The following is a 288,358-nucleotide window of genomic DNA, read 5'->3' on the forward strand; positions in this document are numbered from 1 at the left end:
CTTTTCCAGCAACACATTTTCAGCTCTGACCTCCAGCATCTGCAGGCCTCACTTTCTCCTAAAAAATCTGAGTCTCTCAGGTTTTTTTCTGATTTATTTCAGATCTCCAGCATCCACAATGTTCTGCCTTTGATTTGATAATGGTGGAAAACTTCTGTTTTACACTGGCCACATAACTTGCAGCTGTGCTATCCAGCCAATGGTGTTTAGCTAAAAGAATGACAAAATAATAGAATAGTCAAATCTATAAACTGACTCTGACATGCTCTCTTTACAGAAGGAGTCATGGATCTTGATGTGATTGGAGACAGTATTCAGAAAGTGAGTTCTCAAGAGTGGAACAAGGAACAAGAGGAACAAAGTGACATTAAGCCAGGTATACCCACTTCTCACAGCTCTTTGCAATTGATCTCAGCCAGGCCACAGTCCAATAATTAACAGTCGAGAGTGTGATGTTGGAAAAGCACAGCAGGTCAGGCAGCATCTGAGGAGCAGGAGAATCACATTTCGGGTATAAGCCCTTCATCAGGACTCATTTCAAATCGTCTAATCTCCAGCTCCTCGGATACTGCCTGACCTGCTGTGCTTTTACAGCACCACACTCTCGACTTTTCTTTCCAGCATCTGCAGTCCTCACTTTCTCCTAGTAAATAATTAACAGTTGAATATAAACCTACAGATCAATTAACAACAGAGAGCGGGTTGTTTTCCAATTGATTGGATAACATTTCTGCCAGAGGATGCCACTTGTATTATTTTGCCAAAGATCAGATTGTGCAGTTAAACATTCAAATAAAGTCATGGGGGTAGAATACATATATTCTCATCTTCCTACTACAACCCCACCTATAGCCCACCTCTCTCACGGAGCCATCCCCTTCAACCGACAGTGTCAAGAACACGAAATGAAATAAAGTATTGAGGTTGTGGTATAGATATTGATCCCTTGCCCAACCCCCTACCAGACGGCTATGTTTTTAAACATGGTGATAGTAGTATAAACTGGGAATTGAGCTTAGAAACCCCTGTGTGCACAATGTCTTAAATCTTGCTATTTTGTTTTGTCTCCATCTTAGTTCCATAATGCTATTTGATTGCAACCTGAAATAATAGGCAAAGGACAGTCATCAGTGAGTATAGGGTGTGACCCCTAAATACCTTGAGAGTGTGCAAAAACCCCAGATTTAAGAGTGATCCACCATGACTGTTCACATTCTCTGCAAGAATAGTGCACCCATGGGTCATTCCCTGCTTTTTCCCTGAAGACCTGCGAAATGTTCATTTCCAGATAGAGACTCTCTTGAAAACACGTCAGACTTGGCATTTGCTGGTGTGTGGCTCCAGGGGCAAACCTCTTGATACATCGTCAGGGTTGCCATATGACTTCACAAGGTGGGCAATGAGTGTTTGACTATGGGAGTCTGTGTTTGTTGTTGTAGAAAAAACACTTGTATCTAATACCCACCAACAAGCTTCAGGAGAAGCCACAAGATCATGGTCAGAAATCAATTCCTATTCTCTCTAACTGGGTGAATCTGAGTCAATGTTAACAACTTTCAAAATCTCTGACCAGCTAGGGAGCATGTCTGACATTTTCAGTCTGAGTGGCTTAGCACCATGCCAAAGAATGAGGTTCCCCTGTATGCCAAGGGGAATCAGTGGTATAATGATCATGTAACTTGACTATAATCCAGAAGCACATGTTCATGCTGTTAGGATATGGGTTCAAATCCCACCACAAAAAAACTAATGGAATTTAAATTCAACTAATACAATTAGCTGGTCTTGTTAATTGTGGCAAAGAATATCAACATTTTACAGGCTACCATCAAGAACACACTAAACTGAACAAACTGTATAAATACAGTACCAAGAAGAGCATGACAGATGCTGGGAATCCTTCAGTGAGTAACTCCCTTCCTGATTCCCAAAGTGTGTCCACAAGGCACAAATCAGGAGTGTGATGGAACACTCCCCACTTGTGTGGATGAGTGCAGCTCCAGCAGCACTCAAGAAGTTTGCCATCATCCAGGACAAAGCAGATACTCAACTGGCACCACATCCACAAACATCCATGAGTATAAAATACTTATCACATGAATCAGCAGCCTCCATTTCAGTAGCCGAAGTCAGGAGAACATGAGCTGGGGGCAGCTGGGAAGGGAAGTATCAATATAAAATACTTGTCTCGTGAATTGGTGGAGCGAAGGCTGAACAGGAGAGGAGGACTGCTGGCTACGTGAACTAATATATTTGGGCAGTGGCTAAACCCGAAACACTGCACGTGTAATGCTTCCCATCTATCATCCTCTTCTAACCAAAACAAAGACTGTGTGGAGCGTTGGTAAGGTTTTTTTTGTTCTGTTTTTGGCAATTTAGACCAGAGGTGATGGACGTTAGGGCAGTTGCATGTTCCTGTTGTAGGAACCGGGAAGTAAAGATCACCAGTAGTGTCCCTGCTGACTCCAACTGCAAGAAGTGCACCCAACTCCAGCTTCTCACAGACTACATTAGGGAACTGGAGCTGGATTAACTTTGGATCATTCTGAGGCTGAGGGAGTGATAGAGAGGAATTACAGGGAGGTAGTCACACCTAAGTTATAGGATAAAGGTAGCTGGGTGACTGTCATTATTCCCCTCAATAATAAGTATACCGCTTTGGATACTGTTTGTGTGTGTTGGGTTGGTGGGGTTGGGGGGTACCTACCAAGGGAAAGCCACAGTGGCCAAGTCTCTAGCAACAACAAGCCTGGCTCAGAAGGTAAGGGTGCAGAATAGGACAGCGATAGTTAATAGCCGATTCAATGGATAGAGAAACACACAGGAGATTCTGTAGTCATGACCGATACAACATCGTGGGCCGAAGGGCCTGTTCTGTGCTGTATTGTTCTATGTTCTATGTACTCCTGGATGGTATGTTGCCTCATGAGTGCCAGGGTCAAGAATGTCTCAGGTCGAATCTACAGGATCCTTGAGGGGGAGCAGCCAGAAGTCATGGTACACATCGGTACTAATGACATACCTCGGAAAAGTGAATATAGAGAGTTAGGTTGGAAGGTAAAAGTCAAGGTAACAGAATAGTAATTTTAGGATTGCTACCAATGCCAAGGACTAGTGAGGCTAGGAACAGAGATCAAGTGCAGCTAAACACGTGCCTGCAGAGCTTTTGTAAGAGAGTTATGTGGATCAGTGGGATACCTTCAGGAGAAGGTGGGACCTGTCAAAGGAGGACGGGTTGCACGTGAACTGGAGGGGCACCAATATCCTGACCAAGAGGTTTGCTAGAGCTCCTCGAGAGGAATAAAGTTAGTTTGGGAAGGGGGTTGGAACCTCAGCTACAGATCTGAGGATGGAGTACAGCCAGATCGGGTGAACAGCCAGATACAGCGGGCAGAGTCTATGAGAAAGGATAGACAGTTGATACGGCAAAGTTGCAGTCAGTGTAATGGGTTGTTGTGTCCATTTTAATGCAAGGTGTTTCAGGAATGAGAGTGATGAACTTAGAGCATGGATCAGTACTTGGAGCAACGATGTTGTGGCCATTACGGAAACTTGGATATCGCAAGGGCAGGAATGGTTATTGAATGTTCCGGGGTTTAGATGTTTCAAAAAGAGTAGTGAGGGGGTTAAAAGAGGTGGGGGAGTGGCATTGTTAATCAGGGATAGTATCACAGCTGCAGAAAGGGAATTTGTTAAGGAAGCTTTGTCTATAGAGTCAGTGTGGGTAGAAGTCAGATACAGAAAAGGTGCAGTCACTTTATTGGGAATTTTCTATAGAGTCCCCAATAGCAACAGAGGCACAGAGGAGCAGATTGGGAGGCAAAGTTTAGAATTAACAGGGTTGTTTTCATGGGTGACTGCAACTTCCCTAATATCGATTAGAACCTCCTTAGTGCACATAGTTTGGATGGAGCAGATTTTATCAGGTGTGTCCAGGAAGGATTCCTGACTCAATATGAAGACAGGCCGACGAGAGGGGAGGCCATATTAGACTTGGTGCTTGGCAACGAACCAGGGCAGATGTCAGATCTCTCAGTGGGAGGGCATTTTGGTGATCGTAATCACATCTGCCTGACCTTTACTGTATTCATGAAGAACCATAGGACCAGATGGTATGGAAAAGTATTTAATTGGGGGAGGGGAATTACAATGCTATAGGCAGGAACTGTGGTGCATAAATTGGGATCAGTTGTTCTCCGGGAAATGCAACACAGAAATGTGGAGGTTGTTTAGGGAGCACTTGCTGCAAGTGCTGGACAGATTTGCCCCACTGAGGCAAGGAAAGGATGGTAGAGTGAAGGAACCTTGGATGATGAGATGTGGAACATCTAGTCAAGAGGAAGAAGGAAGTTTACTTAAGGTTGAGGAAGCAAGGACCAGACAGGGCTCTCAAGGGTTACAAGATAGTTAGGAAGGAACTGAAGAATGGGCTTAGAGTTAGAGTGGGCATGGAAAAGCCTTAGTGGGTAGGATTAAGGAAAGCCCCACGCAATTCTAAACTTACGTGAGGAACAAGAGGTTGGCCAGAGTAAGGATCTGGCCAATCAGGGATAGTGGAAGGAACTTGTGCAAGGAATTGGAGGAGGTTGGGGAGGTTCTTAATGAATACTCTGCTTCAGCATTCATTAGTGAGAGGGATCTTGTCGTTTGTGAGGACAGCATGAAACAGACTGATATGATTGAAAAGATTAATTTTAAGAAGGAGAATGTGCTAAAAATGTTGAAAAACATAATCGATTTCCTGGACCAGACAGGATATACCTAAGGCTCATACGGGAAGTGAGGGAAGAAATTGTGCTTTTAGTGATGATCTTTGCATTCTCGCTGTCCAGTGGAGATGTGCCAGAAGATTGGAGGGTAGCAAATGTTCTTACCTTGTTCAAAAAAGGGAATAGGGATAACTCTGGGAATTATAGCCCAGTCAGTCTTACGTCTGTTGTGCGCAAATTATTGGAGAGGATTCTGAGAGACAGAATTAATGATTATTTGGAAAAACATAGTTTGATTAGAGACAATCAGCATGGCTTTGTGAGGCGCAGGTCATGCCTCTCAAACCTTACTGAATTCTTTGTGACAAAGTGCATTGAAAAAGGTAGAGCAGTGGATGTGGTGTACATGGATTTTAGCAAGGTGTTTGATAAGGCTCCCCATGGTGGGCTCATTCAGAAAGTAGCGAGGCATGGAATGCAGGGAAATTTAGCTGTCTGGATATAGAATTGGCTGACCCATAGAAGACAGAGGATGGTAGTAAATGCAAAGTACTCAGTCTGGAGCTCAGTGATCAGTGGTGTTCCACAGGGATCTTTTCTGGGACTTTTGCTCTTTGTTATTTTTATAAATGACTTGGATGAAGTGGAAGGGTAGGTTAGTAAGTTTGCTGATGACACGATGGTTGGTGGAGTTGTGGATAGTGTGGAGGGCTGTTGTAGGCAGGACATTGACAAGATGCATAACTGGGCTGTTAAGTGTCAGATGGAGTTCAATCTGGAAAAGTGTGAAGTGATTCATTTTGGACAGTTGAATTTGAATGCAGATTACAGGCTAAAAGGCAGGATTCTTGGCAGTGTGGACGAACAGAGGTATCTTGGGGTCCAAGTCCATAGATCCCTCAAAGTTGTCACCGAAGTTGATAAGCTTGTTCAGAAGGCGTATGGTGTGTTGACTTTAATTAGCAGTGCAATTGAGTTTAAGAGCCATTAGTTTATGCTGCACCCTTATAAAGCCGTGGTTAGACCACACTTGGAATATTATGTTCAGTTCTGGTCACCTCATTATAGGAAGAACCGTGGAAGCTTTGGAGAGGGTGCAGAGATTTGCCAGGATGTTGCCTGGACGGAAGGGCATGTTTTATGAAGAAAGGTTGAGAGACTGAGGGCTTTTCTCATTGGAGTGAAGAAGGACGAGAGGTGACTTAATAGAGGTGTACAAGATGATGAGAAGCACAAGTAAGGTGAATAGCCAGAGACCTTTTCAAGGACGGAAATGGCTATCATGAGTCATAACTTTAAGGTGATTGGAGGAAGGTTAAGGGAAGATGTCAGAGGTAGGTTCTTTACACCGTGGTGGGTGCATGCAATGCATTACCAGTCGTGATGGTAGAGTCAGATACATTAAGGACATTTAATCGACTCTTAGATAGGCACGTGGATCACAGTAAAATGTAGGTTAGTTTGATCTTACAGTCGGACAGTAGGTCAGCACAACATTGAGGACCAAAGGACCTGTACTGTGCTGTGCTGTTCTATGTTTGAAACATTCATTCCACCCATCACTGACTCTCAGTAGCAGCAGTGTGTACCATCTACAAGATGCACTGCACTAACACACCAAGACTCTTTCGACAGCATCTTTCAAACCCATTATCTTTACAACCTTGAAGGACAAGAGCAACAGATTTATGGACACACCACCACCTGCAAGATCCTCAGCAAGCTACTCACCATCCTGATTTGGAAATGTATTGACATTTCTTCACTGTCACTCTAACAGCAATGTGGGTGCACCTGCTCCAGTTGACTGCCGTTGTTCAAGGAAGCAGCTAACTCGCACCTTCTTAAGGGCAATTAAGAATGGGTAATGAATGCTGACCCAACCAGCAGTACCCATCCCTGAGCAATTGTTGTAAACTCCCATCTCATTCACTAATGTGCTTGAGGGAAGGATAGCCTCTGTCCTTACCTTGTCTAGTCTCCACCTGCCTCAATACCCGCAGCAATGTGAATGATTCTGAACTGCCCAAAGAAATAGCCCATTCATTCATGGGATGTGGGCATCACTGGCTAGGCGAGCAATTATTGCCCAGCCTGAGTTGCCTTTGGGAAGGTGTTGATGAGCTGCTTTCTTGAATCTCTGCAGTCCACCTCATCACAAATTCAACCCTCCAACTTGGCACTGCCCTCTTGAACTGTCCTACCTGTTCATCTTCCTTCCCACCAATTTGCTCCACCCTCCTCTCTGATCTATGACCATCACCTCGCAACTTCATCTACCTATTGCCTTCTCAGCTCCCTTGCCCAGAGTGCTATAGGGAGCATGTTCCAGGAATTTGATGCATTCTGTTATCAGAATGGAAAGAACATACAACTCAGAACCAAACAGAGCTTCTGAACGGGTTTCTGAAGTGCCCAGTCTTAAGTTGTTGCCACTTTTCATCCTCATATTGTCATTTTGCAGAACATGCTGACCAACCTTCATTGCAAGGAAAACAGCAGCCTCTGATTTTCTACATCCTCCTGGGTCTCTCCATTCTACTGTCAACAGGAATTCTCATCGCTGGAGTCATAATGTGTACGTTTCCTTATGTTCAATGTGCTAAACTTATTGTGGTGCAGATTTTCTGCAGTGATGCTGTGTCCCATTCACTTAGACTCTTCATCCTATGTCCTTTAGCACTAAAGTGATTTACTATGTAACCGCCTGGATGTGCACAATGATAGTGATGCAGTGAGGGGTAAAGAAGATAGAGTCAGTGAGATGTACAGCACGGAAACAGACCCTTTGGTCCAAATCGTCCATGCCGATCAGATATCCCAACCTAATCTAGTCCCACTGGCCAGGACCCAGCCCATATCACTTCAAATCTTTCCTATTTGTATACCCATCCAGATACCTTTTAAATGTTGCAATTGTACTAGCCTTCACCACTTCCTCTGGCAGCTCGTTCCATACACACATCACCCTCTGTGTGAAAAAGTTGCCCCTTAGGTCTCTTATACATCTTTCTCCTCTCACCCTAAACCTATGCCCTTTACTTATTTACTCCTCCACCCCAGGGAAAATACCTCGTCTATTTATCTTATCCATGCCCCTCATGATTTTATAAACCTCCATAAGGTCATCCTTCAGCCTCCAATATTCGAGGGAAAACGGCCCCAGCCTATTCAACCTCTCCCGATAGCTCAAATTCTCCAACCCTGGAAACATCCTTGTAAGTCTTTGCTGAACCCTCTCAAGCTCCACAACATCTTTCTGATAGGAAGGAGACCAGAATTCCACACAATGTGGCCTAACTAATGTCCTGTACAGCCGCAACATGACCTCCCAACTCCTATACTCAAAAATGCCTTCTTCACTATCCTATCTACCTGCGACTCCACTTTCAAAGAGCTATGAACCTGCACTCTTCAGCAACACTCCCTAGGACCTTACCATTCAGTGTATAAGTCCTGCTAAGATTTGCTTTCCCAAAATGCAGCACCTCGCATTTATCTGAATTAAACTCCATCTGCCAATCCTTAGCCCATTGGCCCATCTCATCAAGATCTGAGGTAACCTTCTTTGCTGTCCGCTACACCTCCAATTTTTGTGTCATCTGCAAACTTACTAACTATTAAATTAGATTAGATTAGATTACTTACAGTGTGGAAACAAGCCCATCGGCCCAAGAAGTCCATACCGACCCGCCGCAGCGCAACCCACCCAGACCCATTCCCCTACATTTACCCCTTCATCTAACACTAGGGGCAATTTAGCATGGCCAATTCACCTAACCTGCACATTTTTGGATTGTGGGAGGAAACCGGAGCACCCGGAGGAAACCCACGCAGACACGGGGAGAATGTGCAAACTCCACACAGAGTCGCCCGAGGGGGGAATTGAATCCGGGTCTCTGACGCTGAGAGGCAGCAGTGCTAACCACTGTGCCACCGTGCCTCCTATGTTCACATCCAAATCATTTATATAAATGACGGAAAGTAGTGGACCCAGCACCGATCCTTGTGGCACTCGACTCGTCACAGGCCTCCAGTCTGAAAAACAACCCTCCACCACCACCACCTACTGTCTTCTACCTTCAAGCTAGTTCTGTATCCAAATGGTTAGTTCTCCCTGTATTCCATGAGATCTAACCTTGCTAACCAGTCTCTCATGGGGAACTTTGTTGAACGCCTTATTGAAGTCCATGTAGATCACGTCTACCACTCTGCCCTCATCAATTCTCTGTGTTACTTCTTCAAAAAACTTAATCAAGTTTGTGAGATATGATTTCCTACGTACAAAACCATGTTGACTATTGCTAATCAGTCCTGGCCTCTCGTTATCCAGCATTCTCTACATCTACCAGTCTTTCCTTTCACCCTGACAGGAAGGCACTGTCTTTGGACTCTCATTATCTCATTTCTGATGGCTTCCCATTTTCCAACCGTCCCTTTACCTGCAAACATCTGCCCCAGTCAGCTTTTGAAAGGTCTTACCTAATATCATCGTGTTTAGCTTTCCTTCAATTTAGAACTTCAACTTTTAGATCTGGTCTGTCCTTTTCCATAACTATTTTAAAACTAATAGAATTATGGTCACTGACCCCAAAGTGCTTCCCCACTGACACCTCAGTCACCTGCCCTGCCATCAAGTTTTGCACCTTCGCTCATAGGTACATCCACATACTGAATCAGAAAAAATTTCTTGTATGCACTTAACAAATTCCTCTTCATCTAAACCCTGAACACTATGGCAGTCCCGGTCTATGTTTGGAAAATTAAAATTCCCTCCGTAACCAGCCTATTAGTCTTACAAATTACTGAAACCTCCTTTCAAATTTGTTTCTCAATTTCCTGCTGACTGTTAGAGGGTCAATAATACAATCCCTATAAGGTGATCATCCCCTTTTTATTTCTCAGTTCCACCCAAATAATTTCCCGGGATGTATTTCTGGAAATATCCTCCTTCAGCACAGCTGTAATGCTCTCCCTTATCAAAAACGCCAACCACCCTTCTCTCTTTGCCTCTCCTTCTGTCCTTCCTGTAGCATTTGTATCCTGGAACATTAAACTGCCAGTCCTGTTCATTCCTGAGCCACATTTCTGTAATTGCTGTGATATCCCAGTTCCATGCGCCTAACCATGCCCTGTTAGGCCTCTTGCATTGAAATAAATGCAGTTTAATTTATCAGTCCTACCTTGTTCCCTGCTTTGTCCCCGACTGCTTGACTCATTTCCTTTCTCAACTGTACCAGTCTTTCATTGATTTCTTGCCTCACTATGTCTCTCAGTCCCACCCACCCTCCCACAGACTTACTCGTTTAATTCCTCCTGAGGAGCGCGAGCAAATCTCCCTGCCAGTATATTAGTCCCCTTCCAATTCAGGTGCAATCCATCCTTGTACAAATCACTTCTACCCAGAACAGATTCCAATGATGCAAAAATATGAATCCTTCTCCTATACACCAGCTCCTCAGCCACGCATTCATCTGCTCTATCCTCCTATTTCTACCCTCACTATCTCGTAGCACTGGGAGTAATCTAGATGTTGCTACCCTTGAGGACCCCCTTTTTAAACTCCTGCCTAACTCTCTATATTCTCTCTTCAGAATCTCATCCTTTCCCTTCCTGTGTCGTTGATTCCAATGTGTACAATGATCTTCTGCTGGTCCTTCTCCCCTTTGAGAACATTCTGCACCCTCTCTGAGACATCAGTAATCCTGACACCAGAGGGCAACACCATTCTGATTTTTTGCTGCTGACCACAGAAACGTCTCTCTGTGCCTCTGACTAGAGAGTCACATAATGCAGCTGATCGCTTTGAACCCAATGTACCCCTCATTACATTAGAGCCTGTCTTGATACCAGAAACTTGGCTCTTCCTGCTACATTCCCCTGAGAATCCATCACCCTGTACGTTTTCCAAAACAGCTTACTTGTTTGAGATGGGGATAGCCACAGAAGACTCCTGCACTACCTGCCTACCTCTCTCACTTTTCCAGGAGTTAACCATTCGCCCAGTAGTCTGCATTCCTGTTACTCCTTCCAAAGTGAATCACCTCACACTTTTCTGCATTAAACTCCATTTGCCACCTCTCAGCCCTGCTCTGCAGCTTATCTAAGTCCCTCTGTAACCTCCAACATCCTTCCACACTGTCTACAACTATACTGACCTTAGTGACATCCGCAAATTTACTAACCCATCCTTCTATGCCCTCATCCAGGTCGTTTATAAAAATAACAAACAACAGTGGCCCCAAAACAGATCCTTGTATCAGCGGCTTTTTTCCCTTCCTATAACTGCCATCCATCACTGCCTCATTCCTCATTGCCTGTAACTGTCGCTCCAGCCGATCCATTTGATCTGTTGGATTCACAATCAACGGCATTTATTGCAAATATAATCCTCAGTAACACGTAAACACTTCCTAAACTCCCACATCCGACAAGGAGAGTATATCACTCTACTAAAGGCCATTTTTGCTTCTTCCAATCTACAGACTCAAAATAGCACTGCCTGATTCCTCAACATAACATTGCTCCAGGCTAACTTATTAATTATATGTTTATTGAGATTTGTCTCTGAAATCTTAAGTATTAAGAACCCATTATACTTGCTATTGTAGATTTATAGCAAGGTTATACTTAAAACTATTTACTTAACTGTTTCTCTGTTCAGGGACTTAAGTGAATACTTCAAGTAACAGTCGATCTCCTTAACCAGTGACAGATCAAAATTGAGAAAGAATCTCAGCCTGGGCAGGGGATGGAGTCAAATTGAGAGGAAAGGAAACTGGACAAGAGTGAAGAAAAGTGCAACAGATGAAAATAACGAAAATATTTGTTTAAAATGGTAACTTTTCTGCTCCAGAACAACCAACCCTGTTGGACGGCTCAGTGGTTAACACTGCTGCCTCACAGCGCCAGAGACACGGGTTCAATTCCTGCCTCAGGAGCTGTCTGTGTGGAGTTTGCACATTCTCCCCGTGTCTGTGTGGGTTTCCTCCGGGTGCTCCGGTTTCCTCCCACAATCCAAAAATGTGCAGGTTAGGTGAATTTGCCGTGCTAAATTGCCCGTGGTTTTAGGTGAAGGAGTAAATGTAGGGGAGTGGGTCTGGGTGGGTTGCTTTTCGGAGGGTTGGTGTGGACCTGTTGGGCCGAAGGGCCTGTTTCCACTCTGTAAGTAATCTAATCTAGTTAATATAGCAAAGTCAGTCATTCTTATTGGTACTTCCAGTGAGGAGGATCGTAAACTGGCAATGCTAATTCAGACAGTGCAGATCATCGAACATAGAACATTATTGCGCAATACAGGCCCTTCGGTCCTCGATATTGCACCGCCCTGTGAAACCAATCTGAAGCCCATCTACCCTGCACTATTCCATTATCATCCATATGCCTATCCAATGACCATTTAACTGCCCTTAAAGTTGGCAAGTCTTCAACTGTTGCAGGCAGTGCATTCCACGCCCCTACTACTCTCTGAGTATGGAAACTACCTCTGACATCTGTCCTATTTCTATCACCCTTCAGTTGGAAGGTATGTCCCCTCGTGCTAGCCAGCACTATCCACCCGATCTAACCCTCTGATTATCTTCTGTCTCAATTAAGTCACATCTCAGTTTTCTTCTCTCTAACGAAAACAGCCTCAAGTCCCTCAACGTTTCCTTATATGACCTTCCCTCCATACCAGGCAACATTCTCATGAATCTCCTCTCACCCTTTCCAAAGCTTCCACATCCTTCCTATGATGCGGTGACTAGAACTGTACACAATACTGACTCCCTCTACTAATAAAAGCTAATACACCTTATGCCTTCTTAACAGCCCTATCAACCTGGGTGGCGACTTTGAGAGATCTATGTACGTGGACACTGAGATCTCTCTGCTCATCTACATTACCAAAAATCTTACCATTCGCCCAGTAGTCTGCATTCCTGTTACTCCTCCCAAAGTGAATCACCTCACACTTTTTTGCATTAAACTCCGTTTGCCACCTCTCAGCCCTGCTCTGTAGCTTATCTAAGTCCCTCTGTAACCTCCAACATCCTTCCACACTGTCCACAACTATACTGACCTTAGTGACATCCGCAAATTTACTAACCCATCCTTCTATGCCCTCATCCAGGTCGTTTATAAAAATAACAAACAACAGTGGCCCCAAAACAGATCCTTGCAGTAGACCACTAGTAACTGAACTCTAGGATGAATATTTCCCATCGACCACTACCCTCTGTCTTCTTTCAGCTGGCCAATTTCTGATCCAAACCACCAAATCACCCTCAATCCCATGCTTTCGTATTTTGTTCCTACCATGAGGAACCTTATCAAATGCCTTACTGAAATCCATATGCAAATATCAATGGCTTTACCCTCATCCACCTGTTTGGTCACCTTCTTAAAGAACTCAATAAGGTTTCTGAGACACAACCTACCCTTCACAAAACCATGTTGATTATTCCTAATCAACGTATTCCTATCGAGATGATTATAAATCATCTTATAACCTTTTCCAACACTTTACCAACAACCAAATTAAGGTGGACTCGTCTATAATTACCAGGGTTGTCTCTACTCCCTTTCTTGAACAAGGGAACTACATTTGCTATCCTCCAGTCTTCTGGTCCTATTCCTGTAGACAATGATGACATAAAGATCAAAGCCAAAGGCTCGGCAATCTCCTCCCTAATTTCGCAGAGAATCCTCAGATAAATCCCAACCAGCCCAGGGGATTTATCTATTTTCACACTTTCCAGAATCTCTAACACCTCTTCCTTGTGAACATCAATCCTATCTAGTCTAGCAGCCTGTTTCTCAGTATTCTCCTCGACAACATTATATTTTTGCAATGTGAGCACTGATGAAAAATATTCATTTAACGCTTCTCCTATCTCCTCTGACACCAAGCACAATTTCCCATTATTGTCCTTGATTGGCCCTAATCTTACTCTGTTCATTCTGTTATATCTGTGTGGAGTTTGCACATTCTCCCCGTGTCTGCGTGGGTTTCCTCCGGCTGCTCTGATTTCCTCCTACAATCCAAAGATGTGCAGGTAAGTGAATTGGCCATGCTAAATTTCCCGTAGTGTACAGGAATGTATAGGTTAGGAGCCTTAGTCAGGGGTAAATGTAGAGTAAAAAATGTAGGTGAATGGGTCTGGGTGGGTTACTCTTCAGAGGGTCAGTGTGCACTTGTTGGTCTAAATGGCCTGTTTCCACACTGTAGGAATTCTGTGATTAAATATAAGTTATTGTGATCTTCACGTCTTCTGAGGTCAACAGGGGGAGGGAGAGAAGGGGCTTCCTGGAAGTTACCAGCCTCCTGTTAAGGATACTTTCGATTGTGTTTCCTTCCTGTTGTATGGTGCTGTTACTGTGCCAAAGGGGATAGATTCAAAACAGATCTCACAACTCACCAGACATCCATATTGCACTGTGAGCCATTAGCAGCAGCAGCAGTATTGTATTTAAACCTGTAACCTCACAGACACAGCATATCCACTACTCCACACTGCTGTAAAACCAGGACTCAAATTCCACCTTGGAAGAAAGGTCAGCGGACTCAAAACATGTATTTATGATTTGTACTAAACATGTGTAATTGTAATATAAGATTATCTTGTACTTATGCTTTGTATTTACTATATTTTCTATCCATAGATGATATCAGACTTGCTGAGTTTCTTCAGCCATTTCTGTTTTTGTTTGCTTCAGAGCCCCAGTATTTACAGTTGTTTTCTTATATCAGCCAGGGATCAACTGTGGTTCACTGAAGAGTGCTAGGTAGCATGCCAGATTCTGCACCAGACATACCTAGAAATGAGGTATCAATTTAGTGAAGTTATAAAATCATTTTCATGCCCAAAAGTATAAACAGCAAATGATAGAGCCAATAAAATTGCTGCAAACAACAGATCAGCTCTAAGCTCTGCTGTCCTATATGTATAGGTTTGGTCATGAGCGATTACATTTGAAATATGACGCTGGACAAGTATCACCACCTTCAGTGATGGGGGAGCCCAGCACATTAATGCAAAATATAAGACTGAAGCATTAGCAATAATCTTCAGCCAGAAGTGCAAAGTGGATGAACCATCCTCTAGATGTTCCTAATGTCACAAATGCCAGCTTTCAGCCAAGTCAATTCACTCCATATCATATCACAAAATGGCTGAAGGCACTGGATACTACAAAGAGTATAGGGTCTAACAGTATTTCAACAATAGTACTGAATATTCGTGCTCCAGAGCTTGCTGCACCCCTAGTTAGCCTGTTCCAGTGTAGCTAGAATACTGGCATTTACCCAACAATGTGGAAAATTACCCACTTATGTCCTGTGCAGAAAAGCAAGACAGATCCAAACCCAACCCATCCTTGTTTCATTAGTTAACTTACAATTTTCATCATGTGATTTTCAAATGCTATAAAACAGCAGTTACTCAACAATAACCTATTCACTGAGACACAGTTTGACCTTTACCATGGCTTCTCAGCTCCTGACTTCATTATAATCTTGACGCAAAGATGGAGAAAAAAAAGATGAGAGTGACTTGATAACAAAAGCAGCATTGGGACATCAAGAAGTCCAAGCAAAACTGGATTTAGGGGAAATCAGGGTGAAATTCTGCTGGTTGGAGTCATACCTGGCACATACAAACATGGTTATGGTTGTTAGAGTCAATCATCTCAGTTCCTGGACATCTTACAGGAGTTCCTCAGGGTAGTATCCTCAGCCCAACCATCTTTGTCTGCTTCATCAATGACTTTCCCTCCACTCTAAGGTCAAAAATGGTGTTTTTGCAGATGATTGCACAATGTTCAGCATCATTCACAACTCCTTAGATACTGAAGCAGTTCATATCCAAATGCAGCAAGAACTGTACTGTTTGTGTGAAGTTTGCACATTTTTCTTGTGTCTGCGTGGGTTTCCTCTGGGTGCTCTGGCTTCCTCCCACAATTCAAAGATGTGTAGATTAGGTGAATTGGACACGTTAAATTGCCCATAGTGTTCAGGGACGTGTAGGTCAGGTGCATTAGTAGTGGGGAAATGTAGAGTAATAGGCCTGGGTGGGATACTCTTTGGAGGGTCGGTGTGGCCTTGTTGGGTCAAATGGCCTGTTTCCACACTAAAGAATCTATGATTCTAGACCATAGGAGTAGGACATTGGCTAGGGATCCTGCAGCAAGTAGCTCACTTTCTGACTCGCCAAAGTCTGTCCAACAAATGTCCACTTATGTCTAAGACACAAGGCAAGAGTGTTATGAAATAACCCTCACTTGTCTGCATATGTCGCTCTCCACCTTGACACCATTTAGGACAAAGCAACCTGGCATCACAACCACCACCCTCAATATTTTCTCCCTCCATCACCAATGCTCAGTGACAGCATGTGTACCATCTACAAGATGCACTGCAGCAACTTGCCAAGGCTCATCCAACAGTACCTTTTCAAATTATAAGTCACAGGACGAAGTAGTCTGATCAACCCATCCATATCCCCTACCCTCTAAAAAGATGAGAGCAGCAGATAAGAGGAACATCACCTCCTGCAGGTCACACACCCTCCTGACTTAGAGTCATAGAGATGTACAGCATGGAAACAGACTCTTCAGTCCAACCTGTCCATGCCGACCAGATATCCTAACCCAATCTAGTCCCACCTGCCAGCACCTGGCCCATATCCCTCCAAACCCTTCCTATTCATATACCCATCCAAATGCTTCTTAAATGTTGCAATTGTACCAGCCTCCACCACATCCTCTGGCAGCTCATGCCATACACATACCACCCTCTACGTGAAAAAGTTGCCCCTTAGGTCTCTTTTATATCTTTCCCCTCTCACCCTAAACCTATACCCTCTAGTTCTGGACTCCCCGACCCCAGGGAAAAGACTTTGTCTATTTATCCTATCCATGCCCCTCATAATTTTGTAAACCTCTATAAGGTCACTCCTCAGCCTCCGACGCTCCAGGGGAAACGGCCCCAGCCTGTTCAGCCTCTCCCTGTAGCTCAGATCCTCCATCCCTGGCAACATCCTTGTAAACCTTTTCTGAACCCTTTCAAGTTTCACAACATCTTTCTGATAGGAAGGAGAACTTGAAAATATATCGCCATTTCCTTCACTGCTGCTAGGTCAAGATGCTGAAATTGTCTCTTTAATGGCACTGTGGGTCTATCTATAGCAAATAGACTGCAGTGATTCAAGAAGGCAGCTCACCATCATCTTCTCCAAGGCAATTAGAGATGGGCAATAAAACTGGCTGAGCCACCTATGCTCATGTGTATCAAATTAATTTATAAAACATCAGCATGTCTCTTATCCAAGAGTTCTGAAAGCTACAGCTGAGCCCTTAGAACACAGTGTGCAATCTAATTTTTAAAAATTATTAAATGTATTAAACAGCAACAAGATCAGGGAGGTTCATTGCAGCAGATTCATGAGAACCTCAGAGAAGACCATTTAACTTTACTGACAGCATAGAATGCACAAAATGATAGATACTTCCTTGATTCCCACATAATATTCCTCTTTGTCTTCCTTCTCCATCCCTTTCTCCATTCTCTCTCCATTTCCCTCCACCTGCTCCCCTTCTCTACTATGTCCTTGGGTTCCACTCCACATGTTTAAGAGAATCTCACTCAACAGCTGCCCAGCTAGCTTTCTGAAAATATCAAGTTCACATTGAGTAGAGCAAGAAGACAGGGACACTGGAGCGGGTAAGTGAGTGCCATCATCTGCTGAAGCAACTGAGTAGTTTGTTCCATGTGGGTGGAATTTAAATGAAAGGGGGTAGTGGTTACCTCAAAGGCTTTGCTGGGATGCTTTCTGAAGTATTTTTCCCATTTCAGTCACACAGATGTTCAACGAAATGAGGAAATCGCAATTGGAACTTAGCCTGATGCAGAATAGCAGTAAGTGTTGAATCCCAATAGGAAGAACACACCATATTCCAGGTTCCCTTTATTGTCTGGGTGAGAAGTGTTACTCTTGAATTTTCTCATTGCCACTGATTTCTTACCCTAAATCTATGACCCCTAGTTATATACCTTTCGACCAGAAGGCATAGGATCATAGCTTTGTGATTCAGTGTGCCGAGTTGTTATTGGGAATATCAAGTTAATGTTCCTATCAGCCATGTAAGATTCCTAAGAGGAACCTGGCTACATATATCTCCCAAGGTGATCTTTCACAAAACATAAGCTCACGGTTTTGCAGTAATTGTTGAATACTAAAATACATATATCTAAACCTCACAATTTCATCACAATACAGGGATGTAAAATATCTTGTTACCAATTCTCCCCTGAGGTGACTGCATGGAGCCCCAAAACAAGAAGAAATGGATTAAAGAAATACAGGAGTGGATGTTATGTTCTCAGGATAGAGAGTTACATAGGTGCTCTTTCTATTCTCAAGAAACTGTGCAGCTGCCTAATATGGAAATGCATCCTAACTTTCTTCAGATGAACAGATAAAATCAGAGGCTGATACAAAGAAGAAGATGGCCACAATGGGCACTGGAGACTTGCTTTAAAATGGCTCTTAAGAAATATCTCACAGAAGGAGATGCTGAGGGTTGAGGCAGTGTATCAGAGTGTGAAGCCTCGACTACTGAAAGCATGATCTGGTGGTAAACGGATTGATAGAGTGCTCAAAGTCAGGACCAGAGAGGTGGAGAGTTTGAGGGAGTCTGAAGGAGGTATGATGCATAGAAAATATATTAATACTGTTCTTCACATCCTAGTGGCTCAGATGTTCACTGAAATGAAAAACTCAAAGTCTGACTTCAAAATGGATCGCTCCCAGATGAAAAACAAAAGTAAGTTCTGGACTTGGCAAAGTAAGTTCAAAAAAACTATTTCTTCTGTAATTAAAACGGAAAAATTATCCTCTTATTTTCCTTTTATAACTGCTTTTAAAAACCCTCACAATTTCCTTCCATCTGATCTGATGACATGTTTTTATATTCTCTTCAACTTGTTACCTACTCACTATACCTCCCTTACTTGCCTGAATCATCTTTTGCCCGAACATTTATGTCTGCCATCTGAGTGTCCGCCTGGTTTTGACTTATCTGTTTGGGCATAGAATTTTAAACTTTGTAGTATCCCATCGTCTTATCCAAAACTTAACTGAAGGTTCCTTCCTGCCAATCTGTTTATAAATTGTTCTCTCCAGTTACTTTAAGTCATGCCCATTTATCTGTTTCTGATATTTCTAATTTTTCGTTATTCTGGTCTATTGAACCAATCATTCTAATGGTTCTCATCTCCCAATCTTTTCTGCTCTGTAAGAAAAATGTGCATAAATCATTTAGTATAATTCAAAAATGTTATGCTTTCCAACATCTTCTGTTACATATTTGCCAGATTTCACCACCCACAGAAACCAGTGTGCCGAACTCTAAATCAGAGGTTACAGTCGCCATTTCTTCCTCCATTCCAAATTGTTTTCTTTCCTCTTCTTGACCTTGGAATCATCTACTACAATATAGCCCCTTCAGTCCATTGAGTCTGTACAACCAAAAATACACTACGTTAGTACCACTTTCCCGCACTAGGCTTGAATATTATGAAACTTCAAATGCTCCTTCAAATAGCTTTTCAAAGGCTGTGAGGTTTCCCACCTCAATTACCCTCCCATGCAGTGCACTCTAGACCACCACCACTCTCTGAGTGAAATTTTGTTTAAAAACCTCTCTAAGCCTTTTACTTCAACATTATGCCTAGTTATTGAGCCTTCGATGAAGGAGAATAGCTGCTTTCTATCACCTTGTCCATGCCTCTCAGAATCTTCTACATCTCCATCAGGACCTCCCTCAACCTTTTCTGCTTCAAAGAAACAACCCAAGCTTATCCAGCCTCTTTTCATTAGCTGAAATACTCCCTTCTAGGCAATGTCCTGGTGTATCTCTACACTCCCTACAGTGCAATCATATCCTCCTTGTAGTGTGGTGACCAGAACTGCACACAGTACTCCAGCTGTTGCCGAACCAAAGTTCTGTATATCTCAAACATAACCTCCCTAACTGCTTCTTGTATCAATCTGCTCACACATCTCTCAATCCATCTTCTCAAGTTTTGTATTTGCATCTTCCTCCCAAGTAAAGACAGATGTGAAATACTCACTTACCAATGTCATCTTGCTTAAAACATAGATTGACCCCTTTGTCCCTCAGAAGCCCTATTCTTTCCCCGGCTCTTCTCTTGATTATGCTTGAAGAGTATCTTGGGATTCTCCTTAATCTTTCCAGCCAGCTTTTCCTCATATCTCCTCTGGCCTCCCCTACTTGCTTTTTTTGAGCTACCCCCTCCTCTTCCACTACTCCTCTAGGGCCTCTATTGTTTTGCTCCTTTTGCACTTGTTATACTTTTCTCTTTTCCTTTTTATCCAGCCCTGAATATTCTTAGACTTCCATGGTTCTCTGGATTTGTTGCTCACCCATTTCACCTTAAAGAGAACATGTTAGGCATATAATTCCCCCAGTGTATTTTTGAACACCTCCCACTGATTTTCTGTAGATTTATCATCAAGTATCTGTTTTCAGTGTCTACCTTGGCTAGCTTGCCTTATTTTAATAAAATCTGCCTTACCCTAATCCAAAAAACCTTTCTTTCCGGCCATCTTTCTTCTTTCCCAAAACAAACTTAACATGTACAGTGCCATAGTTGCAATCACTAAAATGCTTCCCCACTGTCATCTCGATTACCTGTCTAGTTTCATTACCCAGAATTAGCTTCAGTAGTGTACATTCCTTGTAGAACCATTTACAAATTAATATAAAATGCTTTCCTGTATACATTTGAAGAACATAACCTTATTCATTCTTTTCAATGAATCTTCAGGCTCCCCCCATACACTCACCCCACCCTGAGATTTGTAATACCCTTAAAATACACCCCCAACACCAGCAAAGTGCATTGAATCCCATCTATTTGTGCAGAAGATTTATACATTCCAATCTTTCTCCTCCCATATTGTTTTCTCCTGCTATTCCTCCAGACACTGATATGCTTAGATCTTAATTTTTGGCCAGCACGACAGCTCATTGGTTAGCACTGCTGCCCTCACAGCACCAGGGTCCCAGGTTCGATTCCAGCCTTGGGTGACTGTCTGTGTGGAGTTTGCACATTCTCCCCGTGTCTGCATGGGTTTCCTCCGGGTGCTCCGGTTTCCTCCCACAGTCCAAAGGTGTGCAGGTCAGGTGAATTGGCCATGCTAAATTGCCCATAGCAATAGGTGCATTAGTCAAAGGGCAGTGGATCTGGGTAGGTTATTCTTCGGAGGGTTGGTGTGGACTGGTTGGGCTGAAGGGCCTGTTTCCACACTGTAGGGTATCTAATCTAATCTAATAGCATAGAAGTAAGCCATTTGGCCCATTGTGTCCGTGCCTAACAACAATCATCTGACTACACATCCTATTTTCCAGCTTCTGGCCCATAGCCTTGGAGGCTATGGCAACACAAGTGAATATCTAAGTAATGCTCCAATGTTGCTAGGATTTCTGACTCATCCACTCTTTCAAGTCGTGATTTCCAGACTCCCAACACCTTCTGAGTGAAAATATTTCTCCCCAACCCTTTACTTAATCTTCTGCCTTTTAACTTAAATCTATGCTGCCTGGTTAATGTTGCCTCAACTAATGGAAAAAGAACCTTTCTATCCACCCTGTCTGTTACCTTCATAATCTGATGCACCTCTAGCAGGATCCCTCTCAACCACTACTCCTGCAAGGAAAACAGCCAATTACATAGAAAATAGAAGCAGGAATAGGACATTCAGCCCTTCAGGCTTCTTCCATTATTCAGTATAATCATGGTCATCCAATTTAGTACTCAGTTCCTGTTTTCTCCTCATACTGTTTGATCCCTTTAGCCTTAAAAACAATATCTAACAATAACACTCAACGGTTTGGTCCTAAACGGCCCATGGTGCATCATTAACCTGTGACCCCTGTGTCTGAACTCCCTGGTCATCAGGAGCATACTGTTTAGTCTCGATAGAATTTTATAGATTTCTATGAGTTCACCCCTCATTCTTCTAAATGTTAGGGAATATAGATCTCACCTATCCAGTTTTTCTTCATACATCAGAATCAGTCTGGTGAACTCTCTCCAGAGTCAGAACATCCTTCAGATTAGGAAATCAGAACTGCACACAATACTGCAGTGGTCTCAGTATGGCCCTGTACAATTGTAGCAAGAAATCCCTGTTCCATGCTTGAATCCTCTCGCTATTAAGACCAACACACCACTTGCTTTCTTCACTTAATGTTGTACACCCCTAGGCTTAACAAACTTTTCTTGACAGTTCAGATTCTCTAGTCCAGGCGATATTCTGGCAAATCACCTCTGCATCCTGTCTAGTCTTCCTTATAATGTGGCAATCAGCACACAGCACTATTTTTGACTCAACGTTTTATGCAGTTCCAGGATAATCTCCCTGTTCTTGTATTCTGTGCCTCAGCTAATAAATCCCATATTTCTTCTTACCACCTTATCTACTTACCTCCTGTTTCATTTGGGCATCTGTGGATATGCACATCAAGGTCCCTCTGATCTTCAGTACATTCCAGAGTCCTACCATTCATTGTGTGATCCCTTACCTTGTTAGCTTTTCCCAAGTGCATTACCTCAGAGTTTTCTGGGTTGAATTCCATTTGTCACCATTCTGCTCTTCTGACCAGCAGTGGCATGTGTATATTCTCCAGCAGTTTACAACTATCCTCCCTTACTATTTACTGCTCAATCAATTTTCACATCATTCCTGAACCTCTTGATTACCCAATTCCCCCACTCAATCAAGTTCAGCAAGGGTCCCAGCACTAAGCTCTGTGCAATCCTACTTAAAACAGACTTCCATTTATAGAAACATCCCTTACCATCATACTCTATTTCCTGCCTCTGCAAATTTTGAATCCCATGTGCCACTTTGCCTTGTATCCCATTCACTCTTACTTTCTTGACCAGTTTCCGTGAGAGATCTTATCAGAAGCCTTGCTAATTTCCATGTAGATTACTTCAAATGCATTACATACAGCAACATCTCTGATTACGTCCTCAAAGAATTCAGTCAAATTTGTCCATCAAACCTTCCCTTAACAAATCCATACTTTCTCTGTTCAATCAGTATCTCTCGTTCTGAACATATATTTTGTCTTTTGGAATTATTTTTTATAACTCTCCCACTACTGAGGTTAGACTGATGGTCCTATAATACCTTTGTCTATTCCTTCCACCTTTTTAGTTATAGTTCAGCTATAACAGTTCTCCAGTTCTCAAGCACCTCACCCCCAATGACCAGAGAAGATTTAAAATTTATTGCCAGGACCCCTAATACTTCTTCCTTGCGTATCACAACAGCCTAGGATAAATCTAATTTAGACCTAATTCACAAATGTTTCTTTCAAAATATATATCTGTTGAAATGCACTCTTGCAATATACAATTGTCCTGCATACACTTCCCCTATGTACAACTTCTCCATTTTTTTCACACAGAACCCACTGATATTTACTCCTGTCTGTGTATACATACCTAATATGTGTCTTCACTTCAGTACAAAAGGTGAAATGTCAAATACATCAAACAATTTTGATTTAGATGTGGTAAATTTGAATAGTTATGCCTCCAAATCTGTATTGAACACAGAGATTAGTAGGGAAGATGGTTTCTCTGGGGATCAGAACAAAATCTTTATTTCCATTTCAGTTACCCAGATGTTCAGTGAAATAAACAACTCCCAGACTGACATCAAGACCGAACTGTCACGAATGAAGGATGACAGTAAGTGTGACAATAAAACAAGTATTTGCATCTCCAACAAATTATCTGTACCACTGTCCCAGTCGAGTGAGCTCCCCAGATTGTCAACCTGAGATAGTCTGATGTTCTTTCTCACCGAGTGTCAAAAAGAGATTCCAAGCTTTTCCCGACAATGAGGTACCCAGAGTGTAAGTAATGTTATTGCGAAGCAGCAACATCAGCAGTGCCGCAGCTGCTAGACTGAGCTGTACTGCAAGACAGCTTTTCAAAGCCCTGCACTAATTAGGAGCAAAAGAATGTAGTAGATGGATTCCTCTGTTGTTTCTTGGCGATTGGAAATCGCCAAAGAGGTAAAGCTGGAATTATGTATATTGCTCACAACAGTTGAACAACGCATTGGAGTTAACACAGCTTATGTGAAAATGTAGAAACTGAGAAGGTTTACTGAATGGGAAGAAACTACTTCACCTATGTGTATGCGTCTGCTGAAAGACAAGCCACCCACTCTCCCCCAACTTTCTAACTTTGACCTTTGGCCTGGCTGTTAACTATTGTTCAGTAATATTGGGTGCAATCTCTGTGGCAATTCCTCTACCAATTAGAATCCACATACCAACCAATCAGCACTCTCCTTTTCTGCAGTATAAATGTCAGTTTTCCTCTTGGAATTGGTACTTCTTATGAATTGTCCTGTTGAGTGTAAGATGAAAAGTTGTAGCACAATGTCTTTTTCAGCAATACTCATTACAGTAATACTTATTCGCCATGTACACAACCAAACTGTACAGTACAGGCAATTCTGATCAAAATGTTGGCACAGTCGCTCAGTGGTCAACACTGCTGCCTCACAGCACCATGGATCTGGATTCATTTCCACCCTTGGACAATTGTATCTGGGGTTTGCACATTCTCCCGTGTCTGCATGGGTTTTCTCCAAGTGCTTGGTTACTTCTCAGTCCAAAGATATGTACGTTAGGTGGATTGCCATGCTAAATTGCTCTGAATGCCCACAGATGTGCAGGTTAGGTGGGTTAGCCATGGGCTGGGTCTGGGTGGGATGTTCTTCAGAGAGTCTGTGTAGAGTCGATGGGCCGAATGGTCTGCTTCCACACTGGGGATCCTATGATTCATCAGGAGAATGTGTTGACTATTCAGAGTCACTTTCTCTGGTTTAAACATAACCAAAGCCTTGCAGTAAACTATTAGTCATCATATAACTGCATCCCCAGCAGCAGCTACTTATTAACTTGCAACCAATGTGGGAGAATTTATTGCTCTTGTATAAAGAGTGGGTGAGGTGTGGAGCTGGAAAAAAGCACAGCAGGTCAAGCAGCATCAGAGAAGGGGAGTAAATGTTTCAGGTCAGAACCTTTCATCAGGAAGGTTGTCCTCTGATGCTGCTTGACCTGCTGTGTATTTTCCAGCTCCACTCTTTATCCACTCTGACTCTCCAGGATCTGCAACCCACATTATCTCCAAGTTGCTGAAAACCTTACTGCGAAGCCTCTACCAAGGATACTAACGTTGAAGAATTTGCTCCTGGATGAGTCAAATTAATCGCCACCAGGTCTGCCATCAATGAGCACAACTTTCCTAAAGTCTTCATCCATGAAGAAATGCCAAGAGGCTATATTACCCATGGAAAATCCTTGCCAAGAGTCCACTTTCCATCCAGCCAGCATGCACTTCTCATGCAACATAAAATTGTTACTCCTTTTTCATTGGTATTCTTGCAAATTGTCCTGATGAGTATGGGATGAGAAGCTTTGAAAAAGTATTTTTTAACTGTAATATTCCGATTCTGTACTACTAAATGACGATTATTAAACAACAGTGCTCCAAAATCTTAATGTTTGGACTATGTTGATGGAGTAACTGTGTTGATGTTTGCACTAGTAACCAAAGTCCCATTGTATGAAAATAGAGTGAGTTGTGTATCATGTTGCTCTTGGCCTGTGATACACAAGTCATGGTACCTCTTAGATAAATGTTTCAAAAACATTGATGGGAGGGATGTAGATTTTGGGCAGGATTCTTAGCCCATTGTGCATTCCAGCCCCATTGCAGAGCTTAAGTGCAAGAATGTAGACTTGCTTAAGTGCAAGAATGTACAGATAGGTTAAATTATGCTCTCAGTGAATGCTACTTGGCAGCGTGCCTGTCTTAAAATGTAACATTACATATGTTCAGGTGAAATACATGTCTGTGTTATTTGAAGACAAGCAGGGGAGGGGTCCTCTTGTGCAGTAATAGCATTCCTACCCCAGGATCGAGAGGCTCTTGGATTAAAGTTCGACCTGCTCCAGAGCTGTGTAATAACAGAACTGTGTAAGTGTTCAGCACCAAAGCCACATTCAGATAGCTGGGGTTGTACCCAGTGGAGAAGGGTGGGGTGGGGGTCGGGGAGAGGCCAACCTGCTCTGAGGAGAGCCCTACAATTTGTAGTTCAGTGAGTAGTGCTTCTAGCTCTGAACCTGAAGCCTATTGATTTATGTGCCCCTGCAGAGCCTTTGTCACAAATATGAAATCTTGGCTACTCCAGTGCAGTGCTGAGGAAGTACTGCATGGTCAAATGTACTATTTTCAGGTGCAATATAAACCAAGGTTCATTGAGCTGGATATAAAAGACCCCACAGTCTGCATTGACAAAGAGCACCTCTGTGTCCTGTGAAAAAATTACCTACTAGCACCATCACCAAGGTAGTTTATGAGCACATTATTGCATTGCAGTTTGTGGTCTTCCTGAGTGCAAATTTGGTGTTGTGGTTTCCAGATCATTACAGTAACGTTACTTTAAAATAAAAAGTGCCTTCATTGGCTGTAAAGTGCTTGGTGGTTATGAAAGGTGCTATATAACTGCAGGTCTTTCACAAAACAGCCAGCAAAGGGATGGGGAACACATATAAAATGTCAAAGCAAATCAGGCAGCAGCTTTTCATTAGGACTTGGAGAAATTACAGGGGGGCGTTTTTCGGGAAGGAGTACCAGTGGGAAAAGGGAACAAATAATAGCTGGAAGTGTAAACAAAGATATGATTTTTTTTAAAGTATAGCCTCTCACACACCTTTCCTTCCCTTTAGGGAATACTGGGGAGAGGGTGTCAGGATTTCCAGGGTAATTAGCAGCTTTCTCAACCAACTCCTTTCATAGCCCACAAGCCCTGAGGTAGGATTTGAATCCAGACAGTCTAACCTAGAGGTAGGGAGGCTACAACTGTATCCCAAGACTTCCTTTCTGAAGATAATGATGCAAAACCATAGATGTTGGCGTAAAAGAAAAGAATGAAGTTAAAGATGTACTTGAGAATATATGGTTGGGATCAGCACAGTAACACATTATCTGGGAGATGTACAACACTAACAAAGGTTCCTGCTAACTGGGGGTGTGGTGGAACACCATGGTGTGTCCATGGTTACGGGGTGCTGACCATATAAGAGTAAGGAACCCCAACCACTGACATCTTCCTCCACAACCAGAGTGTCAATGCAATCACTGTCTCTGAGCAGTCCTTTTGCCTGAGCATTGAAAGGGCCACTGTTTCAAGTCTAAAGCTTTTAGACTCAATAAGACCTTGTAACATGTCTTACTAAGATACGGTGTTGTTTCTCACGTTTTTATTGCTCTTTGTTGGAAGAGTATAGGTATGTGTAGGTTAGGTGCATTAGTTAGGTGTAAATATAGAGTAATAGGGTTGGGGAATGGGTCTGGGTGGGTTACGCTTCAGAGGAATGGTGTGGATTTGTTGGTCCAAATGGCCTGTTTCCACACTGTAGAGATTCTATTATCTGGATCATTAATGTATAAAGTGAAAAGTTGTGGTCCCAACATTGAGCATTGCAGAACACCACTTGTCACCTACTGCCACCCTGAGAAGGACCCTTTTATCCCCACTCTCTGCTTTCTGTCAGACAGCCAGGCTTCTATCCATGCTAGCATCTTGTCTCCAACACCATTGTCCTTTATCTTACTCAGGAGCCTCCTGTGCAGCACCTTGTCAAAGTCTTCTTGAAGTCCAGGGAGGTAACATCCATTGGCTCTCCTTGGTCTAACCTGTTCATTACTTCCTCAGAGTTCTAGCAGATTTGTTAGACATGACCTCCCCTTGATGAAACCATGCTGGCTTTGCCCGATTTTACCATATACTTGCAAGTATTCAAAAGCCTCAACCTACACAATGGATTCCAGGATCTTACCCACGACTGAGTTCAGGCTAATCAGTCTGAAATTTTCTATCTTTTGCCTTATTCTCTTTTTAAATAGGGGTATCACGTTAGTGATTTTCCAGCCCTCTGGGATCGTCCCTGATTCTAGCGATTCCTGAAAGATCACCACTGACACCTCTGCTATTTCTTTAGCTATCTCCTTTACAACTCTGCAGTATAGTCCGTCTGGTCCAGGTGATTTATTGACCTTCAGGCCATTCAGTTTTTCTAGCACCTTCTCCTTGGTAATGACCACCATACTCAGCTCTACCCCCTCGCTCTCTTGAATTTTTGGGATATTACTTGTGTCTTCGATGAGGACTAACGCAAAGTAATTGTTTAGTTCCTTAACCACTTCCTTGTCCCCACTATTAACTTTTCAGCAACCAATTTCCACTTTTGCCTCTCTTTTGCCCTTTATATATCTAAGGAACCTCTTAAGTCTTCCTTTATATTACTGGCTAGCTTACCCTCATACATAGCCTTCTCCCTCCTCATTTCTTTTTTTGTTGCCATCTTCATAAGCTTCTGAATCCTCTGGTTTCCTGCTGCCCTTCACCTCATTATATGTTTTATCTTTTGCTTTTATGCTATCCCTGACTTCTCTAGTCAGCCATGGTTGCCTCATCCCAACCTGCACCATGCTTCTTTTCCCTCGGGATGAATCTCTGCTGTGTCTCCTGAGTTACTCCCAGAAATTCCTGCCTTTGCTGTTCTATTGTCTTTCTGGTTCGGCTCCTGTCCCAGTCAATTCTAACCAGCTCCTCCCTCATGCCTCTGTATTTGCCTTTATTCAGCCATAATACCATTACCTCTGATTCTGTCTTCTCCCTCTCAAATTGGAGAGTAAATTCAATCATAATATGATCACTGCCTCCTAAGGGTTTCTTCACCTTAAGCTCCATTATCAAGTCTGCCTCATTGCGTAACATTAAATCCAGTATTGTCTGTTCCCTAGTGGGCTCATAGACATGCCACAAATTCCTTTCTTACAATCCATCACCAACCTGAGTTTCCCAGTCCAACTGCACAATGAAATCCCCCATGATCACTGTAACTTGCCTTTCCTACACACCTTTTTTATGTCCTGTATACCTTACACCCCAACTCTTGACTACTGTTTAGAGGCCTGTATGTAACTCCAACTGTGGTCTTTTTTAACTTTGCTGTTCCTCAATTCCACTCACAGATTCTCTACCGTCTGACCCTGCTTTGTCTCCTCCTATTGATTTAATTTCATTTCTTGCTAATAAGGCAACCCCATCCCCTCTGCCCATCTTGTCAATAAGATGGATATCCTTAAATATTCTGCTCACAATCCTGATCCCCTTGCAGCCACGTCTCCCTGATTCCCACCACATCATAGCTGCAAGTTTTGATCTGCGCCACAATCACATTTACCTTATTGCTTATACTGCGTGCATTCAGATATAACACTTTCAATCCTGTATCAACCGTCCCTCTTATTATCATTCATTTGTCCAGCGTGTTTGAAGTTTGATAGCTAACCCTTTTGAGATATTCTGTTCTATTTACGTCTGTGCTGGAGATTTTAATAACCTCTCCTGAGTTCTGCAATCTTACTTTCACCTTTTATTCGGGTTTTTAATTTCTCCTATATCTGGACACTCCCACCTCGTTTAGTCTAAAGCACTGTCAACAGCCCTCATTATGCGGTTCACTAAGACTCTGGCCCCAGCACGGTCCAGATGAAGACCATGCCATCAGAACAGGCCCTTTCTTCCCCAGGCGCAAGTGAGAACTGCAGATGCTGGAGATCAGAGTCTAGAGTATGTTGCTGGAAAAACACAGTAGGTCAGATAGCATCCAAAGAGCAGGAGAGTTGATGTTTCAGGCAAAAGCCTTTCATCAGGAACCCTGATGCCAATGTCCCATGAATTCAAATCCATTTTTCCCACACCATCTTTGAGCCATGCATTTACCTGCTTGATTTTATTGACCCTGTTCCAATTACCTCGTTGCTCAGGTAGTAATCTGGACATTATTACCTTTTTGGTTCTGCTTTTTAATTTAGCTCCTTGCTATTCATACTCCCTTAGCAGAACTTCTGCCCTAGGTTTATCTATGTCATTGGTACCCATGTGGATCACGGCCACTGGATCCTTATCCTCCCACTCCAAGTTCCTCTGCAGCCCAGCTGAGATATCCTGAATCCAAGCAGCAGGCAGGCTACACAACCTTCAGGACTCTCATCCCTGATCACAGAGAACAGTGTCTATGCCTCTAACTATACTATCCCCAATTACACCAAAATTTCACTTCTCTCCCCCCACTTGAATGGCTCTCTGCGTCATGGTGCTGTGGTCTGTTGGCTCATCCTCCCTGTAGTCCCTGTTCTCGAACACACAAAGCAAAAGTCTTGGACCTATTGGACATGAACAGGGGATAAGGCTCCTGCAACTCTACCTCCTGGATTCCTCTACCTGCCTCACTCACAACCACACCCTCCTGTCCCTGAGCACTGGCTGAATTCGAGTTAGTTTAAGGCGTGTGTGTGACTGTCTCCTGAAACACAGCATCCAGGTAACTCTTTCCCCCCACCTCATGTCGCAATGTTTGAAGCTTAGACTCTAGCTCATCAACTCTAAGCCAGAGTTCTTCCAGCAATGAACATTTACTACAGAGGTGGTCACTGGGAACCACAATGGGGTCCACCAGCTCCCACATCATGCAGAAGCAACACATCACCTGACCCTCCATCCTTATTTAATTAGTTTTGAATTTGGTTTTTTATTGAATTTAACTTTTTGTATGTCATGTCATGCTTCAATTTAACACAGATTCAATTTAACACAGATTCAAATTTAACAGACCCCTTATTAGCCAATCAAATCTCAGGTGCCCTCCTGTAAGGTCACTTTTCAGTTTCCCCCTCAGAATGAGAAACACTTAACTTCCGAGACTGCTGTTAATTCGCTCCCACTCAGCTCCAGTCCCAAAGAGCAGGCCCCAAATCCACGAGTTAAATTTTTATAACCTCTTACCTTCCCAGACTGTTGTCCCTTCACTACCGCTCAGCTCCAGTCATCCTGAATGGCAGAGCAGGCTCAATGGGCCAGATGGCCTTCTTGTGCTTCTATTTCTTATGTTCTTATGTCTATCCTATTTAAGATCATCATAATCTTATACATCTCAATCAAGTCCCCTCTCAATCTCCTCTTCTGTAAGGAAAACAACCCCAGCCTTTCCAATCTCACGTCATAACTGAAACTTTCTAGCCCAGGCAAAATCCTGGTAAATCTCCCCTTCATCCTCTCTAGTGTTATCACATCTCTCTTATAATGTGGATTTCAGGACTGCTTACAGTCTGTATCTGTGGCCTCACCAATATTTTATAATTTCAGCACAAGCTCCACCGGCTTAAACTCTGTCCCTTATGCCTTCTTGACCACTTTAGCCACCTGGCCTGCTACCTTAAGGGACTGGTGTACATGCAGGTCCCTTGGATCCTTGGTGCTTCCCAGAGTCCTAATGTTCATATGTATTCCTTTGCTTTGTTCTTTTCAAGTGCACCACCTTAAACTTATCCAGATTGAATGCCATTTGCTAATAATGAGACCACCTGACCAGCTTCTCACTATTTACCACACCACCAATTTTTGTATCGTCTGTGAACTTAGTGATCAACCCTCCTCTGTTCGAGTTTAAATCATTTATATAAAGAGCAAAGGCCCCAAAACTGACCCCTGTGAGATTCCACTGAACACAGGCTTCCATTTGGAAAACACCCCCGAACCATTGCCCTCTGCTGCCTACCAGTCAACCAATATGGATCCAATTTGCCAAATTGCCTTGGATCTCATGGCTTTTACTTATACTATCAGAATCCCACTCTGGACCTATCAGAAGCCTTCCTGAAATCTAAATTGACTACATCAAAAGCCTTGGCCTTGTCTACACACCTGATCACTTGTTTGGAAAGATTCAGCCAAGTTGGGCAGACATGACTTTCCCTTAGCAAAACCATGCCGTCAGTTCTTGATTAATCCCTGCCTGTCAAAATGCAAATTAATTCTGAAGAGCTGGTAATAGTTTCCCCACCGCTGAGGTTCGAGTGGTCAGACTGTAGTTCCCTGGTTTAATCCTCATTCCATTCTTGAAATACAGTACAATGTTGGCTGTCCTCCAGTTCTCTACCTCTTCTTCTGTGATCAGCAAGGAATTGAAAATGTTTTACAAGCACCCCTGCTATTTCCTCCCTTGCCTCAGTCAGCAGCCTGGGGCAGATTTCATCCATCCTTGGAGATTTATCATCTTTTAAGCCTGCCAAACCACTCAGAATCTCTTCTCTATTTAATATAATTTCTTTTGTTGTATCACAGACCTCCATGATTTCTACATCCACATCATCTCTTTCACTAGCGAACACTGACCCAAAGTATTCATTTGAAAACAAATCTACATCCTGTGGCCCCACACACCAGTTACCACTGTGGCCCTTAATGGGTGCAATTCTTTCCATCATTATCCTTTTATTTTAATGTAACTGTAAACTAACTTAGGATTTTTCTTCATTTTATCTGCCAGCATTCTTTCATATTCCTTTGCACATTCTGTTTTTCAGGACTTCTATTGTCTGATTGGTTTCAAAATATGCTGCTCAAACAAACTATCTTGAATGCATTCTATGAGTTCCCCATTGATGCTACTACAATCTTATTTTTCCAGTTTGTGTGTAGATACGTGACTATCCAAGATCTCTGTAATTCACCAATTTTACCCTCTTGTGCATTCCTGTTCACAGGATTGGTGTTGCAGTGCTGTATCCTAGCAATCTACATGCACTGTCTTTGGCAAAAGTGAGGACTGCAGATGTGGGAGATCAGAGTTTCAAGATTAGAGTGGTGCTGGAAAAGCACAGCAGGTCAGGTAGCTTCCGAGGAGCAGGAAATTCAATGTTTCGGGCAAAAAAACCCTTTATCAGGAATGAGGCAGGGATCCTCTGGAGTGGAGAGATAAATGAGATGGGGCTGGGGAGAAGGTAGCTAAGAGTACAATAGGTGGGTGGAGGCGGGGATGAAGGTGATAGGTTAGAGAGGAGGGTGGAGCAGATAGGTGGGAAGGGAGATTGGCAGTAGGACAGATTCATGAGGATGGTGCTTAGCTGGCAGGTTGGAACTGGGGAGAAAGTGAGGTCTGCAGATGCTGGAGATCAGAGATGGAAATGTGTTGCTGGAAAAGCGCAGCAGGTCAGGCAGCATCTAGGGAACAGGTTGGAACTGGGGTAAGATGGGGGGAGGGAAATGAGGAACTGATGAAGTCCATGCACTCTGTTTGAACATGGGCCCCATCGACTGTTAAAGCATGTGAGCAGAGGTATTGAAATGGTATGGTGACGATCTAGATTAGTTAATTCATTTTCATAGGACAACAGACCAGAGAAGTGGTCAACAGAGACAGCACTTGTGGTATACATTGGTACCAATGACATGGTAAAAAGAAGGAGTTGAGGTTTTGTAACAGGTATTTAGGGACTTAAGTATAAAATTAAAGAGGAGAACTATGAAGGTTGTAATCTCTGGTTTGCTTTAAATGCCATGAATTACTGAAAATAGGAATTGGAAGATAGATCAGACAAATATGTGGCTAAAAGGATGGTATGGGAGGGAATATACATAGATTGGAGAATTGGGCAGAGAAATCGCAAATGGAGCTCAATCTGGACAAATGTGAGGTGTTGCATTTTGGAAGATCCAATTCAAGAGTGAACTCTCTGAACTATGTTCAGAGAGATCTGGGTGTTCAGATTCATTATTCCCTGAAGGTGGCAATGCAGGTCAGTAGAGTGGTCAAGAAGGCATGCGGCCTGCTTTCCTTCATCGGACAGGGTATTGAGTAGAAGAGTTGGCAGGTCATGTTACAGTTGTATAGGACTTTGGTTCAGCCACACTTGGAACACTGCACAGAGTCCTGGTCACCACATTACCAAAAGGACGTGGAAGCTTTGGAGAGGGTACAGAGGAGGTTCACCAGGATGTTGTCTGGTATGGAGCATGCTAGCTAAGAAGAGAGGTTAAGTAGATTAGGATTATTTTCATTGGAAAGAAGGAGGTTGAAGGGGGACTTGTTTGAGACCTACAAAATCATCAGAGGTTAGACAGTGTGGATAGCAAGAAACCTTTTCCCAGAGTGGGGGAACTCAATTACTAGGGGTCACAAGTTCAAAGTGAGAGGGGAAAAGTTTAGTGGAGATATACGTGGAAAGTTCTTAATACAGAGGGTGGTGGGTGCCAGGAATGCGTTGTCAGTGGAGGTAGTAGGGCTGGGAATGATAGCGTTATTTAAGATCTATCTAGACAGAACATGAATAGGCAGGGAGCAAAGGGATACAGATCCTTAGAAAATAAGCAGCAAGATAGAAGATCTGGATCGGTGCAGGTCTGGAGGGCCTGTTCCTGTACTGTAATTGGGACCGTTTCTGGGGAAGATGGGACCTGAACAAATTGGACAGGTACACCTGAACTGGAAGGAGTCCAGTATCCTTACTGGGATGTTTGCTCATGGTGTTGGGAAGATTTTAAACTAATTTGGTAGAAGGATGGGGCACAGAGTGGATGTAAAGTCAGGCGCAAGGTTCAGTCAGACATAGAATGCATAGTAGGACAGCCCAGCAGGCTGACAAGACATGGACATGGTTAGGCACATGGGGGCGTAGAAAGCTAAATTATGTCAATTTTAATGCAAGGAACCTGACTAGTAAGACAGATGAACTGAGAGCTTGACCAATATTAGGAATATGATATAGTTGCACTCACTGAGACACTGAGTGGTTAGCACTGCTGCCTCACAGTGCCAGAGACCCGGGTTCAATTCCCACCTCAGGCGACTGTGTGGAGTTTGCACATTCTCCCCGTGTCTGCGTGGGTTTCCTCCAGGTGCTCCGGTTTCCTCCCACAATCCAAAAATGTGCAGGTTAGGTGAATTGGCCATGCTAAATTGCCCGTAGTGTTAGGTGAAGGGGTAAATGTAGGGGAATGGGTCTGGGTGAGTTGCGCTTCGGCGGGTCGGTGTGGACTTGTTGGGCCGAAGGGCCTGTTTCCACACTAAGTAAGTAAGTATGGTTCATGGAATGGTGGAGTGTCAGCTCAAAGGTCCAAGGTGCAGAACGTCCAGGAGCAATAGGGAGGAATGTAAGAGAGGTGAGGATATTGCATTATTGATAAAGGAGAACATTACTGCAGTAATGAGGGGCGATGTCTTAGTCGGCTCTTCAAATGAGACTACGTGGGTAAAACATGGAAATAGATAAAGGGTCTGCACTAACAGGGCTCACAACAGCCAGAGAACAGATATGTGGTCAAATCAGAAAGGAATAGGGTTATATTCAACATTGCTAACATTAACTGGGATTGGTTTAGTGTGAAAGGATTAGATGGGTGAAATTTTTGAAGTGCATTTAGGAGAAGTGCATTTTCTGTGTCAGTACATTGACTGACCTACTAGAGATGAAGCAGTGCTGAACCTGATCCTAACAAATGAAACCAATCAAGTGGTTGAAGTGCCATTGCATGAGCATTTTGGGGATAGTGACCATAACTTTGTAAAATTTCAAAGTCATTATGGAAAGAGATAATGATCATGCAAAAGTTGTGTCTAAATTAGTGGAATATCATTGGACTGGACCTGGCAGACAGTGACTTGGAGCAGCCACTTGCGTGTATGGAAAATAGGAGGCTTTTAAAATTGATTGGTGAAAGTTCAGGGTCAGCATGTTCCTCGAAGAGTGAAGGGCAAGAGCAGTAAGTCTAGGGAACCCTGGATGTCAAGGGAGATCGAGAGTTTGATAAAAGAAAAAGAAGGAAGTGTATGTTAGACACAGAGCATTAAAAACAGGGGAGCTCCTTTAGGAGTATATAGACTGCAAGAGAAGAGGGGCCAGAAAATATCTTTGGCAGATAGGATTAAGGAAAACCCCAAGGCATTTTATAAGTATATTAAGAGCAAGAGGATTATGTGCAGAAGAGTGGGGCCTATTAGAGACCAAAGGAATGTGTGGAGCCAGTGGACATGGGTGAGGTCTTAAGTAAATATTTCTCATCTGTATTCACAAAGATGAAAGGCATTGTAACTGGAGATTTCAGGTGGGATGATGAGATTCTAGAGCATGTTTAGATTAATAAGGAGGAGGCTTTGGATATTGTTATGAAGCGGAGCTTGATTCCCTCCCCCCCCCACCCCCACCCCAACAACCAGAAGCAAAACACTCAAAGAGGCTCACCTCGCCTCATAATCTGTTAAAAGAAGTGTCACCTCCTAATCTGTTATAAAGGAGTAGTTAAATGAAATGAAATCCTTCCACTCACTCTATAATTAACAAGTAATAATTTATTTTTCCAACTCCAGCAGTGAACAAATTAGCAGAACCACTAACAAATCGAACAATTCTCCTCTAACTACTAATTATTCCTGAATAAAACAAAATTCTAATGGTATGCTCTCTCAATAAATACAAGTCCCACTTATATAACAATGCAAAAGAATTTAGTCTGTCAAAATTATAGCATTGTTACATCTTCCAGACCTTTCTATGAGCTATAGAGTCATAGAGGTGCACAGCATGGAAACAGACCCTGGTTGTCCATGCCGACCAGATATCCCAACCCAATCTAGTCCCACCTGCTAGCATCCGGCCCATATCCCTCCAAACCCTTCCTATTCATATACCCATCCAGATATCTATTAAATGACCAATTGTACCAGCCTCCACCACTTCCTGTGGCAGCTCATTACATACACATATCACCTTCTAAGGGAAAAAGTTACCGCTTAGGTCTCTTTTATATCTTTCCCCTTTCATCGTAAACCTATGCCCTCTAATTCTGGATTTCCCCACCCCAGGCAAAAGACTTTGTCTATTTATCCTATCCATGCCCCTTATGATTTTATTAACCTCTATAAAGCCAACCCTTGGCCTCCAACACTCCAAGGCAAATAGCCCCAGCCTATTCAACCTCTTCCTATAGTTCAAATCCTCCAACCCTGGCAACATCCTTGTAAATCTTTTCTGAACCCTTTCAAGTTTCACAACATCTTTCTGATAGGAAGGAGACCAGAATTGCACACAATATTCCAACAGTGGCCTAACCAATGTCCTCTACAGCCAGAACCTGATCCCTCAACTCCTGTACTTAATACTCTGACCAGTAAAGGAAAGGACACCAAATGCTGCCTTCACTATCAGAACTACCTGTGACTCTACTTTCAGGTGTTCTCTGCTGATCTTTCAAGAATACAGAACAATACAGCACAGAACAGGCCCTTCGGCCCTCAATGTTGTGCCGATCTGTGAACTAATCTAAGCCCATCCCCCTACACTAGCCCATCATCCTCCATGTGCTTATCCAAGAACTGTTTAAATGCCCCTAATGTGGCTGAGTTAACAAGATTGGCAGGCAGGGCATTCCACATCCTTACCACTCTCTGAGTAAACAACCTGCCTCTGACATCTGTCTGAAATCTATCACCTCTCAATTTGCAGCTATGCCCCCCCCCCCCCACCCTTGTACAAGCCGATGTCATCATCCTTGGAAAAAGACTCTCACTGTCCACCCTATCTTTCTGTGATCATCTTGTATGTTTCTATTAAATCCCCTCTTAGCCTTCTCTACAATGAGAACAGACCCAAGTCCCTCAGCCTTTCCTCATAAAACCTTCCGTCCAGACCAGGCAACATCCTGGTAAATCTCCTCTGCACCTTTTCCAGTGCTTCCACATCCTTCCTGTAATGAGGCAATCAGAACGTACACAATATTCCAAGTGAGGCCGCATTAGCGTTTTGTACGATAGCAGCATGACATCACAGCTCCGGAACTCAATCCCTCTACCAATAAAAGCTAACATACTGTATATGCCTTCTTAACAGCTCAATCAACCTGGGTGACAACTTTCAGGGATCTATGTACATGGACACCAAGATCCCTCTGACCACATCCACACTACCAAGAATCTTTCCATTGACCCAATGTTCTGCTTTCTTGTTATTCTTCCCAAAGTGAATCACTTCTCATTTATCTGCATTGAACTCTATTTGCCACCTCTCAGCCCAATTCTGGAGAGAAAGCAGCGTTAACATTCCAGCTCCAGTGACTCTTCTTCAGAACTGGGGCCCTTCCTGTTTGTTATGTACATTAATATTGAATGTAGAAGTTTTAGGCAGGTAATTACAGACCAGATAGTTTGACATCATTACTTGGCAAATTTTCAGAAAAATTCTAAGGGACATGATTAATCGACACTTTGATCAGCAGAGATTGGTCAGGGAGAGTTAGCATTGATGTGTTGGAGGGAGATCCTATCAGACTAATTTAACTGAGGTTTTTGAAAAGGTGCCAAAAAATATAACAATAAAGATATAATGTAGAAGGTACAATTGGTAGGTTTGAAGATGACATGAAAACTGGTAGTGGTGTTGATAGTGAGGGAGATTGTCTCAGACTTTAGTCTGATAGAGATCATCTGGTAAATTGGGCAGAACAGTTGCAGATGGACTTTAATCCTGATAAGAGTGAGGTATTGCATTTTGGGAGGTCAAATAAGGGAAGGATTAACACAATAAATAGAAAGTCTCCAAGGGAGTATAGAGGAATAAAGATGTACAAGTCAATAGATACCTGAAGGCATCGACACAGGTAAATAGGTAGGTTGATGGAGAAGGTATATGGATGCTTACCTTCATTCACTAGGGGGAAGATTTTGGAGCAGGGAAGTTGCAATGATATAAAGCATTACTCAGGATACAGATGGAATAATGTATAGAATTCTGGTTGCCACATTAGTGGAAGGACATGATTACTCAGGAGAGGGTACAGAGGATATTCACCAGATTATTGTCTAGGATGGAAAGTCTCCGTGATGAGGAGAGACTGGATAGACTGGGCATGTTTTCCCTAAAGCAGCAGAAGCTGAGGGCAGGGAACAGAATCTGACTGAAGTATACAAAATTATGAGATACATAGACAGAATAGATTGTGAGAATCTTTTCCCATGGCAGACGCATCTAAGCCCAGACTGCATAAGTTTAACATGACAAGTAAAGGATTTAGAGGAGATCTGAGGAAACGTTTTTCTCATCCAGAGGATGTAGAAATATGGAATGTGTCGTCTCAGGGTGGTGGAACTGTGATGATGCTGCTCCTTTAACCAGGTTATGTTAAAGAATAAAGAAAGTTTACAGCCCAGGAACAGGCCTTCCAGCCCTCCAAGCCTGAGCCGATCCAAATCTACTGTCTAAACCTGCCACCCAATTCTGAAGCATCTGTATCCCCCTGCTCCCCACCTACGCATGCATCTGTCCAGATACATCTTAAATGAATCTTCCGTGCCTGCCTCTACCACCTCTGTTGGCAACGTGTTCTAGACACCCACCACCCTCTGTGTGAAGTACTTGCCGCGTGTATCCTCCTTAAACTTTCCACCACCCACCTTGAAAGCGCGACCTCTCGTTATTGAATCCTTCACCCTGGGAAAAAGCTTGTCTCTATCCACCCTGTCTATACCCTTCATGATTTGAGATACCGGTGTTGGACTGGGGTGTACAAAGTTAAAAATCACACAACACCCCAGTTGCCCCAGAACTCTGAGCTCAAAAACTGCATGAATTTATGTAAAACTCTGTTATCTCACTTTTTAGATTAGAATCAATCTAAACATCATGGCATAGACAGAGAACACAGGCGGCCAACACCTTCAACATATTGTCTAGCTATCACCATTGTTAACAGCTAACGCGAGAATGCAACTTTAAAAAAAGGTTTTGTGATTTACACATGAAAGAAGTGAAACTATCACTGTATTCTAACAGATGAAAGGCTTAACAGACAATCAATTTTTCAATGTATAATTTCAGTTACATCACACTTAAATTTTTGCTATAAATTCTGTGTTACGATCGAGCGCTTCACTATCACCTGATGAAGGAGTGTCACTCCAAAAGCTAGTGTGCTTCCAATTAAACCTGTTGGGCTATAACCTGGTGTTGTGTGATTTTTAACTTTATACCCTTCATGATTTTGTAAACCTCAATCAGGTCCCCCCACAATCTCCTTTTTTTCTAATGAAAATAAACCTAACCTACTCAAGCTCTCTTCATAGCTAGCACCTTCATAATCAGGCAACATTCTTGTATACCTTCTCTGCACTCTCTCCAAAGCATCCGCATCCTTTTGGTAATGTGGCAACCAGAACTGTACACAGTATTCTAAATGCGGCTGAACCAATATCTTGTACAATTTTAACATAACTTGCCAGCTCTTATACTCAATACCCCGTCCAATGAAGGCAAGCATACTGGAGTATGCACGGTGGCGGCACTGGGGCGGCACGGTGGCGCAGTGGTTAGCACTGCTGCCTTACAGTGCCAGAGACCCGGGTTCAATTCCCGCCTCACTGTGTGGAGTTTGCACGTTCTCCCCGTGTCTGCGTGGGTTTTCTCCGGGTGCTCCGGTTTCCTCCCACAGTCCAAAGATGTGCAGGTCAGGTGAATTGGCCATACTAAATTGCCCATAGTGTTAGGTAAAGGGTAAATGTAGGGGTATGGGTGGGTTGCACTTCGGCGTGTCGGTGTGGACTTGTTGGGCCGAAGGGCCTGTTTCCACACTGTAATGTAATCTAATCTAATCTAATCTAATTTAAAACTATATGCCTTCTTGACCTCTCTATCCACCTATGCAGCAACCTTTAGAGTACAAGGGACCTGCATTCGCAGATCTCTCTGCCCATCAACTTTTCCCAAGGCTCTTCCATTCATTGTATAATTCGCTCTAGATGCATCACCTCACATTTGTCTGGATTGAACTCCATCTGCCACTTTTCCGCCCGACTCTCCAGTCTATCTATATCTTCCTGTATTCTTTGACAGTCCCCTAAGCTTTCTGCTACTCCAGCAATTTTTGTGTCATCTGCAAACTTGCTGATCATAGCAACAGTGCCCTCTTCCAGATCATTTATGTATATTACAAACAACAATGGCCCCAACACTGACTCCATTTTGAGAAACTCTCTTCAACTACTACACTCTGTCTCCTGTTGCTCAACCTGTTCTTTATCCACCTAGTTTAGAACACCCTGCACACAATGTGACTTCACTAACCTATGTAAATAGATCCTATCCCACCAATCTCCACGTATAGCGTATCATCCGCCGTCATTTCCGCCACCTCCAAACGGACCCCACCACCAGGGATATATTTCCCTCCCCTCCCCTATCAGCATTCCGTAAAGACCATTCGCTCCGTGACTCCCTCGTCAGATCCACACCCCCCACCAACCCAACCTCCACTCCCGGCACCTTCCCCTGCAACCGCAGGAGGTGTAAGACTTGCGCCCACACCTCCCCCCTCACTTCCCTCCAAGGCCCCAAAGGAAACTTCCATATCCGCCAGAAATTCACCTGCACCTCCACACACATTATCTATTGCATCCGCTGCACCTGATGTGGCCTCCTCTATATTGGGGAGACAGGCCGCCTACTTGCAGAGCGCTTCAGAGAACACCTCTGGGACACCCGGACCAACCAACCCAACCACCCTGTGGCCCAACACTTCAACTCCCCCTCCCACTCCACCAAGGGCATGCAGGTCTTTGGACTCCTCCACCGCCAGACCACAACAACACGACGGTTGGAGGAAGAGCGCCTCATCTTCCGCCTGGGAACCCTCCAACCACAAGGGATGAACTCGGATTTCACCAGTTTCCTCATTTCTCCTCCCCCCACCTTGTCTCAGTCAAATCCCTCGAACTCAGCACCGCCCTCCTAACCTACAATCTTCTTCCTGACCTCTCCGCCCCCACCCCACTCTAACCTATCACATTTCCAACGCCCCTCCCCCAAGTCCCTCCTCCCTACCTTTTATCTTAGCCTGCTGAACACACTTTCCTCATTCCTGATGAAGGGCTTATGCCCGAAACGTCGATTCTCCTGTTCCTTGGATGCTGCCTGACCTGCTGTGCTTTACCAGCAACACATTTTCAGCTCTGATCTCCAGCATCTGCAGACCTCACTTTCTCCTATCCCTCAGTACCCTCTCCAGCAACTTTCCTACCACTGACGTCAGGCTCACTGGTCTGTAGTCACCCAGAATATCCCTACTACCCTTCTTGTACAGGGGGACAATATAAGCAACCTTTCAGTCCTCCAGCACCTCACCCGTGTTTAAGGATGCCACAAAGATATCTGTTAGTTGTCCTTGTTATTTTTCAAGCTGAGTCATAAATGCAGAGACACCAAGAGGTTTTTATGGGTTTAGGGCCAATTTGATGATAGCTAACACATATTTCCTCACACAAAAGGCTTTCAAGTTTAAAACAACTACTTGTACAATAGTGGCATGCTGCCTCACAGCGCCAAGTGCCCAGGTTCGATTCCAGCCTCGGGTGACTGTCTCTGTGGAGTTTGCACATTCTCCCAATGTCTGTGTGGGCTTCCTCTGAGTGCTCCAGTTTCCTCCCATGATCCAGAGATGCGCAGGTTAAATGAATTGACCATACTAAATTGTCCATAGTGTTCAGGGATGTGTAAGTTATATGCTTTAGTAAGGGATAAATGTAGAGTAATAGGGTCTGAGTGGGTTACTGTTTGGAGGGTAGGTGTGGGCTTGTTGGGCCGAATGGCCTGTTTCCACACTATAGGGATGCTATCAATGAAAGGGGAGTGGCCAGTTCTCCCAATTCTGGTTTAGTTTGGTTTTAGCAGTTTGACTGTTCAAAGCCAGCAGTCAGTTTTTTTTGAGGTTGCTGGTCAATGAAACAGCGACATGGAAGAAGGTGTTCCATACTAAATCTCTCTGACATCTCTGAGGAGAAAGTGAGGTCTGCAGATGCTGGAGATCAGAGCTGAAAATGCGTTGCTGGAAAAGCGCAGCAGGTCAGACAGCATCCAAGGAACAGGAGAATCAACGTTTCGGGTATAAGCCCTTCTTCTCCATTCCTGAAGAAGGGCTTATGCCCGAAACGTCGATTCTCCTGTTCCTTGGATGCTGCCTGACCTGCTGTGCTTTTCCAGCAACACGTTTTCATCTCTGACATCTCTCTCTTGTAAGACCCTATGTTCGATTTTTTTTTCCTTTTTTGCCAATGGGTATTTATGGGGTTCGTTGCAAGTAGTTTGAACAGCATTGTTAAATTGGGATAGTCTGTTGGGTTTTTGGTTAGGTTACGTTATTCAGTATTCTGTTCTCTTTTGTTTGTGTTTCATCCAGTAATCTTGCAAATAATTCTGTTTTGTTTAAAACTAGGTGGGTGGTCCAGCTGCATCACCCCGAGAATATTTATTTTACATCGGCTTAAAACAACGAGCAAAGTTCAGGTCTGGGCTACTTTCTTGAAATGTTTTGAGGGGGTCTGGCCTGGTCCATAACAGAAGCAGGTATACAGTGTACTTGTAACGTTTAAGAAGTATCTAGTCAGGCACTTAAAATGCCAGGGCGTAGAAGTATATGGACTAAGTGCAAGTAAGGGGGATTAGTATAGTTTGGTGTTTTTGGTCACCGTGCACATGATGGGTTGAAGGACCTGATTCTATGCTATATGACCCTGTGAGTGTATGAGTTCAAAACTACACAGACGCTTTGCAGCTCTCGAATTTTATTTGAAAAACCACTGGTTTTATAGACCGTGAATGAAAGTAATTTACTCAAAGCGAGAGGTGCTTTTCAGTTAGACACTGTAGTGCTAAATTGTTCTTTGATCAACTGTGAGTGTGTGTTTACTTTTGATGGTCACTGTTCTTGGTTGCTTATGTCTGGGTAACAGCCCCAAGATTTCACTGTTGAGAACAGGCTCCTCCCATCCGCCAAAGAAGGAATAAACCTGGCAGATGTCTTGAAGCAGCCCTGCCTGGCGACAAACCAGAAGAACAGCAAAATCTTCTTTAATACACCCACATTATCCCCTGGACTTTGAGTGTCAAAGAGCAACAGTAGTAGCTTTCCGTCCAGTGCAGAGGGGTCCCTGTTTTCAGAAAGAAAGTCCAATAAAATTACCAAATGATCCTTATAGTCCACCTCACCTTGTACATTTAAAATTGGAGCTCTAGTATGACCAGAACATTGATTTCCAACTTTTAATGTTTTGTGTATCTGTTTTTCCGTCAATGATGGTCTGTTAGCTTTGGCTGTAGCTTGTTGTTAAACACTTAAATGTCAATCTTTTTATTTAAGAAAACAAATTGAGATTTGCTGTTTGGTCTTGAGCTGGATTATTTGTACATGTATGTGGATTAACAAATCTAGGTCATGCAGCAACATTGCAATCCCTCCATCTTCAGGTACCTCAGCAGTGCCCAACATGAATGGCCGTGTTCCCCATGTTCCGTGTGTGTGCCGTACAGGATAATCTGCTGAGTGTTTCCTTGTATTTTCCTGCTGGATAATCTGCTACCTGTAACTGTGGTTTCCCAGAAGATAATCTACTCGCCGTATTTGTGTGTCCCTACAGGACAAATCACTTGCTGTATCCTTATGTATTCCTGCAGGATAATCAACTCACTATATCAATTTTATCACCTTGTTCTACAATTAGCGGATACTAATCCGTGTGGAACTCAGAGAAATGTAATGATCTGAGCGGTTACTTTGTAACATTGTGATTAATATTGAGCAAATGCAACATAATACTTCGTTAAATTATGATTTCAAATCTTTTTCCCAGTGATGGAGATGTTCAGCGATATCAGTGATTTGCTGGGCCATACCAGATTGGAACTTTCCCAGATGAAGACTAACAGTATGTGTTTATCAAAATATCTCTTCATCTCTGGCTCACATTAATCTCAAAAAGAAAATTTCTCTGAGGTGGTAGGCTTGATCTTTGCAAGGAAGCTGAAGTTGGCCATGGAACCCTGGAAAGATCAGAGGGAACCCAGTGAACATATGGACAGATGCCTGAAGGTAGCATGCAGGTAGATAAGATGTTAAAGAGTGCATGTGGGATACTTGCCTTTAATAGCCATGGCATTGAATACAAGATTAAGGATATTATGCTGAAACTGTACAACAAAACTGGTTAAACCACAGCTAGAGTTCTGCGTGCAGTTCTGGTCACCACATTATATGAATGTGATGGCACTTAAGAGGGTGCAGAGGAGGTTAACCAGGGCGCCAAGCTATAAGAATAGGTTCAGTAGGCTGGGGTTGATTTCCTTGGAGCAGCAAAGCTTGAGAGGGGAATCTGATGGACTTGTACAGGATAATGAGGGGCATAGGAAGGATGGATAGGAAGGCATTTTGTACATTGGTAAATGGCTTAGTAATCTGGGGACATAGATTTAATGTAAGAGGTTGAAGGCTAAGAGAAAGGTTGAGAAATATTTTTACCCAGAGGGTGGTAGGAATCTGGAACTCACTGCCTGAAAGGCTGGTTGAGTCAGAAACTTTCATTATGTTGTAGTAGTTGCCATAACCTCCAGAGCTATGGACTGAGAACAGAAAAATGGCATTCGTGTAGTCAGATTTTTGTTGACCAGTGGAGACATAATGGGCCAACTGGCTTCCTACGCTGTAAGTGTTTGTGTATGAGGATATCGGGCAGTTGCGATATTGTCTGGTTTTGTTGTAGGCTTGTGGTAATTCAAAGGTCATCTATTGAGGTATAATTCTTATCTCGATGAGGAGTTAGAAATGGTCCAGTGAGTCAGACATAATAATTGCCAATAGAAGGAACTTGCACTGGGAAACTCTCTCAATCATCTGCCCAACTTGAACTACAGATTGGCAATAACAAGAAGGAAACAGTGACAGATGCCACATCGCCTTAATTTCCACCAAACTGATGAGTAGAAGTCAAAGGCAGGCTTGCCCTCAGATTTCATATCCATATGATGTTCAAATCCCTTAAACGAGGGATCCCAGATGAGTTACTGAGAATGGTCTGTAGGAGGCAACATAATCTGGTAAAAAGATTCCCTAGTTGTGTGCTATAGTCCTGCTGTCTCTCTGGAGGAGGGGATTCCAATGCTTCAGGATTCAATGCAATATTTACGAGGAAAGGCTGAGCGACTTGAGGCTGTTTTCATTAGAGAAGAAGGTTGAGGGGTGACTTAATTGAGATGTATAAGATAATTAGAGGGTTAGATAAGGTGGACAGTGAGAGCCTTTTTCATTGGATGGCGATGGCTGGCATGAGGGAACACAGCTTTAAACTGAGGAGTAATAGATATAGGACAGATATCAGAGGTTGTTTCTTTACTCAGAGTAATAGGGGTGTGGAACGCACTGCAACAATGTCAGACTTGCCAATTTTAAGGGCATTTAAATGGTCATTGGATAGACATGGATGAAAATGGAATAGTTTAGGATAGATGCTTCGGATTGGTTTCACAGGTCAGCGCAACATCGAGGGCCGAAAGTCCTGTACTATGCTGCAATGTTCTTTGTTCTGTGTACACCGTGGAAATCACTTAAATCATGGACTCCGAGCTTCAGTTCACTGTCTGTAGTGATTGGAACAAGGGCCAGGTGGATCGCATTGACTGAGATCCTTGGGTGGGGTTATATACCTGGGCCCATCAGGGAGCTCTGGCTGACAGGTACAAAAAGGAGATTCTCTGTACATATACACAACCACGGGTGATGTGGGAAACAATAAGCAACATTGTTGTGCAGTAGTGTAAGGGATAAATAATAATAAATAAACAGGAGATTCAGAAGGTCTCCCCAGTCTAGAGGCTATCTTTGAGCTGATTGGTAGAAATAAAGGGAGATTCAGAGTCTCCCCACTCAATCGACTGGCTCTGAGCCAACAGTTCAGAAACCATGTACTGTGCATGTGTAAATAGAGTTTAAAAACACCAAGTTATCGTCCAACAGGTTTATTTGGAAGCACTAGTTTTCAAGGCGCTGCTTCTTCATCAGGTGGTTGTGAAGCAGGACCATAAGACACAGAACTTATAGCAAAAGACTAAGATGTCAGCTGCAAGTCACTGTAATCCTTTCCTATGAATTCTGTGTCTTCTGGTCCTACTTCACAACCACTTAATGAAGAAGCAATGCTTCGAAAGCTAGTGCCTCCAAATAAACCTGTTGGACTATAATCCAGTGTTGTGTGATTTTTAATTTTGCCCACCCCAGTCCAACACTGGCTCCTCCAAATGATGTGTAAATAGAGGGTGACTTGGTGAAAGGATATAGGCCTCTGTCCAGTTATTTCACTGTTAGAACAGACATATTTGACACCAGACTCTCAGGTATTGCTGCTCCTGTGTGCCTAATTAACAGCCTGATGTCTAGTCACCCAGGAAGCACAGAAAAGCAAGCAGTTTCTCTCAAAATGTTAGAGGACTAGGAATGCCTCTTAAGGGCACCAGCAAACAACACTGAGAATAACACAAAGAGATAATTCGGGGATGCCGGTGTTGAACTGGGTGTACAAAGTTAAAAATCACACAACACCAGGTTATAGTCCAACAGGTTTAATTGGAAGCACACTAGCTTTCGGAGCGGCGCTGATGAAGAACCTGTTGGACTATAACCTGGTGTTGTGTGATTTTTAACTTTGTACAAAGAGATAAGTGTATGTATACATGTACAAGTATCACATAGCTTTTAATATTTTATCTTTTTTTTCACCATTTAATGTTATTTTTACTGATTATCTGAAAGGCTATTGATTTTTAATATTCTTAAATGATCATCTTAAACATTAATAATTCTAAATGTAATTAGTTTATTCATATTTATTTTAACATTCAACATCATTTAATGATTGACTGATAATGTTTGCTTATAGAGAGTGAGTGAGGGAGTTGATGCCTGGTGGTCAATGTGCAGATGGTGGGAAGGATGGCAGTTGTTGCTGGGTCGAGTGGCAGGATAGCAGGTGATGGTGGCTAGGGTATGTCAGAAGCCACTGGAGTAGTGTGCTGGAAATCCAACTGCACTATATTCAGTGTGGTCACAGAAATTAAATATTTTAAAGTAAGTACATTAAATTACCCAAATTACTTGATTGGCAGACCCAGGTTCATACCCAAGACCAGATTTCTGTTCTGAACAAGAATCCAGTAAAGGTCACAGACACAGCCTCAGTCCCATGTCGGTCACAGACTCAGACCCAAGTCGGTTGCAGGCACAGCCGCAATCCAAGTCAGTGGCAGGCACAGCCACAGTCCCGTGTAGGTAAAGGGGACATCCTCAATCCCATACAGGTCATGGAGATGCCCTGCACCCTGTATAGATCATGTGAACTTCCTCAGTCCTATATATGTCATAGAGGAAACACCATCAATCCCATATAGGTCACAGGGTGGACCCTGTGTCCCATATAGATAATGGGGCTCCTCGTTCCAGCCTAGGTAACGGAGATACACTCATCCTTCCTGAGCAAAATAAATGACTGGGAAACTCATGGGAGAAGGAGACTAAACCACTGGATCAAGGAGGGAACATGCTGGGGATAGACTCTCCTCATCCCCGTACAGAGCAGGTGTTAAATGAGGATACCGCAGACTGCGAAATGTCAGCATATACTTGAAACAATCATAGTATTGAATGATCTTCCTCTGTACTTAAATGATGCCTAAATTGTGTTCTTTTTAAATTTCAGTAGCTAAGATACCAGTGGAGACAAAGAACTCTCTGTCTGATTTCAGGAGCAAGGTCTCACAGCTGAAGAATAGTAAGTGCTCAGAAAAGATCAGAACACTCTTTGTTTCTCCAAGTCAAACAGTTTCTCTGTACTTTTAAAGAAGTTCAACATTCTTTTTAAGAGACCCCACAAAAGGCAGCCTTGATCTTCTTGACAAGATTCTACTGTGATTGTTATAGAACTTGGGGCCTGGATACCCATCCAGTTTTTCCAAATTGTAGTCGACTGGGGGGTTTTCAACAGGATAGATTACGTTTCCTCTTGTGAGAGAATATAGAACTAGGGATCACTGTTTAAAAATAAGGTGTCACCCATTTAAAACAGTTGAGGAAATATTTTTTTCCCTCAGAGGGTTGAGATTCTTTGGAACTTTATTCCTGAAAAGATGATGAAAGAATCCATGAGTATGAATTGTCTCAATTTACAAATGATTGTGCTTACGAACAAGATTCCATACATTAGGATTAATTTTAAAGATGTGAATATTTCCTTGTACTTACGAACAGCTATTTTATATTGTCCTGTATTGCGTTCCAATTTGTGTACAAATCAACTTACTAATGTACTCAACTATGGTACCATTTCATAACCCATAGATCCCCTGTGTTATGAGGAAAAGCTAGACGGGCCAGGCTTGCTTTCTCTGGGGTTTAGAAGAGTCAGATGTGGCCTCATTGAAACATAAAAGGGGAGTTGACCAGGTGGGATGTGGAGAGAATGTTTCCTCTTGTTGAACAGGTTTTTATGCAGTATTCACCTTGTCTGTCTTAAATGGGTGACTCTTTGTTTTTAGACTGTGACTCCTCTTCCAGATTCTATTACAAGTGGGAGTAAAATGTGCAAAGAATTGGTAACTGTTTACATGCAGAGTGTTATTAGAGCAGCCAATGCTGAGGCTGAAATTAGAGTTAGCAAAACAGATTAGATAGTTAATTGATTGGTAGAATTTTAAAAAAAGGAAAAGGCACAGAATGGGATTTGAGTGAATAACTCTGAATGCTTCAGAGGGACAAAGAACTGAATCGAAGTTTAATGATTCTGTAAGAGTGAAAACAAAATGTGCTATGTTAGGGCTCAGGATCCTGGAGCAATTTTGTGATGTCACAGAGCTAAGCGTCACTCAGCATAAGTAACACAGTGTAGGTGGAGTTAGATTACACAAAACTCTATTGCACAAGATGGATTAAACTACACTGGAATGGATGCAGTGGAGATTCACGAGGATACTGCCTAGGATAGCATTTTAACTATAAAGAGAGGCTGAATAAGCTCAGGCTATTTTCTTTAGGGCAGAGAAGGATGAGAGGGGATGTGATTGAGGTGTATAAGATTATGAAGGACATGGACAGGGTGGATAGGAAATAGCTGTTCTACATCTTGAAAGATCAAAAACAAAGGAGCATAATTTTAAGGTGAAAGGTGGTAGCTTTGGGGGGAATTTGAGAAAAAATGTTTTCACCCAAAGTGTAATGGATATCTGAAATACATTGCATAGGAGAGTAGTTGAGGCTGGAAACTTCCCAACCTTTAAAAGGTACCTCAGTGAGCACTTGACATGTCATAACATTCAAGGCAATGGGCCACATGCTAGAAATTGGGACTAGTGTAGATATTTCAGTAACTTTGTCAGTGCAAACTAAAAGGGCCAAAAATCCTCTTCAAGATCTATGATTCTACACAATACTGCACTGCACCAGAACTAGACTGTGCCAAACCCCATGCTGGAATGAATGAGAGAATCTTAAGAGCCCTGACATGGACTAGGCCTGACCCCCTCAAAACATTTCAAGAAAGTAGCCCAGATCCTAACTTTGCTAGTTGTTTTAAGCAGATATACAGTGGCTATTCCAAGAGAGAGGCTGTTGGTCAGACCACTTAGTTTCAAACAAAACAGAATTTATTTACAAGATTACTGAATGAAACACAAACGAAAGAGAACAGAATACAGAATAGCTTAACCTATCCAAAAATCCACCAGATGATATCAACTTACTGATGCTGTTCCAAATACTTGCAACAATTCCTATAAGAACCCCTGAACGCAAAAGGTAAAATCAAACACAGGGTCTTACAGGAGGGAAGTCAGAGAGAGATCAACATGGACCTGCTTCTTTGGGTCTATCATCTTTCACAACTACTGCTAAAAACCAAACCAAACCAGAGAAAAGCTGAGCTGGGAAAACTGGCCACTCCCCTTTCATTGTACAAGTGTTTTTTTTAATAACTTGAAAGCCTTTTGCCTGAGATACTATCTATTAGCTACAATCAAACTGGCCTTAAAACCCTTCAACTTAGACTTTGCAGAGTCTGTGTCTTTTACGACCTGTCTGAAAAAAAGCAAAGTATAACATTACCTTGTTAAAGGAGCAGCATCGTCACAGCCCATACACATAGACACGAAGAAAGCGAAATTGATCCTTACCTAATGTAACTATTAGTTCAGAGCCTGCTATATATCTGATTGCCATGTATAGCAGTATTTGGTATTAATGTATAATAAATTGTGTAACTTGAAATCTAAGCCTGAAGACAGTTCTTGACTTTGCCTTCTCCTTGACCAGCCTTTAATAAACTGAAACTCAGAGCGTGGCCACAGGGTGAAAGAAAATGTACTTACTATGTAAAGACCCTGTCTTCCCCACACAGCCCCAGGGTGACAGCTCTAATTTCATGTACTTTGTGATGAACAGACTGGCGTCAACCACATTGCGACAAGCAGGCAATATGGGGAGGCGAAGAAAAGATTTCACTGAACGATGTCTGAAATACAGTTTCTACTTCAGTTACACAGGTGGTCTCTGACATAAGACACCTACAGGTTAACCTCAAGGTTGACCTTTCACAGATGAAGAACACCTGTGTAAGTGTTATGGGCAGATTTGACTGCGCCATCTTTTAGAAAGGCAATTTCCACCACATCTTGAATCCTCATGATTCTAAATCCTCCAGAGCCAGTACATTTTGGATCATGTTGCTTAAGAAGCAGGCATCTCTTCAAATCTAGGCCAGGTTCCTATTATCACATTGCTCTCTGTAATCCTCCTCCTTTATTTACAAGACCAGATGGAGAACAGGAGTGAGAATCAGAAGATTTAATAGATGTGATAGTGGGAAAATTTGTAGGTGTGAATTTTAGTTGGAAACCTAAGTGAAGTGTGCTGATGTTCATGTCCACTTTAATCTGATTACAATACCTGGGAGGCAGACTATCGCTGAATTAGTACACTCTGCAGGTTATGAGAGAAACATCAGTACCCTCGACAGTGCAAGTAATGGGTTTGGCCTCGATCACTCAGGTTGATGGGAAAGAAAAGGGCAGCATGGTGGCTCAGTGGTTAGCACTGTTACCTCACAGCGCCAGGAACCCAGGTTTAATTCCAGCCTCAGGTGACTGTGCAGAGTTTGCATATTCTCTCTGTGTCTGCATGCGTTTCCTCCGGGTGGTCTGATTTCCTCCCACAATCCACAGATTTGCAGGTCAGATGAATTGGCAATGCTAAATTGTCCAAAGTGTTAGGTGCATTAGGCAGGGGTAAAGGTAGGGATCTGGATGGGTTGCTCTTTGGAGGGTTAGTGTGCACTTCTTGGGCCAAATGGCCTGTTTCCATATTGCAGAGAATCTAATCTAATTGGTTTGATGTGCAGTTAGGTAATTTGGCCGTGCTAAATTGCCTATAGAGTTCAGGGATGTGTAGGTTAATTACATTAGTCAGGGGTAAAATGTGGAGTAGGGGAATGGTTGTGTGTGCGTTACTCTTCGGAGGGTCGATGCGGACTTGTTGGGCTGAAGGGCCTGTTCCTACACGATAGGGATTCTGTGATTCATGCGAAGTACAGAGGCTGAACAAGAAAGTGTAATTTTAAACTGTGAATTTGATGTCAAATCTGATATAGAAAATAATATAAAGAAAAAGATTAATTAAGAGAGAGATAAAAAGATGAAGATGTTTTAAATCATCCCGTATGTATTTGCTCCTATTATTTGAAAGCATGGTGTTAGCTTTCGCATGTAGATATATTTAAACAACCTGCTCTGACATGTTATTGTACACCTCTGAAGCACACAAATCCTAAAGCCAGGTCTCATGGCTCAGAGTTAGGAACAGTAGTACTGCCACAGGAATTCCCAGTTTTGCATTTAAGTTGACAACACTTAGCTTTACTGCCCACCGCCTTTCTAAACTCTTCCCGAGTTGCTAATCTGCCCTATGCTGACTGAAATACACAGGCTTCCCATAAAGCAGTGTCTTGACATATTCTATGGCCTTGCCCCATAGTATCTTTGTAATGTCTTCAAACCCTACAATTGTGTGAGACTTCTGAACTCCTTTAATTCTTCCCCCTTGTGCATTCTTAGTTATAATTCCCCCACCATTGGTGGCCATGTCTTCTGTTTCCTAAGCTCTGGAACTCCCGCCCTATTCCCCTCTGTCTCTCCGTCATATTGCTGTTTTAAGACACTCATTTACACACACTGCATTGACCAACCTTTTTGGTCTCAGTGTCAAACCGTCTTTTATAATTTTCGTATGAAGTACCTTATGAACATTTTGTGGGTTAAAGGTGCTATATAAATTCAGGTTGTTGTGGCTATGAGGTATGTACAACAATTCTGGCCGTTAATGCATTTGAATGGCAACCAGACCTAGAGGTTCAGGTACATAATTCCCTAAAATTTGCATTACATATAGATCACATAAGAGCATGCCTGCCTTCATTACTCAGACCTTTGAATACACGAGTTGGAACGTTATGTTGAAGATGGACGGACATTGGTGAGGCCTTTTATGGATTACAGTGTCCAGTTCTGGTCGTCCTGTTATAGGAAGGATATTATTAAGGTGGAGAGGGTTCAGAAGAGATCTACCAGGATGTTGCTGGGAATAGAGGGTTTGAGTTATGAAGAGAGGCTGGATAGGGCTGGGACTTTTTTCACTGGAGTGATGGAGTTGAGAGGTAACCTTATAGACATTTATAAAATCATGAGAGTGAATGGCAGGTGTCTTTTTCCTACGGTTGGAGATTTCAAGACTAGAGGGTGTATTTTTAAGATGAGTGAACAAAGACTTTGTTGAGAGGCAATTTTTTAACGTAGTGGATTGTGTGTGGAATGAGCTTACAGAGGAAGTGATGGATAGATGTGAGTACAATTACAAACGTTTGAAATATATTAAAATTATGAATCACCTAGCATTTAGCATGTGGAACTTATGTCGAGAGAAAGTGATGAAGTCAAATGCCTGAAAAGGAAACATGGAGGACATAAGAGAAAGGGAAATTGAAAGGCTGAGATGAAGCAGTTGGAGCCTTGTACATTTTAAACTCTAGTACAGACCATTGAGTTGAATGGCTTCTTTCTGTTAATCTGTGTATTTCCATGTTAATAATGGTGAGTACAGATAGTCTCCCTGCTATTTCTACAGCAAAATGCCTCACATTATTGAATAGAGAATCATAGAATCTCCACAGTGTGGAAGCAGGCCATTTGGCCCATTGGGTTTACACCTACCCTCCGAAGAGCAAGCCACCCAGACCTTCCCTATCCCTGCAATCCTACATTTCCTACGGCTAATCTACTAAGCCTGCATAACCCTGGGGCAATTTAGCATGGTCAGTCCTCCCAATCTGCATATATTTTGGACTGTTCGAGAAAACACCCAGAGGAAACATGGAAATGCATGGAAACTGTGTGCAGATTCCACACATTGTCACCCAGGGCTGGAATCGAACCCAGGTCCCTGGCACTGAGACAGCACTGCTAACCGCTGTGCCATTATCTTTCAAACTGTACGTGTCATTTACAGGGTAGTTTCGTTATCTGTTTTTCTTGTGAATTATTGAAAGTATTGTCCCATAAGGAAAGATTAACCTGAATGGACAGGTTCTAAACTGTGCAGTTTAGAACAAGGAGTGATCTCATTAAATATTGTTTTTATTAATTTGTGAAACATAGTTGCCACAAGCTGGCCAGCATTTATTGACCATTCCTGGTTGCCTTTTAGAAGGTGGTTGTTAGTTAACTTTTCAAACCATTGCAGTCCACTTTGTGTGCATTGATCCACAATGGCATTAGGAAGGGAATTGCAGGATTTTGATTCAGCAACAGTAAAGGAATGGCCATATATTTGGGATGGTAAGTGGCTTGGAGTAGAATTTGCAGGTGATGGTATTCCCATGTCCATAGCCTTTGTCCTTCTGGATAGTACTGGTCATGGGTTTGGAAAGTGTTGTTGAGGATCTTTGGTGAATTTCCACACTGCATCTTCTAGATCATAAACACTGCTGCTACTGATTATCAGTGGTGGAGGGAGTGTATGCTTATAGATATAGTTGCTTTGACCTGAATGATGTCAAACTTCTTGACTGTTTTTGGAACTGCAAAGTGGGGAGTGTTCCATCACAAAACCTCACTTGTGCCTTGTAGATAATGGGCAGGCTTTGAGAAGTCAGGAGGTGACTCCTGGCCTCCAACTTGCTCTTGTAGCCAATGTGTTAATGTGGCAAGTCCAGTTGAGTTTCTGGTTAATGGTAACCCCCAAGGATGTTGACAGCAGGATAGTTAAGTGTCACGAGGCTGTGGTTAGCTTGTCTGTTAATAGTGATAGCATTTGTGTGGCATGAATATTGTTGCCGTTTCTGAGCCCAAGCCCGTATATTGTTCAGATCTTGTTACATTTGAAAATGGACAGCTTGAGTATCTGAGAAGTTGCGAATGGTTCTGAACATTGTGCAGTCATCTGAGAACACCTCACTTCTGACCCTATGATGGATGAATGCATATTGAAGCAGCTGAAGATGGTTGGACCCAGGACTACTCTGCGTTATTCTTGCAGAGATGTCCTGGAGTTGAAATAGCTGACTTCCAAAAGTCATAATCATCTTCCTGTGTGCTAGATAAGACTCCAACCAGAGTTTAATCCATTGATTCCAGTTTTGCTCAAACTCCTTGATGCCAAACTTGGTCGATTGCAGCCTTGATGTCCAGGGCTGTTACTGTCATGTCACAGGAATTTAGCTCCTTTGTTTATGTTTGAACAAAGGCTGAACATCTTAAACACATAAAGATGGATCAATCCCTACGACCTGATCAGGTGTACCCTGGAATTCTGTGGGAAGCTAGGGAAGTGAATACTGGGCCCCTTCCTGAGATATTTGTATCATCAATAGCCATAGGTGAGGTGCCAGAAGACTGGTGATTGGCTAACGTGGTGCCACTATTTAAGAAAGTGGTAAAGAAAAGCCAGGGCACTATAGACTAGTAAGCCTGACATCGGCGGTGGCGAAGTTGTTTGAGGTAATTCTGAGGAACTGGATTTACATGTATTTGGAAAGGCAAGGACTGATTCAGGATAGTCAACATGGCTTTGTGAGAGGAAAGTCATGTCTCACTAACTTGATTGAGTTTTTTATAGAAGTAACAAAGAGGATTGATGAGGGCAGAGTGGTGATCGTGATCTATATGGACTTCAAGAAGGCATTCGCCAAGGTTCCTCATGGTAGACTGGTTAGCAAGGTTAGATCACATGGAATATAGGGAGAACTAACCAATTGGATACAGAACTGGCTCAAGGGTAGAAGACAGGTGGAGGGTTGCTTTTTCACTTTTTGTCATTTACTTAAATGATTTGGATGTGAATATAGGAGGTGTAGTTAGTAAGTTGGCAGATGACATCAAAATTGGAGGTTTAGTGGACAGTGTAGAAGGTTACCTCAGAGTACAATGGGATCTTGATCAGATGGGCGAATGGGCCGAGTAGTGGCAGATGGAGTTTAATTTAGATAAATGTGAGGTGCTGCATTTTGGGAAGGTGAATCATGGCTGGACGTACACACATGGTGGTAAGGTCCTGGGCTGTGTTGCTGAGCGAAAAGACCTTGGATGCAGGTTCATAGTTCCTTGAAAGTGGAGTCATAGGATTGTGAAGAAGGTGTTTGGTATGGTTACCTTTATTGGTCAGCAAGCCAAGCAGCAGCTGAAGGTGGAGAAGGTTATAACTGAAACGTTGACTGCTCCCCCTCCTGATGCTGAATGGCATGCTATGACAGAGAGTCGCAGAGATGTACAGCAAGGAAACAGACCCTTCTGTCCAACTTGTTCATGCCGATCAGATATCCCAACCCAATCTAGTCCCACCTGCCAGCACCCGGCCCATATCCCTCCAAACCCTTCCTGTTCATATACCCATCCAGATGCCTCTTAAACGTTGCAATCGTATTAGCCTCTGCCACTTCCTCTGGCAGCTCATCCCATACATGTACCACACTCTGTGTGAAAAAGTTGCCCCTCAGGTCTCTGTTATATCTTTCCCCTCTCACCCTAAACCTATACCCTCTAGTTCTGGACTCCCCCACCCCAGGGAAGAGACTTTGACTATTTATCCTACCTATGCCCCGCATGATTGTATAAACATCTATAAGATCACCCCTTAGCCTCCGACGCTCCAAGGAAAACAGCCCCAGCCTATTCAACCTCTCCCTATAGCTCAAATCCTCCAACCCTGGCAACATCCTTGTAAATCTTTAAGGAACCCTTTCCAGTTTCACAACATCCTTACGAAAGGAAGGAGACCAGATTTGCACACAATATTCCAACAGTGGCCTAACCAATGTCTTGTAGAGCCGCAACATGACCTCCCAACTCCAAGACTCAGTACTCTGACCAATAAAGGAAAGCATACCAAACGCCTTCTTCACTATCCTATCTACCTGCGACTCCACTTTCAAGGAGCTATGAACCTGCACTCCAAGGTCTCTTTGTTCGGCAACACTCCTGAGACCTTAACCATTCAGTGTATAAGTTCTGCTAAGATATGCTTTCCCAAAATGCAGCACCTCATATTTATCTAATTTAAACTCTATTTGCCACTCCTCAGTCCATTGGCCCATCTGGTCAAGATCTTGTTGTAAGCTGAGTTAACCTTCTTCGCTGTCCACTACACCTCCAATTTTGGTGTCATCTGCAAAACTACTAACTATATCTCTTATGCTCAGATTCAAATCATTTATATAAATGATGAAAAGTAGTGGACCCAGCACTGATCCTTGTGGCACTCCACTGGTCACAGGACTCCAATCTGAAAAACAACCCTCCACCACCATCCTCTGTCTTCTACCTTTGAGCCAGTTCTGTATCCAACTGGCTAGTTATCCCTGTCCATGAGATCTAAACTTGCTAACCATGGGGAACCTTGTTGACATGCATTACTGAAATCCATATAGATCACGCCCACCATTCTGCCCTCATCAATCCTCTTTGTTACTTTTTCAAAAAACTCAATCGAGTTTGTGAGACATGATTTCCCACGCACAAAACCATGTTGACTATCCGTAATCAGTCCTTGCCTTTCCAAATACATGCACATCCTGTCCCTCAGGATTCCCTCCAACTTGCCCACCACCGACATCAGGCTCACTGGTCTATAGTTCCCTGGCTTGTCCTTACCACCCTTCTTAAACAGTGGCACCACGTTAGTCAACCTCCAGTCTTCCAGCACCTCACCTGTGAGTATCGATGATACAAATATCTCTGCAAGGGCCCCAGTAATTATTTCCCACAGAATTCGAGGGTACCCCTGATCCGGTCCTGGGGACTTGTCCACTTTTATACATTTCAAGACATCCAGCACTTTCTCCTCTGTAATATGGACATTTTTCAAGATATCACCATCTATTTCCTACATTGTATACCTTACCCTTTTCCACAGTAAATACTGATGCAAAATACTTGTTCAGTATCTCCCTCATCTCCTGCGGTTCCACACAAAGGCCACCTTGCTGATCTTTGAGGGGCCCTATTCTCCCTAAGAGGCTGGGGCTATTTTCCCTGGACCGTCCGAGGCTGATGGGTGACCTGATAGAGGTTTATAAAATCATGAGGGGCACTGATAGAATAAATCGACAAGGCCTTTTTTTCCTGGGGTGGAGGAGTCCAAAACTAAGAGGGCATAGTTTAAAGAAGAGAGGGAAAAGATTTAAAAGGGACCTAAGGGGCAACGTTTTTCACACAGAAGCTGGTGCCAATATGGAATGAGCTGCCAGAGGAAGTGGTGGAGGCTGGTACAATTATAACATTTAAAAAGCATCTAGATGGGTATATGAATCTGGGTCAAGTGCTAACAAATAGGACTAGATTTATCTAGGATATCTGGTCAGCATGGATGAGTTGGACTGAAAGGTCTGTTTTCATGCTGTATATCTCTATGACTCCCAAGTATAAATTTGAGAGTGAAAAACCCATCTGAAATCCAGTGCAATGTTAGCTTTTACTTGGTTTGGATTGCTGATGACTCCCAATGCAAAATCTTTGCTCCAGATTGGAAGCACATTATGCTTTAAGATTCTCAGTTTTGTTTGACTTGAGCTGTTTCATAGAAATGTAGCAAATATGATGAGGAGTAAACCATTCGCCCCCTTCAAGCTTGCTTTGCCAGTCATTATGATCATGTTGGCCCTACTTTTTCTTTGATCCCTTTAATCCCAGGTGCGAAAACCAACATCTTCTTGAAATCATGCAATGTTTTTACCTCAACTGTTTTCTGAGATAATGAATTACATTAGATCACCACTGTCTAGGTGAAGACATTTCTCCTCAACTTCATCCTAAATGGTTTACCCCATATCCTCAGACTGTGCCCACAGTCCTAGACTCCTTTCACCATTGGAATATCCTTCCTATAATTTACTTGGTCTGATCAAGTTAGAATTTTGTAGGTTTCTATGAGATTCCTCTCTCATTCTTCTAAACTCTAGCAAACATTCTAACCAATTTAACCTGCCCTCATCCATCAGTCATACCATCTCAGGAATGAGTCTAGTAAATCTTCGCTGCACTTTCTCAAGAGTCAGGACATCCTTCCTCATATGAGGAGACCAAAATTGCATGCAATATTCCCAAGTGTTATCTCAGCAATACCTTGTATGATTGACATGCAAGCAAGACATCCCTGCTCATTGCACATGTGCCATTGCACATGACTGTATTTATATAGCTGTTTTCACCACTGTTGCCAATCTCACAGAACTTTATGAAGTACTTTCACAGTGTATTCATTGTTATAATGTAAGAAGCTTTTTCTCATTCGTAGGATTTGACCTCCACCAACCACAGCTATTTTCCATTGTGCTAGGTATGGCTTAAACCAGTAAACAGTTGTCGATCTGATTCCTATTGCCTCCAGTTTTAATACACCTCCTTGCCACACTTGGTCAAATGCATCTTCATATCAAGAAATGGCATTCTCACCTCACCTCTGGCGTTTACTTTATTTGTCATGTTTGAACCAAGACTGTAATGAGGTCATAAGTGGCCCTGATAGAACCAAAACCGGCATTAGTGAACATGTTATTGCTAAAGAAGTGCTGCTTGATAACACTATGACGATATCTTGCATCACCTTACTGATGATTGAGAATAGACTGATGGGCTGGGTTTGACTTGTCATGCTTTTTGTGTATAGGACCTAGCTGGTCAGTTTTACACATTGTCATGTAGATGTCAGTGTTGTAGCTGTTCTGGGACAGCTTGCAGCAGTTTCTGGAGCACTGGTACTATTGTCAGAATGTAGTCAGGGCCCATACCCTTTGCAGTATCAAATGCAGCTATCACGTGGAGTGAATCGAATTGGCTGACGACTGACATCTATGGTGGTGGGAACCACTGAAATAAGTTGAAATACGTCATTCACTCAGTATTTCTGGCTGAAGTTTGTTACAAATGTTTAAATCTTATCTCCTGTACTGATGTGCTGGGTTCCCCCTTCAAAGCTTCCTCCTTTGGTGAGTTGATTAATTGAAGAACTGCATTCATGACTGGGTGTGGCAGGACTGCGGGGTCTACGATCTGATCCGTTGTTTGTTGAATCACTTAGCTCTGTCACTTGCTGCTTTTGCTGTTTGAGAAATAGTTCTATTTTGTAGTTTCACCAGGTTGACATCTCATTTTTAGAAATGCCTGGTGCTGCTCCAGTCATGTTCTTCTGCTCTTTTCATTGAATCAGGAGCCAAACATATTATTGTGGGTTTGGAGTCACGTGTTGGTCAGACAGTAAGGATGGCAGAGTTTCCTCCCTAAAGAGCCTTAGTAAGCTAGATTTCTTTTTCAGTGACAATCATAGGTACTCTTAGAAAGACCAGCTTTCAATTCCACGTTTTTGCTAAATGCCATAACCTTCCAGCACCACCTCTGGATGTTAGGGATAAAGGAATATCTCACTAACCTGATACTCTCTTGGATTAATTAGTTACTATCCTATATTTAAGATCAAAAGCAGAAATTGCTGGAAAGACTCAGCAGAATCTGTGGAGAGAAGGCAGAGAAAATGTTTCAGGTTCAGTGAGCCTTCAGGGTAAGTTTGTAGATAACACAAAAATCAAAAGCTTGGGGACTTTTTAGCTTTTCTCTAGACACAATTAGGAACAAATATCAATTCAGGATTTGCTGAAAATGGATTCATACCGAAACGTAGGCAGGTCTTCCTTTGCTAGGACGAGCTCATCAAATCCCTACAGTGTGGAAACTGGCCCTTCAGCCCAGGAAGTCCACACTGACCCTCCAAAGAGTAATCCACCCAGACCCATTCACCTACCCTATTATTCTATATTTGCCCCGAACTAATTCATCGAACCTTCACATCCCTGAACACTGTCAGAAATTTAGCATGGCCAATTCATCTAATCTGTACATCTTTGGATTGTGGCCTCAACCGGAGCAACCAGAGGAAATCCACACAGACATGGGGCGAATGTGCAAACTCCACACAGACAGTCACCCAAGGCTGGAATCAAACTTAGGTCTTTGATGAGGAAGCAGTGCTTACCACTGAGCCACCATGCTGCCCCATTATTCCATGATAGCAGCCAGGATAATTGTACACTTTGTCAGAGAAGATAACACGGCAGCAAGTATTTAAACATTGCATTTGTAAAATGAATGGGAAATTTCCTCAGCTTTATCGAGTCACACAGCTGCAGAGGGAGAAGAATAGAAATTGGAGGTGTCACGGCGTACATCATTGAAACGGTCTCCTTCTTAACCCAGAAATGTTAAACAACCTCTGATAAGGATTCTGAACCTATCAGGTGAGGACATTTTGAGGTATGGTGGCACAGGGGAGGGGGTGTGTGGTGTTGGTTTCTCTGTGGTCTGATGGCTCCCCATCAACATTTCTTCTTGTTTTCCACCAACCTCCCCTCCCTACACAAGGAGAGCAAGTAGTTTACTGCCCAATGCTTCTCCCCTCCCTGGGGCTCCTTGCCCAATCAGCTAAGTATTCATGAGATAGGAGCCCATCGTCTCTGCAAGTTTCAGATTATTTGAAATACTGATAAGAAACTTTATTTTTCCTGGGATTTCAACGATAGCTTTGAATCTATTTCAGTTGCACAAGCAGTCCAGGACATGAAAGTCTCCCAGGAGGGTGTCAAACTGGAATTTTCACAGATGAACAGTAACAGTGAGTGTTGAATGAGCACCAAGCACTTCTTTGTGTTTCCCACTTAAACTGGTCTTTGTACTTGTTTTTTGTAAGGCTCTATTGCTTTTCTAAAGAGTCACAGGGACAAGGAACTACTTTGCCTTTTCCAGAACAGTCTTAGCTGTGTTTAAATGTCACCATATCATTCCCTATTCATTCCTCTCTGTATTTGAGTTTTACCTTCCTTTATAATTCAAGGCTTTTATGACTAAACTTTATGGATGGAAATGTGTTGCTGGAAAAGCGCAGCAGGTCAGGCAGCATCTAGGGAACAGGAGAATCGACGTTTCGGGCATTAGCCCTTCTTCAGGATTCCTGAAGAAGGGCTAATGCCCGAAACGTCGATTCTCCTGTTCCCTAGATGCTGCCTGACCTGCTGCGCTTTTCCAGCAACACATTTCCATCTCTGATTTCCAGCATTTGCAGACCTCACTTCTTCCCATGACTAAACTTTATGTCAATTACTCGGTGTCGAAAAGTGTGGCATTTTTCTAGCTTATGCCGGAAACGTTGACTGTCCCGCTCCTCAGATGCTGTCTGACTTGCTGTACTTCTCCAGTACCATAGTTTTCGACTCTGATCTCCAGCATCTGCAGTCCTCAATTTCTCTCAATCAATTAATTGTTGCACTTTGAATTATATTGAATTGAATTTATTGTCACGTGTACCAAGGCACAGTGAAAAGCTTTGTCTTGCGAGCAATACAGGCAGATCACAGAGTTAGGTAGCATAGATAAGTAAATAATAGGGAAACAGCAGCAAAAAACAAAAACACAGGTACTGGCAAATGTTAAGAGTTTGTTTATCCATTCATTATTCTAACAACAGGAGGGTAGAAACTGTTACAAAACCAGCTGGTGTGTGTGTGTTCAGGCTTCTGTACCTTCTCCTTGACGGTAGAGGTTGTAAAAAACATTGCCAGGGTGGGATGGATCTTTGAGAATGCAAGCGGCCTTTCCTTGACAGCGGGTCTGGTAGATGGATCCTTTGTGATTGTCCAGGCTGAGTTCGCCGCTCTATGTAACTGTCTCCGATCTGGAATGGTACACCATACCAGGTGGTGATACGTCCAGACGGAATGCTCTCAGTGCACACTTACTCTCCTAAACAATCTGCTGTTGGAAAGTCCCTTTCATTGCCGAATGGAGGCTTTTTGCAGGTAAGAGGGAGGCTTTCAAGATGAGATAATGAGAGTTCTGGAACAATATGCCCCTGCTAATTTGAAGAGCAAGGCTGGCAGAAGTAGGGAATACTGGATGACTACAGATATTGAGGCTCTAGTAGAGGAAAGGAAGAAGGTATAGACAGCTGGGATCAAGTGAATCCCTTGAAGAGTATAGGGGATGTAGGAGTACCTCTGCGGTCATCTCCCTCCAAAACAGGTATGCCGCTTTGGATACTGTTAAGGGAGATGGTTCACCAAGAGAAGGCAGTAGTAGCCAGGTTGGCACCATGGCTGGCTCTGCTCTATAGAAGGATGAGAAAAAGAGTGGAAAGGCTCTAGTCATATGGGATTCAATTGTAAGGGGAGTAGATAGGCGGTTCTGTGGTCAAAAGCGAGACTCCTGAATGGTAATTTGCAGCCCAGGTAGACAGGTCAGAGATGTGTAAAGAGGGTGGGTGAACAGCCAGTTGTAGTGGTGTATATAGGCACCAATGATATAGATAAAAATCAGATGAGGTCCAACAAGCAGAATTTAAGGAGTTAGGAGCCAAGTTAAAAAGTAGGATCTCAGAGGTAGTAATCTCAAGATAGCTGACAGTGCCACATGCAAGTCAGAGTAGAAATGAAAGAATAAGTAGGATGAATTCTTGGCTTGAGAGAGAGTGCAGGAGGGAGGGGTTCAATTTTTGGGACATTGGGACCGGTTCTGGGGGAGGTGGGACTATAGCAACTTGGACTTTCTGCACCTGGGCCGGACTGGAACCAGTGTCCTTGGGGGTGCGTTTGCTTATGCTGTTGGGGAGGGTTTAAGCTACTGTAGCAGGGGGTTGGGATCCAAATGAGGTGGTTAGTGGACAAGAAGAAGGTAGTAACTAAGCCTGTAAGAAACTAGATAACGAAGTCAGCATGACTCGGGGAAGAATGGGAAGAGAGCAGACGATGAACACAAAGAGACAGGAGATCTGAGGTGCATTTGTTTTAATGAGAGAAGTGTAGCAGGTAAGGCAGATGAACTTAGGGCTTGGATTAATACCTGGAAGTATGATGTTATTGTTCTTACTGAGATTTGGGGCATGGTTGGCAACTATAAATGATTCAGGTGGAGAGAGGAAGGTAAAAGGGGTCGAGGAGTTGTATTACCCGTCAGAGAGGACATCACAGATATGCTGAAGGAGGGCACTATGAAGGACTCGAGCAATGAGATAATATGCGTAGAGCTCAGAAATAGGAAGGGTGCAGTAGCAATGTTGGGGCTGTACTACAGGCCTACCAACAGCGAGCGGGAGATAGAGGTACAAATAAGTAAACAGATAATGGAAAGATGTAGGAGCAACAGGGTGGTGGTGATAGGAGATTTTAATTTTCCCAACATTGACTGGAATTCACTTCATGTTAGAGAGCTAGATGACACTAAGATTTATGGAGTAGCAGATAGTGAAGGAGACTGCCAGAGAAAACAGCAGAATATAGATAGATTGGAGAGTTGGGCAGAGAAATAGCAGATAGAGTTCAATCTGGGCAAATGCGAGGTGATGCATTTTGGAAGATGCAATTCAAGAGCGAGCTATATGGTAAATGAAAAACCCTGGGGAAAATTGATGTATACAGAGATCTGGGTGTACAGGTCCATTGTACCCTGAAGGTGGCAACGCAGGTAGATAGAGTGGTCAAGAAAGCATACGGCATGCTTTTCTTTATCGGATGGGGCATTGAGTACTAGAGTTGGCAGATCATATTGCAGTTGTATAAGATTTTGGTTCAGCCACATTTTGAATACTGCGTACAGTTCTGGTCGCCACATTACCAAAAGGATGTTGATGCTTTGAGAGGGTGCAAAGGAGGGTGACCAGGATGTTGCCTGGTATGGAGGGTGCTAGCTATGAAGAAAAGTTCATTAGGATTATTTTCATTAGAAGGACAGAGGTTGAGGGAGGAAACTGCTTGTGGGCTGCAAAATCATGAGAGGTATAGACAGGGTGGATAGCAAGAAGCTTTTTCCAAGAGTGAGGTAATCAATTACTAGGGGTCACGAGTTCAAGGTGAGAGAGGAAAAGTTTAAGGGAGATATGCGTGGAAAGATCTTTATGCAGAGAGTAGTGGGCGCATGGAACGCGTTGCCAGTGGAGGTGATAGAGGCGGGTACGATAGCGTCATTTAAGATGCATCTAGACAGATACGTAAATGGGCAGGGAGCAGAGGGATACAGATCCTTCAAAAATAGGCGACAGGTTGAGATAGAGGATCGGGATCGGTGCAGGCTTGGAAGGCCAAGGGACCTGTTCCTGTGCTGTAATTTGAGTACTGGAGTTGAGACATCATGTTACAGCTGTACAAATGAGGGCATAGGCATAAGGTGAGATGGGGAAGATTAAAATGGAAATTGCATGGTCTACAGGAGATCTCTGAAGTCACCTCCCTGACCACAAAGAGGGGGGAGTGAAGTGGGAGATGGAACGGTGCAGGGTGACACGAACACACAAGATGGCCACTGAGCCATAGGTTAGCCACTTGACATACAAGATGGCTGCCGGACCACAATATAGAGAGAGACAGCAGAGCAAACACAGATACTGCCTGGGGTCACCAGGATGCCAGCGCAATATATTCACAACCTAGTTGATTAGTTTAAGGTGGGTGGGGGAGAGAATATACACGAGTAGCGTACAGTGCCCACCAAAGTGTCTGGGTCCAGACAACACCTTTGATGGAAATACTAATTGTTTGATACAGACTAAATACAAAGTGCTAATAGCCAGGGCTGCAGTAATTGTCCTTCTCAGCAACTAGCGCCCATTACTACAGCAATGGACTTCTTCACAGACGTTGAAATTGACAATGACTGCACTGAAATTAACAAAGGCTGCACTGGAACTGACAATGACTGCACCGAAACTATCAACGATTCTGCAATGTTTACAATAAACAAACTATGTCACAAAGATAATAACCTCATAACTGACCTATTATATTACAAAATGTATAAAAGTACCTTGACATGTGCTCTGGGTGAAGGTAAGGCTCGCAGCTGACCACTGTGCTGTTGGTCTCTCTCTCTCTCTCTCCCCGGAGCTCTGGTATTTGTGCAATAAAGTCTGTTGTTGAACCCCGACGCTGACACCGAGGCTGGTGATTTTCCCCACAACACTACATATGATTATATGTATTTTCTAAAAGGCACAAGTGAACCACATTGTGAGCCCAAGCAATAATTTCAAATTGGTTGTTATTGTAATTCTTAACAATCGGGATTATTCAGTAGGTGCTGTCCAGTCTCAAAACTTCAAAAGCTCAGAACGCAATGTATAATGTTAGATGATAGCCTCTTTAGAAATAAAGAAAAACATGGTGATAACTGTTCCCTGGTCCTTGTTACATGGCAGTGCCTTAACCAATCAGAATCGATTGCCCAACCTATCAGCCCTTTTCTCATGCACCCTTTTACCTCTTTGAAACTTGAATTTTTGCCTGTGTCCTGAAATGCATAGACACAAAAGCTTCAATACCATGTCTCTTCTCTCAGTAATACTCTTATATGACTGTGGCTAATGCCTTGCTCCTTGTTCAGTTACAGGACTTTCAAAGGTCATGAGAAACTTATACAATCGTATCATGACTCAACTTTCACAGCTGAATAATCGTAAGTTGGCAAAGCTGTCAATAAGCAAGGATATAGGGCACGAGTGTGGCAGGTGGAGGATATCAAAGGGATTTAGTCTAATGGAGGGATGCAGTCAGGAGGAGAGAGAGAGAGAGAGAGACAAAGTCTAACAATGCAGGAATTCTTTTTCATGATTATTGAGACATTCAGATTAATCGGAGCCAACATTTTGAACAAGTGACTGACATTGTTTGGATGAATGATCCAAAGCACAACCAGCAATGAGCCAAAACTAGAGTAACGTTGATGGGAATGAGAGTGAAAATTTTGCTCCTCTTTCAGTTACTCAGATGGTTCATGAAATAAGAAACGTCCAGGCTGGTCTGCAGACAGAACTATCACGGACAACAAATAAATGTAAGTAAAATAAAGAACTAAGTTATTCAGTTCTGAAGAAAGTTTACTTGACTTAAGGTATTAAGTCTGCTTTCTCTCCACACTTGCTGCCAACAGGACTTTAAACTGAAAGTGGGGGAAATGGAAGGGTAATACATCCATAAGTTGAAAACAAAGCAGCAAGTTAACATCTGCAGGGCTGGATTCAACTGTATAGAAAAATTTAAAAGAAATGACAGGGAACGAGAAGTCAGGAGAGTTTGTTAAAGTCTCCAGCACAGACATAACTAGGACAGTGTGTTTAGAAAGGGTTAGCTATCAAAATTCAAGCACATTACACAAATGAATGACAATGAGTAGAGGCACAGTTAATGCAGGACTGAAGATGTTACGCAGTGTAAAGAATAAGGTAAATGAGCTTGAGCAGATTGTAATTGGCGGATATGATGTGGGCATCACAGAGACGTGGCTGCAAGGGAATCAGGATTGGGAATTGAATATTCAAGGATATACATCCTATCGAAAAGATAGACAAGTGGGCAGAGGGGGTGGAGTTGCCTTATTGTAAGAAATGAAATTGAATCAATAGTAAGAAATGAACTAGGGTCAGATGGTGTAGAATCTGTGTGGGTAGAATTGAGGAACTGCACAGATATTTAAAAAAATGCAGTTGGAGTTATGTACAGGCCTCCAAACAGTAGTCAGGAGCAGGAGCTAACAGGAGATAGAAGGAGTGTGTAAGAAAGGCAAAGCTACAGTGATCATGGGGGATTTCAATATGCAGGTCAACTGAGAAAATCAGGTTGGTAGTGGATTACAAGAGAAAACATTTGTGGAATATCTACGAGATAGCTTTTTGGAGCAGCCTGCGATGGAGCCCACTAGGGAACAGGTAATACTGGATTTAGTGCTGTGCAATGAGGCAGGCTTGATAAGGGAGCTTAAGGTGAAGGAACCCTTAGGAGGCAGTGATCATAGTGTGATTGAATTTACTCTGAAATTTGAGAGAGAGATGATAGAATCAGAGGTAACTGTATTACAGCTGAATATAGGCAAATACAGAGGCATGAGGGAGGAGCTGAGTAGAATCAACTGGGAAAGGAGCAGGAAAGACAGTGGAACAGCAATGGTAAGAGTTTCTGGGAGTAATTCAGGAGACACAGCAAAGATTCACCCCTAGAAAAAAGAGGCATGGTACAGGGAGGATGAGGCAACCATGGCTGGCTAGGGAAGTCAGTGGTTAGCATAGAAGCAAAAGAGAAGGCATATATTCTGGTGAAGGGCAATAGGAAACCAGAAGATTGAGAAGCTTACAAAGACCAACAAGAGGGCAGCAAAAAAAGAAATATAGAGGGATAAGTTAAAATATGAGGGTAAGCTAGCCAGTAATATAAAGGAAGACTAAGAGTTTACTTAGTTATACAAAGGGCAAAAGAGAGGCAAAAGTGGACATTGGACCTCTGGAAAGTGAGGCTAGAGAGATAGTCGTGGGGAACAACGAAATGGTTGAGGAGCTGAATAATTACTTTGTATCAGTTGGAAGACATGAGTAATATCTCAAAAATTCAAAAGTGTAAGGGGGCAGAGCTCAGTATGGTAGCCATCACCAAGGAGAAGTTTCTAGAAAAAGTGAAAGGTCTGAAAGTGGACCAAATGGACTACACCCCAAAGGTCTAAAGGAGATAGCTGAAGAGATATGATGGGTGTTTCAGGAATCAAGGGATCTTTCAGGAATCACTAGAGTTAGGGATGGTCCCAGAAATCTGGAAAATCGCTAATGTGACACACTTGTTTAAAAAGGGAGTTAGGCAAAAGATGGAAATTTACAGGCCAATTAGCCTAACCTCGGTCTTGGGTAAGATTTTGGAGTTCATTGTGAAGGATGAGGTTTCTGAAAACTTGGAAATGTATGGTAAAATAGAGCAACGTCAGCATGGTTTCATCAAGGGGAGGTCATGCCTGACAAATCTGCTAGATTTGTGAAGGTTTGTAGCTCAGGTTGAAGTTTAGGGTGTAGGTTTGCTCGCTGAGCTGTAGGTTTGATATCCAGACGTTTCATTACCTGGCTAGGTAACATCATCAGTGGCGACCTCCAAGTGAAGCGAAGCTGTTGTCTCCTGCTTTCTATTTATATGTTTGTCCTGGATGGGGTTCCTGAGGTTTGTGGTGATGTCATTTCCTGTTCATTTTCTGAGGGGTTGATAGATGGTGTCTAGATCTATGTATACATTAGATTAGATTAGATTACTTACAGTGTGGAAACAGGCCCTTCGGCCCAACTAGTCCACACCGCCCCGCCGAAGCGCTAGCTGGTGTTTGTGTATCCTGGTGGCTAACTTTCTTCCTGTTTGTCCTATGTAGTGTTTGTGGCAGTCCTTGCATGGAATTTTGTAGATGACATTGGTTTTGTCCATGGGTTGTACTGGGTCTTTTAAGTTTGTTAGTTTTTGTTTGAGAGTGTTGGTGGGCTTGTGTGCTACTAGGATTCCGAGGGGTCTTAGTAGTCTGGCTGTCATTTCTGAAACTTCTTTGATGTATGGTAAGGTGGTTAGGGTTTCTGGCTGTGTTTGGTCTGCTTGTTGTGGTTTGTTCTTGAGGAATCTGCGGACTGTATTTTTTTGAGTATCCGTTCTTCTTGAATACATTGTATAGGTGGTTCTCCTCTGTTTTCCGAAGTTCGTCTGTGCTGCAGTGTGTGGTGGCTCATTGGAATAGTGTTCTGATACAGCTTCGTTTGTGTGTGTTGGGATAGTTGCTGGTGTAGTTAAGTATTTGGTCAGTGTTTGTCGGTTTTCTGTTTACGCAGGTTTGTAGTTCTCCGTTGTCATTTCTTTTGAATGTGACGTCCAGGAATGCGAGTTTGTTGTCGGTTTCTCCCTCCTTGGTGAACTTTATGCCTGTGAGGATGTTGTTGATGATATTGAATGTCTCTCCTATCTTGTTTCGTTTTGTGATGACAAAGGTGTCATCTACGTAGCGGACCCAGATTTTTGGTTTGATGGTTGGTAGGGCTGTTTGTTCTAGTCTTTGCATTACCGCTTCTGCTATGAATTCTGATAGCGGCGATCCCATGGGTGTGCCGTTGGTTTGTTTGTAGATTATGTTGTTTAAGGTGAAGTGGGTGGTGAGGCACAGGTCCACTAGCTTCATGATGTTTACAGACAGTCAACTTACAGACTGGACAAAGAACTACACGCAAGACTGAAATACCTAGTAGAAGAGTCACAGCACTCCATCCACTCCACCCAGGAATTCCTAAAAATCATCAAAACACCAAAATAGAGGAAGACAAAACAATGATCTCATTCAATGTAACAGCACTGTTCACCTCCATCAACATCGACCTGGCAAAGGAAACACTTACCACACTTTTAGAAGAGACCATCACACACACCCCAACCACCATCAATCACATTACCAACGAAGACATCATAAATGGGTCTTTCTCAGGATGGCACCTGGTGACAAGTGGTGTTCCACAAGGGTCAGTGTTGGAGATCTCAACTTTTCACTTTGTACATTAATGATTAAATGAAGGAACTGAGGGAATTCTGGCTAAGTTTGCAGACAATACAAAAATAGGTAGAGAGACAGGTAGCATTGAGGAGGTGGGGAGACTGCAGAAGGATTTGGACAGGTTAGGAAAGTGGGCAAAGAAGTGACAGATGGAGTACTACATGGGAAAGTATAAGGTCATGCACTTTGGTAAGAAGAATAGAAGCATCAATTGTTTTCTAATTGGGGACAAAATTCAGAAGTCTGAAGTGCAAAGGAACTTGGAATTCTAGTCCAGGATTCTCTCAAGCTAAACTCACGGGTTGAGCCAGTAGTTAGGAAGGCAAATGCAATGTTGGCATTTATTTTGATAATATAAAAGCACTTCAATATAAAAGCAGAGATATTTTTCTGAGACTCTTTAAAGCTCTGCTACATTTAGAGTATTGTGTGCAATTTTGGGCCCCATATCTCAGGAAGGACATATCCGCTCTGGAGCAGGTGCAGAGGAGGTTCACAAGCATGGTCCCAGAAGTGAAAAGCTTAATATATGAGGAATGTTTGAGGACTCTGGGACTATACTCGATGGAGTTTAGAAGGATGAGGGGAGATCTAGTTGAAACTAACAGAATACTGAAAGGCCTGGACTGCGTAGATGTTGGGAAGATGTTTCTATTGGTAGGGCCCGAGGGCACAGCCTTAGAGTGAAGGAAAGACTCTTTAGAACGGAAATAAGGAGAAACTTCTTCAACCAGAGAGTGGTGAATCGATGGAATTCATTGCCACAGAAGGCTGTGGAGCCCATGTCAATGAGTATATTTAAAACGGAAATAGATGGGTTCTTGATTGTCAAGGGTTACAGGTAGAAAGCAGGAGAATGGGGTTGAGAAACTTAGCAGTCATGATTGAATAATGGAGTAGACTCGATGAGTTGAATGGCCTAATTTCTGCTACTATGTTTTGTGGTCTTATTTGCTGAGTTTCTTCAGTAATTTTTGTTTTTGATTTGAAGTAAAAGTAAGGTTCCCTTGGTATGCATGTCACTCCATCCTCTTGTTGTGGTCAGTTTAACTCTCATGGAGCATCGAAGCCAGGTATCTCTCTAACTCCAGAGTTGGTAAAGACTCCACTACTCTTCATGTGGCTGGGCAGGAATCTCTTCAGTCTTACCACCTACAATTGGCATATTTAATCATATTTAATCATGGAATCCCTACAGTATGGAAACAGGCCATTTGGCCCAACAAATCCACTCCAACCCTTCGAAGAGTAACCCACCCAGACCCATTCCCCCAGCCTTTTACTCTACATTTACCCTTGACTAAGGCACCTGGATATTCCTGAACACTCTGGGAAATTTAGCATGGCCTTTTCACATATATTTGAAGTTTTTGCAGGTTGATATTGAGCTTATTTGAGTGTTTTGAGAGACATTTCTTGTCCGACACGTTCAGAAGTGGGACTCAAACACAGATTCTTTTGGCTCAAAAGGCAGGGATACTACCTATGGCACTACAGGGCCTACATTTTATTTGATTACAACAGCAAATAAAATGATAGAAAGAGAAAAAAAAACATGGTGTGCTCAGGGCATGATATGTTTCTTTGTTTTCAGTTGTTGGAATGTCCAAAGATACAAGGAGTTCCCAGGCTGTTCCCCAGATGAAGAATAACAGTAAGTACTCAATAACAAGTTGAAAGAGGTTTTTCTGCAGGATGTAAACTAGGTTCATCCTGCCCTCTGAATAATGTTTTCTTGCACCTAATTCTTCTGATAAATACAGAGACCTGAAAAGTGTGTCATTCATGGGGATGTTTCTTGAAGTCATATTAAACTGTAGTAAGAATTCAGCAGCGCAAACAACGAAAAACTGCGAAAATAAACTTGGGAGAAGGAAAACCATAAACAGATTCATTCTTCTCTCGATCCTCACTTCTGTCTTCACATCAGTCCATGCTCTCACCCCAGTTGACCCCTACAATTTTCTCTGGCCTTATGTTTCCTGCAATCTTGGGTCTTTTCTCTTAACCGCACGATTGGCGCAGCTTTATAAAAGCAAAATACTGCAGATGCTGAAACAAAAACAGAAAGTTTTGAAAATGACTCAACTTGCCTTCCAGAAGAAACAGAGCCAAACTTTCACTTCCAATCTGGCTCCTCTTCACAATGGAAGAAAGGTGGAAATGTGATTTGTTTTTATGATGTTGGAAAGGGCCATGTTGAATGAAAGGAAAGATCAAAGATAGGTTAAACAAATTAAATAGTAAACACACAAAGCAAGGCAACATAGCAATCAAGAAGCCTCTCACCATCCAGGTCACAGTTCCACTTAACTGGCATTACATGCAGGACATTCACTCCCTCCGAGACTAACACTCAATAGCATCAGTGTGTTCCATCTATAAGATGCACTGCAAAAATTCTCCAAAGCGTCTTAGACAGCATCTTCCAAATTCATAACTACTACCAGTTAGAGGGAAAGGGCAGCATGTACAAAGGAACACCACCTGCAAGCAACTAGAGATGAGTCATAAATGCTGGCCCAGCCAGCAATGCCCATATCCAATAACATATAAAAATGCTAAAGAAACAAAAGGCAAAGAGAGCTGCAAGGGTCCAGAGTCAGTGTTCATTGCAGAATAACAAGCAGCTCTGCATAGGTGGCATGGTGGTTAACACAGCTACCTCATAGTACCAGGGACCCAAGTGCAACGCCAGCCTTGGATGACTGTGTGGAGTTTACATGTTCTCCCTGTGTCTGTGTGGAGTGCCTCCCACAATTGAAAGATGTGCAGGCTAAGTGGATTAGCCAAGCTAAATGTGGGATGGTGAGTGGGGGAGGGGGGAAGAGTGTGTGAATGCCCTGTTTCAGCACTGTAAGAGATTCTATATGAAAGCGAAAACCTTTAAAGTGGAATATTTTTGAATTGTGCCATCTCCTTCAGGGAAATCGCCAAACGACAAGCCAATCATTCAAGGGTCTTGCCCTGGCATCAGGATCTAGGGACAGAAACGGGCGGCACGGTGACACAGTGGTTAGCATGTTGTCTCACAGCACCAGAGACCCGGTTTCAATTCCCGCCTCGGGCAACTGTCTGTGTGGAGTTTGTACATTCTCCCCGTGTCTGCGTGAGTTTCCTCCGGGTGCTCTGGTTTCCTCCCACAGTCCGAAAATGTGCGGGTTAGGTGAATTGGCCATGCTAAATTGCCCGTAGTGTTCGGTGAAGGGGTAAATGTAGGGGAATGGGTCTGGGTGGGTTGCTCTTTGAAGAGTCGGTGTGGACTTGTTTCCGCACTGTAAGTAATCTAATCTAATCTAATCTAAGTCTGCCCAATCAGAAGTGCCATTCAATCAGAATTCTCCTAGTGGCTGACAGTTCTTGAGTTAAGCCATATCATGGAGATCATGATAACTGCTAACACAGTAGCCATGGAGTCTTGGAATCTGGCACAAATGTGTCAAGTGATGGCAGGACCCAAGTTGATGACTCATGGACAGAAGGATACAGAGGAGGCTGCCACACAACCCAGCTCTTGCTCAATATCCAGTCCTTTGACTAGGCACTGACTATCTTTGATAAGAGGACTCTCTCAGAGTCATACAAGTCTATGCTGCCAAAGCTACACTAAATCCACACTAGTTCCACTTTCCAGCACTAGACCTGTAGCCTTGAATGTTATGATAGTTCCAATAGTGGGGAAATGATTCATTCTGAAACATGTGAGTTCACTCATCCCAATGGAAATCCCCAAGATTCTGTACCTAAGATGGCACCGTGTAGTGACATGTGAACTTTTCATTGTACTCACGTGACAATAATCCTATGGTTTCATGCTGGCACAGATTAATCTTTTTTTTATAATTCTATAAAACTTTGCCTATAGCAAGGAGCAATAGAATATTATATGTAATGTTTCCAATAATCAGGCAAAATTTGCTGCAATCTCTTGCAGCAGAGAGCGGCGAGAGCTGGGCGGAAGTGAAGTCGGAGTGCAGAGATTGTTGCTCTATTAAAAGTCCACAGACCTGCAACAAAACACAGGGTCGAGGGAAGTTTCTGTTGACTTTACGGCATGATCCTTTTTTGAGTTTTCTGCTCCATTGGCTCTAGAAATCGTGGATGCATTGATGATCATTCTCCAATGTTCTATAGATTCAGGATCAGTTCCTGCGGATTGGAGGGTGGCTAATGTTGTCCCACTTTTTAAGAAAGGAGGGACAGAGAAAACAGAGAATTATAGACCAGCGTCTGACCTCAGTGGTGGGAAAAATGCTGGAGTCAATTATAAAGGATGAAATTATGACACATCTGGATAGCAGTAACAGGACAGATCAGAGTCAGCATGGATTTATGAAGGGGAAATCATGCCTGACTAATCTTCTGGAATTTTTTGAGGCTGTAACTCTGAAGATGGGCAAGGGAGATCCAGTGGATGGAGTATACCAGGACTTTCAGAAAGCCTTTGATAAAGTCTCACATAGGAGGTTAGTGAGCAAAATTAGGGCACATAGTATTAGGGGCAAAATACTGACATGGATTGAAAATTGGTTGGCTGTCAGGAAACTAAAAGAGTAGTGATAAACGGCTCCCTTTCAGAATAGCAAGCGGTAACCAGTGGTATGCTGCAGGGATCAGAGCTGGGACCGCAGCTTTTTACAATGTACAATAATGATATAGATGAAGGTATTAAAAGTAATATTAGCAAATTTGCTGATGACACAAAGCTGGGTGGCAGGGTGAAATGTGAGGAGGATGTTAAGAGATTACAGGGTGATCTGGACAGGCTAGGTGAGTGGACAGATGTATGACAGATGCAGCTTAATGTCGATAAATGTGTGGTTATCCACTTTGGTGGCAAGAACAGGAAGGCAGATTACTGCCTAAATGGAGTCAAGTTAGGTAAAGGGGCAGTACAGAGAGATCTGGGTGTTCTTGTACATCAGTCAATGAAAGCAAGCATGCAGGTACAGCAGGCAGTGAAAAAGGCTAATGGCCTGCTGGCTTTCATAACAAGAGGAATTGAGTATAGGAGCAAAGAGGTCCTTCTGCAGCTGTACAGGGCCCTGGTGAGACCACACCTGGAATATTGTGCGCAGTTTTGGTCTCCAAATTTGAGGAAAGACAGTCTTAGGAAAACTGTAGTGTACCAGGGTTTCAATATATCACTGTTCCACTGAAGACTCGATAATGACTGGAAATCAAATGCCAGAAGGATTTGCAGCTTGTTTGTGTCCAGTTTTTGAAAGTATTGATTGGATATGACATTGCCTGTACCAGCACAACAATGTGGACTGTGACGGTTTAACAATGAGGCCTGTAACCGTCTTCTCAAGGGCAGTTAGGGAATGGGCAATGAATATCTGTCTTGCCATTGTCACAACAGCAAATCTTTTTTTAAAATGGCTATCGAAGAACCCAACAACTTCTGGCAGCTAAAATGATAGTTGCAAGATGGCAACAGAGTAGGATGCTCCAGTTAGAGCTCATCCGCTCTGCCCGCTCTTTTTTTTCAGCTTCAATTTTTCTCTCCAACCACATTCTTCCCTTAAACTCATCCCAATAACCTGTACTTGGCCCGTATCCCTCCAAACATTTCCTATTTGTGAACTTATCCAAATAGCTTTTAAACATTGCAGCTGTACCTGCGTCCATCACTTTCTCTGGCAGTTCATTCCACACACAGACCACTCTCTGTGTAAAACGGTTGCCCCTCATGTCTTTTTTAAACCCTTCTCCTCGCACTTTAAAAGTATGTCCCCTTGTTTTGAACTCCCCCACCCTAGGGAAAAGACATTTGTCATTCATCTTATCTATGCCCCTTATAATTTCATAAATCTCAATAAGGTCATCTCTCAACCTCCTACACCCTGTGAAGCATGTCCACTTTTTCCAGCCTATGTTTATGTCTCAAACCCTCCATTCCCAGCAATGTCCTGATAAATGTTTTCTGAACCCTCTCCAATTTAATAATATTCTTCCTATAGCAGGGTGACCAGAAGTGCACACCACTCAAGACTATGCAATGTCTTGTACAATCTCAACATGATATCCCAGCTCCAGTGCTCAAAGGTCTGAACACTAAAGGCCTTCTTAACTACCCCTGTCTACCTGTGATGCAAGTTTCAAAGAATTATGAACCCCTAGGTCTCTCTGTTGCTGGGCAAATTATATTCCCACTTTGTTTACAAGTTTGTTGCTTGTTCAGGAGCATCGCACCTACTCTAACGGTGTACATCACTGGACCCGACCTCAATTCGACCGTTCCCATGGTTCCTACACCAAACTTTGTCCCCTGAAGTAAACTCTGGTTTCCACACATCTTGGGTCCAGCATTGGCATTCCTGATGCTATTTCACCCCTCCCACCACCCGATCTGGAAGATCAGATTTGACCTAGTGTGGAGTTGTTTTCGCTTTAGCATCTCTGCTGAAGCTAACCATGTAATTGCATGAGGGGTGATTCTATAATCAAATAGGAATTAAATCAGTTTGCTATCTAGTGAAGCTGTGGCCTGTTTAAGCCTCCCTTCAAAGTTTGAACTGCTCTTTCTGTCAGACCATTGAGTGATGAATGGTATGGACCTGTCCTGACATGACAACTTTAGGAAATACTCAAATTCACTGCTGGTAAACTATGGCTAGTTATCTGTGACCAGACTTCCGGGAGTCCGTGTCTTGCAAAAGATGAACGCATGTTTTCTACCTTATGTCCCCATGTTTGATGAATGATCTCGATGCACGTCCAACTATTTTGAACGGGCGTCCACATTGACTACGAGCATTGAAAGAATGTGCATAGTCGATGTGTAACCAAGTCCAGGATTTATCCAGCCATTCTTACAAATATGGGGGATCTGCTGGTAGTAATGTCTGTCCTTGTTGGTACTCTGAGCACTTCCCCATCAATGCAGCTTTGTCTGCATTGAATCCTGGCCACCGGATATAACTTCTCGTGAACATCTTCATTTTGGAAACCTCTGGATGACCCTGGTGGAGTTCAGGCAGCATCTGGCAAGAATCTTTGCTTGGAACAGTCACTCTTGCTCCCCATAGTAATATGCCATCCTCTGTTGTAATCTGGTCTCTCTGGGTCCAAAAGGATTTCCATTCTGGTTGTGACAGCCCTCTGATTTCCCCCATCACCACCAGCTGTTTCAGTTTGTCCAAGACCTGATCTTTTTGTCTCCAAAGTCAGTTGTGACTAGAAATGTGTCCAGAAAATGGAAAACCATTTTGGACTCTTCCAGTTGAGGTACCAGCGATGGTATATCTGCCAGCGGGAGGTGGCTCAGTGCATCTGCATTTGTTACTTGGTCTTCCAGAAGGTGTATCAACTTGTACTTATATGCACTTAGTATTAGCCCACTGCTGAATGTGGCCTGAAGCTGTAGATGACACTGCTTTCTCCACATTAAGTGGACCTAGCAGGGGTTTGTAGTCCATTATTATGATAAATTTATGTCAGTATTGGTGCAACATCCTGACTCCAGATATGACTGCCAAACCTTCTTTCTCTACCTGGGAGTGTTTATGCTTTGCATTAGCCAATGTCCTGGATTCATATGCTATTATATGTTCCTCTGCGTCGGTCCACCTATGAGCTAATACTACCCCAATGCCATCACATTTTCAATCCCAGATCTCACTTGGGATCATAGTGTGCCAACACTTTAGAGGATGATAGCTGTTTCTTCACTTCCTTGAAGACTATGACTTGGCTATGTGACCATTTCCAAGGCTGACCCTTTTTTAAGAGTTTGATAGCAAAACCTTGAAGAGCAAAAGTACCAGGATGGATGCCAGGTCATGTATAAATGTTCCATAATAGTTCAGCAACCCAAGGAAAAGCATTGGCTCTGGTATTAATGTGGAAGCCAGAACACCTTTGATCACCCTCACTTTATCTTCCAATGGGTATAACTCCGTCTTGTCAACTCTAAATCAAGTAGGTTGCTTTGGGTGCCTGGAACACACATTTTTCCTTTCTAAGGCATATACCCACTTGGGAGAAATATCTAAGGACTATGTCTGTGTTCTCTCAGTGCTCCTTATTGGTCTTCCTTGTCATCTAGATAAATGGAGACATGGAATAGACCTTGTAAAATATTCTCCATCATCCACTGAAAAATTGCTCTGGCTGACAATACCCCAAATGTCATACCCGTCTCGTGGTAAAAACCCTTATAGGTAGAGGGAATCTTCATCTAACTGCAATTGCAAGGACACATTGCTGATATCCAACTTTGTGAAGGACCTTGCCCTGTCAGCTTTGCATGTAAATCCTGTATGCGAGGGATTGGTTATTTATCCAGCTGCGAAAAATGGTTTGCTATTTGTTTAAAATCCCCACAAAGGCAAACTTAATCTATCAGGCTCACAATCGGTACAACTGGTGCTGCCCATTCTGTAAACCTATTTGATGATTCCTTCACTTTCCAGTCTCCTGATTTCTGCCTGTACTTCTGCCTGTAAGGCAAATGGCACTGCACGGCTCTTGTAGAATCACGGAATTGCTTCCTGACAAACATGCAAGGTGAGCTTGGCTCCTTTGATAGTCCATTGTCCTTCCTGAAAACCTTCCAGGTATTTAATTAGGACTTCAATCAGGCAGCCATTTTCTATCTGAAAAATGTTGAGCCAATCTCGGTTAACCAATTTTGCATCATCAAGTTTGGGTCCAAGACTTTCACAAAAATCTTTGGTAATCTGAACCAGCTGTTTCTCGTAAGAAGCCAGAACATAAGTTATACCTTTAATCTGTAATTGTTCCCTGGTATAGGTTCTCAGTCTAGCCAAGGTATTACCCAAACTTAAGGATTGGCATCCAGAGAGAATTTTATTAAAGACTGATTCTACAAGTACTGAAATAGCTATTCCAATATCAACCTCCATTTGAACTGGGTGACCATTTAACCAGACATTTATTTGGATTGATTCTGATTTGGATGTTGCTGAGCAGTTTAACCATTCCAAAGATGTAGGTGAACTTTCCAGGATGTGGAGTCTTCTGGATACTATGAGTTCTCTTATCAGATGAGAAAAATTAATCATTTAACTGAGACTTTGCTTTGTTTTGGGGTTTTGCTGTGGATGGACCTGGAGTCCCTCTGTTCAGGATATGCCCTAAGTGAGCTACGCAATTACCTTCACTTAGGTGGTGCTCCTCAACTTCAGTCAAACTGGAGGGTGTCCACTTCCATCGGAATATTCTGCAATTCATATGCTCCACCTGTCACATTTTCCAGTGATAAAGCCAGTTGTAATGTCTGTTTGATTCCAGTTGGGCTTCATCTAGTTGGCACTTTTGCATGGTTATGTCATTAATCCCACTCCCGTCACCACTGAAATAACTCCACAGACGTCGGTATCCCGTTATCAAGTCACCCTTTATTTACACGCGAGAATCCTTGACATCTGATCTAGCTGCCTCAGAGCTGGTTCTCAGAGTGATTAGAACCTCTGACACGCCTGTTTATTTTTTTTATTTTTTTTCAATTTTTTTACCCCCCACACTACCACCTAACCGCAGTAGTGCTTATTTTTTCCCCAGCACCCATGGTGTGTGTGTGCAGGTGTGAGACACAGTGAAAGACACAAAGTGCACGAATCTTTATTCAATTTCCACCACCAGGAAGATAGGAAAACACCCGAGTGACCAGTGACAAACACTGCCCTTCACATCGAAGGGAACACGCCTGTTTATATCTGTCAGACACAGCTCCTTGATTGGACCAAAGTAACAGACCCAAACGGGGGACTTTTTTTGTATGAAATCCTCTGGCAGACCTCGTTACAATCACTACAGTTACACTAACAAGTTGGCGAAGTAGCTGAACTGAAAGTCTTAATTTGGCAATTGATAGATGGTCAGAAATTCACAAACAGTGAAGCAGACATAAACACTGAGAATGTTGGAGAAACCCAGCACATCCAGCAGCATCTGTGAGAGAGAAATAGAGTTCAGTTTCAAGCACAATAAGACTCTTCTTCAGAAGGTTTATGTTTGTTATTGATTTCTAGCATTTGCAGAATTTTCTTTTATTTGAGTGAAGCAGAACTTTTGTTTGAATCCATTCATTTAAGTCAATGGGAAGCAGTGAGTTTCAGATTGCAGACCAACTTACTCTGAATGCTGCCAATTGCCTGGAGGTATGATGGCTGAATCAGTCTGCAATTACACAGTGAATTACAATGAAAGGGAAATTTTGACATTTACATACACAACCAATCAGCATAGACACACAGCCAACAATAGGGGACAATGCCCTCCAGACCATACTCATACAATCCATTCACTTAATCTCTTATGGTTTTCTGTGACATCGCTGTTTTGCCTTATTAATGAAACACATTGTACAATAATTAAAATATGTCTGCTCCCATCCAAATTGTTTCTCAAATCTCTCTGTGTCACTCCCTATCTCTTACTGAATCTCCATTTCCTTGGTCTTTCTCCTTCTGTCAAGTAACCCGGAGCAAGGTTAGTTCCATGCGTTCTGACCTGAGGTATAGAGGTCAGGTACAAGTTCATAGTGGAGTCAAAGGGAATTCGGGTAGTGAAGAAGGTGTTTGGTATACTTGCCTTTATTGGTCAGTGTATGGAGTATTTCGGGAGGTCATATTGCAACTATACAGGACATTTCTTACGTCACTTTTGGAATACTGCTTGTAATTTTGGTCTCTCTGTTATAGGAAGAATGTTGTGAAACATCTAAGGGTTCAAAAATATTAACAAGGAAGCTGCCAGGGTTGGAGGGTTCGAGCTGTAGAGAGAGGTTGAATAGGTTGGGGCTCTTTTCTCTGAAGTGTCGGAGGCTGAGGGGTGACCCTTATAGGAGTTTATAAAATCATGAGGAGCATGGATAGTGTGAATAGCCAAGGATTTTTCCCCAGAGAAGGGGAGTCCAAAACTAGAGAGCATAGGTTTAGGGTGAGAGGGGAAAGATATAAAAGAGACCTAAGGGGCAACTTTTTCACGCAGAGGGTGGTGGGTGCTGACAGGTGGGACTATATTGGGTTGGGATATCTGGTCAGCATGGACGGGTTGGACTGAAAGGTCTGTTTCCATGCTGTACATCTCAAAGACTCTATGACATAGGTTTAAGGTGAGAGAGGAAAGATTTAAAAAGGGCCTAAGGAGCAACTTTTTCTCACAGGGTGATACATATGAGCTGTCAGAAGAGATGGTGGAGGCTGGTACATGAATGGGTACATGAATAGGAAAGGTTTAAAGGGATATGAGCCAAATGCTGGCAAATGGGACTAGATTGATTTAGGTTATCTGGTTTGCAGGTATCTGGTTTGACAGGAGGGTCTGTTTACATGCTGTATGTCTTTATGACTCTATGACTGTATTAGACATCTCCTTGGGAAAAGACCTCAACTATCCACCCTATCCATGCCACTAATTTTGTTTTACACTTCTATCAAGTCACCCTCAGCCTCCAGCATTTTAGCAAAAACAATCCAAGTTTGTCCAAGTGAGCTACATACTCCAATCCAGGCAACATCCTTGTCAACCTCCTTTACACAGTTTCCAAAGCCACCACATCCTTTCCATAATGTGGCAACTAAAACTCCGCACAATACTCCAAATGTTGCCTGACTGAAGTCATCAGCTACAACATGACTTGCCAACTTTTATACTAAGTGCCCTGACTGATTAAGGCAAGGTTGTCATACACCTTCTTTATCACCTTATCCACTTGTGTTGCAACTTCCACTTGGATGTGCACCAAAGATCCTTCTCAAAATCAGAACTCTGAAGAGTCTTGCCATTTACTGTATACTTTCCTCTTACATTTGATCTCCCAAAATGCATTACCTCACACTTGTCCGATTAAATGCCATCTGTCATTTGTCTGCCTAACTTTCTAACTGATCTTTGTCCTTTGATAAGCTTCCTCAGTATCCACAACTGCACTGATTTTCGTGTCATCTCCAAACTTATTAATCAGACCACCTACATTTTCATTCAGACCATTTAGATATATTACAAATAACAGGTCTCAGCATTGATCATTGTGGAACACTCCTGATCACAGAGCTCCAGTCAGAAAAACACCCCTCCACCTCTGATATCTATGACTAAGCCAAATTTGCAGCCACCTTGCCAACTCACCACGGATTCCATGTGACTTAATCTTCTGGTCCAGGCTACCATGAGGGACCTTGTTAAATGCTTTAATAAAATCCTTGTAGAGAGCATCCACTGCTGTAATATGATCAATCATGTTCATAACTTTCTCAAAAAATTCAAACCAGTTTTTGAGACAAGCCTACCCACATAAAACCATACTGACTATCCCTAATAAGTTCATTTTCTTCAAATACAAGTAAGTACTATCCCTAAGAATCTTTTCCAATAATTTCTTATCACTGATATAAGACTTATCAGCCTGTAATTTCTTGGATTATCCATGTTACCTTTCTTAAAACATTGGCTATTCTCCAGTCTTCTGGAACCTTGCCTATGGCTAAAGAGGATAATAAAGATCTCTGTGAGTACCCCAACAGTCTCCTCTCTTGAGTCCTGCAGTATCTTGGGATAGATATCATCAGGCTCTGCAGATGTATTTACCTTCATGTTTTTCAAGACACCTAACACCACCACTTTATTAATATTGATGTGACTCAAAATATCAACATTCCTCTCCCTATTTTTACTATCATTCATGTCCTCCTTGATAATTACCTATGTGAAGTACTCATTAAGGACCTCATCCATTTCCTCTGCCTCCACACACATTTCCCTCCTTTTGTCCTCGAATTGACCTATTCTTTCTCTGGTTACCCTCCTACTCTTAATATATGTATAAAATGCCTTGGGATTCTTCTTAATCCTACATGCAAGGACAGTTCATGGCCCCTTTTAGCCCTCTTAATTTCTTGTTTAAGTTCTTTTCTGCATCTTTTATGCTTCTCAAGGGCCTTGTTTGATTTCACTACTGCTTGTATACACTTTGAACCTCCCTGCTGTACAACAAAGCTAATTGTAATACCACTGATCTGGCTGCTGCTATTGTTGCTTTCCATGAGAGACATCCGTATTTGGGCAGGAAGGAACTGTACCATTGGACTGAGTTCCGCCTGAGCCAATCTGGAGCCAGTGTCCTAATGGAATCACTAAATAGGGTGTTCACAATGACTTTCAACTAATAATTGGGAGAAGGCTTGGAGAAGACAATACTGTTTCAAAATCTAGTAATATGATAGTGAGTAAAGAAGCAATCAGAAATTCTACTTCAGGTATAACAGCTAGTGGCAAAACTATAAGATGAGTATTGATTAAACTGTAAGAGAAATACAATAAACAGATGAGTAAAGCATCAGTGCTGAGGGACAGGTTACAGCATATGGCCCAAATAAGAGTTCTATATATGAATGCACAGAGCTTAAGGAATAAAAGAAATGAGCTGCAGCCACAAAATCAAATTAGATGTTGTGATATAGTAGCCAACACAGAGTCATTGCTGCAGGAAAAGTCAGGATTGGGAACCATGTAGACCAGGTTTAAAATTTACAGAACAACAAGGGAAAATGGCAGAGGAGGTTCAGTACCCTTACAGATAAGAAACAAAATTATTTCAGTGGTGCAGGAGAAGATAAGAAGGGGAAAGCATTCAGTGGAGACCATATGGGTAGAACTGAGGAACAGTAAAGAATCTAAAACTGTAATAGATGTGCACAGACACCCTGGCAGCAGTTCTGAAGTGCTAGATTGCATATCTGCAGAAATTAGGCAACTATGTAGCAAAGCCAGAATATTATTAATAGAGGTTTGGGATGGACAGACAAGCACTTATCAAAAAAGTTGTGAATTTCTGGCATGTGCCCTGGACAGTTTCTTACAGCAACGTGCAACAAGGGGACAAGAAATACACGATTTAGGTATGTGCAATGAGCTGAATTTAATTAGTAACCTCATTGTACGACAGTCAAATAATGATTGTAACATGATTAAGTTCAATGTAAAGTTTGTAAGCACAGAGTTTTAGATTTAGATAAGGCTGTTTTTAATGAGTTAAGATAGAGAATTCCACAGTAAGCTGGGAAAATCTGCTAATGGGTAAAACAACTGAAGAAAAAGCAAAGGGTATTTAAAGAAATATTTAGCTCAGTACAAAACCACTTTATATGCCTGAGAGGGAAAATTTCGCCTTCACGATAAAGCTGCCATGGACAACTGAATAAATGAGGAACAGCATAAAATTAAAAGAAAAGGCTTGCAAAATTTCAAAAGCAGCACAGATCCTTCTGAATAGAAAGATACAAGGACTACCAAAGGACATAAAGCAGCTTATCAGAGCTATAAAAGGGATTATGAAAGGAAATCCGCCAGGGACATCAAAATCAATAAGAAGGAATTTTAATGTTAGACAAAAGGAAAGTGGTTGGTCAGGAGCAATGTTGGCCCACAAAAGACTGAAAGTGGAAATACTACAGGAAAATGACTACAGGAAAATGGCAGACACATTTAATCATTACTTTGCCTCAGCATTTAGTGCATACCTTGTCGGAAGTCCTAAAGAAATTAATAGTGGATCTAGAACAGGAACTGAATACAATTGACGTAAGTAAAACATTGGATAGTGAGAATAATAATGGAATTAAAGAATAACAAATTCCTGGGACCTGACATTCCATCCAAGGATATTAAAGGCAGTAGAGGAGATGTTATAAATGCCTTAACTGTAATGTTTCAGAGTTCCTTAGATAAAGAAGTCACCCCTGTGTATTGGAAAATTGCACATGTGAGTCCGCTTCTTAAAGATGAAAGAGGAGAACCAGGCAATTACAGACTAGCTAGCTGAACATCTGTGGTTGGGAAATTATTGGAGTCTATAATCAAGCATGAGGTAACTGAACACTTTGAAATTTTTCAGTTAATTAGGGGTAGCCTATATGAATTCATGACAGGTTGGTCATGCCTGACAAATTCAATGATTTTTGGAGGGTGAGGAGTGACCTTTATGACATTTATAAAATCATGGCGGGCATGGATAGGGTAAGTAACAAGGTTTTTCCATGGGATGAGGTGTCCAGAACTAGAGGGCATGGGTTTAGGGTGAGAGAGTAAAGATTTGAAAGGAACCTAAGGGGCAACGTTTTGATGCAAAGGGTGGTGCATGTTTGGAATGCCAGAGGAAGTGATGGAGGCTGGTACAATTACAACATTTAAAAGGCATCTGGATGGGTATAGAAACAGGAAAGGTTCAGAGGGTTATGGGCCAAGTGCTAGCAAATGGGACTAGATTAATTTCGGATATCTGGTCGGCATGGACATGTTGGACCGAAGGGTCTGTTTCTGTGCTGTACATGTCTAGGACTCTATGATTCTAAGTGATTAAGGCAGTGGACAGGGGAATGTTTATGGATGTTGTTTACATGGACTTTCATAGGCATTTGATAGAAATCCCACATGAAAGACTGTTAACTAAGGTAGAAACCCATGGAATTGAAGGAAAATTACTGATATGCTAGGAAAATTGGTTGAGTGTTAGATGGCAGAAACTAGGGGTAGTAGGTAGGTAGTGAGCCAAGAGTGTGGTGCTGGAAAAGCACAGCAGGTCAGGCAGCATCTGAGGAGCAGGAAAATCGATGTTTCAAGCAAAAGCCCTCTAATCTCCAGCATATCGCCTATAATAGGTAGGCACTCAGGATGTGGCCAGTGATGTTCCAAGGGGATAATTGTTTGACCCTCAGTTATTCACACTATTTATTAATGGCTTAGTTAATAGCATGGAAAATCACATCCAAATTTGCTGTGGACACAAGTAAATTGGTGTTGTAGATAGCATAGATAACAGCATAAATTTACATTGAGATATTGATAGACTAAATGAATAGGCTGATGGAGGTCAGTATGGTGTTACCCATTTTGCACTGAAATAGGATAGATCAGGATACTTTCTAGATGGCATGAAGTTAAATATAGTGGATGCACAAAAAGTTTGGGGTTCAGGGTATAGATCTTTAAAATGTCACGAACAGGTTCAGAAAATAATCAAGGAAAATAATGGAATGGAGGCCTTTATATCTAGAGAACTGGAGCATAAGGATGCAGAAGTTATGCTTCACTTATACAAAACCTCAGTTAGATACCACTGTGAGCAGATCTAGGCACCACATCTTAGGAAATACAGATTCCTTGGAGGGAGTACAGCATAGGCTTATAAAAATTATACCTGGGCTTCAGGGCTGGATGTATAAGGAGAGATTTTTTTTTAAAAGGCCTGTTTTCTCAAAAATTTAGAAGGTTAAGGGGTTATTTAATTGAAGTCTTCAAGATATTAACAAGAAAGGACAGAGTAGATACAGAAAAACTATTTCCACTGGTTGGAGATTTTAGAACAATGGGGTATAGTCTAAGAATTAGGACCACGCTTTTCAGGAGAGATGTTACACACAAAGAGTGATAGATATTTGGAATTCATTTGCACAAATGACGGTGGAGGCAGGATCAGTTGTTAATTTTAAATTTGAGGTAGATATTTTTTCCCAGTATCTGAATTACTTTGGCAGCCACCATGTTCATATGGCCAATTCAATTTCTCGTCAGTGTTAATCCCCAGAATGTCAATAATGGGGAATTTAGTAATAGTAATGCCATTGAATGTCATGGGAAAATACTAAGATACTCTCTTATTGGAGATGGACATTACCTGGCATTTGTGTGATGCAAATGTTACTCACCACTTACAGTTTATCAGCTCAAGCCTGGATCTTGCTGCATTTAGATGTAGTAACTGATTAACTAAGTAACTGAGGACTCATGACTGGTACTGAACATTGGTGCTGTAATCTAGATCTGGGAGATACAATTTCAAAATAAGGAGTCTCCCATTTCAGATGGAGATGAGGAACTTATCTTCAAGGCTTATTCATCTTTAGAATTCTGTTCCACAGAGAGTAATTAAGATTGAGTCATTGAATATACTGAATACTTAGTAAGACATTTTTTTTTTGATCAACCATAGAGGTGAGGGTTAGAGGAGATAGAGTGGGTTGTGAATCAAGACCATATCGGATCAGGTATGAAGCAAAAACAAAGTGCTGGAGAAACCCAGGCCTGGTGGCATCTGTGGAGAGAGAAACAGAAAATGCTTTGAATTCAGTAACGCTTTATCAGAACTTTGTCACTGGACTTGAAATGTTAACTCTGTTTTTTGCCTCCACAGATGCTGCCAGATCTACCGAGTTTCTCTATTTTTGTTTCAGACCACCATCACCCACAGTTATTTGTTTTATATTCAGATCAGGTATGACCTGATTGAATGGCAAAGCAGGTTTGAAGGGCCACATAGCCCATTGTGTTTCTCATCTTTTGGTTGAAGTGAATGTGAACATGCCAGTCTCTGTGAATTGCTCACATGTATACTGAATACAAATTGTCATCACTGCTTATCCATCTGTAACTATTGTGGAAAGTCACTTTGAAGTGTATTGAAAACACAACAGATGTCACGAAGTTATTCTGTGTTACTGTACTAAGAACAAGCAGGACTTTTGCATCTGAGCCAGATGCTCTTTCAGACCAAGGCTCTCTGGTAAACACCATCCAGATTCCTCTTTCATTGTGAAGTTAGAATGGATTGCAAGGCTCAAATGTTAATACTGTGGAAAATCCTTTCTTCAAAGTACAGAAGGACTCTGTTACGCAGTGCAGGAGAGAATTATGTGGAACTTTCTAAATAGGCAGGAGTGAAACAGCTAAATCTATACACACACTTGACTGAAACCAGCAAAAATGTAGGTTGAAAGGGGGCAGACAATTCTCTGTGACCTCCCTCACTTACCATGATTCATGCCACAAATATTCTGGCTAACCTGGAAGTCCTACTAATTTTAATAGGAGAAATCAAAATAGGATCAAAATATGGTTTCTAGAGGTCAGTCATTCTTCGTCATAACTGAGATACAATGCCCTGTTCCTTGCCAGGTGTGAAGCACAGGATTCAAAGCTGACACTGTCAGTGCAATGATTAGAATGGTGCTGCAAAGCAGGTCAGGCAGTATCCGAGGAGCAGGAAAATCGACGTTTCAGGCAAAAGCTCTTCATCAGGAATGAGGAAGGGCTTTTGCCCGAAACATTGATTTTCCTGCTCCTCATATGCTGCCTGACCTGCTGTGCTTTTCCAGCACCGTTCTGATCTCCACCATCTGCAGTCCTCACTTTTGCCTACTCTCAGTGCAATATTGAGGGAGTGCTGACTGTCAGGAGATGCCACCTTTCAGCTGCAATATTAAACAATAGTTGTCAAGCCTCTCAGAATTGAGGATCTGAAAAATAATCCCATGGCAAAGAAGAGCAGTGGAACTCTCCCTGATGTGATGGCCAATATTTATCTCTCACCTAACATTAAAAAAGAAAAACAGATTATCTAGGTTTAACACACTGCTATTTGTTGGAGCTTACAGTATGCAAATTAACTCTCCCTTTTCCAACTTCACTGCATTGACCACACTTTAAAAGATCATTACTGATTGTCGATCATGTAGTTGTGAAAGGTGTTGTCTAAATGCGAGTTTTTCTTTTTATTTTAGGCTTTCAGTTTGTCATGCTGATTTAGTAAAATTACTCCTAAAGCAGGATTGTATCTTTAATAGTACATGAAGTTATCTTATCAAAATACATCCCAGAAACCTCCAGTTCCATCGGAGGTGCATACAGTCTGAACCATCCCACACCTGTCCATTAGAGCAGATACTCTCAGAGATGCTCTCATCTCACACCCGACATAATGCCCTCAAGCAGGCACCGAATACCTCTGCTTGAAGATCCCAGTCAAAAAGCGGCCTGCACCCTTACAGCTTCTGGAAGGCTGGGTTAATTAGACCAGGCCTGAGAGAGTTAATTGGACCTTAATTTGTTACTTAAAGGTCTCAATTATAGCATAAGTCAAGTATGGGCTCTCCTACCAAGGATTGAATTCTGTTGGTGGGGTGGGGGGAGGTAGTGGGGATCTAGTACATTTTCTCCTCTTATTAAATACCCTTCCTACATTGTTCCTTACCTCCTTCAGAACTGGAAGATTCAACCCAGAGTAGAGACAGGTGATAAGGTCAGAGTGCACCAACAGTGGTGACCCATCACCTTACTGGACTCTACGGCTGCCCAGGGCTGATTTGAAATCAGAGAACCTTATGACAATGTGTAACACATTGTATTCTTTGGGGAATCAGTTCAAAGTTTTCTTGCATATGCTGTAAAATCTATTGTATTATGGCAGATTCCAGACCATCCAGGCCTGTATCTTTAAGACAGTTGCACAATATGAGTTCCAGTATAACATGTCCCTACTTTGCATTCACTCACTCTGTCAGTGTAATGAAGTTTGTTATGCGTGTGTGATGTATAGTAACATCAGTATGCGCAGAGTCCACACTATAGGTTAGGTCTGACATTAGGTTAGATTAGATTCCCTACAGTGTGGAAACAGACTCTTCGGACCTACAAGGTCCACATCGACCCTCCGACGGGTAACCCACACCCATTTCCCTCTGACTAATGCACCTAACACTATGGGCAATTTAGCATGGCCAATTCACCCAACCTGTACATTTTTGGGCTGTGGGAGGAAACCGGAGCACCCGGAGGAAACCCACACAGACACGGGGAGAATGTCTGTGTGGAGTTTGCACAGTCACCTGAGGCTGGAATCAAACCTGGAACCCTGGTGTTGTGAGGCAGCAGTGCTAACCACTGAGCCACTCTGTCACCCACTGAGTCACCATGGTAGCCTTGAAAGTAGTGTTACAAATAAACTTCAAGGTATCTGCCTCAATAGAATTGGAATAACTGCTGTATGTAAGCTAATACATATATAGAAAACCACTAATGACACAAAAACCATCAGATGAAGCAAAGTAAAGTACCAGAAAAAATATTAATAGATGAATCAGGCTGTCAAACTAAAATGTGTCTCTAGCTATAGTTTGATGAAAATGGCCAGAATCTCACTAAAAATTGAAATTTGATTTTCTAGTTCTGGTTTCCTTCCAGTGCTAGAGATGTTCCATGAGTTGCGAGTCTCACTGGCTGATTTCAGGATGGACCTCTTACAGATGAAGAATAACAGTAAGTGTCAATTTTCCAATGTTATCCATTATTGGGTTGAGAGCCGATTAAATTCCCTCCCTGTCTAAGGCTGGATGAGAGTTTGTTAACTTCTGAGTTTCATTTAAATTCTGTCACAGGAGCTCTCACAGCCTAGAGAGTGATCAGCGACAGCAGCAAAGTGTGGGATCAGCCACTGAGCTGTGTCAAGGCCTACATTTTCTAGTCAGTGTTGGAAAACATGCTTCTCAAACTGACTGTGATTTAATCCACCAACTTAACATTTTACAGAGGAGCCTTTCTGTTTCTGATGCCAGCTTCAGTACGGATGCAGGGACAAAGTTGGGAGGTAAATTGTTGAGGTAATTCTAGTGCAGAGACACCATCTTTTCTGTCATCAAATGAACACGCACCGCTTAAGGTTTTCTTTCAGTTTAGTAGCTTGCATTGTTTTAAATGGTGCCATCAATCCTTCCTGTTAGTGCTAATATATACCTCCACCTGAGTGAACACTGCAGCAGTGTTCACTCTCCCAACATTGTTCACATCCCCTCCCTCACCACCTTTCCCAACACTGACAGTATCTACACCCCTCCATCACACCCAACAGAGCTAGACCCCTCCCTCAAAATCCCCCCTCAACAGTGTTCTGTCTCCCTCCCTCCCTCACCTCTGATGGTGTTCTCTCCCCCTCTCTCACCCTCCCGGTTGTGTTCACCTCCCCTCCCTCACTGTCAGGGGTTATGGGAGGGGCAGTAAACACTGTTGCAGTATGATGAACATAGGTGAACATTGATGGGGAGTGGGGACAGGGGGATTGAAGATTGTTGGGATTTAAGGGAGAGGCACTGAACACTGTTACAGGGTGACGAAGTGGGAGAGAACACTAGGAGGGGAGGCGGGGAAGACTTGGGATTTAAGGGAGAGGCACTGAATTCTGTCAGGGGTCGGGAAGATGTGAACACTATTGGGCTGAAGTAGAGTGAGTGAAACTTGGAGATGAGGCTGGAAGAGAGAACACTGTTAGGAGTTGAGGGGGGGAGTGAACACTGTCAGGGTGTTGAGGGAACAGGGTGAATACTTGAAGATTGAGGGAGAAGAAATGAACACTGTCTCGGGTTTGGGGGGGGAGGGTGTGAAAACTGTTGGGTGGTGAGGGAGGAGAAGTGAACCCTGTCAGGGATGAGGGAGGGAGATAAAATAATGTTCGATGGTGTGGGAGGGGAGGTGACCACCTCAGGGTTTGAGGGAACAGGAAGACACTGTAAGGGCGTGAGGGAGGGAGAGTGAACACTGAGGTGGTGAGGGAGGGAAGGTAAACACTGTCAGGTGGTGAGGGAACAGAGTGAACACTGTTGGGTGAGGGAGAGAGAGACAATGCTGTTCTTGGGTGTGGGAAAAGGGAGTGAACACTGTTGGGGGGAGTGCAGGGGGAGTGAACACTGTCGGGGGGAGTGCAGGGGAGTGAACACTGTCAGGGAGAGTGCAGGGGGAGTGAACACTTGGGGGAAGTACAGGGGGAGTGATCACTGTTGGGGGAAGTGCAGGGGGAGTGATCACTATCCGGGGAGTACAGGGGGAGTGATCACTGTCGGGGGAGTGCAGGGGGAGTGAACACTCTCGGGGGGAGTGCAGGGGGAGTGAACGCAGTCAGGGATAGAGTGCAGGCGGAGTGAACACTTTCGGGTGGAGTGCAGGGGGAGTGAACGCTGTCAGGGATAGTTTGCAGGGGGAGTGAACACTGTCGGGTGGAGTGCAGGGGGAGTGAACAATGTCGGAGGGAGTGCAGGGGGAGTGAACACTCGGGGGGAGTGCAGGGGGAGTGAACACTGTCGGAGGGAGCACAGGGGGAGTGAACACTCGGGGGGAGTGCAGGGGGAGTGAACACTGTCGGAGGGAGCACAGGGGGAGTGAACACTCGGGGGGAGTGCAGGGGGAGTGAATGCAGTCAGGGATAGAGTGCAGGGGGAGTGAACACTGTCGGGGGAGTGCAGGGGGAGTGAACACTGTTGGAGGGAGCACAGGGGTTGTGAACACTGTTGGGGAGTGCAGGGGGAGTGAACACTGTCGGGGGCGTGTAGGAAGAGTGAACACTATGGGGGAGTGCAGGGGGAGTGAACACTCAGGGGGAGTGAACACTGTCGGGGGGAGTGCAAAGAGAGTGAACACTGTCGGGGGGAGTGTTGGGGGAGTGAACACTGTTGGGGGGAATGTAGGTGGAGTGAACACTGTTGGGGGGAATGTAGGGGGAGTGAACACTGTCTGGGGGAGTGCAGGGGAAGTGAACACTGCCGGAGAGTGCAGAAAGTGTGAACACTGTTGAGGGGAGTGTAGGGGGAGTGAACAATCTCGGGGGAAGTGCAGGGAGTGTGAACACTCTCGTGGGAGTGCAGGGGGAGTGAACACTCTCGCGGGGAGCACAGGGGGAGTGAACACTGTCCGGGGAGTGGAGGGGAGTGAACACTGTAGGGAGGAGTGCAAGGGGAGTGAATAATGTCGGGGGGAGTGCAAGGGGAGTGAATGTTGTGGGGGGGGGTGCAGGGGGAGTGAATACTGTGGGGGGAGTGCAGAGCGAGTGAACACTGACGGGGGGGAGTGCAGGGGGAGTGAACACTGTCGGGGGAAGTGCAGGGGGAGTGAACACTGTCGGGGGAGTGAACACTGACGGGGAGGGAGTGCAGGGGGAGTGAACACTGTCGGGGGAAGTGCAGGGGGAGTGAACACTGTCGGGGGAAGTGCAGGGGGAGTGAACACTGTCGGGGGAAGTGCAGGGGGAGTGAACACTGTCGTGGGGAGCGCAGGGGGAGTGAACACTGTCGGGGGAAGTGCAGGGGGAGTGAACACTGTCGGGGGAAGTGCAGGGGGAGTGAACACTGTCGTGGGGAGCGCAGGAGGAGTGAACACTGTCGGGGGAAGTGCAGGGGGAGTAAACACTGTCGGGAATAGAGTGCAGGAGGAGTGAACACTGTCGGGGGAAGTGCAGGGGGAGTAAACACTGTCGGGAATAGAGTGCAGGAGGAGTGAACACTGTCGGGGGGAGTGCAGGGGGAGTGAACACTGTTGGGGATAGAGTGCAGGGGAAGTGAACTATTACTATTTGGAGGAAAATTGGCTTATCAATGATAGGTAACATGGTTTTGTGCAGGGAAGGTCATGTCTTACCAACTTAGTAGAATTTTTTGTGGAAATGACAAAGTTGATTGATGAGCAAAGGGCTGTAGATGTCATAAACATGGATTTCAGTAAGGTGTTTGTTAAGGTCCCCCACGGTAGGCTGATGGAGATTGAAGTCTCATGGGGTCCAGGTTGTACTAGCTAGATGGATAAAGAATTGGCTGGGCAACTAGAGACAGAGTAGTTGTGGAAGGGAATTTCTCAAAATGGAGAACTGTGACCAGTCGTGTTCCACAGGATTCCATGCTGCTACCACTGTTGTTTGTGATATACATAAATGGTCTGGAGGAAGGTATAAGTAGTCTGATAAGCAAATTTGTAGATGATACTAAGACTGGTGGAGAGCAGATAATGAAAGGGACTGTCAGAGAATATGGCAGAATATAGATTATAGAGGTGGGCGGAGAAATGACAGATCGATTTCAATCTGGGCAAATGCGAGGTGATGCATTTTGGAAGGTCCAAGTCAAGAGCGAGCTATATGGTAAATGGAAAAGCCCTGGGGAAAATTGATGTGCAGAGAAATCTGGGTGTTCAGGTCCATTGAACCCTGAAGGTGGCAAAGCAGGTCAGTAGAGTGGTCAAGAAGGCATATGGCATGCATTCCTTCATCGGATAGGGTATTGAGCACAAGAGTTGACAGGTCATGTTACAGTTGTACAAGACTTTGGTTCGGCCACATTTGGAATTCTGCGTACAGTTCTGGTCCACATTACCAAAAGGATGTGGATGCTTTGGAGAGCGTGCAGAGGAGGTTCACCAGGATGTTGCCAAGTATGGAGGGTGCTAGCTATAAAGAGAGATTGAGTAGGTTAGGATTATTTTCATTAGATAGATGGAGGTTGAGGGGTACCTCATTGAGGTCTACAACATCATGAGAGGTATCAACATGATGGATAGCAAGGAGCTTTTTCTCAGAATGGGAGACTCAATTACTAGGGGTCACAATCTCAAGGTAAGAGGGGAAACATTTAAGGGAGATATGGGTGGAAAGTTCTTTACGCAGAGGGTGATGGGTGCCTGGAATGCATTGCCAGCAGAGGTGGTAGAGGCAAGCACGATAGTATCATTTAAGATGTATCTAGACAGATACATGAATGGGCAGGGAACAGAGGGATAGAGATCCTTCGAAAACAGGTGACAGGTTCAGACAGAGGATCTGAATCGCCGCAGGTTTGGATGGCCGAATGGCCTGTTCCTGTGCTGTAATTTTCTGTGTTCTTTGACTCGGATTCCCTTAGAGCAAGAAGCTTAGATGGGGTAGAATTTGTCAAGTGCATCCAAGAAGGTTTCTTGAGACAGTATGTTGATAGTCCAACTACAGAGGGGACCATACTGGACCTTGTATTGGTCAATGAGCCTGGCCAAATGATTGACCTTTCAGTGGGGAGAGCATTCTAGTGATTAGAAAGGAAACCAATGAGAGAAGATGGTGCAGCTGCAATGGCAGGAGTTTCTGGAAGTAATTCAGAAGGCACAGCTGAAATTCATCCCAAGGGAGAAGAAGCAAACCAAGGGGAAAGCAAGGCTGATAAGAGAAGAACATAAAAGCAAAAGAAAAAGCATACAATGTGGTGAAGATTAGTGGAATGCCAGAAGATTGGGAAGCCTTTAATAACCAGCAGAGGATAACTAAAAAAAAGATAAAAAAATGAAATATGAGAGTAAGCTGGCTAGTAATATAAAAGAAGATTGAAAGTTTTTTTTAGATAGCTAAAGGTAAGAGAAGGGCAAGAGTGGACATAGGATCACTGGAAAATGAGGCTGGAGAAGTAATAATGGGGAAGGAAGGTATGGTGGAGGAACTGAATCGCTACTTAGCATCAGTTTTAACACTGGAAGACACAACAGCATACAGAACTTGAAGAGAGTTAGGAGTTGAGTGTAATGGCCATCATTAAGGTGAAGTTAAAAATCTAAAGAACTGCGGATGCTGTAATTCAGACAGAAATAGAAATTGCTGGAAAAGCTCAGCAGGTCTGGGAGCATCTGTGGAGAGAATCAGAGTTAACCTTCAGGCAAAGGATCACTCAACCCTCTGATTCTCTGCACAGGTTCTGCTGGATCCGCTGAGCTTCTCCAGCAATTTCTGTTTTTGTCACGAAGGAGCTGCAAGGTCTGAAAGTGGATAACTCACCCAGACCAGATGGACTACACTCCAGAGTTCTAAACGAGATAGCTAAGGTGATTGAAGAGGTGCTGGTGATGATCATTCAGGAATCACCTTGGGGAAGGTCCCAGAGAACTGGAAAATAGCTGATGTAACACTTCTGTTTAAAAAGGGAAGGAGACAGAAAATGAGAAATTATAGGCTGATTGGCCTGAATTCAATCATTAATAAGATTTTAAAGACCATGATTAATTATGAGATTGTGGAGTGCAAGGTAAAATAAGGCTCAATCAACACAGCTTCATTAAGGAAATATAATTGTTGACAAATCTGTTAGAATTCTTTGAGGAGGGTGTAAGCAAGTTAGAAAACCAGTCAATGGACGTAACCTATTGGGATTTTCAGAAGGCCTTTGACAAGGTGCCCGCTATATAACATAAGAGCCTATGCTATTAAGGGCAAGGATAGAGGATTGGCTGACTGGCGGAAAGCAGAGAGTAGGAGTCATCTTAATGAATGACAGCTGGTGACAAGGGGAGTTCCACGGGGTCAGTGTTGGGACTGCAGCTGTTCATGTCAAACACTAACCATCTGGACAAAGGAACTGAGGGCATTGTTGCAAAATTTACAAATGAGACAAAGGTAGATGGAGAGGCAGGTGATGTTGTGGAAGTGGGAGGCTGCAGAAGCAGGCTAGAAGACTGGGCAAAGAAATGGCAGATGGAATGCAGTATGGAAAAGTATGAGGTTATGCATTTTGGAGAATGGAGGTGCAGACGATTTTCTACACAGGGAAAGGTTTCAGAAATCTGAAATGTAATGATTGTAATGAGGTCAGCCAGATGGACCTCAGAATATGAGTTCTCTGATTGGAGCTATTAAGCTGGTCCAATCAGGGAGCACCGTCTAACAGGCATAAACAGGAGTCACAGTCTAAGGATCCAGGGTTGGACCATTTAGGACTGAAATGAGGAGAAATGTCACCCAGAGAGTGGTGAGCGTATGGAATTCTTTGCCACAGAAGATGGTTGAGGCCAAAACATTAATGTTGACAAGAAGGAGTTATACGCAGTTCTTAGTACCAAAGGGATCAAAGGGTATGGAGAGAGAGCAGGAACAAGGTACTGGCAGAGCAGGCTGAAAAGGTTAAATGGCCTACTCCTATTCCTATTTTTTATGTTTCTACATTTCTATGGAGATGGTAGCAAAAAGTTAATGTAACTGGCATAGGGATCAAAAGGTCCAAATGATCTGAGGGCATGGATTCAAATCCCATCACGACAGTTGCAAGGGTTTTAATTCATAGGAAAAATCTGGTAATTGAGAGGTAATTTTAGTGATGGAGACCATGAAACTACCATTGCTTAACCTAAGGAACTCATCTGGTTCATGAATGCCCTTGAGAGAAGGAAAACCTTCTTAGTCCTTACTTAGTCTCATGCTATATTACCACTGTTCAAGTCAAGTCTCAAAATAAAACCAGACTTGGTTGATCATGTACTTTTTATCGTTTCGTTCATTAATGTGGAATCAGTCGTTGAGATATAACCACAGGGACCTGCAGAGTTTCTCCAACACCAGAATAGAGGTTTATTCTGCAAAAAGAAAAAAAACGCAAAGCAAGCTATGTAAATCACAGATAGCTGTAAGAATAGCAGGGCTGTCATTGTTGGGGATTTTAGTTTTTCACACATAGACTGGGACTGCAATTATGTTAAAGGCTTGGATGGGGAGGAATTTGTTAACTTACTAATTAGAGCAGCTATATTTCCTTGTGATCTATATAAATTATTTGGAGAAAAACTTAGCTGGTCTAATTCGTAAGTTTGCAGACAGTACAAAGATTGGTGGAGCCGTGGATAGTGAGGAAGATCGTCAAAGGATACAGCAAGATGTAAATCAGTTGGAGGCATGGGCAGAAAAATGGCAGACAGTTTAATCTAGACAAATGTGAGGTGTTGCATTTTGGAAGGTCAAAAACAGGTAGAAATTATAGAGTTAATGGCAGAACCCTTAGGAGTACTGATATGCAGAGAGATCTGGGTTTGTAGGTCCACAGATCACTGATGGTGGCAGCACTTGTAGATTAGATTAGATAGCTTACAGTGTGAAACAGGCCCTTTGGCCCAACAAGTCCACACCAACCCTCCGAAGAGCAACCCACCCAGACCATTCCCATACATTTACCCCTTCACCTAACACTACGGACAATTTAGCATGGCCAATTCACCTGACCTGCACATCTTTGGACAGTGCGAGGAAACCGGAGCACCCGGAGGAAACCCACACAGATACTGGGAGAATGTGCAAACTCCACACAGACAGTTGCCTGAGGTGGGAACTGAACCCGGGTCTCTGGCGCTGTGAGGCAGCAGTGCTAACCACTGTGCCACCATGCCACCCCCAACATGCCAAACTCCACACAGACAGTCGCCAAAGGGTGGAATCGAACCCAGGTTCCTAGCGTTGTGAAGCAGCATAGGTAGTAGAAAAGGCCGATTGCATGCTTGCCTTCATTGGAAGTGGCATTGAGTATAAGGATAGACAAGTTATGCTGCAACTTTATAGAACTTCAGTTAGGTCACACTTGTATTGCATATAGTTCTGGTCACCACACTACCAGAAGAATGTCGAGAGTAGGGTGCTGGAAACGTAGAGCAAGTCAGGCAGCATCCGTGGAGCAGGAAAATGGACATTTCGGGAGTAAGCCCTTCAACAGGATGAAGGGCCAATGCCCGAAATGTCAATTCTATTGCTTCTTGGATGCTGCCTGCCAGTCTCGACTCTGATCTCCAGCAACTGCAGTCCTCACTTTCTCCGACCAGAAGAACGTGGATGCATTGGAGATGGCACAGAAAAGGTTTACAGGTCATTCTGCTATAACACACATTTTGTCAGCACAAATTGGCTATAACACAATTGAGAACAGTGTTTGGATAATGAAAACTTTCTACTGAACAGGAATAGCGATTTTCTATTTGCGGTTTTCCATAGCACATTTTTTTTGTAGCATGAGATTGCAGAGGAACACAACTGTCACGTTATATCAGGATGTTGCCTGGGATGGAGGATTTTAGGTACAAAGAAAGCTTGGATAGACTGGGTTTGTTTTCACAGGAATGCAGGAGGTTGAGGAGCAACTTGATAGAAGTTTATAAGATTGTGAATGGCATACATAAAGTGTAAAATATAAGGCTTCTTCCCCAGGTGGAGGGATCAGTTACGAGGGGACACAGGTTCAAAGTGAAAGAGAAGAAGTGTAAAAGAAATGTGTGAGGCACATTTTTCACACAAAGGGTGGTGAGTGCCTAGATTGCGCTGCCAGAGAAGCAAACACAATAGCAGTATTCAAGAAGCACCTGGATGAATACATGAATAGAAAGGAAATAGAGGGATCCTGTAAATGAAGGGAGTTTTAATATGGAAGGACAAAATGTGTTGGCGTGGGCTTGGAGGGTTGAAAGGCCTGTTCCAGTGCTGTAATGTTCTTTGTTCTTCTTCCATGTTCTTAAGTGTGTTCAGGAAAACTTTCTCATGTATATGGTCCTATGAGAGAAGGGGCAAAACTCGACCTCCTCTTGGGAAATAAAGCAGGACAAGTGGCTGAGGTGTTAGTGGGCTATCACTTTCAGACCAGTGACCATAATTCTATTCATTTTGAAACAGTTATAGAAAAGGATAGGTCTGGTCCTCAAGTTCAAGTTCTACAATGGGACAAGGCCAATTCTGAGGGCATTGGACAGAAACTTTCAAGAGTTGATTGGAGGAGGCTGGTCACAAGGCCAGTATGTACCTGTTAGTGAGAATAGTAAAACTGGCAGGGTGCGGACCACTGGATGACTAGAAATATTGAGGCTCTGGTCAAGACGAAGAAAGAGGCATATGTTAGGTATAGGCAGATGGAATCAAATGAATCTGATAAGGAGTCCAGGGGGTGCAGGATTACACTGAAGATGGAAATCAGGAGGGCAAACGAGGACATGAGAGCTTTGACAAATAAGGTCAATGAGAATCCAAAGAGATTCTACAAGTATATTCAGGGCAAAAGATCAACAAGGGAGAGAGTACATCCTCTTAAAGATTAGATTCCCAACAGTGCGGAAATAATTTGGCCGAACAAGTCCAGGCCGACCCCCCTGAAGATTAACCCAGCCAGACCCATCTCCCTCTGACTAATATATCGAGCGCTATGGGCAATTTAGAATGGCCAATTCATCTAACCTGCACATCTTTGGATTGTGGGAGGAAACCAGAGCACTCAGAGGAAACCCACACAGACACAGGGAGAATGTGCAAACTCCACGCAGACAGTCGTCCGAGGCTGGAATCGAACCTGGGTCCATGACACTGTGAGGTAGTAGTGCTAATCACAGACCCACTGTGCTGTGGGTGGCACGGTGGCTTTGTGGGCAGCGTGGATGCTCAGTGGTTATTACTGCTGCCTCATAGCACCAGGGACCCGGGTTCAATTCCAACCTCGGGCAACTGTCTGTGGAGTTTGCACATTTTCCCCGTGTCTGTGTGGGTTTCTTCCCACAATCCAAAGAAGTGCAGGTCAGGTGAATTGGCCATGCTAAATTATCCATAGTGTTAGGTGCATTAGTCAGGGATAAATGTAGGGGAACGGGTCTGGATGGATTACTCTTCAGAGGGTCAGTGTGGACTTGTTTGACCGAATGGCCACACTGTAGGGAATCTAATCTAATCCAATCTGAGGTCAATGAGATTGTCCATGTAAAGAGCCACAGGAGATCAGTAAGATTCTAAATATTTCTTGAAAGACATGGAAGCTAGGGAACTGGGGAAATAAATCATGATGGTCTTGACAATTTCAAATGGACATTACAGAAGAGGAGGTGCTGAAGGTTTTAAATGCATAAAGTTAGATAAATCCCTGTGACCTGATCAAGTGTATTCCAGTAATTGTGTGAAGCTAGGAAAGAAATTGTGGGTCCTGTAGCAGAGTTACTTGTACATCAATAGCCATGGGTGATGTGCTGGAAGACTGTAGCTTTGCTAATGTTTTGACATTATTTAGGCTGCAAGTAAAAGCTGGGGAACTGCAGACTGGTGGTGGGCAAGTTGTTGGAGGGGCTTTTGAGAGACAGGATCTAAATGTATTTGGCAAGGCAAGGAAGGATTAGAGATAGCCAGCATGGGAATTTGTGTATTACAAACTCCATTGTGATTTTTTGAAGGGGTGACCCAAGAAGATAGATGAAGGCAGAGAGGTATACGTTGTCTTCATGCACTTTAGCAAGTCCTTGCACAAGGTTCTACATGGTAGACTGGTTAGAAAGATGAGATCACATGGCATCCAGGGAGAGCTAGCCATTTGGATACAAAATGGGGCTGGTAGTAGAAGATAGAGCATGTGGTAGACAGTTGTTGTTCAGACTGGGGGCCTCTGAACAGCGGTGTGCTGCAAGAATTAATGCTGGGTCCATTGTTGTTCGTCATTTATATAAACGACTTGGATGAGAATATATGGTTAGTAATTTTGTGGATGATACCAAAATTGGTTGTATAATGGACAGTGAAGAAGGTTATCTAAGGTTACAAAGGGATCTTGATCACCTGAGCCAATGGGCCGAGGAATGGCAGATGGTGCAGAGGTATTGCAGTTTGATAGGACAAACCAGGGCAAGACTTACTCAGTTAATGGTAGGGCCCGGGGTAGTGTCTCAAACAGAGACATAGGGGTGCAGGTACAAAGTTCTTTAAAAGTGGCAGTACAGGTAGACAGGATGGTGAAGAAGGAGTTTAACACACTTGCCTTCATTGGACAGGACATTGAGTGCAGGACTTGGGACATCATGTTACTGCAGTACAAGACATTGGTAAGTTTGGAGTTCTGCCTACAATTCTGGTCACCCTGACAAAGGAAGGATGTTATTAAACTGGAAAGGGTGCAAAAAAGATTTACAAGGATGTTACCAAGCCTGAAAGGTTTGAGTTATAAGGAGAGGCTGGATAGGCTGGGATCTTTTTTCCCTGGAGTGTAGGAGGAGCAGTTACCTCAGTGGTTTGTAAAATCACACAACATAGATCAGTACAGGCCCTTTGGCCCATGATGTTATGCTGAGCATTTATCTTAATTTGCTGCCGTCCATGTGCTTGTCCAGCAGTTGCTTAAATGTCCCTAATGTCTCTGACTCTATTACCACCTCTGGCAGTGCATTCCACTCACCCATCACTCTGCATAAAGAACCTACCTCTTACATCTCCTCTAAATGGGCGGCACGGTAGCACAGTGGTTAGCACTGCTGCCTCACAGCGCCTGAGACCCTGGTTCAATTCCCGCCTCAGGCGACTGACTGTGTGGAGTTTGCACGTTCTCCCCGTGTCTGCGTGGGTTTCCTCCGGGTGCTCCGGTTTCCTCCCACAGTCCAAAAGATGTGCAGGGTCAGGTGAATTGGCCATGCTAAATTGCCCGTAGTGTTAGGTAAGGGGTAAATGTAGGGGTATGGGTGGGTTTCGCTTCGGCGGGTCGGTGTGGACTTGTTGGGCCGAAGGGCCTGTTTCTACACTGTAATGTAATCTAATCTAAATCTTCCTCCAATCTCCTTAAAATTATGGCCCCTCCTTACAGCCGTTTCTGCCCTGGGTAAAAAGTCTCTGGCTATCTACTCCATCTATGCCTCTCATTACCTTGTACACCTCTATCAAGTCACCTCTCTTCCTCCTTCTCTCCAGTGTGAAAAACCCAAGCTCACTCAACCTCTCTTCATAAGACAAGCCCTTCAATCCTGATAAATCACCTCTGCACTCTCTCTAAAGCATCTACATCCTTCCTATAATGAGGCAACCAGAACTGGACACAACATTCCAAGTGTGGTCTAACTAGGGTTTTGTAGAGCTGCAGCAAAATCTCATAGCTCTTAAACTCAACACTGTTAATGAAAGCCAAAGCACCATATGCCTTCTTAACAACCCTATCAACTTGAGTGGCAACTTTGAGGGAACTATGTACATGGACTCCAAGATACAACTGTTCCTCCACACTGCTAAGAATCCCGTCTTTAGCCCTGTATTCAGCATTCAAATTTGACCTTCCAAAATGAATCGCTTTGCATTTATTCAGGTTGAAATCCATCTGCCAATTGTCAGCCAGCTCTGCATCCTGTCAATGTCATGTTGTAGCCTGCAACAGCCCTCGGCACTGTCTACAACACCAATGACATATGTGTCATCAGCGAACTTACTAACGCATCCTTCCACTACTTCATCCAAGTCAATTGTAAAAACTACAAAAAGCAGAGGCCAAGAACAGATCCCTGTAGAACATCACTGGTCACCAAACTCCAGGCAAAATACTTCCCATCCACTACCACTCGCTGTCTTATTTTGGCCAGCCAATTCTGTATCCAGACAGCTAAATTTCCCTGTATCCCATACCTCCTAACTTTCTGAATGAGCCCACCGTGGGGAACCTTGTCAAATGCCTTAATGACATTCATACACACCACATTCACTGCTCGACCTTTTCACTTTGTCTCATCACATCCTCAAAGAATTCAGTAAGACCTGTCCCTCACAAAACCATGCTGACTATCTTTAATCAAACTATGTTTTTCCAAATAGTCATAAATCCTAACTCAGAATACTTTCCAGTACCTTGCTTACCACAGACATAAGACTGACTGTGTCTAATTCCCAGGGATTTCCCTATTCCCTTTCTTGAACAGAGGAACAACATTCACCTCCCTCTAATCATCCGGCACAACTCCCATAGAGAGTGAGGATGCAAAGATCGTTCTCAGAGGCACAGCAATCTCATTCTGTATGTTATGGACTAATCCAGACCACTCAAAACATTCTTACGCAGGCAGCTCAGACTTTGCAATTTGTTTCAGTAAGTGTACAGTGAAAATTACCCAGAGTAAATTAGCTAGGTTGACTGTTAGATTTTAAAACAGACAAAAATGTATTCACAAAATTACACAATGAAACACAAAGAACCACAACAGAACTCAGCCTATCCAAGTAGATTTAATTATGCTGTTCCAAATATACACAACAGTCCAGTAAGCAAACTATTTTTAAAAGCCAGTTTAATTGAAACACATGCTTACAGGTTGAAGTTGAAGGGCAGAAAGAGAGAGTTTCCACACAGCTCCCTGTTGAACTTCTCACCAGCTCAAGAGTGTAATGAAACTCAGAGCTGACCGCTCCCCTTTCATTATACAGGTCACTTCTAAAACATTACCACTTTGGCCTGAAGTCTCATCTGTTTACATAGAAACAAAAGGCCTCTCAAAATTCTTTTCATCTCTATACCAAACCAGACTGATTGGTGCCCAGCCCGGTTTATTACCCTTCTGAAAAAAATCAAGGACAGCTTCTCCTTGAGCCAAGGAACAGTTTTTAGGAAAAAAAGGACTAGCTTTGTGACACATAGTAACCTTGATATATCTGTTCCAGCCCAGGGAGTTATCTGTCTTGATGCTTCCCAGAATTTCCAGCACATCAACTTCCTTAATATCTAAGCCTATTAACCTGGTCCACGGTGTTCTCACTTTCAACAATGTCCCTCTCTCCAGTGAATACTGAAGCAAAAAACCCATTTAGGGCCTCTCCTACATCTTCAGACTCCAGGTACAAGTTCCCTCCACTATCCCTCATCAACCCTACCCTCTCTGTGATCATTCTCTTGATTCCTCATGTAAGACGCCTTTAGGTTTTCCCTAATCCTTCCTGCCAAGGCTTTTTCATGCCCCAAACTAGCTCTCCTCAGTCCATTTTTGAGTTCTTTCCTAGCTACCCTGTAATCCTCAAAAGCTGTACCAGATCCTTGCTTCCTCTACCAAAAGTAAGTTTCCTTCTTCCTTTCGATGAGAAGCTCCTCTGCTTTTGTCATCCAAGGGTCCTTTACCTTACTGTTTCTTACCTATCTCAATGGGACAAAGTTATTGAAACACTCACAACAAGTGCTCCTTAAACAGCCTCCACATTTCTGTTGTGCGTTTCCCAGAGAACAATTGTTTCCAATTTATACTCACAGCTCCTGTCTAACAGCAGTATAATTTCCCCTCCCCCAATTAAATACCTTCCCACTGTCTATTCCTACCCCTCTCCATGGCTGTGGTAAAGATGAGGCAGTTGTGGTCACTGTCATCGAAATGGTCTTCCACCGAGTGATCTGACACCTGTCCTGGCTCCTTAATTCACACCAAATCCAAGTCTCCTAGTTGATTTTTACCTTCCTACCTCATCAGCCTATCTTTCTATTGAGTCAGTAATCCCTCCTGGAAACACCAGACAAAATCGACTCTATCCAAACCATCTGCATAAGGAGGTTCCAGTCAATATTGGGGAAGTTGAAGTCACCCAAAACAACAACACTCTGTTACATCTGCACCTTTCCAAGATCTGCTGTTCAATCTGTTCTTCCATCTCTCTGCTGCTATTGGTGGGTCTTTAGAAAACACCCAATAAATTGACTGCTTCTTTCCTTTTACTCACTTCCACCCATACTGACTCAGTAGACAAACTCTTCTCAGCAATCTTCTTTTCTGCAGCTGTGATGCACTCTCTAATTAACAATGCTACTCCTCCTCCTCTTTTAGCTCCTTCCCTGTTCTTTTTAAAAGATCTAAACCCTGGAACATCCAGCAACCATTCCTGCCCCTGTGAAATCCATGTCTCCGTTATGACCACAACATTGTAGATCCAAATACTGATCCATATTCTAAGTTCATCATTCTTATTCCTGACAATCCTTGCATTGAAACAAACACACACATTAACCCATCCCTTTACCCTATCAACTGTGTATTCTTCCTGAAAGACTCTGCATTCTATTTCTGCCTGTTCAACAACCACCCACTCCTCTGATCTGTAGCTCTGGTTCCCATCCCCTGCCAAACTAGTTTAAACCCTCTTGAAGTGCTTTAGCAAATCTCGCGTCCAGGACATTGGTTCCCGTGCAGTTCAAATGCAACCTGTCCTTCATGTACAGGTCCCACCTTCCCCAGAAAGTACCTCAATGATCTACATATCTAGATTAGATTACATTACATTACAGTGTGGAAACAGGCCCTTCGGCCCAACAAGTCCCGCCGAAGTGCAACCCACCCATACCCCTACATTTACCCCTTACCTAACACGACGGGCAATTTAGCATGGCCAGGCTCAGTGCCAGAGACCTGACCACTCTGGCTTTCCCCTGGTAGGAACCTCCCACGAGGAGGTTGAACAGTTCATCCACTTCACCAACACCTTCCACCCCGACCTCAAATTCACCTGGACAGTCTCAGATTCCTCCCTCCCCTTCCTCGACCTTTCTATTTCTATCTCAGGCGACCGAATCAACACGGACATCTACTACAAACCGACCGACTCCCACAGCTACCTGGACTACACCTCCTCCCATCCTGCCCCCTGTAAAAACGCCATCCCATTCTCCAAATTCCTTCGACTCCGCCGCATCTGCTCCCAGGAGGACCAGTTCCAAAAACGCACAACCCAGATGGCCTCCTTCTTCAAGGACCGCAATTTCCCCCCCGACGTGGTCGACGATGCCCTCCACCGCATCTCTTCCACTTCCCGCTCCTCCGCCCTTGAGCCCCGCCCCTCCAACCACCACCAGGACAGAACCCCACTGGTCCTCACCTACCACCCCACCAATCTCCATGTACAGCGCATCATCCACCGTCATTTCCGCTACCTCCAAACGGACCCCACCACCAAGGATATATTTCCCTCCCCTCCCCTATCAGCATTCCGTAAAGACCACTCCCTCCGTGACTCCCTCGTCAGATCCACACCCCCCACCAACCCAACCTCCACTCCCGGCACCTTCCCCTGCAACCGCAGGAGGTGCAAAACTTGCGCCCACACCTCCCCCCTCACCTCCCTCCAAGGCCCCAGATTCACCTGCACCTCCACACACATCATCTATTGCATCCTCTGCACCCGATGTGGCCTCCTCTATATTGGGGAGACAGGCCGGCTACTTGCGGAGCGTTTCAGAGAACACCTCTGGGACACCCGGACCAACCAACCCAAACACCCTGTAGCTCAACATTTCAATTCCCCCTCCCACTCCACCAAGGATATGCAGGTCTTTGGACTCCTCCATCGTCAGACCACAACAAAACGACGGTTGGAGGAAGAACGCCTCATCTTCCGCCTAGGAACCCTCCAACCACAAGGGATGAACTCGGATTTCACCAGTTTCCTCATTTCCCCTCCCCCCAGCCTGTCTCAGTCAAATCCATCAAATTCAGCACCGCCTTCCTAACCTGCAATCTTATTCCCGACCTCTCCGCCCCCACCCCAGTCTGACCTATCACCCTCACCTTGACCTCTTTCCACCTATCACATTTCCGACGCCCCTCCCCCAAGTCCCTCCTCCCTACCTTTTATCTTAGCCTGCTGGACAAACTTTCCTCATTCCTGAAGAAGGGCTTATGCCCGAAACGTCGATTCTCCTGTTCCCTGGATGCTGCCTGACCTGCTGCGCTTTTCCAGCAACACATTTCCAGCTCTTTCCCCTGGTAGGTCATCCCCCATAACAGTAATTAAAACGGTATACTTACTATTGAGGGGAACAGCTACAGGAGATGCCTGTTCCCTTTTTTTAGATTAGATTACTTACAGTGTGGAAACAGGCCCTTCAGCCCAACAAGTCTACACCGACCCTCCGAAGAGCAACCCACCTAGACCCATTCCTCTACATTTAACCCTTCACCTAACACTACGGGCAATATAACATGGCCAATTCACCTAACCTGCATATTTTTGGACTTGGGAGGAAATCGTAGCACCCGGAGGAAACCCACGCAGAAACAGGGAGAATGTGCAAACTCCACACAGACAGTTGCCCGAGGCTAGAATCGAACCTGGGTCCCTAGTGTTGTGAGGCAGCAGTTCTAACCACTGTGCCTTCCAGAATTTCCATTTCCTGACTGTAATCGATCTACCTTTTTCCTGTACCTGAAGTGTGACTACCTCCCTGTAACTCCTCTCAATTACCCCTTCAGCCTCCCAAATGATCTGAAGTTCATCCAGCTCCAGTTCTCTAACGCAGTTTCTGAGGAGCTGGAGTTGGATGCACTTTCCGCAGATGAAGTCAATGGAGACTTTAGTGGTGACCCTTACCTCCCACATTCTACAGGAGTAGCATGCAGCTGCCCTAACATGCATTCCCACTGTTCTGAATTCCCGAAGAGACTGTTGAAAAAAAACTAGTAACCTTACCGAATCGGCGCACAGAACATTTTTTTTTTGGTTAGAGGAGGAGTCTATTTGGGTAATGTTTTAGGTAAAGCAACCGGCCAAATACCCCACTTACTCAGCAGTCCTGTGTCCACACCTGCTCAGCGTGCACGCCACCTATTCGTGAGGTAAGTTATTGAAGGATTAATTTAACTTCCCGGCAGCCACAATCCTTGCTCTCACCGCTCCCGCTGCTACTGCAAAAGTGGAGGCGACTGATCCCACGAGGTAAGTTTTTAAAGGAGGAACTTGTGGGCCATAGAATAGAGGAATAGCCAAGGTCTTTTCCCCAGGGCAAGGGAGTCCAAAACGAGAGGGCATAAGTTTAAGGTGAGAGGGGACCTGAAGAGCAACTACTTCACACAGAGGATGGTGCATAAATAGAACAAACTGCCAGAGGAAGTGATAGAGGTGGTTACAGTTACAATATTTAAAAAAGATTTAGGCAGGTATGTGAAAGGAAGTGTTTAGAGGGCTATGGGTCAAATGTAGGAAAATGGGACTAGCTCAATTTAGGAAACCTGATCGGCATGGATGAGTTGGGCCAAAGGACCTGTTTGCCTGCTGGTGACTCTTTCAGTCTAAAATAGAAATATGCAGAATGGTCTTAAAACACAAAACAAAACAAAAGTTTCAGTGTCTTTCCTAATACTATCTATTTCAGAGACTGAAATCCAGAGAAATTGCATCCAACCTCACTTTTTTTAGATTCTATTTAACTAATAGGTTTTATTCTGCCGGGGACAATGGAGCCTATTCAGCGCACCTTTTCCAAATCTGCCAAAGTGACTTCTCCACAATTCTGAGAGCCTCAACATTCTCAGCTTTCTCAGTTCAGGGCAATGGGAACCAGGATTGCTGCATATCGTGCTGGCATAGATTTGATGGGCCAAATAGCCTCTTTATGTGGTTTCATAACTCTACCAGCATATTCTTTCAAATAGCAAGCCGTTGCCTTTATCGCCCACTAGACGAGTTGGTGGGGGCACATCCCAGTCAATCATGGCAGACCCACAGTCATTTGATGCTCCAAAGAGCATTGATTGGCTGGAGGCATGGCTCATACCCCTCATCTGGCAGGACATCCCACCCCCAAGAGCTGGCCTGATTGAGCGACAGCCCTAGTGCCACCTGCAGCAGAGGCCAGGTCTAGGGCTACAAACAGTTCTCAGATTCCAAACCTTAGAATGCAGGACCAGGTAAACACAGGGTAGACAAAGGCACTTGTGGTGAGTTATGGTTCAGGGAATCCATCTGAAGGAGGTCCGCGGCCTAAGCACAGTAGCGTGCCAAATGCCTTTGTCTACCCACCCCTGAACTCCTCCTGCCAATCTCAAATTTGAGGTGAGGCAGGAAGCAGCCTTAAATGGCCTATTACGTGACCTTGTGCCCTCGCCCATCCCCCATGAACATGTGGCTAAATCAGGGCTGATCAAGACAACCGTGATATGCTTTTACTCTGCCCTTGTTTGTAAACCCTTCAATTAGTGACCATCAGGTTCGACCTGATGAATCTGTGGTTCTACTTTCATGTTTCTGCTGACCTCAGCTGTCAATTCTAGTTTCACAGATTTTAAGTGAAGTAATCAGCTCCCAGTCTGGGTCAAGGACAGAATTCATTCGTTTAAAGAAAAATTGTGAGTTCTAACAGCAGACAATTTGTGTGTTTTCAAAGAGTTCAGTATCCTACAAGCTAACAATTTTTGCATCCCTCAGTCCTTCGTCCCTCCATACAGCTATGTATGGGGTTTCAACCCAGAAATGAACAACATTGCTGATCAAGGATTAATTGATTACAGGAGCAAGGAGGTCTTGTTACGCGTTGTTAAAAATCACACAACACCAGGTTACAGTCCAACAGGTTTAATTGAAAGCACTAGCTTTTGGGGCAGCACTCCGAAAGCTAGTCCTTCCAATTAAACCTGTTGGACTGTAACCTGGTGTGTGATTTTTAACTTTGTACACCCCAGTCCAACACTAGCATCTCCAAATAATTGCTACAGTTGTACAGGATTCTGGTGAGACCACACCTGGAATATTGCGCACAGTTTTGCTCTCACTACTTAAAAAATGGATGTATTTGTGATAGAGGCAATGTAGTACATGTTCGCCAGACTGGTTCATGGGATACTGTGGATGCTAGAAATCTGAAACAAACCCTGAGAATGCTGGAGAAACTCAGCCACGAATCCAGTATGACTTTCTTCAGAACCGATGCCCCACTAGAAACATTAATTCTGTTTCTCTTTCCATAGATACTGCCAAACCTGATGAGTTTCATAACAGTCAGTGATTGTCAGGATTGTCGTATGGGATGAGATTAGATTGGCTATTTTTGGAGCTTAGAAGAATGAGAGGCGATCTCACTGAAACATAAAATTCTGACAGGACTGAACAGACTGATTGCAGGAACTCCATTTCCCCTGGCCAGAGAGTTCAGAACAAGGGAGCACAGTTTCAGGATACAGAGTAGGTTTTTTTTAGGACGATTGAACCAATGGAATTCTTAACTACAGAAAGCTGTGGAGGTCAAGCCACTGAATGTATTTAAGAAAGAAATCAATAGTTAAGTAACTCCACAGGGGCCAATGTCCTGTCACCAATTCAACCTTTATTTACACGTGGAAAAGTCCTTCACACTGATCCAGCTCTGTCAGAGTGAACAGGATGTTTGACAGTCGTGTTTCTATCTGTCAGCCAGGGCTCCTTGATTGGATCAGATTAACAGCCCCAGTCAGGGAACTGAGATTCTATGAGGTGCAACTGGCTGAACCTTGTTACAATCACTACATCCTTCCCCCTCTGAGGCCAAGGACATTGGCCTGGTTTTTATTGTAGCTCCTCCTGGGACATTTTAGCACAGGTTCAGGTTCTTCTGACTCTTCCTGGGATACGGGCTGTGTGTAATGCACAATCGCGTTATTCTTGCGCCCAGAGAATTTCATTCTCTTCTCCAGGTGGCAAAGACTTTGAGGTGGCAACATCCATCGTGTCCATTTCAGATTCTGAGAAATATTCAATGCTTGATGGAGAGCGGGAGAACCCACTGTTTCTGACAGCCTTTCCTATTGCTCTGAGGAGCCAGACATGTTTTGCTGCCGCCCCATTTGCAGGTTCACAGCTTTCATATGGTTCACATGCTTGTTCAAGTCCGTCACATCTACTCAAATTTTGTATGTCATGGGGCCTGACCTCATGTCGACAATTCCCATGGTTCCAACTTCGCCCCCCCGAAATAAATTGTCTCTCTCACATGGCGGAGTCTTGTATCCAGCATTAGCTATCCTTGTAGTTGCATGAGGGGTGGTCCTTTAATCAAAAAAGATCTGGGACTTCGGTATTTCGTGAATATATAGGCGGCACGGTGGCAGTGGGCGGCACAGTGATTAGCACTGCTGCCTCACAGCGCCAGAGACCTGGGTTCAATTCCCGTGTCAGGTGACTGACTGTGTGGAGTTTTCACATTCTCCCCGTGTCTGCGTGGGTTTCCTCCGGGTGCTCCGGTTTCCTCCCACAGTCCAAAAATGTGCAGGTTAGGTGAATTGGCCATGCTACATTGCCCGTAGTGTTAGGTGTAGAGGAATGGGTCTGGGTGGGTTGCGCTTCAGCGGGTCGGTGTGGACTTGTTGGGCCGAAGGGCCTGTTTTGACACTGTAGGTAATCTAATCTAATCTAATAAATTGTTTCATTCAGTCTGCCTTCAAAGTTTGGACTGCTTTTTCTGCCAGACCACTGGATGAAGGATGGTGTGGAGCTGCCCTTGTATTTCTGACCCCATTCAACCTTAAGAAATACCCAGAGTCCCTGTTAGTAAACAATGGCCTGTATCTGTGACCAACACATCCGAGAGTCCGTGTATTGCAAAAGATACATGCAGTTTTTCTATCGTTATCCCCGTGTTTGACCAATGAACTCTGTACCTTCCAACCACTTTGACTAAGAATATTGAACCCATGAAATGACCTGCATAGTCAACATGTAATGGTTTAGGCAGCCATTCCCATGAATATGGTGGAACTGTTGGTGGTAATTTTTGTCCTTGTTGGCACTCTCGGCAATGCCCCACCAATGCAGCTATTTCTGCGTCCAAGTCTGGCCACCAGACATAACATCTTGTCAGCATCTTCATTTTGGAAACGCTTGCATGATCCTGGTGGAGTTCAGCCAATCTCTGGTGGTGTCTTTGCTTGGGGCAATCATTCTTGCTCCCATAATAAATTATGTCCTCCACTGTGATCTGGTCTGTCTGGGTCCAAAAGGCTTTCAGTTATGCTTGCGACAGCCCTTTGTTTCCCCCATTACGGTTATTAGTCTGTGATGTTGCTGAATGAACATAGAACACAACGGACAACATAGTCAAGCAGAAAAAACACTAATAAGAGCTGTAATTGTGATATCAGGACGCACTTCTCACAGAGATTAGTGCAACCTAGAACTTTCTCCCTGCTGTAATCCACCCCAAAACATTTGCTGCAGTTAATTGGAAAGTTGAAAACTCTGCTGATGGAATTTAGTTGATTTAAGGAACTTGGAATCAAGAGCACTATCCAGTAATAGCTGATAAGCATCTCATATAAATACTAACATCAAAGTATATCAATACACAGGAAGATGGTGAATAGTGAAGGGAAGTTACTCACTAGATTTGAGCCAGAATGCAGGAAAGTTATGACACAGAATGTGTTATTTGTAACTACAATTTTGAAATGAATTAGCAACCTGTGTGCTGCAGAGAACAGCAAATGGGTTTCATGTAAGGAATATTAATTTGGAATTTGTGGTCACACTTGATTGAATCCCTTTGGACAAGATGTTCCTTTTTATATGATCAATGCTAGTGTTTGCCTTTGAGAATGAGATGATGAAATATTAACCTGTGCAGTTTGGACTGTGGCTGTATTGATACAGTGTAGTGCGTTACTGGACCAGTAATCCAGAGGCCCTGGCTAATACTCTGATGGCATGGGTTCAAATCCCACCATCATGGCTGGTGGAGTTCGAATATAATTAATAACTTCTGGAGTTCTCAAGTCAGGGACTCTTGGGGTGAGGAACACTATCATTGCACCATTCGCTTCCCCATTCACCAACTATCCACTCCCCCATGAATCCCCATTCACTTTCCTTGATATCCTCTTTTCCAATTCATCCTAACCCTTTAGATGCTGTACCTCTGTCAGTGTAACACTCCCTTGTAATCAGCTCAGAATTATGAGCAAAGGTTTATTCTTCATTCCAAAGATAATACTTACTCCTCTGGTACAGAGTTCCATCTCAATTAATATTGATCTGTCCCCAGCCCATCACAGAATTCCGTGTATGACAACAAGTTCAAAAAACTGCAAGGTACAGAGTTTATAGCTGCACAAACCTGAGTGACTGTTTGGAATAAAATCCCCATTACTCTCTGTATCACAATATGAAAAATTCATTATTGTAGCCAAGATCAGAATGTTCTGTCTATTTTGCTTGCACAGAAATTGACAGGGCTGAGTGAATCAGAGACTGATTTTGAAATGAATCCTTAAGTTAAAGAACAGCGTTGCATAATAGCCAGAAAACTTACCAAAATTCCAGCTGCTTCCCCTCAAAAACATTTCCCCTTGAATATATTCCTAATCTCATGAACCTCTTTTTGTTGCCTCTCAAAACTCTCTCCAGTTCCCCTCAAGACCCTTTCATCTCCCTTCAAGCCTCCCGCTTTCACTCCTCAAAACTCCCACCATCCCCCCTCGAGCCTCCCTTCATCTCCATCAAAACCTCCTCCATATCCCTTCAAGTTTATCTTCATCTGCCTCAAACCTTTCTCCAACTCTCCTCAATTCTTCCCTGCTACTTCTTCAAATCTGCCAATTCCTTTTCACGCCACCTCCATCTCCTATGAATAATACACCACCCAATTTGCCCCTAAATCGCTCCTTGATTCTCCTGAAACCTTGACATTTCTCTCCCTCGAACTTACCTCCATTTCCAGTGGAGACCAGATGTCCAGCTCCTGGCCTCAGAACCAATCTGTTGGACTGGGATGGGGGTGAAGATTGTAGAGACTGGGAGAACAATTAACAGCCAGTCTGAAACCCACACACATAAAAGGACATTCCTGTTCATAAACTCACCTGCAAATGCCTCTGTTTCAAGTCTAGTATGGCTGTTGTTCAGAAGGTTTGAAAAATAGTCAGACCACGCTCCAAACTTAACTGTGTCTCTCTCTCTCTGTCCATAGATGCTGCCAGATCTGCTGAACTTCTCCAGCACTTAGTCTTTATTTTTGTTGGTTAATATTCTACTTTGTGTTCAGTCACACACATGTTCAGTGAGCTGAGAAACTTTGAGGTTATTATGAAGATGGAACGAATATATGTGGAGAAGAAACATGAGTGCTGCAGTCTGGAAGAAATTTTCTGTGTTTCAATTTGAAACATCACCCTGCTCTTTCCCTGCAATTCCCCTAGAATTGAAACGGAGAGTTACCAAGTTAATTCAGTGGTGGAAGTCCTCGTTTGTGAATTGCTGCAGTCTCTGTGGTGTGGGAACACCCAAACTGCTGCTCGGGGCACAGGGGGGTTTTGACCCAGCAGGAATGGTGATAAAGTTTCAGGTCAAGATGTATTTGTTGAGCATCCAAAAGCAGGAGAGAAGTGGAGAGGCGTAGTGAGAGAGTTCTAGAGCTTAGAGCCTGGCAATTGAAGTCAAGGCCACTGATGATGAATCAACTAAAATTGAGTATGTACATGAGGCTAGGATGAGATGAGAATAGGACATCAGAAGGTTGCAGGACTGGCAGAAAAGTCACATCCAACCTTAGGGAGAATTTTAAAACTCAAAGTTTAAGAATTCCAGGCATGATGGGACTTGGAGCCAGTTGATTACTGAGGACATGGGTGGGTGCTAAGTAAATGGGACTTTGTACATTTGTGGAGTGGAGGTATGGTGACCTTTATGGCAGGTAGAATCTTGGAGGCCAGCCAGAATGAGAGTGGAGTCTGGAGAGATCAAAAGATGACAGCTTCAGCAGCAAGTGGGCTGAGACTAAGGCAGTACGGGCCATTCTGTGGAGAGGAGAGCTTTGGTGGTGGAGAGGATTTGCAGTCAGAAGCTCAGCTGATGTTCAAGTGGACCACCGAGGCTGCAAAGCATCTGGTTCAGCTCCGGCACTTTGATGCCTCAAGAAGTGACCTGTTGTTATCATCCGAAGCAGATTATATGGTATACATCATCATGAGTTGAAGATCAAAGAGTAGTGAGCCTGTGGAATTCATTACCACAGGAAGGATGTATTCAAGAGGTGGCTAGATATAGCACTTGGAGCGAATTGAATCAAAGGTTATGGGGAGAAAGCAGGTTTAGGCTATTGATTTAGAATGGTGATATAGTTTGATATGATTGTGATGAATGGCAGAGCAGACTCGAAGGGCTAAATGGCCTCCTGCTGCTCCTATCTTCTATGTTTCTATGAAGTGATTGAAACTTCCAAATAACTACGATGTGCTTTATCTCCCAGTTTCTCGGCTGTCAGAAGAAATGCAAAACTCTCACACTGATTTCAGGATGAAGCTTTCACAGGTGAACAAGAGTAAGTAGTCAGTAAACCCAATGATGAGATGTTCCTTTAATTTAAAAATGCAGTGTGTTATTTAGAGGGTCAACTGTTGTTCCAGATGTTCAAAATTCACAAGTTCATGTACAAAAAGGAGTCTGTTTCCTTATCACTGTCCATCAATCAGCTTAGTTAAAAAGTTAATCAACAGAGCTGATTATGTGCTTTCTGATATATGGAAGAAAGAAATTAGACTGATGGTGCAGTGGGATGAAAGGTTGGTCAGAAATGTTACTTGAACATTCAGAATGTTGGGAGAACCAATATGATCTATTAAAAGATAGAATCAGAGTCAACCAGGAGCAATCTAGGTCGAAGGCTACCAGATTAATCAAAGTGGGCGAGGAGCTTTGAATGATCAATGAGGGTTCTCAAGACCATTCACTTCATTCGCAGATCTGCAAAAACCCCATGAAATTTCCATTTCTTGATAGAAACATAGAAATCATTGAATTATTCAAGCCTTCTCTGCCGTTCAATATGATAATGACTGATCCTCTGTCTCAGTGCTATATTCCCACTTTTTCCCAATACCTCTTGATGCCTTTAAAATCTAAAGGTTTATCTCTCTCTCTCTCTCTCTTGAATATATTCAGTGACTTGACCTCCACAATCTTCTATAGTAGAGAATTCCACAAGATTCGGTGTATTTTGAGTACTTTTTTTCATCATTCCAGTCCAAAATAGTGCACCCCATATCCTGAGACACTCCCCCCCCCCCCGTTCTAGTCTCCATAACCATGCAAAGTGTCCTCCCTGCAAATAGTCTGTCCAGACCTTTTAGAATTTTATATGTTTCAATCAAATCCCCTCTCATCCTTCTAAATGCAAGCAAATACAGGCCCTGTCGAACCAATCTCTTCTCAGAGGACATCCCAACCTCATGGAACTCTGCTATACGTTCTCTGTGGCATTTGTAACCTTTTTTCGAAAAGGAAACCAAAACCTCACACTATGCACCAGGTGTGGTTTCACTAAGGCTTTGCAAAACTGCTGTAAGACATCCTTACTTCTAAATTCAGAGTTCCGACAGTGTGGAAACAGGCCATTTGGCCCAACAGGTCCACTCCAATCCTCTGAAGAGTAACCCACCCAGACCCACTCCCCTACCCTATTACTTCACATTTCCCCTGACTAATGCACATCCCTGAACACTATGGGCAATTTAGCAAGGCAAGTTCACCAAACCTAAATAACTTTGTCTTGTGGGAGGAAACCGGAGCAACTGGAGGAAATCCATGCAGGCACGGGGAGAATGTGCAAACTCCACACAGTCAGTCACCCGAGGCTGGAATCAAACCCAGGTCCCTGGTGCTGTGAGGCAGCAGTGCTAACCACTGAGCCACCGTACCCCCAAGATTTTTGTTAAGAATCCCTACTGTGTGGAAACAGGCAGTTCAGCCCAATAATTGCTGGGCCCCTTGCTGAGATATTTGTATCATCGATAGTCACAGGTGAGGTGCTGGAAGACTGGAGGTTGGCTAATGTGGTGCCACTGTTTAAGAAGGGCGGTAAGGACAAGTCAGGGAACTATAGACCGGTGAGCCTGACCTCGGTGGTGGGCAAGTTGTTGGAGGGAATCCTGAGGGACAGGATGTACATGTATTTGGAAAGGCAAGGACTTATATGGGATAGTCAACATGGCTTTGTGCGTGGGAAATCATGTCTCACAAACTTGATTGAGTTTTTTGAAGAAGTAACAAAGAAGATTGATGAGGGCAGAGCAGTAGATGTGATCTATATGGACTTCAGTAAGGCGTTCGACAAGGTTCCCCATGGGAGACTGATTAGCAAGGTTAGATCTCACGGAATACAGGGAGAACTCACCATTTGGATACAGAACTGGCTCAAAGGTAGAAGACAGAGGGTGGTGGTGGAGGGTTGTTTTTCAGACTGGAGGCCTGTGAGCAGTGGAGTGCTACAAGGATCGGTGCTGGGTCCTCTATTGTTTGTCATTTATATAAATGATTTGAATGCGAGCATAAGAGGCACAGTTAGTAAGTTTGCAGATGACACCAAAATTGGAGGTGTAGTGGACAGTGAAGAGGGTTACCTTAGATTCCAACAGGATCTGGACCAGATGGGCCAATAGGCTGAGAAGTGGCAGATGGAGTTTAATTCAGATAAATGCGAGGTGCTGTGTTTTGGAAAAGCATATCTTAGCAGGACTTATACATTTAATGGTAAGGTCTTAGGGAGTATTGCTGAACAAAGAGACCTTGGAGTGCAGGTTCATAGCTCCTTGAAAGTGGAGTTGCAGGTAGATAGAATAGTGAAGAAAGCATTTGTTATGCTTTCCTTTATTGGTCAGAGCATTGAGTACAGGAGTTGGGAGGTCATGTTGCAGCTGTACAGGACATTGGTTAGGCCACTGTTGGAATATTGCGTGCAATTCTGGTCTCCTTCCTATCGGAAAGATGTTGTGAAACTTGAAAGGGTTCAGCAAAGATTTACAAGGATGTTGCCAGGGTTGGAGGATTTGAGCTATAGGGAGAGGCTGAACAGGCTGGGGCTCTTTTCCCTGGAGCATTGGAGGCTGAGGGATGACCTTATAGAGGTTTACAAAATTATGAGGGGCATGGATAGGGTAAATAGATAAAGTATTTTCCCTGGGGGCGGGGAGTCCAGAACTAAAGGGTATAGGTTTAGGGTGAGAGGGGAATGACATAAAAGAGACCTAAGGGCAACTTTTTCACGCAGAGTGTGGTACGTGTATGGAATGTGCTGCCAGAGGATGTGGTGGAGGCTGGTACAATTGCAACGTTTAAGAGGCATTTGGATGGGTATATGAATTGGAAGGGTTTGGAGGGATATGGGCCGGGTGGGCAGGTGGGACTAGATTGGGTTGGGATATCTGGTCAGCATGGACGGGTTGGACCGAAGGTCTGTTTCCATGCTGTACATCTCTGTGACTCTATGACTAAGTCCGAGTATCCTACACAGACCCATTCCCCTGCATTTACCCCTGACTCATGCGCCTAACCTAGACATCCCAGAACACTATGGGCAATTTAGCAAGGCCAATTCACCTAACCTGCACATCTTTGGATTGGGGGAGGAAACCCATGCAGACATGGGTGCAAACTCCACACAGACAGTTGCCCGAAGCTGAAATCAAACCTGGGTCTCTGATGCTGTGAGGCAGCACTGATCCACCGTGCTGCCCCTATTGAAATTAGGACTAGAACCAATCGATTAAATCTTAATTTGGTAGTTTGGTATACATAAATTTAAGGCAGAACATTTAAAGTGTGCTGACCATTTCTGAGATTTAGAATTCCAGAAGCCTGCATTGCTTAAAGTTCACTTACAAAGAAGTTTGACAAACACCCAAATTAACAGCTAAAATTAGGCATTAAAGGACTTTCTGCTTTCTTTTAAGAAAGGTCTGTCTCAGACTCAGCTGCCGTCTTGTGTGAAGATTTATTTAGGGGCATGTTTCACTCAGCAAGGAGGCCTAACTGCATACAAATTTCAATCAGGCTGTCGGGAACTGTGAAATCTGCAAGTTCTCATCATTATCATTGTGGCTACTGTCCTGAGACAGATATATATCTCCTGATGTGATTGCATTGCTTGGATTTATTCAAGCCTTCTAATTACTGTGCTTGTAACATTGCCAGGGTTGAAAATCAAACTGAGAGCAGGGCCAGAATGATTGTGAGCTTTACTTAATTGAAAATAGAAATAGCACGGAAACTCATACTCAGAATGCTAGAAAAGTAAACATTGGAAATTGAAACTGTCCCAACTTCACCCACTTCTCGTGAATTAAAATTCATGCTTTGGCACTTAAATCCACCAGCCATATACAGTAAGTTCTAAATCCTCCACTGCTGTAAACTTGCCTTTTGTGTTCAGCAATAAAATTGACCAAAACAACGAGACTTTCAACTTAAGTATTACAAATGTTTTGTCAAAGATTTTCATCTTGCACTCACAAGACAAGTCACAGGCATATTAATAAATGCTGGCAAATACCAATAAATGCTGGGCCAGCCAATGGTGCTCCGTCCCACAATTGAATTTTAAAAATACGGGAAGGTGCAACATCTTGTACCGAATGAGAACAGAATGCTAATTGGTTGGGAATGGACTGGTAGAGGTGTTGCCATGAAGAATGCACCACTTAGATGATGACCGACAGTTTACGGTCAAGCTAGTTCAGATTTAAACTGTCAGGCAGCAGAAGCTTGAACATACGCACCAGCAAGTTCAGGAACAGCTTCTTCCCGGCAATAATTAGACTGATGAATGGACTCTCTAACTCCAAATGACTCTGATCTTGCTAATGTTGATCTTGCCTGATGCATGCCCTGTATGACTTAACCTGTATGCCTCTGTCTGAGTTTTTCTTTTCTCACCCTATGGTCTTTACATCCTTGTTTACTATGATCTGCCTGTACTGCTTGTGAACAAAGCTTTTCACTGTACTTACAGACATATGACGATAAATCAAATATATATCAAACAAACCAGACTGCCCAACTTCGATTGGTTAAGGCAGTGCCCTGAAGAATTAACCAGGGAAAGGTTGTGCCCATTTTGTTGCATTGAAACAGGTACAGTCTGTCTGCAAAGAAGAAGGCACAATTTGGTAACGTGTAGCTTCCAGTACACAAGTCTGACTAACAATCTGAAATTATCAGTGTAATTCTTAGCAAATTATAAATTATGAAATGGCATTTTCTCTTTTCATTCTTACCCCTTGTCTTAATGAATGCAAAATATAAGGCCTTTTTACAACAATTCTACGGCACCAAATGACTATTTATTATAAATCCCTGGCCCATTGCTCTTGCAGTCTCATTTCTTGTCTTTGTATGCCTAAAGGTAACTAATCGCTATGTTAAAGCTTTGCCAGTTTCTGTGCTTTTCCAAATCTTCTCTGCCTGAAAGATCATTCTGACCTTCAATCACTTCCTTCAACATGATTGGGGGATGCCGGTGTTGGACTGGGGTGTACAAAGTTAAAAATCACACTACCGCTCCCTACCTTTTATCTTAGCCTGCTGGACAAACTTTCCTCATTCCTGAAGAAGGGCTTATGCCCGAAACGTCGATTCTCCTGTTCCCTGGATGCTGCCTGACCTGCTGCGCTTTTCCAGCAACACATTTTCAACACCAGGTTATAGTCCAACAGGTTTAATTGGAAGCACACTAGCTTTCGGAGCGACACTCCTTCATCAGGTGATATCACCTGATGAAGGAGCATCGCTCCGAAAGCTAGTGTGCTTCCAATTAAACCTGTTGGACTATAACCTGGTGTTGTGTGATTTTTAACTTCCTTCAACATGAACTTTGATTTACTGGGTCAACTGTTTTTTTGGGAATGTAGGGAGATATCCCCTTCTCCTGCCCTATCATTGCAGCACCCACACTCTGAACATGTGATTTTTTATTCAATACCGGATATTTGTGTATTTAAGTATAGATGCTTTAGTAAGTGCTAATATTATAAAAAAAACTTTCACAGCAATGTCTCACAGTTAGACAGTTGGAAAAATCACAGCTCATTATCTGAAGAGCAGTGAAGTTTGTTTCCTTGCCCATATTTATTCCTTGAGCATCAACACTGAAAACAGATTATTGGGTCTTTTGTCATGTTCTGTTCTCTTCCACAAGGGAAAACATCTTTTCAGCACCTACCTTGTCAAACCTCACTATATTTCAACAAGATCACCTCACATCCTTTGAATTCCAATGAATGCAGGCCCAACCTGTCATCACCTCCAGAAGGAATTTAATAAAACAGATGTTTTCAGGGCTGTGGAAAAGGATCAGAGGAATCTAATTAGCTGAGTTACACTTTCAGAGAGTCAGCATGGATATGATGGTCTGAATGGCTTTCTGTGCTATAACCAAGCAATGACTTTGTAATTCTATGACAAGGTACCACACTTAAGATGATTAGAAAAACTGACATGGTGGCATATTTTGGAGTTTGGAACAAAATATTTGGGATAAAGGGTATCTAGTCTGAATGGTGAAGTATGACATCAGGTGCCTCATCTTTCAATGATTCAAGGAATGTAGATTTATATCCGTCCACAAACTTTTCATGATTCCTGAACCTGTTCATGCACAGCACAGTGGCAACATGAGGGCTATTCTCCATATAGTGTCATGTCAGAAAGATGTTCTGTCTCCCACACAAATGGGATATAATTCCAGGGCCATTACAATGCCAGGTGTGTGGGGCGCACATCCAAATCACTGGCAGATCATATCAGTAGAAGGACAAAGGCAGCACATGCAAGGAAATACCACCATCTGTAAGCGCCCCCACAAAAGCCACGCACCATACAGTTATCCTGGAATTTTAAAAATATTTGTTCATAGGATAAGGACATTGCTGGCTAGGCCAGCAGTTTTTTTTAGATTAGATTAGATTAGATTAGATTACTTCCAGTGTGGAAACAGGCGCATCGGCCCAACAAGTCCACACCGACCCGCCGAAGCGCAACCCACCCAGACCCATTCCCCTACATTTACCCCTGCACCTAACAGGCAATTTAGCATGGCCAATTCACTTGACCTGCACATCTTTGGACTGTGGGAGGAAACTGGAGCACCCGGAGGAAACCCACACAGACACGGGGAGAATGTGCAAACTCTACACAGTCAGTCACCTGAGGTAGGAATTGAACCCGGGTCTCTGGCGCTGTGAGGCAGGAGTGCTAACCACTGTGCCACCGTGCCACCCACATTTGTTGCCCATCTCTAATTGTTCAGAGAACAGACAGAGTTAACCCCATTGCTGTGGGTCTGGAGTCACACGTGGGCCAGACCAGGTAAGGATGGCAGATTTACTTCCCCAAAGGGCATTAGTGAACCAGATGGTTATTTATGACAATCAACAGTGGTCTCATGGTCACCATGAAATGATCTTTGCGTTCCAGATTTTTATTGAATTCCAGTTCCACCATCAGTCATGGTGGAATTCAAACTATACCCTAGACCATTAGCCTGAGGTGCTGAATTGCTAGTCCAGTGACATCAGCACAGTCTTCCCAGATTTTGCTGTTCATTCAGTGTTGCTGGATAAAAGTCCTGGAATTCCCTCCCTTCCGGCACTGTGGGTGCCCCTTAGGGCTATGTGATAACCCTCAGGTTAAATCACCGCCAGTTTCTCTCTTATGAGAGAGCTACCCAGTAGTCTTCTGGGATAGTGACAACTTTACCTTTACCCTATGGGACTGTAGTGGTTCAAAAGGACAGCTGACCACTTTCTCCAAGGCAATTAGGGTGTCAAATTATAGGAAAGATGTGAATGTATTGAAGAGGGTTCAGAAGCAATCTGCACAAATGATTCCACGAACAAGAAACTTCAGTAATGAGAATAGATTTGTGAAATTGGGACTATTCTCCTTAGAGAGATGAAGGCCAAGAGGAGATTTGATAAAGTTGTTCAAAATCAAGAGTAGGTTGGAGAGAGTAAATAGGGAGAAGCTGTTCTTACTCATAACAGGAACAAGAACAAGAGGGCATTGATTTAAAGTGATATTCAAACAAAAACATGAGAAATTTTTTTCACAGCAAGTAGTTAGGATATGAAATGCACTGCTTGGAACTGTGGTGGAGATAGCTTCAACTGAGGCATTCAAGAGGGCATTGAATGGTTATTTGGATAGCATTAGTGTGAAAGGGTATGGGGAAGTAGCAGGAGATTGGCACTGGATAATCATGATGAACCAAATGCCCTCTTGCACTTCCTTGCCGATGTTTTAAATATGTGTGCCATCTTTCTAAACTGATATTCAGATAATTAGGTGCCCTCTGGTCCTGGCTGTTTTTGGTGCTTCTGGAGAATAGCCACACCGTCACAAGTGTGCATTTGACTGGGTTCAGAAATACTTGTGTGAATAGATGAGTCACAGTTAGCTAATGAGAAGTTTCAAGGGACAAGGTTGCAGTTGAGAGTAGAGCAGAGTTTTAGCTCCACCCCTTGTCTCCCTCCAAGACTTGTCTTTGAACTTCCATGACACTTTCCCCAACATAGAGATCATGTGTATTGGTGCTTTAACTTTTTCGGATTCTCCTTGTCTCCTTTTACTTCACTAAACTATCAAGTCCCCCAGCCACAATTCCAGATAAATATTTTCCTCATTCTTCCTGTATTTTATAATTTCTCCTCCCACCAGTTTATTTACCTCATCTCTGAAATTCACTGTCAGTTCTAATAATTCTGTCCCATCCTTACCTTTCAAATTCACCTCCATTTGTCCACATTTGGCAAGAACTTGTGTATCTCTCCATAAGCACCTTCTAAAGTGACCACTTCCTTCTAGGAGTTCAAGGGATGTAAAATATGTGGGAATGTACCATTTTCCTAGACTCTCATCACACTGACTTGGAAGTATGTCATCATTCCTTCACTGTCACTGGATTAGAATCCTGGAATTACCTCCCCAGCAGCATTTTGAGGAGGTAACAAAGGTGATCGATGAGGGTAGAGCAGTAGATATTGTCTACATCAATTTTCGTAAAGCTTTCAACAAGGTTTCTCATTCGCTCATCCAGAAAGTTAAGATGCATGGGATCCACGATGACTTCACCACATGGATTCAGAATTGCCCATAAAAGGCAGAGGGTAGTGATGGTGCGTTTCAGGCTGGAGGACCATGACTAGTGGTTTTCCAGAGGGATCCATACTGGGATCTCTGCTGTTTATGATATATATAAATGACTTGGAAGAAAATGTCGATGCGTGGATCAGTAAGTTTGTAGATGATACAATGATTGGGAGAATTAAGGATAGTAGAGAAGGTTGTCAGAAGGTTACAGTGAGATATAACTCAGTTGCAGATTTGGGCGGCGAAATAGAGATAGAGTTCAATCTGGGTAAGTGAGAGACACTGCACTTTAGGAGATCAAATGTTAAGGAAAGGTGTACAGTTAATGGCAGGACCCCGAACAGCATTGATATATGGAGGGATCTTGGTGTTCAAGTCCATAGCTCCCTGAAAATGGCTACTCCAGTAGATAGGGTGGTAAAGAAGGCATATGGCATGCTTGCACTTATTGATCGGGGAATTGAGAACAAGAGACTGAATAACATGTTGCAGCTTTATAAAGCTTTGGTTAGGCCACACTTAGGGTATTGCATTCAATTCCAGTTGCCACATTACAGGAAGGATGTGGAAGCTTTGGAGAGGATGCAGCAGAGGGTGCATTTGGCAAGAACTTATACCCTCCAATCCAGGATGCTGCCATAAAATTATGAGATGCATGGATAGGGTTGACGGTCAGAATCTTTTGCCCAGAGTTGAAATGTCTAAAACTAGGGGATATGCATTTAAGGTGGGGTGAGGGTGGTATGGAGTTCAAAGGACATGTGAGGGGCAGGTTTTTTTACACATAAAGTGGTATGAGTCTGGAACACGCTATCAGTGATGGTGTTGGAGGCAGATATGATAGAAGCATTTATGGGACTTTTAGATAAGCACATAACTATGCAAGAAATGGAGAGATAGGGACCAAGAGCAGGCAAAATGGATTAGTTTAATTTGACGGCATGTTCGGTGTAACATGTTGGGTTGACAGGCCTGTTACTGTGCTACACAGTTCTACGTCTGTCTACAGCACTTGCACTGTAGTGATTCAAGAAGAAAACTGACTACCACCTTCTCAAGGGCAGCTAGGGATGGACAATAAATGTTTCCCTAGCCAGCAATTTTGACAAGCTGTGAATGATTTTTTTTTAATGTTCAGCATGGCTCCACCTCTTCACTTAATCACAACCTTCAGAACAAAATGGACTTTTGGCTCTTGCTTAACATAAAATATGTGCTCACATGTGACACTTACCTGAAAGTAGAGTAATAGGCTAAACACATCAGGCTGGTATGAGAACTAATTCCTCATTTCACTTTTAGCTGCACAGACATTCGATGAAATAAGGCATGCACAGACTGATTTCAAGATGGAATATTGTCAGCTGAAGACAAACAGTGAGTGGATTTAAAGCCTGAAACATCACTTTATCTCCTCATCCAGAAATGCTTTGCAGAGAGTTGAATTAAAGCAGTTCTCGAGCCTGATGCAGTCTTGTGGATGCCGTGAGGTTAATCTGAAATATATGTCCCATTGTCACAGGATAAGTTCATAGAGGAGACCATCTCCTTGAAGGCTTGAGAGATCTGGAGGAGAATTACCAAAAGTTCATTGACCGAGAGGTCATTGGTGTTGCATGAGGTTATTGCACATCATAATGCAATGGTAATTCCATCATTAGAAACTGTCCAATGCAAAGAAGGAAATAAGAGATTGTTCCCTCAAACAATTATTTCTATTCAATCTTGAATGATTAGATTAGATTCTCTAGTGTGGAAACAGGCCATTTGGCCCAACCAGTCCACACTGACCCTCCGAAGAGTAACCTACCCAGACCTGTTTCCCTCTGACTAATGCACCTAACACTATGTGAAAAATCTTTCTGAGAGATTTACCTTACCAACATATCTACTGGGAACTCTCTGTAAATGCCACTGAGAAAGAGTTTGTTCTGTGTCATTCTACCTCATCAAAACTTTATGGAAGTCACTGATAAATTATGTAGATGTTTCCTACATGGACAATAGCAGAATCCACAAATAAATCTCTCTATGGTGAACTTTATCAGGACAAATAATGTTATGATGGTTTGCACAGACAATACAAGAGGCAGTGTAAAAAAGGAGTCTTACAAAGGTGTAACACCACGAGCAACTGTTTGTGTGGAGTTTGTACATTCTGCCCTTGTTTGCATGCGTTACTTCCGCGCACTCCGGTTTCCTCCCACAGTCCAAAGATGTGCAGGTTTGGTGAATTAGCCATGCTAAATTGCCCATAATGTTCAGGGGTGTGTAGGTTAGGTGCATTAGTCAGTGTTAAATGTAGAGTAATAGAGTAGGAGAAAGGGTCTAGGTGGGTTACTCTTTGTAGGGTTGGTGTGGACTTTTTGGGCCTAATGGCCTCTTTCCACACTGTAGGGATTCTATGATTATCTTGAGGTAATCTCTCTCAGTAAAACACTACTATTGATTAGAGACAAGCACTGAATAGCAGTTTAGGTTGCTTCAAGAACCGTAAACACCAATCCTCTGTCCAGAGCCCAGAAGAAGGCCAGCATTGGTACGGCTGCTAATATTTCCCCAAGCACCAATTTAACTCCCAGTTCTATTACCAGTCCCAAACCTTCATTAAAGAGGTGATGATGAGGTTGTTGATATATCAGACAAGTTTGAATTCCGGGGAGTCTGCCCTATACCAGGAGAAACCAGGATAAAGGGAATGCTTTGTCATGGGCATTTTGAAAAGGGGATGCCCTTGGGTCTGGGTAAGAGTGGAGGAAAAGATGTTGCTGGGAAAGAGAAAAGTACAGTTCAGATGGGTTCCCTGAATGTGGCAGCGCGGGTCAGTAGAGTGGTCAACAAGGCATACGGCCTGCTTTCCTTCATCAGACGGGGTATTGAGTACAAGAGTTGGCAGGTCATTGTTACAGTTGTATAAGACTTTGGTTCGGCCACATTTGGAATACTGCGTACAGTTGTGGTCGCTACATTACCAAAAGGATGTGGATGTTTTGGAGAGGATGCAGAGGAGGTTCACCAGGATGTTGCCTGGTATGGGGGGTGCTAGCTATGAGGAGAGGTTGAGTAGATTAGGATCGTTTTCATTGGAAGGAAAGAGGTTGAGGTCTGCAAAACCAGGAGAGGTGTAGACTGGGTGGATAGCAAGAAACTTTTTCCCAGAGTGGAGGACTTAATTACTAGGGATCACGAGGTCAAAGTGAGAGGGGAAAAATTTAGGGGGGTTATACAGGGAAAGTTCTTCATGCAGAGGGTGGTGGAGAGCCTAGAATGCGCTGCCAACAGAGGTGGTAGGGGTGGGAACGATTTAAGATGTATCTAGACAGATACCTGAATGGGCAGAGAGTAAAGGGAAACTGATCCTTAGAAAATAGGCAGCAGATTTAGATAGAAGATATGGATTGGCGCAGGCTTGGACGGCCGAAGGACCTGTTCCTGTGCTGTAATGATCTTTGGATGAATTGGCATTCGTCACCTTCCCTACAGTTACAGGACATCCTCCTCCTCTGGATCGCCTACATCACCATGGGTGGCACGGTGGCACAGTGGTTAGCACTGCTGCCTCACAGTGCTAGAAACCCAGGTTCAACTCCTGCCTCAGGCGACTCTCTGTGTGGAGTTTGCACATTCTCCCCGTGCCTGCGTGGGTTTCCTCCGGGTGCTCCGGTTTCCTCCCACAGTCCAAAAATGTGCAGGTTAGGTGAATTGGCCATGCTAAATTGCACGTAGTGTTAGGTGAAGGGGTAAATGTCGGAGAATGGGTCTGGGTAGGTTGCGCTTCGGCGAGTCGGTGTGGACTTGTTGGGCTGAAGGGCCCGTTTCCACACTATAAGTAATCTAATCTGCAGTGACCCATGCTTTCCCCAAGGCCCTGAGCCACCCTGTAAGATGACACTATATCAGATTAGGTGTGAATGATGAAGAACTTTTTCACCTTTCACAAGAAGAAATGTGCCATGTCTTCAAACCAAGCAGCTCCCTGTAGCTTTTTCAAATGTTGAAATACCTTCATATTTAATCATTTTTGTGGACTTTATGGATACCTGGGTTTGTCCTTCTTTGAAAGAGATCGATGTCAATGAGAGTACAGTGGAACATTTATTAACAAGGAATTTCTGGATTGTCATATTTCTTGGGATACTACATATTTGAGGATATGTTTATGACTGTCAGATTGTACTGTCTGCCTATTGTTTGCAGTTATTGGTGAGCAGTTGCTGAAAGGAGGGAATTCACAGCAAAGCTGTCCTGTTTCTGAAAATAAATGTTTTTTTGTGGTTCCTGAATGTCCTTTTAAATAGTGACTGGCAAAGATCCTAAGCAAGCTGTGTCTGCCAAGATCCCAGGTATAAATCCTGTGTTTGTCGACACCCATCTCCACGTCAGAGCATCCGAATGAGAGCTGTCGGCATCTTCAACCTTCTACTTTTCTCCCTCAAGAATTAAGGTCACTTGTCTAAAAGTAGTTCTTTCCCAAATGAATCTCTGTAGTGAGAAATCTTTATAATTTCATTTATTAATGCGTGTGTGTTCGTTCATCCATGTGCTTGTGGTTACTTAAAGGGTTAAACATTTATGTATATTACAGCAAACTAAGTATGTTAACCAGTTTTGCATTTTCATTTATCAAGTTTTGTTTCATAATTTTAATGATTGTAATGAGGCTGGCCAGGTGAATCTCGAGGATGAGATCACTGTTAGGGCTGTTAACGTGGGCCAGTCAGGGAGCCCTGGCTTACAGATATAAACAGAAGTGTTACAGGTTCTGTTTGCTGTCAGGACTGGCTCTGAGCCAGCTGGTCAGAATCCATGTACTGTGCATACGTATATGAAGGATGACAGGTTACCGGCCTCTGTGCAATTATTTCAATAATAAATCAATAATTTTGTATTTGTTAAAGAACCCTGATTTTTATTTTAAGTCTAGTATCGAAAAAGCATAAAATCTGCCAAATCTGGAACCAATGTGAAACAGTTAAATGACTACTTAATGGAACAGTAGAACTGAAAAGAGACAGTGCACAGCTCTCAGCCCCATCCAGCTCCTTGATCGTGCAATAGACAACCATGAATTTTCTGTAGAAAATGTCTTCTGAAGTAACCTTTAGGTATTAACTAGCAATTCCGAAACAAAACAACATATAGAACACATCTCTTTATCATCTCCACCGGAAAATAGTGATGTCAATATCAGTGAGAAAATAGGAGAGAAAATTCTCTATAAAGAAAGCATTGCATTGCAAAGAAGGAATGATTAAAAGTTGCAATGTTGGCCTTTAAGAGAACAGTTATTCACCTTTCCGTAGCGTGTTAACTCAACAAGCTTAATGGCAAAATTATCTTTTTAATCTGTTCAAAGCATCAGTGGTTTTGTTAGGCACACATCTGGAAGAGTCGATGAATATTTAATCTGCAACACACAAGTTGTTCTCGTAATTTAAGAACGATTTGGTACAGCTGGGGCCAGCTCCACCATGTAAATGTTTAGGATGTCTGAGTTTGACATTTGAGTCCAGCTGCTTGAAGATGCCACTGCATGAAGTATGTCTGAGGATATATTTTACTAACCCATGCATGCAGGCTGTCTGGCACTGTTCCCAGAGAAAAGGAAATGGTGGTGGGGGTGGGGTGACCACAGAAATATGGAAGCGTAGATACACAATAATTATGCTGAGAGGACATATATTGCAAAGCTTTTTGTCTTGCCCTCATAGAACAAATAATTTGCTGAAGCAATCACAGCAACATGGGAAAGGGTGATTGAGTGGTAAGTTATCTTTGATTGGTCAACATATTGCTTTGAAGAAAGCAACTGCAAACTGTAGGTTTCCCAGCTTCTGTAAATGTGTTTATTATAGGTAAATTGCAATTCAGGCTGTGGATCAAAGTCTGGCTTCATTTATCAGAAGACCACTCGACAATCTGTAGATATTCTGGCTCTGACAAAATGTTCCTGAAGCAATTTAACATTTTTCAAGGGTTTTTGTGAAATCCATATATTGTCACCTTGTGACACTTGTAATTCTACAGTTTGGAAGTAGTAGACAAGAGTGCAAAGGACAAAAGTGATGCAAAACCAAATGTGAAGGGCAGGTAGCATTACTGAAAATAAATGTATACCAGTTTAATGGTTTTATTGTTGCTGGTGACTTTACCTGTTTTGCATGTAAAATGGAGTTTGTTTTCTGTTTTAGTTACATGGATGTTCAATGAGCTGAGGATGGCCCAGGCTGATTTCAAAATGGAGCTCTCCCAAATGAATTATGACAGTAGGTGCTGACAAATAATTTTGTGAGTTTCCATATCTGAGAATGTTCTCATTTCTGTTAGGTTGAATTCCTCAACGTTACATTTTAAGATGAATAATGGAAAAACAATCATAACAAAATTGAATAGTGGATATACTTTGTCATAGAGTTTTGAGAAGATGTATAGCTCAGGTTGAGGTACTGGATGTAAGATTGCTCGCAGATACTTTGTCATCTATGGGTCTAAGAGTTGTTGAGGTGTCTCAATGCTGTGTAAGCATATATTAACCACTTGGATTACAATAAGGTTTGGCATACAAATTGGACTATAGATTGGCCTGTTTTTAAAGCACTTTGCAGCCTACCAGGACTCCAAAATGAGCAGGAACTCCTTATGAGCAGACTAACCACTATATTGGACGGACAAGTGACATCCTTGATCCATGCCACTTGCAGGCCCTTTGGGATTACAAAGCCTCACTCCCTGTTGCAAGATTGACTTCCTCTGAAGTGGTTGATGCCATCACCCTTTCAGGGATGCCACAATTACTAATTCTCTGCAGAGGTAATGACAAGTAACTTATAGATTGGGGATCAAGTAGGAACAGAAGTTGACCCAACATTAAAGGACCTTACAAACCACTGACCCGTGACCCGATTCCCAAAATCATGAAGCTTATAACAGGTCAGTACCTCCCTATCCACCCCAACAATCATACTGAGGAACTGTACGGTGTGATTGTTTTGATGAGAACAGAGGTCTCACATAAGAAACCCCTCAGGCCTCTGTAATTTTACAGCTTTGTTTTTAAGACAGAATGTGGGAAGATATTGACTCCAAAGTGTTTGATAACAATCACAAAGCAGTGTCCAAATCAGGTGTTAAGCAGATCGTGTCTGTCTTCCTGTTGTGGAAGGACATGCTTGATTTTTTGAGAGTACACACTGCTTTGTCAAGTGGACATATCTAGGATCTACACTCTGGAATTCTGCCCCTTGAGTCTCCTCCTGTGTACAAAGCTGGATGTTAAAGATCTCATGGTGCTATCTCAAGGCAGAGGATAGAAGTTCACCCTGATGTCCTGGCTAATGTTTATCCTTCGACCAAAGGCAGATCATTTGGCCAAAATCATATTGGTGCTTGTGGGATCTTGCTGTGGCCAAGTTGGCTGCAACATTTCTTCTGTTTGAAAAGTGACCGCTCTTAAAATATTCATTGGAAGTCAAATGAAGGAGACAGGACATCCCAATGCCCTCCCTTGTAAGGAGCTCCGCATCCTCCCTCAGGAAGATTCTAACCCTTGTCTCCATCACCTCATTCAATGCTCTGAGAATTCTCCCCGTGTCTGTGTGGGTTTCCTCCCGGTGTTCCAGTTTCATCCCACAATCCAAAGATGTGCAGGTTAGGTGAATTGGCCATGTTAAATTACCCTTAGTGTTCAGGGATGTGTAGATTAGGTGCATCATTTTAGGGATAAGTGTAGAGTAATAAGGTAGGAGAATAGGTCTAGGTGATTTACTCTTCGGAAGGTCAGTGTGGACTTGTTGGCCCAAATGGTCTATTTCCACATTACAGGGATTCTATGATTCTATGAATGTGAAAGGTACTATTTAAATGGAGGTTCTCCTCAAGCTTTCTTCCTGGTGTGATCCTATTTTAATGCAAGTGAATTTGTGTTGTCCCAGAGCAAACATCTGTAGTATGATAGTTGTTGAGTGGATGGTTGGGAGAGGGGAAATGGGGGCTTCACTTGTTGAATGAGGTGTTGGGGTTGATTCAAGAGTCATAGGAATTAATGAAAAGGTACAAAACAAAAATGATCATCAACTTCTTTGTAGTTCTTCTGTGCAGCAACAGCAATTAGGCCTCAGAGAGCTGCCCAATAGGACATGCCTACCAGCAACAATAAGAGGCAGTTAATTTTAGAAATCAGATCGAGCTCCACGGCAACGAGCATTGCTTCAGAGGTAATGACTCTGAAATCTCATCTTCTGACGTCACTGAGATTTGGAAAAACTTGCTTTTCGTACCTCCCGAATCACACAGGTGAGCTTCCCTCCAACAATCTTCAACAGGGTCAGTAGGCAGAGAGGAGATCCATAAGGGGCTCCACTCCACCCTTTGAGAAAATTCTCACCCACTGTCTCAATCCCATAATTCAAGAGTGCCATAAAACTTTGATACAATAACTGGCAGGACAGTTACTGCTTGATGGGGAATTGTGAAAGCAGGATACTGGAGAACCCTGCTAGCTACCAAACTCACATTTGTTTGTCTCTTCTGCAGTTACAAAGAGGTTCAGCGAAATACGAAGTGCACAAAGTTGGTGGAGAGTGGAACTCAGTCAATTAAAGAAGGACTGTCAGTATAGCTAATGTGTTTCCATGGCAAAACTATTCAGGAACACTGTATCACGGAATTATCATGCTGCTGAAGGATGCCATTTGGCCCATAGTGCTTGCACTGGCTCTCATATCTCCTGCATTTTCCACATATTGCTGCACTCCTTTATTATCCAAAAATAAAACAACAAAGCATTGAACGATGCCCAGTCTTTGTCGAACTCTGGCACTGCACAAATACAAGAAATTATCAGAATCTCCACTCAACGAATAAGAGGAAGAATTGCCCAACCAGAGCATCCGTTGGAGGTGGGCACATGCCAATGATGTCATCCTACTTGGTGGATAATCCTGTCGGCTATGTTCATGGTTTTCGAAGAAAATGTTCCATGCTGGGAGCGCATGTGAAGGAGATGTCCTCCGTGGTCAAAGGATCGGGGTGTTGCTCATGACTATAAGCATTACAAGGGTTCAAGGCTTATAATGTTCCAGTGGTGCTTTCATGTTCTGAATTGGCAGAGAAAGTTGCAACAAAATTTGTAGACTAAATATATTCGGACATGAACTCTGTTCAAATGAAGCACATCTGCAACTCAAGAGTTAGAAAGTGGCTGATGCACACGGAATAGAAAATGTTAATTCAATTCCAAGGCAGTTGATGAAGTACTAAACTAGACACTAATATATTTCTATATAACCTGTTTATTCATACGACATAGTCTTGAATATGTTTGTCTTTCACCCATCACTATAGAGTCCCCTTTAAATTAAATATAATTTAATACTTTAAATTTTACACTTCAAAATTGTTAATATAGAAGCATGGAAAATAGGAGCATGAGGAAGCCATTCAGTATGATCATGGCTGATCATCCAACTCAATATCCTGCTCTCATTTATTCCCTTTGATCTCATTTAGCCTTAAGAGCTATATCTAATTCCTTGCAAAAAACATTCAATGTTTTGTCCTAACTGCTTTCAGTGGCAGAGAATTCCACAGGCTCAACGCTCTCTGAATGAAGACATTTCTGTTTATCTCAGTCCTAAGTGGCCAATGTGTATCCTTAGAACCAGTCCAGGGAGTTCTAAATCATTGGAAACATCCTTCCTGTGTTTAATCTGTCTAGTCCTGTTTGCTTTTTATCTGTAACCCATTCTTCTAAATTCTAGTGAATATAATTCTAACCAATCCAGTCTCTTTATATTAGTCCTGCCATTCCAGGAATCAATCTGCTAAACCTTTGTTGCATCCTCCCATAACCAGAATATTCATCCTCAGATAAGAAGGCCAAAACTGCACACAAATATTAAATACGATTTTAATAAACCAAATAACCAAATTAGATAAAATTAAAAGTCCCTTAAATGGGTGCTGCAAGGGTAAAAGCACTAAAATAAAGTGCACAAAATTCAGTTTTTTTGTTGAGGGAAGAGGTAAAATGCCAGTCTCTGTATACCATTTTACAAAACCCATGAAAGAAATTCAGCCAAATCAAACCAAGTTTACTAAATTGCCAGCCCCTTACTGTAACACAGGATGAAACCCAAAGGAAACACTAATTCAAATTAAAATGTGATTTTGAGTAGGGTTAATGCGTATGCGGTGCCTATCAGTTACTGAAAATTAGTCTCTATATAGAGTCGTAGAGATGTACAGCATGGAAACAGACCGTTCGGTCCAACCCGTCCATGCCGACCAAATATCCCAACCCAATCTAGTCCTACCTGCCAGCACCCAGCCCATATCCCTCCAAACCCTTCCTATTCATATACCCATCCAAATGCCACTTAAATGTTGCAATTGTATCACCCTCCACCACTTCCTCTGGCAGCTCATTCTATACATGTACCACCCTCTGCGTGAAAACGTTGCCCCTTAGGTCTCTTTTATACCTTTCCCCTCTCACCCTAAACCTATACCCTCTAGTTCTGGACTCCCTGACCCCAGGGAAAAGACTTTGTTTATTCATCCTATCCATGCCCCTTATGATTTTGTAAGGTCACCTCTCAGCCTCCGACGCTCCAGGGAAAACAGCCCCAGCCTGTTCAGCCTCTTCCTATAGCTCAAATCCTCCAACTCTGGCAACATCCTTGTAAATCTTTTCTGAACACTTTCAAGCTTCACAACATCTTTCTGATAGGAAGGAGACCAGAATTGCATGCAATATTCCAGTAGTGGCCTAACCAATGTCATGTACAGCAGCAACATGACCTCCCAACTCCTGTACTCAATACTCTGACCAATAAAGGAAAGCATACCAAATGCCCTCTTCACTATCCTATCTACCTGCGACTCCACTTTCAAGGAGCTATGACCCTGCTCTCCAAGGTTCAGCAACACCCCCTAGGACCTTACCATTAAGTGTATAAGTCCTGCTAAGATTTGCTTTCCCAAAATGCAGCACCTAGCATTTATCTGAATTAAACTCCATCTGCCACTTCACAGCCCATTGGCCCATCTGATCAAGATCCTGTTGTAATATAAGGTAACCCTCTTCAATGTCCACAACACCTCCAATTTTGGTGTCATCTGCAAAATTACTAACTGTACCTCTTATGCTCACATCAAATCATTTACGTAAATGGCAAAAAGTAGATTATTTTGAAAAACACAAATTTAAGCCTGAAGTAAAAGTTGGTAGAACCTTAAAGGGACACTGTAACTGACAACAGTATTTCAATGGAAACATACTAAATTTGGATTAAATGTGATTTTTGATAGGAGATAATGCATGCCAGCTCCTGTGATCCTCACTGTTCGCAAAAGGTGGTATTTTCTCTGTGCTGTAGGAACTTAGTTAAATAAAACCCTTCAATCATTAACAGAAAGCAACCCGTCACTCGTTCAAACAGACTGGTAATGTATAGGCGGACTGGTCACACAAGAAGTGGTCAGGTTGGTTCAGTTAGGTGCTGATGAGCCTAATACCTATCCAATTCCAGTGACAGTGGCAGGCATACAGGCAGTATTCTTTGTCCAGCGGTTCCATTTGGCTACATCAGTTTCAGTTCATGAGCACTGCACCCAATTGAAGTCTCCACCCCAGTTAACCATGTAATCGGTCTGAAAAGATCAGCAGAAATTGAAGTGCAGATGAAACCTCCCCTATCATTTTCAGGAGGGGGGAATTCTACAAACAGGGTTAGACTGGGGGGAAGCTGGACTGCTGTTCAGGGAACAGAAGAGATTGAAGGATGATGTGATTGAGATGCACAAGTTTGTGGCCTGATCACATTGAGTCAACAAGGATACACTTCTTGGGTGGGGGGGTATGCGGGCGCACAGATTTAAGGTTTTGGGTAAGAGTGATGGGGAAATTTCAGGAAGTGATAAGGAGCGGAAATTCACTATCTGTACGGGTGTTGGAAGCAGAAACAATGATTTGAAAAGAGAATTGTTGGTCATTTGACACAAGTGATCTTGCTGGGTTAATGGGATCATGCAGGGTTGGGGTTGAAGGGATAAAATTTACTGAATTGCCATCTGGAGAGCCAGCATAGACTTGACGATTGAATGGCCTCCTACTGTACTGTAAATGATTTAATGCATGGAATTTAATCCAAGTGACTGGAGTTTTGCCTGTCAGTTGGAGAACTGATGTGGAGACGCCAACGTTGGATTGGGGTGTGCAAAGTTAAAAATCACACAACACCAAGTTATAGTCCAACTAGCTTTCAGAGCGCTGCTCATTCATCAAGTGGTTGTGGAGTATAAGATTGTAAGACACAGAATTAATAGCAAAAGTTTACAGTGTGATGTAACTGAAATTATACATTGAAAAAGACTTGGATTGTTTGTTAAGTCTCTCATCTTTTAGAATGACCATTTTCACATGTAAATCACAAAACCTTTTTTAAAGGTTACATTCTCAAGTGAACTTTAACAGTTGGAGAACCGGTGAGGCTGCAATATGAAGTAATCGTCAGAGCCAGGACCTCCTTCTGATCATGGTCCCTAACATGGGAAGGGATGTTTATGCGATAAGGTGTATAAGTCCTGCTAAGTGTAGGACAAGAAAATCGACGCATTTAAGGTAAGCTGGACAAGTTTATGAGAGAGATAGAAGAATATGCTGATGGGAGTTAGATGATGGAGAGTGGAAGGAGGCTTGTGTGATACATATGCACACCTGCCTTGATCAGATGGGCTTAATAGCCTGTGTTTGGACTATAAATGATATGTAAACTCCCAGTCCAGTGAAGATGTGAGGAAACCACACTGATGTGTTTATCAGTTATGTGCAGGTTCTAGACATTTGATGCTGGAGCTTAGTTGAACTCTTTATCATTGAGAAATATGGGAGAAAGTGAGGACTGCAAATGCTGGTGATCAGAGTCAAAACATGTGGTGCTGGAAAAGTGCAGCCGGTCAGACAACATCCGAGGAACAGGAGAATCGACATTTCAAGCATAAGCTCTTCATCAGGACTGTGGGAGAGGGGCCCCAAGGGAGCTGAGAGATAACTGTGAGGGGGATGGGGCTGGGGCAAGGTAGCTGGGAATGTGATAGGCAGATAAAGGTGGGGGTAATGGTGATAGGTCAGAGTGGAGGGTGGAGCAGGTAGGTGGGAAGGAAGATGGACAGGTAGGACAGGTGTCCTGTACATTAGGGAGATAAAGACACCAACTTGCGGAACATTTCAGAGAACATATCTGGGACCGCACTAAACAACCCCAACACCCTGTGGTCAAACACTTCAACTCCAACTTCCACCCCGCCAAGGAAATGCAAGTCTTGGGCTTCCTCCATCACCAAATTCTAACCATCCGACGCCTAGAGGAGGGACTCCTCATCTTCTGCCTTGGGACCCTCCAACCACACGGGATCATTGTCAATTTCACCAGTTTCCCCATTTCCACTCCCCCCCACCTTATCCCACATCAATCTTCCAACTCAACACCACCCTCTTGAACTAGTCCTACCTGACCACCTTCCTTCCCACCTATCCACTCCACCCTCCACTCTGATCTATCACCAACTTCCTCCACCATCATCTACCTAACGCATTCCCAGCAACTTTCCCCACAGCCCCACCCCTCCTATTTATCTCTCTTGGGCCTCCCACATTCCTGATGAGCTTATGCTTGAACCGCTGACTCTTATGCTCCTCAGATCTGCCTGATTGGCTGTGCTTTTCCATCACCACACTTTTTATCACTGTGAAATATGTAAATACTGTATGGGCAGAAATTCTCACTTCACCTGTCATTAGTAAAGCTATTCAGACATCTGTGTTTTGCTTTCAAAACGTGGAGTAAAAATGAACTGGAAACAAACAAAGATTAAAAGCAATCAAAATCATATTCCGGTGGCTTTCTGAAGATTTTATTCATGAGGAGGCTAAAGTGTCTTATTTCTTCTTCTTGGTTAGAGAGGCTGACTGTTCTTATTTACTGACTTAGCGCAGGAACCAGAATGAGTAAACACCAAATTCACCATCAAAACTGCCAGCATCAAAATACATTGTTATTGGCTATTCACTGCAACCCAAAATCATACATGGAATCTGGGAATTGTCAGTTTCACTTACCTAAGGTTCCTGTACTGTCATCAAAGGCTTGGATGTTTTAAATCTATCCAGGGGGTTTTACTATTGTGACTCCTTTATTTGGAGGGTTCTGCAATTCCGAATGCAAACTCAATCTAACATGAAGCTGAATGCTGTGATTTCTGTGTGTTTGTGGATGTTTGAATTAAAGTGGTGTTGATGGACCAATCATCTGAGTCTGTTCAATCCTTGTTGAGTTGAGTTGGTATCTCAGTTGCATGTTCTCTGGGGTTGTTTCCATATCTGCAGTGATTCATGCCCCCAGGGTGGCAGATCAGAGGGGCAAATGAAGGAATCCATCATGCCGTCTGTAAATACAGCCTTTCAGAATGCCATCAGATTTCTCGATTCTGGACTGGGGTGTACAAAGTTAAAAATCACACAACACCAGGTTATAGTCCAACAGGTTTAATTGGAAGCACACTAGCTTTCGGAGCGACTCACCTGATGAAGGAGCATCACTCTGAAAGCTAGTGTGCTTCCAATTAAACCTGTTGGACTATAACCTGGTGTTGTGTGATTTTTAAATCAGATTTCTCATTAGGGAAGAGTCTCACTCTTTGATACTCAGCCAGTGCAATCAGAGCTAATTTATCAAACACCCAGGGATCAAGAATGTGATTTCCTGACCTCACACAGAACACTGATCCTTAGGTCTGACATCTGGATATATATTTGGAATTTGGGCGATTCCAAAGATTCACCAGAGACATTGAATAACTGAATGATCAAATGCAGGAGACCCTTTAGTCTGTCATAGGAGATAGAATATTACAACGCCGTATTAGCCCATTATGTCTGTGCCGACCATTATGTTGTTCCAAACTAAAAGTCTATACTGGTTCTAGAAAAATCGATCCAGTTCTTTCCCTGTACCCCTGGAATTGTGTACACAATATACAATCTTGAGGCATTAACGAATAATGTGGTGTACAATCTAGAATATTAGTGAACATATAGAGCCATGCAGCACTGAAACTGATCCTTCAGTCCAACTCGTCCTCACTGACCAAACATCCCAATCTGACCTAATCCCATTTGCCAATGTTTGGCCCATATCCCTCGAAACCCTTCCTATTCATATAACCGTCGAGATGCCTTTAAAAAGATGTAATTATACCAGCCTCCACCACTTCCTCGGGCACCTCATTCCATATATGCACCACCCTGTAAGTGAAAAGGTTACCCCTTAGACCTTTTTAAATCTTTCCCCTCTCACCCTATGCCCTCTAGTTTTGGACAGCTCCACCCGAGGAAAAATACTTTGGATATTCACCTTATATATGCGTCTCATTATTTTATAAACCTCTATAAGGTTACCCATCAGCCTCTGACCCTCCATGGGACAAAAAACAGCCTATTCAGTTTCTCCCTATTGCTCAAACCCTCCAGTTCTTGCAACATCCTTGTAAATCTTTTCTGCAACTCTCAATTTTAACAACATCTTTCCTAAGGAAAGGTGACCAGAATTGTACGTAGTATTCTAACCATGGCCTCACCAATGTCCTGTGCAGCCACGACATGATATACAATCTGAGGTATTAGTAATCATAGAGTATGATATTAATGAACACTACAGTCTGGCATATTAGTGAACACACTGTGTACAGTCTGGAATATTCATTGACACTGTATAGTCTGGATATTAGCAAACATGGAGTAAGGTCTGTGTAATCATAGATATAGTGTACAGAATGGGATGTGAGGGAACACATTGTACAGTTTAGATATTCATGGACACAGTGGTCAGCCTGGAGTATTTGTGAACACAGTTCAGTGCGAGGATTTGTGGAGACTACAGAATGGGATATGAGTAATACATGACTTGAGTGTATCCATGAGCCTCTGCTATTGGTTGGCATCTGGCCAGTGAGTTTTGATCCCATAGGGAACAGCATGTTAATATGAAACATCTGGCAAGTGTGTGTAAATCCTGTGTTACAAGGATTTTCTGGAATGCAGAGATTAACCCCTTCCCTCCTGCAGAATACAATGTCTGTGAGTTTCACTGGGAGACATTCCATGTCTCTGCCCGTGTGATCCAGGAGCACTGAGAGGTGAAGCAGACATAATGAGCCAAGTGGCCTTCTGCACCATAGTTATTCCATGTTTCCGTGACATTACTATGACCCCAAAGTGGCAACTCCCATCTGACTTCCAGATTGTGGTCACTGATGGCTATAGTTTCCTGAGGGAAAAGAGAGAATTGGGCAGACAGAGTAGAGAGTCAGGGAGGAGGCAGGGAAGAGAAAAGAGAGGTTGAGAGTAAAAAAAGGTATCAGGGAGAAATAGGAGCACGTTGGGAAGAAAGGGAGAGGGCGGATAGTGTTGGAGCCCATGGTAACTCTGATTAGCACTGGTGCCTCACAGTGCCAGGGAGCTGGGTTTGATTCTACTATCAGGTGACTATCTGATGGAATTTGCACATTCTCCCCATAGCTGCTTCAGTTTCTTCCCACAGTCCAAAAAATGTGCAGGTTAGGTGGATTGGCCATGCTAAATTGTCCATTAGTGTCAAGGGATATGCAGACGAGGTGAATTAGCCATGGGAAATGAAGGGTTACAAGGATTAGAGGCGGGTGAGAGGTGGGGTGGGATACTTTCAGAAGGTCAGTGTGAACTTGTTGGGCTGAATGGTCCACTGTGGGGATTCTATGAAGTCAGAAAGGGGACTTTAAAGGATTGGGAAGAGGCACAGAAGTGTTGCCAACTTGTTAGCAATCATTTCTTCTTGTCACTTGGGTGGGAATTATTCAGAATGACACAGGTATCTGGGAAAGGAAAAGCCATAATGTTCCATGTGACACTCAGCTCAATCAAGCTACCCATCACACGACTAAACAGACACCCTTGCATGACAGGGAGACCATCTGGAGAGAAAATCAGCCTCATCCAGAGATGGTCCCAGATACACCTGATAATATTATCCAATACCACATTTATATAAAGCAGGGTGTCATGGGTGGTTTGCCCCTTTTAAAGATTTGTCAGTAAAATTGGGAATGTTGGGGAGTTAGATTGGATGTTATTTCATCATTTCCCCATTGAAATTTAAACCAAGTATCAATTTGGTTTCCAATGTCTGGGTAGGTTTAGTATGAACTCACCATTGACTGATCACCACCTGGATTAAAGGATGGAAGAGGTTGAAGTGGTGGTCCACTGAAAAATTGGTAAATGTGGGTTTATGAAAAATATGAGGTTACTGGAATAGGGTGGGGACTGGGGCTGGGTGGGATATTCTTCAGAGGCTCAGTGCAGGATTTGATGGGGTGAATAGCTTGTTTCCAAAATAGAGGGATTCTATAACATTATTTCCAGATAAGTAGTGAAGCATTAAGTTTTTGAGATGTTGTGCCCTGTGGCCGAAATGGGAAGCTCATGTTTATGGTTTACCTGGATGTAAGTTTGCTCGCTGAGCTGGAAGATTCATTTTCAGATGTTTTGTCACCATACTAGGTATCATCTTCAGTGAGCCTCTGGACAAAGCACGCTGATGATTCTTGCTTTCTATTTATATGTTTGGGTTTCTTGTCATTTCCTGTGGTCCACAATTGTTCTGCAATGCCGACAACCCTTTTTTTTCAATTTTTCTTTTCAAAATAACTAAAGAATTGTACAATAGTACCAAAAGTTAATGGGCGGGTTCCTTCTACAGATGACAAGGGAAATGGCAGAGAATGGCCTCTGCTCATTCTGGCAACATTTGCTAACACCCATTCCCATCGCTGTCCCCTTACACTCTGCAGTCCAGGGACACCCCTATGGAGACTGAATAAGGGAAACTGAATTGATGCAGAGGATGCAACTGTGGAAACAAAGTATTCTTGTGGTGTTTTGGAGGCTTCAGGCCCTCGCTTAATCATGATTAGGTTAGATTTTTTTTTAGATTACATTACAGCGTGGAAACAGGCCCTTTGGCCCAACAAATCCACACCGACCCGCCGAAGCGCAACCCACCCATTACTCTACATTTACCCCTTACCTAACACTACGGGCAATTTAGCATGGCCAATTCACCTGACCTGCACATCTTTGGACTGTGGGAGGAAACCGGAGCACCCGGAGGAAACCCACGCAGACACGGGGAGAATGTGCAAACTCCACACAGTCAGTCGCCTGAGGCGGGAATTGAACCCGGGTCTCCGGCGCTGTGAGGCAGCAGTGCTAACCACTGTGCCACCGTGCCGCCCATGATGTTGAAGGTCATGTCGGTAAGGGATGATATTCAGTCCCTTGCACGGGGGGACCTAGAATCAGGGGATGTAGAGTCAGTATGGATAGAACTGAGAAATCCTGAGGGTAAAAAGACCCTCTTGAGAGTTATCTACAGGCCGCTAAACAGTAGTCTGGATGTCGGATGTAAGTTGAATCAGGAGCTGAAATTGGCCTGTCGCAAAGATGTTACTACAGTTATGGGGGATTTCAACATGCAGGTAGACTGGGAGAATCAGGATGGTATTGGACCTCAAGAAAGAGACTTTGTGGAGTGCCTCTGAGATGGATTCTTAGAACAGCTGATGCTGGAGCCTACCAGGGAGAAGGCAATTCTGGATCTGGTATTGTACAATGAACCAGAATTGATCAGGGACCTCGAAGTGAAGGAGCCATTGGGAAGTAGTGACCACAATACAATAAGCTTCAATCTGCAATTTGAGAGGGAGAGGATACAATCGGAAGTGACAATATTTCAGTTGAATAAAGGGAACTATGGAGCTATGAGGGAGGAGCTGGCCAAAGTTCAATGGTGCAATACCTTAGCAGGGATGACAGTGGAGGAACAATGGCAGATATTTCTGTGTATAATGCAGAAGATGCAGGATCAGTTCATTCCAACAAAGAAGAAAGATCCTAAGAGGAGGCATGGGTGGCCATGGTTGATGAGGGAAGTTAAGAAACATATAAAGTTAAGAGAGAAAAAGTGTAACATAGCAAAGATAAGTGGGAAAACGGAGGACTGGGAAGTTTTTAAAGAACAACAGAGGATTACTAAGAAGGAAATATGCAGAGAAAAAATGAGGTACGAAGGTAAACTAGCCAATAATATAAAGGAGGATAGTAAAAGCTTTTTTAGGTATGTGAAAGGGAAAAAAAATGGTTAAGACTAAAATTGGGCCCTTGAAGACAGAAACAGGGGAATATATTATGAGGAACAAAGAAATGGCAGAAGAATTGAATTGGTACTTCAGATCTGTGTTCACTGGGGAAGACACAAGCAATCTCCCTGAGGTAACAGTGGCTGAAGGACCTGAACTTAAGGGAATTTATATTTGCCAGGAATTGGTGTTGGAGAGACTGTTAGGTCTGAAGGTTGATAAGTCCCCGGGGCCTGATGGTCTACATCCCAGGGTACTGAAGGAGGTGGTTCGAGAAATCGTGGATGCGTTGGTGATTATTTTCCAGAGTTCGATAGATTCGGGATCAGTTCCTGCGGATTGGAGGGTGGCTAATGTTGTACCACATTTTAAGAAAGGTGGGAGAGAGAAAGCAGGAAATTATAGACCAGTTAGCCTGACCTCAGTGGTGGGAAAGATGCTGGAGTCTATTATAAAGGATGAAATTACGACACATCTGGATAGTAGTAATAGGATAGGTCAGAGTCAGAATGAATTTATGAAGGGGAAATCATGCTGACTAATCTGGAATTTTTTGAGGATGTAACTCTGAAGATGGACGAAGGAGATCCAGTAGATGTAGTGCACCTAGACTTTCAGAAAGCTTTTGATAAAGTCCCACGTAGGAGGTTAGTGAGCAAAATTAGGGCGCATGGTATTGGGGGCAAAGTACTAACTTGGATTGAAAGTTGGTTGGCTGACAGGAAACAAAGAGTAGTGATAAACGGCTCCATTTCGGAATGACAGGCAGTGACCAGTGGGGTACCGCAGGGATCAGTGCTGGGACCGTAGCTTTTTACAATATATATTAATGATATAGAAGATGGTATTAGTAATAACATTAGCAAATTTGCTGATGATACTAAGCTAGGTGGCAGGGTGAAGGAGGATGTTAGAAGATTACAGGATGACCTGGACAGGTTAGGTGAGTGGTCAGATGCATGGCAGATGCAATTTAATGTGGATAAATGTATGGTGGCAAGAACAGGAAGGCAGATTACTACCTCAATGGAATCAATTTCGTTAAGGGGCAGTACACAGAGATCTGGGTGTTCTTGTACACCAGTCAATGAAGGTAAGCATGCAGGTACAGCAGGTAGTGAAGAAGGCTAATAGCATGCTGGCCTTCATAACAAGAGGGATTGAGTATAGAAGCAAAGAGTATCTTCTGCAGCTGTACAGGGCCCTGGTGAGACCACACCTGGAGTACTGTGTGCTGTCCTGGTCTCCAAATTTGAGGAAAGACATTCTGGCTATTGAGGGAGTGCAGCGTAGGTTCACAAGGTCAATTCCTGGAATGGCGGGACTACCTTATGCTGAAAGACTGGAGCAATGGGGCTTGTATACCCTTGAGTTTATAAGACTGAGAGGGGATCTGATTGAGACATATAAGATTATCAAAGGATTGGACACTCTGGAGGCAGGAAACATGTTTCTGCTGATGGGTGAGTGCCGAACCAGAGGAAACAGCTTAAAAATATGGGGTAGACCATTTAGGACAGAGATGAGGAGAAACTTCTTCACCCAGAGAGTGGTGGCTGTGTGGAATGCTCTGCCCCAGAGGGCAGTGGAGGCCCAGTCTCTGGATTCATTTAAGAAAGAGTTGGATAGAGCTCTCAAGGATAGTGGAATCAAGGGTTATGGAGATAAGGCAGGAACAGGATTCTGATTAAGGATGATCAGCCATGATCATATTGAATGGTGGTGCAGGCTCGAAGGGCAGAATGGCCTACTCCTGTACCTATTGTCTTGTCAGGGTATAGAGACACCCATGGAGAATCTGCTCAGAAATGGAGTCTCTCTGCCTGACTGTGCACCAACATCTGACCCACTATAGACTTACCATCCTGAAGCCCAGTGGGAAGGAATGTGCAGGAACATCTGGAGCATTTTTCAAGAAATCAGGCGGCACTAACAATTTCATGTGGAGACATGGATGGCAACAGCTGCCACCCACGGAGTCAATCTCAACTGGTTTACAAATCACAGACCAGCATAGCTAAGGGGGGGGGGGTCCTGAAGTTGGCATTCATAGTCCATTTCCCAGTGAATCCAGGTAATCAGAATCGTATTCCCAGGCAACTATTTTGATATGGAGCATCAAAAGCCATGCCCTGCAGAAAACGGAAGAGCTCTGTATCAATCTCCCCAGGAACTTTAACTTTCCCAAGGTGAGGATGGGGAAGGGGTTTTCCATGGGCAGTTCTTAGGGAGGAATCAGCTTTCACTTCTTCTTTCCTTCTGCAGATGTTAAACCACTGCTTTGCTTTCTCAGCATCTATTTATATCAGACAGCACTTTGCCTGTCAAAGGAGTATGCAAATAGTCCAACATCTCTAAATGCTGTTGCAAATGCTTCTAATTCCTTTCCTATGGATCTCAAGAGTGTTTGAGGGACCCACTGGATACCTGAGGAGCCTACAGTTGTAAACTGAATTCCATGACCACCAACATTGCCCATCTGTGAAAGGGGCAATGTTTCTGCTCTCAGCCTCATCAGCTTGATGCCAACTCTCCTCACCACAATATGAAAATTAATCAATCAGATCTTCCGTTCTCCAGATCATCAGAACTAAGTGGGAGTTGCCCAGGAGGTTTAGACTTCTAATGGGAAATCCCCCTGCTCCCCAGGAGCCTCTGACCAGAATCAAAGACAGGACAGTTCTCTGACAGTGATCTGGATGGTTATCCAGGGAGAGTTAGACAGATTTAAACCAAGTCTAACTGCTGGGTAAGCACACAACTGAATTCATCCAAATCTCAATCCTCATCCCCACCACCAAACTATCAATTTTTCAAGACCTCACCTGATTACTTCAGCCACATCACCCTGTCACTTCCCCACACAGTCACCTCACCCTCTCACTCACCCTCTCACTTCCCCACACACTCACCTCATCCTCTCACTCACCCTCTCACTTCCCCACACAGTCACCTCACACTCACCCTCTCACTTCCCCACACACTCACATCAAAATTACTGGAGTCACATGTAGGCCAGACTGGGAGATTTCCCGGATTAGTGGTGCTGGAAGAGCACAGCAGTCCAGGCAGCATCCGAGGAGCAGTAAAATCGATGTTTCGGGCAAAAGCCCTTCATCAGGAATAAAGGCAGAGAGCCTGAAGGGTGGAGAGATAAGCTAGAGTGGGGGTGGGGAGAAAGTAGCATAGAGTACAATAGGTGAGTGGGGGAGAGGATGAAGGTGATAGGTCAGGGAGGAGGATGGAGTGGATAGGTGGAAAATAAGATAGGCAGGACAAGTCATGGGGACAGTGCTGAGCTGGAAGTTGGGAACTGCAGTGAGGTGGGGGAAGGGGAAATGAGGAAACTGTTGAAGTCCACATTGATGCCCTGGGGTTGAAGTGTTCCGAGGTGGAAGATGAGGCGTTCTTCCTCCAAGCGTCTGGTGATGAGGGAGTGGCGGTGAAGGAGGCCCAGGACCTCCATGTCCTCAGCAGAGTGGGAGGGGGAGTTGAAATGTTGGGCCACAGGGCGGTGTGGTTGATTGGTGCGGGTGTCCCAGAGATGTTCCCTAAAGTGCTCTGCTAGGAGGCGTCCAGTCTCCCCAACGTAGAGGAGACCGCACGGGAGCAACGGATTTCCTAACGAACATTAGTAAACAAACTGAGATTTTACAACAATCGCTAGTGGTTACATGGTCACCATCACTTAGAATAGCTTTATATTCTAAATTTGTAGCTTAGGACCAAAAGCGAAATTTGTCTGGTGGTGATCCATGACAGTGCTGTCTTGACAGTAGCAGTTGTGAGTTGCAGAGGAGCTATCAAATTAACTTCTGTGAGTCACTGGGGTCTGCGATGGCAGACATTGCAGTTGCTGTAAAGGGAGAGGCTGAATGCAGACTCAAGGTAAATTGTGACTGTGAAAGAATCCAGTTCTGCTTCCAAAGTTGCTCATGAAAACTGGAAAGCTGAGCCAGTAACAGCTAGCAGGAGTTGTCAAAAACTCCAAGGATTTATGAAGTTGTGTGAAGTAGTGGGACTGTACAACAGGCGGGGAAATGCTGAGTGGGTGTGGCAGAGACAGAAAGTGGGAAACAAAGGAGGAACGGGGCTTGGTGATTCAGTGTGGACTGACAGACAGATCGGAACAAGCTTTGTATGAAATGCATTGTTAATGGTTGAACGGAACATGCTGATGTGTGAAAAAGTAATAATTGCCTGAAGAACTATCCAATCTGACTAGCTCCTATTAATTCAGACGAGAGAGAGAGAGAAGGAGAAAGTGACTTGGGACCTATTGGAAAACTTTTTGGTGTGGCAACCCTCACACACCAGGGTAAATCTGTAAGTATAAGATCATTTCGTACAAAACTTACAACAATGCAAAGTTTTTCAAAAGATTGCAGTAAATCTAATTGCAAATCGTCAATGCAATTCAAAAGTCCTTCATTGAGACAGGAGTCTTAAAGCATGCTTTCATTAGGGGTAGTGGGGTGCCAAAGAGGGAACATTAAAAGATATTTTATGGCTTCCTGATTATACAATAGCATTTATATTAGCAGTATGAGGTAATGCTAGAAAATCTGCTACAGTTTACATCGGCTAACATCTGAGAAAATAGTTTTTTTTAACATAAGGACTGGGATAAACAATTTTTCCTGTGGCAGCACTTAAAACAGTCAAATGCTTTCAGTAGTATCTAACTGAACAGTTACTGAGCTCGAGAAGGAATAATTTGCCTCATCCAGAGTTAATGTTGCTGGATGTCTTTCATAAATCTGACTTTTTAAGGAGCTATCTGACACATTGCCTGAGGTATTCTCATCTGCACTGGTACAGGGAGGGGCATCTGACACAAACACAGCTGGAGAAACTCAGCAGCTGAGACAGCATCTATGGAGAGAAAGCACAGTCAGCGTTTCAGGTCCAGTGACCCTCTTTCAGAACTGATTATAGCCACAAAAAGATGAAGAATATGCTGAAAATGGGGTGGAGGGAGATTAATGTGTAAATAATAGGTGGAGGTGGAACATTGCTGGCGATATTCCAGTCTGCGCAGTATAGGAAGAGATTCCTGATATATTGCCAATGGTTTTTCAATCTGTGCTGGTATAGGGAGGGATACCTGGCATATTGCCCATGATATTCTGATCAATGCTGGTACAAACCTGGCACATTTCCTGTAATAATCCAATTCATGTAAATGATGGAGATAATGCATTTGAGCTTTTCTAGGAAATACCTGACGATCAGCTGGCTCTCAGAAAGGTTAGACACTGTTCTCCGAAGGAAGACAGTGATGGCATTGGCAGTCGAATTGCCACTTGTGTTGATTGGATGGATGGATGAAAAGTGTACAATCAATGGTGGGGGATGTTGTTAATTTTGTTTAGAATTAATTGCACATGTGAAAGGTAAATGCTTACATGGGCTGGTTGTGGCAATTGCGCTGTTCCATGTTGTAACTCCAATATAAAAGGAGTTGAGATAAGAGAGAAGTGAAATAACAGACTTTGAGGGACAGTGGACAGCACACCAGCTGCCATATTCACTGAAAATATGTGAGAGTGCATCTCGTTCTAACTTGAGAAGTGGGAAGAGTTCTGGCTGCCAGACACTGTGTGGATCAGAGAGATCCATGTCAGCTGAATGACTTCAAAGGGGCCTTTAAAGGGACAAGAGTTTCTTAAAACTTTCTAACCACTAGCCCCCATCCCACTGATACACAAGAAATGCAGAAGCACTTTGTCGTATCTCTAACAGAAGCAAGAGGAAGCACCCTTCCCATTCCCCACCATGAAACGCACTTCATCCAATACCTCTAAATTACCATCACCCCACGAGGTGGAAGTGAGTGTGGGGGGCACTCACTTATGTGAACTCTTTGGGAGCAGGAGTCTTGCAAAGATGAAGCTGTTGGAGAAAATTCTCTTTTAATTGTGAGTAAAAATGAACAAATTATATGGGAGCAGAGAAGATAAGAGCAGAAGTAGATCATTCAACCCTTTGAGCCTGATCTGTTATTGAATATGATCGTGACTGATCATTCAAATTAGTCCCCATTTCTACTTTCTCCCATATCCTTTGATCCCTTTAGTCCTGAAAACTATATCTTGCTCCTCCCATCTCCAGTATTGTCTGTTCTTCTTAACTGAGCCCATCAGTTTTCAAAACGTTTTCTCAGTGGAGTGTGACATCACGCAGCTACAGAATCAATTAACAGGAGTTGAAGATACATCACTGTCAGAACTCAGTTCTCCTTCCACAGTAAATCATAGAATCCCTACAGTGTGGAAACAGGCCCTTCACCACAAGTCCTCACCGGTCCTCCGAAGAGTATATCCCACCCAAACCGATTCCCCTACTCTACTATATTTTACCCCTAGGCGAAAGTGAGGACTGCAGACACTAGAGATTAGAATCGAGAGTGTGGTGCTGGAAAAGCACAGCAGGTCAGGCAGCATCTGAGGAGCAGGAAAATTGACATTTCGGGCAAAAGCCCTTTATCAGGATCTCTGACTAATGTACCTAATCTACACATCCCTGAACACAATGGGTAATTTAGCATGGCCAATTTACCTAATCTGCACATCCCTGAACACAGTGGGTAATTTAGCATGGCCAACTCACCTAATCTACACATCCCTGAACACAATGGGTAATTTAGCATGGTCAACTCACCTAATCTACACATCCCTGAACACAATTGCTAATTTAGCATGGCCAATTTACCTAATCTACACATCCCTGAACACAGTGGGTAATTTAGCATGGCCAACACACCTAATCTACACATCCCTGAACACAATGGGTAATTTAGCATGGCCAACTCACCTAATCTACACATCCCTGAACACAGTTGGTAATTTAGCATGGCCATCTCACCTAATCTACACATCCCTGAACACAATTGCTAATTTAGCATGGCCAACTCACCTAATCTACACATCCCTGAACACAGTGGGTAATTTAGCATGGCCATCTCACCTAATCTACACATCCCTGAACACAGTGGTTAATTTAGCATGGCCAACTCACCTAATCTACACATCCCTGAACACAATGGGTAATTTAGCATGGCCATCTCACCTAATCTACACATTGTTGCATTGCGGGAGGATGAAGGAGCACCCAGAGGAAACCCACACAGACACGGGGAGAATGTACAAACTCCACACAGACAGTTATCCGAGACTGGAATCGAACCTGCGTCCCTGGCACTGCGAGACAGCAGTGCTGACCGCTGTGCCGCCCAAATCTATGTTAAATTACTTTAACACTCAAAGGTTGTGGACAGAAATCTTCCTTTTTAAATTCACTAGTGATCTTTTGGCAAGTTCTGTCTTAAGTGTTCCTCTCGAGCATGGCTGTCAGTCATCCTCCAAGATGTACATGTCACAACAGACAGTGGGAGATACTGCTGGGTTAACTTATACATCACAGTGGGAACTGTACATTATTCAAAGAGGTATTTGTAGACTGCTGTATTCTACCGACCAGTGTTGTTATCCATATATGCAGTCTTTTCTCAAACGATCCAAGTCTTAGGGAGCTCAGAGCCACTCCTGTCATCTTGAAGACCATGTGATATATTTCTTACAATTTGGAGAAGTAAATGATGACAGCAAGTGTCCGTGCATACTTCCATGTTTTGGTTGAGATCACAGGATTGTTATGGTGCAAAGGAGCCTTTCAGCCCATTGCACCAGCTCTATTACCTAGTTCCAATCTCCTGACTTTTCCCCATATCCCTGCACACTCTTTCTGTAGTCATCTCTTTTGAATGCCACAATTGAACCTGCCTCCGTCACACTTCGGAAAAATATATTCTGCCATACTACAATATTCTCCTCTCTCTCTCTCTCTCTTTCTTTGTCTCTCCCCTTCCCACCTCCCCCACCCCTTCCGGGGAAATATCTTCTAAAAAATGAACTAAACTCAGCACCAGTTTGAAGGAGAAGTCAAAAACTGCAGTTAGCTCAGGTATTGCAGCAGCGGCCCAGCATAAGAGCCAAAGCTAGAATCAGGTCAATAAACATTCACCTCCTGGGTTATGTACCGAGCAAGAATTCAACACAGCTGCCAGAGAACCACAAGGTGTCCCCACCCTGGAGATATCACAAGTTTTGATGCAGATGTGGTCAGAGCTTGTGGTCTATTTAAACTAAAAAGGCAGATAGATGTAAAAAGTGGTATTGGGCACAACATGAGAGAGGATCAGTGGTGCACTGGGGTGTGAGGGGCTTAGAGAGATGTCAAGCTCATAATTTAGGCTGTCCAACATCACCAAAGCTACTCGTGAACTCAGTGGCTCGTTTTGTAGAGGATTCATTATAGACACCCAATGATCTTTTTCCATTCCTGCAGGGAGAAACTTAGCTGCCACTTTGTTCTTTTTTCCTTCTTTCTGCCTTTCACCTTCGGGGATCAATCTGATCTCCTGCCACTCCATGTAGAAATTCCAGTCATTACACCTCAAGCAGTTGGATACCTCGCTCCCCATTCTCCAAACTCCTCCACAGCACCCCACATCCCTGAGGTAGGTTTTCCCGTGCTAACCCCCTCACCCATCTCACTGTCAAAGAGACCCATCAAACTATCCTTCACCAGCAAAGAATTAGGGCTGAAGGAGGCCATTCAACCTCTCTAGCCTGTGGTTCCATTTAATTAGATCAAGGCTGTTCTGATCGTTGTTTCAACTCCACTTTCCTATCTACACCTTAACTTCCTCATCCATCAAAAACCATATTAATGCAGTCTTGAATATATTCAATGATCCAGGCACCGTTGCTCTCTGCTGCAAGGAATTCCAAAGTCTCATGACCCTTTGGGACAGGCAATTCCTCCTTATCTCCATCTTAAATGGGAGAACTCATATTTTAACTGTATCAACAAATTCTAGACCCGCCAACAAGGGTAGACATGCTTACCACACCCACCCAGTTAAGCCCCACAGGATCTTGTGTTTTCAATAATTGTTCATTCTTCCAAATTCCATTGAGTACAGGTGTAGAAGACGTGACTGCCAGAACTCAGTGCTTCCTACACTGTCAATTTACCACTCTTACAATTCTAATATATTCAACCTTTCCTCAAAAGATAAAACACCTCATCCCCAGGAGTGACCTGAGCCAACCTTTTCTGAAATGCTTCTAATTAAAGTGCATCTGTCCTTGAGTAAAGCGATCAAGACAGTACACAGTATACTAATGCAATCTCATCAAGACACACAGTACAGGACAAACCGATTTTTATAATCCATCCCTATACAGGAACAGTTAGCGTTCCCTTTGTATTCTGTTTTGTCTTCTCGTGGCTGGGAAAATATTTATAGCTCGATGTTCATGTTTGCAATCCATTTAAAGGTTTCAGGATAGGTGTATTATGAAGGTTGAAGTGTCATGGGGAATGTATCTCTCAGGGCAGGAGCTTGGTGAGTGGATGTTGGCCTCACCTGGCTGTACATTGCTCACGATTTGAGCCATTCCACCACCACACTTCCAACACTCCACCATTACGACAGGGGTGGAGCAAATACTCACAGCTTCGCTAGCCCTGTTCTCATGCTTCAGAGGGCAGTCTAGAATTTCCTGTCAAAGGTTCAGAGCCTCGGACCTCACCACTTCAGCCAGTTGCCAGGTTACACTTAGCATTGTTTATCATTCAATGGGCATTATGCCATTGAGAGGTGAGACAAGAAAAAACCTGCAGATGCTATAATCCAAGATTGACAAACAGGAGGCTGGAAAAACACAGCAAATCAAGCAGCATCAGGAGGTGAAGATGTCAACGTTTCGGAGTGTCCTGAAGAAGGGTTATGCCTGAAACATTGACTTCTCCACCTCCTAATGCTGCTGAGGCACATCCTCCAGTCAGGGATGTCAGAAAAATGCATGAGTTTTTTTTTGAGTAACACCAGGTAAAGAGAGCCTCCAAAATCTTGCGAACACTTTTTGAAATACAGCCACTATTTTAATGTAGGGATCACAGGAAGCAATTTGTCCACAGCAGGATCCCACAAACAGCACCAAGATAAGTGTTTTGTTGGTTGATAATTATTGCCAGGTTTTTTTTCATTCATAGGATGTTGGGTGCTGCTGGCAAGATGAGTCTTTATTGCCCATCCCTAATTGCCCAGAGGGTAGTTTAGACCATACCTGCATAGTTATGAATCTGGATTAGTGGTGCTGGAAGAGCACAGTTCAGGCAGCATCCAAGGATGCTTCGAAATCGACGTTTCGGGCAAAAGCCCTTCATCAGGAATAAAGGCAGTGAGCCTGAAGCGTGGAGAGATAAGCTAGAGGAGGGTGGGGAGAAAGTAGCATAGAGTACAATGGGTGAGTGGGGGAGGGGATGAAGGTGATAGGTCAAGGAGGAGAGGGTGGAGTGGATAGGTGGAAAAGGAGATAGGCAGGTAGGACAAGTCCGGACAAGTCATGGGGACAGTGCTGAGCTGGAAGTTTAGAACTAGGGTGAGGTGGGGGAAGGGGAAATGAGGAAACTGTTGAAGGCCACATTGATGCCCTGGGGTTGAAGTGTTCCGAGGTGGAAGATGAGGCTTTCTTCCTCCAGGCGTCTGGTGGTGAGGGAGCGGCGGTGAAGGAGGCCCAGGACCTCCAGGTCCTCGGCAGAGTGGGAGGGGGAGTTGAAATGTTGGGCCACGGGGTGTTGTGGTTGATTGGTGCGGGTGTCCCGGAGACAACAACACCTCCTCCACAATAATGCTCAACATCAGTGCACTGCAACATCAGCCCCCTATTGTACTCCCTGTACACTCATGACTGTAGCCAAATTTTATCCAAATGCTACCTACAAGTTCACTAAAGACACCACCGTTGTCGGCCAGATATCAAACAATGATGGGTCAGAATAGAAGAAGGAGAATGCTTGATGTCGTGGTACAAGAATAACAATCTCTCTCTCAATGTCAGCAAAACGACAGAACTGATCATTGACTTCAAAAAGAAATCCGTATCTCCATCAGTAGAGTTGAGGTGGAGAGGGTTGAGAGTGTCAAGTTCCAACAATCTGTCCTCTCATTTGGATGTAATGGTCAAGAAGGCACGACAATGCCTCTTCTTTCTCAGGAGGCTAAGAAAATGCTACATGTCCATAAGGGTCCTCACCAACCTTTGCAATGCACCATCGAAAGCCTTCTATCTTGGTGTATCATGGCTTGGTACAGTGGCTGCTGTGCCAAGGACCGTAAGAAACTACAGAAAATTGTGAACAGAGCCCAGACCATCACCCAAGCTCACCTCCCATCCATTGACTTCATCTACACTTCTCATTGACACAGAAAAGCAGCCACCATCAACAAAGACCCCTCCTACCTCGGTTATACTCTTTACCAAACTCTTCCGTCAGGCAGAAGATACAAAAGCTCAAACATACGTACCAACAAGTTCAAGAACACTTTCCTCCATGTTCTTAGTCAACTGCTGAATGGACCTCCCTAATTTCAAATCTAATGTTGATCTTGCTTTTGTGACCTCCTGTGCATCCGTGACTTCGTATGCCTTGCTCTGTTTAAGCACCCTATGATCTGTATGTCCTTGTATGTTATGATCTGCCTGCACTGCTCACAAATAGAACTTTTAACTACTTCAGCACATATGACAACAATAAATGAAATGAAATAAAAAATCAAAACCAAGTAAGGATGGAAGTTCCTTCTCCTAAAGGATATAAGTGAAACAGATTTTCTAACTATCATTTCACGATAATCATTAGACTCTTAATTCAAGATTTTTGTTTTATTCAAATGCCGTTGGCTGAAACGGTAGGTTTCACCCTCAATCTCTAGAATGTTATCTGGGTAAAAACGAATAGGCAAGTGAGAATATCACCAGGCCATCACTTCCAAACGTATCGGTCACAGAATAGGTCTCTTTCAGAAAATGTGCAGAAGTGAGAGCAAAAATCAAATACCCACACAAAGAGGTTATTGTGAAAGAACAGCTTAGAACAAAAAAAATACAAAAGAGTTCTTAGGAAAAGTTAGTGAGTCAGACTTTGGCAAACTGTGTCAGTGGTCAACTTATAACTTTCAAATTAGACTCTGGGGTGTATGTCACTTGATTATCAGATAGTGAGTCATGTTTGCAAAAAGACTATTTATAGCCAACACCAGTGCAACTGCATGGTTCAGGAGGAAAAACACTCAAGCTTAAAGTTTTTCAAATGAGAGTGCTACAAGCAACAATGTAATTTAAGAGATGCCAAATAGCAGAACACCCCTGCATGCTTTACGCTCAAGCATTTTCACTATTCAGTTGGAAGACATGTCTTAACTTCAGTAATCTTTAAATGCCAGAGAGAATAAAACTATATAAAGTTATAGAACAGGTTGATGAATAACCACCCAATGGAAGATTTCACAGGGCTTTCTAGATTCATGGTGGAATCCAAGTAAAACACAGGTCACGTTGAGATTTTGTTGACATTTGGATTGTGTTTTGTACTGTCAATAAGATGAGAATCTATGACTATACTGGATAGTCAGAAATGTTTTCAACTACTGTCAACACCACAGTGAGTTCAGACTGCAAGAGCCAGTAAGGTTTGTGAGGAAACACAAGCAATGAGCCAGCCAATGAGCAGTATAACCCACTTGCTGTTATATCTGATGTACATCAGATCTAATGTTGGATGCTGAGGTGGATTGGAAGAGACAGATTCAAGCAGAATACTTCATTTCTTGCGACTGCAGTACATGTTAAATACCAAAAACTGTAGTGAGTGTTTTTGAATCTTTATTATCCATGTCAATTCCTATGTTAGGGGAGCTAACATAAACATTTCCTCATATTAGAGGCTGCCAGAGGCAAAAGCTCATATTGCCTCCATTAAAAGATCACAATTCAGGTTTCACCATCTGTCTGCACAATCTCAGCTCGTATTAATGCATTATTGAGGAACTGTTTTTCAGTTGAGGCCTTTGGCTGTGAACTCCCAAAGCAAAACAGCACAGAGAGATGCATATACCTGTGCTTTCTGATAACTACCTAGCTTACCAATAGATCTTATCTTCCCGAACCACTCCATCAAAACCCCTCACAATTGTAGATATCCATGTTAACTCTCAACAGAACAATCCAGCTTTTATCATCAAATTCCTTGGAGGCAAAATTGGAATGGGTAAGAAACTAGAGTGGAAAAGCACAGCAGGTCAGGCAGCATCCGAGGAACAGGAAAATTGTCAGTTTGGTCAAAAGCCCTTCATCAGGAATAAGGCTTGGAGACTCGGGGTGGAGAGATAAATGGGAGGGGGGGTGGGGCTGGGGATAAGGTAGCTGAGAGTGCAATAGGTGGATGGAGGTGGGGGTAAAGGTGATAGGTCGGAGGGAAGGGTGGCACAGATAGGTGGGAAGGAAGATGGACAGATGGGATGGGTCATGAGGATGGTGCTGAGCTGGAAGGTTGGAACTGGGGTAAGGTGGGGGGAGGGGAAATAAGGAATCTGGTGAAATCATCATTGATACCCCGGGCGGAAGATGAGGCATTCTTCTTCTAGGTGTCGGGTGGTAAGGGAGCGGTGATGGAGGAGGCCCAAGACCTGCAAATTCTCGGCAGAGTGGGAGGGGGAGTTCACGGAGCAGTTGGGTTGGTTGGTGCGGGTGTCCTGGAGATATTCTCTGAAGCGCTGTGTGAGTAGGCATCCTGTCTCCCCATTGGAGAAGAGACTGCATCGGGAGCAACAGATACAGTAAATGACATGTGGAAGTTTAGGTGAAACTTTGATGGTTGTGGAAGGCTCCTTTGGGGCCTTGGATGGAGGTGAGGGGGGAGATGTGGGCACAGGTTTTGTAATTCCTGTGGTGGCAGGCAAAGGTACCAGGAAGGGAGGGTTTGTTGTTGAGGGGTGTGGACCTGGTGAGGTAGTTGGGAAGGATATGGTCTTTACAGAAAGCGGATAGGGGTGGTGAGGGGGATATATCTCTGGTGGTGGGGTCCGTTTGTAGGTGGCAGAAATGGCAGAGGATGATGCGATGTATACGGAGGTTGGTGGGGTGGAAGGTGAGGACCGGGGCGGGGGGGGGTTCTGTCCTTGTTGCGGTTGAAGGGGTGGGGTTCGAGGGCAGAGGTGTGGGAAGTGGATGAGATACACTGGAGGGCATCATCAACCACGTGGGAGGGGAAATTGTGGTCTGTAAAGAAGGAGGCCATCTGGTGTATTCTGTGTTGGAATTAGTCCTCCAGGGAGCAGATGCAATGAAGGCGGAGGAATTGGGAATAATGGATAGTATTTTTGCAGGAGACAGGATGGGAGGAGGTGTAATCCAGGTACCTGTGGGGGTCGGTGGGTTTTTAGCAAATGTCAGTGTTGAGTCAGTCACCGTTGATGGAGATGGAGAAGTCCAGGAAGGGGAGAGAGGTGTCAGAAATGGTCCAGGTGAATTTAAGGTCGGGGTGTTGGTGAAATTGATGAACTGTTCAACCTCCTTGTGGGAGCACAAGGTGACACCAATGCAGTCATCAATGTAGGGGAGGAAAAGGTGGGGAGTGGTGCCAGTGTAACTGCTGAAGATAGACTGTTCCACATAGAAGTCCTTGGTTTGCGCCATGCTCCCCCGCCCCCCAAAAAGCCCACAGGTACCTTCCCCTGCAACTGCAAAAGATGCAAAACCTGATGGTACACTACCCCCCTCACCTCCATCCAGGGCCCCAGATAGCCCTTCCAGGTGAGACAGAGGTTCACCTGCCTGCCTTCCAACCTAGTTTACTGCATCAGGTGCTCCTGATGTGGTCTTCTCTACATCGGGCAGACCAAATGTAAACTTAGGGAACGGTTCACCGAGCATAGCAGCCAGGCCCGACCGGACCTGCCAGTCACCGCCCATTTCAATTCCCCCAACCACTCCCTTTCCAACATGACCATCCTTGACCTCCTCCATCGCCACAACAACCACACCTCAGCTTGGAGGAATAGCACCTCACCTTCTGCCTGGGCAGCCTATAGCCCGGAGGGCTCAACATTGAAATCTCCAATTTCAAATCTCCATTCCCGGCCCCTCCCCCTCCCTTCCACTGCTCCCTGCCGCCAACCGGATTCATTCCACCCATTGACCAACCAGTTCATACCCTCTACATGTCTTCACCTATCCCCACTTCACCATCCTGCCCCCATTACCCCCTTTATCTGCAGCTCTCCCCACACCCACCCCAGTCCTGAAGAAGGGCTACACCCGAAACGTCGATGCCTCCACCTTCTGGTGCTGCCTGGCTTGCTAGGTTCCTCCAGCCTCCTGCCTGTCTATTTTAGACTGTAACTGTGAAAGCATTTTTCAGATTGACTCTGTAATTGCAGATGGACAACAGATTGTAGCATGTAGCAAACAGAGAGAAAAATGGGAGACTGAAGAAAGCGATAATAAGACATGAGGGAGCCAACACGTAAAATATTTACTGATAAATCCAACAGGGATTCAGGAGAAACTTCTTTATCAACCTCTGGTCAGAACTTGGCACTCGCTATTGCATAATGAATTAAGTTGAAGTGAACAAGTACATTTACAGGGAAACTGGACAGCGCATGAGGGCGAAAAGGACAGAAAGAAAGGATACGAGGGGGAGATAAAGGAGGGGCAAGGTGAGGCTCATGTGGAGCAGCAAAAACTAGTTAGACCGAATAGCCTTTTCTAAACTGGAACTGCTCGGTAAAAGGCTGGCCACATGAGAGTCAGCAGAAATGGAGAAGCTGAGGTGTGAGGGCAAATTACTCTCAATATCATATAGCATGCAGGTTCACCAGAGAGAATAAGCCCCAACTTTCCCATTTCCCATCCCTGCAGACTGGCTTTTAAAGCACACTGCTTTGTTCTAGCAAATACAATGTGCGGGCAGACTGAATAATCCCAGCCAGAAATAACAATCTGTCATCTAATAGGGACCTTGGAGGTCAGGAGAGACTAGAAATGTCTGGAGGTAGCTGCATCAGGGGCATTTTGCCCGAAACGTCGATTTTCCTGCTCCTCGGATGCTGCCTGGCCTACTGTGCTTTTCCAGCACCACTCTAATCTTGCATCAGGGGCATAGTTAACTAATGGAATCGGCATCCCATAGCAAAGACTGTCACTTCAAGTAATCAGACCCTGTAAAGTTGGATTGAATACTGCACAACACTTTGTTTTCAATAACTAAATTTTCATTTTCGTTACCTAAACGCCATCCAGGGGTTAATGATTTTTTGATTCAGATGGTTGAATTGCTGCAAACAAGATATTCCAGATGGATGCTGCAGTTACATTGCAAGATTGAATGAGTGAGCTTTCTGGATGTGACTATGTGCATTAACTCACTGTGTCTGTGTGGGTGTGTCTACATGTTAACTCTGCATCTCTGTCTTCATGTCTGTGTGTGTGTGTGTCTGTCTGTCTGTCTGTTTCTGTGTGTGTGTGTGTGTGTGTGTATGTAATTCACTGAGGTGAATACGGTCTTTTATTAATTGGCGCCATGAGAACCTTACTATCCACATTAACACAGTCAGAAGTCACACAAGATCAGGTTATAGTCCAACAGGTTTATTTGAAATCACAAGCTTTTGGAGCACTGCCCCAAATCACTTCACCTGATGAAAGAGCAGTGCTCTGAAAGTTTGTGATCTCAGATAAACCTGTTGGACTATAACCTGTTGTTATGTGACTTCTGACTTTGAACATCCCAGTCCAACACTGGCACCCCCACACCATGGCTCACATTAACACAGGGCTCTGATCTTGTCTGAGTGCCACTCCCTCAGTATTGCACTGGGAACTTCAACCTGCAATTTGTGCTCAAATCTGGAATGTGGTTTAAACCCACAACCTTCCATCTGAAAAGCAAAAGTTCTGCCCAATGAGGCAATTTAGTATAAAGCCTGCAGTGGGCTCCTTTTCAGGGGCAATTTTACCTACTCTGTGTTAATGGAGAGTAATTTTGGGGTGTGGTGTAAAACTTAGAATCTGCCTGGTTGGTTAGTTTACAGAATCTCCAGCATGGAAAATGACTGAGGGAGTAGTGGAGTAAAGAGTGATGGAGGTAGGGGTAAATGTGTGATAGAGAGAGGGGCAGTGGGTAAAGGAGTGAAAGTTGGAAAAAGATTGATAGAAGAGGGGAGAATGGGGTGAAGTGACTGAAGGAGGGAGAGTGGAGCAATGAGTGATGGAGCGAGGAGAGTGTGGGAATGAGTATGCAGAACTGTGAGGTAAGATGATATTTTGTGGAGGAGGCCACAGCTCACCAATAAGACAGAGTGTAAGTTCTCACTTAAATGGGACTGAGTTACTAAGCAAAACAGGGAGGAGACACTAAACTGGTAGGGGACAGAGGGTGGTGGTGGAGGGTTGCTTTTCACACTGGAGGCCTGTTACCATTGGTGTGCCACAAGGATAGGTGCTGGGTCCACTGCTTTTTGTCATTTATGTAAATGATTTGGATGTGAACAAAGGAAGTACAGTTAGTAAGTTTTCAGATGACACCAAAATTGGTGCTGTCATGGCCAACAAAGAAGGTTACCTCAGAGTACAACAGGACCTTGATCAGATGGGCCAATGGGCTGAGGAGTGGCAGATGGAGTTTAATTTAGATAAATGCGAGGTGTTGTATTTTGGGAAAGCAAATCTTAGCAGGACTTATACACTTAATGGTAAAGTCCTAGGGAGTGTTGCTGAACAAAGAGACCACGGGGTGCAGGTTCATAATTCATTAAAGTGGAGTCGCAGGTAGACAGGATAGTGAAGAAGGCGTTTTGGTACGCAAACCTTTATTGGTCAGTGCATTGAATAAAGGAATGAGGAGGTCATGTTGTGACTGTACAGGACATTGGTTAGGCCACTTTTGGAATATTGTGTTCAATTCTGGTCTCCCTCCTCAAGGAAAGATGCTGTGAAACTTGAAAGGCTGAAGAAAAGATTTACAAGGACGTTGCCAGGGTTGGAGGATTTGAGCTGTGGGGACAGACTGAGCAGGCTGGAGCTATTTTTCCTGGAGCAACGGAGGCTGAGAGGTGACTTTATAGTGGTTTATAAAATCATGTGGGGCATGGATAGGGTGAGTAGACAAGGTCTTTCCCGTAGGGCAGGAGAGTCCAAAACTGGAAAGCGTAGGTTTATGGTGAGAGGGGAAAGATTTAAAAGGAACCTAAGGGGCAACTTTTTCATGCATGTGAAATGAGCTGCCAGCTGAGGTGGTAGAATCTGGTACAGTTACAGCATTTAAAAGACATCTGGATGGGTACATGCATAGAAATGGCAAAGAGAGATACAGGCCAAATACTGGCAAATGGGACTAGATTAATTTAGGATATCTGGTCAGCATGGATGAGTTGGACTGAAGGCTCTGTTTCCATGCTGTACATCTCTATGTGGATACCACAATATTCACATCAGTTTCTCATGGGAGATAACCTAAGCATTTTGGGGGCAAAGTCTGGAAGTTTTTAATTTTTAAACCTTTCAAACCTATTACTTGTGAAAACGAGTCCAAAGCTGTGGCCTTTCCTGAACAAATCCAACATATTTAGCAAAGTTCTCAGGGCCAGGTGACGTTCCATCTTTAGTGAGAGAACATTGGTGACTACTGTTTGGAAGCGTGAGCCTCGACATTAGTGCTGGCCTGGAGATACTGCTTGCACTCTGAAGCTGGTCTTTACAGTTTGCTTACTTGGTTTGGCGTGGGGAGCAATCGCACATCTGCCCTGAACCCTCACTGAAGTGAATGCTTCCCTCTGAAGTGAACACTGGCCCAGTGCTCTCTGCTTCTGCACAAACTCTCGATTTTTCCATCCCGCAGGTGGCGGATTCATTTCCTGATGAACAACTTGGGTCATTTGCAAATGTTTGGCCAAACCAGGAAGATTATTTGGCACCGGTGGGCGAAAGAATTGCCCCTATCTCCACTGTTGTTACAAATCACCAATAGTTGCTGCAGAGTGTAAACGCTGGGGGACTTTTAACTGGTGGCAATGGGCATGGGATGGGGCAGAGCAGACAAGGAGGTTGATGGTCGTTTTGGATGTCATGGCATGGCTTGGGGACAGGGGCTTCAGTGGCATTTCTCTCTAAACTGAAAGCACCGACATCCAAGAGCACAGATGTCAAGTCACGTTGTCCAAATGAATGCCAACCAAGTACAGAGTATGGGTTCTCTGGCCCCAACTAGATGATTAAAAGTGTGAAAGCAGGGCATAGAGCAGAGTGATGGGGTTGGAACAGAGCTGGTTGCTGGGAAAGAATGGAGTAGGGCAAGGTCATGGGGCTGGAGGAATGGCAGTGGGTCAGCAAGAGATCTAAATTCACAGTGTGACAGTAATAGAATGATGGTGTGAGTGACAGTGTGATGGTGACAGGGTGATAGTGACATATAATGGTGACAGAGTGTCGGTGACACTATGGTGGTTACAGTATGATGTGCTGGTAACTGACAGTGAGACTGACAATGACAGTAATTGAGTGGTGGTGTGATGTGACATTAACAGTGACACAATGATGTTGACAGTGACATTATGATGGTGACAGTGTTATGATGAAGGTGTGACTGTCGACACTAGGATGGTGACAGGGTGACGGTGACAGTATGATTGTGACAGCATGATGGTAATGGTGTGACAGTAATACTATGATATTAACAGTGATGATGTGATGGTGAGGGTGTGATAGTAACACAATGATATTGACAGTGATAACATGATGTTAACAGTGTGATGGTGACAGTGACAGAGTGACAGTGACACTATGGTGGTGACAGTGTGGTGGTAAAATGTGACAGTAACACTATAATGTTGACAATGATGACGGTATATTACCACTGTGACGGTGTAGTGCCAGTGTGACAATGTCAGGAGAGAATGCAGGCTGCTGAGTGTAACTTACATCCCTTTCTTCTGTCGTGGAGGGTCATCAATTCCTGTCACAAGTGAGATGGTGAAAGACGCTGGAGATCATCAGGAAGAAATCAAGATGAAAGTCAGGAACTCAGGTAAGTGTCCATATTTCAAAGAAACATCACGGGAGGGGTTGATGTCACACCAGGATGGGGCAATGACAGAAGGGTTGTAAATGTTTTAATTTGGAGGAATGTGGAATTTTGGGTGTGGAGAGTGGGAAAATCAACGTTAAATCTGGTAAAAAAAAGTGCCAAACCATCTGCCTTACTATTTACTTCAGTGCAACAGACTGTGTGCCCATTACACTCTATGAAGAGAAGAGCTCTCTTTGCCATGTAGTAACCATCCACTGAGGTTTAGAGGTAATTTGAAGAAAAGCATATTCACCAAGAGGGTGGTAGCAGTCTGGTATCCACTGCCTGAAAGGATAGTACAGGCAGGAAACCTCACAATCTTTAAAAAGCACTTGGATGAACATTTAAAATGTCATAACATTCATGCGTGTGAGCCAAGTGCTGGAAGTGAAATTCATTTTTTGATTTGCTTTGATTTATTGTCACACGTACCTAGGTCCAGTGAAAAGTTTTGTTTTGTTTGCAGTACAGGCAGATCATACCATACAAGGATCATAGGATTATAGAACATAGCGATGAATGCAAAATAAAACCTGGAAGAACTGCAGATGCTGTAAATCAGAAAGAAAGACAGAAAATACTGGAAAAGTTCGGCAGGTCTGGCAGCATCTGTGGGAGAGAAATCAGAGTTAACGTTTCGTGTCCATGACCCTTCCTCAGAACTTCCTCCGAATACAAAGTTATGCCTGCAAAGAAGGGGTACAAAAAGCAAGATCAGCACTGGATTTGAAAGTTGAGAGGTCCATTAAAAGTCAAATAGTGGAGAAGAACCTGTTCTGGAACCTTTTGGTACTTGTGTTTCAGCTTTCGTATCTTCTGCCTGATGAAAGAGGTTGGAAGAGATTATGATTGGCTGGGAGGAGGTCTTTGATGATGATGGCCACCTTTCTGAGGCAGTGAAAGTGTAGATGGCGTCAGTAGATGGAAGGTTGACTTGTGTCGTGGACTGGGTTGTGTTCACAACTCTCTGTAGTTTCTTACGGCAGAGCTGTACCAAGTCGTGATGCATCCAGGTAGAATGTTTTCTATGGTGCATCTGTAAACGTTGGTGAGAGTTGGTGGGTTAGTGTGGATAGGTCAGTGCATACCCAATGGGCTAAAGGACCTCTTCTGTGTTAAAGGACTCTATGACTCTCTTGCTTCTTACTTGATGACGGAGGGCTCAAGGATGGTCTGTTTGATTCCCTGAAGTGTATGGCCATGGGAAAGGCTCTGTGTTTGGGGAAACCACTGAGGAATTTGATTTGGAAGTTGCTAAATTTTCAACATCAACCCTTCAGGTTTCCCCTTCGCCACTATCCTAACTCTAGCTGGAGGCAAGTCTCATTGGCACACAACTACCACACCCAAGTGACTCTCAAGCCTGCACAATGAGATTGCTTGTCGTATATTCAGCCACAGGGCCATCAGCGGAAAACCAAGTCTTATTAAGGGGCTACAGTCTGCCAACCACTCCCCATGCTTGTGCCACAGCCTGGGCCCTGAGCTCCCCTTCCCCTCCGTTTAAGGCTCATTCCTCCTTTTTTGAGTAAGGCCTGGAAGTCTAAACACACAAACACACAGGGGAAGTACATCGTTCTTGGAAAAAGAAAAAACAAATTTAAATACTTGCCAAAATGTTATTGGCAGGAGGCTCAAGGAACGTAGAGGACACAAATTAGACACAATTGCCAAAATATCTGTGGGAGGGAGGGATGAGGAGAAACTGACTTCACACAGTGAGATTTTAGGATCTGGAATGCAGTGCCAGAAAGGAAAATAAATGCAACAGTGGCTTGCAAAGAGGGAATTGGATTAATATGTAGAGAAACAGTTGCTGGGGAGGGAGAAGAGGCTGGGGCTAAGGAGCGTATTTTATTACATTGATCTTTCAAAGAGCTAGCAGAGGCTCAGTGGGATGAACAATCATTTCCTGAGCAGAATAATTCTATAAGATCTATGCCTCACTCTGAACCAGGGTAATGACTAGGGCTGACAAAAGCTCCTTAATCTCCCAAGGGTGCTGAAGTGGATTCTAGTCCATTCAACCAAAGCTCAGTGACAAACAGTTCAGCATCGTGTATGTCAAACTGAAGGAGCAAGAGTTAACCAAACTTCTCCTCCTGAGAAAAGGGCAAGACCTGGGTGACCATTGTAAGACTGGTGAGTGTGGGCTGGCAGTGCGGGAGTCCCCTGTGGCTGTACCCTTTCTCAAAAGAAGGTACATTGTTAATACTGTTGGGGAATGGCCTCTCAGGGAAAACAAGAAATGCAGGCAGGTCGATGAAACTAAATTAGTTCTGTGTACAGCAGGGATGATTAAAGTGTAGGTGATAGGGGACCTTTTATTCAGGGGTACAGATGGGCATTTCTGTGGCTGTGGGTGAGACTACAGGATGGTGCATTGCCTCCCTGGTGCCAGGGTCAAGGATCAGTTTGAGTGGGCACAGGACATTCAAAAGGGAGAGCGTGAGCAGTGAGGGATTATGATCCATTTTGGTACAAATGACAAAAGCAGAAAGAGAAATGGGAAATTAGGAGGAATTTGAAAAACAGAACCTCTGCAGTTATAATCTCAGGATTATTCCCTGTGCCATGTAACAATTAGGTCAGAAATAAGAAGGCAGTGCAGTTGAAAGTGTGACTACAGAGGAAATGATTCAGATATCTAGACCATTGCGGTCTCTCCCAGGGCAAGAAGGTTGCACCTAATCTTATAACTAGGAGAGAGCTCTTATGGTTAGTAGTAGTGTCACTATATAGTTCAAGTCCCATCTGCTCCAGAGATGTGTTATAACATTTCTAAACAGATTGGATAAAAACAATTTTAAATTAACGAATTCACAATTAGTGCTGAACGGCAATTTGTAATAATCTACAGTTGTAACCTTAGAGTTTTGCAGGCAGTTCCCACAATCTGCTGACTGATTAAGTGAAAGCTTGTCGAAAGCTTATGATAGAATCGTAGAGTAGTTTCAAATACTGAGGAGGTCATTCAGCCCATCACATTTGTGCCAGCTCTCTGTAAAGACAATTCAATCCCACTGCTCCATCTCTCACAGCAGATAGGAGTTAGATTCAGTATTCCCAGGTCTATGGGTGCAGGGGACAGACAAAGCAGTCCATATTCTCTGGATAACCGGCCACTGTGCTCACATTGGTCCAGTGTCTGTGGGTCAGCTGCACATTTTTTTCTGAGAGTCTGGCACCATTTCATTTTGGGTTGTTGTATTCTTCATTGTCTCATAGCAGCTCACTGCTTAACCTGCTTAACCTTTTAGTATTTTATATTCCTTAAATACATCTCCTCTCGTTTTCCCTAAACTTGAGTGCCTACTACATCGTTCGTCACTATCCACAACTCCACCGACCTTAGTTTCGTCTGCAAATTTACTAACCCACCCTTCTAAGCCCTTATCCAGGTCATTTATATTGGCCTAAACTGCTCAACATTTCTTCATAAGACACGTCTTTCATTTCTGAAATCAATCTAATGAACCTTCTCTGAACAATGCAAATACGTCCTGTACTATTTCGAGTTTGAGGGGGTGGGGCTGAAGACACTCAAAAATCCATCTGATGGTCACTTGTAGACATGTGGTCTGAGTCGGCATTCTGGTCAGTGGTGAGAGGGTTGTGACTTGCACATTATGGTGCTTATCTCCAAACTTTGACGAGAATCCCCATCCTTAATATCACAGCCAAGAACCAACAATCACCAAGGAGCGTTAAAACAGAATCAAATTAAAGAATTCCCAGTTTGGACTGAAGTGAGGAGGAATTTCCTCCTGTCAGAGGCCAATTAATCTTCAAAATTCTTCTTTCCAGAAAAGTATGAGGGCGAGATGTTTGAATATATTGGAGGCTGGATTGACGAAGAAGCTCGGTATTACTGGAGAGTAGACAAATCAGATCAGCCATGATCTTCTATAATGCCAGCACAGGTTGAATGGGCTGAATGGTCAGCTCCTTCTCCTATTTCTTATGAGAAGAACATAATGGTTTAAACTGAAACACAGATTCAGGAATACCTTGATGATCAATGTGGGAGGTGAACTCTTGGAGTTCTGTTTAGTTTAGTTCTAATAAACCATGTTCTGTATTCTATGGAATCTTCTTTGTTTTATTAACCCGTACTCAGGAAGGTAAAGGATGTTGGTGCTGAAGATTTATCTTGTGTGACATGCGGCCTTTGCATATTTATCCTACTCCTCTCTGAATGGGCGTGGCAGTTAGTGTAGGATTTGGTAAAGTGGGAGGTTGGAGTCCTGTGACTAGTAATGTCTGGGTCAGGGCCTGCTGAAATTCAATGCAGATAGAGGCCCAAAACACAACACCAGACACTCTCAGAGAATATGGTGGCCGAGATTCAGGACAGTGCTGAACATATGCTCCAACTCCCCCATAAATCTATCCATCATTACTCCCACTACCCTCCTGCATCCATCCCTTTCCCCCACCTACTCCCCTTCTCCTCCACCTATTTCCCCCTCCACTCATTCTTCTCTCTCCGACCCACTCTCCCTTTCCCCCACCTAAACACCCTTCCTACCACTTACTTATAGAAACTTTAAAAAGAGCAGGAGTAGGCCATTCAGCCCTTCAAGCCTGCCCCACCATTTAATATGATTATAGCTGATCATGCAATTCCACTGTTCAACTCCCACTTTATCTCCGTAACCTTTGATCCCATTAGCCGCAAGGGCCACACTCAACGCTCTCTTGAGTATATCTAACGAACTGGCCTCAACAGATTTCTATAGTAAGAATTCCTCAAGTTCACAACACTCCGAGTAAGGAAATTCTTCCTCATCTCAATCCCTAGTTCTGGACTTCCACCAACATTGGGAATATTCCTCCCGCATCTAGCTTGTCCCATCCTACAGTTCCCATCTCTTCTCTCCTAATCACCACCTACTCCTGGTCTCCACTCATCCCGCCCCCCCCCCCACCTAATCTCCCTCTCTCCTATTAACTCCCTCTCTATTTTCATCCCTTTCCCCTCACTCTTGCCATGGACAATTTTCTCATGCAGCCTCTTTCCACACCCCTCCCCCAATGCACTATTACCCCTCCCCCTTTCAGCTCCCCATCTCTCACCCCCTCACCTCCTCCTCTCCACTTAACCTTCCCCTCCTTCCACATCTTCTTGCTCATCTCTACACTTTCCCCTCTCTTGTCCCGCCTACTTTTCCCCCACCCAATATCTGAGCCCTTGCCCCTATATATTCGCCACTCTCACCATGCTACCTACACTTTCCCCATCAAACCCTCTCGCCACTTCCCGACTCCAGTCCCCTTCCCCCCCCCCCGTTTTCTTCCTCCCCCTACCCACTCCTTCCCGACTCCTCCCACTCACATCCCCACTTCCCCTCCTGCACCTCTGCTCACCAACTTTACAGGAGCACTTTGAATAAAACAGCGGAAGCCTGTGTGACTCACTGAGAGGAGTCAGGAGTTATATATATTTTAAAAATGTTTCTCATTGTTCAGAATCCTGCCTTAACCATCTGGAACTCATTAAACACACAGGCCCACAGAGAGCTTCCCAGTTGGAGCTGAACCTAAATAAATGGGCATCAATACAACTGAGAGATTTCTGAACCAGGCAGTGTAAAACCAGCAGTTCATCGAGGAGAAAGCGTTTGTTATGCTTTCCTTTATTGGTCAGAGTATTGAATACAGGAGTTGAGCGGTCATGTTGCAGCTGTACAGGACATTGGTTAGGCCACTGTTGGAATATTGCATGCAATTCTGGTCTCCTTCCTATCGGAAAGATGTTAAGAAACTTGAAAGGGTTCAGAAAAGATTTATAAGGATGTTGCCAGGATTGGAAGATTTGAGGTACAGGGAGAGGTTGAATAGGCTAGTTCTGTTTTCCCTGGCACATCATAGGCTAAAGGGTGACCTTATAGAGGTTTACAAAATCATGAGGAGGATGGATAGGGTAAATAGACAAAGTCTTTTCCCTGGGGTGGGGGAGTCCAGAACTAGAGGGCATAGGTTTAGGGTGAGAGGGGAAAGATATAAAAGAGACTTAAGGGGCAACTTTCTCACACAGAGGGTGGTACGTGTATGGAATGAGCTGCCAGAGGATGTGGTGGAGGCTGGTACAATTGCAACATTTAAAAGGCATTTGGATGGGTATATGATTAGGAAGGGTTTGGAGGGATATGGGCTGGGTGCTGGCAGGTGGGACTAGATTGGGTTTGGATATCTGGTCAGCATGGATGGGTTGGACCGAAGGGTCTGTTTCCGTGCTGTACATCTCTATGACTCTATGCTCCTGGCATCATCACCATTTTATAGCATGTCGCCTGATGATATAAAGATTTCAAACTCCATCTTACCTAAAATTGCTTGAAGCATTACATTCTATTATAAGCACCCTGCTGTGTTGTAACATCATAAGTTAACATTACCCCAAACACTTGTTTCTCTGAGAAATGTTATATTTGTACAAAATAGTTCTTTGTGAGAAATTTCTGTTGGATTCTTCAATGCCCAGTAGGATCTCACATTTATCTAAATTAAACTCCATCTGCCACTTCTCAGCCCATTGGCCCATCTGATCAAGATTCCATTGTAATCTGGGATAACCTTCCTCGCTGTCCACTACACCTCCAATTTTGGTGTCATCTGCAAACTTACTAACTGTACCTCTTATGCTCGCATCCAAATCATTTATGTAAATGACAAAAAGTAGAGGACCCAGCACCGATCCTTGTGGCACTCCACTGGTCACAGGCCTCCAGTCTGAAAAACAACCCTCTACCACCACCCTCTGTCTTCTACCTTTGAGCCAGTTCTGTATCCAAGTGGCTAGTTCTCCCTGTATTCTGTGAAATCCAAACTTGCTAATCAGTCTCCAATGGGGAACCTTGTCGAATGCCTTACTGAAGTCCATATAGATCACATCTACTACTTGCCCTCATCAATCCTCTTTGTTACTTCTTCAAAATACTCAATCAAGTTTGTGAGACATGATTTCCCACGCACAAAGCCATGTTGACTATCCCTAATCAGTCCTTGCCTTTCCAAATACATGTACATCCTGTCCCTCAGGATTCCCTCCAAAAGCTTGCCCACCACCGAGGTCAGGCTCACTGGTCTATAGTTCCCTGGCTTGACCTTACCACCCTTCTTAAACAGTAGCACCACGTTAGCCAATCTCCAGTCTTCTAGCACCTCACCTATGACTATCATGTCTGTTAAAGGTAGACTGACTCACTGATCACGAAACATAGCATGATAGCATGTGACTCCAATCCCAAACTGACTTGCCTTACTGAAGAAGAGATCAAGCAAGATGGTAAACTGCAGCAAACTCCGCCCCCAATGCAGTGGGATCGCATGGATTGAATGTTCTGTTCTTAAACAGATATGACTCTGTGGTTCCATGGCCTTTCATAGTTTCATGGTAAGATTTGAACCCATGTCCCCAGAGCATTGACCTGGGCCTCTCAGAATCACAGAATTGTGATGATGCAGGAAGATGCCAGTCGGCCCATCATATGGAGGCTGACTATTTGAATGAGCATCATGACTCAGCATCATTCTCCAATCCTGAACCCAGAACCCTGCAAGTGATCTATCCAAATAATCATCCAATGCCGTCTTTGAATGCCTCAATTGAACCTTCTTCTATCACATTTCCAGGCAGTGTATCCCATATCCTGACTACTCATGGGGTAAAAACTTTTTTTTCTCACCTCACATTTGCTTCTTATACAAAACACCTTAACACTGCACATTTATTTTCGAACCTTTTACGAGTGGGAACAGCTTCTCTCTCCCTACTCTTGTTTACTAGTGACACTGGAGGTGGCACAATGTTATAACTGGGGGCATTGAGGGTGGCTCAGTGGCTAACACTGCTGCCTTACAGTGCCATGGACCCGGGTTCAATTCCCACCTCAGGCGACTGTCAGTGTGGAGTTTGCACATTCTCCCCGTGTCTGCGTGGGATTCCTCCAGGTGCTCTGGTTTCCTCCCTCAGTCCAAGGATGTGTAGATCAGGTGGATTGGCCATGGGAAATGCAAGTTTACCAGGGATAGAGTAGTGGGGTCTGGGTGGGGTGCGCTTCGGAGGCTCGGTATGGACTTGATGGCGAGAATGGCCTATTTCCACACAATAGGGATTCTATGATTCTAATTTCCCACTTGTCTCTGAAGCTCTGGGCTTGTTATATACAAGTGACAATTACAGGTTTGCCAAATGTGTCTGAGCTCTGTCAAATCTCCCCCTCACTCGACCCTCTCCCTGTAAGAATAGATCAGAAAGAGTCTCCAGCCCAGTCTGAGTTAGATTGTAGCAATAACAGTATTTCTATTTCGGAATATATCATTCCTGGGCCAATGATTATTAGAATAATACCAACATGTGGGGTGATGAGAAAAGGCAGAAGAATGTGGTTAGGTCATGATCTGATCTGGAGCACCATTGCAGACAGAATGGGCTAAATCGGCTCCTTCAGCTCTCCCACGGTTCTGTTTTTGTTACAGAATCAAAAATCTGGGAAAGTTCAGCAGGACCTCATTTCTGATGAAAAGTCATAGACCAAAGCGTTAACTCAGTCTCTTCCTCCATAGATGCTGCCTGACCCGCTGGGCATTTCAATTTGTTTTTCTCCTGTTCTTATTTCAGATTTTCAGCATCCGTCGTAGTTTGTTTTACCATTTTGATCACATTTCACTCAAAGGTTGCTCCTGTTGCTGCGAGGATTGATTTAAAGTAGCCCATCAGTGACTCTGTGGGATGAGTGATGATCAATAGGTTTGTCTTTATCTCCATTCCTCAACTTATATCTTTTCCGTTTTTACCCCCACCTTCCACACAGCTGACGATGCACAGCAGGAAGGAACACAAGATGCATCGGCTGGAGGTAAATCCAAGGGATTTGTACTGGGCAGCAGTGGGAGGAGGGATGGTGCTGGACAGAAATAACATTGAGCGGAAAAGTGAGAAGGGTGGGAAAGAAGCTGGATAGGGGTAGGGACGGGACTGGGAGGGGTGAAGATGGGAAGAGTCGTAACAGGAAATGAAGAGCTGGGAGTGGGAGGAGCAAGAATGGGGAGGATGGGAGGGTGGTGAAATAGGAAGTGGTCCAACAGAATGCGACCAGGAGAGGGAGAGATGGGAGAGACAGGAATAGGAGTGCGAGGGGCAGGGAAGGGGAGGATGGGAATGAGAGATGGAAGGATGGGAGAGGGAAGGATGGGGGAAATTATGTTTGGAAAGAAAGTGGAAGGAATTGGAGAGGAAGGGACAGAAATGAGAGTGGGAAGGAGTTAATGGGAGAGTAGAGTGGGAAGGGTGGGGAAATAGGGAAGATGGGATTCGGAAAAGAAGTGGGATAGAATTGGATAGTCAGGTATGGGAGAGAGCGATGGGAATGGGAGACTGAGCACAGTGGGAAGGTCAGTATGGGATGGATTAGAATGGAAAATGAAGGGGAAGGTATGGGAGGGAGTGGGAGAGGTGGGAATGGTAGTGGAAGGGATTTTGGAAGAGGAATAAGGCAGATAAGAAAAGGAAGGGGTAGGAATAGGTATAGAGGAAGGGGATGGGGTATTGAGGGGACAGGAATGAGTGAGAGGGGTACAGGAGACAAGTGGGTTGGAACACTGGAAGTAAAAGAGGGGGCAATTGGCAATGGGAGGAATACTGGAAGTGTGAGTAGGTCAGGGAGGAGATATAAAAATGAAGGGGCACAGAATAGATTAAAGGTGGCACTGGGGCATATAATTGAGAATGACCTAGCTTTGTTCTGACCGATGGCTCTGGAACTTTGGAGAACATTGTAAAATGGCTTCATTCAGGGCTAAAGTCAAGAGAGTAGCAATTGTAAAACTTAATCCTGAGAATGTGGAGCAAGGATCAGTTGATGTTCCCCAGTTCCCCAATCATTACACTTCATCCAAGCACCTCCCAATCCAACCCCTACAACCATTCTGGGTTACCAACTCCTTTGAATGACTCCCCCTCCTCTCTCCACACCCTGTCGCAGAGGCTTCTTGAGGGCTCGAGTCTTGAATTGTAAATTTAAGTTTGTCCTGGCTGGGCTGACCTACTGCCTGGGCGGACACAGGAATTCTTCCCTCTGCCGGATTTAGGTTAAGGAGTAACATCCTGGGGACCTCAGAAAGAGGCCAAGGTTGACGATCCCTCTGTAAAGCACTGAATTGGTTAGGATTGTACTCACGAGAGTTTAGAAAAATGAGTGGAAGTCTCATAGAAACTTATAAAATTCTAACAGGATTAGGCAGAATAAGTGCAGGAAGGATGTTCCCAGTGGCCAGAGAGTCCAGAACCAGAGGGGTTTAGTTTAAGGTTTTGGGAAGGCCTTTTAGGACTGAGATGAGCAGAAATTCCTTCACCCAGAGAGTGGTGAGTCCGTGGAATTCTCTATCACAAAAAACAGTTGAGCTCAAAACATTGAAAGTTTTCAGGAAGGAGATAGATAATGTTCTTAGGGCTAAAGGGATGAAGAGCTATAAGGGGAAAGCAGGAACAGGGGACTGAGTTGGATGATCTGCTGTGATCATTTTGGAAGATGGACCAGACTCAAAGGGCCAAATGACCTTCTCCTGCTCCTGTTTTCTATGTTACTCTGAGTCAAACTTGCTCAAAACAGGATCTTAGTGGTTAATCCTTAATTCTAGGAGATTGCAGGATTGTCCTGGTGGATTGGCAGTTTCTTGGTGCACACAATTTAGCCTGATATATTGCTGTAAAGGAGTAGGGAATGAGGCACTGCTATGTGGAATGTGAGCTCATTCAACGTCTTTTCCTCTATAAGGAATCATAAAGTAAACCTAAATCAGGATGGAATCCAGAACTAAAATCTTAGTTCAGCCTGAATGGCTGCCAAAATACTTTTTTTTCTCTCTTCTGTTTTGGAAAGGCAAGAATTAGTTTCATTCTGTTATGATGAGGTCATAGAGGTGCACAATAATAAACCTGAGAGAAGTTCCCTGGCGTCTGCAACCCTTTCTTTCAGTACTGAAGGATGTAATGTGATTGAGGCTTATAAGGGGTTACATTTCACACTAGGCCTCAACTTGAGAACGCTGTGTATGTGACTTAGGACACCAGCAGAGAGCAAAAGAGACCAATTCTCCTCTATATTTGTGTGAGGAACCAAACTGACACAAAAAAAGTGCAGAGGAAATGAATAATAGGAATATGAGTTGGAGAGATAGGTTTTAATAAATATGTAGACAAGCTTCTGAGGTATGCAATGAAGTAAGTGTCACCTTGGTAGTCATATCATTGAGACTCCGTTAGAAAGTTAGACCGAGAGCAGCAGAGGGCTGAGGGTTCTACTGCACATTCCTCTTGAATCCAAGTAGGTCAAAAATAGATTTGTGGTACGTTACCCTAACCCTTTCTTAACATTTACCCAGGAAAGGGGCAGTGAATGGAAAGGTGGGATTGATAAGGTAAAACAAAAGTAGATCTTATTATTGAAGCAACAGAGCTAGCTGGGGTAAGAAAGGAGTATTTTTAAAAATGTATCCTCTTATGTTATGAGGATCACTGGCTGGGCCATCATTTGTTGCCCATTCCTGAATGCCCTGGAGAAGTTGAAGCACTGAAATCCTTTGTGTGTAGGTATACCACAATCACACTAGGAAGGAAGCTCCAAGACTTTGACCTCGTGACAGTGAAGGAACAGTACCCAGTCCTTAAGTTTGTCACTTCCTCAAAAACTCAATCACAACTTCCCCCTCACATTGCCATGCTGCCTATCGCTAATAAGTCCATAACTTTCCAAATTATACAATCCCTATAGTGCGGAAGCAGGCCATTCAGCCCATCAAGTCCACACTGACCCTCCAAAGAGCATCCCAATCTGACCCACACCATCCTTGTAACCCTGCAATTACCATGGCTAATCCACCGATCCTGCACATCTTTGGCGTGTGGGAGGAAACCGGAGCACCTGGAGGAAACCCACGCAGACATGGGGAGAATGTGCAAACTCCACACATACACAATCGCCTGAGGGTGGAATCAAACCTGGGTCCCTGCTGCTATGATGCAGCAGTGCTAACCACTGAGTCACCGTGAGTAAATTCTGGCCCTAAGAATCTTCTCCAAAAATTCCCTACAACTGACATAAGGATCACCAGTCTGTAAATTCCAGGATAATCTCTTTGCCCTTAAACAAAGGAATAACATTGGCTATTCTCCAGTCCTTTGGAACTTCTCTTATGACTAAAGATACATGGATTTCATGCAAGGCCCCCTAATTTTCTCCTTCGCCTCCCTCCGTATTTTAAGATAGATCCCATCAGCTCCTGATGGCTTGTCTACCTCAATGTTTTTCAAACCCCTTTTTATATTGATTTGCTTTAGAATCAACATACTTCTTTCTAGACTAGTGTTAGTGTGTGTGTGTTGGTGGATGAGAGTACGTTGTGTGTGTTAATGTGGTGGGTTTGACTGTGAGCAGTTGTGTATTGATGTGAGTCGGCGATTGTGAGTGGGTGTGTGTGTTGATCTGCATGAGTCGATGTGATTGTAAGTGGGTGGTCTATACTTGTGAGTGTGGGTGGAAATGACTGGGTGTTTGTTGGTGTCAGTCTGCGTTGGTGTGTGTGTGGGTGTGGGTAGGAGTTGGTGTGGCTGTATTAGTATGGGTGTGGGTTTCTGAGTGGGTTGGTGAAATCTCTTACTATTTTACATATCGCAAATAAGCATACAGAATAGGAGCAAGAATGGACCATTCAGCCCCTCAAATCTGCTCTGCCATTCAAGTGGGTGGGTGTGAGTGTGGATAGGTGTGAATGTGAATGAGCATGTTGGTACAAGTGTGAGTGGGTGTGTGTTGATGTGAGTATGGGTGGGTATGTTAATGTGGGTGCTTGTGAATGTGAGCAGGTGTGTGTTGGTGTGCCTGGTTGTGGGTAGGTGTGTGCTAGTGTGAGTGTTGGTGGGTGTGAGTGGGCATGTGTTGGTTTGGGTAGGTGTGCTTGTGCATAGGATGTGTGTTGGTGTGAGTGTGGGTGAGTGATTTAGTGTGAATACAGATGGGTGGTGTTGGTGTGTGTGAGTGTGGATATGAGTTGATGAGTGTTGGTGTGAGTGAGTGTGTGTTGATGTGGGTGTATGTGTGTTTGTGTGTGTGTATTGGTTTAGATGGTTTTGGTGTGTGTGTCTGTTGGAGTTAATGTATGTGTGTGAATTATGCTGACGAATAGAAGTGTGTTGGTGTGTGTGTGGGTGGGGTGTGGGTATGTGTTGGTGTGGCTGTATTAGTATGGGTATGGGTCTGTGTGTGGGTGTCTGAGTGAGTTGGTGAAATCTCTTACTATTTTACATATCGCAAATAAGCATACAGAATAGGAGCAAGAATGGACCATTCAGCCCCTCAAATCTGCTCTGCCATTTAATCAGGACATTACTGTCATTGAACCTACAGCACAGAAAAAGACTTTTCAGCCCATTGAGTCTGTGCCAGTCAAAAACAACCACCTCATCCCAATTTTCAGCATTTGGCCCATTTCCGCTTTAATGCCCTGGCCTTGCAAGTGCACAGCTAAATACTATTGATATGGTATGAGGCTTTCTGCCTCGACCACCCTTACAGGCAGTGAAACTGATTGTGGTTCCAATTCCACATTCTTATCTAACCCCTGATATCCCTTCATTCCCCTGCCTCACAAGAATAACTAACTCTCCCTTAAAAATATTCAATGACCCCACTTCCATTGGCTCCAAGGTCATACAACTCTCTGAGAGAAAAGGGTGACTGTTCACTTTAAAACAGTGCCCCAAGTTCTGGACTGACCCACACGAGGAAACAATCGTTCTATGTCCACCTTGTTAAGACCATTCAGGATCTTATATATTTCAATCAAGTCACCCCTTGTCCTTCAAAACTCCAGTGAAAAGAATCTCAGACTGTCCAACTGTTACTCATTAGACAATCTACTTGTTCTAGGCGTCCAGTCATCCTCATGCTGTCTCCTTGGTGATATCATTCAAAAATAGAGTATTGCTTTCTGCATGTGCTCTAATAATATTTGGCTCTATCTCAGCCCAACCTTCACATCTTTTAATCCCTCTACTCCCTCCAACCAAGGGGAGGCCATCAGTTAAAGCAAAGCTCTGTGGCTAGCAATGAACTGGAAGAGTGAAACAGGAGGTGATTAAGTGGGTGAAAGCAGCTGGTGCTTACTGAAGGAGCTCCTTTCTTGTAGGCTTGCTGTGACTCGGAGATTGTGCATGTGCTCAGCTGGTTAAATTAGTAGCTGATGCTGAACTGGGAGGAGGCAGTGGAATTACAAGCAGAGTCTCTGAAATGGCAGTGAAGTGGATAAAAAAAAGCAGGACAGGCTAATCAAATACAGATGGAATTTTATGTTCTAAACGCTGCACATCAGACAGCCAAATTGACAACATGTGAATTCAGGAGTAGAGCAAAAATTGAGAAGCTGAAAGAGAACTTGGAAGAGAATTCCACATACTTATAACCCTCTGAGAGAAAGACAATCCTCCTTGTCTCTGTCTTAAATGGAGAACCCCTTCTTTTTAAACTGTGCTCAACCTTCCCAGATTCTGCCAAGAGGGGAATCATCTTCACTTTGTGCAAATCATACATGTTTCAATGAAATCACCTTGCATTCTTCTGAGCTCCAATCAGAATAGGCCTAACCTGCTCAACCTGTCTTCATAAGATGAACCCATCATCCCAGGAATCAATCGAGTGAATCTTCTAGATTAGAGTGGTGCTGGAAAAGCACAGGATGTCAGGCAGCATCCGAGGAGCTGGAAAATCAACGTTTCGGGCAAAAGCCCTTCATCGATTTTCCTGCTGCTTGGATGCTGCCTGACCTGCTGTGCTTTTCCAGTGCCACTCTAATCTAGACTCTGATTTCCAGCATCTGCAGTCCTCACTTTTGCCAAGTGAATCTTCTTCAACCATTTAATGAAAGTGCATCCGCATCCCTACTAAAGTAAAGATACCAAAACTGCACACAGTATTTTAGGCATGGCTGCATGCTGTGCAGCTGCAGCAAGACCATCCTCCTGTCAGACCCCATTCCCCCTTGTGTTAAAGGCAAACATTGCATTGGTGTTACCAACCACATGCTGCCTGCACATACTGACTTCCTGCGATTCACGTACAACAGCAATAAATTATATTCTACCTTTCTATTCTTCCGGACTCAATCTGCAGCCTTACAGTTTCCCACAGCATACTCCACTTGTCAATATTTGTGGCCCACCTATTTGTCTCCCTTTATACCCTCCTCACAATGTTCTCCCCTTTATACCCTCCTCACAATATTCACCCCTTTATACCCTCCTCACAATGTTCTCTCCTTTATACCCTCCTCACAATATTCTCTCCTTTATGCCCTCCTCACAATGTTCTCCCCTTTATACCCTCCTCACAATGTTCTCTCCTTTATACCCTCCTCACAGTGTTCTCTCCTTTATGCCCACCTCACAATGTTCTCCCCTTTATGCCCTCCTCACAATGTTCTCCCCTTTATACCCTCCTCACAATGTTCTCCCCTTTATGCCCTCCTCACAATGTTCTCCCCTTTATACCCTCCTCACAATGTTCTCTCCTTTATGCCCTCCTCACAATGTTCTCTCCTTTATACCCCCCTCACAATGTTCTCCCCTTTATACCCTCCTCACAATGTTCTCCCCTTTATGCCCTCCTCACAATGTTCTCCCCTTTATACCCTCCTCACAATGTTCTCTCCTTTATACCCTCCTCACAGTGTTCTCTCCTTTATGCCCACCTCACAATGTTCTCCCCTTTATGCCCTCCTCACAATGTTCTCCCCTTTATACCCTCCTCACAATGTTCTCCCCTTTATGCCCACCTCACAATGTTCTCCCCTTTATACCCTCCTCACAATGTTCTCCCCTTTATGCCCTCCTCACAATGTTCTCCCCTTTATACCCTCCTCACAATGTTCTCTCCTTTATGCCCTCCTCACAATGTTCTCCCCTTTATGCCATCCTCACAATGTTCTCCCCTTTATACCCTCCTCACAATGTTCTCCCCTTTATACCCTCCTCACAATGTTCTCTCCTTTATGCCCTCCTCACAATGTTCCCCCCTTTATACCCTCCTCACAATATTCTCTCCTTTATCCCCTCCTCACAATGTTCCCCCCTTTATACCCTCCTCACAATTTTCTCCCCTTTATACCCTCCTCACAATGTTCTCTCCTTTATGCCCTCCTCACAATGTTCCCCCCTTTCTACCCTCCTCACAATGTTCTCTCCTTTATACCCTCCTCACAATGTTCTCCCCCTTTATACCCTCCTCACAATGTTCTCCCCTTTATACCCTCCTCACAATGTTCTCCCCTTTATACCCTCCTCACAATGTTCTCCCCTTTATGCCCTCCTCACAATGTTCTCCCCTTTATACCCTCCTCACAATGTTCTCCCCTTTATGCCCTCCTCACAATGTTCTCCCCTTTATACCCTCCTCACAATGTTCTCCCCTTTATACCCTCCTCACAATGTTCTCCCCTGTATACCCTCCTCACAATGTTCTCCCCTGTATACCCTCCTCACAATGTTCTCTCCTTTATGCCCACCTCACAATGTTCTCTCCTTTATACCCTCCTCACAATGTTCTCTCCTTTATACCCTCCTCACAATGTTCTCCCCTTTATACCCTCCTCACAATGTTCTCTCCTTTATACCCCCCTCACAATGTTCTCCCCTTTATGCCCTCCTCACAATGTTCTCCCCTTTATGCCCTCCTCACAATGTTCTCCCCTTTATGCCCACCTCACAATGTTCTCTCCTTTATACCCTCCTCACAATGTTCTCTCCTTTATGCCCTCCTCACAATGTTCTCCCCTTTATACCCTCCTCACAATGTTCTCCCCTTTATACCCTCCTCACAATGTTCTCCCCTTTATACCCTCCTCACAATGTTCTCCCCTTTATGCCCACCTCACAATGTTCTCTCCTTTATACCCTCCTCACAATGTTCTCTCCTTTATGCCCACCTCACAATGTTCTCTCCTTTATACCCTCCTCACAATGTTCTCTCCTTTATACCCTCCTCACAATGTTCTCTCCTTTATACCCTCCTCACAATGTTCTCTCCTTTATGCCCTCCTCACAATGTTCTCCCCTTTATGCCCTCCTCACATTGTTCTCCCCTTTATACCCTCCTCACAATGTTCTCTCCTTTATACCCTCCTCACAATGTTCTCTCCTTTATACCCTCCTCACAATGTTCTCCCCTTTATGCCCTCCTCACAATGTTCTCCCCTTTATACCCTCCTCACAATGTTCTCCCCTTTATACCCTCCTCACAATGTTCTCTCCTTTATACCCTCCTCACAATGTTCTCCCCTTTATACCCTCCTCACAATGTTCTCCCCTTTATACCCTCCTCACAATGTTCTCCCCTTTATACCCTCCTCACAATGTTCTCTCCTTTATACCCTCCTCACAATGTTCTCCCCTTTATACCCTCCTCACAATGTTCTCCCCTTTATGCCCTCCTCACAATGTTCTCCCCTTTATACCCTCCTCACAATGTTCTCTCCTTTATACCCTCCTCACAATGTTCTCCCCTTTATACCCTCCTCACAATGTTCTCCCCTTTATACCCTCCTCACAATGTTCTCCCCTTTATACCCTCCTCACAATGTTCTCCCCTTTATACCCACCTCACAATGTTCTCCCCTTTATGCCCACCTGACAATGTTCTCTCCTTTATACCCTCCTCACAATGTTCTCTCCTTTATGCCCTCCTCACAATGTTCTCCCCTTTATAGCCTCCTCACAATGTTCTCTCCTTTATGCCCTACTCACAATGTTCTCCCCTTTATGCCCTCCTCACAATGTTCTCTCCTTTATGCCCTCCTCACAATGTTCTCCCCTTTATACCCTCCTCACAATGTTCTCCCCTTTATGCCCACCTCACAATGTTCTCTCGTTTATACCCTCCTCACAATGTTCTCTCCTTTATGCCCTACTCACAATGTTCTCCCCTTTATGCCCTCCTCACAATGTTCTCCCCTTTATACCCTCCTCACAATGTTCTCCCCTTTATGCCCACCTCACAATGTTCTCTCCTTTATACCCTCCTCACAATGTTCTCTCCTTTATACCCACCTCACAATGTTCTCCCCTTTATACCCTCCTCACAATGTTCTCCCCTTTATGCCCTCCTCACAATGTTCTCCCCTTTATGCCCTCCTCACAATGTTCTCTCCTTTATACCCTCCTCACAATGTTCTCTCCTTTATGCCCTACTCACAATATTCTCCCCCTTTATACCCTCCTCACAATGTTCTCCCCTTTATACCCTCCTCACAATGTTCTCTCCTTTATACCCTCCTCACAATGTTCTCTCCTTTATGCCCTACTCACAATATTCTCCCCCTTATGCCCTCCTCACAATATTCTCCCCCTTTATACCCTCCTCACAATGTTCTCCCCTTTATACCCTCCTCACAATGTTCTCCCCCTTATGCCCTCCTCACAATATTCTCCCCCTTTATACCCTCCTCACAATGTTCTCCCCTTTATACCCTCCTCACAATGTTCTCCCCTTTATACCCTCCTCACAATGTTCTCCCCTTTATACCCTCCTCACAATGTTCTCTCCTTTATACCCTCCTCACAATGTTCTCTCCTTTATGCCCACCTCACAATGTTCTATCCTTTATACCCTCCACACAATGTTCTCCCCTTTATACCCTCCTCACAATGTTCTCTCCTTTATACCCTCCTCACAATGTTCTCCCCTTTATACCCTACTCACAATGTTCTCCCCTTTATACCCTCCTCACAATGTTCTCTCCTTTATACCCTCCTCACAGTGTTCTCCCCTTTATACCCTCCTCACGATGTTCTCTCCTTTATACCCTCCTCACAATGTTCTCCCCTTTATACCCTCCTCACAAAGTTCTCCCCTTTATACCCTCCTCACAATGGTCTCTCCTTTATACCCTCCCCACAATATTCTCCCCCTTTATACCCTCCTCACAATGTTCTCCCCTTTATGCCCACCTCACAATGTTCTCTCCTTTATACCCTCCTCACAATGTTCTCTCCTTTATACCCTCCTCACAATGTTCTCCCCTTTATACCCTCCTCACAATGTTCTCTCCTTTATACCCTCCTCACAATGTTCTCTCCTTTATACCCTCCTCATAATGTTCTCCCCTGTATACCCTCCTCACAATGTTCTCCCCTTTATACCCTCCTCACAATGTTCTCCCCTTTATACCCTCCTCACAATGTTCTCTCCTTTATACCCTCCTCACAATGTTCTCCCCTTTATGCCCTCCTCACATTGTTCTCCCCTTTATACCCTCCTCACAATGTTCTCTCCTTTATACCCTCCTCACAATGTTCTCTCCTTTATACCCTCCTCACAATGTTCTCCCCTTTATGCCCTCCTCACAATGTTCTCCCCTTTATACCCTCCTCACAATGTTCTCCCCTTTATACCCTCCTCACAATGTTCTCTCCTTTATACCCTCCTCACAATGTTCTCCCCTTTATACCCTCCTCACAATGTTCTCCCCTTTATACCCTCCTCACAATGTTCTCCCCTTTATACCCTCCTCACAATGTTCTCTCCTTTATACCCTCCTCACAATGTTCTCCCCTTTATACCCTCCTCACAATGTTCTCCCCTTTATGCCCTCCTCACAATGTTCTCCCCTTTATACCCTCCTCACAATGTTCTCTCCTTTATACCCTCCTCACAATGTTCTCCCCTTTATACCCTCCTCACAATGTTCTCCCCTTTATACCCTCCTCACAATGTTCTCCCCTTTATACCCTCCTCACAATGTTCTCCCCTTTATACCCACCTCACAATGTTCTCCCCTTTATGCCCACCTGACAATGTTCTCTCCTTTATACCCTCCTCACAATGTTCTCTCCTTTATGCCCTCCTCACAATGTTCTCCCCTTTATAGCCTCCTCACAATGTTCTCTCCTTTATGCCCTACTCACAATGTTCTCCCCTTTATGCCCTCCTCACAATGTTCTCTCCTTTATGCCCTCCTCACAATGTTCTCCCCTTTATACCCTCCTCACAATGTTCTCCCCTTTATGCCCACCTCACAATGTTCTCTCGTTTATACCCTCCTCACAATGTTCTCTCCTTTATGCCCTACTCACAATGTTCTCCCCTTTATGCCCTCCTCACAATGTTCTCCCCTTTATACCCTCCTCACAATGTTCTCCCCTTTATGCCCACCTCACAATGTTCTCTCCTTTATACCCTCCTCACAATGTTCTCTCCTTTATACCCACCTCACAATGTTCTCCCCTTTATACCCTCCTCACAATGTTCTCCCCTTTATGCCCTCCTCACAATGTTCTCCCCTTTATGCCCTCCTCACAATGTTCTCTCCTTTATACCCTCCTCACAATGTTCTCTCCTTTATGCCCTACTCACAATATTCTCCCCCTTTATACCCTCCTCACAATGTTCTCCCCTTTATACCCTCCTCACAATGTTCTCTCCTTTATACCCTCCTCACAATGTTCTCTCCTTTATGCCCTACTCACAATATTCTCCCCCTTATGCCCTCCTCACAATATTCTCCCCCTTTATACCCTCCTCACAATGTTCTCCCCTTTATACCCTCCTCACAATGTTCTCCCCCTTATGCCCTCCTCACAATATTCTCCCCCTTTATACCCTCCTCACAATGTTCTCCCCTTTATACCCTCCTCACAATGTTCTCCCCTTTATACCCTCCTCACAATGTTCTCCCCTTTATACCCTCCTCACAATGTTCTCTCCTTTATACCCTCCTCACAATGTTCTCTCCTTTATGCCCACCTCACAATGTTCTATCCTTTATACCCTCCACACAATGTTCTCCCCTTTATACCCTCCTCACAATGTTCTCTCCTTTATACCCTCCTCACAATGTTCTCCCCTTTATACCCTACTCACAATGTTCTCCCCTTTATACCCTCCTCACAATGTTCTCTCCTTTATACCCTCCTCACAGTGTTCTCCCCTTTATACCCTCCTCACGATGTTCTCTCCTTTATACCCTCCTCACAATGTTCTCCCCTTTATACCCTCCTCACAAAGTTCTCCCCTTTATACCCTCCTCACAATGGTCTCTCCTTTATACCCTCCCCACAATATTCTCCCCCTTTATACCCTCCTCACAATGTTCTCCCCTTTATGCCCACCTCACAATGTTCTCTCCTTTATACCCTCCTCACAATGTTCTCTCCTTTATACCCTCCTCACAATGTTCTCCCCTTTATACCCTCCTCACAATGTTCTCTCCTTTATACCCTCCTCACAATGTTCTCTCCTTTATGCCCTCCTCACAATATTCTCCCCCTTTATACCCCCCTCACAATGTTCTCTCCTTTATGCCCTCCTCACAATGTTCTCCCCTTTATGCCCACCTCACAATGTTCTCTCCTTTATACCCTCCTCACAATGTTCTCTCCTTTATACCCTCCTCATAATGTTCTCCCCTTTATACCCTCCTCACAATGTTCTCTCCTTTATACCCTCCTCACAATGTTCTCCCCTTTATACCCTCCTCACAATATTCTCTCCTTTATGCCCTCCTCACAATGTTCTCTCCTTTATACCCCCCTCACAATGTTCTCCCCTTTATACCCTCCTCACAATGTTCTCTCCTTTATACTCTCCTCACAGTGTTCTCTCCTTTATGCCCTCCTCACAATGTTCTCTCCTTTATGCCCTCCTCACAATGTTCTCCCCTTTATACCCTCCTCACAATGTTCTCTCCTTTATACTCTCCTCACAGTGTTCTCTCCTTTATGCCCTCCTCACAATGTTCTCTCCTTTATGCCCTCCTCACAATGTTCTCTCCTTTATGCCCTCCTCGCAATGTTCTCTCCTTTATGCCCTCCTCACAATGTTCCCCCCTTTATACCCTCCTCACAATGTTCTCCCCTTTATACCCTCCTCACAATGTTCTCTCCTTTATGCCCTCCTCACAATGTTCCCCCCTTTATACCCTCCACACAATGTTCTCCCCTTATGCCCTCCTCACAATGTTCTCCCCTTTATGCCCTCCACACAATGTTCTCCCCTTTATACCCTCCTCACAATGTTCTCTCCTTTATACTCTCCTCACAGTGTTCTCTCCTTTATGCCCTCCTCACAATGTTCTCTCCTTTATGCCCTCCACACAATGTTCTCCCCTTTATACCCTCCACACAATATTCTCCCCTTTATACCCTCCACACAATGTTCTCCCCTTTATACCCTCCTCACAATGTTCTCTCCTTTATACCCTCCTCACAATGTTCTCCCCTTTATACCCTCCTCACAATGTTCTCTCCTTTATGCCCTCCACACAATGTTCTCTCCTTTATACCCTCCTCACAATGTTCTCTCCTTTATGCCCTCCTCACAATGTTCTCCCCTTTATACCCTCCTCACAATGTTCTCTCCTTTATACCCTCCTCACAATGTTCTCCCCTTTATACCCTCCTCACAATGTTCTCTCCTTTATGCCCTCCACACAATGTTCTCTCCTTTATACCCTCCTCACAATGTTCTCTCCTTTATACCCTCCTCACAATGTTCTCTCCTTTATGCCCTCCTCACAATGTTCTCTCCTTTATGCCCTCCTCACAATGTTCTCCCCTTTATGCCCTCCTCACAATGTTCTCTCCTTTATGCCCTCCTCACAATGTTCTCTCCTTTATGCCCTCCTCACAATGTTCTCTCCTTTATGCCCTCCACACAATGTTCTCTCCTTTATACCCTCCTCACAATGTTCTCTCCTTTATACCCTCCTCACAATGTTCTCTCCTTTATACTCTCCTCACAATGTTCTCCCCTTTATACCCTCCTCACAGTGTTCTCTCCTTTATGCCCTCCTCACAATGTTCTCTCCTTTATGCCCTCCTCGCAATGTTCTCTCCTTTATGCCCTCCTCACAATGTTCCCCCCTTTATACCCTCCACACAATGTTCTCTCCTTTATACCCTCCACACAATATTCTCCCCTTTATACCCTCCACACAATGTTCTCTCCTTTATACCCTCCTCACAATGTTCTCTCCTTTATACCCTCCTCACAATGCTCTCCCCTTTATACCCTCCTCACAATGTTCTCCCCTTTATACCCTCCTCACGATGTTCTCCCCTTTATACCCTCCTCACAATGTTCTCTCCTTTATACTCTCCTCACAGTGTTCTCTCCTTTATGCCCTCCTCACAATGTTCTCTCCTTTATACCCTCCTCACAATGCTCTCCCCTTTATACCCTCCTCACAATGTTCTCCCCTTTATGCCCTCCTCACAATGTTCTCTCCTTTATACTCTCCTCACAATGTTCTCCCCTTTATGCCCTCCTCACAATGTTCTCTCCTTTATACCCTCCTCACAATGTTCTCTCCTTTATACCCTCCTCACAATGTTCTCCCCTTTATACCCTCGTCACCATGTTCTCCCCTTTATACCCTCCACACAATTTTCTCCCCTTTATACCCTCCTCACAATGTTCTCCCCTTTATACCCTCCCCACAATATTCTCCCCCTTTATACCCTCCTCACAATGTTCTCCCCTTTATACCCTCCTCACAATGTTCTCTCCTTTATGCCCTCCCCACAATATTCTCCCCCTTTATACCCTCCTCACAATGTTCTCCCCTTTATGCCCTCCTCACAATGTTCTCCCCTTTATACCCTCCTCACGATGTTCTCCCCTTTATTCCCTCCTCACAATGTTCTCTCCTTTATACCCTCCTCACAATGTTCTCCCCTTTATGCCCACCTCACAATGCTCCCCCCTTTATACCCTCCTCACAATGTTCTCCCCTTTATTCCCTCCTCACAATGTTCTCTCCTTTATACCCTCCTCACAATGTTCTCTCCTTTATACCCTCCTCACAATGTTCTCCCCTTTATGCCCACCTCACAATGCTCCCCCCTTTATACCCTCCTCACAATGTTCTCCCCTTTATTCCCTCCTCACAGTGTTCTCTCCTTTATGCCCTCCTCACAATGTTCTCTCCTTTATACCCTCCTCACGATGTTCTCCCCTTTATTCCCTCCTCACAATGTTCCCCCCTTTATACCCTCCTCACAATGTTCTCTCCTTTATTCCCTCCTCACAATGTTCTCTCCTTTATACCCTCCTCACAATGTTCTCTCCTTTATACCCTCCTCACAATGCTCTCCCCTTTATACCCTCCTCACAATGTTCTCCCCTTTATACCCTCCTCACAATGTTCTCCCCTGTATACCCTCCTCACAATGTTCTCTCCTTTATACCCTCCTCACAATGTTCTCCCCTTTATACCCTCCTCACAATGTTCTCCCCTTTATACCCTCCTCACAATGTTCTCCCCTGTATACCCTCCTCACAATGTTCACCCCTTTATGCCCTCCTCACAATGTTCTCTCCTTTATACCCTCCTCACAATGTTCTCTCCTTTATACCCTCCTCACAATGTTCTCCCCTTTATACCCTCCACACAATGTTCTCCCCTTTATACCCTCCACACAATATTCTCCCCCTTTATACCCTCCTCACAATGTTCTCCCCTTTATGCCCACCTCACAATATTCTCCCCCTTTATACTCTCCTCACAATGTTCTCTCCTTTATGCCCTCCCCACAATATTCTCCCCCTTTATACCCTCCTCACAATGTTCTCCCCTTTATGCCCTCCTCACAATGTTCTCCCCTTTATACCCTCCTCACGATGTTCTCCCCTTTATTCCCTCCTCACAATGTTCTCTCCTTTATGCCCTCCTCACAATGTTCTCTCCTTTATACCCTCCTCACAATGTTCTCCCCTTTATACCCTCCTCACAATGTTCTCCCCTGTATACCCTCCTCACAATGTTCACCCCTTTATGCCCTCCTCACAATGTTCTCTCCTTTATACCCTCCACACAATGTTCTCCCCTTTATACCCTCCACACAATGTTCTCCCCTTTATACCCTCCTCACAATGTTCTCCCCTGTATACCCTCCTCACAATGTTCACCCCTTTATGCCCTCCTCACGATGTTCTCTCCTTTATACCCTCCACACAATGTTCTCCCCTTTATACCCTCCACACAATGTTCTCCCCTTATGCCCACCTCACAATGTTCTCTCCTTTATACCCTCCACACAATGTTCTCCCCTTTATGCCCTCCTCACAATGTTCTCTCCTACCTGTTCTGCAGCACCAACAATTGTGTCTTGAATAAATGTAAGAACCTATCTGCCACTACCTTCTGTTAGAGAATTGCATATTTTAATTCCTCACTGGCCACAGAGGAACTGCCAGACGACCAAAGAATGGCTCATGTGGTTCCACTTCTTAAGACGGATAGTAGAGATGAACCAGAACATTACAGACTGGTAAGTCTCACATTAGTAGAAGGAAAACTGTTGGAGAAAAGGAGCAAATTAATACCCACTTGGAAAAGCGTGTGTTAATTAGGAATGGCCAGCATGGCTTTATCAGAAGGAGATCATGCCTAACAAATTTGTTAGAATTTTTTGAAAATACAATGAAGTGTGCAGATGAGAGAAGTTCCGTTGATGTAATTAATATGGATTTTTAACAAAGTTGTTGACAAGATCCAACAAGGGAGACTGATAGAGAAAATTATATCTCATATAATTGAGGGAAGGTTGGTGAGATGGATCAGAAACTGGCTTAGTAATAGGATACAAAGGTAGTGCTGGAAGGCTGTTGTGAAGCAGTTGTAAAATCCATATTCAAAACCCATTTCCTATTACTCATTCCCCAAAATCCCCCTGTAAGAGTGAATGCTTCAAATATTTACAAAAGGCAATCTGTTCCTTTTCAGCAAAAAAGTCACAATGTGTTTTCTCATTTCTGCGTCTCCTTTCAGGACTTGCCAAAGGGACAGCAGGAGCACCACAAGGCAATTTCTCGAAAATTATTGCCTACATTCTCCTGGGACTCTTTGTTCTGCTGATCATAATATTTGTCGTTGGACTTCTGAAATGTAAGTTTCTGAACATGTGTGACATCTGCAAAGGCGAGCAAACCTAGATAGAGTATCGCAAAACTGTCGAGAAGGAATTGACCGGGGATTGATTTGCACAGCCCGAGGTTGGGGGAGTCACTGTGAGAGTTAGTGGTATGATATGAGGCTGTGGAGAGAGAGATTAAAAATTCTAGACACAATTTTCTCAATCCTTCTACAATATGATACAATGTTCCAAATGTGTTATAGATCTCTATGACTAAACAAAAGTTGTCATTAGTATACCTTTCATTTTATGTCAGGAAACAACATTAATGCAAGCTGTTATGATCTCCATAGAGACCAACAGATTTGTTTACAAGATTTCTGAATTCCCAGTGACTGAGTGAAAGGATCAGGATTTCACATTTATAGTAACAAATAAACCAAAAAGCAATGTCAATCATTTGTCAGTCATCTTATATTCTATAGAACATTCTTTAGTTGGCTTTTAGCAGGACCGAAGATCTTCCGTACAATTATACTTCACTCTGTCCCTTAAATAAACATTTCACTCTCCCAGCACCAAACCAAAGCTATTTTACACACCTCATGTCTTGTTTCTTTCTTCCTTTCCGAGCCAGGTAAATGTTAATCCTGGATTTGACTTCCATTGTGAGTGTTACAGTGAAAATTCCTTTGTTAGCTAAGGCTTGGGAAATCTTTGAGCCTCCTTTAAATCCTCAGGCTTCAATCTAAGCCTGAGCTCCCAGCCATAGCCTGAGCACTGCTTTAGGTACAGGAAAAGCTGCCTCTATTTCTTCCCTTTCTCTGTCAGACTTCTGCATTTGTATCTATAGGTTTCAGGGATATTGTAGAAAAAACTGGAATCCAATACCACAATTGCTTTCTGTGAACCATTCAACTCTGAATGGTCATCCCCATGGCAATGTCAATGACGTGGACTTGTATCCAGGTAGGAATGTACATAAGCTTCCTCCAAGTCTGTTTTTTCTTGTAATTAAGCAGACACCTCAAATAATTATTTATAAACTCTGACATTATTTGCACCCCCATCGGTTTTGGAAATGAACAAAATGCCCACAGTGGGTACGACTGCTCTCACCATTGTCATTGGGTGTGATCATCTAGCACATTGTTGCCAGTAAGGCAACCTGGGTCCATGTTAATATTCAACAGCTATGTCATCCAAGCTTTTTTGGTGGACAGATATATGATTGTCTTTATTCTTTTATGAATATTCCAATTAAAAACAGGAGAAGGCCATACGGCCCCTTGAGTCTGCTCCATCATTCAATTAGATCGTGGCCACAACTTCACTTTACCACTCACCCTTATAACCTTTGACTCTCTTGATGGTTGAGGATCAATCTTCCTCTGCTTTAAAAATACTCAATGGCACTGCCTCCTCCGCTCTCTAAGGAAGAGAATTCAAAAGATTCACAGTTCTCAAAGGGAGAACTGCAGAAGACATTTTGTTTTTATATAGTGCCCCCTAGTCCCACAAGAGAAAAGTATCCTTTCAGCATTCATCCTATCCAGTCATCTCAGAATCCTGCATGTTTCAACAAGATCGTTTCTTATTCTTCTAAACTCTAGTAGGTACATATAACCACCATTGATTGTCATAAAAATGCATTTCGTTCACTAACAGACTTTAAGGAAGGAAATCTGCAATCCTTACTCAGCCTTGCCTACATATGACTCCATGAATGAACTGAAAGATGTTCTATCTGGTAAATGTTTGCCCACTCACTTAGCTTCTAATCTCTTAGTAGATTCTTTCTGTCCTCTTCACAGCTTATTTCCCCATTTATCTTTGATGTCATCGTCAAATTTAGCAATCATGTATTCAGTCACTAAATCAAATTTGGGAGGTCACATTTCAGCTGGACAGGACATTGGTTAGGCCACTTTTGGAATATTGCGTGTAATTCTGGTCTCCTTCATACCGGAAGGATGTTATGAAACTTGACAGAGTTCAGAAAAGATTTACAAGAATGTTGCCAGGGTTGGAAGGTTTGAGCTATAGGGAGAGGCTGAATAGGCTGAGAGGTGTTTTCCCTGGAACGTCAGAGGCTGAGGGGTGACCTTATAGAGGTTTATAAAATCATGAGGATTATGGATAGGCTAAATAGACAATGTTATTTTCCCTGGATTGAGGTAGTCCAGAACGAGAGGGCATAGGTTTAGGGTGAGAGGGGAGAATTGTAAAAGGGACCTATCGGGCAATTTTTTCACACAAACGATGGTGCATGCATGGAATGAGCTGCCAGAGGAAGTGGTGGAGGCTGGTACAATTACAACATTTTAAAGGCATCTGGATGGGTATATGAATAGGAAGGGCAAATGTGACGAGATTAATTTAGGATATCTGGTCAGCATGGAAGAGTTGGACCGAAGGTTCTGTTTCTGTGTTGTACAGCTCTATGACTCCATAAAGAGAGTGTGATGGAAATGTGTTGCTGGAAAAGCGCAGCAGGTCAGGCAGCATCTAGGGAACAGGAGAATCGACGTTTCGGGCATTAGCCCTTCTTCAGGAATGAGGAAAGTTGGTCCAGCAGGCTAAGATAAAAGATAGGGAGGAGGGACTTGGGGGAGGGGCGTCGGAAATGTGATAGGTGGAAAGAGGTCAAGGTGAGGGTGATAGGTCAGACTGGGGTGGGGGCGGAGAGGTCGGGAAGAAGATTGCAGGTTAGGAAGGCGGTGCTGAATTTGATGGATTTGACTGAGACAGGCTGGGGGGAGGGGAAATGAGGAAACTGGTGAAATCCGAGTTCATTCCTTGTGGTTGGAGGGTTCCTAGGCGGAAGATGAGGCATTCTTCCTCCAACCGTCGTTTTGTTGTGGTCTGACGATGGAGGAGTCCAAAGACCTGCATATCCTTGGTGGAGTGGGAGGGGGAGTTGAAATGTTGAGCTACAGGGTGGTTGGGTTGGTTGGTCCGGGTGTCCCAGAGGTGTTCTCTGAAACGCTCCGCAAGTAGGCGGCCTGTCTCCCCAATATAGAGGAGGCCACATCGGGTGCAAAGGATGCAATAGATGATGTGTGTGGAGGTGCAGGTGAATCTGTGGCGGATCTTCTCTTTCCAATCCTCCCACTTCCTCCAAACAAAAGGAGTAGCCATGGGCACCCGCATGGGCCCCAGCTATGCCTGCCTCTTCGTAGGATATGTGGAACAATCCATCTTCCGCAACTACACTGGCCCCACCCCCCACCTTTTCCTTCGCTACATCGATGACTGTATCGGCGCCGCCTCGTGCTCCCATGAGGAGGTTGAACAGTTCATCCACTTCACCAACACCTTCCACCCCGACCTCAAATTCACCTGGACAGTCTCAGATTCCTCCCTCCCCTTCCTCGACCTTTCTATTTCTATCTCAGGCGACCAAATCAACACGGACATCTACTACAAACCAACCGACTCCCACAGCTACCTGGACTACACCTCCTCCCATCCTGCCCCCTGTAAAAACGCCATCCCATTCTCCCAATTCCTTCGACTCCGCCGCATCTGCTCCCAGGAGGACCAGTTCCAAAAACGCACATCCCAGATGGCCTCCTTCTTCAAGGACCGCAATTTCCCCCCCGACGTGGTTGACGATGCCCTCCACCGCATCTCTTCCACTTCCCGATCCTCCGCCCTTGAATCCCGCCCCTCCAACCGCCACCAGGACAGAACCCCACTGGTCCTCACCTACCACCCCACTAACCTCCATGTACAGCGCATCATCCGCCGCCATTTCCGCCACCTCCAAACAGACCCCACCACCAAGGATATATTTCCCTCCCCTCCCCTATCAGCATTCCGTAAAGACTACTCCCTCCGTGACTCCCTCGTCAGATCCACACCCCCCACCAACCCAACCTCCACTCCCGGCACCTTCCCCTGCAACCGCAGGAGGTACAAGACTTGCGCCCACACCTCCCCCCTCACCTCCCTCCAAGGCCCCAAAGGAAACTTCCATATCCGCCACAGATTCACCTGTACCTCCACACATATCATCTATTGCATCCTTTGCACCCGATGTGGCCTCCTCTATATTGGGGAGACGGGCCGCCTGCTTGCGGAGCGTTTCAGGGAACACCTCTGGGACACCCGGACCAACCAACCCAACCACCCTGTAGCTCAACATTTCAATTCCCCCTCCCACTCCACCAAGGATATGCAGGTCTTTGGACTCCTCCATCGTCAGACCACAACAACACGACGGTTGGAGGAAGAACGCCTCATCTTCCGGCTAGGAACCCTCCAACCACAAGGGATGAACTCGGATTTCACCAGTTTCCTCATTTCCCCTCCCCCCAGCCTGTCTCAGTCAAATCCATCAAATTCAGCACCGCCTTCCTAACCTGCAATCTTCTTCCCGACCTCTCCGCCCCCACCCTAGTCTGACCTATCACCCTCACCTTGACCTCTTTCCACCTATCACATTTCCGACGCCCCTCCCCCAAGTCCCTCCTCCCTATCTTTTATCTTAGCCTGCTGGACCAACTTTCCTCATTCCTGAAGAAGGGCTAATGCCCGAAATGTCGATTCTCCTGTTCCCTAGATGCTGCCTGACCTGCTGCGCTTTTCCAGCAACACATTTCCATCTCTGATCTCCAGCATCTGCAGACCTCACTTTCTCCATAAAGAGAGTGTCTCAACCAAAATAATTTTTAAAATCTCTTAGTGTATTTTTAACAAGATCGGTTAGTCTAATGCCCACAGTGAAAACTTATTTGATCAACTTCATAATTCTGGAAGCTTCCTTTGATTGTACCAAATCTCTTTCTGTCAGTTATTGAGACAGAAAATCCAGCTACACAAATGAAGAACTAGAAATCTGGGGTGAGGGTGAAGAGTGTGAGATTGTTTATATTGAAGAGGAAAAGTTTCAGAAGTTTCAGAGGAGAGTTTATGCAACTATTCCACATGTCTTCATAGACTAAGTTTCAACAAACTCATGCTGAAATCCTGAGGATGAAATAACAAGAATTTGTTAAACTGTATACGTTGTATAACCTGGGCTTGTATTTCCTTCAATATTGAAGATCAGTAGTGCTATCAGCAGCACCTGCTCAGCGATAACTAGTTTATTCACGCTCAGTTTGGGTTCGACTGACCTCATTACGGCCTTGGTTCAAACTAAATTCCAAAGGTGAAGGGAGAGTGATAGCCCTTGACATCAAAGCATTTGACCAAGTGTGGTATCAAGGAGCCAGGTCAAAGCTGGAATAAATGAGTTTCAGGAGGTAAATTCTCTGCTGGTTTGGGTCATACCTGACACATCGACATTTGGCTGTGGTTGTTCAAAGTCAGTCATCTCAGCTGCAGGGCATCCCTGCAGGAGCTCCTCAAAATAGTGTCTTAGGTCCAACTGTCTTCAGCTGATTCATCAATGGCCTTCTCTCCATCATAAAGTCAGAAGTGGGGATATTTGCTGATTGCACAGTGTTCAGCACCATTTTCAACTCATCAGATACAGAACCAGTCCATTTTCAAATGCAACAAGGTCTGGACACTATCCAGGCTAGAGGTGAAAAATTGCAATAATATTAGTGCTGTAACCATGGCAGGCAATGATTACCTCCAACATGGGAGGATCTAACCATCACCACTTGACATTCAATGGCATATCCATCACTGTATCATGCATTATTAACATCCTGAGTTTTACCATTGATCAGAAACTGAACTGGACTCGTCATATGAATAAGTGGCTACAAGAGCAGGTCAGACACTAGGAATCTGCAGATAGCAACTAATTTCCTGACTACTGAAAGCCTTTCTGTCACCTACAAGGAGAAAGTGATGACTGCAAATGCTAGAGATCAGAGTCAAGAATGTGGTGCTGGAAAAGCGCAGCAGGTCAGGCAGCATCCGAGTCGTAGGAGGGCTTATCCCCGAAACATCAATTCTCCTACTCCTCAGATGCTGCCTGACCTGCTGTACTTTTCCAGCACCACATTCTGGACATCATCTACAAGGTGCAAGCAAGAAATGTGATGGAATATTTCCCTCTTGCCTGGATGGGTGCAACTCCAGTAACATTTAAGAAGATTGACGCCATACCGACAAAGCAGCCCAATTGTTTATCACTCCCTCCACCACCGAAACACAACAACAGCAGTGTATACTATCTACAAGATACACTGCAGAAAGATCTTCAGACAGCACCTTCCAAGCCCAAAACTACTTGCATCTAGAAGGACAAGGGCAGCAAATAGATGGGAGCTCCTTGATATGCAGTTTCCCCTCAAAGCCACTCACCATCTTGATTTGAAAATATATCGTCTTCACTGTCACTGGGTGAAAATCCTCCTTAAGGGCACTATGGATTTGACTGCAGCACATAGACTGTAACAGTTAAGCAGGCAGCTCACTGCCACCTTTTCAAGGGCAAGTGGGGACCAGCAAAACATGCTGGTCCAGCCAGTAATACTCATCTCCCATGAACAAATGAAACAGATACCAAATTGAGGAGCTTAAGATGATGAAAAGAGTTGACTGGGCCAATAGAATGAAACTATTTCCTCTGGTACAAACAGTGCCGAACAATGGGACATAATCTTAAAACTAGAGCCAAGTTGTTCACGGCTGTCTTTGGAAAGCACTTCTTCTGGAATCACTCCCAAACCAACCCTCAAGTGAGAGCACAAATGTGAGGCTGATTAATTTTTATTCAACATGACTGTTAAGGGATATGGAGCAATAGCAGGTAGATGGAAGGTAAACATTTAGATTAGTCATTGCTGAACAGGGTGGAGACTGAATTGTCTGCTCTGTGATAACAGCCTGAAAGCTACCTTTAAAAACATCCAGCAATATTAGCTCTAGTCACACAGGCAGGGAGATGATTCTTTTCCTTGTCAAGATTGGAGCGTTGACATTGATAATTATGGTCTCCTTTCCAGTTAAACAGATATCCAATGAAATTAAAGATTTGAGGAATGATGTGACAGCCCAACTTGCAAACATGAAGCAAGGTAAGTGCTTGTCAACATACCTGTGTTTGAAATGGAACAAACAGCTGCATCAATGGGCCCCTCCTTGTTGCCTGGCATTATTGGGGAATTCAGACTGACCCTGTAGTGCCCTGATGTCCCAATGAGTGATCACAATGTGTGTTAAATGGTATGTTGGCTTTAATTGCAAAAGGATTAGAGTTCAGAAGTCAGGATATCTTACTGCATTTACACAAGGCCTTGCTGAGACCACACCTGGAGTATTACATGTAGTTTGGACTCCTTAACTATGGCAATATATTTAGTGAGTGTAGCAGAGGTTCTCTAGGCTGATGCTGGGATGCCAGGCCTGTCTTATGAGGGAAGATTGGTACAACTAGGCTTGAATTCACTCATGTCTGAATTGAATTTATTGTCATGTGTACCAAGGCACAGTGGAAAGTTTTGTCTTGCGAGCAATACAGGCAGATCACAGAGTTAAATGGCATAGATAGTAAATAATAGGTAAACAGCGGCAAAAACAAAAACACAGGTACAGGCAAATGTTAAGATTTTTTGAGTCCATTCAGTATTCTAACAACAGTAGGGTAGAAACTGTTTCGGAACCATCTGGTGCATATGTTCAGGCTTCTGTACCTTCTCCCTGATAGTAGAGGTTGTAGAAAAACATTGCCAGGGTGGGATGGAGCTTTGAGAATGCTGGTGGCCTTTCCTTGACAGTGGGCCTAGTAGATGTATCCTGTAGATGGGAGGTTGGCCTTTGTGATTGTCCAGGCCGAGTTCACCACTCTCTGTAACCATCTCCGATCTTGAATGGTACAGTTGCCATACCAGGTAATGATACATCCAGACAGAATGCTCTCGATGGTGCACCTATAAAGGTTGACAAGGGTATTCGCCGTCATGCCAAATTCCCTCAGCTGCCTGAGGAAGAAGAGATGTTGTTGGGCCTTTGTAACCAGTGCATCCACATGAAGAGTCCAAGAAAGCTTGTTGTTGGTGACCACTCCCAGGGGCTTGACACTCTCCACTCGTTCCACCTCTGTGTTGTTAATGTGTCGGGGGGGCCATGAGCAACATTCTGCTGAAGGTCAATAATGAGTTCTTTGGTTTTGCTGGCATTTGAGAGTTAGGTTGTCCTCATTGCACCATTTTCCCAGATCTGCCACCTCCTGTCTGAGATTTGACCGGCTATGGTGGTGTCATCAGCGAATGTGTAAATGACATTAGTCTGGTAGTTGGCGACGCAGTCATGGGTATGCAGTGACTACAGTAGGGGCCTGAGTACACACCCCTCGGAGGCTCCAGTGTTGAGTGTTAGTGAGAATGAAACATTGTCCCCAATCTTCACTGATTGTTGCCTGTGGGTCAGGAATCTGAGGATCCAGTTGCAGAGAGTGGAGCTTAGTCCAAGATCACTAACTTTAGTAATCAGTCTCAAGGGGATAATAGTGTTGAAGGCTGAAATGTAGTCAATGAGTAGGATTCTTAATTAGGTGTTCTTGGTGTCAAGATGTTCTCGGGAGGGGTGAAGGGCGAGTGATATGGCATCTGACATGGATCTGTGGGTCCAATAGCCAAATTGGAGTGGGTTAAGAGTAGTGGGGAGGCTGGAGTTGATTAATGCCATGACCAGCCTTTCAAAGCACTTCATAACCACCGAAGTTAGGGCCACTGGGTGGTAGTCATTGAGACATGCTGCATGAGCCTCCTTAGGCACAGGGATGATGTTGGCCTCTTGAAACAGGCAGGGACAGTGGCCTGCTGCAGGGAGAGGTTGAAGTTGTCCGTGAAGACCTCTGTCAGTTGATCTGCGCATGCCATGAGTGCACAGTCTGGTACTCCGTCTGGTCCCATCGCTTTCCTTGGATTCACAAACTGATTTGACCGCTGATGCAGTGACTGTTGGGATAGGTTCGTCAGGACTTGTCGGAATAGGTGTTACCTCTCCACCAAAATTCTGCTCAAAGCGAGCATAGAAGGCGTTGAGATGATCCGGGAGGGATATGTCATCGCCTGCGATCTTGCACTGTCTCTTTTTTGAATCTGTGATGTCATTCAGTCCTTGTATAGTCGCTGGGTGTCTGTCTGGGTCTCTAGTTTGGATCAGCACGTGGAAGATACAGAATGTAGGGAAATAGATGGTGACATCTTGAAACATGTCCATATTACAGAAGAGGAGGTGCTGGATGTCTTAAAACTCATAAAGGTGGATAGATCTCCAGCACCTGATCAGGGGCACCCTAAAATGCTGAGGGAAGCTAGGGAAGTGATTACTGGGCCCCTTGCTGAGATATTTGGATCATTGTTAGTCACAGTTGAGGTGCTGGAAGACTGGAAATTGCCTAACGTGGTGCCACTATTTAAGAAATGTGGTAAGGTAAAGCCAGGGAATCCTGAGGGACAGGATTTATATGTATTTGGAAAGGCAAGGACTGATTCGGGATAGTCAATGTGACTTTGTGCGTGGGAAATCATGTCTCACTAACTTGGTTGAGCTTTTTGAAGGTATAACGAATAGGATTGATGAGGGCAGAGTGAGGACATGATCTATATGGACTTCAGTAAGGCATTTGGTAAGGTTCCTCATGGTAGACTGTTTAGCAAGGTTAGATCATGGAATACAGGGAGAACTAGCCATTTGGATACAGAATGTGTTCAAAGGTAGAAGACAGAGGGTGGTGGTGGAGGGTTGTTTTTCAGACTGGAGGCCTGTAACCAATGGTGTGTCACAAGGATCGATGCTGGGCCCACTGCTTTTCATCATTTAGAGAAATGATTTGGATGTGAAAACAGGAGGTACAGTTAGTATGTTTGCAGATGACACCAAAATTGGAGGTGCAGTGGACAAGGTTTTCAGATGCGCCAATGGGCCGAGGAGTGGCAGATGGAGTTTAATTTAGACAAATGTAAGGTGCTGCATTTTGGGAAGGCAAATCAGACCAGGACTTATACACATAAAGGTAAGATGGTAAGGTCCTGGGGAGTGTTGCTGAACAAAGAGACCTTGGAGTGCAGATTCATTGTTTCTTGAAAGTGGAGTTTCAGATAGATAGGATAGTGAAGAAGGCATTTGGTATGCTTTCCTTTATTGGTCAAAGTGTTTCATATTGGAGTTGGCAAATCATGTTGTGGCTGTACAGGACACTTTTGGGATATTGTGTGCAATTCTGGTCTCCCTCTGATAGGAAGGATGTTGTGAAATTTGAAAGGGTTCAGAAAAGATTTACAAGGATGTTGCCAGGGTTGGAGGATTTGAGCTGTAGGGAGAGGCTGAACAGGCTGGAGCTGTTTTCCCTGGAGTGTTAGAAGCTGAGGGGTGACCTTATAGAGATTTATACAATCATGAAGGGCATGGATAGGATAAATAGACAAGGTCTTTTCCCTGGGTTAGGGAGTCCAGAACTAGAGGGAATAGGTTTAGGATAAGAGGGGAAAGATTTAAAAGGGGCAACTTTTTCACGCAAAGTGTGGTGCACGCAGAGTATGGAATTAGCTGCCAGAGGAAGTGGAGGAGGCTGGTACAATTGCAACATTTAAAAGATATCTGGATGGGTACATGAATAGGAAGGGTTTAGAAGAATATGGGCCAAGTGCTGGCAAATGAGACTAGATTAATTTAGGAAAACTGTTCGGCATGAATAAGTTGAACCGAAGGGTTTGTTTCATGCTGAACATCTCTATGACTGGGTCACAAGGCGTATTGGGGTGTTGGGGTACAGAAATGCAGTTACAGAATGATTTCATGGTATTATGGTATGGGCTACTTACCAATGGGTCGGAGAGTGATTAGTGGGTATAGGGGTATGGGATACAGAGCATGCAGTCTCAGAATGAGTCAGGGATTGGAGAATAGGGGTACAGAGAACTGGGTCACTGAATGAATCAGGGGTTACTGTGGAATTAGGGTACACAATATGGGGTTACAGAATGAGTCAGGAAGGTACCAGAGTATGGGGTACAGACCACTGAGTCACAGAGTGAGTCAGGGGTATTTGGGGTTTTGAGTTCAGAGCATGAGTTCACAGAGTGAGTCGAGGGCCAAACAGTGAGTTGGGGGATAATGAGATACGTGGTACAGGGCATGGGGTCACAGAGTGAGTCAGGGGATATTGGGGTATGGGGTACAGAGTTCTGGGTCACAGAGTGAGTCAGGGAGGTTTTGGGGTATGGGGTATAGAGCATGGGGACACAGAGTGAGTCAGATTGGTATTGGGGTGTGGGCTGAAAATGTGTTGCTGGAAAAGTGCAGCAGGTCAGGCAGCATCCAAGGAACAGGAGAATCGACGTTTCGGGCATGAGCCGTTCTTCAGGAATCACTTTCCTCACTTTCTCCATTGGGGTGTGGGGTACAGAGTACTGGGTCACAGAGTGAGTCAGGAGGTATTGGGGTATGGGGTACAGAGTACTGGGTCACAAAGTGAATCAGGAGATGTTGGGGTGTGGGGTAAAGAGTATTGTGTCACAGAGTGAGTCAGGAGATATTGGGGTATGGGGAAAGTGAGGACTGCAGATGCTGGAGACCAGAGTTGAAACATGTGGTGCTGGAAAAGTGCAGCAGGCACGCAGCATCCGAGGAGCAGGAGAATCAACGTTTCGGGCTTAAGCCCTTCTTCAGGAATGAGGCTGGTGTACCAAGCAGGCTGAGATGAAAGGTGGGGGGTGGGAGGGAATTTGGGGAGGGGCGCTGGGAATACGGTAGGTGGAAGGAGGTGAGGGTGAGGGTGATAGGCCGGAGAGGGGGGTGGGGCGGAGAGGTCGGGAAGAAGATTGCAGGTCAAGAGGGTGGTGCTGAATCCGGGGATTGGGACTGAGATAAGGTGGGGGGAGGGGAAATGGGGAAGCTGGAGAAATCTACATTCATCCCTTGTGGTTGGAGGGTTCGTAGGTGGAAGATGAGGCGCTCTTCCTCCAGGAAATGGAGAGGTCTAGGACGGGGAGGGAGGAGTCTGAGACGGTCCAGGTAAATTTGAGGTAGGGGTGGAAGGTGTTAGTAAAGTGGATGAACTGTTCAACCTCCTCGTGGGAGCACAAGGTAGCACCGATACAATCATCGATGTAGCGGAGGAAAAGGTGTGGGGTGGTGCCAGTGTAGATGTGGAAGATGGACTTCCACATATCCGGCGAAGAGGCAGGCATAGCTGGGACCCATGCAGGACATCCAGTCCCGATACACTTCCATCCGCCATCACGAAGGCCTCCAAGCCCTCCGCTTCTTCCTCTCCCGCCGACCCAACCAGTACCCTTCCACTGACACCCTCCTTCGACTGACTAAACTGGTCCTCACTCTGAACAACTTCTCTTTCCAATCCTCCCACCTCCTCCAAACCAAAGAAGAAGCCCCAGCTATGCCTGCCTCTTCATTGGATATGTCGAACAGTCCATCTTCCGCAGCTACACTGGCACCACCCCCCACTTTTTCCTCCGCTACATCGATGATTGTATTGGTGCTACCTCGTGCTCCCATGAGCAGATTGAACAGTTCATCCACTTTACTAACATCTTCCACCCTGACCTCAAATTTACCTGGACCGTCTCAGACTCCTCCCTCCCCTTCCTAGACATTTCCATTTCTATCTCGGGCGACTGACTCAACACAGACATTTACTACAAACCGACCAACTCCCACAGCTACCTAGATTACACCTCCTCCCACCCTGCCCCCTGTAAAACGCCATCCCATATTCCCAAATCCTTCGCCTCCACCGCATCTGCTCCCAGGAGGACCAGTTCCAATACCGAACAACCCAGATGGCCTCCTTCTTCAAAGACCGCAACTTCCCCTCCGACGTGGTTGACGATGCTCTCCACTACATCTGCTCCACTTCCCGCTCCTCTGCCCTTGAACCCCGCCCCTCCAATCGCCACCAGGACAGAACCCCACTGGTCCTCACCTTCCACCACCAACCTCCGGATATATTGTATTGGAGTGTAGGGTACAGAGTACTGGGTCACAGAGTGAGTCAGGAGGTATTAGGGTATGGGGTACAGAGCACGTGGACACAGTGTGAGTCAGGAGGTATTGAGCTGCCAGGGCTCAGTGGAACTCATTCCTTTGTGATGGTGTCATGTGAACCACTGTCTTAAAGTTAAAAGCAGGGATACGTGAAGATATGAAACCCTAGATTTTCACCCCACCATCGCCCATCCCAGAAACTGGGGCTACCAGATAAGAATGTGAAAGTCCATTCGGACAGTATCAGCAAGTGATCCCACTAAGGATTCAGTGTGACTTTTCCATGCAGGCTCTCAACACAAATCAAAAAGGTTAAATATTATTCCAGGTTAACAAACGTTGGGATGAGCTACAGCAGGGTCAAGTTTTGTTCGTGGTCATGCAGTATGCTTGGATCGGACTGTGCAGAATATGTCTGGATCACACTACGCAGTGTATTTTTGGATCGCACTTTGCAGAGTGTGTTTTTGGATTGAACTATGCAGTGTGTTTTGGATCGCACTGTGTAGTGTGTGTTTGGATCACTCTGTGTCGAGTGTGTTTGGATTGTACTGTGTAGAGTGTGTTTGAATTGCACCGTGTAGAGTGTATTTGGATCATACTCTGTAGATTGTGTTTGGATTGCATTGTGTAGTGTGTGTTTGGATCGCACTGTGTAGTGTGTGTTTGGATCGCACTGTGTAGTGTGTGTTTGGATCGCACTGTGTAGTGTGTGTTTGGATCGCTCTGTGTCGAGTGTGTTTGGATTGTACTGTGTAGAGTGTGTTTGAATTGCACTGTGTAGTGTGTGTTTGGATCACACTCTGTAGAGTGTGTTTGGATCGCACTGTGCAGTGTATGTTTGGATCACACTTTGCAGTGTGTGTTTGGATCACACTGTGTAGAGTGTGTTTGGATCGCACTGTGTCAAGTGTGTTTGGATCACACTGTAGAATGTGTTTGGATCGCACTGTGCAGAATGTGTTTGGATCGCACTGTGCAGAATGTGTTTGGATCGTACTATGTAGAGTGTGATTGGATTGCACTGTATCGAGTGTGTTTGGATCGTACTCTGTAGAGTGTGTTTGGATCGCACTGTGTAGAGTGTGTTTGGATCGCACTGTGTAGAGTGTGTTTGGATCGTACTCTGTAGAGTGTGTTTGGATCACACTGTGTAGAGTGTGTTTGGATCACACTGTGTAGAATATGTTTGGATCGTACTGTGTAGACTGTGTTTGGATCGCACTGTGTATACTGTGTTTGGATCGCACTGTGTCGAGTGTATTTGGATTACACTGTGTAGACTGTTTGGATCATACTGTGTAGAGTGTGTTTGGATCATACTCTGTAGAGTGTGTTTGGATCGTACTGTGTAGAGTGTGTTTGGATCACATTGTGTAGAGTGTGGATGACACTGTGTAGATTGTGTATGGATCGCACTGTGTCGAGTGTGTTTGGATCGCACTGTGTCGAGTGTGTTTGGATCACACTGTGTAGACTGTTTGGATCGCACTGCGTCGAGAGTGTTTGGATCGCACTGTGTAGAGTGTGTTTGGATCGTACTCTGTAGTGTGTTTGGATCACACTGTGTAGACTGTGGTTGCATCGCTCTGTGTCGAGTGTGTTTGGATCGTACTGTGTAGAGTGTGTTTGGATCGTACTGTGTAGAGTGTGTTTGGATCACACTGTGTAGAGTGTGTTTGGATCGCACTGTGTAGAGTGTGTTTGGATCAGACTCTATAGAATGTGTTTGGATCGTACTGTGTTGTGTGTGGATCGCACTGTGTAGAGTGTGTTTGGATTACACTGTAGAGTGTGTTTGGATCGCACTGTGTAGAGTGTGTTTGGATCAGACTCTATAGAATGTGTTTGGATCGTACTGTGTTGTGTGTGGATCGCACTGTGTAGAGTGTGTTTGGATTACACTGTAGAGTGTGTTTGGATCGCACTCTGTAGACTGTGTTTGGATCGCACTGTGTAGAATGTGTTTGGATCGTACTGTGTAGAGTGTGTTTGGATCACATTGTGTAGAGTGTGGATGACACTGTGTAGACTGTGTTTGGATCGCACTCTGTTGAGTGTGTTTGGATCACACTGTGTAGACTGTTTGGATCGCACTGTGTCGAGTGTGTTTGGATCGTACTGTGTAGAGTGTGTTTGGATCGTACACTGTAGTGTGTTTGGATCACACTGTGTAGACTGTGTTTGCATCGCTCTGTGTCGAGTGTGTTTGGATCAGACTCTGTAGAATGTGTTTGGATCGTACTGTGTAGAGTGTGGATCGCACTGTGTAGAGTGTGTTTGGATTACACTGTAGAGTGTGTTTGGATCGCACTGTGTAGAGTGTGTTTGGATCGCACTGTAGAGTGTGTTTGGATCGCACTGTGTAGAGTGTGTTTGGATCGCACTGTAGAGTGTGTTTGGATCGCACTGTGTAGAGTGTGTTTGGATCGTACTGTGTAGAGTGTGTTTGGATCACACTGTGTAGAGTGTATTTGGATCGCACTGTGTAGAGTGTGTTTGGATCAGACTCTGTAGAATGTGTTTGGATTGTACTGTGTAGAGTGTGGATCGCACTGTGTAGAGTGTGTTTGGATTACACTGTAGAGTGTGTTTGGATTACACTGTAGAGTGTGTTTGGATCGCACTGTAGAGTGTGTTTGGATCGCACTGTGTAGAGTGTGGATCGCACCGAGTAGAGTATGCTTGGATTGTACTGTGTAGAGTGTGTTTGGATCATACTCTGTAGAGTGTGTTTGGATCGCACTGTGTAGAGTGTGTTTGGATGGTACTCTGTAGAGTGGGTTTGGATTGCACTGTAGAGTGTGTTTGGATTACACTGTAGAATGTGTTTGAATCGCACTGTGTAGAGTGTGGATCGCACTGTGTCGAGTGTGTTTGGGATTACACTGTAGAAAGTGTTTGGATCACACTGTGTAGACTGTATGGAACACACTGTGTCGAGTGTGTTTGGATCGTACTGTGTAGAGTGTGTTTGGATCGTATTCTGTACTGTGTTTGGATCACACTGTGTAGACTGTTTGCATTGCTCTGTGTCGAGTGTGTTTGGATCGCACTGTGCAGTGTGTATTTGGATCGCACTGTGTAGAGTGTGTTTGGATCGCACTGTGCAGTGTGTTTGGATCGCACTGTGCAGTGTGTGTTTGGATCGCACTGTGCAGTCTGTTTGGATCACACTGTGCAGTGTGTTTGGATCGCACTGTGCAGTGTGTGTTTGGATCACACTGTGTAGAGTGTGTTTGGATTGCACTGTGCAGTGTGTGTTTGGGTTGCACTGTGTAGAGTGTGTTTGGATTGCACTGTGCAGTGTGTGTTTGGGTTGCACTGTGTAGAGTGTGTTTGGATCGCACTGTGCAGTGTGTGTTTGGATCACACTGTGTAGAGTGTGTTTGGATCACACTGTGTAGAGTGTGTTTGGATCGCACTGTGCAGTGTGTGTTTGGATCACACTGTGCAGTGTGTATTTGGATCACACTGTGTAGAGTGTGTTTGGATCACACTGTGTAGAGTGTGTTTGGATTGCACTGTGTAGAGTGTGTTTGGATCACACTGTGTAGAGTATGTTTGGATCGCACTGTGCAGTGTGTGTTTGGATCACACTGTGTAGAGTGTGTTTGGATCGCACTGTGCAGTGTGTGCTTGGATCGCACTGTGCAGTGTGTGTTTGGATCGCACTGTGTAGAGTGTGTTTGGATCGCACTGTGCAGTGTGTATTTGGATCACACTGTGTAGAGTGTGTTTGGATCACACTGTGTAGAGTGTGTTTGGATTGCACTGTGTAGAGTGTGTTTGGATCACACTGTGTAGAGTATGTTTGGTTCGCACTGTGCAGTGTGTGTTTGGATCACACTGTGTAGAGTGTGTTTGGATCGCACTGTGCAGTGTGTGCTTGGATCGCACTGTGCAGTGTGTGTTTGGATCGCACTGTGTAGAGTGTGTTTGGATCGCACTGTGCAGTGTGTGTTTGGATCACACTGTGCAGTGTGTGTTTGAATCGCACTGTGCAGTGTGTGTTTGGATCGCACTGTGCAGTGTGTGTTTGGATCGCACTGTGCAGTATGTGTTTGGATCGCACTGTGCAGTGTGTGTTTGGATCGCACTGTGCAGTGTGTGTTTGGATCGCACTGTGCAGTGTGTGTTTGGATCGCACTGTGCAGTGTGTGTTTGGGTTGCACTGTGCAGTGTGTGTTTGGGTTGCACTGTGCAGTGTGTGTTTGGATCACACTGTGCAGTGTGTTTGGATTGCACTGTGCAGTGTGTGTTTGGATCGCATTGTGCAGTGTGTGTTTGGATATCACTGTGTAGAGTGTGTTTGGATTGCACTGTGCAGTGTGTGTTTGGGTTGCACTGTGCAGTGTGTGTTTGGATCACACTGTGCAGTGTTTTTGGATTGCACTGTGCAGTGTGTGTTTGGATCGCACTGTGTAGTGTGTGTTTGGATCACACTGTGCAGTGTGTTTGGATTGCACTGTGCAGTGTGTGTTTGGATCGCATTGTGCAGTGTGTGTTTGGATATCACTGTGTAGAGTGTGTTTGGATTGCACTGTGCAGTGTGTGTTTGGATCACACTGTGCAGTGTGTGTTTGGATCGCACTGTGCAGTGTGTGTTTGGGTTGCACTGTGTAGAGTGTGTTTGGATTACACTGTGCAGTGTGTGTTTGGATTGCACTGTGCAGTGTGTGTTTGGGTTGCACTGTGTAGAGTGTGTTTGGATTGCACTGTGCAGTGTGTGTTTGGGTTGCACTGTGTAGAGTGTGTTTGGATTGCACTGTGCAGTGTGTGTTTGGATTGCACTGTGCAGTGTGTGTTTGGATCACACTGTGTAGAGTGTGTTTGGATTGCACTGTGCAGTGTGTGTTTGGATTGCACTGTGCAGTGTGTGTTTGGATCACACTGTGCAGTGTGTGTTTGGATTGCACTGTGCAGTGTGTGTTTGGATCACACTGTGCAGTGTGTTTGGATCACACTGTGCAGTGTGTGTTTGGATCGCACTGTGCAGTGTGTGTTTGGGTTGCACTGTGCAGTGTGTGTTTGGGTTGCACTGTGTAGAGTGTGTTTGGATTGCACTGTGCAGTGTGTGTTTGGGTTGCACTGTGTAGAGTGTGTTTGGATATCACTGTGTAGAGTGTGTTTGGATCACACTGTGTAGAGTGTGTTTGGATATCACTGTGTAGAGTGTGTTTGGATTGCACTCTGCAGTGTGTGTTTGGGTTGCACTGTGTAGAGTGTGTTTGGATTGCACTGTGCAGTGTGTGTTTGGATTGCACTGTGCAGTGTGTGTTTGGGTTGCACTGTGTAGAGTGTGTTTGGATTGCACTGTGCAGTGTGTGTTTGGGTTGCACTGTGTAGAGTGTGTTTGGATCGCACTGTGCAGTGTGTGTTTGGATCACACTGTGGAGAGTGTGTTTGGATCACACTGTGTAGAGTGTGTTTGGATCGCACTGTGCAGTGTGTGTTTGGATCACACTGTGCAGTGTGTATTTGGATCACACTGTGTAGAGTGTGTTTGGATCACACTGTGTAGAGTGTGTTTGGATTGCACTGTGTAGAGTGTGTTTGGATCACACTGTGTAGAGTATGTTTGGATCGCACTGTGCAGTGTGTGTTTGGATCACACTGTGTAGAGTGTGTTTGGATCGCACTGTGCAGTGTGTGCTTGGATCGCACTGTGCAGTGTGTGTTTGGATCGCACTGTGTAGAGTGTGTTTGGATCGCACTGTGCAGTTTGTATTTGGATCACACTGTGTAGAGTGTGTTTGGATCACACTGTGTAGAGTGTGTTTGGATTGCACTGTGTAGAGTGTGTTTGGATCACACTGTGTAGAGTATGTTTGGATCGCACTGTGCAGTGTGTGTTTGGATCACACTGTGTAGAGTGTGTTTGGATCGCACTGTGCAGTGTGTGCTTGGATCGCACTGTGCAGTGTGTGTTTGGATCGCACTGTGTAGAGTGTGTTTGGATCGCACTGTGCAGTGTGTGTTTGGATCACACTGTGCAGTGTGTGTTTGGATCGCACTGTGCAGTGTGTGTTTGGATCGCACTGTGCAGTGTGTGTTTGGATCGCACTGTGCAGTATGTGTTTGGATCGCATTGTGCAGTGTGTGTTTGGATCGCACTGTGCAGTGTGTGTTTGGATCGCACTGTGCAGTGTGTGTTTGGATCGCACTGTGCAGTGTGTGTTTGGGTTGCACTGTGCAGTGTGTGTTTGGGTTGCACTGTGCAGTGTGTGTTTGGATCACACTGTGCAGTGTGTTTGGATTGCACTGTGCAGTGTGTGTTTGGATCGCATTGTGCAGTGTGTGTTTGGATATCACTGTGTAGAGTGTGTTTGGATTGCACTGTGCAGTGTGTGTTTGGGTTGCACTGTGCAGTGTGTGTTTGGATCACACTGTGCAGTGTGTTTGGATTGCACAGTGCAGTGTGTGTTTGGATCGCACTGTGTAGTGTGTGTTTGGATCACACTGTGCAGTGTGTTTGGATTGCACTGTGCAGTGTGTGTTTGGATCGCATTGTGCAGTGTGTGTTTGGATATCACTGTGTAGAGTGTGTTTGGATTGCACTGTGCAGTGTGTGTTTGGGTTGCACTGTGCAGTGTGTGTTTGGGTTGCACTGTGTAGAGTGTGTTTGGATCGCACTGTGCAGTGTGTGTTTGGATCACACTGTGGAGAGTGTGTTTGGATCACACTGTGTAGAGTGTGTTTGGATCGCACTGTGCAGTGTGTGTTTGGGTTGCACTGTGTAGAGTGTGTTTGGATCGCACTGTGCAGTGTGTGTTTGGATCACACTGTGGAGAGTGTGTTTGGATCACACTGTGTAGAGTGTGTTTGGATCGCACTGTGCAGTGTGTGTTTGGATCACACTGTGCAGTGTGTATTTGGATCACACTGTGTAGAGTGTGTTTGGATCACACTGTGTAGAGTGTGTTTGGATTGCACTGTGTAGAGTGTGTTTGGATCACACTGTGTAGAGTATGTTTGGATCGCACTGTGCAGTGTGTGTTTGGATCACACTGTGTAGAGTGTGTTTGGATCGCACTGTGCAGTGTGTGCTTGGATCGCACTGTGCAGTGTGTGTTTGGATCGCACTGTGTAGAGTGTGTTTGGATCGCACTGTGCAGTGTGTATTTGGATCACACTGTGTAGAGTGTGTTTGGATCACACTGTGTAGAGTGTGTTTGGATTGCACTGTGTAGAGTGTGTTTGGATCACACTGTGTAGAGTATGTTTGGATCGCACTGTGCAGTGTGTGTTTGGATCGCACTGTGTAGTGTGTGTTTGGATCACACTGTGCAGTGTGTTTGGATTGCACTGTGCAGTGTGTGTTTGGATCGCATTGTGCAGTGTGTGTTTGGATATCACTGTGTAGAGTGTGTTTGGATTGCACTGTGCAGTGTGTGTTTGGGTTGCATTGTGCAGTGTGTGTTTGGATCACACTGTGCAGTGTGTGTTTGGATCGCACTGTGCAGTGTGTGTTTGGGTTGCACTGTGTAGAGTGTGTTTCGATTGCAATGTGCAGTGTGTGTTTGGATTGCACTGTGCAGTGTGTGTTTGGGTTGCACTGTGTAGAGTGTGTTTGGATTGCACTGTGCAGTGTGTGTTTGGGTTGCACTGTGTAGAGTGTGTTTGGATTGCACTGTGCAGTGTGTGTTTGGATTGCACTGTGCAGTGTGTGTTTGGATCACACTGTGTAGTGTGTTTGGATTGCACTGTGCAGTGTGTGTTTGGATTGCACTGTGCAGTGTGTGTTTGGATTGCACTGTGCAGTGTGTGTTTGGATCACACTGTGTAGAGTGTGTTTGGATTGCACTGTGCAGTGTGTGTTTGGATCACACTGTGCAGTGTGTTTGGATCACACTGTGCAGTGTGTGTTTGGATCGCACTGTGCAGTGTGTGTTTGGATCGCACTGTGTAGTGTGTGTTTGGATCACACTGTGCAGTGTGTTTGGATTGCACTGTGCAGTGTGTGTTTGGATCGCATTGTGCAGTGTGTGTTTGGATATCACTGTGTAGAGTGTGTTTGGATTGCACTGTGCAGTGTGTGTTTGGGTTGCACTGTGCAGTGTGTGTTTGGATCACACTCTGCAGTGTGTGTTTGGGTTGCACTGTGTAGAGTGTGTTTGGATTGCACTGTGCAGTGTGTGTTTGGATTGCACTGTGCAGTGTGTGTTTGGGTTGCACTGTGTAGAGTGTGTTTGGATTGCACTGTGCAGTGTGTGTTTGGGTTGCACTGTGTAGAGTGTGTTTGGATTGCACTGTGCAGTGTGTGTTTGGATTGCACTGTGCAGTGTGTGTTTGGATCACACTGTGTAGTGTGTTTGGATCACACTGTGCAGTGTGTGTTTGGATTGCACTGTGCAGTGTGTGTTTGGATCACACTGTGTAGAGTGTGTTTGGATTGCACTGTGCAGTGTGTGTTTGGATTGCACTGTGCAGTGTGTGTTTGGATCACACTGTGTAGAGTGTGTTTGGATTGCACTGTGCAGTGTGTATTTGGATCACACTGTGCAGTGTGTTTGGATCACACTGTGCAGTGTGTGTTTGGATCGCACTGTGCAGTGTGTGTTTGGGTTGCACTGTGCAGTGTGTGTTTGGGTTGCACTGTGTAGAGTGTGTTTGGATTGCACTGTGCAGTGTGTGTTTGGGTTGCACTGTGTAGAGTGTGTTTGGATATCACTGTGTAGAGTGTGTTTGGATCACACTGTGTAGAGTGTGTTTGGATATCACTGTGTAGAGTGTGTTTGGATTGCACTCTGCAGTGTGTGTTTGGGTTGCACTGTGCAGTGTGTGTTTGGATCACACTGTGTAGTGTGTTTGGATTGCACTGTGCAGTGTGTGTTTGGGTTGCACTGTGCAGTGTGTGTTTGGATCACACTGTGTAGTGTGTTTGGATTGCACTGTGCAGTGTGTGTTTGGGTTGCACTGTGCAGTGTGTGTTTGGATCGCACTGTGCAGTGTGTGTTTGGATCGCACTGTGCAGTGTGTGTTTGGATTGCACTGTGCAGTGTGTGTTTGGGTTGCACTGTGCAGTGTGTGTTTGGATTGCACTGTGCAGTGTGTGTTTGGGTTGCACTGTGCAGTGTGTGTTTAGATCACACTGTGTAGTGTGTTTGGATTGCACTGTGCAGTGTGTGTTTGGGTTGCACTGTGCAGTGTGTGTTTGGATCGCACTGTGCAGTGTGTGTTTGGATTGCACTGTGCAGTGTGTGTTTGGATTGCATGTGTATAGTATGTTGGATTGCACTGCTGGGTGTGTTTGTATCATACTGTCATCCAAATCTAACACCTGGCCTGGTTCATTACCCAGTACCAAATCCAATGTGGCCTCTCCCCTTGTTGGCCTGTCTACAAACTGTGTGAGGAAACCGTCCTGCACAAAATGGACAAAGACTGACCCATCTAAAGTACTCAAACTGTAGTATTTCCAGTCATACTGTGTAAAATATGTTTCTATTGCACTGTGCTGGGCATGTTTGGATTGCTCTGTACTGGATCAAGGGTGTGGTGCTGGCAAAACTCAACAGTTGAGGCAGTATTCGAGGAGCAGGAGAATTCCTAATGAAGGAATCGAAAGGTCGATTCTCCTGCTCCTCAGATACTGCCTAACCAGCACCACACTCTCGAATCTGATCTCCAGCATCTGCAGTCCTCACTTTCTACTTGCCCTGTGCTGGTTTGCTTGGATTGCTCTGTACTAAGCATGTTTGTGTCAGTGTTGACCAATGATCTGAGCCACTGTTTATCTTCCTTTGCAGAGTTGGCCAATGATATACACAGTAGCCGCAAACAGTTATTCCAAAGGCAGACAAATATACTGCAAGCTGGTAAGTCCATACTCTTCATAGTTTCATCATATCATATTAAGGAGTAGGCCATTTAACTCGTCGAGCCTGCTACGCCATTCATTACAATCATGGCTGATATATCCATTGTCTCAGCTCCTTCTACCTGTATTATCTCCATACCCCTTAATTATGCTCTTAGCTCTCTCTTCAGGTCTTTCCTAGCAAACTTGTAACTTTCGAGCGCCCTAACTGAGCCTTCACGTCTCATCCTAACATAACCTTTTTACTCTTGACAAATAATTCAACTTCTTTAGTAAACCATGGCTCCCTCACTCGACTACTTCCTCCCTGCCTGACGGGTACATACTTATCAAGGACCTGCAGTAGCTGTTCCTTGAATAAGCTCCACATTTCAATTGTACCCATCCCCTGCAGTTTCATTCTCCATCCAATGCATCCTAAATCTTGCTTAATCGCATCATAATTGCCTTTCCCCCAACTATAACTTTTGCTCTGTGATATATGCCTTTCCCTTTCTATCACTAAAGTAAACATAACCGAATTGTGGTCACTATCACCAAAGGGCTCATCTACCTCCAAATCTAACACCTGGCCTGGTTCATTACCCAGTACCAAATCCAATGTGGCCTCTCCCCTTGTTGGCCTGTCTACAAACTGTGTGAGGAAACCGTCCTGCACACATTGGACAAAGACTGACCCATCTAAAGTACTCAAACTGTAGTATTTCCAGTGAATATTTGGAAATCTAAAGTCTGCCATAACAACTACCCTGTTACTCTCACTCCTATCCAGAATCATTTTTGCTATCCTTTCCTCTACATCTCTAGAACTAGTCGGAAGCATATAGAAAACTCCCAACAGGGTGACCTCTCCTTCCTTGTTTTTAACCTCAGCCCATACTATCTCTGTAGACAAGTCCTCAAACATCCTTTCTGCCACCGTAATACTGTCCTTGACTAACAATGCCACACCTCCCCCTCTTCTACCATCTTCTCTGTTCTTACTGAAACATCTAAATGCCGGAACCTGCAACAACCATTCCTGTCCCTGCTCTATCCACGTCTCTGAAATGGCCACAACATTAAAGTCCCAGGTACCAACCCATGCTGCAAGTTCACCAACCTTATTCCGGATGTTCCTGGTGTTGAAGTAGACACACTTCAAACCACCTTCCTGCTTGCTGGTGAACTCTTGCGACTTTGAAATCTTATTTCTGACCTCACTACTCTCAACCTCCTGGACACTGGAGCTACAATTTAGGTTCCCATCCCCCTGCTGAACAGCATTAGGAAACTTCTGGTTCAGGTACCCCTCTGGTTCAGGTGTAGACCATCCTGTTTGTAGAAGTCCCACCTACCTCAGAATGACACCCAATTATCCAGGTATCAGAAACTCTCCCTCCTGCACATCCCTGTAGCCATATGTGCAACTCTCTCCCATCCTCATCCTCACCTCACTAGTACGTGGCACGGGTAACAACCCAGAGATAACAACTCTGCTTGTTCTAGCTCTAAGCTTCCACCCAAGCTCCCTGAATTTGTGCTTTAAATGCCCACCCCTTTTCCTACCTATGTCATTGGTGCCTATGTGGACCATGACTTGGGGCTGCTCCCCCTCCCATCAAGGATCCCAAAAACAAGATCCGAGACATAACGAACCTTGGCACCTGGGAGGCAACATACCAGCCATGAGTCTCTCTCATTCCCACATAACCTCTTATCTGTCCCCCTAACTATGGAGTCCCCAATGACTTGTGCACCACTCATCTCCCCCTTTCTCTTCTGAGCAACAGGGACAGACTCGGTGCCACAGACCTCTACCCCTATAGCTGACCTCTGGTAAGTTGTCCCCCCAACAGTATCCAAAACGGTATACTTGTTGAGGGGAACAGCCTGCAGGTTCCCTTTCCATCCCCTGACTGTAACCCTTTTTCTTATACCTGAGGTATAACTACCTCCCTGTAACTCCTCTCAATCACCCCTTCACCTCCCGAATGATCCAAAGTTCATCCAGCTCCAGCTTCAGTTCCAGTTCCCTAATGCTGGAGTTGGGTGCACTTCCTGCAGATGCAGTCAGCAGGGACACTCGTGGTGACCCTCACCTCCCACATTCTGCAAGAGGAACATTCAACTGCTCTCACCTCCATTCCCAATATTCGAACTTCCCAAAGAGACTATTGAAAAATAAAAAATAACTAGTTATCTTACCAATCCAGCACACAGGACTCTTTTTGTTTAGTTAGAGGAGGAGGATGGGTGGGAGACAGTAGTGTTTCGGTTAACACAACCGCCCAAAGATATTACCTCATTTACACAGCAGTACCATGTCCATCCCTGCTCAACGTGCGCTCCACCTATTCATGAGGTATGTTTTAAAAGCAGTCATTTACCTTCTGGGCAGCCCCCAGTCGACGCTCCTGCTCTTCTTGCTGCAAAATAAAAATGGAGGGCCCTGACACTCAAGGTAAATTTTTAAATCAGTAATTCACCTTCCCGGCTGCCCCTAGTTGTTGCTCCCACTCCCCCCGCTGCTAAATAAAAATGGAGGGCCTTGATACTTGAGGTAAGTTTTTAAAACAGTCACTTACCTTCCTGGCAGCCCCCTGATCATTGCTCCCAATCTTCCTGCTGCTAAACAAAAATGGACGGCCCTAATACTTGAGGTAAGTTTTTAAAGCAGTCATTTACCTTCCTGGCAGCCCCTGATCATTGCTCCCAATCTTCCTGCTGCTAGACAAACAACGTTGTGTTGGCTTTCATTAGCAGGGGGATTGAGTTTAAGAGCCACGAGGTTATTCTGAAGATCTACAAATCCCTGGTTAGACTACATTTGGAATATTGTGTTCAGTTCTGGTTGCCTCATTATAGGAAGGATGTGGAAGCTTTAGAGAGGGTATAGAGGAGATTTACCAGGATGCTGCCTGGACTGGAGAGCATGTCTTATGAAGGAAGGTTGAGGGAGCTAGGGCTTTTCTCATTGGAGCGAAGAAGGATGAGAGGTGACTTGATAGAGGTGTACAAGATGATGAGAGGGATAGATAGAGTGGATAGCCAGAGACTTGTCCCCAGGGCAGAAATGGCCATTCACAAGGGGGCATAATTTTATGGTGATTGGAGGAAGGTTTCGGGGAGAAGTCAGAGGTAGGTTCTTTACACAGAGAGTGGTGGGTGTGTGAAATGCACTGCCAGCGGTGGTAGCGAAGTCAGATACATTAGGGACATTTAAGTGACTCTAGGATAGGCACATGGATGATAGTAAAATGAAGGGGGTGTGGGTTATTTTGATCTTAGAGTAGGATAAAAGGTTGGCACAGCATTGAGGGCCGAAGGGCCTGTACTGCACTGTACTGTCCAAGTTCTATGTACTCCCCTGCCCATTGCTATAATTCTTTCATCCATTACTCATTAAAAATCTGTCTATCTCCTCCTTAAATTTACTTCATGTCCCAGCGTCCACCACACTCTGGGGTCGTGAATTCTACAGATTCACAACCCTTTGAGAAACCCTTTTCTCTGTTTTAAATCTCTGGCATTTTATCCTAAAACTGTGAGCTCTTGTTCTCGATTGCCCCACAAGGGAAAACATCCACTCCAAGATCATTTTGTCAATCCGTTTTGTACCTCAGTTAGATCTTCTCTCATTCTACCAAACTCCAGAGAGTATAAGGTTACACTGATGAATCTTTTTTTCATTGGACAAACCCCTCATCCTTCAAATTAATCCAGTGAGCTTATTCTGAGCTGCCTCCAACCCAATTACATCCCTCCTCAGGTTAAAGATTCCAAAATTGTACGCAGTGCTCCAAGTGCAGTCTCACTAATGCCTTGTAGAGTTGAACCAACACTTCACTACTTTTATACTGTATTCCTTTAAAATGAATGTGTAAATGCCTCTCCTTACCTTCTGTGTTTCTTTTATATTTGTATTGACAAATGTTGACAATATCCTGTGAATAAAAAAAGAAAATAGATCAGCCTCCTTATATGTTGCCATGTTTAACCTCATTCTATCTAATTTAATTTCTTTTTATGGCCATTTCTTCAAATTATTTTGACCTTTCCAGTTTAACATCATTGCTCGCTGACCCTAGTCTTGCTTCCCATGCCCGAAAGACAGGACGCCAACTTGCGAAACATTTCAGAGAACACCTCTGGGACACATTCATTAAACAACCCCACCGTCCTATGGCCGAACATTTTAACTCCCCCTCCCACTCTGGCAAGGGCATGCAGGTCCTGGGCCTCCTCCCCCACCAAACCCTAACCACCTGACACCTGGAGGAAGAACGCCTCATCTTCTGCCTTGGTACCCTTCAACCACATGAGACCAATGTGGATTTCACCAGTTTCCTCAATTCTCCTCCCTCCACCCTATCCGAGATCCAACCTTCCAACTTGGCACCGTCTTCTTGAACTTTCCTACCTATCCACCTAAGCCATCTATCCACTCCACCCTCCTCTCCGACCTATCACCATCACCCCCCACCTTTATCTACCTATCGCATTCCCAACTACCTTCCCCAGCCCTATCCCCCACCCATTTATCTCTCAGCCCCCTTGGGCCATCCCCTCATTCCTGGTGAAAATCTTGTGTTGAAACGTCGATTCTCCTGCTCCTCAGATGCTGCCTGACCTGCTGCGCTTTTCCAGCACCACACTCTTCGACTCTGATCTTCAGCACCTGCCGTCCTCACTTACTCCTTGCCTGCCACTGCCAGGCCTTGCCTGCTTCTCACCCGCCTCCCCCTTTGCCATTAACCTGTTTGATTCTGTCAGCTGCCATTCTTATTATTCTCATTCCCAGTGAATAGCTCCATAATAGTGAGACATTGGTGGGTGGAGGTGGTGCCTGCACCAACCAACCTCTGCCAGTAGGAGGACCCTGTTTAACCTAAAAATATACTGTGCAAAATACCAATGTATTTTTTAAATGTTGTATTGCTGTTATCTTAAGTAGTGTATTAGTTTGCAAGTTAATGCAGTTGGGAATGCATAATGATGGCTTTGTGTGGTGTAATAATAAAATATCTACATTTTTTTCCAAGCAAGAAAATATCCATAGGATAAGAAAATATTAATAAGATCCTAACTCCAGTTTGAAAAACGATCCCCTGTGGGAACCCTTGATTTGCCTCATGTCAATAAATGCATAGGAGCAAATTTGAAGATTTCAGTATGCTCCTGAATTTGTGCAGCCTTCAGCTAGAGTTCAAATTCATTTTCAAGAATTGCACAATCTCAGGTTTCCCTGGCTCCCAGTTAACTGAGTATCCCTTTGTTGACAAGTTTAAAACCACATACTTTGCTTTGCAGCCTCCTCCTCCATGCAGCCTCTCTGTACTCCTTCTTGCAACCTCCCCTTCCCCACATGCTGTGCAATCTCCCTGTGCTTCTGTCTGCCTCACTCGTGAACTTATCAAGTTCTTACCAACTAGCAGGCGTGGGAGAGAAACAGCTTATGATCAGAAGGGCAGCTCCTCACCGATTTTACACCATCTGTGAAGTCTGGTGACTTTTCTATGATTGGTCACCAGTATGACTTTTTTCCCAACAGTTCAATGGCAAGGCTGCCTACCACCAAGTTATTTTGAGAGCTGGATCCTTGCTTAACAAACATCGACCAATATCAGTATTGAAGTTCTCATCTGACAGGGTTTCAGATTTCTACTTATGCAAAATGTTTCCTGACATTAGCCCCCATTTTGACTCTCCCACCATGGGTGATCATACTTCTCGATCTACCCTGACAAATAATTTAATCACTGTAAACACTTCAAACAGATTCTTCAGTGCTAAGTATGAGCAAACAGCCCTGGACTACTGAGAAACCTCCATTCGGATTCTTGTTCTGTCTGACAACACTTAGTTCTGTCAAAGTGCACCTACATCCTGAGGTCAGATCCATAGAATCCATCAGATTAGAGTCAGTATGGTGAGTGGTGGTAAGAGGGGAACCTGCCTGTTCCCATGTACCTGCTGCCTAGTTTCAGTGAATTGCTGCCATGTCTCTTGTAGATAGTGTGCACTGCTGCTTCTGAACATTGGTGGTGGTGGTGGAGAGAGTAGATGTTTATGAATGTGATGCCAATCAAATGGTCTGCTTGTCCTGGATGGTGTCAAGTCTCTTGAGAGTTTTTGGAGCTGCACTGATCCAGACAAGTGAGAAGTATTCCACCACTCTTTCTCACACTTGCTCATCAAATATATTGAAAAGGAGGATAGTGGAAAAGTCATCAGTTCTGGAAGATGGGTGCATTGTATAGGGAAATCAATTCTTCCCACGTGTAAATAGCACAATTGTCTTATTTTACAACCAACAGATCCTGCATAAAAAATTCTTCTTTTTACAGTTGCATCAGTCTCCGAAGATGTGAAGCAGAGTCAGTCAAAGATAAAAAATGACAGTAAGTAAAAGATTTATTTTCTTTCTGTTTCATTCAGCCTGATCATGTCTGAGTTGTAGGTTTTATTCAGTTTTTCATCTGTGTGAATTACCATCAACCCCATTTGCTTTAATATCTTGTGCGCCCACTATTTGCATTTGGAATTTCATATGTAAACCACTGATCACAACATAATCCTGCTCCCTGTAGAGGTACTGCAGTGCCAGAGTAGGGAGTGCTGGTCGGTTTATTTGATGACAGCACCCTGGTTCTGACACTGGGCTTTATGCAGTGAGATGTGGTGCCACGAAAAACACAGGAGGCAGATCAGAGGCAAAGGAAACTCTGATTTTATTAAAACAAGCAAAATTGAGAATATATCTATAATCCCTGACAAGAAAATTAATATTTGGAAAAAAACAATGCTATGCATCAAGTGAAATAAGACTTGTCTGGCAACTGCGAACACCCCAACTAACCCTTGCAGCTCCAACATGGAACAGTTTTGAATTAAGATTAGAGTGATGTCAGGAAGCATCCAAGGAGCAGGAAAATCGACTTTTCTGGCAGGAGCCCTTGACTCTAACCTCCAGCATCTGCAGTCCAAACTTTCACACAGTTTTGAATTACACAGCTGTTAATTGCTGAATGACAGGGGAAAAGAGAGAAAAAGAGAGTGAACGCAAATCCCGGGGTCCTATCCTGTTACCCTTCCCTGAGGAGTGCCCTGTACTGTTGGACCCAAAGTCTACCTTCCTACTCTCTCTTACTAAGCTGGGACAGTAGGCCTCAATGACCTTATGCTCACCCCTGGAGTAGCTCCTGTTGGCTTGGACAGGGGTAGATGTCACTGGCTTTACCCAGTCGGTCTCCCAGCTCTCCAGTCTCTACTCATCAGTACATGGAGGCTTCAGGATGAGAAGATTGCTCTCTCTTCTTCTTTTCCCAAGTCTGAAACTGACTGTGGCTGACTCTTTTGATGCTAGTCAGACCTCTTGCTGAACAAACCGCAGAGAGCAGGGTTACCCAGTTATACTGACTGTCGGTTTCCCTTATCTCCCGCCAAATCTGGATTGAACCACTGAGCTGTTGTTCCTCCTCTCAGGGCTGAGTGAGCTTCCTGAGTGTTAGATGAGATTAGATTAGATTACTTACAGTGTGGAAACAGGCCCTTCGGCCCAACAAGTCCACACCGACCCGCCGAAGCGTAACCCACCCATACCCCTACATTTACCCCTTTACCTAACACTACGGGCAATTTAGCATGGCCAATTCACCTGACTTGCACATCTTTGGACTGTGGGAGGAAACCGGAGCACCCGGAGGAAACCCACGCAGACACGGGGAGAACGTGCAAACTCCACACAGTCAGTCGCCTGAGGCGGGAATTGAACCCGGGTCTCTGGCGCTGCGAGGCAGCAGTGCTAACCACTGTGCCCACTAAGGTGTGAATGGTTTTCCAATTGAAATGAGTGGGTTTCCGATAGCTTTGAGTGCCCATTATTTCTCTTAGACGGATGTAGGTTAAGGTGATGCTGATAGTGTGAAGGTCTTCCCATTCATGGCAAACGGGTTTGCATGTTGTACAATGGTGTGGAATGTTCACTATCACTCTGTCCAAGCAAATGTTGAAAAATTGAATGGTTTTGTATTTTTATAAGCTCCAGAATATCTCAGTTGTATGCTCTGCTCTTTGGTGTTAAATTGTTTTTTAGCTGAGGCATTTGTGGGGGTCTTCCTTTTACACGCTAAACCCTTGTTCCAGACAGCTTGCATATTGCCAAGTCTGTCTCAGCCTGAGGGCTCAGTGACTTTTATTTCAAATGTGACTTCCACTAAACTCATGTCCCAAGTTTAGAGGGTTTTAGTCCAGGGTATCTGATGGGACTTTTTGCCCCACCTTGCAATCCCTCTTATGTAGACTATCACTTTGGATGGGCAAAAACCATTGAGACCTCAAAACCAGCTTCACAGATAACCAAAACTAATCTGCCACCCCCTCACCTCGCTTTCCCCCGCCGCTCCGGTTCCCCGAGAAAGGTAAAATGCAAGTTTAGGAAGGGGTATAGTATATACAATCACAAACTTAACAGCAAATGTTTACATTGATCAGGCCTTATACAAAACCATCACATCATACAGTTTATACACTCCATGTCCATGGCTTGGGACTCACACTGGGGTCTCGAGGAGGTGTTTAAGTGCTGGGATCACAGTGTTTCATGTACACCCCAGTTTGAAAACCCTGACAGGTCAATCCCTGTCATAGAGTGCTCTCCACTTTTTACCATAGGGCGGGACTATTTTGAAACGGACATGTACCCATCCACGAATGACTCCAATATTCACTCGCCCCTCCAAGGGTCCCTGTGATTGTCCAGTGGGCGTCACTATCCAGTCATTCCCAGACAATGGTCTGGTCCCTGGTGGAGAAAGTGAGGTCTGCAGATGCTGGAGATCAGAGCTGAAAATGTGTTGCTGGAAAAGCGCAGCAGGTCAGGCAGCATCCAGGGAACAGGAGAATCGACGTTTCGGGCATAAGCCTCTTCCTGAAGAAGGGCTTATGCCCGAAATGTCGATTCTCCTGTTCCCTGTATGCTGCCTGACCTGGTCCCTGGTGTCCCTGCTCAGTCTCCTGAGCCACCACCAGCTACCCAGAGGGACATCCCCCCTTACAACTGAGACATACCTGTTTACCTTCCACCACCCTAACCCAGGCAGCCACTATTTTAATCCTCGGGCATGAAACGGACGCCTCCCCATAGGTGAAGCTGGCATGACTGAAGTACCAAGTCGAATTCGACCCCAGTCACCCTGGCCACTTTCCCCAGTGGAAGTAGGAGATGATTCCTTCCGTGCTGGGTGAGCCACCTCTGGTGCTGCTGCTAGGGGCTCTCCCTGCTCCGCGCATCGATAGAAAAGTGATTCCTCAGTATCACCCCGTGTCCAATGCTGACTCTGATCAGAGTGACCAGCACTAATACTCAGTCCATTTCCAAGGGTTTCATCCTGTAAGACACAATGCAAGCATTCCCAGGCTCGGCTCCCAATTACCCAAACTTAAACTTACAAAAATGACACAAAACTCCATAAGATTTGCCCAAACACTGGCACATCAAATAAAAGCAAAGTAGTTCCAAAATATACTGTAGACATAGCTCAAACTATACAGTGCCACCTGTCTCCGGGGTGGCCAGGCTAGAATCTGACCATGCTGACCCTGCTGTAGCCTCTGATTAGCCAATTCTCTGGGGACCATGGAGTCCTTGGCTTTGGGGTTCACAGGGTTCTCCACAATGCTCCCTCTTTGCTTAACAGGGGCCCTCCTGAGTCTCATACTACGGTTGGGCTGGCCTGTGCCAAGGGTGTTTTTGGCTGGCCCTAGCTCTGCGGCCAGTGGGACCGTGTCCTCCTGACAGTAGTACTGAATGGAGAGCATTCTGGCACTGCAGCACTCCCTCAGTATCACACTGGAGGGCAAGGCTGGTTTAAAGGTGAGACTACTACCCACTGAGGCACTGACCACATAGAGAACCGCAGCCACTTTAAACATTGTCTTGTCCTTAGATATCAAGACCAGCTGATCCATGTCTGTTGACACATAAACCCTGGAGACTGAACACCTCCTATCAGCAATCGCAGAAGGTGCAGCACCTGCCCCTTTATCTCTTCCATGCTCACCATCCAAGGCCCCTGACAGTCATTTCAGATTAAGCAGCGTTTCACTTGTACCTCTTTCAATTTGGTCTATTGCATTCGTTGCTCCCAATGTGGTCTCCTCTATATCAGAGAGACAAAACGCCGACTGGGTGATCGCTTTGCTGAGCACCTTCGGCCTGTACGCAATCAGGTCCCGGACCTTCCTGTGGCTTACCACTTCAACACACAACCCTGCTCCCATGCCCACATGTCTGTCCTTGGCCTGCTGCACTGTTCCAGTGAAGCTCAATGCAAACTGGAGGAACAACATCTCATCTTCCAACTAGGCACGTTACAGCCTGCCGGTGTCAACATTGAATTCAACAACTTCAGATAATTTTATTTCATTTATTTTATTTATCCTTTTTTTAATTTATTTTTTTCACTGTTCTGTACCTCTTATTTCTTGATTGTCTCTTTCTCTTGCTCCCCACTCTCTCATCACCTTTTTCCTCTCCTCTTATCCCTTTTTTTTTTAGATTAGATTACAGTGCGGAAACAGGCCCTTCGGCCCAACAAGTCCACACCGACCCGCCGAAGCGAAACCCACCCATACCCCTACATTTACCCCTTACCTAACACTACGGGCAATGTAGCATGGCCAATTCACCTAACCTGCACATTTTTGGACTGTGGGAGGAAACCGGAGCACCCGGAGGAAACCCACGCAGACACGGGGAGAACGTGCAAACTCCACACAGTCAGTCGCCTGAGGCGGGAATTGAACCCGGGTCTCTGACGCTGTGAGGCAGCAGTGCTAACCACTGTGCCACCGTGCTGCCCACCTTTGCTACCCTTCTCCCCTGTTTTCCATTTTGCCTCTGCTTCACCCCTCCTCCCCCACTTCCCCCCTCCCCCCCATCCCCCACATATTTTGTCACACAGCACTGGCTTCAGCCTTGGTCACTCACAGCTCCTAATCTCCCTATAATCTCTCTGTGCACTGTCATTATCACCTCTTTATTGCTACCTTCGCTTCTGGAGCCATGACTCACCTTCTCTCAGCCTCGTATAAATACCTCCCTATTCCTCCCCTTTTTTTTAGCTTTGACAAAGGGTCAGTTAGACTCGAAACGTCAGCTCTTTCCTGTCCTTACAGATGCTGCCAAACCTGCTGAGATTTTCCAGCATTATCTCTTTTGGTTTCAGATTCCAGCATCCGCAGTAATTTGCTTTTACCTCCTATCAGGATGTCATCTTGCAAATGTGGATCTGGAATTCACAGATTATCTCCATTGTTTAATTGCTCGTTCTGATATACTGTATCGTGTTCCCACCATCCACCAGGCTTGACAGCAGAAATCTGAGTTTAGAAGGTGGCACAAGTCTTCTTCTTACCTTGGGGACTTGTATAGCTCTGCTGATACCCTGGCTCAGTAGAGAGTGCTGTTAACAGTGCTTGCAGCATTACCATTATCACTGCGTTTCATTTTCAGTTGCAAATCTGGCCTATCAAACACGCCGAGGACATGACGACATTACAGATCAGCTGAAAGAGATGAAGGAGAACTGTAAGTAGCTCTCGGGTGGCTTGGTACAAACACTGAACTATTTTCAGTCATTTTGTGTGTTAATATGCAAAGTGCATTAGACAATTCAGACACTTGTTAAGTGAAGAAACTTAATAAATCATCTGAAAATTGCTCGCATATTCCACAAGGCTCAGTCTTGTTAAATTTTGGAAGATACATGATCACAGAGGGGAGATTTGGAAACTGGTGAATTCAACGTTAAGGCGGTGTAGTTGTACGCCCCTGAGGTGGAAGATGAGGCGTTCCTCCTCCAGTTTGTGGGTGGCCTTGTTTAGGCAGTGGAGGAGGTCCAGGACAGACATGTCCTCAGGGGAGTGGGAGGAGGGACTTGATACGGTTGGCCATGGGAAGGTGGAGTTAATTAGTGTGTACGGATCAGGGATGTTCCCTGAACTGGTCTGTGAGTTTGCACTCGGTCTCTCTGATGTAGAGGAGACCACATCAAGAGCAACAGATGCAATAAATGAGTTTCGATGATATGCAGGTAAATCTCTGCCAGATTTGCAATGATCCTTTGGGGCCTTGGACGGAGATGAGCGGGGAGGTGAAGGTGCAGCAGCAGCAGGGGAAGGTGCCAAGTGTGAAGGAGAGAGGGGTGGGTTTGTTGGGGAGTGTGGACATAACAAGGGAGTATCAGTGGAATGGCCCCTACAGAATGCAGTTAGGGATGTGGAGGGAAATGTATGAGGTGGTGAGGTCTGACTTTCGGTGATGAAAATGGCAGAGGACGATGCACTGAATTTGGAAATTAGTGGGGTGGAATGTGGGGACTAGGGGGATTCTATCCTTGTTGGGGTTCATTAGACAACTACCTGATGAAGAAACATAGCTCCAAACTTGCAAACGTTTCGTCCCCTGGCTAGGCGACATCATCAGTGTCTGGGAGCCTCCTGCGAAGCGCTTCTTTGATGTTTCCTCCGGTGTTTATAGTGGTCTGTCCCTGCCGCTTCCGGTTGTCAGTTTCAGCTGTCGGCTGTAGTGGTTGGTATATTGGGTCCAGGTCGATGTGTTTGTTGGAGTTTGTGGATGAATGCCATGCCTCTAGGAATTCCCTGGCTGTTCTCTGTCTGGCTTGCCCTATGATAGTAGTGTTGTCCCAGTCGAATTCATGTTGCTTGTTGTCTGCGTGTGTGGCTACTAAGGATAGCTGGTCGTGTCGTTTTGTGGCTAGTTGATGTTCATGTATGTGGATTGTTAGCTGTCTTCCGGTTTCTCCTATATAGTTTTTTGTGCAGTCCTTGCATGGTATTTTGTACACTACATTCGTCTTGCTCATGTTGGGTATCGTTCTGGTGAGTTGTTGTCTGAGCGTGGCTGTTGGTTTGTGTGCCGTTATGAGTCCTAGGGGTCGCAGTAGTCTGGCTGTCAGTTCTGAGATGCTCCTGATGTATGGTAGTGTGGCTAGTCCTTTTGGTTGTGGTATGTCCTCGTTCCGTGGTCTTTCTCTTAGGCATCTGCTGATGAAGTTGCGCGGGTATCCGTTTTTGGCGAATACCTTGTATAGGTGTTCCTCTTCTTCTTTTTGCAGTCCTGCTGTACTGCAGTGTGTTGTGGCCCTTTTGAATAGTGTCCTGATGCAGCTTCGTTTGTGTGTGTTCGGGTGGTTACTTTCATAGTTTAGGACTTGGCTTTCCTGTATACCCTTGTGGTGAATTCTCCGTTCGGTGTTCTCTGTACCATCACGTCTAGGAATGGGAGTTGGCTATCCTTTTCTTCTTCTCTCGTGAATCGGATGCCTGTGAGTGTGGCGTTGATGATCCGGTGTGTTTTTTCTATTTTCGTGTTTTTAATGATTACAAACGTGTCATCGACATATCTGACCCAGAGTTTGGGTTGAATTTGTGGTAGGACTGTTTGTTCTAACCTTTGCATAACTGCCTCTGCTATGAGTCCCGAGATTGATGATCCCATGGGTGTTCCGTTGATTTGTTCGTAAATCTGGTTGTTGAATGTGAAGTGTGTTGTGAGGCACAAGTCCAGTAGTTTAAGTATGCCGTCTTTGTTGATAGGTTCAGCGTCCTGTTTTCTGTTCTCTATGACCAGTCGGTTGGCTATTGTTTCTCTGGCTAGGGTTTTGTCAATCGAAGTGAACAGTGCCGTCACGTCGAATGATATCATGGTTTCTTCTTTGTCTATGTGTATATTTCTGATGATGTCCAAGAATTCCTGTGTTGATTGTATAGAGTGTTTGGATCCGCTGACCAGGTGTTTCAGTTTCTGTTGTAGTTCTTTGGCCAGTTTGTATGATGGTGTCCCTGGTAGTGATACTATGGGTCTGAGTGGGATGTCTGGTTTGTGTACTTTAGGTAATCCATAGAATCTGGTGTGTTGTTGCTTTCCGGTTTCATTCTTTGTAGGTCAGCTCTGGTTATCTGTCCGTTTTTTTGTAGATTCCTTAGTGTAGATTCAGTACACAAACTTTAGTACACAAACCAGACATCCCACTCAGACCCATAGTATCACTACCAGGGACACCATCACAGACACAGAAAGAACAATACTGGCCAAGGGACTCGACTACAACCACAGGGACGCCAAGACAGCAGACTTCCTAGCAGCACTAGGATGCACACTCAGGAACAATGGACTGACAGAAGAGACACAGCAAACAGTGAGACAAACTGTCGTACCTATGATAATAAGGAAAAGACAAACACATAACCTCAACACTAAGGAGAGGGAAGCACTGAAATCACTAAGAAACGATAAGAACATAATCATACTCCCAGCAGATAAAGGCAGAATGACAGTCATCCTAGATAAATCTGATTACATCCAAAAAGCACACCAACTACTTACAGATATCAACACCTACCAAATGAAGGAATTTGACCCCACACCACAACTCACCAATAGGATAAATAACACACTAAGGAATCTACAAAAAAACTGACAGATAACCAGAGCTGACCTACAAAGAATGAAACCGGAAAGCAACAACACCCCCAGATTCTACGGATTACCTAAAGTACACAAACCAGACATCCCACTCAGACCCATAGTATCACTACCAGGGACACCATCATACAAACTGGCCAAAGAACTACAACAGAAACTGAAACACCTGGTCAGCGGATCCAAACACTCTATACAATCAACACAGGAATTCTTGGACATCATCAGAAATATACACATAGACAAAGAATGGGACAGCAGGGAGAGATCAGGAACAAGGAGGGGACAGCAGGGAGAGATCAGGAACAGGGAGGGGACAGCAGGGAGAGATCAGGAACAGGGAATGGGACAGCAGGGAGAGATCAGGAACAGGGAGGGGACAGCAGGGAGAGATCAGGAACAGGGAATGGGACAGCAGGGAGAGATCAGGAACAGGGAGGAGGCAGAAGGGGAGATCAGGAACAGGGAGGGCTCAGCAGGGAGAGATCAGGAACAGGGAGGGGGCAGCAGGGAGAGATCAGGAACAGGGAATGGGACAGCAGGGAGAGATCAGGAATAGGGAGGGGGCAGCAGGGAGAGACCAGGAACAGGGAGGAGGCAGAAGGGAGAGATCAGGAACAGGGAATGGGACAGCAGGGAGAGATCAGGAACAGGGAGGGGACAGCAGGGAGAGATCAGGAACAGGGAGGGGACAGCAGGGAGAGATCAGGAACAGGGAATGGGACAGCAGGGAGAGATCAGGAACAGGGAATGGGACAGCAGGGAGAGATCAGGAACAGGGAGGGGACAGCAGGGAGAGATCAGGAACAGGGAGAGATCAGGAACAGGGAGGGGACAGCAGGGAGAGATCAGGAACAGGGAGGGGACAGCAGGGAGAGATCAGGAACAGGGAGGGGACAGCAGGGAGAGATCAGGAACAGGGAATGGGACAGCAGGGAGAGATCAGGAACAGGGAATGGGACAGCAGGGAGAGATCAGGAACAGGGAGGGGACAGCAGGGAGAGATCAGGAACAGGGAGAGATCAGGAACAGGGAGGGGGCAGCAGGGAGAGATCAGGAACAGGGAGGGGGCAGCAGGGAGTGGAGGGCAAGGCAGGGAAAGATTCTGTGGTCCTTGTCTTCTTGTCAATCCACATTTACAAACACCAACTAGCAACTAAATGCCATGACAAGCTTAGTAGCCATACACACAGATGACAAGCACCACAAATTCAACTTGGACAGCACAGTGATCATAGGACAAGCCAAACAGAGGACAGCCGGAGAATTTCTAGAAGCGTGGCCCTCTTCCACAGACTCCATCAACATACTCATCGACCTGGGTCCAATATTCTGGCCACTACAACTAGCAACTGGAACCGGCAACCAGAAGCAATATCAACGGAACCGAATAAATTCAAGAAGGGACAGTACAGCAGCACTTCACAGGAGGTTCAGAAGCACTGAAGATGTCACCTAGACAAGGGACGAAACGTCTGCAAACCAACTTGCCAGCTCAGTGAACATACCCACACGCACAATAAAACAGGAGCAGGAATACACAGATCATTCTCTCATTGGTAGGCTGTGACTGGTGAGGTTTCACGAGTGCCCAAACTGTTCACAATGCACATCAATGATTTGGAGTTGGAGACCAAATGTAATATTTCCAAACTGTGGAAAATTCCAAAAATGGGAATGCATTTCCTGTGGAAGATGTAAACTGGCTTCAGGAAGATTTGGACAGGGCAAGAACATGGCAGCTGGAGTACAATGTGAGAAATATCAGGTTATTTAATTTAGTCGGGGAGATTCATTCCTCCTATCGAATCGACTCAGTTTTACATGCCATCTGTATTCACCTATCAACCTCTCCGCCCAGCTCCCCACCCATAACCTACCCCCCCCCCCACACCCCCCACACCACCATCTGTGTTCCCCCTAACCCCATCTAAATTCCTAAAGAAGGGTTTTACCTGAACTGTCAACTTCTCCACCTCCTGATGCTGCATGACTTGCTGTATTCTTTCCGCTTCCTGCTTGTCTGTTTTGGATTCCAGCATCTGCAGTTTTTTTTGTTTCTAACTAAATCGTTAAAAGCTAACTGGCAGGTACAGCAAGTTGTTAGTAAGGCTTACGGAATGTTAAGTCTTGCTTCAAATTGACAGAAGATTAGTTAGACCACAGATGGAGAACTGTGTGCAGTTTTGGTCTCCTTATCTCAGCCACAGAGAGTGCAATGAAGGTTTACCAGATTCTTTTCTGTGATGGCAGGGATGTTCTGTAAAGAGAGAATGGGCAAAGTGGGCCTGTATTCTCTAGACTTCCGAAGACTTAAGAGGTGATCTTATTGAAACTTACAAAATTCTTCCAAGAATAGGCAGAGTAGATACAAAGATGTTTCTGCTGACTGGGGATTCTGAAATTAGATTAGATTAGATTACTTATAGTGTGGAAACAGGCCCTTCGGCCCAACAAGTCCACACTGACCCGCCGAAGCGTAACTCACCCAGACCCATTCCCCTACACCTAACATGGCCAATTCACCTAACCTGTACATTTTTGGACTGTGGGAGGAAACCGGAGCACCCGGAGGAAACCCACGCAGACACGGGGAGAATGTGCAAACTCCACACAGACAGTCACCCAAGGCGGGAATTGAAGCTGGGTCTCTGGTGCTGTGAGGCAGCAACGCTAACCACTGTACCACCGTGCCGCCCACAATGAGGGCACAATTTAAAATAAGGGAGATGGCATTTAAGACTGGGATGAGAAAAAGTGTATTTACCCAGAGGATTCTGAATGTTTGGAATTCTCTCCCCCAGAGAGCTATGGAAGCTCAGCCTTTGAGTATATTTAAAAATGACGGTCTGGGTTAAAGGTACTGAAGAGTTTGATCACCCGTGATTGTGCTGAATAGCGGAGTAGCCTTGATCGGCTGAATGGTCTGCTGCTATTCCTATATATACCCACAATGCTGTTAAGGATGGAGTTATAGGATATCGTCAGAGTAATACTGAAGGAACGGCGATATATTTCCACTTCATGATGATGAGTGAGTTGGAGGGGAACTTGTAGGAGGTGGTGTTCCCATGTACCTGCTGTCCTTGACCTTCTTAGTGGGAGAGATTGTGGATTTGGAATGTGCTGTCTAAGTTGCCTCAGTGAGATGCTGCTATGCATCTTGTAGATAGTACACACTGCCTGCTACTGAGCATTTGGTAGTGCAGGGAGTGGATATGTATGAATGTGGTGCCAATCAAGTGGGTTGCTTTGTCTTGAATGATGTCATACTTCTTGAGTATTGTTGGAGCTGCACCCATCCCAACAAGTGGGGAATATTCCATCACACTTATGACCTGTGCTTGGTAGGTGGTGGACAGGCTTTGGGAAGTCAGGAGGTGAATTACAGGATTCTGACCTATTGTTGTAGTCATAATAATGGTCAGTGGTAAATCCCAGGACATTGACAACAGAGATGGTAATATCAATGAATTGTCAATAGCAGATGGCTTGACTCTCTCTTGTCGGTGATTGCCTTTGCCTGACATTAGTTTTATGTGAATGTTATTTTGCAGTTATCAATCCAACCCTGGATGTTCCTTTCTACATATAGTCATGACTGCTTTTGTATTGGAGGAGTAATGAATGGAGGAATCATGAATGGTGCTGAATGCTGTGAAATCATCAGTAAACATCTTAAATGCAGAGCTGTTGTGGAGGATAACCCAGTTACCACTGCCATTCCCAATCCCAGCTTTCAGGTTATCACACTCATGCCCAGGCCCAGTTACCAGGTTAGCTCAATCTTCCCAGACCAATTGCCAGATTAGCATTGTCATTCCTAGTCTCTCTTACCAGATTACCCCAATCTTCCCAATCCATGTTACTGAGTTACCATGGTAACTCCTAGTTGGCCTACTGTGGTTTAGAGAAACAGTTGGCACCAGCTTGGGGTTTTCTTCACCCAATTCCAGCACCAACGCCATATAAACAGGAAAAGAGGCACCTACCAGGAGCTGGTCTCTTACCCACCCGTCACCCAGTTAGAGGGTTCGATAGGGTGGACAGTGAGGGCCTTTTTCCTCAGATGGTGATGGCACATACTTTAAATTGAGGGTGAAATAGGACAGATGTCAGAGGTAGTTTCTTTACCCAGAGAGTAGTAGGGGTGTGGAACGCACTGCCTACAACAGTTCTAGACTCACCAACTTTAAGGGCATTTAAATGGTCATTGGATGAACATATGGATGAAAATGGAATAGTGTAGGATAGAAAGGCTTCAGGTTGGTTCCACAGGTCAGCACAACATCGAGGGCCGAAGGGCCTGTACTGCGCTGTTATGTTCTATGTTCACCTTTGCCTTTTGGGTTGGACAACAGACGTAGTTGAAGCAAGTAGTAGTGCTGGCAGAGGGGTGAAATACAGCACCTCATTCACCCATTCTCTCTGTCACTCAATCTCGTCAGTATTCCCTGACAATTCACTAAGCTGAGTATTTGCTCACATTCAAAGTTTAGGTTGTGGGTAAGGAAGTGACCCGGGTGTAAAGCCCGTGGAGGTTTGAGTATAATGTGGGTTCCAGTGCAGGTTGGTACTGACTTGTTGAGAATATGAGTTTGAAGTAGTTTATTCAGTTATATAGATAGAGCGAAGAGGTTGGAACTGTTTGCTTCAGGGTAGACAACATTGTGAGGAGATTTGTTACCTTCTGGAATTCTGCAATCAGAGACAGCAGCAGCAAATATGGACGAAGAGCAGTGTTGGCTGGAAGTCCGGTGTGTGGAATAGGATGTGGGCCCGGAGCAGTGTTGGCTGGAGGTCCGGTGTGTGGAAGAGGCTGTGGGCCCGGAGCAGTGTCAGCTGGAGGTCCGGTGTGTGGAAGAGGCTGTGGGTAGGAGCAGTGTCGGCTGGAGGTCCGGTGTGTGGAAGAGGCTGTGGGCCCGGAGCGGTGTCAGCTGGAGGCCCGGTGTGTGGAGTAGGGTGTGGGCCTGCAGCAGTGTCAGCTGGAGGCCCGGTGTGTGGAGTAGGGTGTGGGCCTGGAGCAGTGTCAGCTGGAGGTCCGGTATGTGGAAGAGGCTGTGGGCCTGGAGCAGTGTCGGCTGGAGGTCCGGTGTGTGGAAGAAACTGTGCGCCCAGAGTGGTGTCAGCTGGAGGTCTGGTGTGTGGAAGTGGCTGTGGGCCTGAGCGGTGTCAGCTGGAGGTCCGGTGTGTGGAAGAGGGAGTAGGCCTGGAGCGGTGTCAGCTGGAGGTCCGGTGTGTGGAAGAGGCTGTGGGCCTGAGCGGTGTCAGCTGGAGGTCCGGTGTGTGGAATAGGGTGTGGGCCTGAGCGGTGTCAGCTGGAGGTCCGGTGTGTGGAAAAGGGTGTAGGCCTGGAGCAGTGTCAGCTGGAGGTCCGGTGTGTGGAATAGGGTGTAGGCCTGAGCGGTGTCAGCTGGAGGTCCGGTGTGTGGAAGAGGGTGTGGGCCTGGAGCGGTGTCAGCTGGACATCCGGTGTGTGGAATAGGGTGTGGGCCTGAGCGGTGTCAGCTGGAGGTCCGGTGTGTGGAAGAGGGAGTAGGCCTGGAGCGGTGTCAGCTGGAGGTCCGGTGTGTGGAAGAGGCTGTGGGCCTGAGCGGTGTCAGCTGGAGGTCCGGTGTGTGGAATAGGGTGTGGGCCTGAGCGGTGTCAGCTGGAGGTCCGGTGTGTGGAAGTGGCTGTGGGCCTGAGCGGTGTTGGCTGGAGGTCCGGTGTGTTGAAGAGGCTGTGGGCCTGAGCGGTGTCAGCTGGAGGTCCGGTGTGTGGAATAGGGTGTGGGCCTGAGCGGTGTCAGCTGGAGGTCCGGTGTGTGGAAGAGGGCGTAGGCCTGGAGCGGTGTCAGCTGGAGGTCTGGTGTGTGGAATAGGGTGTAGGCCTGAGCGGTGTCAGCTGGAGGTCCGGTGTGTGGAATAGGGTGTGGGCCTGAGCGGTGTCAGCTGGAGGTCCGGTGTGTGGAAGTGGCTGTGGGCCTGAGCGGTGTTGGCTGGAGGTCCGGTGTGTGGAAGAGGCTGTGGGCCTGAGCGGTGTCAGCTGGAGGTCCGGTGTGTGGAATAGGGTGTGGGCCTGAGCGGTGTCAGCTGGAGGTCCGGTGTGTGGAAGAGGGTGTAGGCCTGGAGCGGTGTCAGCTGGAGGTCTGGTGTGTGGAATAGGGTGTAGGCCTGAGCGGTGTCAGCTGGAGGTCCGGTGTGTGGAATAGGGTGTGGGCCTGAGCGGTGTCAGCTGGAGGTCCGGTGTGTGGAAGAGGGTGTAGGCCTGGAGCGGTGTCAGCTGGAGGTCCGGTGTGTGGAAGTGGCTGTGGGCCTGAGCGGTGTCAGCTGGAGGTCCGGTGTGTGGAATAGGGTGTGGGCCTGAGCGGTGTCAGCTGGAGGTCCGGTGTGTGGAAGTGGCTGTGGGCCTGAGCGGTGTTGGCTGGAGGTCCGGTGTGTGGAAGAGGCTGTGGGCCTGAGCGGTGTCAGCTGGAGGTCCGGTGTGTGGAAGAGGGTGTAGGCCTGGAGCGGTGTCAGCTGGAGGTCTGGTGTGTGGAATAGGGTGTAGGCCTGAGCGGTGTCAGCTGGAGGTCCGGTGTGTGGAATTGGATGTGGGCCTGGAGCGGTGTCAGCTGGAGGTCCGGTGTGTGGAAAAGGGTGTTGGTCTGAGTGGTGTCAGCTGGAGGTCCGGTGTATGGAATAGGGTGTGGGCCCGGAGCGGTGTCAGCTGGAGGTCCGGTGTGTTGAAAAGGGTGTAGGCCTGGAGCGGTGTCAGCTGGAGGTCCGGTGTGTGGAATAGGGTGTGGGCCTGAGCGGTGTCAGCTGGAGGTCCGGTGTGTGGAATAGGGTGTGGGCCCGGAGCGGTGTCAGCTGGAGGTCCGGTGTGTGGAAGATGGTGTAAGCCTGGAGCGGTGTCAGCTGGAGGCCCGGTGTGTGGAATTGGATGTGGGCCTGGAGTGGTGTCAGCTGGAGGTCCGGTGTGTGGAAGAGGGTGTAGGCCTGGAGCGGTGTCAGCTGGAGGTCTGGTGTGTGGAATAGGGTGTAGGCCTGAGCGGTGTCAGCTGGAGGTCCGGTGTGTGGAAGAGGGTGTAGGCCTGGAGCGGTGTCAGCTGGAGGTCCGGTGTGTGGAATAGGGTGTAGGCCTGAGCGGTGTCAGCTGGAGGTCCGGTGTGTGGAAGAGGGTGTAAGCCTGGAGCGGTGTCAGCTGGAGGCCCGGTGTGTGGAATTGGATGTGGGCCTGGAGTGGTGTCAGCTGGAGGTCCGGTGTGTGAAAGAGGGTGTAGGCCTGGAGCGGTGTCAGCTGGAGGTCTGGTGTGTGGAATAGGGTGTAGGCCTGAGCGGTGTCAGCTGGAGGTCCGGTGTGTTGAAAAGGGTGTAGGCCTGGAGCGGTGTCAGCTGGAGGTCCGGTGTGTGGAATAGGGTGTGGGCCTGAGCGGTGTCAGCTGGAGGTCCGGTGTGTGGAATAGGGTGTGGGCCCGGAGCGGTGTCAGCTGGAGGTCCGGTGTGTGGAAGAGGGTGTAGGCCTGGAGCGGTGTCAGCTGGAGGTCCGGTGTGTGGAATAGGGTGTGGGCCTGAGCGGTGTCAGCTGGAGGTCCGGTGTGTGGAATAGGGTGTGGGCCTGGAGTGGTGTCAGCTGGAGGTCCGGTGTGTGGAAGAGGGTGTAGGCCTGGAGCGGTGTCAGCTGGAGGTCTGGTGTGTGGAATAGGGTGTGGGCCTGTGCGGTGTCAGCTGGAGGTCCGGTGTGTTGAAAAGGGTGTAGGCCTGGAGCGGTGTCAGCTGGAGGTCCGGTGTGTGGAATAGGGTGTGGGCCTGAGCGGTGTCAGCTGGAGGTCCGGTGTGTGGAATAGGGTGTGGGCCCGGAGCGGTGTCAGCTGGAGGTCCGGTGTGTGGAAGAGGGTGTGGGCCTGAGCGGTGTCAGCTGGAGGTCCGGTGTGTGGAAGAGGCTGTGGGCCTGAGCGGTGTCAGCTGGAGGTCCGGTGTGTGGAAGAGGCTGTGGGCCTGAGCGGTGTCAGCTGGAGGTCCGGTGTGTGGAAGAGGCTGTGGGCCTGAGCGGTGTCAGCTGGAGGTCCGGTGTGTGGAAGAGGCTGTGGGCCTGAGCGGTGTCAGCTGGAAGTCCGGTGCGTGGAAGAGGCTGTGGGCCTGAGCGGTGTCAGCTGGAGGTCCGGTGTGTGGAAGAGGCTGTGGGCCTGAGCGGTGTCAGCTGGAGGTCCGGTGTGTGGAAGAGGCTGTGGGCCTGAGCGGTGTCAGCTGGAGGTCCGGTGTGTGGAAGAGGCTGTGGGCCTGAGCGGTGTCAGCTGGAGGTCCGGTGTGTGGAAGAGGCTGTGGGCCTGAGCGGTGTCAGCTGGAGGTCCGGTGTGTGGAAGAGGCTGTGGGCCTGAGCGGTGTCAGCTGGAGGTCCGGTGTGTGGAAGAGGCTGTGGGCCTGAGCGGTGTCAGCTGGAGGTCCGGTGTGTGGAAGAGGCTGTGGGCCTGAGCGGTGTCAGCTGGAGGTCCGGTGTGTGGAATAGGGTATGGGACTGAGCTCAGTTTGGTCAGAGCGAGCTGAAGTGACAGTGACGGAGATTACCTGGCATCAGTGGCATCAAGAGCAAGAAGCCAAAGGTTTCCAGGGAATGGGCCAAAGCAGAGGAGACCGGGCCCTTGCAGAAAGTGCACTTAGGAAAGACCGTTGAGCTATTACCTTTGTTCCTTTATTTTTCCACTTACTGCTAGGAAGGTCTATAAAGTTAACTTCTAACTTCATTTCTTTATTTTTCCTCTCATACTAAGAACAACAGTAATATTTTACTTTTAACTTTGTTTCTCTATATTAGTACCATCATGTGAGGTGACATTATACACTTTTCACTGTATTCCTGTATATCTGTACTTGAGTACGTCTGGTAATAAAGCTTAAATCAAATTAAAATCAAGCATTAAACACTCCCTCTGGTGGATGCAGTGGAATATTGTGAATAGTTTTTGTCCCCTTATCTAAGGAAAGGTGTAATGGCATTGAAGGCAATCCAGAGATGGTTTGCTCAACCAACACCAGGTATGGAGGGAATATCTTACGGGGTGAGGTTGAATAGTTTCAGCCTATATGCACTTTATTGAAACGTACAAGATTCTCAGGAGGCTTTACAGTAGATGTGGAGAGGTTGTTTCCCATTGTGGGAGAGTCTATGCTTAGAGGGTATAATCTAAGTAAGGACTCACACATTTAAGACCCAGATGAGGAGGAATTTTTTCTCTCAGAGGGTAGTGAATCTGTGGAATCCTTTACTGCAGAGGGCTTTTGAAGCTGGGTCATTATATAGGCTGAAGGATGATGTAGACAAATTTTTAGTCAATGAAGGAATCGAGGCTAATGAGGAAAAGGCAGTAAAGTGGTGTTGAGGATTATTAGATCAGCCATTATCTCATGAATGGCGGAGCAGACTTGACAGGCTGAATAGCCTACTTCTGTTCATACATCTTATTGTCTTGTGATCAACACCATGTGGGCACAGGTTTAAGGCAATTGGCAAACAAATCGATACAGATACTTGGAAAAGATCATACACAGCGAGTGGTTAGGGTCTAGAATGTGCTTCCTGAGAGTGTGGTAGATGTGGATTCAATCGAGGCTTTCAAAAAAGGAATTGGATCATTATGTGGAAAGGAAAAACATGGACCAAGGGCAGGCAGAAGGGATTAGTTTAATTTGGCATTATGTTCAGCACAACATCATAGATCAAAGAGCCTGTTTCTTTGCTGTACAGTTCTATGTTCTGTGTAAAGCTGCAGAGAGAAGCCGGGATAGTGACACTAAGTCCAGGACACAAATGGAGGACTGAATGGCTGCCTTCTATTCTGTAATAACTCTGTATTTAATTCTCCTTCACAGGTCAGCCCCAATTCGAGTGTCCTGACCAATGGACAGAATTCCACCAAAAATGTTACTACTTTTCACCAAACACAGAAGATTGGTCAACATCGCAGAAATTTTGCTTATCGAAGATGTCCAATCTGGTTGTTATTAACAGTGCCGAGGAACAGGTTAGAATTCTTCTGGAGGTCTTTCAAAGTGACATCAATGGCCTGAGAAGTCCCTAGCAGCTGTTCCCACCCAGTCCCTGCAAGGCAGATGACTCCCTAGCTCCTGGGTGTAACCAGGATTGCTACTACAGTCTTGGTGAAAGAAGGTCAGGAAAGAGGCATCTGAGGATGTCCCATATACCTACACACAGTGGAACTAATTGTCTTTGCAGATGGTTAGGACAGTCACATGTTAAATATATCAAACCCGCATGTTTCTGGGTATAATGCAGGCAGGACAGTGGGAGCAGCTGACCAACCTGCTTTCAGGATAGGCCAGTCACCTAGCTATTATAATAAGGCTCCATGCCTTAGATTCTTTCATGGGCCGTGGCATCATTATCATTGACTATCCCTAATTGCACTTGAACTGAATGGGATCCAGAGTCCATTTCAGTGGGCAATTTAGAGTCAATGACACTGCTGTATGTCTGGAGGCACATGTAGCTGGGCCAGACCAGGTAAGGATGGCCTAAAGGACACTAGTGGGCTTTTATGATAACTGACGATAGTGCTCACCATTACTGAGATTAGTTTCAATTCCATCAGCTTTATCGTGGAATTTGAATGTACATCTTAAAACCAGTAACTCAGACATAGGTCAGACATTCCCAGACCTATTTACCACTACATCACCATCTCCTCACGTAACTCTTGCCCCAGTCTAACATTGGCTGGTTGGATTTTACAGGCCTCAGGAAGCTCTGCAGCTAATAGGAGGTGAGACTTTCTGAATGGAACAGTCAAACATATTTTAAACACTGCTTGGTGGCCAAGAAGAGCTGGTGAACTACATCCTTGATCATCTCCCCTTCCCCAAAACTTACTTCCCTCCTTCCATCACTCCCTCCCACCCTGAGTCTAGTAACGAGGGTGTGTGGGACAAGCCTGTCAAGCTGGCTTCCTGAATAGGAAACAAACTCTGCAGGGAGATATTGGTAATGTGGTAATGTCCCTGGACTAATGACCTGGAGGGGATATACGTTTAAATCCCACATTGGAGCCAAGTGGGAATTAAATTTAATTATAAACTCTGGATGTTTAAAACAGTTTTAATTAATGATGACTATGACAATTATTATTGATTGTAGTAAAAGCCTATCTGGTTCAGTATTGTCCTTTAGAGAAAAAAATCTGTCTGTTTGAAGTCACATAATGATATGATTGACACCGAATAGCTCTCGAAGAACAATTAGGGATGGGCACCAAACATTGGGAGTACCCATGATGAGCACATCCCATGAAAAGATAGATTGAGAAATGAAGCATTTCCGGACCACAACTCATTTGCCCTCTAAAAAATCCTGTTGAGATTTGGGTCTGTGCTTCTGTCTGTTGTCTATTATTGTTGACCCTCTGCGATCACAAATCCATTCACATAATGATAAATATCATTGCTCTCCCCAGCCTGTCATAAATACACAATGACAATTCCTTGTGAGTACACAAGTCAGATGTTCCAATTGTTGTCTACCCTTATCCTGTTCTTGTAGAAATATGGACTGAATCTCTGTGTGAAGTTCTCTTTGCTACTCAACGTAATGAGTGTCAATTTGAAAGTTGCTATTGATGAGGCCTCGGAAGGGTCAGCCTGAATTTAAGCTTTCATTCCTCAGGCTTCCCCAAGATCCTTATGTGCACGAGATGGCGGGCAGGAAACACATGTTCATTGATCTTAGCCTGTGTTGTACTTGCCGACTTATCAGAAAAGCAGGAAATGATATGTGTCCTTGCCCCAAGTCTAGAGCAGGTATAGGGCCCAAGGACTTAGTTCAAATCTTACTCCGAGTTTGATTTTCCAGGGAGACACTAGCTTGCCATCTGGCCGAAAGCTCAGTCTGAAGGGGACTGAGAAGCGAAAATGATAATCTAAATGAGGAATTAGAAGGAGAAGGAATGGTCACCTTAATCCACAGTAAAGGAACCTCTTTGCTCCCTAACTTCATCCTTGATTTGTGACTTTTGATCTCCCTGTGGATTAGATTAGATTAGATTACTTGTAAGTAATCTAATCTAATCTAATCCACAGTAAAGGAACCTCTTTGCTCCCTAACTTCATCCTTGATTTGTGACTTTTGATCTCCCTGTCCCTGAATCCCAACACCACACACACACACACACAGAGTCCCCAGGCCATCGCTCACCAGTAAGTCTCAGACACTCTAATAACCTTCACACACTCATCATCCTGCAGTTTAATAAGCTCTAAGACCAAACATCCAGATCATGTCTTTCCTATACAGGCGTACTTACTTGCACAGCTGTGATCACTCACGACATCCTAATGGCTACTACCAACTTATGTGACACACTGACATAGTTTTCACGTAGTTTTGTTAAAACTGCACTTACATTGAGATTTTATTTGGACCCCCACAGGGATTTTTGAATAAAGGAATTGAATCAAATCGACACTGGATTGGACTCAACGAGACAAATAACATGGATAATTGGGGTTGGGTGGATGGAACACAATATAATACTACATTCAAGTAAGTAAGCTTTTTATACACTCAGTCTTTGTGTTAAAATGGCCTGCATGTTCTCTTTCTGTAAAGCTCTATGATGCTAAGCTGTATACATCAAACAGAAAGCAGCTTTTGGCGGTCAGTTCCCAATGTCATTTGGTTTTGGCCATGTCCAGTATCCAAGCCATGCATTTCCTCACCCCCCACCAAGTTCTACTAAGAGCAACTGAAACTGGAACTGGAGTACATGATGTGGACAGGCTGGTGTTGGACTGGGGTGAACAAAGTCAGAAATCACACAACACCAAGTCATAGTCCAATAAGTTTATTTGAAATCACAAGCTTTCGGAGCGCTGCTCCTTCGTCGAGATTTCATTTGATGAAGAAGTAGCGCTATGAAAGCTTGTGATTTCAAATAAACCATTGCTGGACAATAACCTGGTGTCATGTGACTTCTGACATTGTAGCTGGAGTAGATCATTCCGCCCATCGAACCTGCTACACTAATCAATATGATCACACCTGACCCTGGGTTCAACCGTTGCCTGCTCGCTCACTGATAGCCCGAGACATCAAAGATCTGTCAATCCCAGTCTTCAATATATTCAACAGTGGAGCATCCACAACCCTTTGAGGGAGAGAATTCCAAAAATTCAGAAGCCTCTGAGTGAAGCAATTTCTCCTCTTCTCAGTCCCAAGCAATTGCCCTTCTCCTGACACTTGTGCAGCTGTCATCTCCTCCAACCCTCATCTCCAAGGGGACCAGGTTTGCTAGTGCTTCAAGGGAGGGTTTAAAACTAGATTGGCAGGGGATGGGATCCCCAACAGCAGGAGGGCAAGTGCAAGGCTGGAAGGAGACACAGTAATCAGAAACTGTAAAGAGAAGAGAGAGGTCAGGCTGGAACATGACAGGGAGCAAGGAGCGCCTGTTGGATTAAACTGCATCAATGCAAGAGGTCTGACAGGTAAGGCTGATGAACTCAGGATGTGGATAGGTATGTGGGACTGAGATATTATAGAAACATGGCTAAGGGAGGGACAGGACTGGCAGCTTAATGTGCCAGGGTACAGGTGCTTTAGGCAGAACAGAGGTGGTGGAAAGAGAGGACGGGGAGTTGTATTTTTGATTAAGGTGAGTGTCACAGCAGTAATCGGAGATGAAATGATTGAAGTATCATCCAGTCAGGCTTTGTGGGTGGAACTAAGAAATAAAAAGGGGATGATGACGTTATTGGGGTTGTACTATCAGCCCCCAAATAGTCAACAGGAATTAGAGGAACAAGTATGCAGGGAGACTGGGGAGATTTCTAGGAGCAATAGAATTGTCATAGTAGGGAATTTTAATTTTCCAAACATAGACTGGGATTGCTGGGGTGTTAAGGGTTTAGCTGGGGTGGAATTTGTTAAGTGCACTGAGGAAAGTTTCCTCAAGCTCCTACTCGGAAAGGGGAACACTTGACCTACTCTTGGGAAATAGGGCAGGATAGGTGATAGGTGACAGTGGGGGAGCACTTTGGAACCAGTCAGCATAGTTCCATTAATTCTAAAACAGATATGGAGAGGGACAAAACTGGTCCACAGATTCAAGTTCTAAACTGGGGCAAGGTGAATTTTCATGGAATTATACAGGAGCTTCAAGGGGTTGATTGCAGGCAAAGGGACCACCAGCAAGTGGGAGGCCTTTAAAAGTTATGACATGGGGTAAACCACTCCACGAATTTAAACCAGCAACACAGATAAAATTTACCCCGTGCTGTAATCTGTTAAAATTTGAGAGGCAAAGAATTATCCCAAAAGTCACTATTTAAAGTAAAAACTAACAACTTTATTCTTTAAGTCTAACAGAGAATATTAACTAACAACTATTTACAACTCCTTTCTCTTAAACCTATCTTTTACCTCCCCCTCTACAATACTAATCCAATAACAAAATCCTGATTACGATTTACAAAAAAAAATCACGTTTCAAAACCAGTCAGCTTTGTTGAGTTTCCTCTGTAGATTTTTCTGTGTTCTTTTCTGCTTCTTAGTGATTCTGCTTCACAGATCTTTGATAGATAAAGGTACCTTTTAGAGAGCAGATCTGCTGACAGTCTGTAGTAGTTGGTGGCTTGCTGCTCTTTGCCACTTGGCTAACTCATAGAGTCATAGAGATGTACAGCATAGAAACAGACCTTTCGGTCCAACCCGTCCATGCCGACCAGATATGGCTAGTTCACAATGTCCAGTTTTATACCTCGTAACATCGGATCGTTTCATTGGTTTTAATATTGTCAAAATACTAAATTCAAACTTGATAGGAGTTTGGTGTCTTGGGGCATAATTTAAACTGATTGGCCGAATTTGTATTTGTTTTTGTCTCATAGCAATCCAGCTGTTGTTAGCTGTTCAACCAAATATTACATTTTAAATTTTCCAGCACTCTGTGTGTTTGCTAAGTCCTTGCCAGCCTTTCAACTCTCTTAAAGGTACATTACACCTCAACTTAATAACAATATTAAAGGAAAAAGAATACTACAGAGAGAATAGTACCCCTCAAGGACCAAAGTGGACATGTACGTGTTGAACCGCAAGAGATGGGTTAGGTTCTCAATGAATATTTCTCCTCTGTGTTTACCATGGAGACAGACATGAAGACTTGGGAAGGTTAGTGGTCTATCTTGGGGACATCCATATCACAGTAGAGGAGGTGTTAAATATATTAGAATGTATGAAGGTGAATAAATCTCCTGGTCCTGGTCAGATATATCCAAAAAAACTGTCAGAGGCTAGAGAAGAAATTGCAGAGGTCCTGGCTAATATTTTTGCATCAATGTGAGCCATGAGTGAGGTCCTGGAAGACTGGAGGGTAGTGAATGTTGTGCCCTTATTCAAGAGGGGGCTACAAAGAAAAACCTGGGAACTATAGACAGTAAGTTTAACATCTGTGGCTGGTAACCTACTTGAGAAAATTTTGAGAGATAAGATACTTGTGTATTTGGAAAGACAGGGTTTGATTAGGAATAGTCAGCATGGCTTTGTGAATGGATGATCATGCCTCACAACTTTGTTAGAGTTCTTTGATGAAGTGACCAGAAAGGTTGACGAGGGCAGTGCAGCAGACATTGTCTATATGGATATCAGTAAGGCCTTTGATAAGGTTCCATATGATAGGTGGCTTTGGAAGGTTAGATCAGATGGAATCCAGTGGGAGCTGGCAAATTGGATACACAATTGGCTTGATGGCAGGAAGCAGAGGGTAATAGTGGAAGGATGTTTGTTGGACTGGAGACCTGTGACTAGTGGAGTGCCTCAGGGGTCGGTGCTAGGCCCACTGCTGTTTGTTATCGATATCAATGATTTGAATGATAAGTAAGTTTGCAGATGACACAAAAATAGGTGGTATCACGGACAGTGAGGAAAGTGATCAGGAATTGCAGTACATTGATCAGCTGGGGAAAGTGGGCTGAGAAATGGCAAAGGGAGTTTAATAGAGATAAGTGTGAGTTCTTGCATTTTGGAAAGTCAAATCAAAGTAGGAGTTTCATGGTGAATGATGGGGCCTTAAGAAGTGTTGTGGAACAGAGGGACCTTGGAGTTGAGGTGCACAGTTCTCTGAAAGTGGAATCCCAGGTAGACAGGGCAGTGAAGAAGGCTTTTGGCACACTGGCCTTCATCAGTCAGGGCAGTGAGTATAGACTTTGGGAAGTTATGTTGCAGTTGGACTGGACATTGGTGAGGACGCACTTGAAGTATTGTGTTCAGTTTTGGTCACCTTGCTACAATGAGGATGTTATTAAACTGGAAAGGGTGCAGAAGAAATTTACAAGGATGTTGCCAGGAGTCAAGAGTCTGAGTGCAAGGGTGAGGTTGGACAAGCTTTGTTTAGAGCATAGGAGATTGAGGGGGGAATCTTATAGAACTGTATAAGAACATGAGAGGCATGGATAGGGTGAATGCACTCAGTTTTTTTCCCAGGGTTGGGGAATCGAGGACTAGACGGCATCAGTTTAAGGTTAGAGGAGAAAGAATAAAAGGAAACCTGAGGGGCAACTTTTTTTATGCAGAGGGGGGTACGCATATGGAATGAGCTGCCAGCAGAAGTGATTGATGTAGGTACATTAACAACATTTAAAAGGCATTTGGATCAATACATGGATAGGCACGGTTTAGAAGGATACGGGCCAAGTGTAAGGAAATGGGGTTAGTGTGGATGTACATTTTGGTCAGCATGGACCAGTGTGGGCCGCAGGGCCTGTCTCTGTGCTGTAGGACTCTATGACTCTAATCCTGGCCCCTGAAACCGCCTGGATTTCAATCCATAGATTATTTACAGCGATGAAAGACATACCTTTTGAGGAGAGATTGAGCAGTTTAGGTCTATACTTGCTGGAGTTGAGAAGAATGGGAGGAGATCTAACTGACGTATATAAGATGCTAAAAGAGATTGATAAGGTAGATGTAGAGCAGTTGTTTCTCTTTGTGGGGCAACCCAGAATGAGAGGTCATAGTTTTCAGCTAAAGGAGGAGCAGATTTAAAACAGAGATGAGGGAGAGTTACTTTTCTCAAAGGGCTCTGGATGTGGTGGGTGCTGGAACATTGAATAAATTTAAGGAGGAGATAGGCAGATTTTTAAGTACTGATGGATAAAGGAATTTGGGAAGTGGACAGGAAAGTGAAGTTGGGGCTAAAATGAGATCAGCCATGATTATGTTAAATGGCAGAGCAGGCTCAAAGGGCTGAATGGCCTATTCCTCCTCCTAATTCTTATAAGTGTTTGTGGGTGTTTCTTCAGCTTCCTGGGACTTAAGCTTGGAGTTCCCTCTGTAGCCTGTATGTCTCTCGACCTTAGATTATCACTTTTTGAAAGAGCTTTCTAATGCCTCTGTGTGTACCTTGCCAATGAATTCCATTTGATAATGCCCTTGTGAAATGTCTTGGATATTTTACTCCTTATGGTTAGTGCCATTGTTCATAAATCACTGTAAATTAGCATTCAAATAGAACAAGCAGTTCTGAAGATAAATGACATGTTAGCCTTTATCATAAGATGACTTAATATAAGATTAAGCAATTCTTGCTTCGAGTGTATCAAACATTGGTGAGGCAGCCCTTGGGGTATTGTGCACAGTTCTGGTCCATTTCCTCAAGAAGGAAGGGACTTATCTACTCAAGAGGAATGTAGCAGAGGCCAAGCAGACTGATTCCTGGAATGATGGGACTGTCCTGTGATTTGATTTGATTTGATTTGATTTATTACTGTCACATACCAAAATACAATGAAAAGTATTGTTTTGCCTGCTATGAGGAGAGATTGCGGAGATTAGACCCGTATTCCTAGAAAAACTAATCTTAAAGTGTTGGACAGAGTAGATGCAGAAAGGATGTTTCCTGTGAGTGTAATGTGTAGAAACAGTAAACAATCTCAGAACAAGGGATTGGCCATTTAGGACTGAGACTGGGAGGAATTTCTTTACTTAAGGGGGGGTGAATTGTTTCGAATTTTCAACTGCAAAGGCCTGTAGAGGCACAGCCACTGAGTGTGTTCAAGAAAGAGACTAATCGATTTCAGTTATTAATAACATCAGAGTGCAGGGATAATGTGGGAATGTGGTGTTGAGGTTAATGTCCGGCTGCAAGCTAGAATGGTAGATCAAGGAACTGAATGGCCAATACCTGCACTTCTGTTCCTAACGACATTAATGGCATTATATTAATGTAAATTGCTGATCTGAGCCACATCCTGCTGAAATTTGGGAGGTACACATCTAAAATCAAGAGAAACCTAGTACAGGCCAGCTCCACAAGCAGGAAGCCCAGTGAGTCAGATGGAATGCTCCTGTCCAATGTAGCACCAATCACCCATCCCAGTACACTCCTGAAGGAGTATGTATTTCACTCACAACCCCAAGTTGTCCTCTCAGGTGGACGTCTTTCTGTTGTCCTGAACAACATGTTTTTATTCCTTCACGGGGTGTAGGCATCACTGGCAAAGCCAGCATTTGTTGCCCATCCTTAATTGCCCTTGACTGGCATTTCAGAGGCCAGTTAAGATTCACGAGAGTCACATTTAGGCCAGACCAGGTAAAGATGGCAGATTTCCTTCCTGAACTGACATGAGTGAACCTATTTACAACAAACAATGCTAGTTTCGCAACATTATTTTAAATACTCCAGATATCTGAATTGACTTTAAATTCTACCAGCTGTCACAGTGTGAAATCATTGAGTCATGCAGCACAGAAACAGACCCTTCGTTCCAACCAGTCCATGCTGACCATAATCCCAAACTAAACTAGTCCTGCCTGCCTGCACTTGGCCAATATCCACCCTAACATTTCTCGTTCATGTGCTTATCCAAACAGTCTTTAAATGTTGTAACCGTACCCGCATCCACCACTTCCTCTGGAAGTTCATTGAACACAAGAACCACTCCCTGTGTAAAAATAGTTGTGTCTCATGTGTTATTTAAATCTTTCTCCCCTAACTTTAAAATTATACTGTCTAATCTTGAAATGTCCCACCCTAGAAGACTATACCTCTCATGATTTATTAAACCTCTATAAGGTCACCCCTCAAACTCCTTCATTCCTATGGAAAAGGTCCCAGCTTATCCAGCCCCTCCTCATCACTCAAACTCTCCATTCTGAGCAACATCCTGGGAAATCTCTTCTGCATCCACTCCAACTTAATACCATCCTTCCTATAACGGGGTAACCAGAACTGGACACAGACTCTAGAAGATGCCTCAACAACATGTACAAATTCTACATGATGTCCTACCTCCTGTACTCAAAGATCTGAGCAATCAAGACAAGCCTGCTAAATGCCTTCTTAACCACCCTATCTATATGTGAAGCAAACAATTATGTACCTGCACTCCAAAGTCTCTCTTTTCTATAACATGACGTAAGGCCTTACTTTGAATTATATAAGCCGTGCCCTTATTTGTTTCACCAAAATGTAATACTTCACATTTATCCAAATCAAACTTCATTTGCCACTCTTCAGCCCATTGATCCAATTGATCAAGATCTCTTTGTAATCATAGATAACCTGATTATGGATAGTCAACATGGCTTTGTGCGTGGGAAATCATGTCTCACAAACTTGGTTGAGTTTCTTGAGGAAGTAACAAAGAAGATTGATGAGGGCAGAGCAGTAGATGTGACCTATATGGACTTCAGTGAGGCGTTCGACAAGGTTCCCCATGGGAGACTGATTTGCAAGGTTAGATCTCATGGAATACAGGGAGAACTAGCCATTTGGATACAGAACTGGTGCAAAGGTAGAAGACAGAGGGTGGAGATGGAGGGTTGTTTTTCAGACTGGAGGCCTGTGACCAGTGGAGTGCAACAAGGATTGGTGCTGGGTCCTCTACTTTTTGTCATTTACATAAATGATTTGGATGCGAGCATAAGAGGCACAGTTAGTAAGTTTGCAGATGACACCAAAATTGGAGGTGTGGTGGACAGCGAAGAGGGTTACCTCAGATTACAACAGGATCTGGACCAGATGGGCCAATGAGCTGAGAAGTGGCAGATGGAATTTAATTTAGATAAATGTGGGATGCTACATTTTGGGAAAGCAAATCTTAGCAGGATATATACACTTAATGGTAAGGTCCTAGGGAGTGTTGCTGAACAAACAGACCTTGGAGTGCAGGTTCATAGCTCCTTACAAGTGGAGTCACAGGTAGATAGAATAGTGAAGAAAGCGTTTGGTATGCTTTCCTTTATTGGTCAGAGTATTGAATACAGGAGTTGAGAGGTCATGTTGCAGCTGTACAGGACATTGGTTAGGCCACTGTTGGAATATTGCATGCAATTCTGGTCTCCTTCCTATTGGAAAGATGTTAAGAAACTTGAAAGGGTCAGAAAAGATTTATAAGGATGTTGCCAGGATTGGAAGATTTGAGGTACAGGGAGAGGTTGAATAGGCTGGTTCTGTTTTCCCTGGCACCTCATAGGCTAAAGGGTGACCTTATAGAGGTTTACAAAATCATGAGGAGGATGGATAGAGTAAATAGACAAAGTCTTTTCCCTGGGGTGGGGGAGTCCAGAACTAGAGGGCATAGGTTTAGGGTGAGAGGGGAAAGATATAAAAGAGACCTAAGGGGCAACGTTCTCACACAGAGGGTGGTACGTGTATGGAATGAGCTGCCGGAGGAAGTGGTGGAGGCTGGTACAACTGCAACATTTAAGAGGCATTTGGATGGGTATATGAATAGGAAGGCTTTGGAGGGATATGGGCCGGGTGCTGGCGGGTGGGACTAGATTGGTTTGGGATATCTGGTTGGCATGGATGGGTTGGACTGAAGAGTCTGTTTCCATGCTGTGCATCTCTATGACTCTTTATGTCCTCTATACCACCAAATTTGATGTCATCTGCAAACCTACTAACCAAACTTTCTACATGCTCGTCTAAATAATTTATGTAAATAACAAACAAAAGTGGACCCAGCACCAATCCCTATGGAACGCTGCTGGTCATAGGCCTCCAGTTTGAAAAACAACCCTCCACCACCTGTCTTCTACAATCAGGCCAATTCTGTATCCTATTGGCAAGTTCACTCTGGATCAAATGTGATCTAACTTTACTAATTAGTCTACCATATGGAACCTTTACTGAGGTCCAAGTAAAGTTGTCTATTGCTGTGCCCTCATCTTAGTTACTTCCTCAAAAAACTCATAACATTTTTTACATTTACATTACATTACAGTGTGGAAACCAGCCCTTCGGCCCAACAAGTCCACACCGACCAGCCGAAGCACAACCCACCCATACCCCTACATTTACCCCTTACCTAACACGACGGGCAATTTAGCATGGCCAATTCACCTGACCTGCACATCTTTGGATTGTGGGAGGAAACCGGAGCACCCCCACACAGACATGGGGAGAACGTGCAAACTCCACACAGTTAGTCGCCTGAGGCAGGAATTGAACCCGGGTCTCTGGCGCTGTGAGGCAGCAGTGCTAACCACTGTTCCACCGTGCCGCCCACAAACTCAATCAAGGTTTGTGAGACATAGAGTCATAGCGATGTACAGCACGGAAACAGATCCTTCGGTCCAACCCGTCCATGCCGACCAGATATCCCAACCCAATCTAGTCCCACCTGCCAGCACCCGGCCCATATCACTCTAAACCCTTCCTATTCATGTACCCACCCTGATGTTGTATTTGTACCAGCCTCCATTCCCTCACACAATACCACAAATTGACATCCCCAGAATATTAGCCTGGAACCTTCAGATTACTAGTTCAGTGACATTACCACCTGGCCACTGACTCCACTTAATCAACCAGTAACAAATTATATGATAGTTATCAATTTACTGCTTCCAGCCACTTTCTTTCCCACCCCAACATAACTGGTGCTCCTCATCCTTGGTGCTCCCTTAATCAATTTGCCCGATATCCTCTCTGAAGTTTCAATATCCTTCCTAAAATATGGTGCCCAGCCCTGGACAAAATGTTCCAGCTGAAGTTAAGTTAGTGATTTACAAAGGTCCTATAATATTGTAATGTAAACCTTTCTTAATAAGTTTCAGGATTGCGCACACAACAGACAGAGGAGAGACAATGGACTGAATCTTAACGGGTTTTTCTTTTTGGCGATGTGTTAGTTTTTAGGAGTTGCCAGTCAGGATGGCGCCTGCTGGTGAAGTCAGTGTAAGTCGTGCTCATGGAATCTTTTTATTATTATTTAGGTTTTGGGCCCCCGGTGAACCAAAAGACCTTGGGAGTTATGAAGCTTGTGGCGGTATGAAGAGTGATGGGAGATGGAATGTCTACTCGTGTAGTCAGAAACTGAACTACATTTGTGAACGCCCAGTTTTCTGTCATTTCAAATAACGTGCTGTCCAGACATTAGGGAAAAACCTGAACTTATTTTTGTTTCCATGTCTACCTTCTGATTTTAGATATGAATCTTGGCCTCATCAATCAGGCTAACTCCCCTGCCCAAGGTACAATAACCTCTCATCTTTTTAATTTCAGTTGTTCAAAATACCAAAACAAACAGCACATCTTACCCCTATCTTTAAGGCACATCAGAAAGAAATACCTGACAGAATTTAATTCTGCCTGTTTTTTTTCCTGCCTAGAAAACTTATTTCAACCAATTTTATTGTATTATTCTGCTTAATGTCATGCTATAGTAATTGTCTGAACCAGGAATGTATGTATCTGTGAGAATTTTACATTTTCTACTCAATGTCCACTCTGCCAGAGATGAGCATGCGCTATAAATTTTGAACACCAGCCACTTCATGGCAAGCTTAACTTTCTGTTTGTATTCACCCTCCTCAAGTATTTTCCAAGTTGCAGATCTTTTTTGGGGAATCAAAGCAAAGAAGGGCTGCCACAGCTATCTAATGACACCTCCTCCCTGCTCTGAGGCACCAGGGCATTTTTGCCCTTCACCTTTTGAATTCTGGAGCCCAGGCTGTGAGTGTTAGTTACGCAGGAACGAAACATCAGCTGACTCCACTGCAAAATCCTCCCTGATGCCTTTTCTCGTTTTGAATCTGGAATAGCCCCTCTATGTGATAAATGTGTGCAAGAATTTAAACCTTTGCTTGTTTGGAATGTTTACAGTGTGGATCAGACCACTTCAAATAAAACAAAATACAGTTCTTTCATTTTATTGTCTTGTGGTCAGAACAGAAATGTTAGCCTGAGAGCAAGGTGATTTATTGAAAAGGCAAGCAACTAGGAGGTAACGGTCATTCCTACAGACAGAATAAAGGTGCTCTGTAAGGTGGTCGCCCAGTCAGTGTTCATCTCGCCAGCATAAAGGATACCACACTCTGAGCAGTGAGTAAAGTAGACAATATTCAAATATATAAGCTAATGCTGCTTCACCTAGAATGTGTGTACTGATCTTTGGAGAGTGAAGATGGAGAAATATTAGCAGTTGCTAACTATTGTACAAAAAGTCACATAATTACAGGATACAATTCTAAAGGGAGTGCAGGAGTGGAGGGACTTGGCTGTATATATACACAGATCACTAATGGTGGGAGGACAGGCAGGGAGAGCAGTAAATCAAGCATTCAATTTCCTCAACGTTACTAATGGGAATGTATTGTACAAGGTACAAGTTGTACCAGAACCTGTTAGACCTCCATATAGAGTTCAACAACTTTAGGTCTGCAGGTGTCACATGTAGAGTATTGTATACAGTTGTGGGTGCCACATAATAGGAAAGACGAGAATTGGAGAGAACACACAAGTGATTTACAAAAATGTTTCCCGGAATGAGAAAGTTATGAAGATAGACTGAAAAATGTGGGACTGCTCTCCTTGTAAAGAAGATGGCTAAGAGGAGATTTGATAGACGTTTTCAAAATCATGAGCATGCTGGATAGAGTAGATAGGGAGAAATCGTTCCTGCTCAAGGAAGGAACAAGAAGAAGTCAACACATTTAAAGTGATGCTTGCTTTCATTCAGTCAGAGCTTGAGTACAGGAATTGGGATGATTTGTTGCAGCTGTCCAAGATGTTGGTGATGCCATAAAGAATAACAGAAATTGCTGGAAAATCTCAGCCGGTCTGGCAGCATCTGTGGACAGAAATCAGAGTTAACATTTCACGAGGAGTGACCCTTTTCAGAAGAGATGGTAGCTGGAAAAATGTCAGATTTTATACAAAAGATACAGTGGAGGAAGAAATAAGGAGAAAACTATATGTGGAGATAGAGCCCAGAGACAGAGAAAAGGGGGATTTATTTTAGAGCAGTCACGGACTGTATGCGAAAAGAACTCCTTGAGGAAGTGGTAGATGCAGGTACAGTTACAACATTTATAAGACATTTGGACAGGTACAATAGGAAAGGTTTTAACGGAAATGAGCCAAATACAGGCAAATGAAAGTAGTCATTGTGAAACTTGGTCAGCATGGACGAGGTGGACTGATTGAGTGTCTGTTTCTATGCTGTATGTCTCTGCTGGACAGACAAAGGAGTGGATAATGATCTGGCTGGGAGGGTGAATAGCTATTAATAGGGACAGTTCATGGTGAACAATGAGTTGTGTGTAATAGCAGGCTGTGATAACAAGGCCTGGTGTGTGGGGGTAGGGGTAAGGACACCTCCAGACCTAAAGTTGTTGAACTCTATATGGAGTCCAGAAGGCTGCAGAGTCCCCAAGTGGAAAATGAGGTGCTGTTCTTCCAGCTTGCACTGAACTTTGCTGGAGCACTGCATCAAGCCTGAGACCAGGGAACAAGGCCAGGGAACAAGGTACTGGGTGGAGACAGACAACTGTAAGCTCTTTTAGCTGGCAGAGCATAGATGTCCTGCAAAACGATCACCCAGTCTATGCTTTCTTTCCCCAACATAGAGGAGACCGCATTATGAGCAGTGAATGCAGTAGACTAGACTGAGTAAAATGCAGGTAAAGCACTTCCTCACCTGGAAGGTGTACTTGGACCCTTGGATACTGAGGAAGTAAATGGATAGGTGTTACAGCTTTTATAGTTACAGTAGAAGGTGCTGGGAGTGAAAGAGGAGTGGATCAGGGTGTCTGGAAAGAATGGTCCCTGCAGAAAACTGACAAAAGAAGGAAGGGAAATGGGTCTGGTGGTGGGCTCACACTGGAGGTGGCAGATATGGCAGCTTCTGATCCTCTGGATGAGGATGTTGAGAGGATGGTAGATGAGGACATGGGGATCCTATCATGGAGTCATAGAGACCTACAGTACAGGCAGGCCTTTTGGCTGAAACTGGTCCATGCCGACCAAAAAGACCATCCACGCTGACTCCATTTCCCTGCACTTAGCCCATATCCTTCTAAACCTTTCCAATCCATATATTTGTCCAAGTACTTTTAAATGTTGTTAATGTACCCACTTCAACTGGCAGCTCATTCCATGTGCATACCACCCTCTGTGTAAAAGAGTTACCCCTCAGGTTCCCTTTTATTTTTTCTCCTCTAACCTCAAACTGATGACCTCTAGTCCTTGATTCCCAACCCTGGGATAAAAAAAACTGATCCCCATGTCCTCATCTACCTTATGCATGCCTCTCATGATCTTATGAGACCATAAGAAATAGGAGTGGATGTAGGGCCATTCGGCCCATCGAGCCCACTCATTCAGTCATGGCATTTCTATAAGATCACCTCTCAGTCTCCTATGCTGTAATGAAAGAAGTCATAGCTTGTCCAACCTCTCTCTATAACTCAGGCTCTTGCATCCTGGCAACATCCTTATAAATTTCTTCTGCACTCTTTCCATTTTAATAAACTCCTTCCTATAGCAAGGTGAACATAACTGAACACAATACTCCAAGTGCAACCTCACCATCGCTGTTGTGGGAGAGAAGAGAAGGGGGTGAAGGCTGAAGTGCAGGAGATGGAGCAGGTCTAGGTGAGGGCCCTGTCAACTATGGTGCTGGGGAATCCTCGGTTGAGGAAAAAAGTGGATATTTTGGAACAAATGCAACACACAAAGGAACTGGGAGAATGAAATAGAGTCTTTCCAGGAAGCATTGAGGATGTACAATAAATGGTAACTGAGGGAGTCAGTTAGCAAAGGAACAGATGTCGTGGAAAGGAAAGGAAGGGAGGAGTCAGAGACAAACCATGTGTAGGTGAGAGCAGGGTGGAAATTGGAAATAAAATTGAGAAACTTATTCAATTCCAGATGAGTGAGGGAGGAAACACTGATAGTAGAGATACTGGAGAAAGAGTTGTGGGCGAGGACTAGAACTATGAGCGTTCCACATACCCCACAAAGACAGGCGTACCTGGGGCCAATGGCCACCTCTGACCTGAGGTGAGAGGTGTTTCAGAGTGAAGATGAGTGAGCTCAGACAGGCAGAAGTGGCTAGTGCTGGATAGGGACTGTTGAGGCCTTTTTGTCCCAGGAAAAGCAGAGAGCCCTGAGACCAACTGATGATGGAATGGATGTGTAAAGGAATTGCATGTACATGGTATAGAGGTGGCAGCTGGAGCCTACAAGCTGGAAATTCTGAAACTGGTGACAAAGTCTCAGAGAAATCACAGATGTAAGTGGGCAGGAACTGGATGAGGGGAGAAGAAAAACGAGTTCAGGTAGAATGAGATGAGTTCTGTGGGGAAGCAGCAGGCAGAAACATCATGCCTCTCCAGGTAGTCCTGTTTGTGGATTTTGGAAAGGAGGTAGAAGCAAGCTGTGCAGGGTTGGGAGACTGTCAGCTTGGAGGTAGGATCACCAGATGAAATGAGATTGGTGACTGTAGTGGACACAGTGGTCTGATGTTCTATGGTGGGTTCGTAGTCCAGGGGAGGTCCAGTTGGTGAGGCCACATTTGAAGTACTGCATGCAATTCTAATCTACTATAGGAAGGATATTAAAGTAGAAAGATTGCAGAAAAGATTTACCAGGATACTACCTGGACTGGAAGGCTTGAATTATAAGGAGAGGCTAGAACTTTGTCCTCCCCGGAGAGTAAAAAAATGATGGGTGACCTTGTAGTTGTCTATAAAGTCATGAGAGAACACAGATAAGGTAGCTCGCCAACAGCTTTTCCCATGGTAGGGGAGTCAAAAACTGGAGGGCATGGGTTAAGATGAGAGAGGAAGTACACAAAAGGGTCTAGAGGGGCAATTTTTTCCCACTCAGGATGGTGATTCTTCATAAGACATGCCCTCCAGTCCAGGCAGCATCCTGGTAAACCTCCTCTGCAACAGCTTGGTCAGATGGGCAGAGTAGTGACAGATGGAATTTAACCAAGAAATATGTTGTCATGCACTTTGTAAGAAGGAACAAGACAAGGGCGTGATCAAATAGCAAAACCCTAGAAAGATCAGAAGCAGAGACATTTTGTCATGCTTGTCTGCAGACCCCTGAAGGTGGCAGGACAGGTTAACAAGGTAGTTAAAAAGGTATTTGGGATGCTTGACTTTTTCAATCAAAATATGGATTATAAGAGCTGGGAGGTCCTGTTGGAGCTGTACAGGAATTTGTTTAGGCCATAACTGAAGAAGTGAGTGCAGTTCTTTTCTGTGGTGTGGTGACCAGCTGTGATTGCACTAGAGAGGGTGTAGAGGAGCTTCACCAGGATGTTGCCTGGGATGGAGCATTTCAGTGATGAAGAGAGACTGGGTGAGGTCAGGTTGTTGCCTTTGACAGTAGAGATAGCTGAGTGGGACCTGGTAGGGGTGTATAAAGTTACGAGGGGCAGTGACAGGGTGAATAGTTGTTGAAGCTGTTCTTGTTAGTTGTAAAGTCAATACTGGAAGGAGCATAATATTAAGGTGAATTGTAGGACGTTTAGAGGAGATTTTAGGGCAGATATTTTCATTGAGGGTGATGGGTTCTAGAAACTACTGTCTGGGAGGGTAGTGGAGATTGGAAACCTCACAACCTTTGAAACGTACTTGGATGAGCATGAAGTGTCAGAACTCGAAGTGTCAGAACACTTAAGGCTGTGGGCCTATTGTGGGACAAGTGGAAGTGAAAGTGTACTTTTTTTCAGAAATTGAAAGGCCTTTGTATTTTGATTCAATGACCTGCTTGAAGTCTATCCCAGTTAATAAAATGGAGATTATCACCAATATGAAGACAGGAGTATGAGATGGTCACTCTTACTGAGAGTCATTGACACATGTATCTGCAGCTAGCAGATTGGTGAGGATGGAGTCAAGTATTTTTTTTCCCTCTTAGTGATCCCTCACCAGCTGTTGCTGAACCAGTCTAGCAGAAATATCCTTTAGGACCTGATCAGCTCAGTCAGTAGTGAGGCTGCTGAGCCAGTCTTGATGCTGGTCATTGACATCCACAGCCAGAGTCCACTCTGCCATCTTCCTACCCTCTGTGCTTTCTTGAAATATTGCTTGACCTGGAGTAGCACTGATTCATCAGTGTGTGTTTTGTAGGAACCAGCAGGTGGTTTCCTTACCTATGTTTGACCTGATTGCATGAGACTCCATGGGCACCAATATTGACAACTCTGACTGTTTCCCATTTTGCTGCCACCTCTTGGCTATGAGACAGAAATGGATGGGGATAGTAGTGTCTAGAATGTTACGTATAAAGGTAGGATGCAGTGACTGTCAGACTGTTTGACTAGCCTCATGTTGCAGAGCTTTGACAGCATTGAGGGACTTGCAACAAACTTCCCAATAGATTTGGGTCACCACCCACCCTCTCCACCTCCTCCATGACTTTTGTTTCCCTGGACTCCAAACCCTCATCTTCACTATGGACATCTAGCCCCTGTACATATCCATCTGCTGTGGTGAAGGCCTCCAGGCCCTCAGTTTCTTCCTCTCTTGCCGACCCAACCAGTGCCCCTCCTCTGACACATTCATTTGATTGGTGGGACCGGCCCTCACCCTCAACAACTTCTCTTCAAACCCTCCCACTTCCTTCGAACCAAAGAGTAACCATGGGTCCCCACATGGGCCCCAGCTATTGCTTGCCTCTTCGTAGAATACGTGGAACAATCCATATCCTGCAGTTACACCGGCACCATCCCCCACCTTTCCCTCTGCTACATTGATGACTGTATTGTTGCCACCTCATGCTCCCATGTGGAGGTTGAACAGTTCATCAACTTCACAAAACACCTTCCACCCTGAACTTAAGTTCATGTGCATAATCTCTGACATCTCCCGCCCTTTCATAGACCTCTCTGTCACTATCTCTGGTGACCGACTCAACGTGGACATCTGTTTCAAACCCACTGACTCCCACCTCCCCTCCTCCTGTAAAATGTTATCCCTTTGTCCCAATTCCTCCATCTCTGCCATATCTGCTCCCAGGAGGAGCAATTCTAATCCAGGGCCTCCCACATGTCCTCCTATTTCAAGGACTGCAATTTCCCTTCCGTGTGATCAACAATGTCCTCCAGCACATCTCCTCCACTTCCCGCCCTTGAATCCCACCGTTCCAACTACAAGGATAGAACCCCTGGTCCTCACCTTCAACCCCACTAATCTCTAGATACTGTCCATTATCCTCTGCCTTTTCCACCACCTACAATTAGACCCCAACACCAAACATATATTTCCCATTCCACCCCAATCAGCATTCCGCAGAGACCACTCCATCCGTGATTCCCAACGTTAGGACCACGCTCCCCCTGCATCAACCCACCCGCCACACCTAGCACCTTCCCTTGTCGCCACACTTCCCCCTCCCCCCCCCCCCCCCCTCCATCCAAGGCCCCAAAGAATCTTTTCACATCCGACAGATTTTCTGTGCATCCGCCCACCTCATCCACTGTGTTCATTGCAATCGATGTGGTCCTCTCTACATCGGGGAGACAGGACGTCGACTCATGGAGCATTTCAGGCAACATCTCTGGGACACATGCACCAACCAACCCACTGCCCTGTGGCCGACCACTTCAACACCCCCTCTCACTCCACCAAAGCCGTACAAGTCTTGAACCTTCTCCACCGTGGAGGAGAAAGTGAGGACTACAGACGCTGGAGATCAGAGTCGAGAGTGTGGTGCTGGAAAAGCACAGCAGGTCAGGCACCATCCGAGGAGCAGGAGAATCAACATTTCCGGCATAAGCCCTCCTCCACCGCCAAATCCAAGCCACCCACCAACTGGAGGAAGAATGCTTCATCTTCTGCCTTTGACCACATGGCATCAACATTGACTTCATTGGTTTCTAAGTCTCCCCTCTTCCCACCTCATCCCAGATCCAACCCCCCAACTCAGCACCACCTTCTTGACTTGTCCATCTTCCTTTCCACCTATCCGCTCAAACCTCCCCACCACATACAGCCTTCACAGCTACCTTCCCCACCGATCCCCACCCTGGTATTTATCTCTCAGCCCCCTTCCCCCTCCGTATTCCTGCTGAAGGGCTTAGGCCCAAAACATCAATGCGCCTGCTCCTCAGATGCTGCCTGACCTGCTGTGCTTTTCCAGCACCACACTTTTGGACTGACAGTGCTGTTTGTGGCACCTAGAATAAAGCCAGGTTCTCCATCCAGTTTTATTCAAGGCTTTGGCTGGTGGATACACCTGACCTGCTGGCTCTCAATTACAGAGGGTAAAATACAACTCCCTTCTAATGGGACTAGAGTCAGATGTAAGGCTGCAGATTTCTTTCCCTGAAATGGTATAAGGCAGATGCTATTCTGCAGTTAAACATTTCTATGATCCTATTTCAATTAAAAGAGCTGTCTATCCAGTTTCCACTCCGGGTATCATGTTAATGCTCATTTTCCTGAGAAATGATACCTCCTTCACATTCTCACTGATCACATACAGGTGAGAACACACCGATTGGTGTAACCCAGTGTCCATCCTCTGAAGGCTGCAGACATTTTGTGTAGTTAACCACATCTTTCCCCACTGCTTGTCATTAGCCTGGTGATGGGACTAACCTCACCTAGATCCCAAGCTGACTGAGGCAGTTACAGGCAGAGAATCCACTACAGCACCATTCTCCAGGCTGCTTTATACTCATGACTCCACAGCCACCCCCAGCATCAGATAGAAACCTCAAAACCCTAACGCTTTCCACATTTATCCTGACCACACCCAGCTCCCTTCCCCTCTCTCATGAAAGAGGCTACCAGTATGGAGACCAACTCAAAATTAAAGACTGCAGACATTGATTTCAGTCCTTTTATTAAATCAGTTTCCCCAACTGATGCATTATTGACTGAACTGAACCAGACTTTAAAATAACACACCAGAAAACACCGCCCTGTTCTAGAGGTGCCAGTGCAGTCAAAGGAATTCAAAGAATGGAACTCTGGGTCCATCAATATTCCAACATGTGGCTGTGATCATTTGACTGTCCTGGAAACAGAGGTCTTTCAGGACTCACTGACATCAATTCCAGAACAGCTCCTCAGCCCCATATTGTTTAAATTTCTCACCATGTTTAGTTCAAAGTCATTTTCCTCTAGATTAGGTTTTTGAACAGCAAGTGCTCAATGACTTTCCATTCATGAGTTAGATCTAAAACTGGCTTTGAGCAGGATTCAGAGGATCGTGGTTGAATGCTGTTGGTGTGGCGAGAGCCGAGTGTCCAGTGGTGTACCACAGGTATCAGGGCTGGGTCCTGGCTTATTTGTTATAAACGGAGATGAGAATATGGTGGGGATGATACAAAGATTAGCTGAGTGGCTGACAGTGAGGAGAAAAGTGTCAGGATACTAATATGCAGATGAGAATTACCCCCAAGAAATGTGAACCAAAGCACTTTGGAGCAAGGAACAACTCAATGAATGGCAGGACAGGCATTTCAATGATGGAGGAAGGCTGGATAAGGTCAGGCTGTTGCCATTCTAGGAGAGAATTGTCAGTAAGGACCTGGTAGCAGGGTATCAGATTTTAGGGACAGGGACAGTTCCTCCCACCCTAGAATCAGGTTCTGTTTCTGACACCCAGCACTGAGGCCAACTCAATATGGAGAAAGCTGTAGGCATTTCTCAGACCCTGCAGCAAGTCATTTCCCAATGGATGCCCCACTCTGGCTGACTGAACTATGGAGACAGTAACAGTGGGAATCCACTTGGACACTTCCGAAGAGGATCAGAACAGACTGGAAACACCAGCTGTTTCACCCTCAGATGCTGCCACATCTGAGCAGTTCCTGCAGAATGTTCTGCAAACAGCGATTTAATCAGATTCAGAAACCCTTTTCCAGTGAGGTCGACAGCCCTCTGTACTCACTGGATAAAGCAAACTGCAAACAATATCTTCAATAACCCAATCAATCATCCTGGAAGCTCAATGCATGGATTGGACAGGCCAAGCCCAGAGATTGTACCCAGGAATATTTTAACAAGAGGATGCAGAAAAACCAGCTCCAGACAGAAGACACCATGAATCACTGCTTTATTGACTATGTCATCACAGGTTGATGGGTGTTCGCTTGTGTTTCCTGTACAGGACCAAGGCCAGCAATGAAGCAGAGATCAGACAGACCACTGTCACAGTCAGGGTCACCATCACAACCAACTCCACACCTACAGAACAAGGAGAAACCAATGGTTACTGAGAGAAACAGGGACAGAAAGGGAAACTAGCAGGCAGGCAGCTCCCCACCTGGAGACCTCTCCTGTATCCTTCCTTCAACCTCAGGCAGGGGCTCAGTTGCCAGGTTGGTCAGCCCAGTATCCAGGATGATCAGGGGGCCAAGTGAGGCCTCCCCTTCCCACTTGAATCCAGCTTCACTCTCTGCAAGATCAAACATTTCAGTCAGGGAGTGATGGAGATGGGAGGATCCACAACATCAAGATGGTCAATGTCCTACCAGCTTCAGGACCAAGGTCTCTCCTTCCTCTGGAGGGGAACAGGATCTCCCTTGTGCTCCCACAGTTCCCCACATGGCAACAGGCACAAGTGTCACTATCAGATTCCTCCAATGGGGCCCAGCTAAACAAGAGAACCAGCCCATCAACCACATGGTGCATCACCTCTCCCAACAACAACATCCCTGAGGGACAGAGAGGGAACTTACATATTCTGCAGCTTCTGGAAAGTACAAGCTTTGTTCCTGGAATCTCCCTGATCCACTGCAGCAACTTTCAGGTGACAGATGATGAAAATCTGAGGGACACATTCAGAACAAGTCAGTATTTAGTGACTCCCTCTCACCATGGAGAAGCCAATCAGCAGCTTTCTCTTACCAAGGAATGCTCATCGCCATAGAAACGAAACGCATCCAGGTCAAACCTGAGCTTGTCTGGCTCCCGCCCGTCTCCCGGCAACACAAAGGATGAAAAGGAGTCCTCAGCTTTGCTGTCCAGGAGGCAACTGCAGATGGATAAAGGGCCGTGAAGTGAATGGAGGGAAGCCATTGAGATGGGAACAGTTGGAGATAGCAGAGAGCTCCTTACCCATTGTAGTCAATGATCCTGTATCTCGGGGTGGAGTCCTTGTCTGGGCTCAGTGTAGCTACACAGCGATCAATGTACAGCTTCAGGGGCACGTGATGGACCATTGAAACAGACGCCTCAATGTGAATGAGGTCTCCCAGAGAGTAGACAGTGGAAGGGCGCTCTGTGAGCCAGTCACCTGAAGTACAGGAGGACAAGGGTTGGAGACAGTGAATGTAACTCGCAGTGAGTGACACCAGGAGATCCCTCCCCAGTCACCCATCACGTACCATTCATTAGGCGCAGGGAGAATGACAGATGGCCTTCTCCAGACCTGGTGGAGCTGAATGGGATCCAGGTGGGATTGATGGGGTTACTGCTCACATTGCCCTTCCTGGGGAAGAGACAGGGCAGACATTTTAGGACAGGGTCAGACAACAGCAGTAGCTGGGGATCATATTGACAATCAAGTAGATTCTCACTTCAAATAACGACACTCAATGGGAACAACAGCCCCATTGGTTCTCACAATGACAGATCCAGGATAGTTTGGGGTGTGGGTCAGGTGGGTGGTGTAGATCAGGAAATCCCCAGTGATCTGAAAGATACCAGGTTAAGGAATGGGGAACTGATCTGAAATGAGAAGGATCTACACGGGGTTCACAATGACATCATCCCATTGCAACAATTCTTCAGGGAGTGTGACCGGCTCAGAGCCAGGAGACTTCTTCCTCCCAGAGCTGAGGAGTGTAGTATTAGAGGCAATAATCTCAAGGTTAGGGGTTAGTCATTTACCTCAGCATGGCGGTACAATGTCTCAGTGTGAGGGTTCTGGGTTCAATTTCACCCTCAGTCAACTGCCTGTGTGGAGCTTGCACATTTTCCCTGTGTATGTGTAGGTCCTCTCTGGGTGCTCTGCTTTTCTCCCACAGTCCATAGATGTGCAAGTCAGGTGAATTGGCCATGCTAAATTTCAATTAATGCTCAGAGATACGGAAGCTAGGTGGGTTAATGATAGTGGGCGGCATGGTGGCACAGTGGTTAGCACTGCTGCCTCACAGCGCCTGAGACCCGGGTTCAATTCCCGACTCAGGCGACTGACTGTGTGGAGTTTGCACGTTCTCCCCGTGTCTGCGTGGGTTTCCTCCGGGTGCTCCGGTTTCCTCCCACAGTCCAAAGATGTGCAGGTCAGGTGAATCGGCCATGCTAAATTGCCCGTAGTGTTAGGTAAGGGGTAAATGTAGGGGTATGGGTGGGTTGCGCTTCGGCGGGTCGGTGTGGACTTGTTGGGCCGAAGGGCCTGTTTCCACACTGTAATCTAATCTAATCTAATCTAATTGAAATGCTGTGTTACATGGAGAGGGTAGGTGAGCGGGTCACTCTCCCCAGGGATGGTCTGTACTCAATGAGCCAAAGGGCCTGCTTCCAACTATCGGGATTCTATGGTTCTCAGTCAGTTGTCATTGGAAGACCTGCTGCTCGAGCCTAGGAATGCTCAGTTCATCAAATGGACTGAGTTTTTTTCTGTAAACTCAACAGAACAGAATAGGGCCCCTAACAGATCAATAAGGCTGTCCATATGTGGACTCACTGGAGGTGAGTCAGATCCGAAAGCAATATTTTGCTTCTGTATTTACTGGGGGAGACACATGGAAGAGAGGCAACTTGGTGGTAAATAGGGATGCCTCGGAAACGGTCAACATTGCTGCAGGGATGCCAGAAGTCTTAAAATACAAAGCTAGATAAATCCATGCGACCTGATCAGATGAATGTCAGGACATTATGGGAAGCTCGCTAAGACATTGCAGGGCCTGTAGCAGATATTTATATCATCGATAGCCGTGGGTCACGTGCTGCAAAACTGGAGGGTGGCTAATGTTGCAGCATGGAAAAGCCACAACACTACAGCTTGATGTCAGTAATGGGTTTGTTGTTGGAGGAAACTCTGAGGGACAGGATCCAGATGCATTTCCAAAGTCAGGGAGTGATTAGGGATAGTCAGCGTGGTTTTGTGCATGGGAAGCCATGTCTGTCAAAATTGTTTGACTGTCTTTTGGAAGGGGTGACCAAAGAAAGAGGTGAAGGCTCAGTGATGAAAGTTGTTTGCATGGATTTTAGCAAAGCCTTTTGACAAGGTTCCACATGGTAGACTAATTTGTAAAATTAGGTCACATGGGTTTCACGGTGAGCTTGCCAATTGAATACAAAATTGGCCTCACAACAGGAGACAGTCATGGTAGAGGGTTGCAATTTGGATTGGAGGCCTGTGACCAGCGGTGTTTGGCAGGATTGGTGCTGGGTCCACTGCTGTTTGTCATTCATATAACTGACTTAGCAGCGAATGTAGGAGACATGATTAGTAATGTTGCCGATGAGACCAAATTGGTGGTACAGTGGACAGTGAAGAAAGCTATCGAAGAGAAGCAAGTTGGGCCAAGGAATGGCAGATGGAGTTTAATGTCAAGATTAGAATGGTGCTGGAAAAGCACAGCAGGCCAGGCAGCATCCAAGGAGCAGGAAAATCGATGTTTCGCACAAAAGTCCTACAACTGCTGTCTGTCTCTACCCTTGTGTTGTCACGATGAAAGATGGCGTTTAATGCAGATTAATGTATGGTGTTACATTTTGGGAAGATAAAGCAGGGCAGGTCTTACACAGTTAATGGTAGGGCCCTGAGAAGTGTAGGTGAACACAGGGAGACCAAAGGGTTCAGGTATACTGTTCATTGACAGTGGGATCACAGGCAGACAGGGTGGTGAAGGTGGCATTTGACACATTTACCTTCATTGATCATAACATTCAGTACAGGGGCTTGGGTGTCACGTTGCAACAGGACAGAACATTGATGAGGCCACCTTTGGAATACTCTGTACCGTTCTGGTTACCCAATGGGAAGGATGTTGTTAAATTGGAAAGGATATAAAAACGATTTATAAGGATGAGACTAGGACTGGAGGATTTGAGGCAGAGGGAGAGGCTTGTTTGACTGTTTTTTGGAAGGTGACCAAAGAGAGAGATGAAGGCTCAGTGATGAAAGTTGTTTTTAGATTACTTACAGTGTGGAAACAGGCCCTTCGGCCCAACAAGTCCACACTGACCCGCCGAAGCGTAACCCACCCATTCCCGTACATTTACCCCTTTACCTAACAGTACGGGCAATTTAGCATAGCCAATTCACCTGACGTGCACATCTTTGGACTGTGGGAGGAAACCGGAGCACCCGCAGGAAACCCACGCAGACACAGGGAGAATGTGCAAACTCCACACAGTCAGTCGCCTGAGTCGGGAATTGAACCCGGGTCCCTGGCGCTGTGAGGCAGCAGTGCTAACCACTGTGCCACCGTGCCACCAATGGGTTGTTGTTGTTGTGGTTCTGTTTGCCGAGCTGGGAATTTTGTTGCAATGTTTCGTCCCCTGTCTAGGTGACATCCTCAGTGCTTGGGAGCCTCCTGTGATGCGCTTCTGTGATGTTTCCTCCGGCATTTATAGTGGTTTGTTTCTGCCACTTCCGGTTGTCAGTTCCAGCTGTCTGTTGCAGTGGTTGGTATATTGGGTCCAGGTCAATGTGCTTATTGATTTGAATCTGTGAATGAGTGCCATGCCTCTAGGAATTTCTTGGCTGTTCTCTGTTTGGCTTGTCTTATAATAGTAGTGTTGTCCCAGTCAAATTCGTGTTGCTTGTCACCTGCACGTGAGGCTACTAAGGATAGCTGGTCGTGTCATTTCGTGGCTAGTTGGTGTTCATGGATGCGGATCGTTAGCTGTCTTCCTGTTTGTCCTATGTAGTGCTTTGTGCAGTCCTTGCATGGGATTTTGTACACGACATTGGTTTTGCTCATGCTGGGTATCGGGTCCTTCATCCTGGTGAGTTGTTGTCTGAGCGTGGCTGTTGGTTTGTGTGCTGTTATGAGTCCTAGTGGTTGCAGTAGTCTGGTTGTCAGTGCAGAAATGCTCTTGATGTATGGTAGTGTGGCGAGTCCTTTGGGTTGTGGCATGTCCTCATTCCGTTGGTTTTCCCTTAGGCATTTGTTGATGAAGTTGCGCGGGTATCCGTTTTTGGTGAATACATTGTATAGGTGTTCTTCTTCCTCTTTTTGCAGTTCTGGTGTACTGCAGTGTGTTGTGGCCCTTTTTGAATAGTGTCTTGATGCAACTTCTTTTTTGTGTGTGTTGGGGTAGTTGCTTTCGTAGTTCAGGACTTGGTCTGTGTGTGTGGCTTTCCTGTATACCTTTGTGGTGAATTCACCACAACTCACCAGGACGAAGGTATCACAGGCAGACAGGGTGGTGAAGGTGGCATTTGACACATTTGCCTTCATTGATCATAACATTCAGTACAGGAGCTTGGGTGTCATGTTGCAACAGGACAGAACATTGATGAGGCCACCTTTGGAATACTCTGTACCGTTCTGGTTACCCAATGGGAAGGATGTTGTTAAATTGGAAAGGATGTAAAAACGATTTATAAGGATGAGACTAGGACTGGAGGATTTGAGGCAGAGGGAGAGGCTGGGACTTGCTTGATCCTGCAGCATAGGAGGTTGAGTGTTGACCTTATCGAGGTCCTTTTCCCCAGGATGGGTCAGGGGAGTCGTAAGCGAGAGGGCTGACCTGGGGGTGAGGGTTTCAAGAGGCAGTTGTGGGGTAGCTGTTTCAGACAGACTGTGGTGCAAAAATGGAATGAACTACGATGTTGAGGCCATCACGGAAACGTGGATAGAAGAGGGACAGGAATGGTTGTTGGAGGTTCCTGGTTACAGTTGTTTCAGTAAGATTAGGGAGGGTGATAAAAAAGGAGTGGGGGTGGCGTTGCTAATTAAAAATGGTATAACGGCTGCAGAAAGGCAGTTCGATGGGGATCTGCCTTTGGAGGTAGTATGGGCTGAAGTCAGAAATAGGAAAGGTGCAGTCACCTTGTTGGGTGTTTACTATAGGCCCCCCAATAGCAGCAGAGATGTGGAGAAACAGATTGGGAAACAGATTTTGGAAAGGTGCAGAAGCCACAGGGTAGTAGTCATGGGCAATTTCAACTTCCCAAATATTGATTGGAAGCTCTTTAGATCAAGTAGATTGGATGGGGTGGTGTTTGCGCAGTGTGTCCAGGAAGCTTTTCTAACTCAGTATGTAGATTGTCCGACCAGAGGGGAGGCCATATTGGATTTGGTACTCGGTAATGAACCGGGACAAGTGATGGGCTTGTTGTGGGTGAACATTTTGGTGATGGTGACCACAATCTGTGACTTTCACCTTGGTTATGGAGAGAGATAGGTGCGTGCAACAGGGTAGGTTTTACAATTGGGGGAAGGGTAATTACGATGCTGTAAGACAGGATCTGAGGAGCATAAGTTGGGAGCATAGGCTTTCAGGGAAGGATGTCGTGGAAATGTGGAACTTTTTCAAGGAACAGATACGACGTGTCCTTGATATATATGTACCTGTCAGGCAGGAAAGAAATGGTCGTGTGAGGGAACCTTGGTTGATGAGGGAGGTTGAATGTCTTGTAAAGAGGAAGAAGGAGGCTTACATAAGGTTGAGGAAACAGGGTTCAGACAGAGCAGTGGAGGGATACAGGATAGCCAGAAGGGACCTGAAGAAAGGGATTAGGAGAGCCAAGAGAGGGCATGAAAAATGTTTGGCGGATAGGATCAAGGATAACCCAAAGGCATTTTATGCGTATGTGAGAAACATGAGAATGACGAGAACGAGGGTAGGTCCAATCAAGGACAGTAGTGGGAGACTGTGTATTGAGTCGGAAGAGATAGGAGAGGTCTTGAATGAGTACTTTTCTTCAGTATTTACGAATGAGAGGGACCGTATTGTTGAAGAGGAGAGTGTGAAACGGACTGGTAAGCTAGAGGAGATACATGTTAGGAAGGAAGATGTGTTGGACATTTTGAACAACTTGAGGATAGACAAGTCCCCCGGGCCTGACGGGATATATCCTAGGATTATGTGGGAAGCAAGAGAGGAAATTGCAGCACTGTTGGCAATAATCTTTTCGTCTTCACTGTCAACGGGGGGGGGGGGTACCAGGGGACTGGAGAGTGGCGAATGTTGTGCCCCTGTTCAAAAAAGGGAATAGGGATAACCCTGGGAATTACAGGTCTGTTAGTCTTACTTCGGTAGTAGGCAAAGTAATAGAAAGGGTACTGAGGGATAGGATTTATGAGTATCTAGAAAGACACTGCTTGATTAGGGACAGCCAGCACGGATTTGTGAAGGGTAGGTCTTGCCTTACAAGTCTGATTGAATTCTTTGAGGAGGTGACCAAGCATGTGGATGAGGGTAGAGCAGTGGATGCAGTATACATAGATTTTGGTAAGGCATTTGATAAGGTTCCCCATGGTAGGCTTATGCGGAAAGTCAGGAGGCATGGGATAGTGGGAAGTTTGGCCAGTTGGATAGAGAATTGGCTAACCGGTCGAAGTCAGAGAGTGGTGGTAGATGGTAAATATTCAGCCTGGAGCCCAGTTACAAGTGGAGTTCCGCAGGGATCAGTTCTGGGTCCTCTGCTGTTTGTAATTTTTATTAATGACTTGGATGAGGGAGTCGAAGGGTGGGTCAGTAAATTTGCAGATGATACAAAGATTGATGGAGTTGTGGATAGTGAGGAGGGCTGTTGTCGGCTGCAAAGGGACTTAGATATGATGCAGAGCTGGGCTGAGGAGTGGCAGATGGAGTTCAACCCTGCCAAGTGTGACGTTGTCCATTTTGGAAAGACAAATAAGAATGCGGAATACAGGGTTAACGGTAGGGATCTTAGTGAGGTGGAGGAACAGAGGGATCTTGGGGTCTATGTTCATAGATCTTTGAAAGTTGCCACTCAGGTGAATAGAGCTTGTAAGAAGGCCTATGGTGTATTAGCGTTCATTAGCAGAGGGATTGAATTCAAGAGTCGTGAAGTGATGTTGCAACTGGTTAGGCCACATTTGGAGTACTGTGTGCAGTTCTGGTCGCCTCACTTTAGGAAAGATGTGGAAGCTTTGGAGAGGGTGCAGAGAAGATTTACCAGGATGTTGCCTGGAATGGAGAATAGGTCATACAAGGATAGGTTGAGAGTGCTAGGCCTTTTCTCGTTGGAACGGCGAAGGATGAGGGGTGACTTGATAGAGGTGTATAAGATGATCAGGGGAATAGATAGAGTAGACAGTCAGAAACTTTTTCCCCGGGTACAACAGAGTGTTACAAGGGGACATAAATTTAAGGTGAAGGGTGGAAGGTATTAGGGAGATGTCAGGGGTGGGTTCTTTACCCAGAGAGTGGTGGGGGCATGGAATGCGCTGCCTGTGGGAGTGGTAGAGTCCAGAATCTTTGGTGACCTTTTAGCGGCAATTGGATAGGTACATGGATAGTTGCTTAAGCTAGGACAATTGTTCGGCACAACATCGTGGGCCGAAGGGCCTGTTCTGTGCTGTATTGTTCTATGTTCTATGTTCTAACTGCCAGCAGAAGTGGTAGTGACAGGTGTGACTGTATGACTTGGACTAAGATGCTAATCAGGAAACATTCAGGGCAGAGGAACATTGAGGCATATGGTGATGATTTTCATGAACAGGAGAAATGAGGCTGCAAGTATATTTTGGCCTCATCATATTAGGACATGCAACCTCCACATTTTAGGAGGAGAGGTGGTTCACACAAGACCTGGGTTGATTAATCGGAACGTGACTCAAGAAAAGGACAGCGTCAGGGACCAGGGAGAGGAAGCAGTAGTAAGCGAAAATATTGAAACAGAACAGCTTTCATCCAGGAGCCTGGTTATTTCACTGAGAGTAAGTTGGACATCTTCCAGCACAAGGCACTTCAACTTGCACCTCCTGCTTATTTGAAAAAGAACAGCCCGTCAGAATTAAGGTGGACGGAGTGACCCCTCCATTCAAATGGATCTGTCCACGGGCAGTGGAGCTGAAGCACTGAAGAACTCTCCAAGAGGTTCAGAGGAATCCGAATGTTCCAGACCAATGGGGATGACAACACAAGGGTAGAGACAGAAAGCAGTTGAAGCAAGGTCCAAAAGACAATGTAAAGGTAATGTGGAGTTTGAGAAAGCTGGGGTTAAACCCTCCCCCACACAATATTCATGCCCATCCCAGCCAGGGTCACAGTGAGGAACAATCGCCAACCCAAGCTGACAGCAAGTGACGAGGACTCCCGTTACCTGCAATCTTCTACCACATTGAAATGTGACTCATTGATCGAGGAGGGTGACTGGTGGGTCTGAACCCAGGAGTGTGACGGTGAGAAATACTGACAGATTGTCATAGGATGCAGTTTGGAGATGGGTTTGGGCAGAACAAAGTGCGTGGTCCTCATATTGACATCATACTTCACCTCCTCTTGGGAATGTTTGGTTGGGACAGTCTATTGAGATATTTGCTGTGTATTTTTTAGAAAGATTAGATTCCCCTACAGCGTGGCACCAAGCCATTCAGCCCAACAAACCTGATCTTCCAAAGAGTAATCCACTCAGACCCAGTTCCCTCTGATTTATGCACCTAACACTACAGGCAACTTAGCACAGCCAAATCACCTGACCTGCACATCTTTGGACTGTGGGAGGAAACTGGAGCATCTGGAGGAAATCACCACAGACCGAGTGAGAACGTGCAAACTCCACACAGCCAGTTGCCAGAGGCTGGGAACTAGCCTGGGTCTGTGGTGCTGCAAGGCAGCAGTGCTAACCATTACCCCATACTGTATCTGTCCTGGGAGAGTGTGACAGACAGATTTGGAAGGATGTTGACATTCAATTTAAGGGTAGTGGAAACTTTACTGTCCACTTAAGTCTGGAGAGGACTTCACTGTGTATCTAACTCCATGCTGTCCTCCTTCTGGGAGTGTTTGATGGGGAGAGTGAAGGTAACTTTACTCTGTATCTAATCTTGTTCTCTCCGTGTTTGGGAATGTTTTATAGTGACAATGTGGAGAGGCACTTCGCTTTCAGTTGACCTTCAGCTCAAAGCAGCAGAGCAGGTTTAAATCTGTACCAAACCATGTGCTGTCACTCACTGGGAGTATTTTATGGGGAGACACGATCAAGGGAATCTGTAACCATGGTTACAGTGACATTCCAAGTGTTGAGCTGGGAGGGAAGGTGTGAACTTTCTGGGTGCTGTTGGAGGAGCCTTGGTGAATTGCTGCAGTGTATCTTGTAGACATCACAGGTAATGGAAGTAGGAAACCTCACACTTGGATAAGTATGTGTATGAACACAAAGCTTAAGGACACTGGAAACCCTGGGCCTATAAGTGGGAAAGAGAGGTGAGTGGAGATAGAAGTGGTAAAGACTCAATGGGCCTCTTTTGTATTCTGACTGGATGACTTGTTTGAAGTCTATCCCATTTCGCATGAAAGAGATCAGTGTGAAGACAGGACTGAGGTGTACAGTTATGATGCTGTACACAGAAACAGTCCCTTTGGTCCAACTCATCATGACCAGATATCCTAATCTAGTCCCAGGTGCTAGCACCTGGCCCATATCCCACTGAAACCCTTCCTATTAAAGGCTGTAATTGTAGCATCCTCCAGCAGCCCATTCCATACATGCATCACCCTCTCCATCAGAGCATTGCCCCTTGGGTCCCTTTTGATATCTTTCCACAACTAGAGGGCATAGGTTTAGGGTGAGAGGAGGTTCTCCCACCCCAGGGAAAGACCTTGTCCATTTGTTATCTAGGCCCCTCATGATTTTATAAACCTTTAATGTCACCCCTCATCCTCCAACACTCCAGGGAAAACAGCCCTAGTCTATTCAGCCTCTCCCCATAGCTCAAATTCTCCAACCCTGGCAACATCCTTGAAAAGGGTTCAGAAAAGATTTGCAAGTTTCACAACAGCCTCATGAGAGGCAGGAGACCAGAATTGCCCATAATATACCAACATTAGCTGCTACATGACCTCCCAACTCTACTCTGTAGTTGAAAGGAACACTTACCAAACAGCTTGTTCACTATCCTATCTACCCGTGACTCTACTTTCAAGGAACCATGAACCTGCACTGCAAGGTTTTGGTTCAGCAACACTCCCCAGGGCATTACCAGTTCAGTGTCCAAGTCCTGCTCTGATTTGCTTTTCCAAAAATGCATTATCTAAATTAAATGCCCATCTGATCAAGATCCTGTTGTAACCTTCACTGTCGTCAAGACCTTCAAATCTGGAGTCCTCTGCCATTTCATTCTGTTCACATCCAAATCATTTATCTCAATGGCAGACAGTAGTCAACCCAGCATCAATCCATGTGGCACTCCATTGGTCACAGGCCTCCAGTCTGAAAAGCAACCCTCCACCATCTTCTGTCCTCTACCTTCAGGGACAGAGGTGTCCAAATGGCTAGTTCTGTATTCCATGAGATATAACTTTGCTAACCAGTCTCCCAGGAGGAACCTTGTCAAATGCCTTCCTGAAATCCATATCTACCACTCCCTCCAATCCGGTTATTTCTTCAAAGGAAGAAGAAAAGAATAAGCAGATGGTGAGAATGGGGTCAAGCAATCCTAAGTTTTTCCAATCCTATTGAATCCCTCCACCTGTTGAGGTAGCCACTGTCAAAGCAATGCCCTTTAGGAGCTGGCCAGCTCAGTCAGTAATGAGGCTGCTGGGCCACAGGGCTGGCCATTCCCCTCTACACCCAGAATACATTCTGCCCCTTCACCCCCATCTGCTTTGTCTAAATGCTGTTCACACTGGAGGAACCCTGATCCATCAGCTGGCACAGTGTAATACAGTATCCAGCAGTTTGACCTGTCGTCATGTGACTCTGGACCCCATGAGATCCATGTTGACAACTCCCTTTTACCACATGGTGCTGCTACCCCTCTTGGTAGGGAGAGAACAGAGTGGTAGCAGTGTATACCATGCTGTGTTTTATGGAACACAAGCAGTCAGGCCCTTCAGCCCTTTCACAGTTCCATTCTCATCCATGTGCCTATCCAATGACCAATTAAATGCCCTTAACATTAATGAGTCTACTACTGTTGGGGCATAGAATGCCCTGCCTTCTACTGAAGAAACTACCTTTCACATCTGTCCTATTATGATCACCTATCAGTTTAAAGCAAATGGCCCCTCATGCCAGCTATCACCATTGGAGGAAAGACTTGCTTGTCTAACCTGGATTGTCAGATCTCAATTCAATGCCTCTACCCTCTAATGAACACAGCCTCAATTCCCTCAGCCTCCTCTCCATTCCAGGCAACATCTTAGTTAATCTCCTCCAGCCTTTCCAAAGCTTCCACATCCTTCCTATAATTCCATGGAGAGAAGTGTTTAATACTCCATATGCAGCATATTCTACAGCTGTGACATAAGCTCATGGTTCTGAAACTCAATCCTGAGTAAATCCTAACACCACATGCCTTTTTAAACAAGGCTACCAACCTGGGTGGCAACTCTCAGGGGTCAATGCACATGGACACCAAGATCATTGCTCATCTGCACTGCCAAGATTCTTCCCATTAATCTAGTACTCTGCATCCCCGTTACTCCTTCCAAAGTGAATCACCTCACCTTTCCATATTGAACTCCATTTGCCATGCCTCAGCTGAGCTCTGCAGCCTATGTCCCTCACTAACCCACAACAATCTTAGTCCATCCAGCTTTTTGGATACAACGGAGTTGCTGGCTCACTCATTAGAGGGTAAAGTGAGCTTAGTGCTCAGGGTCTCGAGTCACATTAGGCCAGTCAATTTCCTTCCCTTCTCAAGGGAGGGAGAGAGAATTTTACAACCAATCCATTTCCATGACCGTTCTCCCATTAAAAAAAAAGAGTTGAAAGTCCAGTTTCCACTTTAGGGAAATGAAAACCACCCATTTTCTATGTCCCTGTCTGGTCATAGCCTCAGGCACACAGATACCCCAATGCTGATTGGGCAATGGGTTATGCCATTCCCCAAAACACCCTCCCCACCACCAGTCATTGCCCTGTGGATAGGACTAACCTCACCTGGATCCAAGGCTTACTGGGGCAGTCACAGCCTGAGAATCCACTACAACTAATTCTCAGCCCATTACAGCACCATTCTCTGGGCTGCTTCAGCCTGCACTGACCCTACAGCCACCCACAGCACCACAAAAGCAACCTTCAAAACCCTGGAATATATCCTACAGCCAGGTCCTCACCCCACTGGCTCCCAAATCAGGTTTGGTTTCTGACACCCTGAGGCCAACTCAATATGGTGGAAGCTCCAGGCATTTCTCAGACCCTGCAGCAAGTCATTTCCCAATTGATGCCTCACTCTGGCTGACTGAACTATAGAGACAGGAACAGTGGGAATCCAATGGGACACTTCTGAAGATCAGAACAGACTGGAAACACCAGCTGTTTCACCCTCAGATGCTGCCACATCTGAGCAGTTCCTGCAGCATGTTCTGCAAACAGTGATTTAATCAAATTCAGAAACCCCTTTCCAGTGAGGTTGACAGCCCCCTGTACTCACTGGATAAAGCAAACTGTAAACAATATCTTCAATAACCCAATCAATCATCCTGGAAGCTCAATGCATGGATTGGACAGGCCAAGCCCAGAGATTGTACCCAGGAATATTTCAACAAGAGGATGCAGAAAAACCAGCTCCAGACAGAAGACACCATGAATCACTGCTTTATTGACTATGTCATCACAGGTTGATGGGTGTTCGCTTGTGTTTCCTGTACAGGGCCGAGGCCAGCAATGAAGCAGAGATCAGACAGACCACCGTCACAGTCAGGGTCACCAACACAACCAACTCCACACCTACAGAACAAGGAGAAACCAATGGTTACTGAGAGAAACAGAGACAGAAAGGGAAACTAGCAGGCAGGCAGCTCCCCACCTGGAGACCTCTCCTGTATCCTTCCTTCAACCTCAGGCAGGGGCTCAGTTGCCAGGTTGGTCAGCCCAGTATCCAGGATGATCAGGGGGCCAAGTGAGGCCTCCCCTTCCCACTTCAATCCAGCTTCACTCTCTGCAAGATCAAACATTTCAGTCAGGGAGAGATGGAGATGGGAGGATCCACAACATCAAGATGGTCAATGTCCTACCAGCTTCAGGACCAAGGTCTCTCCTTCCTCTGGAGGGGAACAGGATCTCCCTTGTGCTCCCACAGTTCCCCACATGGCAACAGGCACAAATGTCACTGTCAGATTCCTCCAATGGGGCCCAGCTAAACAAGAGAAACAGCCCATCAACCACATGGTGCATCACCTCTCCCAACAACATCCCCGAGGGACAGAGAGAGGGAACTTACATATTCTGCAGCTTCTGGAAAGTACAAGCTTTGTTCCTGGAATCTCCCTGATCCACTGCAGCAACTTTCAGGTGACAGGTGATGAAAATCTGAGGGACACATTCAGAACAAGTCAGTATTTAGTGACTCCCTCTCACCATGGAGAAGCCAATCAGCAGCTTTCTCTTACCAAGGAATGCTCATCTCCATAGAAACGAAACGCATCCAGGTCAAACCTGAGCTTGTCTGGCTCCCGCCCGTCTCCCGGCAACACAAAGGTGGAAAAGGAGTCCTCAGCTTTGCTGTCCAGGAGGCAACTGCAGATGGACAAAGGGTCAAGTAGTGAATGGAGCGAAGACATTGAGATGGGAACAGTTGGAGATAGCAGAGAGCTCCTTACCCATTGTAGTCAATGATCCTGTATCTCAGGGTGGAGTCCTTGTCTGGGCTCAGTGTAGCTACACAGCGATCAATGTACAGCTTCAGGGGCACGTGATGGACCATTGAAACAGACGCCTCAATGTGAATGAGGTCTCCCAGAGAGTAGACAGTGGAAGGGCGCTCTGTGAGCCAGTCACCTGAAGTACAGGAGGACAAGGGTTGGAGACAGTGAATGTAACTCGCAGTGAGCGACACCAGGAGATCCCTCCCCAGTCACCCATCACGTACCATTCATTAGACGCAGGGAGAATGACAGATGGCCTTCTCCAGACCTGGTGGAGCTGAATGGGATCCAGGTGGGATTGATGGGGTTACTGCTCACATTGCCCTTCCTGGGTAGAGACACGGCAGACATTTTAGGCTAGGGTCAGACAACAGCAGCAGCTGGGGATCATATTGACAATCAAGTAAAGATTCTCACCTCAAATAACGACACTCAATGGGAACAACAGCCCCATTGGTTCTCACAATGACAGATCCAGGATAGTTTGGGGTGTGGGTCAGTTGGGTGGTGTAGATCAGGAAATCCCCAGTGATCTGAAAGACATCAGGTTAAGGAATGGGGAACTGATTCTTAGTGAGAAGGATCTACATGGGGTTCACAATGACATCATCCCATTAAATGAATTATTTACAGAACGTGCCAGGCTCCAGGCCCTGAGCCTGTCTCTCGACCCCAGAGCTGGAGGGACTATTACTGGAATGCAATAGGTCACAGGTCAGGGGGTTAGTCTTTTAGGATCAATTTAGGATCCAAAAATCAGGAATTATTGGAATTCCATATCCAAAGGCCAAGGAATGCTCAGTAGGTCAACAGGATTGGTTTTAAGATCACAGCAGAATTACAGATAGATGGAACAGGAACATGGTGATCTTTATCTACAAGGTAAAACAGGAAGTCTTCAGACTATGGGAAGGGATTACAGACAAAGTTAGTGAAACATCAGCTTCAGTGAGAAGCAAAAACAATTAACCAGAATGGAACCAAAACAGTTTTACCAACAGGTCAGATATCGAGCTCAAGGACTAGACAAGTCAATTTATTCACACAGCAGTCCCACAATTGGGATGAAACTAGACTAAGTGAGTCAAATAAACCCAATCTGATTGAGAATAATAGGCTGCTCACCACAAAACTAAGCACATCATTCTGCAACAACATGACAGCTGTGTTCTTGTTATTTCACTATAGAGAAGTGTCATGCTGGAAGGCACTGATAGAAAGTCTAGTGTTCTATTCACATTCAGGTGAAAGATCAAACCACTCACACTTCACCACATTATAGCTAATTCACAGACAAAAATGTAATAACAGAACCACCTGTATAATCAGCAGCTTCCAAACCAATGAGAACAGCAGTACAAATTGAGATGAAGACCAGGTAAGGCCTAGTCTAATCCAGCAAAGGAAGCTAGCAGGAGACAGACCCTCAGTAAGTCAATGTTCCTCAATGTAACCCTAACTGAAATAATCCCCAACCCAAGCTTCCTGCAAGTGTGGAGAACTCCCATTACCTGCAATCTGCTGCCACACTCATGCAGCCCATAGTCAAAGAGGACAGTGTGGTTCTCAGGGTAGACCCTGGTTGGCTGACAACCTACAGTCCCCAGGGTAAGGTCAGCAGCTTTAATCAGGTGCCCAGTTCCAAATAAATCCAGCTGGGCCCTGACCAGTAGGTTGTGCTCTCCACACTGCACCATCACAGTCTGTAGTGGGGACACACTCCCAACTTCAGACACTGGGAACCTGGAACCCCCATGAGAAGGGACTCTCTCAGGAACAGGGCTGGCTCTCACAATTCCCCATGGCAACCTCTGGTTCAAAAACTGCTGCCATGTGTCAGAGCAACAGACAGCTCCAATTAACATTAACACAAGGAACAAACCCCTCATTACAAAATCACCCATGATCCCAAACAACTCAACCATCCCCACATTCCCCAACCAGCTCCTTTTATACACACAACCCACACTCACCTGATACCAATATGACCAGGAGCAGCAGCATTGAACCAATCGACCAGCCCTAATCTCGACAATTTCCACCAATGACTGAACTCATGGCTATGTTCTCAGGAGGATCGATTACATTTGGGCCAATAGGAGTGGCTGTGAGTTGCTGTGCTGTCACCTGACTGAATTCAGCTCCACAAGATCTCATCAGGAAATCCCCATGACTACAATCATCAAAGGTAGCTCGTTGATCCTGGAGAGGGTCTGCTGTATTCTGCCCATCCTAACCTGGGCAGTCTGACAGTGAGAACCATGGAGAGATTGTGTGAGAATTAGAAACAGGGTTTGAGCAGAATGAAGGGATTTGTCTTGTACTGTACCTATCCTTGGGAGTATATGTTGGAAGAAGCTTTATTCTGTATCTAAACCTGTTCTTGGCTGGGGCACTGTAGGGAGAACCTAACTTTCAGTTCACTTTTAATTCATAGAGTAGAGGCAGTTTTACTCTGTATTTCACGTTGTGCTGTCTCTGTCCTGGGGACAACTTTCCTTCCAGTTTTCAAGAATGGAGGAAGCTTTTGTTTCAGTTGTAAAGAGTAGGATCTTTTACTTTGTTTCTAACTCTGTGATGTTTCTGCTTTGTTAGTGTTTGCTGTAAACAGTGTAGCTTTACAGTTAGTTTACAAGTGTAGAAGCAGCTTTACGTTCAGTGTAAATGAGCGGGGGAAGTTGTATTCTGTATCTAATCCCACGCTGACCTTGCTTTTGGGAGAGATTGATTGGTTGGGATCATGTTGAGGGTGAAAGTGAGGACTGAAGATGAGAGTCGTAAAGTGTGGTAAAGCACAGCAGGTTATGAAAAATCCAAGGAGCAAGTGAGTCGGTGTTTCAGGCATCAGCCTGTCATCAGGAATGTGGGTTGGGAAAGGGGGGCTGAGTGATTAATAGGAGGGTAGGTGTGGGGGTGTGGTGAGCGAAGGTAGGTGGGATGGCAGTAGGTCAATGCAGGTCAGGGGTGTTGAGGGAGCTTTCCATTCATTTTAAAAAGGAAGATTGAGCTTTACTTTCAGTTTCAAAGAGTAGATAGTGTCTTATTTGTAAGAATCTCATTGCATCATGTCCCTGTTCTTGGAGTGTTTGATATGAACAGTGTTGAGGTAGGTTCACTTTCAGCTTAAAAGAGAACAGGGAGCTTTATACATTATCAATCTGTAGCTGTCCCTGTTTGATGGGGACAGGGTAGGGGGAGTTTTTGCTTCAGTGTAAAAGTGTAGAGGGACCATTCCTTTCAGTATAAAGGAGCCTCAGTCTGTATCTGAGCCTGATCTGTACCTTCCTGTGGGAGTGTTGATCGGGACAGGATTGAGGTCTATGGCCTCCAGCTGTGCTGGGATAAAGCTCAGTGTAAACTCGAGGAAAAGCACCTCTTTCACTGAGTCACTTTGCAGCTTTTCACACAACACGGTGTTCAACAAATCCAGGAACATCTCCTCAGCCCTGTTTTGCTTAATTTCTTCCTGTAAGTTTTGGTTCAAACTCCTTTTCCTCTGGATGTTACTGTGCTCATTGTCCTTCCATTCACATCCCCTTGGGGGCTCCTCTCTTGGTTGGTTACTGCCTGCTTATTTTTATTGGTTACTGGGTGGATGTGGGCAGCGCTGGCCATGCCAACATTTCCTGACCAACCCCCAGTGAGGAGGAGAAAGTGAGGACTGCAGATGCTGGAGATCAGAGCTGAAAATGTGTTGCTGGAAAATCCCCAGCTATCCTGGAGAAGGTGTTAGGGAGAGTGGTACAGGAATGTGTGAACCCAGTTTCAGCGACGTTCCAACTGTGTAACATGGGAGGAAGGTGTGAACTTTCTAGGTGCGAGCGGTCGCAGGTTTGGAAGTTGCTGTTGGAGGAGCCTTGGTAAATTGCTGCAGTGTATGTTGTAGACCACACACAATCCGTCAGTGTCGACCAATGTTGGAGTGAGGGAATGTTGATGGTGGCGAATTAGACAATGTAGTTTCTATCGATTTCAGTAAGGCCTGAGACAAGGTCCCACACGGGAAGCTAATAAAGAAGGTAAAATCCCATTGGATCCAGGGTATGTTCGGAAGTTAGATCCAGAACTGTCTTTGAGCAGGAGACAGAGGGTTGTTGTTGAAGTTTATCTGTGTGACTGGAGCAGCGGTGTACCACTTGGATCGGTGCTGGGTCCCACGCTGTTTGTCATGTCCATAAATGATGTCCAAGAGAGCGGGGGAGGATGATCAGTTAATTTGTGGGTGACACAATGATTGGCCGGGTGGTTGACAATGCAGAGGGATGTGTTAGGTTGTAGGAGAATACAAATGGATTGGTCCAATGGCCGCATTAGTCAGAGGTGCAAATTGGCTTAGGGATGAGGAAATTAGAGAAGGTGTGGCCTCCTCTATATTGGGGAGACAGGCCGCCTACTTGCGGAGCGATTCAGAGAGCACCTCTGGGCCACCCGGACGAACCAACCCAACCAACCTGTGGCACAGCATTTCAACTCCCCCTCCCACTCCACCGAGGATATGCAGGTCATTGGACTCATCCACCGCCAAACCACAACAACCCGACGGTCGGAGGAGGAGCGTCTTATCTTCCGACTGGGAACCCTCCAACCGCAGGGGATGAACTTGGACTTCACCAGTTTCTTCATCCCCCCTCCCCCCACCCTGTCTCAGCCGGATCCTTCCAGCCCGGCACCGCCTTCCTGACCTGCAGTCTTCTTCTTGACCTCTCCGCCTCCACCCTACTCCGACCTATCACCCTCACCTTGACCTCTTTCCACCTATCACATTTCCAACTCCCCTCCTCCAAGTCCCTCCTCCCTACCTTTTATCTTCTCCTGCTGAACACTCTCTGCTCATTCCTGAAGAAGGGCCTGTGCCCGAAACGTCGAATCTCCTGTTCCCTGGATGCTGCCTGACCTGCTGTGCTGTTCCAGCAATAAAGTTTCAACTTTGATCTCCAGCATCTGCAGACCTCACTTTCTCCTCGAAATTAGAGAAGGGAAAAGGTGGTGAAGAGTGGTGTGGGAAGGGAAGGAGGGGTTCCATTTCATGGGGTAGGGATCTGTATAGCAGGGACGGTCTCCACCTAAACTGATGAAGTTTATCATTCCTGATGAAGAGCTTATGCTCAAAACGTCGTGCCTTCTGCTCCTTGGATGCTGCCTGCTGTGCTTTTCCAGCACCACACTGTTTGACTCTGCTTTCCAGTTTCTGCTGTCTTCTCCTTCTCCCCCTTAACTACAAAGCAGACCATGAAAGAAGGAAAAAGGAAGGATAACTCGGGAGACGTTATTAGAGATGTTGGAAATCATGAAGGTACGAAAACTAGCATAAGGACACTTTAGGTAAACGTTCGTAGCATTTGTAACAAGGTCGATCAGTTAATGGCACAAATCATCGCAAATGAATATGATTTAGTAGCCATTATGGAGACACGGTTACAGGATGGTCATGAGTGGGAGTTAAACAACCCGGGGTATCAGGCAATTCGGAAGGACAGACAGGAAGGTAAGGGAGGTGATGCCGCTCCTGATATCCAAGGACGACATCTGGGTGTTGCTGAGAGATGATATTGGTTCCATGGAGAATTCAAGGAAGGAACAAGTCACTGATAGGTGTAGTCTATAGGCTACCCAAATTGTACATCACATTGTAATGGGACTGAGGAGGGAGCAAGCTATCCTCGATCAGGTCCTGTGTAATGAGACAGGAATAATTAATGACTTCATATTTCGGAATCTTCTTGGAAGGAGCAATCACAGTTTGGTTGAATTTAGAATAAAGCCGGAGAGCGTGAAGGGAAAATCCGATACCAGAGCCCTGTGCTTAAACAAGGGAGACCTCAATAGGATGTGGGAGGATTTGGCTAAAGTAGACTGGAACCAAAGACCTTATGGTGGGACTTTCAAAGCAATATTTCAATGTGCTTAGCAATAGTTTACTCCAGTGAAAAGAAAGGATTGTAAGAAAAGGGGTAATCTGCCAAAGGAGGCTATCGAATCAAATGAGAAGTCATGGGAAAGCACAACATTGGGAAAGTTTTAAAGGTCAACAGAAAGCCACAAATAGAGCTATAAAGAAAAGTAAGATAGTTCTTTTTCCTCTCATAGACTAGCCCAGAATATAAAGACAGATTGCAAAGCTTTCTACAAATGTATGGAATGAAAAAGAATGGCTAAAGTAAACATTGGTGTCCCAGAGGATGAGAAGGGGCATTTAGTCATGGGATATGATGAAATGGCTGAGGCATTGTACAGGGTTTTGGGTGTCAGCCTTCACAGTGAAGGACATGAATAACATGCCAGTAATTGACAGAGAGACAAAAGTAGGGGAGGACCTGGAAACAATCATGATCAGGGAAGACGTATCTTCGGGCAAGCTCATGGAACTAAGACGACAAGTCTCCTGGCCCTGATGGAAGACATCGCAGGGGGCTAAAGGAGATGGCAGGAGGAAGAGCAAGTGCACTTGTGGGAATGTTCCAAAACTTGCTGTACTCTGGGGCAGTTCCAGCAGATTGGAAAACAGCAAATGTTTCAACAGGGCAGTAGACAAAAGATGGGGAATTGTAGACTGGTTGGCCTAACCTCTGTAGTGGGGAAGATGCTTGAGTCTGTTATGAAGGAAGGAATAGTAAGGCATCAAGATAGAAATTGTCCCATTGTGCAGCTGCAGCGTGAGTTCATGAAGGGCAGGTCACTCCTAACTCATCTTTTGGAATTTTATGAAACCATGATGAGCACGGTGGACCACAGGGAGCCAGTGGATTTCCAAAAGGCCTTCAACAAGGTGCCGCACGAGAGGCTGCTGCATAAGATAAAGATGCATGGCATTACGGATAAAGTATTAATATGGATACAGGATTGGTTGACTAACAGGAAGAAAAGCGTGGGGATGTGTGCGCTATTTTGGTTCGCAAACAATCCCTCGCGCTGTGCCTTAGGGATCGTTGTTGGGGCCACAATTATTCACAATTTACACAGATGATTTGGAATTGGGATCGAGGTGCAGTGTGTCAAAGTTTGCAAATGACACAAAGATGCAAAGTGTGTGGAGGACTGTGAACTTTACAGAGGAACCTAGATACTTACAGTGAGGGGCAAAGGTCTGGCAAATGGAATATAATGTTAATAAGTGTGAAGTCATCCATTTTGATAGGAGTAACAGTAAAAAGGACGAATACTTGAATGGTAAAAAGTTGCAGCATGCTGCCATGCAGAGGGACCTGGGTGTCCTTGAGCATGAATCCCAAGTTGGTCTGCAGGTACAGCAGGTCATTAAGAAGGCAAATGGAAAATTGTCCTTTTATTGCTAAAGGGATTGTGTTTAAAAGCAGGGAGATTATATTGTGGCAGCACAGGGTGCTGGTGGGGCCATAACTGGAGTACCGCCTGCAGTTTTGGTCTTCCTTGAGAAAGGATGTACCGGCACTAGAGAGGACGCAGAGGCGGTTCACTGGGTGGGTTCCAGCATTGAGAGAGATGGCTTATGAAGAGAGACTGAGTAGACTGGGATTCTCTTCATTGGAATTCAGAGGAATGAGGGATGATCTTAGAAAAACATATAAAATGATGACAGGAATAGATATGATAGCCATAGAGAGGATGTTTCCACTGGCAGGTGAAACTCGGACAGGTGGGTATAGCTCAATTAGAAGGAACAGATTTCAGACTGAATTGAGAAGGAACATCTTCACACAGAGGGTTGTGAATCTATGGAGTTCCCTGCCCCAATGAAGTTAGTTGATGTTACTTCAGTAAATGTTTCTAAGGCTAAGATATGTTCTCTTTTTGAACAATAAAAGAATTAACGGTTAGAGTGAGAGGGCGGGTAAGTGGAGCTAAGGCCACAAAAAGATCAGCCAGATGGCCTACTACTGCTCCTCGTTCTTATTCTGTCCCTGAGAAATGTGAAGGGATGCACTTTCGAGGGAACAAAGAAGAAAAGGAAGTACTCAATAAATGGCAGGACACTAGGAAGCTCAGGAACAGAGGGATCTTGGAATACTATTCCACAGACCCCTGAAGGTGGCTGGATAGGTTTATAGAGGAGTTAAAATGACCTGTTGATGCTTGCCTGTGTCAGTTCAAGTATAAACTGTAAGAATAGGGAGGTCATGTTGAAGCTGTACAGATCTTTGATTAGAGGACACAGCTGTAGTACTGTGTGCAGTTCTGGTCACCCCACAACAGGAAGGGTGTGGTTATACTGGAGAGGGTACAGAGGAGATTCACCCGAATGTTGTCTGGGATTGAACATTGCAGCTACGAGGAGACCTTGGATAAGCTCGGAAGGTTGTTCTCTTGGAGCAGAGAGATTGAGAGGAGATTTGGTGGAGGTGTATAAGATTAGGGACCAGGTGAATAGAAAGCAGCTGTTAGAAAATAGACAATAGGTGCAGGAGTAGGCCATTCTGCCCTTCGAGCCTTCACCGCCATTCAATATGATCATGGCTGATCATTCCTAATTAGTATCCTCTTCCTGCCTTATCTCCATAACCCTTGGTTCCTTGAGAGCTCTATCCAACTCTTTCTTAAATGAATCCAGAGAGTGGGCCTCCACTGCCCTCTGGGGCAGAGCATTCCACACAGCCACCACTCTCTGGGTGAAGAAGTTTCTCCTCATCTCTGTCCTAAATGGTCTACCCCGTATTTTTAAGCTGTTTCCTCTGGTTCAGCACTCACCCATCAACGGAAACATGTTTCCTGCTGCCAGAGTGTCCAATCCTTTCATAATCTTATACGTCTCAATCAGATCCCCTCTCAGTCTTCAAAACTCTAGGGTATACAAGCCCAGTTGCTCCAGTCTTTCAGAGTAAGGTAATCCCGCCATTCCAGGAATTGACCTCGTGAACCTACGCTGCACTCCCTCAATAGCTAGAATGTCTTTCCTCAAATTTGGAGACCAGAACTGCACACAGTACTCCAGGTATGGTCTCACCAGGGCCCTGTACAGCTGCAGAAGAACCTCTTTGCTTCTACACTCAATCCCTCTTGTTATGAAGGCCAGCCTTCTTCACTACCTGCTGTACCTGCATGCTTACCTTCATTGACTGGTGTACAAGAACACCCAGATCTCTCTGTGATGCCCCTTTACCTAAATTGATTCCATTTAGGTAGTAATCTGCCATCATGTTGTTGCCAACAAAGTGGATAACCTTACATTTATCCCACATTAAACTGCATCTGCCATGCATCTGACCACTCACCTAACTTGCCCAGGTCACCCTATAATCTCCTAACATCCTCATCACATTTCACCCTGCCACCCAGCTTAGTATCATCAGCAAATTTGCTAATGTTATTGCTAATACCATCTTCTATATCATTAACAGATTGTAAAAAGCTGCGGTCCCAGTACTGATCCCTGCGGTACCCCACTGGTCACTGCCTGCCATTCCGAAATGGAGCCGTTTATCACTCCTCTTTGTTTCCTATCAGCCAACCAACTTTCAATCCAAGTTAGTACAATGTAGACAACTCCTTCCTAACTGTAGCACACTGTGTGCTGCCATCTTTGTGTGGCCTGTCTGTGAGACAGGACACACCCAGGGATGGTGACTGTGGTCTTTGGGACATTCTGTGTAATGTACAATGCTGTAATTCTGGCAGGGTTAGCCTGGGCTTGTATGGTAGCACTGGCCCTGAGATGGTGCAAAGGAGAAACTTGCAGGGCTGCCTGCACCGTTTGTTTATGGTTACTGGGGTAAGGCCACGTTTCCCAGCCAGTTTTATTCACAGCTTTTAAGCTGTTGGATACACCTCAGCTGCGTGCTCACTCATTTCAGTGGGTTAAATACAACCCCATTGCTGTAGGCCTGGAGTCACATGTAGGCCAGACTCAGCAAGAATGGCAGATTTCCTGTCCCAAAGTACATTCATGATCCAAATACATTTTAAACTACCAAAACAGATTCCAGGATCCTGTTCCCATTAGACAGATGGCTACTGGAGTTCCCCTTCCACCTTCATTGGTGCTAATACTCATCAGGTTCTCTCCAAGTCTGATAACAAACTCCCTCAAATCAGGTTTCTATCCCTGCCAATGAGCAACACAGCAATGGCCTTCAGTGTGATTGGCCTAACCCAGTGCCCATCCTCTGAAGGCTGTGGACAGTTTCTATGCAGTTGACCACAGCTTGCTCCATCGCCTGGCATGGCCTTGGTGATGGCACTAACCTCATCTGGTTCCCAGGCTTACCAAGCCAGTCATTGGTTGAGAACCCATTGCAGCACCTCTCCTTGTAATTCATTCACATGCCATCACTGGCGAGGCCAGTATTTATTGCCCGTCCCGACTTATCCAGAGGGTAGTAAAGGTTCTGCTTCATTTCAGTGGGTCTCATATAGGCCCGACCAGTTCAGGACAGTAGTTACTTTCCCTAAAAAAGGATCATTAATGAGTCAGATGGGTTTCTCCAACAATCAATGTGTTCATACTCATCATTAGGCTCATAATTCCCGATTGTTTTAATGGATTCAGATTGCATCATCTGCTGTGTGGCAGGATTCAAACTGCGGTCCACAGAGAGTTACCCAGGGCTCGGGATTCACAGGCCAGCAATAATATCGCTGGGTCCTCACCACACCCATGGTCTGCTCCATTCTCCACTGATTCTACAACCACTTTAACCACAAACCATTCCATCCTAATGCTTCTGACATTCCCTGACCACACCCAGCTCGCTTACCGTCCCTCAGCAATCAGGCTGTGTATCTGACACCCAGCACCAAGGACAAATGAGTGTCTGAAGCCTTCTCCATATTGAGTTCAATCCCTACAGCAATCCATTTTCCCCCAGTGGATGAATACACTCCCTCAATAAACTCCAAGTTGAAATAACCCACCAGAAAACAGCTTGTTTGAGAGGGGTCAGGACAGTCGGAAATTCACTTGGGGAATACAAGACTGGTCCACCCGTCCTGCAGGATTTAACACATTTGATCTTTGGACTGTACGCGAAACGTTTCAGAATTTACTGAGCCACAGCATTGTGGTTTATGGGCATGAAGGGACCATTTGGCCCCTCATACCTGTTTAACTAGCCCCTCAGTTTGAAAAACCCAATATGGATGTCAGAGATCTGAAACTCGCAAAATGCTGGAAAAGCTCAGGTCTGGCAGCAGCTGAGGAGAGAGAAACAGTTCATGCTGCAAATACAATTGGACACTTCTGAAGAGAGTGCCAGAAGACACTTGATACTTTGTCTTTCTCCCCCAGATGCTGTGAGGTTGACTGAGTTTCTCCAGCATGTTCTGTTTGCTTCACTGAGATTGGCTATGGTTCCAATTGACACCATATCCAGAGCCTGGTCAAAGAGCCAGGGATACAGAGTGAACCACCACGCTGATCAAATGCTCTCAGCCTGAAACCAGCAGGCAGCCAACTCCCCACCTGGAGACCTCTCCTGCATCCTTACCTCCACCTCAGGCAGGGGCTCAGTTGCCAGGTTGGTCAGCCCAGTATCCTGAATGATCAGGGGGTCAAGTGAGGCCTCCCCTTCCCACTTGAATCCAGCTTCACTCTCTGCAAGATCAAATATCCCAGTCAGGGAGAGATGGAGATGGAAGGATCCACAACATCAAGATGGTCAATGTCCTACCAGCTTCAGGACCAAGGTCTCTCCTTTCTCTGGAGGGGAACAGGATCTCTCTTGTGCTCCCACAGTTCCCGACATGGCAACAGGCTCAAATGTCACTGTCAGATTCCTCCAATGGGGTCCAGCTAAACAAGAGAACCAGCCCATCAACCACATGGTGCATCACCTCTCCCAACAACAACATCCCTGAGGGACAGAGAGGGAACTTATATATTCTGCAGCTTCTGGAAAGTACAAGCTTTGTTCCTGGAATCTCCCTGATCCACAGCAACAACTTTCAGGTGACAGGTGATGAAAATCTGAGGGACACATTCAGAACAAGTCAGTATTTAGTGACTCCCTCCCACTATGGAGAAGCCAATCAGCAGCTTCCTCTTGCCAAGGAATGCTCATCTCCATAGAAACCGAGGGCATCCAAGTCAAACCTGAGCTTGTCTTGCTCCCGGCAACACAAAGTTGAAAAGGAGTCCTCAGCTTTGCTGTCCAGGAGGCAACTGCAGATGGACATAGGGCCGTGAAGTGAATGGAGGGAAGCCTTTGAGATGGGAGCAGCTGGAGATAGCAGAGAGCTCCTTACAGCATCATTGACTACAATGGGTATCTCTGGGTGGAGACCTTGTCTGGGCTCAGTGTAGCTACACAGCGATCAATGTACAGCTTCAGGGGCACGTGATTGGCCATTGAAACAGACGTCTCAATGTGAATGAGGTCTCCCAGGGAGTAGACAGTGGAAGGGCGCTGTGTAAGCCAGTCACCTGAAGTACAGGAGGACAAGGGTTGGAGACAGTGAGTGGAACTCGCAGTGAGTGACACCAGGAGACCCCACCCCAGTCACCCATCACGTACCATTCATTAGGCACCGGGAGAATGACAGATGGCCTTCTCCAGACCTGGTGGAGCTGAATGGGATCCAGGTGGGATTGATGGGGTTACTGCTCACATTGCCCTTCCTGGGGAAGAGACAGGGCAGACATTTTAGGCCAGGGTCAGACAACAGCAGCAGCTGGGGATCATATTGACGATCAAGTAAAGATTCTCACCTCAAATAACGACACTCAATGGGAACAACAGCCCCATTGGTTCTCACAATGACAGATCCAGGATAGTTTGGGGTGTGGGTCAGGTGGGTGGTGTAGATCAGGAAATCCCCAGTGATCTGAAAGACACCAGGTTAAGGAATGGGGAACTGATCTGAAATGAGAAGGATCTACATGGGGTTCGCAATGACATCATCCCATTGCAACAATTCTTCAGGGAGTGTGACTGGCTCAGAGCCAGTAGACTTCTTCCTCCCAGAGCTGAGGAGTGTAGTATTAGAGGCAATAATCTCAAGGTTAGGGGTTAGTCATTTACCTCAGCATAGCGGTTCAATGCCTCACAGTGTGAGGGTTCTGGGTTCAATTTCACCCTCAGTCAACTGCCTGTGTGGAGCTTGCACATTTTCCCTGTGTATGTGTAGGTCCTCTCTGGGTGCTCTGCTTTTCTCCCACAGTCCAAAGATGTGCAAGTCAGGTGAATTGGCCATGCTAAATTTCTATTAATGCTCAGAGATACGGAGGCTAGGTGGGTTAATGATAGGAAATGCTGTGTTACATGGAGAGGGTAGGTGAGCTGGTCACTCTCCCCAGGGTTGGTCTGTACTCAATGAACCAAAGGGCCTGCTTCCAACTATCGGGATTCTATGGTTCTCAGTCAGTTGTCATTGGAAGACCTGCTGCTCGAGCCTAGGAATGCTCAGTTCATCAAATGGATTGAGTTTTTTTTCTGTAAACTCAACAGAACAGAATAGGGCCCCTAACAGATCAATAAGGCTGTCCATATGTGGACTCACTGGAGGTGAGTCAGATCCGAAAGCAATATTTTGCTTCTGTATTTACTGGGGGAGACACATGGAAGAGAGGCAACTTGGTGGAAAAGAGGGATGCCTCGGAAACGGTCAACATTGCTGCAGGGATGCCAGAAGTCTTAAAATACAAAGCTAGATAAATCCATGTGACCTGATCAGATGAATGTCAGGACATTATGGGAAGCTCGCTAAGACATTGCAGGGCCTGTAGCAGATATTTATATCATCGATAGCCGTGGGTCACGTGCTGCAAAACTGGAGGGTGGCTAATGTTGAGGCATGGAAAAGCCACAACTTGATGTCAGTAATGGGTTTGTTGTTGGAGGAAACTCTGAGGGACAGGATCCAGATGCATTTCCAAAGTCAGGGAGTGATTAGGGATAGTCAGCGTGGTTTTGTGCATGGGAAGCCATGTCTGTCAAAATTGTTTGACTGTCTTTTGGAAGGGGTGACCAAAGAAAGAGGTGAAGGCTCAGTGATGAAAGTTGTTTGCATGGATTTTAGCAAAGCCTTTTGACAAGGTTCCACATGGTAGACTAATTTGTAAAATTAGGTCACATGGGTTTCACGGTGAGCTTGCCAATTGAATACAAAATTGGCCTCACAACAGGAGACAGTCATGGTAGAGGGTTGCAATTTGGATTGGAGACCTGTGACCAGCGGTGTTTGGCAGGATTGGTGCTGGGTCCACTGCTGTTTGTCATTCATATAACTGACTTAGCAGCGAATGTAGGAGACATGATTAGTAATGTTGCCGATGAGACCAAATTGGTGGTACAGTGGACAGTGAAGAAAGCTATCGAAGAGAAGCAAGTTGGGCCAAGGAATGGCAGATGGAGTTTAATGTCAAGATTAGAATGGTGCTGGAAAAGCACAGCAGGCCAGGCAGCATCCAAGGAGCAGGAAAATCGATGTTTCGCACAAAAGTCCTACAACTGCTGTCTGTCTCTACCCTTGTGTTGTCACGATGAAAGATGGCGTTTAATGCAGATTAATGTATGGTGTTACATTTTGGGAAGATAAAGCAGGGCAGGTCTTACACAGTTAATGGTAGGGCCCTGAGAAGTGTAGGTGAACACAGGGAGACCAAAGGGTTCAGGTATACTGTTCATTGACAGTGGGATCACAGGCAGACAGGGTGGTGAAGGTGGCATTTGACACATTTACCTTCATTGATCATAACATTCAGTACAGGGGCTTGGGTGTCACGTTGCAACAGGACAGAACATTGATGAGGCCACCTTTGGAATACTCTGTACCGTTCTGGTTACCCAATGGGAAAGATGTTGTTAAATTGGAAAGGATATAAAAACGATTTATAAGGATGAGACTAGGACTGGAGGATTTGAGGCAGAGGGAGAGGCTGGGACTTGCTTGATCCTGCAGCATAGGAGGTTGAGTGTTGACCTTATCGAGGTCCTTTTCCCCAGGATGGGTCAGGGGACGTGTAAGCGAGAGGGCTGCGGAGGGGGGTGTGGGTTTCAAGAGGCAGTTGTGGGATAGCTGATTCCGACAGACTGTGGTGCAAATATGGAATGAACTGCCAGCAGAAGT

The 288,358-nt window shown here is 44.8% G+C and overlaps 2 protein-coding genes across 3 annotated transcripts; both read left to right on the forward strand.

Moving 5' to 3' along the window:
- The first annotated feature begins 280 nt into the window (after positions 1 to 280).
- Positions 281 to 132,908, forward strand: LOC148136470 (uncharacterized). The gene is made up of 17 exons (XM_087983274.1): positions 281 to 376; positions 7,174 to 7,287; positions 17,545 to 17,607; positions 18,441 to 18,515; positions 23,407 to 23,481; positions 44,328 to 44,402; positions 48,219 to 48,290; positions 51,044 to 51,118; positions 61,637 to 61,711; positions 66,838 to 66,912; positions 72,002 to 72,061; positions 90,394 to 90,468; positions 114,252 to 114,338; positions 115,455 to 115,526; positions 125,429 to 125,503; positions 130,318 to 130,392; positions 132,659 to 132,908. Exons 1-17 carry the CDS (start codon positions 286 to 288, stop codon positions 132,745 to 132,747), a joined length of 1,323 nt encoding a protein of 440 aa, XP_087839400.1. The 5' UTR covers positions 281 to 285; the 3' UTR covers positions 132,748 to 132,908.
- A 14,531-nt stretch (positions 132,909 to 147,439) lies between these two features.
- On the forward strand, positions 147,440 to 249,595 carry LOC122552351 (C-type lectin domain family 10 member A-like). Of its 2 annotated transcripts, XM_087983142.1 has the most exons (11): positions 147,441 to 147,685; positions 163,214 to 163,297; positions 172,159 to 172,203; positions 189,161 to 189,277; positions 196,160 to 196,231; positions 211,919 to 211,987; positions 218,319 to 218,372; positions 223,487 to 223,561; positions 236,308 to 236,459; positions 238,878 to 238,990; positions 248,663 to 249,595. In XM_087983142.1, exons 2-11 carry the CDS (start codon positions 163,240 to 163,242, stop codon positions 248,805 to 248,807), a joined length of 900 nt encoding a protein of 299 aa, XP_087839268.1. In that variant the 5' UTR covers positions 147,441 to 147,685; positions 163,214 to 163,239; the 3' UTR covers positions 248,808 to 249,595. The 2 variants fall into 2 exon arrangements, with proteins under 2 accessions (XP_087839269.1, XP_087839268.1); XM_087983143.1 differs by lacking the exon at positions 172,159 to 172,203 and having other exon boundaries at positions 147,440 to 147,685.
- The last annotated feature ends 38,763 nt before the right edge of the window (positions 249,596 to 288,358 follow it).

The sequence above is a fragment of the Chiloscyllium plagiosum genome, unplaced genomic scaffold (assembly GCF_037043375.1).
Source record: "Chiloscyllium plagiosum isolate Xiang-an unplaced genomic scaffold, Cpla_swu_hap1 HiC_scaffold_45, whole genome shotgun sequence".
Taxonomy (NCBI): domain Eukaryota; kingdom Metazoa; phylum Chordata; class Chondrichthyes; order Orectolobiformes; family Hemiscylliidae; genus Chiloscyllium; species Chiloscyllium plagiosum.

Coding starts and splice junctions, on each gene's coding strand:
- LOC148136470 (XM_087983274.1), top strand. CDS start 286: ATGGATCTTGATGTGATTGGAGACAGTATTCAGAAAGTGAGTTCTCAA. Junction 17,608..18,440: donor TAGCCTGATGCAGAATAGCA/GTAAGTGTTGAA, acceptor TTCACATCCTAG/TGGCTCAGATGTTCACTGAA. Junction 115,527..125,428: donor GCTTTCACAGGTGAACAAGA/GTAAGTAGTCAG, acceptor TTTCACTTTTAG/CTGCACAGACATTCGATGAA.
- LOC122552351 (XM_087983142.1), top strand. CDS start 163,240: ATGGTGAAAGACGCTGGAGATCATCAGGAAGAAATCAAGATGAAAGTC. Junction 163,298..172,158: donor GATGAAAGTCAGGAACTCAG/GTAAGTGTCCAT, acceptor CCTTCCACACAG/CTGACGATGCACAGCAGGAA. Junction 223,562..236,307: donor GAAAGAGATGAAGGAGAACT/GTAAGTAGCTCT, acceptor TCTCCTTCACAG/GTCAGCCCCAATTCGAGTGT.